This window comes from Melospiza melodia, chromosome 3, assembly GCF_035770615.1.
Source record: "Melospiza melodia melodia isolate bMelMel2 chromosome 3, bMelMel2.pri, whole genome shotgun sequence".
Lineage (NCBI taxonomy): Eukaryota > Metazoa > Chordata > Aves > Passeriformes > Passerellidae > Melospiza > Melospiza melodia.
The window spans coordinates 3,865,194-4,121,487 of record NC_086196.1 but is presented as its reverse complement, the minus strand read 5'-3'; the positions used below and the strand labels follow the sequence as shown (position 1 = coordinate 4,121,487).

At 40.3% G+C, this 256,294-nt stretch overlaps 4 protein-coding genes across 9 annotated transcripts; all 4 read left to right on the top strand.

The window, feature by feature from the left end:
* The first annotated feature begins 3,103 nt into the window (after positions 1–3,103).
* LOC134416886 (elongin-A-like) lies at positions 3,104–20,384 on the top strand. Its single transcript, XM_063153560.1, has 11 exons — positions 3,104–3,508; positions 10,153–10,209; positions 11,872–11,984; positions 13,039–13,738; positions 15,117–15,216; positions 16,019–16,192; positions 16,740–16,837; positions 17,579–17,759; positions 18,077–18,200; positions 19,921–20,039; positions 20,151–20,384. Exons 1-11 carry the CDS (start codon positions 3,104–3,106, stop codon positions 20,207–20,209), a joined length of 2,130 nt encoding a protein of 709 aa, XP_063009630.1. The 3' UTR covers positions 20,210–20,384.
* Positions 20,385–47,332: 26,948 nt separating this feature from the next.
* On the top strand, positions 47,333–115,803 carry LRRC1 (leucine rich repeat containing 1). Its single transcript, XM_063150683.1, has 14 exons — positions 47,333–47,519; positions 62,278–62,395; positions 76,207–76,285; positions 79,399–79,488; positions 93,324–93,380; positions 94,980–95,043; positions 95,793–95,867; positions 97,584–97,728; positions 100,428–100,546; positions 101,537–101,620; positions 109,844–109,959; positions 110,896–111,068; positions 112,594–112,730; positions 114,582–115,803. Exons 1-14 carry the CDS (start codon positions 47,361–47,363, stop codon positions 114,738–114,740), a joined length of 1,575 nt encoding a protein of 524 aa, XP_063006753.1. The 5' UTR covers positions 47,333–47,360; the 3' UTR covers positions 114,741–115,803.
* Positions 115,804–123,628: 7,825 nt separating this feature from the next.
* Positions 123,629–144,639, top strand: LOC134416885 (protein scribble homolog). The gene is made up of 6 exons (XM_063153559.1): positions 123,629–124,204; positions 126,348–126,584; positions 127,885–127,974; positions 128,668–128,745; positions 130,467–130,562; positions 144,071–144,639. The coding sequence occupies exons 1-6, from the start codon at positions 123,983–123,985 to the stop codon at positions 144,221–144,223; spliced, it is 876 nt and encodes a 291-aa protein (XP_063009629.1). The 5' UTR covers positions 123,629–123,982; the 3' UTR covers positions 144,224–144,639.
* Positions 144,640–151,075: 6,436 nt separating this feature from the next.
* Positions 151,076–255,619, top strand: MLIP (muscular LMNA interacting protein). 6 transcript variants are annotated; one of them, XM_063150680.1, is made up of 15 exons: positions 151,097–151,245; positions 184,668–184,731; positions 194,449–194,607; positions 196,580–196,948; positions 202,879–204,507; positions 209,873–209,944; positions 218,469–218,534; positions 218,617–218,700; positions 218,796–218,855; positions 220,530–220,574; positions 223,033–223,077; positions 228,857–228,982; positions 245,342–245,395; positions 253,164–253,198; positions 255,300–255,619. In XM_063150680.1, exons 4-14 carry the CDS (start codon positions 196,706–196,708, stop codon positions 253,188–253,190), a joined length of 2,451 nt encoding a protein of 816 aa, XP_063006750.1. In that variant the 5' UTR covers positions 151,097–151,245; positions 184,668–184,731; positions 194,449–194,607; positions 196,580–196,705; the 3' UTR covers positions 253,191–253,198; positions 255,300–255,619. The 6 variants fall into 6 exon arrangements, with proteins under 6 accessions (XP_063006749.1, XP_063006746.1, XP_063006745.1 ...); XM_063150676.1 differs by lacking the exon at positions 184,668–184,731 and having other exon boundaries at positions 151,078–151,245; positions 209,876–209,944; XM_063150675.1 differs by lacking the exon at positions 184,668–184,731 and having other exon boundaries at positions 151,078–151,245.
* Positions 255,620–256,294: the final 675 nt, after the last annotated feature.

Here is a 256,294-nt window from a genome sequence, read left to right as displayed (position 1 = left end):
CAGCCTGGAAGCAAGGGCTCTCCCTCTCCATTTGGGCCTCCCACTGGATCACAGCCTCCTCCAGGCCTCCACCTGATCCAGCATGGGCACCTCTCCCACATGGGCTGAGGGTGGATCTCTGCATTCCCTGTGGATCCCCAGGGGCTGAGGGTGGATCTCTGCATTCCCTGAGGATCCCCAGGGGCTGAGGGTGGATCTCTGCATTCCCTGTGGATCCCGATAGGCTGAGGGTGGATCTCTGCATTCCCTGTGGATCTCCATCGGCTGAGGGTAGATCTCTGCATTCCCTGTGGATCCCCATGGGCTGAGGGTAGATCTCTGCATTCCCTGTGGATCCCCATGGGCTGTGAATGGATCTCTGCATTCCCTGTGGATCCCCATGGGCTGAGGGTGGATCTCTGCATTCCCTGTGGATCCCCACGGGCTGTGGGTGGATCTCTGCATTCCCTGTGGATCCCCACGGGCTGTGGGTGGATCTCTGCATTCCCTGTAGATCCCCATGGGCTGAGGGTAGATCTCTGCATTCCCTGTGGATCCCCATGGGCTGTGAATGGATCTCTGCATTCCCTGTGGATCCCCATGGGCTGAGGGTGGATCTCTGCATTCCCTGTGGATCCCCATGGGCTGAGGGTGGATCTCTGCATTCCCTGTGCATCCCCACGGGCTGAGGGTGGATCTCTGCATTCCCTGTGCATCCCCACGGGCTGAGGGTGGATCTCTGCATTCCCTGTGGATCCCCACAGGCTGTGGGTGGATCTCTGCATTCCCTGTGCATCCCCACGGGCTGAGGGTGGATCTCTGCATTCCCTGTGGATCCTCATGGGCTGAGGGTGGATCTCATCTCTGCATTCCCTGTGGATCCCCATGGGCTGAGGGTGGATCTCTGCATTCCCTGTGCATCCCCATCGGCTGAGGGTGGATCTCTGCATTCCCTGTGCATCCTCATGGGCTGAGGGTGGATCTCTGCATTCCCTGTGCATCCCCATGGGCTGAGGGTGGATCTCTGCATTCCCTATGGATCCCCATGGGCTGCAGGTGGATTTTCAAATGCACTAATCTGAATGTATTGGGTAATCACACCAGTAGTACCTTTTAGGAAGGATGAAATTCCTTACGCAGACAGGATGTAACTGTGAAAGCACACTGAATTTCAGTGGGAACTGCAGTCTTTTTTAAAAAAAAAAAAAAAGAGATGGAAAAGAAATGTGGGGTTTTTAAGCTGCTGAATTAATGTAAAAACAACATTGTTAGGAACAAATGCACAGGGTTTGATTTCACAGAGGTGGCTCTGAGGTACTGTGTTCAGCAAGGCACCCAGCCCCAGTGGGCCACTCAGACCTCCCCCTGTACTTGATCGTTTCCTCTCACCTCCTTGCCTAGTTTGGCCAGTCAAGCCTCATTGATCCATCCCCTGAAATTCTACCAGGCTCTTCCCCTGAGCTCAAACAAAGCCTATTTCTCTTTCTGGTTCCAATCTTTCCTTGGAAACTCACTAAGCACTGGAAGTAGGGCATAGGGAGGTCCTTAAAGGTCAGAAGAGAGTTTGCAAGCCTTCAGCAGAGCTGATGGTACAACACATCCCTTGAGCATGGAGTGTCAGAGCAATTTTTGGAGCAATATGTGTATGTCAAGCCCACTTCTTCCTAAGAGGAGTCATGCATCAATGCCAAACAAACAAATCCTTGTAATAACCAGCATTGGCTGCAGTTTTGAAGGACTGAGTAAACTTGGAATTCTTTCCTCTTGACAGTTATGACAAGCAATACCAAAAACACTTCAGTTAGGTCTGGGCTAAAAATATTTTTTGTGTTCTATTGAGATTTTAAATATTGTCTTCACTGTCCTGAAATCATTATTTTGCAGAATAACTGGGTAGCAAGAACATCCTCCTCATCCCAGGAAATCCAGTAGTTTGATAATTAGGCTTTCAAACAACACAGGGGAATTCCAGCTTCAATCACACAATTCATATGACAATCTGACCCTCAACTTCCCTACTCAACAAGGACTTTAATCATAATGCTGGTGTGGGCTGAATTTTTCTGAAGATTTCTTTGGCATAAATGCCACTCTGAACAAATAATGTTATATTATTTGGGCCAGAAAACTGAAGAGTGACTAGTTGTGAATGGCCTATTTTAAGGTAGGGTTGATGAAGTCTCTACATTCTGTGAAAATGAGTTAATTATTTCTGTAAAATAAAAACATGAGTATGGTAACTGGAGAGACAGTCCGCATCAGGGACCTGGATTTATTTTTTCCATTTCCAACCAGAGTGCTCTACCTACTGTATTGCCCTATCAGCTATTTTGGTTTCTCTAGTGATGAATTTGCTATAAAGTGTGCCAAGCTGTAATAAGATCTATTTTGCAAGAGCAGCAATCCTAACGTGCAAATATCAACTTTTGCCTACTTAAAATTCTGTTGTAGTTAAGACTGGATGCAATTTTTTTTAACACTTCCCTCAAACACCACTTTAAAGGTGAAAGGGGGTCTGTGCACCTGGTCTGATTACATCTACAGTAACTTCACAGGGAATTCTGCAAACACACATTTTTAGGAAGGACTCATTCATCTTGGGAGTCTCACAAGCACATGCTCAGCCTCAGCAAGCTCCACGGCAGAGATCTCACTTCAGATGCGCAGTTCACACAGCGCAAAGACTGATTCCTTGTCACAAGCTTTTTAGGTAGTCCATGGGAGTGCCCTGCTGGAAGTTGCGGAGCCCAGGAGGGCTCAGGCCCTAAAAAAAAAAAAAAAGGCAAAGAAAATAAAAAAAGCAGGACCTAAAGAAAAGGGTGTCCCCTTCAGTCCGAGTCAGGAGTGCAGCGGGCTGCCTGCGGGCTTCACGGCTCGGCCTCGCCACCCCAACACACAGCACCGTTCCACAGGGCAGCCTCGCTGCCACAGTCACCAGGGATGCCTCGGGGTTGCTGCAGGTAACAGGGCAGGTACCAGCAAGTGACACTGTCCGCGTCCCACCTGCCGCACGCAGCACAGGCGTTCCCTGGGCAGGCCGCTCCCTGACCCCTCTGCAGGGGCTCGCCCCAGCTGCGCTGTGCCTGCTCAGTACCGCTTGCTCAGTACCGCACTGCGCGAGCAAATGGAGCCCAGCGGGGCAGAGGAAAGCACACAGTCCGCGCTGTTGCTGCTGGTAGCTGGGCAGCCAACAAGCAGCCCGGCCGGGACGAACGGCCAATGGCGGAGTGGGCGCGGCTACAAGAACGCCGGGCGGCAACAGAGGAGGCCCCGCGGCGCTGCCAAGGCGGGGAAGGGGCGGAGCGGCAGCGGTGCCATGGCGGAGAAAGGGCGGAGCGGCAGCGGTGCCGTGGCGGAGAAGGGGCGGAGCGGCGGTGCCGTGGCGGAGAAAGGGCGGAGCGGCAGCGGTGCCGGCAGCGGTGCCGGCGGCGACGCCGGCGGCGACGCCGTGGCGGAGAAAGGGCGGAGCGCTGTGCGGAGGCTGCTGGGGCTGCAGGAGCGGCTGCACCGTGCGCAGCAGCCCGCAGAGGTACCCGGTGTGGCGGCCGAGCGTGGCTGCCGCTGGGCTGTTGTGAGAAATAGGTGCTTCTGCTTGGTTTTAGCGGCGCACAAAGAGGAGCGGGGCCTGTCACGCCCTGCCTTGTTGTTCTTCCTGGTCCAAGGAGGACTAAGCTGTTCTGAAACAAGCCCTGTAGGGTGTCGGGGTGCTCAGTAGCTGTGAGGAGTAGCTAAGGGACACCCGAGGCAGGCAGAGATGAGTGGGGAGCGCGATCAGAGGCGGGGCAGAGGCTGCAGCGGGATTTGGAGGGGCAGAGGGGGACACCCCCCGGCTGTGGGGCACAGGGGACACTCCCGTGCCGTGGGGAAGGGAGGACACCCCCGGGCTGTGGGGCACAGGGGACACTCCCGTGCCGTGGGGAAGGGAGGACACCCCGGGCTGTGGGGCACAGGGGACACTCCCGTGCCGTGGGGAAGGGAGGACACCCCGGGCTGTGGGGCACAGGGGACACTCCCGTGCCGTGGGGAAGGGAGGACACCCCCGGGCTGTGGGGCACAGGGGACACCAAGGCACGCCCCGCTTTCTCTGAGCAGCAGCCGGCACTCCCAAGGAAATGGGAGCAAATTGGCCTCAACGTTTTGTGAAATAATAAATTATATTTGACTGAGGATGGTGTATTCGAAACAGTGATGTGGTTTCTGCTTTTTTTTTTTTTTTTTTTTTTTTTTTTTTGTTTTTGTTTTTTTAAATTCAATTTTCGGAGGGTCACATTCGCTTTGAAAATACAGGATGCTTTTATCTTTATGGGCTTCAAAGGCATTAAAACTTGATAGAAGTTTGTGGTTGGAGGCAGAGGGCAGCGGTAAAAATGGCATTGTATTTGGTAGTTGATGAGAATCTTAGCTATTAATCATGCCTACAGCGTGTTTTCAAAGTATGTGTGTATACAGATAGAAGAAATACCGGTTTTCATAGCCAATAATGGCTTATCTTCTTGAATTGTGATGTAGACAATATCTGTCTAAAATGCAAATATTTGTGTAGGTGCTTCTTAGAAGTTTTAATATGCAGTTCAATGAGCCTAAGATTTCTTCCTATGCTACAGAAACGATCAGCTATTACAGTGTCTGAATTTGTACTCGGGATTAGTGTTGATATGCTATTTGAACAAGAGGTAGCAAAGGAAAAGAAAACAATTCTAGAAGTAATAAGTTTTTAAGTAACCTCAAGCCAGTAAGTTTCAAAGCATTCTACTAATGTGAAAAATCAGAGCAATTCTGGCTAATTTGGATTCATTGAGGGAGAAGATACAATGTTTTTATATGGCATAGCTTCACAGGCGCTGCATAAAATGGAGCTAATGGTGGTGCTGCTGCACTTCTGTCCCTGGCAAAACTGTCTAGTGAAATAGAAGTATTTATGGGTAACAGCCTGAGGAGTGGCAGGGAAAGTGAGAAACTGATAGCTGTAAATTGCCAGTCATGAAAGGTGCTCCTAACAGAAGCTGAATCTGACAAGAGAAATCATGTGGTTAGTATCTTTAAAGGCAAAACGGTGAGTTCTAGAAATTTGTGAAAAGAATTGCAAATCAATATCACAGATGTGTATGTAGGCTAGTGTTGTTGTTGTCAAATACTTCTGTTCCATACTGAGAATATTTAGCTTCGGATTTTTTAATATTGCTTAAAAGTTTTTGATAACCACAAAGAACATCAATTGCCTATTTCAAAAGCTTCCTGATGTGTGAGGTTTGATAGGTACCCACTGAGTTTTGAGAGAATTGACAAAGGAAAAACCAGTTATTGAATGATGCTTATGGTTCTAGGGAAAGTATGGAGAAAAAAGTACTGTGCTAGCATTAAAGGTCAGTGAGATGGTCTTCATTGGCATTGATCATACAGGAAGGATGCATGAGCTTAAGATTGTACCTGATGTAGAATTGAAGGGTGGTGCCGTGATCCTTACCACTCCATGAGATGTTATGTAGATACATTCTGCCAAATCTATCTCAAATTGTATTTGACTGACACTAATTGTTGTGAATTAGTGTAGGCAAGCTTCAAGGCATCTGACTTGCTTCTGTATGGTGCTGATTAGAGCAGCAGTGGCATGGGCCTGATAAAATACGTGAAAGCGATTTCAGCTGTGCTCGCCAAAAATAAGTGCCAGACCTCATAAGGAAACAGTGCTGGGTTGTGGGTTTGTGGTGGTTTTTGGGGAGTAGGAGACTGATTATGCATCTCTTTGTGACGTGATGCTGCTGAAATTTACTTAATTTAGAAGACAACAAACATTGTAGGGAAATGCTACCCATACTGAAGTCGTTTGTATAAAATGAAGTGAGTCCCTTCTAGAAACCAAATGTGATCATGTGGTAGGCTACATTCATTTGAGCAACACATGTTTTACCATGGCTCAGTGGAAAGTCACAGCTAGGAGCTATGAATATAGGTCATTCAGCATAGGAGACTGTATTTTGGAAAGCATTGACTCAGAAAATGATTTGGAGCTCTGATGTATTACCAGTTGAGCATGAAATTGCAGCAGAGTGCAGTGGCTTATGGGGTAAATGCTATCTTTGGGTAGCTTAGCAGGGTTATGTTATTATTGCTATATAGCATTAGAGGGACAATTACAGGAATATTATGTCCTGTTCTGAGGACTGTTTTTAAAAACATCACTGGCCTAGCTGGAAAGATTATAAGATAGCCACAGAATGGCTGTAGCTCTGGCTAGCATAACTTAATGAAACTAAAGAGCCAAGGTAAAGTGTGTGATTAGTATTTACATTTATTTCTGTATTGTGTAAGATGATTGGAAGAAAGCTTCTTTAGTTAATTAACAGATCGTTAGATTTAGTAGCTAAACACAAAACTAAGAAATTGTTTTAGGTGAACAGCTGTGCTTGCCTTGAGAGAGTATTTGTTCAGGATTTTTTTTTTTTTGTTAGCTGAGGGCATAGGGATTATCTGCTTGGGACAGAGTTGGGTTTTTCTAAGGTGTTTTCCTCAAAGTCCTGGTAGTCTTTCAGATGAGTTGTCTAGCTCAGCCAGAAGTTAGTGACATGATGGAATTTCACAGGCTTTGTTATAGAAGAGAATAAGCTAAAGAATCATATGGATCTCTGTGAAAGGGAAATGCAGCTATTGAGTGAAGAGAGAGAAAACAAGAGTTACAATAGAGAAATATAATCAGTCAGGACAAATGGTCTGGGAACCTGTTAGTGGGTCCCATCCTTCCTGAGGTTCCAGTCTCAGAGAGGAAAATAAGAGAAGACTACAGCACTTGGATGAAGGATGATGGAGCAACACTGGTGGAGTGGGAAAGACCAAACCCAGTGCACCTGGCTGCTGTTGTTACCACTCTGCTTTCAGTTTTGGCTCTGGAAAATTTTGTTTGCTTACATGCTTCTTTCCCATTGCTTATTACCATTGATCTCTGCTTTCCAAATTCCAGCCTGCTTTCCCTTCTTCCCTGCATCTTTGCTTGCTTTTGTTCCTCCTGTCATCTTTGCTTTTGTCTCACACCACGATGTGGATGCCAGCTCTCAGTTTGTCCATGAGGCTTTGCCTGTTTATATTGCATGAAGACCTAGGTCTTGGTTTTTCTTGGAATGTATTTTATGGGAAAAAACCCTGTCTTATAGGGTTTTGATTGTTCTTTATAAATCAGTATTTAGGAATTATGTAGACTAGTTTAGGAATTGTATATGAAGATAAATTTTCTTCAAAATTTTTCTATGAAGTTTACAATCTCTTTTAAAGTAGATAGTTTTTCCACGAGGATATAGCTGATAGTGATATGTGAGGTAAAATAGTCTGAAAACCAGTGGAGGGTTACATATGTATTGTGTGTATATGGAAGGTCTTCCCTGAAGAAATTGCTGGAGCCAGTCCAGTGAGATGAGGGCCAAATAGGCCACAAATGTTGTGGTGAAAGAAATGGTTAGAGACAGATCCCTTGATAGTCAGTCTTTATTTTGTTTTTGATGGCCTGCTCAGAACAGACTTCATCATTTTGCCTTATTTTATGCAATAATTATAATGGCATACTATATATAGGTATTAGGACAACAAAGTTGGTGTTTCTAGCAAGCTCTGGTTTTGGTGACAGACTTTTCTGTATCTTGTGGATCACAGTATACCTGTGTCCAAAGCCCAATATATAATACTGGAGCTTTGTATTTGTGCTTTGTCTTTGGTAGAGAAATCACAGATCTCTAGCAAATAGGATAAACACAAAGTTTCTCTGCTGCTACAGATGCTTGCCACAAATTACATTTGTTTATTTTCTGATCGTTTCTGTAAGTAAGTTTGGTTCTACATCTGAAGAACTTGGAGATGTGTGATTTCTACTGGCAGGCTGGATGCAGCCATTTACTCTGTCCAGGTACAGAACAGAGTCTTGTACTAGTCCTGCACGTGCAGAGCTGCTGATTGCCCTGCAGCCTGAGTGGTTGGTATCACTTCTAAAAACCTTATCAGTGTGTCTGGTCCATTTTTTCTATTTTTCAAAATGAAACTGTTTTTTGTCTTAGTTTTCCAAATGTGATACACATTTCAAATAACCAAAATGAGCAATGTGGTCTGTAGTTTAGAAGACTTTGAAAGTTTTGTTTTTCATTAAAATGTGTTGACTGCTTTTGAACATGCTTGTCATCTAGGTACTTTTGTAATTTAGCCTGTTGGTTTGAACTTGTATGAATAGTAATTGCCTGCTTCCTGAATTTTTTCTTCTGAAATAAACTTGGCTTTATGAGTTAACTTAATCCAAAATCCATCAAGAGAAACTATTCAAAACCCTTATTCTCTGTATTTTGATGAAAACGTCCCTTAGTATTCTTCCACAAATAGGTTTGTCTCTCGCAAAGTAAATGGGATTTATTCCCAGTGGTTTGCATTGCTTGATTTTCTAGACATGTTAAATATCCCAATATAACATGGCAGCAGTGGGCTACTTCCTTTTTCATTGCAAAATAAATTTAATCAATGAGGATATAATTTTTTTTAATTAAATAAAAGTGAACTAACTTGACACTGATCATGTCAAGCATTAAAAACTATGTCAACATTGTGAGCAATTACAATTTTTCTTGGGGATTGCCTTATTTTAAGATAAGCAGAACTTCGTATGGCTTTTGTGCTGGTTCTGAAATCTTGGTGAGGAAGCTTTTTTTAAAATTAATTATTTTATTTAATTTCTTTTTAGGTGTCCTGCCATTTTGTAGCTAGCTGAACTTTTTGGGAGAGATTTTATTTGTTGCCTCTGGTCCTGGCTGTATGTTTTACCTTGTCTCGCAATTTCCCAGGCTGTGAAGCATTTCTGCTGTGCTTGTTTAGACCCAGAAGCACTGTTTCAGGGTGGAAGATTTACAGAAGAGCTGCATGCCAGGCATGTAGTTAGATCCCACTGAACACAGTGAAGATCAGTGTCAAGTGTGGGATTCCACTACTCAAATGCATTGTAGGAGCAATGAGACTTACAGCAACAGTAGAGCAATATATCTCTGGAGTGCAACTTGTAAATTGTTTCTTTGAGCTTGCTATTCATTTTTAGTACCTCTTCCACCTCCTGCAATGCCTTTTCAGAAACAGTATCTAATATAATAAATGACAGTTCATCGGTTGTTTAAATTAATATAGCTGCTTTTGTTGCCAGAAGATTTCTGGGTAGTGTGTTTTGTGTTCCTGCTGTTACACTGAGAAGTGTCAATGATCTGAAACACTTGACTAGTATTGCAGGCTTTGTGAAAGCCCTCTGAAATGCTGCTATTTCAGTTGTGCATTAATTCTGTCATCTCTGTATCATAGCTTCATGTGTGTGGTTGGCAGTGTTTTAGTGGCTACACTAAATTGGGGAATGCCATTCTTAAACAATGACAGAAAGATAAGACAAATTTGCTGTGTATGGTTAGCTGCAAGACTCTGGGGTGCTGTATGCTACCCATTGCCAAATAAATTGGGTTATACTGCTGTCAAAATTTATACTCGGCTCATAAATGTGACTTCTTTGTTATTAAAACACTTCTCATAGAAAGATGAGCATTTTGTATGTGAAAAAAACTTTCCTGCTTTTATGGAAGTGTTGAGTTTGCTAACAGGTGTAAGCTTTGACAGTGGAAAAGAAAACAGTTGTTCTAGCTCGAGCTTGTTTTGTTAAAATTCAAATTGCGGTTATGTTTTCAAAACCTTATTTTGTGCAGTCTGGGCTTGCACCAGCTCTGTGGTCCTTTCTTGGCCTGGATTGATGGAGTAGTGCTGCTGACTGAGAGGCTTGCTGGTTTTTGCTTGGTGGCTTTGCACAATGCAGCTTTTGTACTGGCTCTGTGGCTGACGAGGGCCACTGCCACAGCATGAGTAGGCATATATATGTAGCCTCTCCTACTGTGCTACTGACATTTACTGTAATCTCTGTAGCAGTAATTTCAAACTACTTACTGGATTTTCTGTTGTTACTGAAATTGAGGGGTTGGCAGGACTGTACTGGTTCACAGCACTGACTGCAAACACTGCTTGATGTGCAGTAAAGGAGTGCTCATGTTTTCCAGGAGTTACTGGATGTTCCTTTTAACACTGTTGTGTATTTTTGGATTAAATATGTGAATGAGGATGAGAAGAACAGAATAAGATTTCCAAGTATTTGTTGAAAACAATAAATCTGATGTTTCCTTCCAGATTATAAAAACACTTAAGGTATTACAAGGTTTGGATTTATCGCTGGATATTTTACTGGTAAGTGATCAGTAATAATACATTACACTCTTCTATAGTGAATTACTATGTAAATGCCAAGAGTGTGCATTTGTAGAAGTGGTGAACATGTTTCATTTTACAATTTTAAATTTATATCCTGTTTGGTTAGATTAATTTCCCAGAAGCTGGTCATCCAGTTTGATGAATGCAGTATTATGTCAACAGTGATAGAACTGAGCACATAGAGGACACTTTGCTAATCAGGATGGCTTCTTTTCAGTGTAAAACTGCCTTTAATCAATGCTTAAAGCAAATACAAGTGAACCATTCTTTAAGTCAGTTGTCTAACTCTCCCATCTTTCATTAGCAGCCAAAGGTAGTTTCTTGCATTTAAAGAGGAGGAATCCCCAGTAATGATTCTATCCTCATCCAAGCTGCATCCTGTCAAATTCTATATTAAATATCCTCACACTGGTCGGTGAAGCTTCTAGCTATTATAAGCAATGTGTCTGTGTTTTGAAAAGAAGAAAAATGTTGGTTTTGTGAGAGTTGAATTCTTTGAAGAGCAAGAGGAAAAATATAGTTGCCAAGATATTTGAATGGTCTATTCAGGTAAAGGCATTTGTCTGCCTAGGCACAGGCAGACTTCTACTGAAATGAAGCAATATTTATTTTGTTTTCCAATAAAAATACATAATGTCACATTGCAATTAGTGCTTTAAAATGACAAAGGGCTTCTGCAGATGATTCATGTTCCCAGAATTTTTGCATGCTTTATAATGGGACAGACTTTGATGGAAGTCAAATAGAGGAAAGTGATGTCTTACAGCAGAGGGCTCCACATATTTTAATGCATTTGAAGAACATAAATAGCTTTATGAAGTAGTCCTACCAGATTTCTTCCATCTGTTTGCAATGACTGACTTACCAAATCAGGTTGCTCAAATTATATACAAGCTAAATATACTTGAAGTGAATTTAAGGAAGCCCCTTCTGGAGGCGGAGCTGATTATGTGGGAGTAACGTGTATAGCTCAGACTTGGCAGGAGTAGAGCTGTTAGCAAGAGCATTCACAGGTTGCAGTGAACCTACTCAATTCCATATTTTGCCTCATCTTAAAAGTGAGGGCTTGTGAATCAGATGTTTACTGATAATACATTATTAAAATCACCTGTGATTCTGCAAATGCTCGAAGTCTGCAAGATATTTTTGCTTAAACAAAACACACTAGAATGAGACTTGAAGACACAATGGTACTGTGAAAAGAACTCTGCTGCTCTGACCCCTCAACCCTGTACTGCTTGTTGAGATGTATTTTATATTACACCATGCCCAACATATATGCTTTCTAATATGCTCAAATGTACTTCATAAGCCTAAAGGAAATTTGAATTGATGCATGTTCTGGGCTTAAGCATTTGAGAGAAGTGAAATTCCTGAAATATGTACATTTAATGGAGGAAAATTACTTATCTCAGTTTTATGAATTAAACCTTCATTTTTTCCCCCATATTTGGTTATAAATAACTACTTCCTTAATTTCTGTTTGCTGTATAAAGAGGGCATTTATTCTTTGGCTGCCATAGGACTGCTCTGAATATGAGGCTAATACTGTTTGTAGCAGTTGTAGAGGAGGTTTTATTTGGGAGGAGAGAAATTTGTGATTTATTCTGCCCATCTTTCTTGCACTATCTTCAACAGGAAACTGGCATGGACAAAACAGTTAAAAGTTTTAGGGAACATGCCACTGCTGGGAATGTAGCTAAAAGTCTGTTAAAACAGTGGGAAAAGCTTATTTCTCCAGAAAGTAAAAGGTAGGTGTAAACTTTTTTCTTTGAATTTAATTATATTGTAGTGTAATTTGAAAATACAGATTGGAAACTTAGGAAGGTGTTTGGAATGACACAGCTATGTTGAATGTGGTGGTGGTTGAATTGGAATGTGACTTGAGAGAATGCAGCTGTAAAATATGAGGAAAACAATCAAACCATTATTGGTCAACTAGCCAGTTGGTACTCTGACTTCAGCTGGTTTTTGTGACTGGCACAAGTTCTTAGGTCCCAGCTGGTGCTAGCAGGACTAAACCTGATGGGCACTGCTCTGCACTTGAGGAAGTTGGGAAACTTGCTCTTTCTTCCCACAGGTGGTGGTTAAATAAGGCAGCTCCCCAGTGATGTGGTTGCATAGAGGTTTTTCTTGTAATGTTCTTGTGGACTGAGAGGGCCTTCCAACACTGGAGGAGGCACAGTGAAGATATGCAGTTTCTTCTGAGACTGAAACAGCCACCACTGCCATGGCCAGGCCTGCTCTGCTTTAGGTGTTTCATGGAGTCCCAGCAGTTCCAAACAGTTGAGCTGAGAAAGCCAAGGGAATAGTTTGACTAAAAAGTGCGTTTTAAATCTGAAAATGTTCAAATGACAGCGAAGTAAAATACTAGAACCTGTGATAAGCAAATCATGAAGGCTGACCTGTTAATCTGTTTCACCTACAGAACATGTTGTAATTTTTTCTGACTCCTAGTTATTTCAAGCACCATGTCTTTGTTATAAAGCACGCAGGGAAGCTTTGTGAAAAGTGGTATCCAGCATGTTATAAGCAGATAGTACTGCCAGGTTTATGTCCCCACTCCCCACTTGTTTTGCTATCAATTATTGTTTCAATATTTAGCAGTGCTGGACCCAGGAGCTCTGTGATTCTGTACTGATAAAGGAAGAGTAAGAACACAGTGCAGAACTAAGTTCTGGGTTTTGGGAAACTATGACACATGGTGTGATTTTATGCTTTTAGTTTTACTAATATCGGAAAACCAGATTGTTTAAGAATTTAGCATCAACTACAGAATGGGATGTAATTTTTTTATTGTTGCAGTGATCACAGGGGAAGAAAAAATAATGGAAAAGAAAAACATGAGATGAAATCTTCTGTTTCCCAGGAGATTAAGCCTTCAGAGAAGCCTGGAACATCTGTCCCAGCCTTTACAAGTTCCAGCAGTGCTCCCATTAGTACAAAGCTGAATAAGGAGCATATTTGTAATGAAAAGACCCATCAAAGTACAAATTCTGAGTCTCCAAAAGAATGTGATAATAAAGTATGTAGCAGCAGTGGTTCTAAGCATGCTTCCCAGGGTACCAATTCTCAGGCTAAAGAAAGTGAGTTCAAAGGGAGCACCTCCACAGAGAGAAAGAAAATTTCAAAAAAGCAGCATTCCTCTGCAGCCAATGAAGGCTTATTGTGCCTGAAAGAAAATCCTAGTAAGGATGCTTCCAAACAGAGAAATCCTAAATGTGTGAAGAAACCAAAACAAAATCTTGTCATGAAAGACCAAGCCAAATCATCTGGTGATGAGGAATTTGAACCCCCTACTATGTCTTTTGAGTCTTATCTTACTTACGATGAGGTTACCAACAAAAGAAAGAGAAAAGCTTGTTCTACAGGTGCACAGCCAAAAAAGTGCAGTAAAGAGAACAGCTCATTACTACAAAAGACTTCAAAACTTTCTCAGGCAAAAGAGGGAGTTGAAGATGTAAAAAAATGTGAGAGTGATCAATCAGAAACTCCAAGTAAAAAGGTAAATCACTACAGGATTGAGATAAGAGCAGATAAATGGCAGACAAACAAGTGCTTTAGACTTTCATTTCACTGAAATTTATCTGTGTTTTTTTTTGAGGAACAGATTGCATGACCCTGATGTATCAGCTGCACTGCAATTGCCAGTAATGGCAATAATGGGTAGAAAAGAGACACAGTTTTAAATTTAATTACTTGTATTTTTAGCATTGTTTCCAATATTACTATGGTATTTGATCCTTACCAACTAATCTGCATTTGACTTGCAAAGTGCAAAGGGAGTTACCTTTGGAAAGATGTCCACCTTTATCTTTCTTGACCATCCTGGTTAGTGGCTGCTGCAGCTCTTTTTGTATAGAACAGTCCTTTTGTCAGATGCTATGGTTCTTTAATAGTGAATGTTAATGTTTGCAGTGGAACTGAACATTCTTTAAATGCATTATTGCATATAAAACGATATCATACATACAATACTCTGAGCTGTCCTAGTGTCTTGAAATGCAAAAAGCTTAAGTAACTCCTCTGCGGAAATATGTATGCAAAAAAATGTTTTAATTAGACCTTTTAAATGGAGACCTTTTGTGCACTGAAAATTAGGGTTATCTTCAGACTTATATCTTCACTGTGATGTGAAAGCTTTAGGCTTTTTTTATTATGGAAGATCTGCAATCTGAATGTGGGATCTTCTGTCCCAGATGGGAAAATATTAATGTAGAGGCTTATATATACTCAGATATTCAAGCAGTTGTGAAAAGTTACTATAGATACTTAAATGAAGCGCAGGGAATGCAAATTTTGGGCTGTAAGTGCCTGACTTGCAATTGGAGGACACCCAAGATGCAATTTAGTTGTTGATGCATTTGTAGGGATGCTGATCCATTTGTAGGGACCCATACTTAACATGCTGCTGCATCTTTAAGTCCCTTTTTAGGGAGTTAGCTGTGAATGTTTTAGGCTGAATGGCTTACTGAATGTGGTCTAGGAGACTTGATAGGACTAGGTGTAAAGCTGTTTCTTGTCTTTTAGAATTATGCCTTTTTCATCTTGCAGTTTTGCCTCATTTGCTGCATGCCTCAGTAGAGATTTATCTGAAAGCTCGTTAGCTCTGCATACCTACTCTGTTCTTTAATCTTTCTGTGTGCTGATTGCAGATGTCGCAGTAAGTTCCTTTTGTGGTATAGTCTTGGTTAGTGGAGTATGAAAGGATATACTGCAAAGTAATCCTGTGAACAAATGTTAGTGTAGAAAAGCAAGAATTCTAGTTATCCTAGTTAATCTTGGGATTTGCATACATGTTTGGGGGTTTATTGTAGCTTGTTTTAAGCCTGGTTAACCCCAAATTTGTAATATTGAAGCAATCATTCCTTAACTGTGCACAGGCCAAAGTGGCATCCCTCCAAGAGCTTCTTAATACTCCACTACCTAAAACTCTGCCAGGCATCTCAGAATCATCTCCCCCATATGCTGCAGACTTTACAGGTAAGTAATACACAAGACTGATAAATGGGAAACAGTGCAGATGTTTATAGCTCTGCATAGAAATGTTTTATCCCCTTTTCCAATAAACTGTATTAGCTCATCAGTCCGTGGCAGAGAAGGGCCTCACTTCCTCATGTGTAGGAACTCTGTTGAAGCTGAAGGGAGTTACAAGGCCTTCCTTCTAATGGCTTACTGAGGAAAGTTGCAGCAGACTTAGAGAAGGCATAAACCAAGTGGCTCTTCTACAGGCTCCATTTATCTTTACTCATGTCTATACTTAGAGCAGGCAAAGCCGTGGCAGAAATGATCTTAGGTAAAACAAATATATGAGGCACTAGGTGCAGCTTTGGCATAGGAACCATTAGTATCATTATAGGTAGGTGACATAAAGTGCCAGTGGTTCCCCTAGCAGCTCGTCTCATGTGGCTTCCTACCACTAGGATCTTGAAACATTGCTGCTGCTACTGAAGCTTTTGGCTTCTCTAAGATAAATCAGGAGGATTAGTCAAGTTCTGTGGATGGGTAACAGAGCAGTTGAGATGTGAATACAGCCCATGTAGACTGGAGATAAATAATGCAGAGCTGGTTTGAGTTGGTGCAGCTCACTTGCACTGTACATCTTGAAGTTAAGATGATGGTGAATGGACTTCTGCAATTTACAATACATGCAAGGGTCCCACGCTGTCATGCAATAACTTTGTATTAAGAAAATAGTTTGTATATGTAAGTAAAAGTCATTTATGTTTATCTCAGAGCTGAATGTTTAAAGCCTGGTGAAACCTGCCTGATGTTTTGCTTGCAGCATTCACAGTACCTGCTGTAGAAGCACCCCAGCAAGTCAATGAGATAGTTCAATTCACAGGGCAGAGACTGAACTCCAAAATGCAGGTTTACTCTGGCTCCAAGGCAGTCTGCCTTTCCAAGATGCTTACACTGTATGAGCAGTGTGTCCGCATGCTTCACAACAATATTGAGTGTGAGTACCTCAGGGGATTTGTAGCACTTGTGACTCTAAGGGTATGAGATTTTTATTTCTCCATGCTAACTACTGGCCTACTGAAATATATTGTCCCTCCCTACAAATGGTGACTTGGAGCAGGATGAAAGGCACTTGCAGAAATGGATTGATGACTGTGCTAAAATGTAGCTTTGTTTTGCAAGCTTACAATTTATAAAGATCGAAGTTTACTTATATATTTATAATGTCTTATAAATGATAAACTAAAAATTCTGCCCCTCCACCCCCATGTTTGTTGTGATCAAGACATTCTTCATTGCATAGGCAGAGGAGGAAATTATGTATATCAGTAAAGATGGGGCAATTACTATTCAAAGATGCTTTATCCATCCTCAAGTATAACTGCTAGTCAGTATGTAACTGCTGATTTATAAATATTTTCATAGCCTGGCATAGGATGTTGTGTTAGTGCTTGCTAAAATTAACTTGTATTTTTTTTTAGCTGAATGGTGTTACCCACTGAGTAAAATAAGTGAGATACTGAAAGTACTGTCCTCTTTTGTAGTGCTACAAGAAGCAGGAGGTGTGCCCTTTGAAATTCTTGAGCCTGTGCTAACACGTTGCACACCAGAGCAGTTGTTTCGAGTAGAGAAATGTAATCTGGTAAATTCTGCCTTGTTAAATTTGGGAAACCACAGAGTTCCCTAACCCCATGGGCTGCACTGGTTTTCTATCTTGCGCGCTAATTTATTTGAATTCAGCTGTCATTATTAAGTTCCCCTTTCTCAAGTTTAAAACATTCAGGAGAATTACTACTGATGACTAAGTGAAAGACAGTGTGTATACAAGAGTGTTTCTGACAGTAAGAAAGAAAAAAGATGGCTACAGTATTTACCAACGAAATAGCTGGGAAAGTTAGAACCAACAGTGTTCAAGTTACGAAATATTAAGCCTGCAACACATATCAGTCAGGAAGTAGCTGCTGTGAGATTGCATGTATGTGGTAGATTTGTCTGTACTGTCAGGACCTGAGCTCCATGATGCACTTGGACATGGATGTTCTGAGCGTGCAGTCCTTTGTAGGGCACGTTAGCCTTTCCCCTGTGTGCCTCACGTTGAGAGCTGGAGTGGCCTGAGCCTGTGCTACAGACACAAGTCTGGCCTGTAACTGTGCTCACTGACTCCAGCTCTGCTGCTTCAAGCTGTGTCATTTCCAGGCTGCAGTCAGTGTCCCTGCATGGTATTGCCACGGTTGTGGGTACCTGGGTCAGCACGTGTGGTGGGATTTGCTCTGCACCTTCTTCCACCAAAGGTTTGGGTTGTGTCTGTACGCTCAGAGAATAGGTACTCTTTGAAAATGTTATTTTTAAATCCCTGATTTAAGATGTCTGTGCTTTAAATTAGATGTTTATAAAAGAGACTGACCACTTGTGGAAGAAACACTGCCAAAGAGACTTTAAAAATGAGAGCCTTCTGGAATATGAGTCTTGGCGTGAAATGTACTGGAGACTGTTTAATCAGAGAGAAGAAAAACTGAAGATCCTTACAAAAACTATTCTTTCAGCTCAGTCTGAGAAACCAAAAGGTAAAATCTCTGATTAGCTTTTCCACTTACAAAACCCCTTGACAATATATTTGGTTTAGTGATTTCTTTGCAGTGAGTACTAATGCTGTACTTCCAGGAGAAATCATCAAGAACAAACACTGTTACACTTAAAATGAAATTTGCTTAAAAATAAACAGATGCATTAATACAATACATTGGTGTATCCTGAAAATATTATGCATTAGAAAAATCTTACCTTACTGGTTGGACTAAGGATTCTAAGCTGCAATGCAAAGAGTTTTGGACATTAAGGAAGTGAAAAGTCATGTATCCTCTGCTCCTTGCTTCTGTATTAGGCAGGCAAGTAAAAATGGCTTATGTGATTGGGGCAGCAAAACCACCCAGGAACATTTGCCGACAGCACGAAATCCATGGGGCAGCAGGACCTGTCATCCAGCTTCATCCCACAGGGAAGTGCAAGTAAGTGCTATGCACTATGCTTTTGTGTCTTTCAGTTCAAAATTATACTTGTAAAATAATTTTGAAGTTCTACGTTAACTCTATTTACTTTCCTTTTTAAAGTGTCTAGTAGCTAGAAACAAACTTGCCTTTTAAGTCTTGTGTACTCCTTGGCCATGTGTGCATTGTCATTGCACATTTCTCACAAGTGCCAGTGAATTCACTCTCCCAGCTGGAGTGTAAGTGGACGCTGTTTTTTCTCCAGATTGCACTAAAGCTGCTTGGCATCCTAGGGCAATTCCATTGTTGATGTTTTGGGTCTATTAACCTTCCTAGTAGCCTCACGTGTTCTCCTGCTTTGATAAAATCCCAGTCAGCTGCCTGGTGTGATACAGCTGACCAGAAGGAACCTCGGGAACTTTAGTACTTTTTTTCCCCTGTTAATTTCAGAAGCTGAGTCAAACAAACTTGCTGCTCAAGGTGGTTATAAGTATGGGTTAGGAAGGGCAGCCTGGATGCAAGAATTTTCTTAAACTCAGCTTTTATACCAGATAAATTTTCATAACTGTGCCTTCAGCTGGTGAGATTTGGAAGGTTCTTTCCATATTGTTGCTATTTCCATTGCAAAGATAGTCCTTCACCAAGGCAGTAGCTTATGGCACTTTGAGTTTGACTTTTGCTTTCAGCTGCTCTGTGGGAGGTTGATTCTGTATTGTGACAGACCTGCCTTTCCAGTTTGTGCTTCAAGTACAGTAGCATACAAGTACATATGTTCTTTGTGCTCCAGTAATCTCTGGACCAGTAGCTGAATGATGTAGACCAAGCCTTGCATGATTTTTTTCTCAGACATGAAAGAAGTTCTAAGAAAGTCATTGGTTTGCCTTCTGGAGGACCAAAGGGTTTGTTTAGGCACAATAATTTAAATAATGAGTTCAACTTCACTGCTTTGACCTGTTGGATTTTTAAGCTGCAGAATTTGTATAGCTGAAATTCTCACTTGAGAAGCTGGTCTTGCAGGAGCCAAACAATCCTGCTAAGGATTTGTGTGCAGACATGCAGCTCCTTAGCAGGCTGCTGTTCTCACTCAGGGTGCAGTGGTGCTGAGTGCTGGCAGAATGCTCAGTGTCTGGCTCTGAGGAGTACAGGGCTGGCCATGCTGGGTGACATTGTGCTGACACTTAAATGCTGTGTTGGGTTCAGGTCTTTAGCAGGAGGCACCAGCTCTGTGTGTGGATCTGCCTCAGTCCTTGTCTTGCTGATTGAGGATTCCAACATGATGTTTAGTTAGTTACTGTACCTTTTGCTAGTCAGGTACAGAAGTTTTGTTTTTAAACATTTGCCCTCATTTTCTGTCAATGAGTCAGTTAGCAGTTCAGCTGTGTTCAAAGAAGAAAATAAACACAAGGTCTATTTTGTGCAAACTAGAGCACAGGGCATTATGAATCACAGTGGTATTGCTGGCCATTTTGATTTGTCACAGACTCTGATTATTTGACTTTAAAGACTAATAGAGACATGAAATCTTATAAATGTAATATTTGTTCAACAATTAAAATGGAAAAGATGGTCATCTGTCATCCCTTCTAACCTGAATTATCCTATGACTTTGAAATGTATAAAGTCTCTTAAATGTACCCAATCAGGCTGTTGGTTTTGATTTTTTTTTTTTCAAAATGAGCCAGAGCAAATAGTAGCTTGATATTAAATGCTAACTTTTTTCTTAATTTGCTTGTTTTAAAAGAACAGGGATTCCAGAAATGAGAGACAGAAATAACACATTATCAAATCTGATATATGCTGGCACTAGTAGAAGTTCTAGCTCAGGTGTCATGATTCAAGATGGAAAGAAGCCTACCAAAAGTAAGTGGCATTTCCTAACATGATCAATTTAATTGTTTTAACCTTCTGCCTAATTTTAAGTTGCTCATAGCTGTAATCCTAACTGGTCTCTTTGTTTTGTTGTTATTGAAGAAATAGCACCAATCATGAAGAAAACATTGAAAGCACTGAGGAGTAGAGTTGGACAATGATAAAATGAGGCTGTGTATTTGAAGCTTATTTGATGTGACTGTATGTATATTATGCTACAGTGAATGAAAGTAATGTCCATGTAAGCACTGTTCAATTTGCTTTAGTTAAAATAGTTCTGAAAAATTGCGTGGGTGAATAATAAGCAATAAATACTGAAACCTCAGAGTCCTTTCATACTGCTGCATTCTTACTTGATTTGGAATAGGGTCAGTACACACTAATGACAAATCAGTTTATATGCACCCTTATAGGTGATGTGTTTATGAGCTTAAGCTGGTGAAGAGTCTGGGGCACAAGTTTTTGTAAGAATGGCTGAGGGAAGGGGGGTGGTTTAGTGTGGAGAAAAGCAGGCTGAGGGGAAGACCTTATTGTTCTCTATGGGTACCTGAAAGGAGGCAGCTCACGGGTTGATCTCTCCTCCCAAGTTACAGGACAAGATAAAATGGCCTCACATTGCACAAGTGAACGTTTAGATTGAATATTAGGAAAAATTTCACTGAAAGGGTTGTCATCATTGGAGCAGGCTGCCCAGGGAAGTGGCTGTGTTGTCATTCCTAGAGGTATTTAAAAGATGTGTCGATGTGGCATTTGAGGATCAGAGTGCTGGATTAACAGTTGGACATTGAGGTCTTTTCCAACCCAAACAACTCTGTGATTCTATGATTGTATGTAAGTGTGGAGATGAAAGAAAACATGGACTATACTCTGATCTGCTACTCTCAGTCTGTCATGAAGAGGCCTAGCTCAAAACCTCACAGCCAGTTGTCTTCAAGTAAGGAAGCTATTTGGTCATGCATGGCTGTCCTTTCAAGAGTTAGGGACTGCTGCAATTTGGGGTTGGTCTATGAATGGGTTTTTTTTTTTAGAAATGAGATTTCTTTGTAGTTTCTTTTTCTAAACCAATTCATTTGCCTGAATTGTAAGCCTGACTTTGCCTTGAAGGCATGCCTTAGAAATCGAGGAGCTCTATCAATTGCACTTAGTTGTTGCAAATAGGTCTTAATACTTCCTTTGTACTTCCATGGGATTTGGCATTTTAGAACTCCTCATGAAGCACAGGGTAAGGTTGTTATGAAACCTTTGTGTTGATGTCTCTTACTCAAAACACCTTGTGTGAATTTCCTCATCCTATATGTTAGGTATTACAGGTAGATTACAAAAATACTGCTACTAAAAATGGCTTTTACAGCCATTAACTTAGTCACCCATACATAACAGCTTCTGTAAATGCCCTGTTTATACAGGGGTTTGTTTACACAGGTGTGCTGTTGTGTTGTGGGTTTTTTTCTATGTGTTACAGTGGCACTAAAAAGAATGGAAGTTGAAAACATGCATGTTGAACTGGAAATGCTGGGGAAAGCTTTTGCTGTTTCTGGAATCAAAACAAGCATTAACTAGTAGGAGAGGTAATGCAGCATCTGTCATACATACCTGAACAGTTCACCCCAGAAGACTTTACAAGACTTAAATCTGGCTGAATGACCAATATACCACTCCTTGTTGCTGATCAGTTGGTGGCAGAAGCTAAACTCAGCTGAAGGTTTCTATCAAGCGTGGTATCCTTTTGTGTAAGAAAAGACAAAGTCATTGTTTTGGCTCTGGCATTTGAGAGCACAGATCTACCCATCCAGAACAGATATAGATGATGGGAATATCCACTTTGGAGTCTGAAGGATAAATAGTTGTTTTAACTAATAGAAATACATTGTTGATGGGCAATAACTTTTCCTATCCTTGACAATGGTAGCAGAGTTATGTAGAGGACAAATTTTACTTCAAGATTAGGTGGCTTTAATTTTTTCTTCTCATTTTCTCTCACTTCAAAGGCTGTAGATATAGCTCTGGTAAGAGGTGTGCAGAAGCGTGCTTGTGGGATCAGATTGTCATCCTGACAATTTCTAATTTAGAAAATACAGTAGACAAGCAAATCTCTTTACTATAAATTATTTGGCACTACACATACTTTAGGGTAGGGTTTTTCTTTTGCTTGTGCTGTGGTCTGTTCCTATGGACTAATGCCTACCCGAGGCTGCAGTATGCTAGGATGCTCTGGGAATGCATTTTTGTGAGGAATCTTGTTTTTGTGGTTCATGGTACAAAAAACCACAACACTGGTTTATTGTATGGTGCAACACTGCTTGATGGTACAGTGTAAATCAATTGTGGAGGCAAATTCAAAGCAGCCAACTTCAAAGATACACCCTTTTAATCTGAACCAGAATGCTAATGTAGATGCTTCTGCAGTCTCCTGCCTATATACAGTTAGTTTAGTATACAGGAATTATTGCTGGGTATGTGTTCCTGGCATCTGGCATACCTAACAGAACAGATGGTATTGGAGTATATTTGTCTGAGGTAGATGACTTTCCTTCTGGTGGATGGGTGAAAGATGTTTGGTTGGTTTTGTTGCATATTCTCCAGGCTGCCTGCCACATCTCATCAGAGGAGACCTTTGATCCTTCTTGGAAAAGGGATTATTTTCACAGAAAGATTGAATGTTACAAGTGCACGATGGAGTTCTCTTCCCTAAAAACACATTGCAGCTCCTAGTCCTCCTGCAGTATCTCTGGAGCCTTTTATCCCAGCAGCATAATGCTTTTCCACGTGATAAGCAACTTCCATATTAATTTCTGGAAAAGTAAATAAGTAATGGGAGAAAAATATGGGCACAAAAGGAATGCCCTGCTGTTGTGGAAAGGACCACAAATGTGTAATGTTTCTTTTCCTCTTGAGCTTTTTTCTTTCAAGCATAGAAACCACTTTCCACTTCCTGACAGTGTTTGTTTCATAGCCTTCAGGAACATTTTCCATCCTCTTAGTGGTTGGGCCCAAGAAGAAAGCTTGGCCTGACTGCTATACCACTTAAAAAAGGAGGATGTCTGATGCTGCCATCTAAACAGTCCCTGTGGCAGAAGGAAAACAGTTTTGAGGTGAAATGTTTGATCTTATGAGGCTCTGCTCAGAAGGCATGTGAATTCCAGGAGCTAAACTCTTCTTGGGGCCTTGTAGGTGTTTAAATGTTAGCTTTAGTGCTGGGCCAAGGCCAAAATGGTGTGTAGGGTTGGCATGATCCTTCTGGAAGAGTTTGTAGACATCAATGTAGTGCCCCATGCATGCTGTTGTCAATTGTTGCTGTTCAGGGATCAGTATCTGAGCTGCTGCTAAAGCAAGGCACAGCTGGGATCCCTGTGAGCAGGGAGGTTGTTACAGCTCTGAGCCTGATGCCATTAGCTGTGTGGTACCTGGGGATGTCTGAGGATTTCTGGTAGTCACAGGAGATGACCTCAGCAGGGGGAAAAGAAATCCCCTTGCACAATGCAGATCTCAGACTTGCCATCTGAAAGCTTGGCAAAAGGTCTGTGCCAAGGTTTAGTGTGGTGGAAAATGCTGATGCACTGATGGATAAGAAGACCATCCTCCATATACTGCTGTTGGGGAAAAAAACCAATCAAACAAACCACCATTTGACAAAACCCCAAATCACCCAGTGAGAGTTGCCTCGTTCTTTATTTATTTCCTTTCCCTGTCCTTCCTGTAAAGATAGAAAAGGTTTTTGAGTGGGTGATTGAAGGTCTTGGTTAGACAGCCTACTGTCTCCCTTTTCAGCCACTCCTACCATTGAACACAGGTAAAATTTATCAAAATTGTTTTTCTGCAGTTGTAACTAGTTACTGCCAGTGAAGGAACAAGTCTCTCCTGGGTCACCTCAGTGGCAGAAATGATCTTGGGTTTGTTTATTTACAGGACAAATGTATTGTGGTTTTTTCTTTTTTTTCTTTCTCACTAATTTCCATATCAGCAGTTCTTGCCTCCAGCTCCCAAAATATTTCCTTTTTGATCTGCTGAATCAGTTGGAGGAGAAAAAGAATGGTGTTGGGTTCTTCTGATCAATCATATTTGATCCAGGGTAGGGGCTGGGTTCAGCATTTCTTGGTGTGATCATTTGCCTTGGGTTTTCAGCAGTCTCTGTTTTGGGTACCATTGTTCAGCAGTGACACCTTTCAGGAAAGTGCTGGAGTCACTCTGCAGTTGTGCTGCTTGACACAAGAATGGGAACAGGTTGTTCTTCCTGCTTAATGGAAGTGATGTGCACTGTATCTGCCTCCTCTCTTACAAATTCTGGTAAACACTTTTTAATGTGCTTTATTTGGTTTTCTGTTTTTCACACATGAGTTGCATCCTTACACAGCTGTCCCATCTTCTCCCGCTCTAAACTTTTTTCACAGAGCTGAATTATGTTTCATTCCGTGGTACAGAATTCTTTGTACAAAATTCCTTTGATTACATGTCTTGGGTTGTTTTTAAAACTTCAACCCTAATTGTTAGCAAAAAAGGGGCTCTGTGACTACACACATTATGGGGACAGAATTGCAGGCTTTTCAAAAGATAAATATAATATGTTGACAGTTTGGATCTAAACCAACAAAAAAGCAGATGAAGAACAAGTATTCCCAGATGTGAAAAGGAATGTACTAATCCCAGAAGACTTGAGGAGATTGTTTCCACAGATGGACATACCAAATCCAACTTTGTGATGGCCTGGAGATCAAACATCCTGGAATATGAGGTCTAACAGTCCTGTACCTACCATACCCAATGTCCTCACCAGTGTGCCCTAGACAAAAATGATACTAGAAATGGAGCTTGGAAGTACTAGGTTTTCTAGAAGAAAATACATGATGAGACTGTCATAATTTTTCAGAAATGAAGCATCAAAACCTCAGAAAATTGCCAATTTTTTAAAGGCATAAAAATCTAATTTTAGAATCCAAGTGTTTCTCCTAATTTCTGATGATAAAACTAATTCAGGTCAGAATAGTGCAGGAGGTTGCAGTTTTATTTTTTCCCCCTTCAAATTGCAAAACTTTAAAATTCCTGCTTTAAATGTGAAACTACAAAGTCATGAATGTAATCTTTGTAGCTTAAGCCCTAAATGGTGTGCTTGCTGTGGGAAGTGCTGGTGGAAGCTTTCAGCAGCATATGTTATGTGAATTCTGTTTACAGAGAAGTTCCCTCTTTTTATCCCTGGTGACAGACCTAAAAATGGCACTTGCTGAGGGACAGGGCTGAACAACTCTGGAAAATCTTCTCTAGCTGTCCTCCTACAGAACTGTAAATAGGTATCCCAGCAGTAGACAAAGCTTTTTATGGCATTTCCAGACCCTATCCCTTTGTGTTTATGGAATTGCTGAGGCTGCAGGAAGAGATGCTGCTTCAGAAGCAGGAAACTTAGCTGCTCATGCAGAGATAAAGAGGAGCAAAGTACTGCTAGCCTCTGGAAGAACTGAGTCTAACCTGCAAGACTGGGAAAAAACTGCTGAGACCAGATTGGGAAGCAATGTGCCCTCTTTTCAAGTTGCTGACCTCTCTGAGGGGCAAACATTGAAGCCCTCTTCCTTATACTATCTAGCTCAGTGAATTACATGAGTTTCTTTCACCAGACAAGGCACATTTGCTGCTTACAGCTCTTCACAATGCTCGGGGTTCTCAGCTTTTCTCTCCCACGGATGTGCTGTAGCCAGCTCTCTGCAAAATACATTTTCCCACAGGTAACTTTGTTGATGTGCTTTTTAATACTTTTAGACCTTTCAGTCTAAAATTTAGATAATTAGTCTGTCTCAAATTTTAGATAACCACTAAAGTAATGTATTAAGCATTAGTATCGTTTTTGAGGTGTGCTGACAGCTGGACTGTGGGCTTAGGTATTTAGAAAAGCATGGAGAGAATGAAATGTTTTAAAGAAGTCCCAAAGGCTTATGCACAAAGCAGCTTCTCCAGGTTTCCAGAAAGCCTGAGACCTGAGTTTGCTTCTGCAGCTGAGGCATGGAAGATCACAGGCCCTGACCAGAGGTAGCAATCCCTCTATAGATAAGGAGAAAAGTCTTCTATGTGGCTCTGAAAAGGCAAAATTGATATACTGGGCACCTCATTATAACAAGGAGGTCTCTGTGCCACAAGGTTTTGTTGTGACCTGGATGTTGATCACCAGCTGATTAATTAGCTGGCATCATTTCAAATTCCTTTCTGGGGTAAGGTGCAAGATCCATCACTTGTCCTTGTTAAACTTGATGTGGATGGTGATTGCCCAGCTGTCTGATTTCTCTGTGTTTCTCTGTTCTCAAGGGAGTCAATAGCTCCCCTCAATTTAGTGTCATCTGCAAACTTGCTCAGTATCCCTTCCTGTCCTGCATCCAAGTCACTTATGAAGATGTGGAAGAGCACAGGGCCCAAGATGGAGCCCTGGAACTCCACCAGTGACAGGCCACCACTCTCGTGCCACCCCAGTCACTGTCACCCTTTGTGCCTGACCCATGAGCCAGTTGCTCACCCATCACATGATGTGTTTATTCAGCTGTGTGCTATTTTGTCCAGAAGGATCCTGTGAGAGACAGTATCAAAAGCTTTGCTGAAATCCAAGATTACATCAACTGCCTTCCCTTGATCAACTATGTGGGCTACTTTGTTGTAAAAGTAAATTAGGTTTGACCAGTAGGACTTCGCCTTTATGAAGCCATGCTGGCTGTGAGTGATGACTGTGTCATCCTTCAGGTGTTTTTCAGTAACTTTCAGAATAAATAAACTCTGCATAATTTTGCCAGTTATAGAAGATACCCTGACAGGCCTGCTTTTCCTGTAGTTTCCAAGTTCATCCTTCTTGCATTTTTTGAAAATTGGGACAACATTTGCCAGCTTCCAGCCAGCTGGGGCCTCTCCAGATTCACAAGACCATTCAAAAGTTATTGAGAAAGATCTTGTGATGACATCAGCCAGCTCTTTAAATATCCTTGGATGAGTTGTTTCAGGTCCCATAGACTTAGAAGGGATCCAGGTGGAACAGCAGATCCCATGGGAGGTTCAGGGTTGACTGGGGATCATAAAAGGTTTTAGTGGTCTTAAGAAGCAGTTAAAATTTAACATTCTCAGCAAGGTATGGGTCCCTAGAAGGGAAATGTCTGTGGTCTGTATTAAATGCCTTTTCCAGAAGTTTCCTCATCTGGAGAGCTGTAGTAAGCTGTACCTGTGTTTGCTCTGATGTTGGTACAGCAACATGTTCTTCATTACTGGGAGCTTGAGTCTCCTTGGTTTGCCTAGTGAGAGGTGTGTAGGAAAGAGTTTCCTCAAGAAAACCTTAGGGTTTGATTTACTATGAAGTTATTTAATCATTCAGTGTTATCAAAACTTTCAACACTCAGTGTATCTTGCTTCTCTATAATTTGTATCAAGATCTTTGTGGAAGAACTCGTGTATAATTTATAAAGTGTTTTTCTAGATTGTTTAAATAAGACTGAGCTATATTTTGCATATAAGTCAGTGTTAAGCATTGAAAACATGGTATAATTTTCTCAAAATTATGGCACAGCACAGAAAGAATTTTTCTGACGATTTAAGGGAAAAACCAAGGATGTAACAGACCATGTTTTTAGTGCTACTGTGACTAGCAGCAGCTGTTTACATTCTTAATTCTGGTAGTTAAAACCCACTGATATCTTTGAGCTGCTCAGTGAGAAGGCAGCCATTCTTCTTCACCAGTATTTTTCTCATTGCTCTGCAATAGGAAGCTTCATCTCTTATCCCTTGTTTATAATAATCTGCTGAATTATTTTGAGAATGCTTTTCTTCTAGGAGTGAATTCTCAAAAAAATTTCCGATGGCATTACTGTTTCCCTTGGAGAGAAGATGCTTTTGCTTGGGTGCTGTCTGTCTTCCTGGATGCCCATCTAGTATTCCCTGCTTTCTCTGTCAGCATGCTGATACTGGGGAAGTTATGGCTCTTACCTGTGGGGAGAGAGCAAAGAGCTGCCTTTTGCTTATTATGCTTATTAAACCTAAATTTAAAGGTTATCATTCAGTCTTTTAAAGGTAGTTATTAGGGAACAGAATGTGGTAAGAATTTTGACAGCAAAAGGCTAACAGTGTCACCACAAGAGTGCAGTCCTGAGGGTGGTAGGGATTTGGGAGGGTGCTGTGCATCCCATCTCCTGTGCCCTTCTTGGAGCATGGCTCCTGTCATTACTTGTCTATCCTTTGTGGTGGCTGCTCCATGGCCCAGGAAGGATTGTTACAGAGGGTTTCAAGTGCTGCAGAGAAGCTCTGAGAACCAGGTCCCTGATTCCTCCTGAAGCTGGGCACAGTTGGACTCTGTAACTCCTCTGGGCAATTATGGAAATTATTGTTTGGGTCATTTCCGCCTTAACAGCCCCAGAATGCTGGTGTGCAGCTTAGAGGGTTTATTTCCTCAAGACAGATGCCAAGCCACAAGCATGGAAAATCTGAAACATCTGAGAAACCTCTGAGAGGTCAAGAATAATATAAAGTTTTTTCAGTCTGTCATCCAAAACCCTAGTGTAGCACTGTGCCTTGACAGCTCTCCCAGTAACATTGAGTAAAGCGAGTTTTGGTTCTACCTCTTTGTTTACCCAGAGCCTGCTGTGTCCTTACCTGCCCTCCCACCCCAACCTTCTGTGTTCACCCAGATCCTGCAGTCTGTCTTTGTGCCTCCTATTTTTATCATAACCCTTCCTCCTCCAGCTCCTGATGCCACATAGCAATGCTGCACAAAGAAATGTCTCTGTGAGAAGCCCTAGGGTGTACGCTGCTTTCTCTTGTGTTGCACATGCATGCTTTTCTTATTTTTAGGGGTGTCACCATAGTTTAGCTCCAACATCAAAACCATTCCCTGTTCCTCATTATAGATAATTCCATAAATGTATTTCCAGTGGCATTTTTTATTTTTCATGACACTCGAACAGGAAATTAAAGCTTCCTAGTTTCAGAGATGCAGCTGTTCCTTGGTAATCTATTCAAAATAATCCCAAAAATGAGGATGTGTTTGCGGTCTTCAAGTGTTTGTTCATACTTTTCAATCTGCTAAATTTGTTTTCTTTGCACTTTGACTTGCTGATTTGTTGTTAAGTGTTCCTGAAAGCAGGTGCTTCAAATTCAGGTTTAGAAAGTAATTTCCTGTGCTTGAAAATGGGACTTTACAAAAAAGGGAGCTTTCTCTTTGCCCAAACCTGCCTTGCTCTGAGGTATTGCTTGTCTGCAGCTCTGCTTACAGCCTCAGATGATGAGTGGGCTGTCCCTCTTTGGAAGTGAGTAGATAAACCTGCTGTCCTCTGCTCACCTAACCCTGGCTCCCATGCCTTTTGGCAGGTTTAAAAAAAGGCTGTTTTTTCCCTTGTTTTCACAGAGGAAGAACATTGTGCTATTTTATCTGAGACAGGATACTTCAAAGCAGTAGTAACTATGTTGGTCTCCATACAACACCACACATGGCTCTGGTGGCCTCAGCGTGGCAGTCTGCAAAGACCAGAGAGCAATGTCTGTGCTTGCATTTTTTTGTAATTTAATCAGGTGTCACTTGTCCCTGTTAAATAAGAGGAAGACTTGCTGGAGGGAAGACTTCCTCAAATGCCTTGTAAGAGCACCATAATTTTCCATCTGGGCTATGTAAAATAAATCCTCTTGTCACACCAGTCCCTGTGGTCCAGCCTGGTGACAGGCAGCATGGCTGTGGCAGGCAGCAAGCCTCCAGCTTTCATTCAGGAGGAGCCAGCAATTCACCTGAGTGTGCTGCTAATGGCCTGCCACTTTCCACTGCAGAAAATGAAGCACAAAAGGTTTGATGGAGAGTGACATTAGTTTCAAGATATGCCATACCGTGTCTGTGTACAGACTGTGAGGCTCCCTGCTTCTCTTCATGGGGAGCTTCATTGGCCCTTTATACTCATCCTCTTCTTACCTGCTCTAAACAGAGCAGGTTGTTAGGTCATCTACAAATCTCTTGTTTGCATGAGATAAAGCTTACATCAAAATGGGTGTTTCAGAAAGTTAGAGAAACCCAGTGCTGCCAGGACAGAGAGGTGGTAATGCTTACCTTAGGGGAATGTTAATAGGAATCATCCACTGAAGTCCTCCAGACTCTGATTGCAGAGTAAATCTGAGTGGAGATGTTGATTCCAAACACGGCAGTGGATGGGCAGGGGAGGGCATGCAGACTGAACTTGGAAAAGCTAATTTTCCATTGCTTGGATAATCCTTCCAGAATCTGTTTTTTGAGCATCAGGGCAAGATCCTATCACTTTATTAATGCCTCTATGGTGCCTGTGTTGGAGTGGAATGGGTGTCAGTGGATGAGTAGCTGTGCAAAGGCTGTTTCCATAACCGGTCAGCCGGAGATAGCTGTGAAGCTGAACTATTTAAATCTGTGCTATTATGCAGCACGTGGGATTTATTCTAGAAAATTATGCTGGAACTTGAGAAACACAGGAATGGCAATATGCACTCAAACAGTCAGATGAATTGCAATATTCACAGTCCATTAAGTCCAATAAAAAAATCCACTATCATTAAAGTGGAAAACCAAAGGTCTGTGATATACATCTGTTATTTTTCAATATGTTAAGCGTAACTTGTATCCATTCAAACTTCAAAATTGTAAGCTAATCTGGTGAAAGGATGAATCTTTTCAAAACACAGCATATGTTGCCTCACTATTTTCAAACCTCACCAGGAAATAGCCAGGAATTCTCTCTTATATATTTTGGGGATCTTTTACAGACAACTGGGTTAGATCCAGATCACTGGCTCAGGCTGATACGGACAAAATGATGATGTTTTAACATCCAGTTTGTATTAAAGGAGAGTAGGGATTTATTTATTTATATTTTCACTCTCTAGAGGATGAGCCATAGGTGCTACATAGCTTTCTGAATGTTTTTAGCTGAAAAGAACAGCTTTCATACATTACGAAGTGGAAGGGGGAGGGAGTATTTAGTCACTTCCACAGGCATCCAAGGTTGATTCTTATATCAATAATGGCTCTATAAACTTTATGCTATTGGAAAAATCAAAATACATTTTTGCTGTTGTTTTTTTACTTACTGTACTTACACTTTTTCTCCCTGATGTAGAAAGGATGACAAAATTTTTGCCTTTATGCCTCTCAGATGAAAACAGGCACTATGAAAGCAAATTAGACACATGAGCGGGAAGTAATGTGGTTGTTTTGTCATTTTTCAGCCTGCATACAGTGAGGTTTCTGTCTGATGGGCTGGTGAAAGGAATGCAAGGATGAGTTGCTTGCCACCATGCAATCTGTCAATATATAATTTGTCAACATATAATCTAAAGCAGCCTCTGGAGAAATAAGTGCATGCTTTGTGGTTGCATTCATAATGAATTCAATGAAATGCAGATACCTTGTGTAAAGCCCGGATAATCTAGCCATAAAACTATGCTAATCGAAAAGATCCTTCTCATTTCAGGATGAAGTTCTTGTCAGCTGGCAGGGGCTCTATGTAAAAAACATGTGTCAGTGCTGTTGAAGGAAGAAAAGGACCTTCCAGTATTGGTATTCAGTTGTTTTGCCAGTTTCAGCACAGGTTGCAACACCTCTCAGAGTTCCAAGCCACTTTTTCCCCACCTGTCCCTGCCTGCTGTCTGTAATTTAGGTGTACCTCATGAGCTCCTCTGTGAAGTTTATGTAATTAAAATAACCTTTGTGGAGGAACAAAGAGCAATTCAGTTGGACTGGGAACCTTGACTTTGCTTAGTGCACTGGTTTTTTCAACACAATGTAAAATCAAGTAGCTGAGTATGACACTAATGGTCCAGAAAATACATAAGATACTAGAGACACAGAACACTAAGAGTAATGGGGAGAAAAATAACCTGAATTTCTCACTTATGCTCTTTGCTTCCACATTCCAATGCAGAAGCCTATATGCTGTCAGCCAGCAGGCATGGCCTCCCCACATACCACCTATCATACAGGAACTTTTCAATACAGGGTCCAGAAATCCATGGTGGGATTCTCATTCTACTCTTCACAAGCCCCAAGCTAGAGAAGAGAAATGTGTTACAAGTCTGAAGAGTCAGTCTGTGAACACTACAGCTCTCCTTCAAAGAAAGTAAATTCCTGGTACTTCCCAGCACACTTTTTGCTCACCATTTTATTTTTATGAGCTCTAAATATATGAAAATGAAATGAAAAAGCTGTAAAATTTTCAAGTCTAAGATAGAACAATGTGAACTGATCAAAACTGGCATTGATACAGTCTCTCTTTCCTCTTGCTGTATGTTCCTGGCACCTTCTTTACACCAAGCTGAGTGTTTTTCTGACTAAGCTGCGAGCCAAATTGGTAAAAATAGACTCCCAAACTGCTGACCAAACATTTCCCCTCCTTTCTTCAATCAGATCTAATGCTCATGTACTATATGCTGTGTTGATTCAGCATTCAAAACCAATGAAATAAAGAGCCGGTCTGTTTCTTTGTATTTCTCATACCGGTTTGGTTTCCCACAAGGATCAGCAAGCTTGCTCTTACCCCACAGCTGTGACCAATTCACAGGAGAGCTTGAGGAAGGGGAGGCAAAGGAGAAGAGCTTTTTTTGTTGTTGTTAGTAGAAGCCTAACTAGAGAGGTTTAGGTTTAAGAGTGGTTCAGGATACTCAAAATTGAGCTGAAGCCCTCTGAGAAATGGTCCAGCCTGTGCTTGGCTGCAAGAGCACTGGCAAAGTGTGAGAGAGTTGTCTTGCTGGGGAGTTTCAGGGCTAAACCATCTCTTTTGCTGATCACAGTTCTGGGTTCAGTTTCTGACATAGTGTATAAGCCTAAAGCAACTCACTGTGTAAGTGGTTTAAGCTTAGACTGAAAGTGTGGCCCCAGAGTCTAAAAATGTGCAACTGATAAAAGGTATATTGAATTGGTACTTGTCCCATGGATTTGGGAACTGAAGTAGTTCAGAGAGCAGATTCAGCTACTAATGATGGCTGGACTGGATTCCAGTTTGCATCAGCTTGCATGAACTGTCTATAATGTGCCTGCATGAGCATCAGTGCTGGCTGGCACAGCAGAGAGAGCAGGGGAGAAGAGGACAAGGCTATAGCATCATAGGCTTAAATTGCAATGACATTTTGTGCTGGAGTGAGCTGAGCAGCAGGTTACATCTGTCCAGGTGGGGAGACTTAATCAGTGCAACTACAATCAGCCTAGACCAGAAAAAAGAAGTGGGAGCGGCAGGTGGAGACTGCACCATGCACTCCATGTTGAAATGGATTGATGGAGGGTGGGAGGAGCTCTGGGGTGCTCTTTTCCTCTCTGTTTTTAAGCACTTGGCTTTGCTGGTTCAGAGGTATGAATTGTATGAAGCACTACCTGAAAAATCTTCTGGGGCACGTAGATACAGTCCAGAGTGACATTGTTCAAATCAGCTTTTGAGGAAGGTAAGGGTTTTTCTTCTTGCTGGCCTTACCCAGCTCATCTGGAAACTCAGCACAGTTTTGCAATTCTGAGCTGTGACATTCAGTTCCAAATGAAATTCAGTTCCTAATGTTGAGTGAGATGTTTCTTATAGCAGACAGTGATATTATACATGTTATAGAGGCCGTTCTCCAGGGGAATTCATGGCCTGCAAATGTGCAAAAGCTCTAGTGGTCCATTTTCTTTAGATGTTACTTTACTTTTTTCATATTTTCATTCTGCTGCTTCTATGTTCTGTACAAGGCACAACATTCTCATCCTAGAATGTGATATTGTTGACTCACGTGTTACTGCACTTTCATGGCAGGAAAGCATGAATTTGATCTATTATTATTTTAGTTCTTCTCCTACTCTGTGTATTTAGAATTTAGATTAATTACTGCAACTATTATTGTAATATAGGAACTAGGTGTAAATATTCAAATTGGTACTTCTAAGGCTAAATTACTAAAAGCAAGGTGTACAACACTTGCTGTACAGATTGGTTCCAAAGGGACTGGCTAGGTGCTGAGGGTTTCTAAAACTCCCAGCTATATTTACTCTCTGCTGGTAAATAAGAGACCTAGAGACCAAACTAGAAACCTGGTGGGACTTGGAAACTTGCATTTTATTAAATTGTTTTTAATTTTTTGTTTGTTTTTTTCAATGTAAATATCAGCACAAGCCTACGATGACAGAGAAGCAGAGAAAGAAATGTGAAACAATCTGTTCTCGGTATTGCTGAGTTATTGGAGCTTGCCTCAGTTTGTTACAACCATGAGCCCTGTAATTAAATAGAATTCATTCCAGCACAGAGGATTTCTGTAAAAGCCTTTGCTCCACACACACTTCAGGTCTCTGTGAAGGGCAGAAATTTGGCATAACTGGTGAGGTTCTACCCCAGACATAAATCCTTGATGAAAATCCCAGTTATAATATTCAGCCACTGGATGTCCTCATTTTCAAAGGTCTGCAAAGGTTGATCAGCTGGAAAGCCACGTGTTGTTGACAGTTTGCAGAGCATTGCATAAAAATATTCTTGCATAAAAATATTCTGTGTGTATTGGGTGTTGCTAAACTCCAAGCTTACCACCCATGTAGCAATGGAATCAGTTTCACTTATCAAGATAATTGAACTACTACTGGATAGAGAACATGTATTTTCTAATCTCTCTTGTATTTTCTGTTATTCTCTTGGGTTTTTGGGGGGCTTTTTTAATGACTGAACAGTAATTTATGTAACACTTTGCTTTGCAGGACTTGCATTCCTAAACACTGAGAAGTACACTACATTTCTTCCTTTTTCCAGTGCTACCTTTGCTGGAATTTACTGCAGTTTTTACTGTGACTTTGGACAGCTGCTTTGGTTTTTAAAGTTCCTGTGAATTCTCTAGAGCACATCCCTCTTGTGCTTGCAAGAGTCCTGATTGTCTGATCCTCAAAGACTTTGCCAGGGTTGGGTAATCACATTTTCTGTCTAGCTACACCTGCCCAGAGAGCTTAACTTTGCTTGCTCTCAGAATCATAGAATGGTTTGGATTGGAAGCAACCTCAAAGATCATCTAGTTCCAGTGCCCCTGCCATGGACAGGGACCTTTCACTCCACCAGGTTGCTCAGAGCCCCATCCAACCTGGCCTGCTTTCTCCTGCAGCTCATGAGCCATCATCACCCATCTTTCCTGGGCTGCAGGCATTTCTCAGCCCAAACTTCCCCTGCAGCTAAAGCTCTCATCCAGCCTCCTCATTCTTGCAGCTCTAACAGCATCATCCTCATTGCCAAACATTCCTGTCTTCTGATTATGATTTTACATTGCGTGTCAGACATCCTCCAACAACTTATAAAAATCTGAGCTGGCAGAAAGATTGACAATGGCCTGTCTGTAGTGTGTGTGGGCTTCTTGTTTGTCCATGAAAAGTGGAAAACACATTCATGAAAATCTGTATTGCTGATGTTTTCAGTTTGAAATTGCAAGGAAAAAAGGTCTACTTCTCTTATATTTCTGCCTTTTATTTCTTTAATTTAAGGTGTTCTTAAACCACATTCTACCAAGGCAACAGCTTGTACTTGTTTTATAAACAAATTATAATTTGTTTGAAATTGTGAAAGCAAGTTTTACTGTGAGTGGAAGACAAACTCAGAAAAAAAAATTATTGCTAGGCTTCTTTCCTTCATTAGGGAAACTGACCTTCTGGTATTAATGGATACACTTACATTAGATACCTACCATTCATGTACCAGTTTTGTTCTTACCAGGCTGGTGCCTAAGGCATCTCTCCAGCAGGAGTCAGCCTCTGTAGCTGCTGAAGTCTCTCTAAGATGACTGATGCCAGGTATGCATTTATTTATCTCCTCACTCAGTAGTTCAGCACCGAGTGAGTGCTTCAGAAAAAGAGATGTACATGTTATGATTCCACACACTGCTCTGCAGGACTGGTAGATGCTCATGGAAAGTTGCTCACCCCCTTTGCATTCTTTCATGCAGACTGTGGAAAAGGAGTCATGCCCAGGGCTGCTTAGGTGAGCAGAAACCTGGGGTGCTCCTGATAGGAGTCTCAGTCCTGGAATTTGCTCCAGCTAAGTAACTGTGGTGATTTCTGGACTCTGGAACAAGATTTCATAATTTTCTTTCAAAATTCTTGTGAAAGACTCAGAAGATGGAAGACAGAGAAGAAAACACCATGGGCAGATCTGGATGACACAATTCTTGTCACAGTTCTGTTACCTTAATCCCAAGTATGTGCTTCTGTTTCCATAATGGGGAGAAGAGCCAAGGGTGGTAGGAGCAGATGGCTCTGCAGACACAGTGAGGAGCAAAGAGCAGCTTCTGGAGGAGATGAGTGTTGCAGGGCTTCTCCTATCCCAGAGCTGCCAGCAGCTGAGGAGCTGGGAAATGGTTGACTGGAAATGAGCTCTCTCCACTCTTGGAGGCTAACTTGGCTGTGGGAGTGAATCAGAAGTCACTTCCCTGCCCTAGAAATTGTGATACTCTGAAATTTGCTCACGTTAGGCTAAATGATTGTCTCTCAGAAAACACAGCTTCTGAACTGTGGAACTGTAGGAACTGGTGACAGCCTGCAGACTGCTCAGCCTTCTCCCTCTAGGTGAAGACTTATTGATCCCTTTTTGTCATTCTGAAGGGCATTGTGGGCCATGCAAGCAGTGGTGGCAAAAACAGGTGAAGAAGAAATGGAGTCCAACACCTATGTACTGAGGTTGTACACTTCCACTTTTCCCTCTGTTGCTCATGGTCATCCCTGGAGAGCTGAAGTTTGCTGTGATTTTGCAGGGATCTACCTGCTCTTTCCTCTTGTGGCTTTTGAAGAGCTCTTTGGAAAATGTCAGGTGCTGCTTTTAGGGATTGTAAAACTGGAGATTTAACTTGGAGAGATGGAAAGATATTAAAGGTTTTGCAAGCACCAAACCCTCGATTTACAGCAAACACAGAGGATTTTGCTTCCTCAGGACAAAAGCCCTGATGCAGCTCAAAATCAATAATTGATCTGTTTCCATTTACAGATACATCTGCATTCATTCAGGCTAGGAAACCTTAGTCCTGGGTGAAAATTTTCCTTTTAAGCAGCTTGTACTCAGGCTGCCTACATATGTATCTGTTCATCAAGTGGGCAACACTTAGTCCCTTCTAGAAATGAGCCAGGGACATTTTTTTCTACAGGAAGCCAAGAGTAGGACTGACAAGACAGATGGAAGCTGCTGAACTGTTACACAGCTTGTTAGGGAAGTGCAGAGCCCTTTAAAGCTGAGGCTGCAGCCAGGATTTACCTCTTGAGAAATGGCAGCAATCCCCAAAGTAAGTAGTTTGCACGGGCTACAAATCTCCTCAAAATAAGCAGCATGGATGCAGCCAGTAAGGCTGAACTCCAAATAAACCCTTTTTATTTCAGCTATAATATGGGGATGACACAAACATAGTGTGACTCTCCCCTGTTTGGTGCTCTGTGTCCCAGATCCCTGACTCTGCAACCACCCCAAGCTGTGGGTCACACATCTATAGACCTTCTCTAGAAAAAAATTCCTGCTATGTTCACAAGAGATCTGTGAGGAATTTTGGTTTTGCTTCAGCTGGTTAATGAAGCAGTGTTTTGCTCCAGCTGGATGCTTAATGCAGCACCTGGACAGCCCAGGCAGCACGACGCAGTCCATGGGGGATTTGTGGGATTTTTAGCTGCTAAATACTAGACTTGTTACATGCACATGCTGCTGGCCTTTGTGAACTGTTTTGTTTTTGTTTTTTTTTTTTCCAAAGGAATCTTGGACAAGTTTCATGATTGTGGCACCAAAAGGCCCATTGGTAGCAGGAGGCTGAGCTTGCTGCTTTCGGGTAAAAAGGCTCTTTTTTGTCCAAAGCAAATGGTCACAGCAGCAAAACCACTGTGCATCTTTTCAAGATACAGATAGTGTATTGTCTGCTAAGTGTATTCTTAGAACCAGATGATCATTTCAGCTGAAACTTTGTTAAAATACCTGAATCTGAGCCAGACATGTAAGGCTGGAGACATTGTCCTGACAGCTGGAGTTTGGGGAGGTTGCAAGCAAGTAGAAACTAGATCTTACAGAAGGAAGTGCTGGGCTAGCTAATGATGGAGATTATAATCTCCTTGCATTGCTCCTGATGACAGAAGGACAAAAGGTGCCCTTCTGTTTCCTAGGGAGGTTTCCAGATTAAAGAAAGGGCCTTTGTTTTTGGTGAGGGGGATTTTGGCTGAGGAAAGTTAGCAGGTAAGCCAAGATAGGAAACCTGCAGCAGCTTGGCATTGTGTGTGAGGTAGAAGCTGCCTATTTGGTGCTGAGTGTACCTCCAGGAGCTAGAAAGGGCAACATGCTTTTGGTTTTTGGCTTTATTTATAGCTGTTGTGTACTCTCAACTTCCCTCTTTTCAAATTCCACCCCTGAGATCAATTAAAAATACAGCATAAACCTTCCCACCTTCCAGAAAATAAATGATGTGATCTCATGGTGGTCCTGTAGGAGATGCACAGGGTTAAGTGGGAGATTGAAAAGAATCAAGGAAAAACTGCATCATACAGCTATATCTGTATTAGGGCCAACATCTTTTATCCTGGGATCAGATTCCTGCTGAGATTTTGCTTGAGGGCAGCTTGTCCTTCCTGCTGGGAAGAGAACACAGGGTGAGCCACAAGATGACCATGGCTGTGCTGGGAAAGTTGGAGGAAAAGCGACATACAGGAAAGGGGGCCCTGGCTGTGCTCTGTTTCTTGGGGGTGGCCCATGACCTAGCAGCACTTCTATCTGGAGACAACCCCATCTGTACAGCTCTTAAACCTGAGAGCACTGATGTATCTGGGCAGCCTAAACCAAGGAAGGCCATGGTAGGGAGCGGGAGATGAGAAGTCAAGTCCCTGCCACAAGCAAGGAGCCTGGCGCCGTGCACAGCAAAGTGGTATGGACAGCTAGGCTGCAAAATTACAGCCAAAATTACAAGGTGCTGCTTGCCAACTGTGTGGCTGAAGGGGCATGCCAGAGCAGAGTGGGTTTCCCTCTCACCCCTGTCTGGCCTCCTGTCAGCCTACGCCTCTGTGCAGTGCCTGGACAAAGCACTAAAAACTGGAAATAGAAATACAGAATTAAAAACTGGAGTAAAATGTCCAGGCCCGGGGTCTGTGTTTCTGTGATGGTTGGAAAACTGGTGGGTATAGTAGAGGTGGATTTTGAGTCCTAGTAAAATACCAGTATTGTACTTCAATATCTGTATATAGGCCTTGCCCCTGTAGGTCCCAGTTGTTCTTGATGGGCTGAAGCTGTGATGTGCTTCATTGGGCTGCAGCTGTGGCTAGTGAAGATAACTGGGATAAAAGGGGGTGGGTTGGCCAGTCAGGGAGAGCCTTGAAGGAGCCCTGATTAAGAAGGAACCACATGTAGAAGAAGGAGTCTGTGCTGTGAAGATCTGCAGCCATAAGAAAACACCGAGAGAAGGTATGGGACTCTAGAAATCTAATAACAACAGTATGGGACTCTAGAAATATGAATACAACAGGTAGCATTTCACAATTAAAGCTGAGCAGTATCCACAGTGGGTGGGGTGCTTCCATGCCAGGATTCCCACAATGGGCAAGACAAGATGTATATTGCACCTCTGGTGTCAGCTGCAAGAAGTCTATTTCTTGAAGCACCATGCCCTTTTCTGGTCCACATATTTTCAAGTAATCTCATTTCACATTTGCAGTCATCTCAAATCTTCTCACAATCAAATTAATTTCAATATTTTCTTCCAACATAACAGTCCTAACTGAGCACATGGTACCTTGGAAAACCTCTTCTCTCATGAAATGACCAAGGAGAGGCAGAGCAGTTCTCTGTGGCGGGATGTGCAGTGACCAGCTAGCTGAGCTTCTGGGCTGGTGGCAGTTCCTTGCAGTGAGGAGTTTGCTGAAGGGTCACACTCCAGCCCACTTTGCTTTCCATTCACTCCTTCTGTTTGCCTGCAGAGCTTTGGAGGTGCATGCAGGGACTTCCTAGTTCACCACTGTATCTCTGTTTGCCAAGTGTTTACTTGACCTAAATTCTTTTGAAAACCATCCTTTGTGACAACTTAGCACAGGCTCTACAGAACTGGGTAGCTGATTAATAAGCCCTGTGAACTGGACTCATAAGCTCTGACATTTTATCAACAGTACAAGCAGGGTTTTTTTAAAATTTTATTTTATTAATTTTTTAATGCTACTGATTTCTTAAACTGTATTTTTTTCTAACTGTAAGATTGACCTGTTGTATATTTATCCTAAATTGTTAGTTTACCTTTCAGTCCTCAGCATAACATCTCTCCAGAAAGGGATTTAATTCTGAAAACAGTTGTGATTCTTACTGAGTAGCTACATCATACCAAGTAACTCCCTGGATTCGGAGGTTTGCTTTTAATGCCAGTTGTTACTGGGATATGATTAAAGGCAGAAATATATTTTACCTGGTGCAGTGGCTTACTATACTTTTTCCATTTGGTATTCCAAATAATTACTGTTATATTTTATTTGTCCTTGATCTAATTCCTTAAATAAGCAACTTTCACAGTTCAGTTCCTCTTTCTCTGAGGAGAAGTGTCAGAAATTTCTTCATCTTTTTCCTGAAGATAAGTAACACTTTTATAACACGATATTTTATAACCTAAATTTAAAAAATAATCTGTGGTAAAATTCATTGAAGTACAGCTTTCCAGTTAACATGCATTCATATGTGTAATATAGGAAATTAGTGAAGGGTAGATTTAACATTAAACTTGCATTTCTGAATGCTAAATATGGAATCGTGTGTATGCAATTGTTGATAATATCCCATTTGAAGTGGGCATTGAATTCCCTTCCAGCTGAGAGGAAGAAAATAAGAAACCACATATAAAGAAGCCAAGGTTAAAAAAAAAAATTACAAGCCAGTCAAAATACTCTTCATTGCTGTAAAATTTACATTAGCCCTGGTACTAGCTGCTTCTTCCTCCTCTCCATAAAACATGCTCCGGGTCCACCAATGAGTCCACAAAATGATGGGCTGTAAGAATGCTCCTGCTATGGGTTCTTGGCATGCCAAGTGCTGTTCCTTGTCACCACCCTGGCACTGGTGGGAACCAGCAGCTCAGCCTCCCCCAGGCAGATGTGATCTCCCGACCCTCGCGATGCTGGAAGCCCACGGGAAGCTGGGGGTCTCTCGTCATTCGGCCGGTGGAGGTCATGAAATGATGATGAGATTTAATGCCTACCAAATCCTCAGGCTGGGCTGATAGGCAGCAGGGTGACTGATCTACCTTGTGCTTGTATCTGCCTTTTTACTTCATGCTCAGTCCAGCAGTGTGGTTGTTTCTGCTGGCCATGGGAAATTGAGCACCAAACTACATCCGGTCAAGGATTATTTAGTTACTTCATGGTGTTGATATGAAAAAATAAACATAGACCTGAATGCATGTCTCTGCTTGCTCTCTTCATGGTGGTTGAAGAAGCAAAATTTTCTGTGCAAAGTTGTCTAGAACCATCAGAAAACAGCAAAAACTTGAAAAAATGGTTGGGACCCAGAATCTACCCATCAGCTGCCATAGCCAGCCCACCAACTGGGAGGGGGGAAGAAAGAAGGAAAAAGCCCATCCCAGCTGCCAGACTGTCTTTTCCTTATTTGCATGGACGCATTATTAATTCTTCTGGCCAAAGAAGATGAGGGGTGTCAGCCCTAGAAAGTTGGTGTGAAATATGAAACTGCTGGATCCAATGCAACCACATATGACTGGCCACTCCTTACAAACCAAACTGAAGCAAGAAGGATTAAATCAAAGTAATACCTCATGTGATTAGAGCTCATTGTGTTCAAATAAAAGCTGACGTTAACATGAATGATTTGTTTGGTGGTGGGGGTGGAGAGGATAGGAGATGCTACAACTTCTGCTCACAGTGATTGCTATTTATAACTCTGTAAAACCACAGTGAACGTGTTAAATGCGCTGCCACGAGCGTGTGCTGCTTCAGCTTGGTATTATGGCTAGAATAATTCATTGTGGCTCTTAGCCCTGCCTTCGTACTAGCAATACATTATGTGATCCTGTGTCAGTTTTCTAGGCATACAAAAACCTTGTAGATGTGGTGCTACCTGTGATGATTAAGCCATAATTTGTGACTGTAGCTGTGTAATCGGTGTGGGAACGCTTTACAGTCACATCTACCTGCTGATTTTACAGCCCTCCTCTAAACAATTTACATAGAAACTAAGAACAAATGGGACCAGAGTCCTCAGCCAGCAAAACTGAGCAAAGAGAAGTATGTCAGTGCTAATTACCTCCAGCACCCTGCTGGGGCTGCCTTCAGCAGCTCTACAGGCTGTGATACAGTGGGTTCAGTAGTATTCCTGTTAAATTTGCTCAGAGATGCTGGGGAAGTAATCTTCCAGCAGAAATCCGGTGCTAGCTAAATTATTTTCCCCCAAAACTAGTCCTGTTAGCTATAGTACTTGGGTCTTTCTGTCTTTGTACTCTTCTTGTTTTGACCTGGATTCTCTGTGCCATGTAACCATATCTCTTTATAGCAAGGCTTAGAAATCTGGGGAAAGGAAGAAGTCCTGAATGCAGAAGGAGACTTCAGGAACTTGGCCTGCTTTATTTTTATTTTATCTGAATGGAGGTTTTTTTTGGGTTAGGCTTTTTTTTTTTTTTTTTTTTTTTTTTTTTTTTTTAGTTATGCATTGTACTTTTCCTAGTGCTAAGTGGATTTTGAACTGAGCTTTATGAATTACATAAACTATGCTGATGCAAAATCTATTTCTATCCATTCTTTATGTTTTCTTTATATCCCACAATGTACATTACTATTAAATTCTGATTGAGTATTACTGCTTTCCTTGTAGCAGCACTAACCTCCTGTGCACTCATTCAAGCCCATGGATATCCTTGCTCTAGGCCTTTTTGTAAGAATCTCAACTTGAAACTTGGTGTTCTTTGCTTGAATTGCCTTTTGACGAGCCAGAAAGCAATTCTGTCTGAGCTGTGCTGAGGAGGGAGAGCTACAGCATGACCTTGCTCTTGCTTCTTTCAAATCATAACTTCCAGGAACACTCCTGAGATCAGTCCAGCCTTATCTGTATTTCACATTTCATTGTCTGAGTTCTTTGTAAGTCACAGAAACCTAATTTTTTGTTCAGGATCACTCAGGATGATGGTATCTAGTAAGAGAAATTGAGATTTTCAGCACTGAAGCTCTTGGCTATATGCCCAGACCAAGATGGAGTGACTGAAGGATGGCTCTTTGTTTGATGGACTTAAGACATTAATTTTTATGGTCATGACCAGTCTCCCAGGTTTCAGCTATGAAGTGACTGTGTGTATAACTGGTACCCCTGGTGTCATTCCCAACAGAGAGCCCAGGAAGCACTGAACTGTTCAGCAGGGTGATCTCTTGCACTCAACACGGCTCTGCTGGCAGTGCCATGCAGGAGAGTTTGCTCACCTCCTGCTGCGTATGGCCTGCAAATAACCGGCCGCAGCCTTTGTTAATGAGCACCTTAACACCATTTAATGGGGGCAACTGGGACTGTCACAAACCCTGATGTGGGCTCCCTGATCACAGTATGAATAGCAGGAAGAAGTGTGAACTGTGATCTCACATGAGAGCAGACTTCATCTGTTCCCCTCTGAATCAGAGCTGGTAGAAATCTGACCTTGTCTGCACAAGACTGAAGAAAGCGGTGGGCTGGGAGAGAAGCACAGAGCTGCTCCCCACACTCATTTACTCCTCCTGCAGTAGAGGTACTGGCTCTACCTCTCTTACCAAATGGCAGCTGGAACCAGGGAATCCTCCTGCAGGACTGTGAGACCAGCACAACTTAATTCCTTCTGCATGTGAGCCAAACCTTGGCTTGCTGTGGAAATGTGTAATGCAGCAGGACTGCTTCTATCAGAGAGGGCAACACTGCTCTGAGCCCCCAGGGGCACAGTGCCCCAAGTAATAAGGTTGTCAGGTATGTGTTAGTATGAATCCTGGCAACGTGCTGTCCTCCTTTCTCACAACTTGCATGCCTGGCTATACCTTAGAGTTACTGTATTGCATCACAATTCTCTTTTCTCACCCTTTTTTCAAGACCTTTCCCACCAAAACTTGTCCCAATATGAGATGTCTTCTTCATTTAGGGAAGGTTTTTTATTGCTGCTATTTCGTAGTGCAGAAGAACCACAGATACCAGTAGCTTATTACACTGACCAAAGCTGAACAAGTTTGCTTGCTTGGGAGGTTGCTTTCTACAGTGAGAATACTATTTTCCCAAGAATGGCACTGATTTGCCTTTTGACTTCCTCAGTGCTTATTTCCACACCATAACTTCAGGCTGTACTTTCATCTCTGCAGTGGGCCAGGGGCACTAACACTGATTTAATGTCCTAAGCTTCCAAGGATTTTATCAAAATTCTGCGACACTAGCTGTCCAACGTAGAGAAAGGAAAGATCTTTATCCTTGTATTGAGAGTCGGCTGGTGACGGCAGATCTCATAAATAAGTATTAAGCTTTCTTGCAATCACTCTGTCCCCCCTGGACTCCCTGAGACTCATGAGAAGCGTGCAAATTTTGACTCATTCTTCATTAAAGTACACAGACTCACCCGATTGTCAGTCACCCTCCTGTTACTGCCCAGACTTGTCACAGTGAGGCCTAGTCATGAGACCCATGACAGCATCTGCAGAAGTGACATCTCATGTCAGATTTTGTGTCCATGTCATGGAAGAAAGGTTTAAGCTGTTTACAAGCATCTGAGACAATCAGTGTAGTGCTGGGATCTGAAGTGCTCTTTGTCTGGAGGGCATGCTGGGCATTTCTCCCAAATGGCACAGAGGATGGTGGGACAGAGAGCAGTGTAAGATGGTGAGAGAACCTTTCCACTGAGGCCACTGCTAGAGATCTTGCCTGTTGTCAGATTCAGCTGGTTCTGGACAATGTGGATGCTTCCAGACAAGCAGAAGATGGACACAAGGTCCTGAGGTGCCACTGACCAGTCTGTTTTTTAGAGCCATCCTTCTATTCAGCAATTAAGCAAGTCACATTGTTCTCCAGTTTCAAATGCTTTGATTTATCCCATTCCCATGGTGTAGTCCTCTGTAGTCCTGCATGTCCTAGGTAAACTGGGGGTAGTCAGCAGTAGCCCTCCCTTGTTCATGTGCCCTGCTGCATGGCTCCTCTGTAGTCTCACTTCTTCAGGGAGTTCCCTAGAAACAGAGGCACTGAGGTCGCTGAATTTAGGCAAAGCAATCTTGGCAGCAAATCTGCTGTTGGTCACAGAGGCTTGTGAACAATTTGAGCCTTATATCTGCCTCGATATTTGTTCAGTTGATCTCTGCTGAGCCTCCACATTCCCTGCATCTGGTTCAATACCTTCTGTGTCAAATCTTGGGTTGGATCTGCCATGAGAAGATTGATTTTCCTAACCTAGCTCCTCTGCCTGGAATCAGGGAGGACCAGTCTCACCAGCAGCTGCAAGAAGTGCATCTGAAGTGCCTGGCTGGGGCCCCCTAATTGTGACAGAGATGGTCCTCATGTCCACCTCTGAAATCTGCTGGGCAGCTTCCTGCATCCCTGTCTTTGCCAATCTCTGCCAGAGCACAACAATGGTTTGATTGCTTGGTTTGATTTCTCCTGTTGAAGTTATCTAATCTCCTGCTGCGGGGCTGGGAAGGTTCAGGAGTGCTGGTGTGTGCCTGCCCTGTTTCTGAGCACATGTGAACACATTTATGAATGCTCTTTTGTAATTACTGAATATATTGATGGAAGGAAGAAACAATTGGTTCTGACAGCTATTTTTAAAGGATATTTATAAGAAAAAGTTAACATTTTTAAAGTTTCTTGTTTTGTAGGTCTGCAAAGAATAACAGTATGTAAGTACCTAAGATGTTGTTTTTAAAACCAAAAAATAGGCAGATCACTCCAATTCCCACAGAAATTTAACAAGTGCAGCTTGCAGGATTTATCAGCTGATTTAAGAAGAACCCAACAATAAATACATTGCAACTTTGTAAGATTAAGTATTGTTGGTACCATGCAGGGATTGAAGAACAGAGACAATTACAATAAACTCCCTCTCCCCTATTCCTATATCTGCACCCAATTATAATTATGCAAGAAATTAGCAATATTTCAAGAACAGCACTGATGTTAACTCCCTCTTTTCAAAAGTATTTTGTGTTGCTGTGTAGATTACAAAATTGCTATTATGCAACCAGAAAAACGAGATCCTTTAAGACTGTTTTGCCATCAGAGCACAGGAGCACATTGCCCCACTCGCAGGGCTGGGGAGTGGGACTGCCGGAGCCCAGAGCCGGCAGACGCGGGCAGAGAACTGCGGGAGTATTTGTTAACCCTTGTGACCTAACGATTGCCCTTTTGAAAGTGGATTTTAAACCCCCATATTTCAGAAAGCCTTGAGTATAGTATATATTTCTTTATTTTTAATTTTTTTTTTTTTTTTTTTTAATGTTAGACCAATGCAGTTTGAGAGGGAAAACATTACTCACGGCCAGGTACCTCGAGTGCGTTCCATGCATTTTATTGTGTTACATTCTAGACAGAGTTCTAACAATTGAAAAGAAACTGTGAGCGTGGTCTGCGCACGCTCCCGCTCGGTGTTCCCGGGCGCTCCAGGTAGGGATCGGCATGTCCCAGAGCGGGTAAAATGAGCGTCCCGAGCCGCTCCCCGGCACTCCCGGGGATTGCGGCCGCCGCCCGCCTCGCGGGGCGCTGGCCGAGCCCGCCCGGGGCGGCTGCGGGCCCGGCCGCTGCGGGGGAGCCGCGCCCCGCCAGTCCCCGGGGCGGAGGGGCGCCGTGCGAGCCCCGCAGCCGGGCGGCACGCTACGCTTCCAGCCGGGGGAAGCTCCGTGCCGGCGCCGCTTTTCTTTCCCTTGGCAGAAAGTTGTGCGGCCGCCCGCCCCCGGCTGCCCGGGGCGAGGCGGCGCCGGGGCGGGAGCGGGGGGGTGTGCGAGCGGCGGGCCGGGTCCGGGCCCGGGGCGGGGCAGGGCGGCAGGGCCCGGCCCCGCTGATGTCAGCCGGGACGGGGGAGGAGAGGAGGGGGAGCGGCCGCCCGTGTTCCGGGTCAGGCGCGGGAATGCGCGGCGGCGGCCGGCAGCGCTGCGTTCGGCGCCCCGCGATGCCCCTGCGGAGCGGGCAGCGGCCCGCCGAGAGGCTCTAGGGGGACGCCCCCGGTTCCGCCCCGCTCCGGCTCCCGCCCATTGTTCTCCCGGGGCCGCAGCGCTCGCCCGGGGCTGCTTCCCGCCGGTGGCGGCGGCGCGCTGGATGCGGCTTGCGGCCGCTGGCTCGCCGGGACCCGCGCTGCGCGGCGGCGGAGCGGGCAGCAGCTCCCGCGGCCGGCGGCGAGGAGGGGGCGGCGGTGAGCGGCGGCGCCCGCCCCGCGGCCCCCGGCGGCGGGGCGATGTTCCACTGCATCCCCCTGTGGCGGTGCAACCGCCATGTGGAGTCCATCGACAAGCGGCACTGCTCGCTGGCCGCCGTGCCCGAGGAGATCTACCGCTACAGCCGCAGCCTGGAGGAGCTCCTGCTGGACGCCAACCAGCTCCGCGAGCTGCCCAAGGTGAGCGGCGGTGGGAGCGGGGACCGGGTGAGCTGCCCCGGCAGGTGCCCGCCGAGCTCCCGGTCCAGCGCCCGCCCCGAGGCGGCGTGAGGGGCTCCTGGGGCCGTGGGTCTGTGCTGGCAGCCCTCGGAGTTAAAGGAAGAGCCGGAGTTTCAGGTTAGCGTTTCCCCAGAGTTTGATGGGAAATGAGCTTTCAGGAGCAAAACCTGGAGATCCGCGTCTTGCGGCAGGACAGGTCCTGTTGGAGGGCAGGGGGGTTGGTGCCGGAGTCGCAGGACATGAGTGTATATTGTGATTAACATTCACGTCATCGGAATTACGAGACCTTGGAGGGTATTCTGCCCTCCCCTTTTTTCCCCTTTCGGTAGATACTATCTGCTCCGTACATGGGAAAGCCAAAACCCTGCAGCAGATAACCGCGTTCCCGTTTCTGCTTTCTACTCCTGGAAACTTCGTTGTGCAAAACACAAGAGACGAATAAGCCTTTTCTGTGTCTCGGTCTAAGTCCCGCGCAGTTGTCAGTGTTTTGCTTCTCACTTGAAGCTTGTACTCAGAGTTTTATGCGTACTGTATTTTTGGTATTATTGTCAGAGAGGAATTCGCTTTAAACTCAACACGATTTTGAGACCTTGAAGTGGGTACCTACCAGCGTGCCTCTCCCGGTGGCACTTGAAGGTTTTGCCGGAGGGATTCCATGAGAGTGGTTCCAGCGAGGCACTGCGGCTCCACAGATGCGGAGGGGGTGGGAGGCATGCTCCACTTCTCACTTGAGGACCCCCGGGCTTTTCCCCGCCGTGTTTGTTCCTTAAACTTTGGGCAACTCAGAAACCTTTGTGAGTTGTGGCTGGTAGAGTTTGACACGGGAAGTGTTACCTGGAAGCTACATCTTAAAGCTGTGTGGACTCTTACTTACCAACTTGGAATCCAAGAAACTGAACTCACTAGCCAGAAAATTTTTCAAAAGCACCTTTGTTTGTACTTGAACCAAAGTTGCTCTGTTCATACCCAGACTTAAACAGTCTTGCTTTTTCCTTTTTGAAATTTAGTGCACTCGCATACACTCTCTTTTTTCAACTCTACATAGTAACAGTAGTCGCGGTGGCCAGGTTTTCCTTCAGACAGTAGTTAAAATAGTCAGTTGGACTGATGTGTTAAATTTGGCTTTTTCTTTTGAAAAACCTAGGCACAAGTTTGCATCTTGTTGTGACTGAACTCTTTATCCTTCTGAAGTAGAGCAAACTGGTTTGCATAGCCTGTGTGTGGGTGCTATTTTTACTTACAGCAGTTTTTACTGGCTTTGTGCACGGACCAAACTCAGGAGTCCCTTTGTACAAGATCTTTCTTATTAGTGTTGGCTTTCAGGCTGGTACACATCATGTTACAGGGTTATTTAATGTGTGTGTGACTGAAATCCCATTGACACCCATGGCTCTTCGATTTTAAAGAAAAGTAATAAATTCGCCACTGACTGGTTGCTGTGTACAAATGTAAAGGACGATGTCTGTTCATGGTGTTATATGGTATTAATTTCTGTAAATAGAGTGCAGCTATTTGAACCATAATATATGAAATTGCCTTTATTTGCCCTGTGATGCTTAAAAAGACCATTTTTTCCCCATTAGTTGCATGTGACTATGCATTACATCCCATACCTATAAGAAATAGCTGAGGGGGTTAAAAAACTCCAAAAATCAGCCTAGGCTCCTTGGCATTGTGGTGGAATCAAGCAGAAGTTGAAGTTAGAAAGAAGGTTCTTTTTTTCTTTTTTTTTTTTTTTTTTAATGTGCATGGATCATGTTACAGGAGTGCCTAAAAATACTGTAGGAATATGCTTGTGGGTTTTTAGCTGGACTAGGAGGAATCTGAAGAAATACAACCACAGAAACGTACTTGTATCTGTCCTAAGTACTTTGTGCCTTGTCAGCAATGCAGGGAGGCATTTTTATTGGGGCTTCCTGCACAAACCTATGAACTTTCCTTGTCAGTTCCTTATTAATGATTTCTGATAAATAGAATAATAGCACCATCACCTCATGTAAGTGTTGACTCTGCAGAATTCTGAGGTACAAAAACAGAGCTGCAGTCCTGAATGTGAAACTAATGTATTGAGGGTAAAACTGATGGGAAGAGCCCTGTTCAACTTTTCTACCAGTTCTGAAAGTTCTCCTCTAGGAATCTGGTTGAGGAGAATCATGGAAGATCTCTCAGTGGAAGGTAGCTACAGCATACATTGCTAATTGCTGTTATATTTAAATGGTAGTGTCAATGCAAAGTACAGATTGAGAATTGGTAATCAGCGCAAAAAGCTGGAGTAGACCATACCTCTGGTAGAGAAAATGTGAGGGAAATCATCAGAGTGTGTAATTAACAAACTGTTGGGTCAGCATAGATAAACGTGGTTGTTACATCATTAATTTAGTGTAATTCATTATATTAGTTTGACCTTACCTCCATTAAGTTTCTTCTCTACGTACATAAAGGCAGTAATATAAAATCAAGCTAGATTTTGGCTGAGTTGAGGCCTGAACAAGTCAGGAGAATTATGTAACTCTCAGTGGCTGGTTAGTTAGGTGTTTTTCAGTGCTTGATGAAGTCCTGAAGTTCACAGTGATCTGTGCCAATTCCTGGTGAATCACCTGTGGGCTGTGCTGATGCCATAATATAATCCTTCAACACTGATAAGGTGTTTGTGCTGCTGAGATGGTTGTGGTGCCCCTTAGGAAATTGCTGCTGTAAAGCCTCACCGTGGCAGAGTGAAGAAGAATCTCCCTGTAAACTCTGTCAGAAGTTGCCATGGATGGAGGAGGAGACCCCAGCTCTGCTGCTCAGCTCTTCATTGTGCACACAGGTAGCTCAGACTCACTTCCCAGCGTGGGCAGCTGTGGTCTCAAAGATCTTCTAACAGCAGGCAGGAGGTCTTGTAAAGCTTCTGGGAAATCGAGTAGATACTGGTGGGTTCTTTTACCGACTTTGCCATGGCTACAAGACTGACAGTGATGATGGCTTTATTTCTAGACATTCACTCCACATCCACTTGTAGTTTTTTTTTCATCCCTTCAAATGTGAAGCTTTCTGAGGGAGATAAATATCAGCAAGTGGCATGATGAAATATGTGGATCCGCTGCGTTTCTCTCAAGCTGATGAGGCAATTTGTGTTGGATGCACACGCTTCCCCCCTCCCCCCAATTCTCTCTGCCCCCATTTCTATCAAGTAGCTGTAAAAGGTGTCCTTTGGTTGGTTTGATCCAATACACCAGTAAAAGAATATAGTCTAATACATCCTGAAATCTCCATTTTCAGACACAGAAGTAGTCTTAGGCTTTGTTTAGTTTGTAGGCTTTCTTAGCAAACTTAAAACCTCTCTTATTCTAGAATAAGCTAGTAGAACGTGGCATATGTTAGGGTGTTAATGAAAAAACCCAACAGAAGAAACACACATCAGAATCCTATCAAAATATGGAAGACAACTTAGAGAATTGCTGTAGCATCTTGAAGGAAAATGACTAGCAGGACTCAGCACTATTGCTGAATTGTGTGTTATGAGAGTCATGTGAAATATCCTCAAGAGAAACAAGGAATACACTTGAATCATGTTGAGAGAGTTACTTTGCTAGTTTTATTTCTGTTCCGTAAGCTGACCAAAATGCATGGTAGAATGCTTCACCTTTTCCTAAGGGGAGAGGGTAGGAAGGGTTCATCTGGAAAATACCTGAAAAAAAATGTCTGAGGATCAGAGAGAGGTGCCTCTGTTATTTCTACTCTTTCCCATGTTTGCTTCCTTGTGCATTCATATGTGGCCCAGAAAAAGAACTGTTTCTCTGACCCCCTTTTCCCTACAAACACTTTTTTTAAATCAAGTTGTATCTGTCAGCATTTTAAGAATACAGGGTAATAATTTTTGTTTGTAGAGTAACATAAAGTTTTTTTATATAACTTTATTGCTGAACATTCGGTTTCCATATCAGTTTGTCAAGGTTTCCTTAGCTGCTCTGCTGGATCCTGGGGTCCCTTCTTTGCTCCATTCCCCAGCTGCATGATGCAGAACTTGCTCTTACATTGTCAGTGACCTTTTTCTGTCTTTGCCACTGGTGTCTCAGACTCCTCTCCCTGAATGTTCATACTTTCCCATCCTCCCCCATCCTTCATGTTCCAGGATCTTTCTTATTTCTTCCAACCCAGAGAGCTCTGTCTACTGTCTGTCGCTGATGCTTTGCTTCCTCTTCCATCCCTTCTGTGCCGGGTTCTCGACTGGCCTTGCAAACATCTCCTTCCTTTGTACTCTGCTCTTTCCCCTTCCTTCCTGCTGCCTCCCAGGTTCCCTCCTCTGCTCTTACCCTTCTTGCAGGATAAGCCAGCCTGGTGGGATGTGCTGGAGGAGCAAGCTGTATGCTATTAAGCTGCTGGTGGTTTTCCACAACAATGAAGTCTCTCTGAAGCCTTTCTCAGCAGATGTGGCTGTTTTCCCACAGAACAGCAATTTCTAGCTGTCAGCATGCTTCTCGCCACTTCTGTTTTACAAGACAAATTAAAGAGCTGCACCCTTTGGTCTGAAAAGGATGGGCTGTGTGTAGAGTCGGTGGTAAAGTGTAGCTCTTAACTTGCTTAAATAATTCCTTCTCCTGTCTTGGATCCCATGTGCCTTCTGTTGATTATTTTGTGTATCTGATTTTATTGGAAAAAAAAAAAAAGGTGGTTGCCAGTGTGCGTAGAGCGATTTAAAAATGTAGTTTGTGTGGTTTTCTTTTCTAAACCCATAGCATTTTGTTTTCCTTGGGAGTGAAAACTTGATGAATTTTTCAACTCAGGCTGTAATGTGCAGTATATCATTTTGCTGCACGTCAAAAACTATTCTTCACTGAAGAGTAGGCTTTCTGGCAAATTGCTTTGATAGAAGAAAATAACACATTCTGCATGATGTGTTTCAATAGCTTTTCTAATGAAAAGCATCAGATAAAAGTAAAATGCTTTCAATTCTATAGATCAGTCTGTAGTTGATGAAATGATGTTTTCTATTCCAGTACATTAGAATTTAAGGGCAAATACATCCTGTCAGCTTAATTTCTCTGTAATTCAGATTTGCAGTACAAAACTGAATTGCTGCATATTTCTTTCTCCAGTAATAGGAAAAAAAAATAATCTTAGGAACCCTTGAATGCAGTATTATATTTTGGCCTTTGTATTAAATCACAGTATTCTTTACATTGGTGTGGTGGAAATAGCTTATAACACTTGTTTTGCTGCTGTTTTGTCTTGCTGCTGCTCAGTTCTTTAACTCAAAGAATAAAGACCACTTTCCCATGATACTTCTAGCAGATGTTGTTTATGGAAAAACTCCAGTGGCAGAAAAAATTTCAAAATTTTTTCTATGCACTTAATTTAGCCTAAGAGTCTGAGGAAGTTTTTTTTTTCCTTTGGGGAATGATTTTTATGTAGTGTTTGTAAACCTAATGTAGTGCAGCACTGAATCATTTTGCATCTCTGAGCTTACAAATTATATCTGTCATCTGTAATTTTTCTTCTTGGTGTTATATGTTAAAGCTTCTCTGTAGAGTTACTAGATAGATGTGAGACCCTTTTCCCAAGAGACCTGTTTAACCCCTGGCCTTGTCCTGTGCCCCAGTTTCTTTGTTAGAGATGCTGCTGGTCTGCTCTGCTCGACGTTCAGCACTGCTGCTATCTCTGTTACGTGTGCTGTTGAAATCCAGGGTGCTGTTATCTTACTAAAATCTTGTGAAAGCTCCTTAAGAAACAGTCCCACTGTTCTTCACATACCGTACCTTGTCTCAGGAAAAAACCTGTTCTGAGCTGAGTTTCACTGTTGTACCATTGTTTCTATCATTATGCAACCATAAGCCTGAAAGACACTTGTTTGGTCAGTGGCCAGTAATCTGTGGAAAGACATGATTATCGTACTGTTCCTCTCTTTAAATTTGTGTTTATAGCTGCTTAAGTTGTACATATGTAGGGACTTTGTCTCCTTTTATTGAATGCACAGGTCTCCTTGAGTTTGGAGAGATGTGGTGGGATGTCTCACGTGGCTGGAGTGCTGCAGTGGATAAACACAGGCTCTTGCAGGACGGGCCAGGAAAGCAAGGATGGGGAGAGTTGCTCTTTGGATGAGAGAGTAGCAGGGATTTGTGGAGTTTTTCTTTGGGGTGGGTGATGGTCCAGCTGAGAGCAGGTTGGGATTAGTGGATGACGTTGTTTTGGGTGTCTGCTGATCAGGATGAAGTAGTAGAGGATGCCTTCTTCACATAACTGGAAGAAGTCTCATTTTACAGGCTCAGGCCCTCACATGGGTCTTGAACGACATAACAGCTGGAAGGACAACATATCAGGACATAAACAATCCAGGAGTTTCTGAAATGCTTTGATGACTTCCTAACACAGCTGCTCAAGGATTTAATGGACAGAGGTGATCTGTTAGACCTCATACTTAAAAAGAAGAAAAGGCAGGTTGAGATGTGAAGGTCAGGGTTGTAGTAGCTGTACTGACCTTGGTCACCTTGGCTCTAGTGACCATGAGATGGTGGAGTTCTGGGTTCTGAGAGGAAGGAACAGAACAATAAGCAGCATCTTGAGAAGACAACCTTTGGTATGTTTAGGATTCTCTTTGGAAGAGGTTGGTAAAAATTATGTTTATGCTACCATTCAGCAGGACAGGGTGAGGCTGGAGAAATGGGCAGAGAGGAATCTCATGAAGTTCAGTAAAGAGAAATACACCTGCACCTGGAGAGAAATAACCCAGTTCTCCAGTACAGGCTGAGGGCTGACCATCTGGAAAACAGCTGGTCATGGGTAAGGCCATGGGTAACCTGGTGGACAAGTTGTCTGTCAGCCAGCAATGCTCCTTCATGACAGAGAGGACCAACAATATCCTGGGCTGTGCAACACAAAGCATTGCCAGCAGGTGATCCTTGTCCTCTGGCTAACATTGGGGAAACAGACCTGGAGTGCTCTGTCTAGTGCTGGGTGTCCCAAAAGAAGAAACATGGACATATTGGACATACACTGTAGGGACCACAAAGACTGTTAAGGGCTTGGAGCATCTCTCAGGAGAGAAGGCTAAAGGAGCCAGAATAGTTAAGCCTTGAGAAGAGAAAGGCTCATGGTTTTATATAAACACATGCCAATCAGCATGAAACCTTGCTTGGGGGGCCCCGTGACCTTACAAGAGGCAGTGGGCAAGGGCTGAAACACAGGGACTGTCTGAAATATGAAAATACTTTTTTACTATGAGGGTGGTCAAACACTGGCATGGATTGTCCAGAGAGGTTGTGCAGTCTCTGTTCATGAGGATGCTGTAAGCCTGACTGAACATGGTCCTAGGTGACCTTCTCTAGGTGGTCCATGCTTTGAGTAGGGGTGTACTAGGTGATTTCTAGAGCCCCTTCCAACTTCACTTGTTTTATGATTCTGTAGAGGGCATATCAAAGATTTTGCCCATCTTTAACCTGGGTGGTTTTAATGATACAGATGGAATTGTTGTGGTTTTCCAGGTTTATTCACCCTCAAATAGTTAATTGTTTTACTTTCTACATTGATAATTTCATGGTGTTTTTGCACATCTCGCTGTAAATCCTTAAAGAAATACCACTGTATGATTTGACCAACTATGTTTTTACAGTTAGTGTCAGAGAGAGAACTGTGCCACTGGGTGAAGCTGAAGCAGACTGTACACACAGGAAAAGTAGTTTTATTGAAAGTCTGAGATTTTTTTTCAGTATGACAAATGTTAAAATACTTGCTAAGAGCACTGGTATCTTGAGACTATGTTACCTTTTGTAACCTGTTGTGATTATTGTCAGTACTATCTATCATGCAGTACATGCTTGAATTATTAAAATCCATAATAGTTTGTAGAGAAGCAACATTGGATCCTTATATTAACATACCTCTAAACATAGAGCTCTGTGTTGAAGGCTACAAAGAAGTTTATTACCAGTTAAGTATGTCTAGGCTTTCTCCTCCCACTTTCCAGATTTTTCTGTTGTATTGCTTCACACTTGATGAATACTTTACCTTTTGACATCAAATGAAAGACCACAGTCTGATGGAAGAACTTAGTCTGTTTTCTAAACAAAGGAAAGTCATTGTCTTCCCTGGTAGTGTCCCTGCGATTGTTCAGAAGATTTTTGAAGTGTGCTTGGTTTGAAATATTTTCTAATGACAGTTTTTTGTAGTAACAGCTCAGCTCTACTGATTTTTGTCCTGAGTTGAAAATAATTAAGTAGTTGTGTTTCAATACCTTTAACTTTTTTTTTTTTGTAAGGTGTGTACTGTTGTAGTAAACTGGTAGCATTCCCTTCTCTTTGTGATGTACGTAGGTGAGACAGCATTTGTGGGCAGAGATTATACATCTGTACCTCTAAAATAAATTTTATGATTATACGTAGGGTTATTTTTGTAATTATATCAGTTGGTCAAAAATAAAGACATTACCTCCTGCCAACAGTCTTGTATACTGGAAAAATGCATGCTAGAAATTCATTAGAGAGATTAATGTGGGCTTTGGTTGTTTTTTATTTTTCCCTCCAAATGGCAAAGGCATTTAACTGCAATGAATCTGTGTTTCATTGTTGTAGGTGTTTTCTGGCCTCTCTTAAAGGCAGAGGTAGTCCCTCTCACCACTGTGCTTTAACAAACACCTCCAGCATGGAGTGCCCTTTAACCTTCGTTGCTTCTGCTTAATTGATATAAAAGAGAAGGTAAATCCTTGTCTGCCAGGAACAGTGGGAGACAGCCTGGTCAGTGCATTGCTTGGTAGGGCAGCATTTTGATTCAGCGCTGCAGTGTGTTGGTTTTTGAGAGTGGATAGTTCCTCATTTGTCTTCTTTTAAAAGGAACGCTAACAACTGAGAGTAGGACCTGCAAGTGGCCCATCCTTGTCAGTGGTTCAGAAAATGGCATATGCTTTGTAAGTAGGGTGTCAGAAGTGTAGCAGGTCGATGCTGAATACCAGCTTCAGTGAGGCATTGGTGCAGTTTTTGCTCTGTCTTCTGTAGGCCTTCCGCCACAGCCTGGCTGATCTTTCTCTTGGGCTTTCTTTTCAAGTACCCATTGGAGGGAGAGGCAGCAGTTGCAGCATCTGGTTCTGTTTAGGATATGTGCCCATGAACTGTGCTCTTTTAGTAATATTTTTCTCTTATTGTGAAATCTAGTAGTTTTATTAATGTTTTGTATGGACTCCTGCTTCAATGTCCACCTCCGTGATGTTTTTCACTAATATTCATGATCACAAAGTTGGTAGTAGAATGTTGCAAGACCAAAGGATAGCTTGAATATATTCTGCATACATGGTTGGATGTGTGAAACAATCTTTCATCATGCCAAGTATATATAACAGTTCTGTCTTTGCTTATGGCACATGTGAAGACAGAATTAGAGAACTCAGCTGCATGGAGTGGTTGTCCATCTGCCAGGCAGGCAGAGGTCTGTGTGCTGCTGTCTGTCCCCAGCTGCTGCTGCATCTCCTCACGGCTCCAGAGCAAGTCCATCAGCTGCTGCTTTGCTGCAGTCATCAATTGCATGATGACCCTGCTGTGCTGCCCTGTGAGTTCATCCCTGCCCTCAGAAGTTGTTTCTGTATCTAAGGGAGTATTGTATTTGAAAATTAAAGTGGTTGTGCCCAAAGGATCACATGGGATCCATATTTGTGAAACCCTGTTGCCTTTGCCAGCTGTCCTTGTTCACAGGTGAAAGGAGACAGAGTGACTTGAGGAGTCCTGATGTTGCTAGCAGGCTTTGTGGGAGATGCCAAACTGAGAATGACCATGCTAGGCTTTACTGGAGTCTCTTTTCGCACTTCATGAATCCAGAGTAGGATTCAGCTTCCTCAGCATTTTATTGTGCAGCTAATTTGGATGTGCTTCTACAGGAAAGGTGTCTGTTTTCTGTGCTCTTGCTGGTTTTCCTCTGCGCTCCCCCCCGTGCTACTGGCAGAAGTCTCTGGGTTGGATTTTAAGACAATGATGTACAGAATTGCATCCTAGAAAGAGCTTTTTGCTCACAGGTTAGCTGTGGATTTCGACTGAGGGTGATGTCCTGAGGCTGGAGTGGAGTGCAGGGTGCATTACAGCTTGCTGGGAGCTCCAGACTGGGATGGCCACTGGAGTAGAAGTGATACTTGAAATCCCACCCGAGCGTAGGGCACTGAGCGTCGTCTCTCCTTGGAATACTCAGCACTGAGTGACCCCTATTGATATGATAGTCTGTCAGAGGCCTTGGACAGAAGTGGAGTGGAGAGGAATGAGGAAAAGCTCACCCTTGCCTCTTTGCCCTTCAGGGAGATGGGGAATGTGTGTGTATGCTTGTGCCAGAGCCTGGTTACTAAACCCATTCTGAGGAACTTGAATGCTTGGATTCACTGGTGCTGCTTCACTACGGGATTTAATCCTTGTTTTCCTCATGGTGTCCTGAGCACCAAGCAGTGTGTTCACCTGAAGTGGGTTGGGCTTCTGTTGTATTGCACTAAATAGCATGATATCCTTACAGGCTTCCTCTGCTGCCTCTGAAGCCAAGCAGCAGTGCAGACAAAATGGTAACTCCCAAAAGCAAGGGGTAGGGGCCCTGTTGGGCAGCAGCTGTGTTGCAAGGTTATTTCATGGATTTGATGCCTTGTCTCTTATTCACTGCTTTGCTTACCAAAATTGCCTCTTCTACTTGTGTTTGCTTGAAGAAAGACTTCAGGAAAAGATCTTTCTGAAGCACTATAAAAAGTGTGGGGAAGGATTTGCTGTAATTTCCCTTATCCGAGGACTGAAGGAGGACACATAGCTGGTGATTGGAAGTAAACAAATGAAATGGTGTCCCCATTGATTTTTGTTTACCACGTAGGAGAAGAAAATGGAGCCTGAAGTAAGATTTAAAACAAGAATGCATTTAGGAGTTAAACTGTGTTTAAATTGCTATGTACAACTTCTTAATTCTAAAGCATAGATAGCCTTTAGTTGGTCATTTGTAAGTTTGGAAAACGGGTCAAATAAATACAGACATACTTATGAAACAGAACCTAATAACATACTCTGTCTTAGAGCTTACTTAATTCATTTTAATATAATAATATAATTGCCTGAAGAAGCCTTAAAAGCTGAGGCAGCATGTGTATGTGGAAAATCCATATTGGCATCTGAAGGAAATCTGACATAAGAGCAAATGCTTACAAATTCTTAATCTTGTCAGCAACAGCTCAAGTGCTTGCAAAAAAAAAATCCTGAAGCAAAAAACCACCAAACCCTCATCTTATCTGGTGTGTGTGTAACCATGAAGCAAGTTAATTTGCAATTTTCTTTCTCCTTTACATCTCATTCTAATGTCTACTGCTTATTCTAGCCCATTGTGAGAATTAGGCAGTGGATTCTACCTAAAGAGAATTTTTAATTATCTTTGCTGCTAGTTGTTACTGCTACTACTACAATAGCTAGTAGTAGTCGTCTTTCTGTGGTAATGTTTTGCTTAACACAGTGCACCCACCTTTAGTTATGCTACCTGTGCCAGGTGGGTTTGGAGTGTGACCTGTCTCTAGCCCTGCAAAGGCTCTAGCAGCTCAGATGATGCTGGAATGTTGCTCCTCCCCTTAGAAAGCATTAACTGCAAAAACATCTTTGTTCCCTCCTATGTGTTTTACTTCAACTGTTTATTGTTTTCATGTATTTCCATTTATGTTTTTTTTTTATTCCCATCAGCCAAGGTGCTGAATTTTCAGGGAAAATTCTCAGGCATGAGTATTTTTTGTTTTGGGAGAGAACCATTGAAAGAAACCCAGAGATATGTTGTGTTGGCCACTTGCACGGAAGAAAATATCCTACTAGTTTGGCTTAATTCTCTTAACTTTTTTTTATAGAATTGAGTACCAGTTGTAGTGGTATTCTTAAAAAAAAGGTATAAAAATGAGGGCTGTGGGATCACACTGTCTGTTTATACTTTTCAGTGAGTCATGCACTTATCTGTTACTTTTTTTCTTCTGTTGGCTGACATCGACCCAATTTTGTCAGAATGAAGTTTTTTTTTTTAAAAATATGTGTCTGGGTGAGAGAGTCTTGGTTAGTTTTCCAGTGAGAGAAGGGATCTGTTCAAGTTGTATATTCTTAAAAAATCCATATAATAGAAACCTCTATAAATTCTTTGATAGCAGGAAAAGCTTCAGTTGAGGGTCAGGAACTGGTACTAAATAGCAAGTTGTAGGCTACTTCAGTGCTTATGCTCATGGCATTATTTTTCTCATTGAGGCACTATTAATTAGGCTGGCTAAACTAAGCAGCATTAGAAGTGTTGCCAAGATACTCATAGAGGCATTGGGTCTGCAATCAAAACCAGCTATTAGAGCATGCTGGGTGGATATGCTGCTCTGGCCAACAGCCCCATTGCACTTTGGATTGTGTTAGAGCTTATCAAATAGAGGCAGAACTGTGTTAGAGACATCAAATTAGGAACATGTTTCTTGTTGGCATGTATTTTTAAAATCTCAGATATTTAAACACATACATATGTATACATATATATGTTTGTGTTTGTTGAACTCTATTGAGTAAGTTTTTAATTCTCTTTGTTCTCTGTTTTCCAATTGTTCCTTTGTGGCCTTTTTGAAAGATAAAACATATATGGCTAAAAGGAATTGCTTGCCTCTCCAGCAGTGCTTCAGAGCACTAATGATGTGTCTTAGAGAAAGGAAGAACACTTAATGAAATGGGACTAGGATGCACTAAACATGCAAGAGTGATTGAGTCCTGTAGTTTAAAGGAAAAAAACCAAACAAACCAGAAGTTCAAAGAAATGCCATTCGTGTAACTGCAGTTTGATTTTATCTAGGAAATGGTGTCATTCATTAAAAATTGTTATGCAGATGGAAAATAAACCTTCCAGTTAATTATTCTTTTATGTAATAATCAGCTGAAGAAAGAGGAATGTCTTTAAATATTGTGTAATATTGCTTGTTGCACACGTGCTGTGCACATTTAATAAATACAAACTGCACTGACACGTGGTACTGTGGGTACCTCAAACCTTCCTGAGGATATCCAGCTCTTTGGAGGACTGCTCTGTCTTTTAACCATGTTCCTGCTGTCTTTGCTCACTTGCCATTGTGAATATCTGTCAGGGACAGCTGTTGCTCAGATAAGATTTGTAGGAGAACATCAATATTTATAACTTTCATACACTTTAGCAGCTACACACTGCTCTGAGGAACACATTTTGGCAAGTATTTACTTTGGAGTGTTAGGACAGATTGGGATCTCTTCTGCAGAGTGTACTCCTGCTGTGTTTTCACAAAAGTGTCTTTTAAGTGCTTTTCTAAGCTTCTGATGGATTTTTAGTTTAGGCATATTAATAAATATTTAGAGAAAGGGCTACATTTGTTTTAAGGTAAGAATGGTAATGATATGAAAATGCAGTTATGGATCTTTTGAGGACAATGAAGGATTAAAAAGCATTTGTGGCTATTTTAATTGGAATATAAGTTTTTAGGGAGCTAGAAATATGGAATTACTGAGAATTTTACCTTCCTCTTAAATTTTCAAAGTGTTATAAAACACTTTCAATATGGGGAACAGTGGAGGAATGCCATTCTGACTCAAAAATGCTTTTGAAATTCCACATTCAAATCTGGTGCATCTTTTACTGTCGAGTGTTTATAAACTTTTTAAAGCTCTATCCTTCTTATCCCCTAAAAGGAACCCATGTTTTGGAGGGAAAGCACATTTGTTTCAGATGTGGTTTATTTTTCTGTGACACAATGTGTACTGAAAGATTGATGCAGAAGTGCGAAAGTTTGCACTTAACCTGATTTATGATCTTGACCACTCAAAATAAGATTGAAACCCTGTATTTTAATACAGATTGATGAAACTGCTTTTGCCTTGTGTCCTAGTGAGATGCCTTACTATCCCTTTTTGTGTCAATTTAAGTAATATCTGAGTGACATTTAGAGCACATACTCCATCACCTAAATAAAAGAAAAACCTCAAGAAAAGGTGCTAATTTTGTAGAAGGGATTGCAGGTGATGAAATGTAAGTGGGTATCCCAAATTTACAATATCATCTTCCATTTTCCCCAAGGGGGCAAAACCACAGGGGTACAGGCATGCACACATGCTGTGAGTGGGTGAGGTGCAGGTGTTTGACTGCTGGGTCAAGCTCCCTGTGCACTCCAGAGGCACAAAACTCACTCAAAACTGGAGGAGTCTGTTCAGTTTTGATCAAGATGACTTGTGTGTGAAGGCCAGAGGGTGTTTGAGGCTGGAAGGAAAGCCTGCCTGGGGGAGGCTGGTTCTGTAACCTAGCTGGTTTTGGTGTTCACTGCTCAAGAAGTCCTTGTCAGCCCCTCTTCATCACTTTTCTGGATCTTGTTCTTTAGAAGCCTTCCTCTGTATTAACTTCCTAATGAGCCCTGGTGTGTAATTAGGATGCTTATAATTACTCTGCTTGGTAGCCTTGCCCCATTAATGACTTTAAACTGGCACTCTGGATTTTGCTAGTGTCTGTCTGCAATGATCTTTAACAGCAAGCTTTACGGATTATTTTTTTTTTACATGCATTTTCATTTTAGGTAAAATACAGGTTATAGTTTGTCTGCATGTGAAAATGAAAACAAATTGTTTGTTCTGGTACAGATGTGAAGGAGATCTGCATAACTAATGCCATGCAATAGCTTTAATTAGCTCACATTTTAAAAGTGATTCTAGTTATTCCTCATCATTTATCATGCCTATATGTGAGTTATGTGAATATTTTCTGAAATGCAATTTTTTCTTTCTTTCAGCCTTTCTTCCAGCTTGTGAAGTTACGGAAACTTGGACTTAGTGATAATGAAATCCAACGGCTCCCCCCAGAAATAGCAAATTTCATGCAGCTGGTGGAACTTGATTTGTCTCGAAATGGTAAGCTCCAAGGTTAATTTGTTTGATTCTATACTGTCCTATGACATGGTCTAGAAAACTGTGTTAGTAGGGTTTTTGTGTCTCAGAAATTGTTCTGTAGGACATAGATAACACTTCCTTGTCTAATTCATGGATTTACCTCTGGTTCTAGAGGGAAGGAGGGAAAGAGGAGAAGGGAGCTTGTGGTATAAATACAGTAATAAAATAGTGCTTGGCTGTAGTTCTGTTTCTGAGAGCCTGTTTTATTTTTCAATTTAAAAAATGCTTCATGTGGTAGTTTCATATGTGTATCTGTCACAATGTTGACTTCATTCCCCAAGCTCTCTGAAATGCCTGGCATTTAGAGATGGAAAAAAACAGAAAAAAGAAAAAAAAAAGAAGTTGAAAAAAAATAAAGCTGCTTTCTGTCCTAAAAAAAGGACTGCCTGTGGGTTAGAAGTCCAGTTCTTTATCTCTGCTTTGGTCTTTACCTGGGATTAGCAAGAGGCAGAGTGCTGGTATTTCTAGTTGTACTTGTGGAAGAAGAATCAGTCTGTTTGTCAACTGCAAAGATGAATTCAGAAAAGAATGCTGGGAGAAACTACCTTCTAAAATGTGTTGTCGGAAACAACATGGGTTTATTGTTTGCTTGCAATGCTTGCTGTGTATATTGTCCTGCATTGTGATGGAGTGAAAACAACTATTTTTTTTCTGTGGCCTGGTGAACTTAAGAGTTCTACAAGAAGTTCAGGGGCTGCTGGGTCACCTTTAAGCAGTCTTTTGACCCAGTGATCTAAAACCAGTGAATCTGTGTTACCAAATTAGAGCAACTGTCAGCTATTTTTGCTTCCTTACATGCAGTGGATGTGCTCAAAATGCTCTCTCAGCTGTGATGGAAGGGGTGGGAGCGATCAAGGTTGTGTAACCTCGTAAATAAATGAGGGTTGTAATTGAAAATTCAAGAAAATAAACAGTGTAACTGGGAGCCTTTTTTTTCTTGATGGTTTAACTTCACATCGACTCTTTGTGACTGAGAATATTGTTGGTACTTCACCTTTCTATAGCATATTTCCTTTATTTGTTTTGGTGCTTTAAATTCTATCTCTATCTGATAATATAATTGATGAAGCGTGATGAGTCTCCAGGCAATTGCTGAAAAATTTCTGTGAACCATATAATTTTATGCACATTTGGAAAACCTTTTAAGAGAAGAAAACTGGAAAAAACTCCAGAGACTGAAGAGACAGATTAGTTAAAACATTTTAGAAATACACAAACATTAGTTGATGTGGTATTTGGCTACTGAGTTTGACTGAGTTGGGTGCTGTCAGTGAGAGACCTCATACAAAAAGAAACCCTCTGTTGGCTTAGTAATTCTCTTTGCAAATGAATAACTAGTTGGAAAAGGAGCTGGTGGATCAGAGCCATGTGAACTCTTGTCAGCCTGGCTTGGAAGCTGGCTTGAGAACCGAGCTGTAACAGGAGCAGATGGTGTGAATGTTTATGGCTGGGTAGATGCGTGTGTCAGTAGAAGTTACTGCACAGGGAAGTATTTTTTCCAGTAATGGGTTGAACTAATGCAGGTGGCAGGGAGCAGTTCCTTTCCTATATCCAAGGTTCAGTGTTAATTACCCATTTTATGGCGTTGCTTTCTTTTCTCTGTGGTTCATTGCAGAAGGTGACTGATACCATTTCCCTCTGCTTAATTATGTCACAGTTACTGCATGACTTGACTCTTCAAATTAAAAATGCACCGTGCAATGGGGTGCAGGGGGGCCGCGGTGGAAAATAACTAGTCTTACTTTCCACTGTTTGGCCATTTTTATGATTGTCTCATGGTTCTCCAAATCAAAAGGCATAACACACCATCTGGGGTGCTGCAGGGGGAATTCTCACAAAAGGTTTTTGAGCTTTACAGTACTTTAATTTATTAGCTTTGTATTTTGAATCCACCTCCTGGTATGCCTCATTCTAAACCTGCCACAGGTTTGTCCTGTTCAGTTGTTTGCACTCCAAAAGATTTTTCTTTTTCTGACTGCCCAAAATTACTTAGGGAAAAAAATAGGAACTCTTCATATTCCTTTCAGGCAGAGAAAAACAGCTCTGCTTTACAAAATGCAGTATGCTGCATGAATAGGAGAGTGTGATGGTGACATCTGAGCTTGGGAAATAAGAGATCATTGTTCTGTGTTTTTTGTTCTAGTTGTCTGGTTTGGTGCACTAATTGCCTTCAGTTCTGGCCATTCTGTTTCCTCAAGAGCTTAAAAATGCAGATATAAATTCATTTAATGTTCTCTGCATGGGAATAGCTTTTTCTATTTTAACCTCTCATCACAGAAGGAGGAAAGGGTTTTGAATAAACTGAGTACTTCCATTTCTGCCATAATAAAATGATAACATGTCTTCCTTTCTCCTAGTTTATAACCCTTTGGCCAACATATGAACTTGAACATATGAACTTGAACATATGAACATATGGCTTGACATTAGAAGCCACGTGAGATGATGAGTGTGTCATAGGGATGGACTTGGGTGCCCTTCCAAGCTGTGGTGGCCAGTTGTGCTTGGAGCAGCTGTGGGGTGCTGAATCTAGAGGAGGGATCAGTCTCTGCTGATCTCTGCAGGTAGCTCTGTGTACGTGTGCCATGCAGGTAGCATTGTTTTGTACACACTTGGGAAGGGTCCATAGGGAAACTCTGACATGTCTCTCTTAAATTCTCAGGTGTTCTAAAATGCCCAAGACATGTTAGTATATATGTTAAAAATGTGCTGCAATAATAAATTCTTTAAGCAGTTTCTTGGTTAATGAGTGACTCTAGAGCTACAAACATCCTTCAAAGAGATAAAACTAAAAAGTCTTGAGCAGATGGAAATTTGACGCTCCCTGTGTATGTGAGAGAAGTCTGGGGAAGGTAAGGATAGCCTCAGTGGTGCATAAGGAAAAGGATTTGGGAAGGCTAGCAGCCATATATTCTTAAACTTTTCCTGGAGTATTTGCATGTTGATGCTATTTCTCATACCCTGGAAGGCCTGTGTGTTCATGCAGATTTTCCTAGGAAGCATCCCTACTGTGCTTTTCTAGTCTGGCTGGGGCTGTTATTTGTGCTAAGGTTGAAAGGATGAATCCAGGACTGGAATATAAGAGGGCACAGAAGCTGTGCTAAGAAAACAGCATAGTGATGGTGAACACTTTGAAGGTTATTTGGCAATGCAGTTTGTCTCTGCTTCTTGGTATCAAGTTGTTCAAAAAGCTCATGTGCTCATTCTAAGGCTAAAGAAAACAGACACAGTAGGATTTCAACAGTGCGTGCCTGCACTTTTGACTTGATGGCAAAGCATGTCTGAAACTCAGGAGTGTTCCTGAAGAATCTTCTGGGATAGAAACTCACCTGCTGTGTGTTTGAAGCTACTGCTGGTTCCCTCAGACTCGCCAGGGTTGATCAAATCTTTTCCTGGATTCTCATACCACAGGTGAATTCTGTGAAGACACTGGGTCACTGAAGCATTCTTGCTTGATCACCCTAAAGTTTGGGTAGGGCTCAGGTGCTTTGCATGGAGCTCCAGTGCAAGTCTTTGCTCTGCATGAGGGAGGGGAGGATTCTGCTCTAAGCACAGTCACAAGTGCCTGTGTGCTATTTTGTTCCCCACAGCACTCAGACATTTCTCTCAGGTAAGTCCTGAAAGACCCTGTGATTTATAAAGTGCAGTCTCCAAAGACAGAAAGATGTGCTTGAATGTCTGCAGTTCTTTCCTGGTGCCTCGGCTGGATCTTCATTTATCTTCCCTTTCTTCCAAAGGCATGCCCTGTGTTTCAGATCCCTGTGAGCTGTAGCAGGTTGCTACCCCGTGCTTCTCATCCCCCAGAGATTTCCTTCAGTGACTCCATCCCCCCTTTTCTTCTTGCACAGCCCCTGGAGGCCAAATTCTTAGAGCTTAGGGCCCTGCTATCCCGGGTTCATTAAAATGTTAATGGCTTTTCTTGTTCTGTAGCTTCTTCTGGACGGGAGGGGCAATGCATAAAGTTTCTGCAGTTAATTTAAGGCATGCTGATATTCAGGATTCTGTGTACTATGCATGTATGCTGTGTTCTTGCAGAGGTGGTGCAATCCTTTTTAGTATCCCTCTTCTCCAAGAAGAGGGGTATTGTTTGCTTTTGACAAATAATAAACCCTCCAAGCTCCACTCATGTGTTTTTGTCATGATATTGCATGTTCCTTAAAATGCCCTGAAGCTGTTAGTTTAACTGTTGTATTCTTACTTGAAAGAAATTTCTATCCTGCACACGCTTTCTCTTAACAGGTGTGCTGTGGAACCCAGGCCTTTTGTTCTTAATGTCATACACCTTTCACAGCCATTGACAGATTGTCAGCAGCTTGTTTCATTCAGCTCTTTTAGCATAAAAAGAAAATCACTGTGAGCTAAGATAGTAGGAATTAGGCACTGGAGTGGCTTTCCTATCCTTCCCAGCTTCAGGAGTGCCATTTGAACCGTCCTGCTGTCCACCCCTTTCTCTGATGCTGGCTGACCCTGCTGCTTTTGTAGGAGAGGAGCTTCTTGCACTGCTGTGTCTGCCTGTGAGTTGCTGTCTGTTTGTGATCAAAGCCTGGCAGGCTTTTCTGCTGCTCCTCTTGCTTCCATTGAATGTTTATACCAAGGACTTGGTGATGCTAGCCCATAGCATTGGTAATTGCTCTGTGCTGGCAGTTTTGCACTGGCTGCCTGTAGTGACTTTACAGCTGGCAGCTGGTAAGGGGGCTCAGATGGTGGGATCCTCTGTGGAAGTGGTCTGTAACATTGCAGTTTGGTGTTATGTCCAAGCCCCAAGACTCAAAACCATGGAAAAGATGCAAGTGTGAGTGCAGTGGGAGAATGAAATAGTTTTTTATCTTATTAGTAGAGAGGTTATTGCTGTTCTGTTTGCTGATTCAGCTCTTGGTGGAGCTGAGATCCCTTACTTTGTGAACTGAGAAGTGATGGGTTTTGCTGTGGCACCTACTGAGGAAATCTCTGTGTGGGCACATCTTGTTAAGCTATATTTGGCTCTGCATGATGCTTGATACCAAACTCTCAACGTGGTTCTTTACTATGATAACCAGTAAGAATAATACTGTTTGTTTAATGTGTACAGTTAATATTTTATACCTACCATAGCGATGAACTCTGGCTACATGATATATTAGTTGCTACCCATTTTTGTAGTTTCTGATTAAACTGAACTTACAACTGTATTGATAGTGTGCTCGTTCTGGATACAAGTCTTGAGACATGAGAATATTCTCATTTCAAAATCCTCTCTCCTCACAGTTGCCATATGCTGTCATTTATATGAAAATAATTACAGATTTAACCAAAGATGCATATGCTACTTTAGGATTACCATAACAGTAGAGATGGTTCCTCACAAGCATGTCAATAATCACTGCCCTGTGTGAGGAAAGACTACATTGCTGCTACGCAAGGTCTGAGCAGAGTCCAAGACTTTGGAAGTCAGTCTCTAGAAGATCAGTATCCCAAGTGCTCCATGAGTCTTATTCTTAAGTTTTCCTTGCTTCCAAAATGGATCACAGTTGCAAATTTAGAAACTTATATTTTGTTTTGTCTTCAGCTCTCAAGGTGCTTGGAGAACTCTGCAAAAATGGTATTTAACTGTCCTACTTTCAGCTGCAGACAATTTGATATTTCTGCTTTTTAGTTGAAGTCTTTGTTCTTTTTAGTCACTTTAAAACCTGATTGAAAGATTCTTTGGAGATCTTGGTCATCATCAGGACACCACATGCATTGTGTGGTAGATAAATTTTATTCAACAAGTGATTAGAAGGCTGCTGTTGCTTTGTGCTCTTGCCTGGAGTCTGGCTGTCCACTTCTGCTGCATTTCCACAGCATCTGAGCAGAGACTTCCTCCATTAAATCCTCTTCCTCTCTGCCTGCCACCAACTGCCTTAACATGAATGTGCTGATATAGGTCTGGTGGTGAATAGCAAAACCTAGGATGCTGAGAAATAGATGGGAATTGATGCTTTCTTTCTCACTGGACAAGGAAAAATCCTGAAGCCAGCAATCTGTGCTGGAAGGCAGTATAGTTGACAAATACATCTTTTTTGTTAACATATGCAACTCCTGGATGTTGCTTGTTTGCCTTCTGAACTGATTGGTGTGCAAGTGAGTGCTTACAGACAAACAAGATTTGCTCTCCTACTCCTGTATGGACATGTCTTATCTGATACAAGAAAGCATCCTGTGAATGCAGTTGCTGCAACCCTGGTGTGAACCCCTGAAAGTGATGGAACACCCCACCAGAGACTGTTGTGTTCTCTATGGTGGTAGAGTAACTTAAGTCTGCATATAGTCTGAATAGTAACTGGTTTTTGGTTTTGTGGGGATTTGGGGGATTTTTTTGTGCTAATGAAAGCAGAGCAGACTTGGAGATAAGATAATTTTTTGCTCTTTTAGATGGCTGCTTGCTAACAATTGTGTTGCATGCTTAAGTTTTGACTTTTTTGAGTTAGGCTTTTTTTGATGCATCTGATTTCTTGTGACATACCTTTTCTTTGTATTATCTCCCATTTCTCTCTTGAGATTAGTTTAAAATTTGTGCTTAAAAACATCATCACTTTAATGTCTTACACATGAGGTTTAGGGATTGATACACAAAGGAGCAGATTAGGGAAGAAAGAAACACCTGCAAATGACTTCTGGACTCTGGAGCTCTGCACAGTGCCTCAGACATGTAGAAATTCTTACTTACTTTGAAGAAGTGATGTAAAAGCGAATCTGATTTGTGAATCTGTGTCACTAAAATCAATTTGATGTCAGTAGGTTGGAGGAAGAGGAGAGCTTTCTATGCAGCAGGGGAAGTAAGGTGAGGAGAGAAATTACTGGACCATGTCCTTGTGCAGGGCTTCTCATCAAGGAGAGGGAAGAAGCAGCAAGTGGTGACTGTGATTGAGAAAGAGAATACAAATGAAATCTCATGATAGAATAATTTAATTAGAGAAGTCTAGAAGATGTTATTTTTAAATGGATTGCAGAAAAGTGGATTTTTCCATCATGGCATGTTCTGTCAGATTTAACTGTCCTTTCTGATGAGACTTTGCTAATGTATTTATGTGTGCATCTAGCAATAGTGCCTTCATACAAGGCCAAAGGAAAGCTGTGGAGAGGAGCAGGAAAAGTTGTAGGCAGAAACCTTAGGCCTGCCTCAAGTGTCAGCTGGAGTGTTAAACATCAGACAGTACATATATGAGTGACATAAAATAAAAACTTAATTTTCTGAATAATCTAGCTTAGAGATGATTAAAATGGTAATCTGCAGACAAGTTGTTACTGCTTGTATTCACAGATTTGCTTGGGTTTCAGTTTCCATTTTACTGAGAATGTAAGATGACATGACAATGAAGTTAATGAAGAATTAGTCTGGAATAAAGTTCTCTCATCCACAGCTTCATAGGTAGAATACTAGTTTTCACAATTTTTACCCTTACTTCTCAGACTAAAAGTATTTAATTCCTATTATCCTTGAGGTCCAAGGTGGAAATTCTTATAAAAATATCTCCATTAACTCTTCTGTTCAATTCTTGACTGGCATGTATAAGTGAAAAGGCAGAATACATAAATTTGTTCAAACTTGGGCTCTTGCACCTAATTCACCTGGAACTATTGTTTGCCTTGTGATCTGGTCTTCCAGTTCTTCCTTCTCTCTCCCCCCCTTGTTTTTTCCTCCTGTTTCAAATGTACAGCTCCTGATCTCTGTTCCTGCTGCTTGCTGCAGCTGAGAAGGATAGTCTGTTGAATTACAACATGCTATCTGTTCAAAAATCCAGCTTGTTCTTATGTCTCTGCACAGTTTTCTTTCAAGTAACATGTCCAATATAAATGTATGTGTGAAATGCTGTTTTGTGAGGACTTTGTCCCTGGTGCCTCTGGTGTTTTGGAAAGGGATGTTTCCAGAAGCAGTGAGGAGGAGAAATGAGACATGTCTCTTCAGTTTCTTGTTAATTATTCAGTAAGGGATTTACTTGAGAAAATGCAACCTGAGCCTGTTGGTGAATTTTCCTTAAAGCTTTAAAGACAAGTCTTGAAAGAACTTTATCTCTTGTGTGTTGTATATCCTCAGCTTCAGAGCCTGAAGAGGAAAATGTTACGGCCTGTTAAAAGAACCACTTAATCTCAATAGACTTTGCAAGAACCACACGACTCCTGTCACATTGTGCCCCAAAACTTGTAGCACTTCATCACAAGAGGTTGCTTACTTCTGACTTCAGGGCTAGTAGCAGAGCCTTCTGGTTTTAAAAAAAAAGGGAAACCTGTGTGATCAATGAGAATGTCATGATCTCAGTATGGAAATGGAGGGAGAGGATGAGTAACCTTCCTCCATCCCTTCCCCCTGCAGGATCAGACCCTCGGGAGCTGCATTTGGGAGGGTGCAGAGATGTGGTGGGGACATTTGTGTCACAGCAGCCTGCTCAGCTGGGCTTTCCAGCTGGAGAGCTCTTCAGAAAGACAAACAAATGCTTGCAGCACAAATTCCCACTTGAAAGGTATTTTGACAAAGTGAGCAGTTTCCTTCCATGTTTAGTAGAGGGAGGAGAGGTGGAGAAAACTGAGCTTTTCCAGGAGCAGGCTTCTCAGGGATCCTTCTGAGAAGGTGGGTGGCACAGAGGAGCCCCCCTGGAAGTGACAAGAGAACCTTTAGGCTCCTAAATCACTTGAGCATTGTGGTGCTTAATGCATCCATGGACCTTCGGTGTGTGTGGGTGTATGTGTGAATACCATAGTTGATAATGTATATTATATATGAGAAATAATCTGTGTATTGAATTGGATGGATGAGACCTGGTTTGCTGCTGATTATCTCTCCTGAGGGGTAATGCTGCATGGATTCACAGTCTTTGAGTCTAGAATGGGCTTCCTTGGGTATAAATTTGGTGTAAACTAATCAGCTGTTAAATTACATTTATGAGTTACTACTAGTTGCTAAGCAGTTAAAGGTGTTTTATGTAAAAGTGCTGCATATACCTCTTGGTGGACTTTTCACTATGACCAGGTAAATCTGGTCTGTTCTGCTGATTCTGGCTGGGGTGTGTGCAGTGTGCCAGCTCCTGTGCTCCTAACACACAGTGCTCTGTGCTGCCTTCATAGCTGGAAAATATGACTGCATCCAGTAGTTGCTCCCTGAAGGACTCTTGAGCGTGTTAAACTCTCCCTGAGGAATGTGGGGCATCTCTCATATCTGAGAATTCAGCAAAGTTCTTGCAAAAATACTTTTTTGACCTCTACCCTTATACTTGAGAGTCGCTCTTTGAGTAGCTCTGGTCTGGCAGCCCTGTCACAGCCCAGGACTTTCCTGGCCATTGGTGTTGTGATATTGATTAGGTGTTGGAAATTATCTTCAATGTTGCAGGATGTATAAAGGATGCTAGCTGTACTGTAGCCTTTGTGTGGATGGAATATTATCAATTCTTGAAATTTAGCATAGAATGCTGGAAAAAATGTGCCATACAAAAATTTTATCAGTTTAAAAATAACTCTCCCAGCCATTAGAGGAAGAAAAGTGGGGGAATGTGGATTGACTGATGTAACTGTTGTAAAAATCTTCCAAAAAAAAAAAAAAGGTGGGGGGGAGAGGAGGAAAGGATTATCATCAATCAGAAGGATTTTTCGAAGTAATTTCCTTATCTAGGCAGTACAGAATTCCCTAGTGTCAAATTTACTTCTAAAGTTACTTGTACGGGGCTTGCTAAATTGTTAGCAAATTCTTGTGCAAACTGTAACAATAAACATATAAACATCAGAAGAGGTGCTTTGAATGGAGTGGGGGACACATGCCCTCTTGTATGCATGACTGCTGAGTCTGATTTTGATCCACTGCTGCTGCCACAAGTTCATTTCTGCTGTCAGTGTATCTGTACTGTCACACGTCACAGGGCTTATGTTTGGTTTATGGCTGTATTATTAGCAGTGCTGCACAGTCTGCATACCAGGACATCTGGGGCAGCGTGTAAATGCAAAGCATTCATCAGAGTGTAGCATTAGAAGAATCCTAGATATTTAAGTAGGATTTGAGCTGGTTATCCAGCAGTGTCAAGAAAAGTATTCAACCTTACTGTTGCTGATATTGGCAGGCATGTATATGTTAATGTCTGTAACAAAATTGAGTACTCAACACTAATGGTGAAAGGTTCTTAATCCATCAAGAGACACAAGGACTTCTTTGTATATTTTAATAACCTCTGCTGCATTCCATTGGTTATGTCAGTGGTTTTATTATGGACCGTTATCTTCTCTGCTACAATGATCACTCACTCCTGTCATATAGTAAAATGTGCCTCTTCTTTTCTCTTCCAAATTCATTTATTCAATGCAATGTTACACTAATCTTCACACGTAGTGATGAAGTATCTTAACTTGTGTTTTGCTTGAGAAATCTTTCTAAGATGCTTGACAATGAAAATTAATTCAGTAAATGTATAATGATCCTTGCTTCAGAGAGCTGCACTGAATTTCTGTCCATCCTTTTGTCCAGATAGGCAGAAGAGAGAAATGAATAGTGAAAAATAATCAAGTGAGGGGAATGCACTTTACAAAATCAGAGAATGGGTAATATTGGAAAGGAACACAGTGGGTCATTGATCCAACCTCCCTGCTCAAGCAGGATTGTCCTGTACCACAGGATTGCATAGGATTGTGTCCAGCTGATACTTGAATATTTCCAGGGAAAAGATTCTACAGCCTCTCTGGGCAACCTATTTCAGTGCTTGGCCACTTGCACAGTGAAGATGTTTTTCTTTATAGTCAGGTGGAACTTCCTGTGCATCAGTTTCCATCTGTTGCCTTTTGTCCTATTGCTTGGCACCACCAAAAAGAGCCTGGAAACATCCTCTTGACACCCTCCCTTCAGATACTGATAGATGTTGAGGAGATTCCCTCTCAGTTGTCTCTTCTTGAGGTGAACAGGCCCAAGTCCCTCAGCCTTTCTTGTAAGAGAGGTGCTCCTGTCCCTTAACCACCTTTTGGAGCTGTTTCAGGAGCTCCCTGTCTCGCACTGAGGAGCCCAGAATGTGGCACAGCTCTCCAGGTGTGGACTCACAGCTCAGTGAGTTCTCTGTCCTCTGTCCATTTGTTCAGTCTGCACCTACTGGGTTTGCCTACAAGGTTATTGTGGAAGACAGTGTCAAAAGCCTTGCTAAAGTCCAAAGAGACAATATCCATTGCTCTCCCCTCATCCATCCAGATAGTTGTTTCATTGTGGAAGGCAATACATTTCATCAGGTGTGAATCCATGCTGACTATTCCTGACCACCTTCTTATCATCTTTTGGAAGGGATTGAGGTGAAGCTGGCAGGCCAGCAGTTCCCTTCTTGCTTTTTTTGTAGACTGGGCTGACATTTGCTTTTGTCCAGTCCTCAGACACTTCTCTTCATCCCCGTGACCTTTCAGAGATGATCATGAGTGGTCTGGCCATGGTGTCCACCAGCTCCCTCAGCACTCCCTCAGCACCAACAGGGCCCTTGGACTTACGGAAGTCAGGTCTGCCTAGGTGTTCTCTAACCCAATGCCTCTTGTCCGTGGAAAACTCTTCCTTCCAACACTGCTTTACCCATGTCTCCTGGGTCAGAGATTATGTGAGAAAAACCCACAAAAATGAAATTTGTTTTTGCTGTGTCTGTTTGCTGTGTCTCTTCTTTTTATTGAAGAATTTTGGTCATGTGGTGACTTCATGGTCTGGGAAAGCACATTTTATTTCCAGAACAGATTCAGTAATTTGCAAATACATCCAGACTATAAGCAGTACCTATACTGTGTTTTTGCAAGTGGTATCTTATATATATTGGAGTAATTTTTTCCTTAGCTTGGGTGATTGTTGGCTTTTACAGGTAGTATCCAAGACTGTTACAACAGGAAAAGCATGTCAAAATAGTTTTGTTGAGAAGGCATATTTTCTGGGTTTTGTAGTACCTCATACAGAAGTACAAGAGAAACTATTTGCAGAATGGCAGTGAAACTGTATTTTGGGAGAGGAAATTGGTAGCATGATTAGTTTTAGAAATTTCTGCATTGAGGATTTATCTTCTGCTTCATATGTTGTGTTTTTATGTGTATATATCTTTTTCCCCACACAAATTAGGATAGTTATTTTTACTTTAGCTTTACTTTTTGTTGTTTGCTTGCTGGTTTGTTTTTAATCAGTGAGAATGATTGTCGTGCTGAAGTGTGTATCTCTGTGCGAAAGGGTTGTGTGTGTACATAAATGCATTCTAAAGTTTGTGGATGCTGGCTTGGTTGCACAGAAATAAGTAATTCTTCATCCTCAGAAGGTTTGAAATAGAGATGTCCCTTCCAGAACATTTCCAGCTACTTCCCAGGGAAGAATAGCATGAAGACTGGATAGTGGATGACATTTTTTACTTGCTGTTGGTTAGCCAAGTTCAGTGTCCGTATTTGTTGTTGCTGTAATGCAAGATAATAGTTCCATTGTCTATTTGACTAGATTTAGATGAGATTTTAGGAAGAAATTAACTGCTGTGGGGATGATGAGGGACTGGAACAGGTTACCCAGAGAAGCTGTGGACGCCCCATTGCTGGAAGTCTTCAAGGCCAGGTTGGATGGGGCTTTGAGCAGCAGGGTCTAGTGGAAAGGTGTTCCTGCCTGTGGCAGGGGGTAGGACTAGGTGATGCTTTTGGTGCTTTCCAACTCAAACCATTCTGTGGTTTTGTTCTGAGTTGGGAAGCATTCAAATTAGGTGCTCTTGGTGAGATTACCTGGCAAGAGATGAACCTGGTGAGCAGGTGCTTTCCTCTTTTCTGTGCTTCTTTCTCCATCACACCTCTTTTGGGGAGAAAATCTGAACAAATTTAATGGGTATTCAACTCTGAGTTAGTCAAGTAGGTAGGAAAATAACTAATTCTCTTTTTTCCAATGTATTTAGATCATACGTGGCTGTTGAGGTCAGTGGAAATGGCCAAAAACTTTGGAACAGAAGTCCAACCTTTACTTAAATTTTACTTTTTTAAAATTACTTTCAAAATCAATCACAAAGATTAATTTTGGCATTCAAGGAAACATAAATATTTGTTTAATTTTCAGTGACAGTAAACAGGTACTTAATCAGAAGACTTGCAGCCTATTTGTGGATATTCAGTTTGCTGTAAGAGTGCCAGAAGACAATTTTATTTCTTAAGATGTACTTGACTTGAGCATATATATGTGCTGTATTGAAGTTCCTTGAAAAAAAATCCACCTGTTTTCATGTACAAATATCTCTGTTTACTTCCTGGCAATCTGAAATGGTGTAGTTATGGTACTACTTATTTGCAACCTGTCACTGTAAATATAATTTTTGAATTACTTGGCTGTGGTGTAAGGGAGGGTGTTTCTGCTCCATGAGTGTAAATTGCATGTGGAGAGGCTTGCACATTCTCTTCCTTCCACTGTTTTCCTTTCCTGTGTTCTTTCTTCCACTACAGAATGTGGTCATGTATTGATCAGTTCACCAGAGGTTCAGATTATAATTGGCTCTTTAGGGCAGCCCTAGCATATTGGTTGTCTGATTCTTTTGATGGGCAGAGTCTGATAAAGATCAGTCCAAGGACAGGTGAGTAGTAGGAGGATTAACATGGAGTAGGAGGGGGAAACGGGATGTGGAAAGCACAAAATGGGTCTGCTTCTATAGTTCTGTACTTGGACAGGGAGCAGTCTTGCACGTTAAAATGTCTTGAAAGATACCAAGATAACACCTTGCAGTAGTGAGTTCCTTACTGACATTAAGGAATAATTTCAATGCCAATGCCATACAGTTACTGACAATTTTTTCCTTTTTATTTTTCTTCTGCAGATATTCCTGAAATACCAGAAAGCATCTCATTCTGCAGAGCACTACAGGTAGCAGATTTCAGTGGCAATCCACTGACTAGGTAACTTCACCTTCTTCTTGGTATATGATGTACCAGAATTGCAGTCCTGCTGTAACAATTATGATTTTACGTAAGCCCTTAAAAATTGTGACCCAGAGCGTTTGCCTCTGGCAGGGACTGCAGCAAAAGTTCAGATTTAAAAAGTAATGTGCATCCTTTTCTGGGTGGGGATGAAATTTGTTAGCCAGCCAGAAAAATCTGATTTGGTAAATCTGATTGTCTATAAAATGATTTTCATTCCTTTTCTTAAATGCATAGCAAAACCATGTTCGTACATGGGAAAGATACAGCAGTGGTTAGAGGGAATCAATTGGCACAAACCCAGGTGCCTGACGATTTAGAATAGGCTTTAGATCAGCTGCTGCAGATAATGGCTTTTACTAATGATTAAAGCTTGGACTAGCATTTCATCACCCTGCCATCAATTGGGACACAGTGACATGCAGTAACATGAGGCAGAAATGTGCTGTGTTTGTCAGTGGCTGCTGAGTCTGCTGCCAGCCTCTGTTCTCAGCAGCTGAGGTTTATGCACACTTCTAGTATGGAAGAGGAGTTTTGTTTACATTTCTCTGTTCAATTTGCTAAAGAATTTGGAATTTATCTAGTAAAGTGAGGGTGGAACTGGCAAAGAGGAGGTGATTTGCTAGTTAAAGCCTTTGAATACTATTTGGAGAGCTATTTCTTGAACCAGCCGTTGCCACAGAGCTGCTTTGTGATGCTGAGCAAGTCACATAAGGCAGAGTGTTCACAGTGGGTGCTCAGTGACCTGCTTTGCTTTGTACTGGGATACTTGCAGGGCTGGCTGGCTGGGCTGCTGCAGTGCCAACAAACAGGAGTCTGTAAGAGCTTAAGCCGCTCCAGTGGTTTTGCAAGACTGCTTCTCCCACGTGTACAGCTCAGATTCTTCAGAAGTGTGCTTTGAATATTGCCCATAGTGCCTCCTAAGTTCTCTGAAAGTCACATCGCTGAGCATTAAAGGGACACTTGTGATCTTAATCCCCCTGGCTCTGTAGCCTATTTATATAGTGAGGATAATAATACCACAAAAATCCGGCAAAGCAAACTGAGGCTGAACTGATGTTTGGCTACACAAGTGGTGAGGGTCACTGAACAGCTTTTTTCCAGGCATCAGTTGCAGTGTATAAAGCTCAGATCTGTGTCCCCTGGTATTGAAATCAAAAGTGTCAGTAATAGTGTTCTGGTTACCCTCCTTCATTCATTCTGTGTGCTCAGTAAGGCCTGAGGCCTGAGTAATGTGTTTCCTTAAACAATAGCTGTAATGCACAGATACTGCTTTGTGGAATTCACAAAAGAGTTTTTCAGTGATGTTGAAATAGATCTCCTAACTCTGTGTTGATAATTTAAGGGAATTCTAAAAATTCTTGATAAAGTGGCTCCTAAGCATGTGCATGTCCTGGAAAACATCACTTCAAGCAGTCCAAGTTAGAAAGCACAGATTCCAGGAACTGTTTACATATGGTTGCCAGGTATTTCTGTGATGAGATCCAGAATTTCAGTTTTACCTATATAATAGCATGTAAGTTTTTACACTGATTTGCCCAGGCAAAGTGGGAAAGTCAAATAGTTACTTTTGTGTAGTATTCTAGAACATTTTTTTAGCCATTGATTCTTGTCTTTAATTCCTCTAAGCTTAAAAGCCAGTTGGAGATCTTTGCAATCAATGTCCTACCACTAATACAGTATGCTGCCTCATTGTCAAACTTAAATCTCTGATGAAACTGAGCATTAAAGATGGCTGGCAGACCATTTTTCCAGCTGTTTTCAGATTATTTCTGGTTTATATATTATTTATATCAGTAAAAAGCAGATGCATTTATTTATATTTATGCACATGTATAGATTAATTTTAGATATGGAAGTCCACTGCCTGCTGTAGAGAGACTAGAATAGTTCTAGTTGGAAGGGATCTGCAGTAATTATTGACTCCAGCTACCTGTTAACATCAGGGTGAGCAAAAGACAATCAAACGATTTAAGGCCCCTCTCAAACCTGTTCAGAGTCTAAATGGTAATGAGTGGTCCCAGTGGAGCTTTTGAAGCTCCATTTTGAAGATACTGAGCATCTTCTGTTAATAAGGTCCAGAATATGAAGTAGTGCAGTACAGAATTGATCACATGAAAACTCCCTTTCACCCCACAGTGTAATTTGCCTTTTTCCCTCTCCCCACCCCCCCTGTGCAGAGTTGTATTTTCCTGTTAACGTGTCTCCATTTCAGGTTGCCTGCAGGTCATACCATGTGCCTTGAGCTGGGTGGTGGGGAGAGCAGGAGCCCAACCAAATGCTACAGCTTGGTCTTGTGTTGCACGCTCTGGGGGCTGAGCAGAGGTTGAGTGGCTGGGCCAGGGGCTTCTGCCTCTTCACCTGCTTGGCCCCCTTAGCTCATCCTGCCTCTTGTGCAGCTCCAGACTGAGCTTCTTGGTGTGGCCAGTGGGCAGCAAGGGCACGGGAGCCCCTCAGGGTGAGGGGGTGGAGAGCAGGGCACCAGCTGGGCGATGGACCCAAAGGCCTTGGGAGCTCTGCAAGTGTTCTGCATGTGACTGCATTTGGTAGTGTAGGAGGGAGGGGTTAACATGCTGTTGTGCTGTGCACCAGTAAATGTGCAATGCTGTAACAGCAGAACATTGTCTTCACAGTGAACAGCATGTTTCTTCAAAAAAGCAGCAATTGAAGAGCAGCCCAGCAGCTAATAGAAAATGGCCATGCTATTAGCCTGTATGGAACTGGAGCCTGAATAAGATTAAAATTTAATCATTTTGCCATTTGGTTATACAGGAAAACAATAGTAAAAAAGTTTGTTATTTTTTTAATGTATTCGATTTTATTTTTCAGTTTTCTGAAAATGCTTAAAATGTTCTCAAGCCCTATAGCATTTTGAAGTTGCAAATTGGGTGCAGGGAAGGAGTGGTATATCACCTGTTCTTTGACACAGAAAAAACTTTCAAGTCCCTAAATTTTGGGTGGTTTTTTATGATCTTTAGAATTTTCATGCTAGAATCTGGGCTTTCCTCCCTCTGTGTATATTTGTTAAGAGTCTTACTCACATGGAAGTGAGTACTTCTGGAAGTCCTTGATTTGAATTAATATCTCCATAGGTTGCCTGAAAGCTTTCCTGAATTGCAGAATCTGACGTGTCTTTCAGTAAATGACATCTCTCTGCAAGCACTACCTGAAAACATTGGGAAGTAAGTTCTTTGCACTTTATTACTTTTTAATTTTTTTTCTTTATTGTTGCACTTCTTTTATAAATGATTCACATAATTGTATTTAATACGTCTATAAAATTATTTACAGGTCTATCCTTATTTTTTTCTGTTCTTTCAAGTTGGAGGGATCTCTTAAAAAAATCCTAAAAAATGGCATTTTCACTTGCCATGAGCAGGTTAATGCAGAACTTGTAGTGTGTATGTGTACAGTTAAACTCTGTTCTTTAGAATTTAAAATAACTTGGAATTTTAGGTGCAAAATTAATTCGGTGTTTTGTCATGCTGATCTGACCTTTTGCTTTCCTAAGTAGACCATTGATCCATTATTGTGAACATGTCAGATGGCTTGCAGCTTAGCTCAAAACCAGGCAATTGCTGGCACAAGAACAGATGGGTAAAAGCTGGCTGTGATCAGGATGGAAATTTAGAAGCTTCCTAACTAGCTGTGGGAGCAGTCTGGTTTTGAAAAAAACTTCCATGGGAGCTGTGGAGATGAAAATTCATGGAACAGCTTTTAGGATGAAGTTTTATGTGTTTTTAAGATGTTTGTTCACTCTGGATCAGCATTGCAAGGAGAGACTTTCAAAGTGGATTCATGTGGAAAGTGAAGTGAGCAATGTTTGAGTGCTTCCTTTTGACTGAAATCAACATCCACAGTGGCAGATGGGAAATCTCTCTCCCCTTAGTGGAGAGAAGGGTGTCTTTTCCAATTTGAGGGAGAAGTAGTAGTTCCATGGCTCCTCACTTAAACATTTGAGAATGGCTGTGCTGATTCAGCCCAAAGGCCCATCTGGCCCAGCTTCCTTCTGCCCTGTCCCTAAGTGCATGCCTGGTGAGGGTTTGGAAGAACAACGTGTGTGTGTGTATGTGGGATGACTCTTTTTACCATCCCCTGAACGTTTCTGGTTCAGAGGATTTCCTGAGCTTTGGATTTTGGTTTGTCTAATTGATAGCCCGTAATGAATCTGTTTTGTGTACTTGTCCAGTTTCTCCTTGAGCATATGCAGGCATCTTTAGTATTCTCTCCTGGCAAATAGCTGCACACAACTATTACCCATTTTACTGGTTTGTTGTTAGTTCAGTAAAATCCAGATGTTTCTAAAGAGAGGAGTCCTGCAGAAAGGATCTTAATCATAAGAGCTCCTGCAATGTAGTCAAGTTCAGACTGGCATTACTTCAGCCACTTCCCATGGGTATGAGAGCTCCCAGCTGGCATCACACCAGCTTGCAACAGAAGTGGAAAATCTCTTTTGAAACCTCCCACAAGCACTAACAGGTACAGATAGTGTGAGCCCAGTGATTAGGGCAGAGTCTTCCCTAAAAATTGCATGGGCCATGTTGTGATATTCATACTGTGAGATATTGGGGTATTCTTCCTTCACTGTAAGAGTTCACATAACTTTTCATGCAGCTTTTTCAGCACTGGCAGCTAAGAAAAGGCCTGTTCAAGCTTTGCATTTACCAAAAATCAAGGCAAAAAATTTGGGATCCCACCTGATTCTGAAAATAAATAGAACAAACAGGACAAGCACAATTCCCAAAAGCATGCTGTGGACTGCTGCTTTGCAGACAGTAGCTGCAGGAAGGTTGTTGGCTTCCCTGACACCTCACTGGCTGTGGTGGCTCTGCCTTCTTGGTTGTTCTGCCTCTCATTTGGTGGTGTCACTGGTAATAGTCTCTGTTTTGGAGCAGATGACTGGAAACAGGTACAGTTAAAATGGGGATACCAGAACTTGTAGTGATGGTGATATGCGGAGCTGAGCAAGAAAGAAAGGTAAAAATTTACCTCTTACTGATCCTAAGCAGTTTCAGCATGAGCTCTCACAGAAGAGAGCAATGCAACCCATCCTTTTTTAAAATCAGTATCTGATCCTTGATATTGAAACTAAAAATCTGGTGTCCTCACTTGTGCTGGGAAGAGCCACAGGCTTGTCCTGGTGGTCTTGGTGAGTTCTCGTGGAGGGATAGGCTTTATTCAAGTCTGACAGATGCTTTGATCTGGGAAGTATTCCCACATTAGCTGTTTAGAACGTGAATATTGTATTTTTACAAAAACATTTTAATCTCATTAGTAGAAACTTTTATTATCAGGTTTATATTTAAAGAAGCAGAAACAGCTGTGTGGGGCTGTTGTTTTTGCCTTATCAGGTATTCAAAATAGGTAGGAATGTGTTGGGAAGTCAACAGGAAGCTTGGACTGAAAATGCATAGTTTTGAACTCAGGAGAATGATAATGTTGCATGAGGGAAACTCATGGGGTGTCCACCCAAAATGTACTTGTTCCTGAAGTCTATTGAGGAATGTCCAACAGAGAGTTCCTATCTGATTCCAACTCAAAATTTTTGGGAGGTCTTGTAGTGAACTGGAACCTAAAATCCTTATGGGTCACTTGAGAGTGAATTTTACTGACTTTTTAGCATTAGATCTGTAAGTAAGAATTTTTTTTTTCAGTCTGGCTACCAACACGTGCAACTGTCCTATTTTAGTTGCCAAAATTTTCATCATTTACTGGAAGTGAATTTGATGGTGCTGCCAATCACCTTGTATTTGGTAAAAGCAGTGGAATGCTCTGTGGCTTTTCCAAAGGTAAAACCCACACATTTGTACTTGTTCCTTCCTTTGTTATCTTTTATCTGCTGGGACTCCATTCCCCCAATGCTGGGAGTTGAAAGGTAGTGCTAGTTTTGGTTTTCTGGCTGAGCAGACTAAGTAAGTCTGTAAAAGGTGTTTGGATATGTTTGTAAATGCATTATTGGAGTTTCAGTATGCTTTGGATAATAATGCATGTTGTTATTTGATGGAATAAGCTGGACCAATGAGAGCTGCCAAACAGTGAGTAAAAATATACCGGTAGTTATTCTACTATAGTTGGACTTGTCTGGGGAAAGATTTGAAGTCCCAGTGCTTTCTGCAGGTCTTCTGGCCACTGGAGTATGTGGAAACTTGGAGAAATGCATCCTGATTGCTTACAGTCTTATGGTGCTGTCTAGGAAATGCCTAGAACAGCCAGTGAAATCTCCAGCTCATCTTCATGTAGCACAGAGATCAGTATGTACTTAGTGTCTCTCTCTCTGTTTTTGAGCTACCTACTTATAATCTTGTGGTGATGGCAATTTGCCCTTAAATGGGGAAAGCAGCAAAAGCAATGGCAAATCTTTTACAAACAGCAGTACTTTAATGTTAGTGAGTACTTACTAATGGCAGATAATAGAGCTCAATTGCCTTGCTGGGAGTCCTTACTGGAAGTGTGTCTTCCTTGTGAATTGGACAGACATCTCCAGTCTGTTTTTCCCATGGTCTGATGTATGAGTGCCAGAGTTCAGCTTCACCATCCCAGGCCAGTGTCTGAGCTTGTTCAAACTGCTGATATGCAGAGTTCCATCAGTACTTTTACTGTGCTGTTAGGCATTCTTCTGCACAGATCTTCTATATTTTTCTTTTCCTTTGTATTGCCAGAAGGAATATTTTTAAATACTTACAGCTGGAAGTTCGAAGAACATAGGCAAGGCTTTCCTTGACCATTTTGTCTTTCCTCTTGCTTATGCATAGCCATGCTCCGAGTATGTCAGCTTTTCTTGCTCTGTGTGACCACTTCACTCTGCTTTCCTGGTGCTGTTACATGTGCTGTATTTTTCTTGCTGGATTAAATCTACTCCTTTTAAGCTCATATACTGTTTCAGGGCTTTCTAGAAAGATGTGTGATGAGCACAGGACTGGATAACAGACTAGGTATCCTCATATTGCCAGTGCTGCTTTTTGTGTTTCTCTGATTTGCGTTCTCTTGACTCATGGTTTGGTTCCTGTTTGGAGTAAAGCAGTGAATGCTATTGCATGGGAGATACTTAAGCTGATAATTAGGTGGGTGCAGTTTGGAGCAGGGATTGTCCTGTTGGCTAGTTGAACCATTTGGAGAGACAAGTTACACCATTTAAGCTGTGAGTAGGAGTGTCTTTTACAGCCTTTCTCAGACTAATGAGAGCAAGTCTAATTTCCTTGCCTATTCTGCAGGGCCGTCTGTGTCTAGAGCTGCCCAACAAGCAGGCATAACCTGTTCCTCCCAGCGTGGGTAACATTTAGGAATTTCCCCTTGCTTCCAGGATTATTTTTCTTCAATACTTCCTTATTCACATAGCAGCCAAAACACAGGGCATGACTTTTCCCTGAAACTGAAAATCAGAGTATTTGTACATAAGGATATTTGAATAAATTGGGATGTCTGTGAGGCTTCCTAGGGCATGTCTTATAATAATAGTATGAATATTCCAGCACCTTTCTTGTCCATATGTGTTCATTCTGCAGTGTTGGCTTCAGGCCACTGTTATATTGGCTTTTTCCCAGTAAAGACTGATGATTTTAGAGATCTGCATAGTGGTCCTCCAGCTTAATGTCTGGAAAGAGAAGAGAGATTGTGTCAGCTTTGTGTGTTTGTTATTTATTTGTGGTTCTTAGGCTTGAATAAGATCCAGGTACCTTCTTTGGAAAGCCTTTTATGTGTCTGCAATGTTTAATCTAGCATTGGGCTCTCAGAACAGTACTTCATGAGGAATTGGCCTTAGCTGAAAAAACAGTAATTTCAGCATGAAATGCATATCTGAAAAAGACAGTTATCTGTCACGTTCTCTAAGGGTGCCAAAATCAACCAAATTCTTAAACAGCTGAAGCAAAGGGCAGAGCTTTAAAATAGTGTATTTTAAATTATGATTGAAGACCTGCTGCCCATTGGCACACCAGGCACCTAACTCATATCCAGTTTTTAGCTTTCAGCATTTTTTTAGCATGGGAAAGATAAAGATTACCAGATGACTTTTTTTTTTGCTTTAAAGTAAAAGATTATTCATGACTGGCAGGTAGGGTATTTTGAAAGTTCTGTACATGGCAGATGAAAAAATCTTTCCTCTGCTGTACACAATTTTTATTCTTCCCCTAAAAATACACAGATGGTCTCCTACTTGGACATGATTTCAAAATCCTGAGGGTTCAACAAAAGATCACCGAAACAGAATCATTTGTAGTATCCCCATCATTCAGTTTCCCCCTCCCCCTCCACTCTTTTTTTTTAAAGACAATTGCACAATCTGTGATGCAAGAAAGTAGCATAGCTTTATTTTAGCTTCAGAAACTTTTGATGTGGGGAGGGGTGAATTTTTTTAGTGTGAAGGATATTCTGATGCTGATGTCTGATGAGTCTGGTTTACCCCCAAGCTGCAAGCAGGCTGAATGGATCTGTGGAACGTTACTACTGAAAGGGAATTACCAGGTAAGCAGAGATATTTTCCTCTTAACATTTCCAGCTAGCAGGTAGAATGCTGAAATGGGCCTTTCATTATGAAAGTGAACATAATGAAAAGAATAGAACAAGTGTTGGTGTGCTTTAGGAGCATTGTTTTGGAGAAAGATTTGTTACAGGCATGTTTTTCAACAGTCATGGAACCACAAGTACCCAGAGATTTCATGTTAGTCACTGGGGGGATGGTTTTGCGTATGTATGTTTAATTCTAGAGGTTTCAAAGTTTTCAGCAGCTTTTGAAACAGAATCTGTAATGTTGATCATGGAAGAAGTAGCTGGAGAATAAAAGATCTTCAATGGCAGGGGTGATCTGCTCAGTGCAGATGGTGCAGAAGCAGATCAGAATGGCATACTAATCCTTAGAATGGATTCTTGGCCCAGTCCGTGCCTGTGTTTTTCTTAGTGTATGCCTGGATGTTTCAAGTGTAGATTATGCATCTGGTAGCATCACACAGAATGGAGAATGTTCTTAAAATTGCGTGGAACAAGACAATTTAATTCTCTTTTCAGGTTTAGCATAATAATGTGCCATTAACATAGAGTCTTACATGATCGGACAGAAGCTGGGGAAGCTTATCTCACAAATACGTAGAAGGACTATATGTAGGTGGTCTGGCTAGGCTGATATAAATAGTATTAAAAACTCCTACTGTGGCTTAACTGAATTTAGCATGGAAAGAAATATTTACAGAGTTTGAGTAGGTAGAGCATTCAGTGTTAATCACAGCTGGTTGGTAAATGACAAAACTGAATGCTAAGAACTCGGAAGTTTATTTCAGGAACACTAGCAATGTAATGGTGAATGCAGTGCCATCTGGCCTTCAGATAAGAGATGTTGCATCCTTTATGTTGCACAAGAAAAAGATATTTAACATATCTTTAGCAGTATTTTTGAAAAGTAAAATAATTCCTTTTTTGTTCAAGTCATTGAAAATTGATGTTGCATGAGTGGATGATATTTTAAAAACAAAAATTTTGTTGTAATAGTGGGCTTAGCCTTCTCAATCCATTTCAGTAGTCTTGAGAAGCAAGTTAGACCAATTTAGATTATCTCTGTAAAACATTTAGAAAATTCCTTGGCCATAAAATGGAGAACTTTATTTTTAAAATATAAATGTGACTTGTACTACTGGCCATCTATTGAGGCTTTCCCTCAGTTAGTGGCTAATAACAATTTTTATCCAGTTTTTACTTGTGGAAGATGTGTAGCTTTTTATGGGCCAATTAATGGTATTGACAATTCAATTCAAGTAACTGACTATGCAAATGCACTTTTCTCTGACTTTCAGTCAGAGTCCTTGCGTTAAAACCCAGGATGACGAAATTGTCAACTTCATTTCTTTGGTCCCTATTTAAAAACAGTCTTTGGAAGGAGTATTTCCCCACCCTAATTTGTGTCCAATTCTCCCAGCTCTGTAGAAATTACAAATGTTAAGAACATAATCCTTAATTTCAGATATTGTTACAAGAATTACTGCTGGGCTGCTGTTCTGCTTATCAAACTCTAGAAGTAGACTGCTATGGCAAGCCTCTTGCCTTTCCCCTCATATAATGCTTTTATACATTTAAACTTGAGAGTAAAGAATAATGTTTAATTTAGATACAAGTTATGTGAAGTTGCTTTGCCTCCAAAAAGGAGGAGGAGGAGGAAAGCTTTCAAAGATATTTCTGGAAGAATGGTCTTTAATAATACTGGGGAGACAAAATTAACAATTTCATCAAACCCAAATTTAGTTACTTTGGTTTCTAGTTGTTTTTCCAGCTTCTCTTGTATTCTGGCATAGAACCACAGGACTTCATGTGTGTGAAGATCAGTTTGTTTTGAAATAAGGAAATGCCCTCAATTAGGAAATTAATACTTCCTGTAATTTCTAACTCATCTAAGGATTTCTGGCATTCAGTACCTAAGAATTTGCATAGATTGCTCTCCCCTATTGCATGGTGTGGACAGAAGGTCTCTTTTTCAGTTCTGTCAGATTAGCTCTGCAAAAGTTCATCAATGCTCTTTTTTATCATTCACATTGTAAAACAAGTTTGATGAGCAAAAAGTAACCAAGGCAGGAATACTCTGCAAAAAGCTCTGCAAAAGTTCATCAATGCTCTTTTTTATCATTCACATTGTAAAACAAGTTTGATGAGCAAAAAGTAACCAAGGCAGGACTACTCTGCTATTTGTAGGTTGCCATATAGTGGATATGAATTCTTATGTGGCCGATACTGCTTCTGTTGCATTGGAGATGTCATTACACCAAAAACCCACATGGAGCTGGTTGTTCAGGCACAGGGACAATAGGTTGCTGGCAGGTATAGTAACTGGGTGAAGTAATGCAGTCTCAGGGAAGAACTGAAGTGGTAATTAACTCTGAAAATGGGTACATGCTACAGGAGCTCTTGAGACAATCCAACTTTAAGCACCTAATTTGATAGAGTGGTTTGGGTTGGTTGGAAGGGACCTTCAGAGATCATCTAATCCACCCCTTCTGTTGTGGGCAGGAATGCCTTTCATTAGGTATGGTTGCTCAGAGCCCTGTTCTATGTGACTTTGGCTTCTAGGGAGGAGGCATCTGCACCTTCTCAGCGTGTCCTGTTAGAGTGTCTCATTACCCTCATAGTAAAAAATTCCTTCTCCTGACTGAAAAGTGCAAACTCTCCGAGCCTGTTCTCACAGGATAGGTGTTCCAGGCCTCTTATCATTTTTGTGGCCCTCCTCTGGATCTGCTGCAGCAAGCCTGTGCCTTTCCTGTGCTGGGGCCCCTGGAGCTGGTTGCAGTGCTCCGGGTGGGGTCTCAGCAGGGCAGAATAGAATCACTTCCCTTGACCTGCTGGCCACACTCTTCTTTATGCAGACCAGGATGATGTGGTTGATGTAGCCTTGGGAGTTTGGACATTTGGCCTTTCCAGGGTTTGTGCAGTTGAGGAAACAATCACGAGAGGAGAAGAGAAAGAGGTTGTTTTTGGGAGTGATTTGGAACAGGAGCCTATCCCAAAGGTATATGTTGTACCTTCAAATACGTAAAGTCTGAGTAAGAGGTATTTTGAGAGCTAGCTAGTTATTGATTAACTCTGTCATTTTCCTGGAGAATAAAAGCTGCTAAACGCCAGGCTCTCAGTGCATTGTTGATCTGCAGCTGGGAGCCTTGTGGGATGGGAGTAGCTTACTAGGATCCTGTCACATGAGTCTGTAGTCATCTAAATAGCCCCAGCTGTGTCCTGGGGCAGGGTCATACATGTCACTGGTAGTTTTATTTGGCCAGTGGCAATGGGCTGGAATATATTTAAATATGGCTAGTTTAATGCATTTTTATGCCATTGTCAGAGTACCATAGTTAGCTTATATCTTGGAAGACCCTTGAATAGACAGAGACACCATATTCTTTTTCTGCACAAAAAAAATAAAGGACAGTAAATTGCCTACTTTTGGGTCCTTTCCTTCCCAGTGTACTGTCATGATGGATGTTTCAGTGTATGTGCTGTATACCCAGGCAGGGTATCTAAGTACCAGTAATCTTCAGATGCTGGCCCAGTGAACTGAAATCATTTGGAACTGGTGCACTGGTCAAAATGTGGACTAAATCTCCCATTTCTGTGTGCTGTATCCTTGGGGTGTGTTCTGTGGTCATTGCTGCTGCGTAAAGAGTGTAATACCAGATCATATTCAGAGTCTATACTGTGTTCTCACCTTACCTATCCTTATTGTGCAGGACCTTATTTTATTCTGTATAAATATGGGGGCTCTGCCCATTCTCCTGTCTTCCCTCTCTTTTACCAATTTTACAAATGTGAGGAGAAATTGCATTTGGGATTTTATATTCCCCCAACCAGCTGAAGATTGCTGGAGGGGGTGTGTATTGGGCCATGGATTTCTGCAGGTGCTTTAGATCTTCATCTCTTCCAGCTTTGCTTCCTTATTTCCCAAAGCCTGTACTCTTGTTGTGCTGGCTCAGCTGAGTGCTGCTTTTGTCATAAGGTGGAAAAGTGTAGCTTTTATTAATCAAGAGAAGGGCTTTGTTCAGTTTTTATTGACAGAGCATCTTCAGCTTTTATATCAATTCTTTTTTGTCATCTATCCTGTTTTCTCCTAGCTCTTCCGACATTTCTCTTTCCATTTCCATAGTTATAATATATATATATATATTTTTTTTTTTTTCTTCCCACAAGGAAATAGCATATGTCTTATCATGCTTCCCAGTGCCTCTCTCAGAAACCTTTGCTGGTCTCTGCCAAGGGCTTGGAGCTCCCAGTCTTTTTGCAGGGGCTGTGACAGAAATGGGGTGTGTGTATTGTGCTGTCTGTTGTTACTCCTGAGGCTGACTTTCTGTCCCCATGGATTGAGGAATATGCTGCAACTGTCTCTCAAGGCTCAAGTTCTAGGATAAACTCATAGCAGTTTTGTATTTTATAACTTTAAAAAATAAAGTACATTTAATGTCTGCTGTACGCTGAAAATGTAATTTCATCCAGAGTAACTACAGAACAGCTGTCTTATTTTTCTCCTGGTTTTTTTTTTTTTTTTTTTAACTTCAGTGATGTTTTTAAACTTATTGCAGTAAATCTCTGTTGTTTAGAGAGTCATCTGTCAGTGAAAAGGTTGTTTTGTGGAACACAGTGGTGCTGATAATCCCCTTGTAATCAGTCCAAAATGACTTGCTTTGGAAGAAAAAGAGCAACAGGCTTTGTTTCTGGTTTTAGTGGATGATTCTAGTCTGTTTTTTGTTTTAGAGTAGACTGCTGCAGTTGATGAAGGAATGTTTGTGGTATTCCGTGTCTGTAGATTGTGTTGAATTGCACGTTTGTCTTTCAAAACCTGACTGGAATGATCAGGAAAAAACACTTCAGCATTTTTGTCTACTTTGTTGCTATTAGTTTTGTTCTCAGTTATTGATTTCGCTCACACAATGAATACCAATATTTACAGTAGGTAGGTAGATTGCTGAACGAGTATATCTGGTTTATACTGAAACTGACACTTTTAGCCATGTTGTACCTTTAAATTCAACTTGGCTTCAGCCTTACACTGGAAGTTGTAAAGAATGCTGAGATGGAAAACTTGTCATTTAAGTTACCTTCATCCTCTGCTTGGTTTGTCTGTTTCCTTGTGCTCAGTAATTTCAAACACGTGCTCAGTGTTTGAGGTCTGTGTGGTAGCTTTTATAGTGAGAATTATTACAATATTAATTTACAGTATTAGTACTTTTTTCAACTGTGGTGAAATAATTCCTTCTTGGGTTTTTTTTCCCTCTTTTTGCCTTTTTTTTTTTTTTTTTTTTTTTTTTTTTTTTTTCTCCTTTAGAAGATAAATTACATTTGCTTGTGCATTTTCTGTGGGATTTTTTGTTTTGGGGAGTAAGGACTGTTCATTGGAAAGCAGCCTGCAATGCTCTGTGGTGCGTTTGCATTTCTAAATGCAGTGGTTGAACAGCTGCTGATGAGTCTCTCTTTAGTCTGAGTAAATTAGATTGCTATTGCCTTTGTGTTTTATGGTAACTTCCCATGACTGATATTTCCCTACAAGACAGAGATTAGAATTAGGGGAAGATTCTGAAATCAATAAGGTATGGCTTGCTTTAGTTCTTTTCAGGGACTTTAGAAATACTGGACTGGCAGTGCACCTGTAAAATTAAGGACATAGGGAAAAAATAAATTATTTCATTTAGTATATTGTGAAAAATAGTTATTTGTAGCTGAGAAAAAAAAAGGATTGCACTTTCTGGAGAGAGTGTTACTAAATCAGAAAAGATATTTGAAAAATAACAAGTCATGTCAACTTTTTCTTGCAAAAGACTGAAAATTGTGTTTCTCAACAGAACGTAAAATCAGAAAAATGTTAGTACAGACACAATTTGTTAATACCCTGTTGGTAAGTGTAAGGACCAGCTGTACTTCTGCTTTTTAATGTATTGGAGATTAATGCTTCAGTACGTCAGCCTGTCTTTTATATGGTGCTGTTTGATCCAGTAGCTGTCACATTTTAGATTGCAGCGCATAGGTTTGCTGGCAGCCATATCTGTAACTAGTCACGATATAAGAATAAGAAGAAGGAAATTTCCTTTCATTTTCTGACCTCTTTATGAAATGGACCCATCTTAAACATGGTATTTCACTCTAATGATGCAGCTTTGCTGGTTTAAACTTCGTAGACTTAGGTCTCTATGTTGCTAGGAAGCTTAATTTTGCTTATTGGGGTCTGCTTATATTGGATTTGGACTCAAGACCTTGGAAGAAGTAGAAAGGTTATATATATATATATATATATATATATAATTTCTTTTGTTAACATGCTCTGTGTGAGAGTAGCTGTAGAATAAATAAAGCATTTCTCCCTCAGAAAGAGGGAGAAATCGCTGTGTCCTTAGCGATGAAAGCATAATCTGGCTGAATGCCACAGGAAGAGAGCCTAGGCTGGGGCCGTGGTGGGCCGCAGTCGCTCTGCAGAGATGCTCACAGGGTCCTCCCAGGGGCACAGGTGCCAGGGAGTGCTCACAGTGCTGCAGCACAGCTGCCTCCTTGCGCCTTCTTGGCAGCCGTGCTGGCCCAGGTGTTTAAGGGGATTTATTCTGTTTTGGATTGAGGATCTGTGCTGCTCTCCTTGCGGGGTTATTTTTAAGCAGGATCAGTTTCTTGATCTGATTCACAGGCCTGCCCCAGTGTAATGATACGATGCATCTGGTTAACATGGTGGTTCCCGAGTTCTTGCAGTTGAATATGCTTTTCTGACAAAGGTTTCTGTTCAGCCACAGCCAAAGTGGTGTCTGAGGTAAGAAAAGAAATTAAGAGATTGCACCATTTTACTCATCAATGCTTCAGCGTGATGGGGAGGGAGATAAGTAGATGTGGGGTGATGTGTAAACACAAGATTTCAAGGCAGCTTGGAGGTGTGCACATGTCTTTTGTATTCTCTTGATAAAAATGAATCATGGACCTCACCTGATACAAGCTTGAAGAGAAAGTGGAACATTCAAAGGAAGGTGGAAAGAGGTTTCTAGAAAACCTGTGAGCACGAGTGTAACGGCAGTCTGTGGGTGGCAATGCCAGCAACACCAGACCCACATTGCTTTTGGAGAGAAGGGTTCTCATCACCCCTTTCCTCTCCCACTTGTTTGGACTCATTGAGGATGCTGGATACCCTGTCCCAACTTGACTTGTGTTTTATAGTGTTAAAATTTTTATGTGTGAATATTCTCTTGTGTTGTTGGAATGATGGCTTGGTTATTTCTGTCAATGATTTTGAGTGGCAGTAGTAGAATTATTCTCACTTATCTTTTAATTGAATTTGTAATAGACTTGTACTAAAGTATCTTTGTCTGTATGGTATATTTAAACTGTACTTCTGGAGGGATACAGAAGCCAATGAGTAAAATGTGCTTGTTTTAAAAGCTGGAAAGGGCTGCTGAGACTGTAATCAAAGCTGCTGTGAGATTTCATTCACTGTTTTTTTGAATGCACTATGAAACAGGTGCATGAGATAAGGATTTGTTTTTCAGACACCATCAAAAGTCAATCCATGAAAAATCTTCTTTCCCTTTTAACTAATCATTAAATCAATTATGTTGCCTTTCTCTGCTTAGATAACTGTACTGAAGTTGCAATGTGAAGATTTCTTTTTTTTTTTTTTTTTTTTGAGGTTTAAGTTTTATTATCAGCTGTTTTTTTTTACTGGAGCTAATTATTCTGTAGTTTGGTAAGCTGGTATTGTTTGAGATGAGAAAATATTTCAGTTTTATGTAGTCTTAATGCATGGATCTGTTTGGCCTTTTCCCCCCAAAGTGTACAATTTAAAATTAACATCTATTTTAAATTTTGTATTATTGTTTTTTGAATAAATTTTGAATTCTTGTTTTTTATCTAGATTTATTCAAGGCCTAGCACATTTTCCCCCTTCCCTGCACACCAGGACAGAACATATTTCTGTTACGGAAAACTTACTTGCAGTCACCGTATCTGATTTTCATTTTTCCCTGGGATGGCGGAGGATTAGAGCAGATTATAGTGTTGGGATAATGTCTGACTCCTTGTGTTCCATTTAGTCATAAATAAACCCCTGAGAAGTCTGAATGTTGCTATGGTGATGCTAGTAAAAGCCTGGGATCTGGAGTAAGCGAGCCGCTTAGCAGCATAATGTCACTTAGAGTAATGAGCACGCTGTCATTAGGACAGAGATGGGCTTACCTGGGGCTCTCTGGCTTTGGTAGCCCATGCCACATTCTGAAAGCCAGTGAGTAAAAGCAGTGCAGATATAGTATAGCATACTCTGTTTAGTAGCTTGCAGCTACAAACCTTTTAACAAATGGAAATCTCTGTTTTGTCTGTTTACCTTCGAGCTTTAATGTGTTGAAGTATCACAGAGAAACAAGCAAAAACTTATTCTTTCTATTCTGCCTTTCACAAGATGATCTGGTGTAATCAAAGCAACAAAAAATCAGTTTATAGCAACTTGTTTTAAACTGTGTTAATGCACATTTTTCTTCATAAAGTATGGAATATAAAAAGTAAACTGGTATTACTGGTATTAATTTTTTTTTTTTTTTAGTCTTTATAACCTGGCTTCACTGGAACTGAGAGAAAATTTGCTGACGTATTTACCTGAGTAAGTCACATTGCACATGTTTCAATATATTAACATAAAATGTTCTTATTCTTAAAATCTGCTAACATTGTGAAACGAAATGACAACTAGAAAAAAATACTCAAAGCCAATTGACAGCATGAGATACAGCCTTCTTTTAGCAACATTTACTTACATCATTTACTTCTAGTTGTACTTGATTAGTAGCAGGAACCTGTAGTCTGCATGGAGTGTATTTGTTCTATAAAAAAGTATTCTGTATGACACAGAGCATCACCAAACATGTCCTGCATGCATTGGACAAGCCCATCTGCAGTGGGAGTGGTGGTTTGGGTTGTTCTCATGGTGAAATTTTGTAACTGTGAAAGTAGAGCAGTAAGAGCTCCGAGATTTTCACTCCAGACCTTTATGGCATTTAAATAAGTGTTTGTATTCAGGGCTGAGTAGCCAAAAGCTTCTAAAACCTGGAGGTAAAACCCTTGGTAGCAAACTAGGCCTACTGATATCTGAAGTCTGACTTCACCCACTGTGATTTTTGGAGAAAAAAGTTATCTAGATGTCTCTGTCTGTATTGTGGCAGAGGAACTGGTGGTCTTTTGTTAGACTAATATGGTATCTTATACTTTGGGGATCCTTTTTGTCTGCTTGGGAGCAGCTTCTTCTTTCTCTAGTGAAGGAGTTTTCTTCCTTCCTTCACTATCTGGTTGCTTCTTGCAAGAGTTTTGGTGACTCCTGTTCTGCTTGTTTATCTAATAGATACTGTGCAGGATTTAACTTTTTAAAATCAGAATCTCTTCCCCTATTGCTTTGGGGTAATTTTTTCCTGTCAATCTATGCAAGTGCCTTGGTTGTGGCTGTTCATAGCAGTGAGCCACAAGACACTTAATTGTCAGTGGTCAGAAGATAGGAATTGCTAGCTGAGTTTGGCCATGCAGTGTCAGTATGAAGCTATCAAAAACGTTGCCAATTTTATTGCTCCATGAAAATCCTGACTGTCAGTAATGTTGCTGACAATTCTCTCTGGTTTTCGTGCTACTGCAGCTTTGGGGAAAATAAGCAAGAGCTCTATGAGCCTGATTTGAAGGGTGGCCCTCTCTTGTCTGTTGCTTTGAACTTCTTTTCCATCCTTTTGTGTTTCCCTCTGTTTGCAGTCTCAAAAGCAGAAGTATTTCAGAAATTGATGGATCATGTTGAGATGATCAATGATGGATATTGAGTCTCGAGTCACATAGTTATGTGATCACTATGGGGAATTTTTATCCAGTTGCAAACTGTAAAAGAAAAAAACAAACCTCCCCTAAAAGTGAATCTAACTAACTATACTAAAGTATGTGGCATTTGCTACCCTGGGGACTTACTGTTAAAATAAAAAAAAAAAAAAAGACTTCATTGTCTCTACTAAGTTTTAAGTTTCAAGGTCATACAGTTACACTGACAAACCAAATTATTTTTTTCAGTAAGATAGTACTGCAAACAGTCTGTGCCTGGTAAAATAACTGTCTGCCTACAGTACATTGTAATTTGAAATGCAAGTTTCAGTAAAATGAGCTTATTCAAATACATGGGGTTTCTGTTGCTTTAGTCTAATGTGGTTTTGTTTTGATTTATCTCATCTCACAGATCACTTGCCCAGCTGCAGCGACTAGAAGAACTTGATTTAGGAAACAATGAACTTTATCATTTGGTAAGAGAACATACCACTGAAACTGCACATGGGTCTTGTTTTATGCATAATTTAGATTAAATAGGTTGTAGGATGTCCAAAACTGAGGAAAGAAAAATGCATGGAGGGAGAGTCTTTTTATAGGTACAGATGAATTTTGACAGTGAGCTGGTGCTTTCATATCTGTTTAGTCTTGTTCAGTACAGTATCACTTTACTCAAAAAACCTCAGCTGATCTCTAGAAAATGAGAGTGCAGCACAGCTTTTTTTATGGAAATAAGAAGGAGTGGAGGGACACAAAATCTTGTCTGTGCTTGCAGTTACAGTGACCACATGGACTTGTGTCAGGAGCTGGATGGGCTAAGCACAGATGGAACTTAAATGTCCAGGGTGAGAGTGGGAGTCTTTGGGAAGGGACTGAGGCAAAACTGTTGAGGGTCTAGAGGTCCTACATTATTGCAGATTGATGTACCAAAAATATATCTGTCATCTCCTAAAAGTGATTCAGGTAAATGTTGGATGGATTTTCAGTAGGTCAGGGGTGTGCAGGCAATTTGTTAGTGCATGCCAGGAAAGAATGGTAGATTATTAAGCTGTAGCGATTAATTTTATGATGGAGTTCCCAAATACAGTTCCCTTGCTACTTCTAACCAAGGTACCTCTAAATAGTGCAGTAAGAATTGGTTTACTTAGACTGTAATTGTGGGATGGCAATTTTTTTTTACTTGAAGCTCCTATGCTACTTAACTTTACTGCTTTTTATGTTATAGCCAGAAACAATTGGTGCACTTTTCAATCTTAAAGACCTTTGGTTGGATGGAAACCAATTAGCTGAAATACCTCAGGTAAAAATGAGCTCTACTGCTACTGTTTTGAAGATGTTCTTGAAAGAAAACATTTTCATTCATTCCTACAGGGAAGTGCTTTAAAATGGAATATTTTCTCAGTCTACTTTGCCTGGGTTTGGTTTTGGGTGTGTAAGCAGTTTCTCTTGAAAAATTCCTTTGCAAGGGATTGGCCATGATACTGTGTGTTGTCAGAAAATTTCTTTTAAGCATTTTGACAAAGGAATTGTTTCCTAATAGGCACCTTGTTGAGTTTGTAGGATGACACATCCTCTGTTTATAGTTCTTGCCCTAAGATCAGGAAGCCATTAGTTGTCTGAGCTAACCCTCACCTTGTGTATCTGTCTGAATTGCAGTTTTAAAAGTTTTTGAGTATGATTTTTTTTATTTTTTGTAGTCATCTTCATCCATTTAAGCGTGGTGTTTAGAAGAAGTACAATAATGGAACTGCTGCCATAAATAGAAATTTTGATTTATGCAGGCAAATCCCTCATCTGATATCAGTCACAGGATAAGGGAACTTAGCACTTAAAGCTTATAGCGCTCTAAATTCTTATAATATGTAAGATGGTTCCTCTTCCCTCTTTTTCCCTTATAGCCAAGTCAAAACCTGTTTTCTTCTGTTCCTCTTCCAGTTTGCTGTTACTTGCTGCATGGATCTTGTTGTCAACTGTGTCTTGTAAATCAGTTACAGTTTAGTGGGCTTAGTTGACTTTGTTTTTGTTGGCTTGGCCTAGTAAGTAGAGATGATCACTCATAAAAGGTGAAGTGTGACTTTAGCAGCCATTTTTATTGAAACTGGCCATTATTGTGTATTTTGTCCAAAGTTGAAAGGATGAACTTGTAGGATAGGATAAAGGGTATGTGTTTAATAAAAGATCCTCTTGAGGGGCAGACAGTTCAAAAGTAAAAGGATTGATCTTGTAAATTAGGATCAAGGCCATTGCTGTGTGAAAACTTAATATATATAAAAGTAGAAGGCATTTCTTCCTCAGCCTTTTCTCTGAAAGGTGATTTGGATGACTAAAATGATATCTGTCCTCAGGTGTGTATAGGGATGTCTGTGTGTGTGGGGAATGGGGGGGTGCTCTGATAGCTAACAAAGGTATTTCTCTGTCTAATGGTTGGATTGCCATGATAAAAACTTAATTAGTCATTAATAATAGTAGGTGATAGCAGTATAACTTGGCAGTTCAAACATAATTGCTAGAGCAACACCCCCAATTCTTATTTCTGCATTTGTTGTAGTTGGGAGATGTGCAGATATGAAATCCCTAGATGTCATGGCATGTTGCTGTAGCAGCCAAGAGAGACTAATCTTAATTTGCCTAGGGTTGATTGGGAGGGGTAGGCTTTAATTAGGTGGTGGTTGATAATCTGCCATTCTGAACAAAACAACTCTGCAGTCTTTACTTGAGGAAAACTCCAGGTTTGGCTGGTGCTTGCCTGGGTGTGCTCAGCATAGCTTGCCTGACTACTAAAGCAAGTTTAATATTTAAAATCAGAAAGTGTGACTGAATCACTTGGTTAGTTTATCATATGTAAAGTGTAAATATTTACTTTTTTTCTGCATTTAGAGGTCACACAAAGAATGGCCAATTAAGAGGTCATGCAGATAATTGTTTTTCTTTGTGGAATTTCATTTTGATGGTACATTTTTCAAAGTGCTTTCTTACGTGTTTGGGCATGACTTAAATTTTTTTCCTTGTATTGCAGGAAGTAGGAAACCTGAAAAACCTGCTTTGTCTGGATGTTTCTGAAAATAAATTGGAATGCCTTCCTGAAGAAATTAGTGGTCTGACTTCTTTAACAGACTTGCTTGTTTCTCAGAATTTACTTCAGGTCTTACCCGATGGCATTGGTGAGTCCAAAGTGAATGCTATCACACAGAACCATTTAACCCACTGTAACTGGAAGTAATTTGGCTTTTTAAAGTCTTTTTGTGCAAGAGATGAGCTTGTCTCATATTGGTTATTATTCCTTTTGCTGAGTAACAAATGCATAGCTCTATTAATGCTGCATTTTAATTGTCTGCATAATGATTCCTTCATAATCCTCTTTCAGTCTTAACTTGATACCTCCCAACAACATAAATGTTAATATGTCCCTTCAATTCCCATTGTATCCATTTCACCATCAGAACTCTTTAACACTGTAAAATTTTAGCTTGTAATGTGCTGTGGGTCAAGTGATAAGACTGACTGAAAGTATCACTACCAAAAATTCAGAATTTTGAATGGTGATGTGTATTTATCTTCAGCTAGATAATGTGATTAATCCTCTACTGAACCTAGTGGAAGACTCTTTGCCTTGCAGTGCATTAATTCTTGCCTTGAGGATTCAAACTATAACTTTTCTGTGTCTGACCCCTTAGACTGGGTTCAGTAATTAAAGAATGTTTCCTGAAGCATTACCAGTGCCTTTTTTAAGGTGTATGTTTTTTACCCATGCAGTACTTGTCACAAGTAGATGAACAAGCTTTTTTTTTCCTTTACTCATCAGCTGTTTTTCTGGAAAGTTCCACGTTGTAGGAGTATGCCTTCTCCTTGGGAGGACTTTTGTTTTTTTAAAGACCTCCCAAAGTAAAGATGTAGGGGAAAGAGGACTCGTGAATATGGTTTAACACTATTTAACATTCAGAAGAGAGTGGTCAGACCTTCCCCCTTGCTATATATTCTGTATAAGACTAAGAAAAGTTTCTCTCGAAGTTGACTTGTGGGAGTGGTCTGGAAGTTGTGGGTCCTACAGCTGCCTAATATGTGTTTGTCAGGGAGCTGTAGCAGCCCTCTCTGCTGCCCTGTGCTGGCCAGTACAGTTGTTGTACATCAGAAATGGAGGTCAGTGCCGTTTGTTGTACATCAGAAATGGAGGTCAGTGCCATTTGTTGTACATCAGAAATGGAGGTCAGTGCCGTTTGTTGTACATCAGAAATGGAGCTGTAGCTTCTGAAAGGCAGCAGCCCATGCACCTGGCTGGACAGAGCTTGTTGGCAGAAGAGAGCTTTGCTGGTCTCTGTGGCAGCTCCTGGGCATTGCCCTGCTCATCACTGGATCCGTGGTGGGACTGGTGGATCTGCAGAGCTCTCGAAGCAGGGCTCTCACCATCACCAGTGGCTCAGTCAGCTGTGCCCGTGTCCCCTCAGTCCCCAGAGCTCCGATGGAGCTCCAGCACCCCCAGGCAGCCTGTGCCAGTGCTGCACCTCCTCCCACTGAGGAGGCTGCTCCTGGGGTCCAGATGGGATCACCCACGCTGTGGTTTGCAGCCACTGCTGCCTCACCTGCCCCTGCAGAGGAGAGTTTGGCTCTCTCGTGTCCATAAGTGCCCTGCAAGGGGCTCTGGGCAGCTCCCAGACGCCTCCTTGGCTGTCTCTTGGTGGGAGTCAGCAAAGCCAGCTCCTTCAGCCTCAGCTCACTTGTGCTCTGGCTGTTCTGATAGCTTCCTACTGGATCCCCATCACTTGAACAGGGGAGTTGAGGGGGAAAACAGGACATCACATGAAGCTGAGAATGATTTTACAGGTGTGGTTTAATTGCAGGTTGATAGGATACAACAACTTCCATTGATCTGTTGGCTGTAATTCTAATGTAGTCTAGTTGGTGTTCGTTTCTGATGAGAGCTCACTGCCGTTTTCTATTCAGCCTGGTGCTCACCATAAATATCCATGTCCTTTCCAGCAGGGCTCTTGTATAGCTGTTTATTTCACTTCCCAGCCTCTGCTGTGCACAGGTTTATTCTTTCTGGGTGCAGAGCTCTGCACTTCTCTGTGCTAAACCTCAGGTTTCTCTTTAGGTTGCTATCTTTCTGTGATTTAGCATCTTCAGTGAATTTGGTACTCCGGACTATTACAGCTGCTTTGGACCACACAGGGATGGCAGTGAGGTATCAGCCCCTAGTGTTGTCTTCTGAATTCTCTATTATGGGCTCTGCCTGAGTCAGCTTTTGCACCAAAGACCATTCTGATACAAAGGAGTAGAACAAATTGAGTTTTCTGCCCTGAAATAGTATTTTGTTCTTCATGAGAAAATGACCTTCGAGAGAAATTTGATTTCTCATCTAAAGAATAAACTTCGGTTTCCTGTCTGACTAATTAGGTTCCCTGTTAGGACAAAGATACCTTGATCCTGTTTGGGTTTGGGCTGTCACTTCAGTGCAAGATAGTCTCACTGTGGCTGATTAGGTGTAGGTGATCTTCTGAACATTCCTTTATTAATAAACATGTATAATTGAGGAACAAACAGATAATTTTCACTTGTTTATAGGCATTTGGGTTGACACATCCTTGGTATTTACATGAGATATTCTTCAGATTGTAACTTTATTACAGTTTATTATGCTTAAATGTTGACTATGAATATTTATATTGAGTATGAATTCAGTGGTATTAAAACGTACAGAAATAGTGCAAGCACTAAATGAAGTGTGCTTGGGTTATTTTATTTTACAAAAAAAAAAAAAAAATTCATTGTTTTAGAAGATTTCTGGAAATTTCACAGCAGCAGTAAAAATGTACATATTTAAAGGTGCACTAGACTAAAAATCCATGTTGTTGTTTCTGTCCAGGAAAATTGCGGAGGCTGTCCATTTTGAAGGTTGATCAGAACAAACTGATCCAGCTAACTGATTCCATTGGAGACTGTGAAAGCCTTACTGAACTAGTTCTCACAGAAAACCAACTGCAGGTATGCATGGTCATGGCTGCTCAAATGGCAGGTGGTAATAAGAGCTGCTGTTAAGTGCTGAATCACTTGGCTCATTAGGTTACTCACCCTTGCTACTGCTAAGCAGTGCATTTTCTTTAAATGCATCTTATTTCTTACCTGTTAAATGAATGTGGAGATCACATTGTGTGTAGTAACAATCCACCCTTCAAATGCTTAAGCAATCACATATTCACTCCTGAGTCTTTCATGACCAGTGAGAGAATTGGAGCATGTGGAGTGCAGGTATCACTTACTGAGTTGTGGTTTTGATGGGGGATTTGTGTTGTATTGCATTATTGCCAGTTTTTGCTGTGCATTATCTGGATCAGTCTTGCAGGAACTGAATAGAAGCCCTGAGCATTGCAGAACTTGTACTGCTCCTTGCTCTGCTGATCTGCTCTAGACAGGTGTTAAATGTGATGTGTGGTCAAATAAAATAAAATCTCAGAATAATTCCCTCTGTTAGGTGTTTCCTTCCATTACTTTGAAACTTCATGTGATGCTGTCACTTGGAGAGTATCTGTCTTTAAATAAACTAGGTTTGAGTATTTCTTAAGCTCAGTTGGTACTTGGTTGACTTAGAAGCTTAAGACTGTTAAGAAGATGCCTCTCCAACAGTCAATTCATAGCACCTGAGTTAGGGGATAGCTAACTGAGAAGCAAATTTGGGAATGTAAAGTTGGATAATACACCTATATACATGCATTTTGTACACAGCTGTTGTGTGTCTGTAGTGCAGAGATAATTAATGAGTGAATTTGTGTTAGAAACTGACATTCCTAGACACTTGCTCTGCAATATAAACCTTTGGATCTTTTTTGGAAAGTCTGGCAGTAATAAGGATTAACTACACTGCAATTTTGAAAGTGGATCGACTGTTAATTAATTTTAAAAGTGAGTTAAGTGGTTTTTCCTGACTCTTGTTTATTTATGAATTGTTTGTATATAATTTTGTTTTTGTTGCCACAGTCATTGCCGAAGAGCATTGGAAAGCTAAAGAAGCTGAACAATTTGAATGCTGATAGAAACAAATTAACATCCTTGCCCAAAGAGGTAAGTTTTGTGCAGATGACATTGTAGAAACAGAGAACTCTTGATTTCAAATGCCTATGAGAAGTAGCAGGCAACTTTGGTCCAGTGGGTATTCTTTGCAAACTGATCACAACCAGAAACTTGTCCACTAGATCTGAACTGTAGTGATTTGGTGGCTTCTTTGCAGTTGAACAGAAAGGCTTGGATCTAATTAGCTTGTAACTAACTTGGGTCTAATTAGCTTTTAACTGGTAATTCCCAGTGTGGATGTCAGGTCCTGCACTATTTGAAGACTTGGAGTTCTGGTAGGGTGAATGCAACACCAAAATGTCTCTTCTGCATGTAGTATGAAACTACTGCCACACTCTCCTTACCTCACTTCTGTGACCAATATCAAAGGGAAGGTTTCATACTCTGAAAAGTGGCTCAGTGACTGTCTTGACAGTCTTTTTGGTGTTGGAGATCTCTGTACTACTTCTGCCCTTAAACATAAGGACGTGATGTGACCCAAGATACTTCATATTTTACAACTATGAGCACTAGGACTTCTTGTCTGTTGTAACAGTATGTGGAATGAAATGAGGCTAGAGTTTGTGTTGTGAAACTAAATATAATGAAGGGTTTACTAGTTTAGTTCAGCAGTAAATTGTGGAAAGAATCTGGGAAAGCAGCATCCTGTGATAGGAGCGTGGAGCTGTGTGTTGGTTCTGTTTGTACTATTTTTTCTCTGTGATTTTTTTCCAAGTAATTCTCCCTCTTAATTTTCCTATCTAACATATGGCTCTGAGCTTTTGTTCTCCACTTTCAGTCACTTAAGGAGAAGGAAGGTTATGTACTCAGGTGACAGCCAATGGATGGAAATTGAGAGGAGCATCAGCTGTAGCTCACTTCCTTACGGAGCTCGGACAGCTAAAGAAGGAGGTGTGAGGAGGAAGTGAAGTGGCAAGGAGATGGGTGAGAGCTGATTGTCTGAAGAAAAGGAATCAAGCAGGAGTAGAGGATGCTGCTGTGGCACTGGCAGCAACAATTCCAGTGCCCTGGGTCTGAGCCACCACAGGCCAGTCACCGAATTGAGGGAAGGTGAGGGGTGAGACATGTGAGTACCGCAGCTTTTCTAGCAGAACAGTGTCTTCCCTGCTGTGGTGCTTCTGGTTTTGAACAAAGAATTGTGACAGGGCTTACCCAGACAGGTTGTATGATGGCTACCAAGAGACAGGACCCTGGGAAGACTACTAGGATTGGTATGTGATAGCAGTTTTCATCTTAAAATAGGCTGAGTTGGAAGGAACCCATCAGGAGTCCACCTCCTGGCCCTGCACATGGCACCCCAAGAGTCATCCCATGTGCCTGAGAGCATTGTCCAAACACTTCCTGAACTCTGTCAGGCTGTGCTGTGGCCACTGCCCTGGGGAGCTGTTCCAGTGCCCACCCACCCTGGGTGAAGAACCTTCCTGTAATACCCAGCCTACACCTCCCTTGGCACAACTTCAGGACATTACCTCCATTGCTGTCGCTTTGCACCACAGAGAAGAGATCAGTGCCTGCCCCTCCTCTTCCTCCATGTGGAAGCTGTAACTGCAGTGAGGTCTCCCCTCATTCTTCTCCTCTCCAGGCTGAACAGACCCAGTGACCTCAGTCGCTCCTCACACAGATTCTCCTAAAGCCCTTCACCATCTTTGTTGCCCTCTTTTGGATGCTCTCTAATAGCTTAATATCTTTCTGATCTTTTGTTCATTCAGCAAAAGACTTTCTTTGCTAAAATACCCATACTTGAGACTTGTGCAATTTTATGTCCACTCCACCTTTGAGCAGAATTGTTCTGAGTTTTGCATGGAAAGTTTTACTGGTACAGTTTATTTCCAGATTGGCCATTAATAGCTTGTGTTGTGTATAAGTACTTTTCTCAGTTAATGGAATATATAGTATTGGAGGTGGTGCATAAGGGCAAGTCAGTGTGGCTTGGAAGGAGCAGGGACAGGAGCAGGCAAGAGGAGAGGGCTCAGCTGCAGAAGCAGGTGAAGCAGGATGAACATGGAGTGTGTCTGTTTGGGGGTGTAGTGGGGTCAGGAGCTCAGTGCAGAACAGTAGAGGCATTAATACTGAGCAAGATACTGAAGGCTTGGAACCAGCAATGTTTTTCAGAGGGAGAGTGTGTTGCTCAGTTGGTGAAGGAGCTGGGAGATATCCAGGCGTGAAGGGAAAGATGAGAAAGTGTCTAGTGCACATGAGAGAGGGAGGGGGACACCTACACAGAAGTGGGATGAAGATAGGGATGAGCCTGTGTTTGGAGAAGGTGAGTAATGAGGAAATGGAAGGTAGTGTCTGGAATCAGGTGAGCTTTGGGGCGTTGTGGAAGTCCAGGAAATAAAAATGAGATAGGGTGGTTCCCAAGGGAGCTTGGCAGGGAAACAGAGCTCTTTGGCTCCCTATCAATGATTTTGAAATAGAATTTTTGTATTTCCTTTAAAGGTGTCCACACAAATATGTTTGTCTCATTAGAACAAATGCCTTGAAATTACATGTAAAGATTTTATGCTTTGCTCTGCCAATATTTAATTTTTTATTATTTCATTTTAAAGGAAGTCAGCCCTTCTCTAACTGCAGGGTCACCTCACTCTTGATCAGTGCATTTGAATTCCAAGCTGGTAATGTTAAACATAGAAAGAATAAACAACTCAAGCTCAAGGCTCTGACAGAAGTAATTTTAAACACCCTGCCTGCTCAGTGTTGCTTAAGATGTTTCCTGAGACAGTAAGGCCAAGACTGGGGTCTCAGACCTCTGCACATTAAAATTAGTACTTGTACAAAATCAATACTTGTGAGTCCCAACTCGCAGAAGCAGAGTTGGATGCAGAAGTAGAGTATACACTGGAGATATTTTTCCTCAGTATCTTTTCCTTTATGTGTTTTTCTTACCTCTTCTGTTCTTTCTCTGCCTTACAAAGTGCTAGAGCAGCTGTGCATGTGTGGTCTTCATCCCAATAAAAACTGGATGTGGGAGAGGCTGTTACTGGTTTCTGTTGGAGAGGGGTAGAGACAGAGTTTGTAATGTGTGTAGAAAAAAGTGGAATTCAGCTGTAGAGAAGAGTACATCTACCCAATATTGTATCTGCTTGGTGTTGCCAGAATTAGTCCTGTAGCAAAGACCACTCTTATAGGTAGGATGGTGAAAATTATGTGCCTGGTGATACAATCTGAGTTTTAGTTTTTCTGTGGTGGGGTGTGTTTTTTTGGGGGAAAGGGGATAGAAGGATGTTGATTTGATTTTGTTTTGTTAACATTTTAAGAGAATTTGATTTTGAGTCAGTGTATTAAACCACTACATTGCAAGATGGCTTCAAGGCACACTTGTAAAACCATTCTTTTTCTTGTGGTGTAAAATGTCTTGACTTGGGATTATTGAGAAGTTTGTATGCAAATATACCTTCAAAGTTTCCTGGTTCAAAGGTTGTTCTGTATTGTATGGTGATAAAGGTAAAACCTGGAAGAACTGAATGTGTGACCAAGGCTTGAGTCACTGATAGATTTCATCTGCAGCATCTCGTTCTGCAGCTCAGTGCCTCTCCGACTGAAGTGGTAAAACAGACTTCAGCAAGAACTGAGAATGTCTAAACCTGTTCATAGTTAGAAATGTTTTTCCCCTTAAACTTGAAAGACCTGCTTGGTGACTCTTTGGTGTTGAAATCCCACCCTGGCACAGGAATGCTGATGAAACTGGTGTGTTGATTTTGGCGCTTGCATAAATAACCTCCTTGGAATGTTTTCCAGTTTATAGCTTTTGTTAATGAGTCTTTACACCCAGCAGAGATCTGGTAATGTGTCCTTCCTGGCTCTGAGGTATATTGTGAGAATTATTACTCCATTAGGTAGAACTACAGGGGATTTTTTGGCAATAACTGTGCTTTTAAATTTTTTTTTAAATTAATAGAGACCACTTTGTTTTTTCTGATTTTAACTTTTGATGTCCTGTCTCTTTCTTCATTTGTGTAGAAGTATGTGTGTCTCAGAGGTAAAAAGAAAAAGGGTACTAAGCAAAAGTGCAGGAAAACTTAAACTTGTGTTGAGTCAGAGGGCTGAGAAGCTGTCTTGGTGAGCTCCTCTCCTACCATTCACCAGTGGTGCAGGAGGTGTTGAAGTGAGTTTGCTGAAGATTTTCGTAGCAATTCTAAAGTTAATAATAAAAAGAGAATAATAGTTAATAATTATGAATCGGGCAGTTCTTTCCACCCCTAAATGTATTCTGTGCTTGCAGTTAAAGAATTAGCATACTTTATGTGGAGCCAAGGAAAATTCTGACTTCATTTACTTTGAACCCAAACAAAATGTTGGATATGACATGCTGTAAAAGATTTTGCAACACAAGAGGAGCTGTGTTTAAATTACCACTATATTTATCAGGCTTGTATAAGTCTGTGAGAGGTTTTGGTGCTGACAGCTGTTTTGAGAGTTGAATAAAAGAGATGTGTCACTGGACTTTTAGCTATTCACATGACAACTGAAGACTGATCATTACAGTATTTGTCATAATGTATTTTTTTTTGCATTGCTTATAGCTGTGTGGAAGATGCTAACTGGTAAAGGACAGCAGAATTGATTCAGAGCTTTTGAGTAGTAAACGGATGTACTTTAGAGTCATTAGAAACACCAGCATTCTTGTAAGGCTTGCAGTTTGTGGAAGACTGTCTAAGATGTCTAGTACTGGATGTATGAATGGAAAAAAGCAGGAGGGTGAAATGCTAAATGCTGGTCATGATGAGAACATGGGAGGAGTTTTAGCAGCTGAGCTGACAGTCCTGTGTTTGTCCAAGCCTTACTGTTCCTCCAGAATGAGGAAGCTGTTAGAAAGATGAGCCTCAGACTGAGACAGAAGAAAAGAGCAATAAGATCATCCATTAAAGGGTTTAAAGGGTTGAAGTTTTGTGTGGAATCCAGAGGTCTCCTAGTGACAATCATCCTCTCCATCAAGCCCACCTGAATGCAAATATGCAGTTTTGTTCCATCTTTATAGTACCAATGATCTTAAAACTAGCACTTCATAGTAATGACCATTTACTGCCTGACTGACCTGTGGGCTTTGTTTTTGTGGTTTTCCTTTATCTAGGCTCACTGTTCTTTGGAGTTGGCGTGATGTGACAAGCCAATAACCCTTAAACTAAAGTTGCTAAAATGAACTAAGTCTCAGGAGCACGACTTAGGCATGCACAACTCATGTGAGATGTTTTCTTGATGTCCTGCTCACTACAGAAGAGTGTGAGGACTTCTTTAAGCCTCCAGTCCTTGGAGCAGTTACTCACGTGCCTAGAACTAAGCACATGCTTGTCCCCATTAAGTGAAGTCCGTGCTGGAAATGCAGCGTGTGCTCAACTGGTGAATGGGCTTGTGGCCTCGGCTGTGTCCTTGGTGCAGATGTGGTGGTCTGGCACAGTTTGTTGTGAGCATGTGACCCTTGGAAAGCATGGCTCTGCCTCAGTTAGCCACTCTGAGCCGAACCAGGGGTGTTCTGGTACCGTGTGGCTTCATGGTGGCCCCCGTGGCGTTTTCCTTTCCGCATGCCGTGTAGTGTGTGCACTTTGCCTCCGTGGTGTGGCTTCGTGTTTAGGTTTGCAGACATTGGACCTGGTGTCTTTCTGTACCGCTGGATGGGTGCCATCTTTGTTTGAAATGACAGAGATTTTAGTTGATTTTTAACTGTCAGCTTGTCTTTTTTTCCTTTGTGGTATCTCATTCAATGCTGCCTGTTAAATGCTGTCTGCATTTTCTAAAAACAGTTCAATTAAAAAAAATTCAGTGTCTCTTTTTTATCTACCCTACTACCCTATTAAAATAAAAGGTCTTCACTACCTTTGAATGAAACAAAACCTTTGAACAGCAGCCTGTTGACTGATAGAAAGCAAAGTTAAATTAACTGAAGTTTAAATGATTCAGGAGTTACAACCCTCTTTGGCAGTAGAAGAATGTATGCTCTGTCTCCATTTGTTGGCATGCTCTTGTCCAGTATGGATAAAGAAAAATAAATTGAACATCTCTTGTATTTTCTTAATTGTTAGCCGCTTGGAAAATTATGGGTCAGGTAAATTGATAACCCTGTAAGTATTCTTCAGTCCATGGTTCTCCTATTCCTTTCATTAAGCTGCTTTTTAAATGCATGACGACTCAGGCTGTCCCAATTCCACTGCTGCATTTTTCCATTGTCAAAATTACAGAAATTTTGGTCTCATCAGGACTGCATGGCTTTACTTTGTTTGTTTGGCTAACCTGTTTGGATCTCCATGCTCCAAGACTGAGTAACACAAACTTCATTCATGGAAAGGGACACTTTGTGTACACTGAGGGCATCACTTGCCAGCTCATTAACATTCCCTAATTGTATTTCTTGCTTTTCACGGCTCCTCATGTTAGCAACACCAATTAGACACTTAGTGTGTATATATTGTTTTAAATATCACACTGTGTTCTGTGAACGTGTGAAGGCACATTATTTAAGAATTTTTACATGCTTTAAAGTGAATAGTGGAATTCTTGAACCAAGAAATGTTTGCTTACTATTTGAGTGCTGGTTTCCAAGGGCTTTGATTCACAAGCTAAAATGGCTTGCAAGGTTCATGCTTCTGTTGTGCACACAGGGCTGGGAAAACTGATAATCTTGTGAAATAGTTGCATCTTAAAAGTGCAGTGATTTAAGGGAAATAGCACAGATTTTGTTTTGTTAAGAATGTAGCACTTGAACTTTCTGCTGTAAATAGCTTGTGAATCAGAAGCCTTGAGCAGCTGATTGCTGTTTTCTTCTGTTAAAAAGCATTTATGATACAAAGGAAGGTGAGTGGAATGTAAATGCTCCATTTGTTTTATTTTGTGAGTCACAGTTGCATCCTTTAAAAGTGGCTTTTTCCTTAGTAAATAGTGTATGTTAAATCAACACTATTTTTCCTTTGACTAGTTAAAATATTTTGTGCTGTTTGTCTTTAATCTCAGTCTTGGGTTTGGACTGAATTGTGGGTTTTGCAAAGACACAACTGACAGTTAACAAGAACACAATAATTTCATCTTAGTTTTGGGGACTCCTGGCCAAGGCATAGTTGCATATTGGCTGTAGTGTGAGAGGAGAACCTTCTTAGATGTATGTCACTATAGATGTCCTCTCATTTTTGAACTGAGATTTTCCACTTTGGGGTTTAGTTTGGACTCTAACTCTATAATTAGATTCTAAGTCAGCTTAACTTGAAAGCTTGAAATGGCATTGGGATATTTTGCTATTACTTGGAGTAAGAAAGGAAAAATCTTTTTTCCCCTTCTTCTGGTGAGTTTTGGAACTGGCAAACAAACAACAATGCTCTTTGAAACTGTATGATAAGCAAACAAAGGTAAGTTTCCTTTGTTAATATGAACAGAGAGTTACTTGAAGCAGCTTTTGAGTTGCTACAGCTAATAATCTTCCTGTTTATAGAAGTTCCCTCTCGAACATAAAGTTGGAATGAGTTTTTTTAAATCAATTGTGGGGAGTTAGTCTTTCTGAAAGCAGCTCCCTTTGGTGCAAGATGTAGATTTTTAAAGGTAAAACTGAAAAATGCCGTCTTTGCACTCAAAGAATGCAAATGGTTATATTTGGATAAATTGATAGAGACAGAAGATATTAGATTAAAGAAGGCCAGTTCATGTGGAATTGTGTTGAAATGAGGTGCTTCTAATGAATCAGGGCATCAAAGATTTTACTCAGTGTTCTGCTTCTAGTGAGCTCTTCATTAATCTTTGTGGACTCAACAAATTTTGGGAGTTGGTTGGTATATTTAGCATTTTGCCTTGCTTCAAGGCCCATTGCACTTGCTTGGATAAAAAGTTGCCATGAGGAAAGAATGAATTAATATGTAAAACCTAGAGCTAGAAAGCGTTAAGTGTATGGTTGTTTGTGACTGTTGGGCACAGAATAGCTTCTGTGTGGTTACTGGTTTCTTCTGGGTGTGGAAGGCTCTGAAAGGTAGCTAGAATGTGACCTATATGTAAAGTTATCCATTATTTGCAGATACAGATGTTCAAGACAGTGCTCCTGCAGACTTGCTTTAGGTCAGGCTTCTCAGAAGCTGACACTTGTTTGCAGTCTGTACCTCTGGGGCAGTGTCTGGCAGGCATTGTAACTCGAATGTGCTGTGACACACTCGGTGACCCGCACTGCATGCCTTTGTTACACTGTGGTACTGCAACAAAACCAGACTTGCTTTTTTTTTTTCCCCCCCCTCTTCTCAAATGTAGGTTGGGGGCTGCTGCAGTCTTAACGTCTTTTCTGTACGTGACAACAGATTATCTCGAATTCCCTCTGAAATTTCACAGGCCACTGAACTTCATGTCCTGGATGTTGCTGGAAACAGGCAAGAGATTTTTGTATTTTCATGTTCTTTTGCTGTATTTACTTAATTCTTTCTGATAGCAAAAGATATTATGCCTAAGAAGAGAGTAATAAAAAACCAGTTATGACATTCATGTCAGTGTTACTGTTGAAATTGTCAAAGTAGTCTTCCCCCTGGGCCAAAAGTAGCATAAATTGTGTGTTGTCATGAGTGTGATTTTTGGATTACTTTGACCCTGAGGAAGAAATTGGATTTTTAAAAAAATCCTCTGGATTCATATATTTCTGTATTAAAATGGGGAATCTAGGCATGGATAGAGCTGCAGGTGGAGCTACCAAGCTGTAATGTCAAGTGTCACCAATATTGAGTGTTGTATCTTCATGGTACAGTGTGAGTAACAAGGAAGGCCACTTTGACCTTGCAGCTTCTCACAAATCTTCAAACATCAACACACAAAAATGAGTGGATTAAAGCATAAACCAGCAAATTAGTTCAGCTTCTTAGTAGGAAGTTAAATAAAAAAGCAACTCCAAAACAGAAGAAAAGCTAATGGTATCTCATCTGTGCAGTCTAATTGTCTCACAGGCCCTTACGTATTTCTGTTCTAGCCACTGTTCACATGTAAAGCTCCTGATGGGAAGCAGCTGTCTGCCTTCCAGGGCACTTTACTGCAGTAGAGAAAGCTCAGAATAGCTTTACCTGGTTTTCAGCTTCAGAGCATTATAAAGTTATAATAAAGTTAAGGTGCGCGTTTGTTGTTTGTTTTTGTTTTTTGTTTTTTTTTTTTAAAGAATGGAGTAGTTGGAATTGATGACTACTGCAATGCCTTCTGTTACAGGCATTAATTTCAATCCTGTTTGTTCCAACTCAATGATGTATACTGGAGTTGACTTTGTGACCATCTATTAAGACTCTCAGGCACTGCCCTGACTTTTTTACTTTCCTGTTTTGAACTAGGCTGACCTATCTTCCCATTTCACTGACTGCGTTAAGGCTGAAGGCTTTGTGGCTGTCTGATAACCAGTCCCAACCTCTGCTGACATTTCAGACTGACACAGACCCTGAAACAGGAGAAAAGATTTTAACATGTGTATTACTTCCTCAGATGCCTTCTGAGTCTGGTTGCCAAGGTGAGTGCCTAGAGCCAGCTTTTCATTATGTTCAGAATTATTACTTCTTTGTTTACTGAGTTGTCCCATAAAGGTTTGTAAAATATGCATAAGCTCTAGTGAGCAGAGTAGCAAAGTTCTGGTTGAATGTTCAATATTAAACCTTTTTTTTCTATTATCCTGTTAGTCTTCAGGAGACTTCAAAAATTGGCACTGAGTGTTATTGAAAATACAATGACAGCTACAATAAATAAAATACAGATCTGGAAGAAAAAGCATTACTCATATCACTGTTTTGAGGCTTGCCAAGTGGGCCCAGTAGTGGTGTCCATATTTGTGTACATTGATTATACATCTTATATACATGTGTATATGGAAAAATGGTGGCTTTCCATCTTCAATTTCTTTACCAGCAAAATAAATTGCATAGCAAATAGTAAACAGTGGACTTTTTACTTTTTAGCAAGCTAATTTTCTTTCAAGCACAGGTGCCATACAGTAGCTTTATTATATTCATTAACAAGTGTAGAATTGCAGTATAAGTTGCTTTTACCTCCTGTGATGAAACTTACCTCTGGGCCAGGTGGAACCATAAACTCTTTTGTTGGCTGTGTTGCTGCTCCAGTAACTTCTGAATGTTTTTCTCCTCAAGCTTTTAGAGCTGCATGTGAACACTCAAGGGGATTCATCTGAGCTAGTATTTAAATTTCTTTTGTAATGACTGGAGAGTGATTTATCCCATCCAAGAATGGACTTTTAAAAGAAAATCATGTGGATTCTTCTCCACTGAGTACAAAGGGGCCTGAGGAGAAAAATTCTGCTGTGGGTATCTGTTTTGTAGGTAGCCAGGCTTAATTCCAATGTTTCAATCATATATGGCTGGAGCAAATAGAAACCATTAAAACAGGGGTAGTGTAGAAAAGTCTCTGTTTTCAGCTCCTGGATTTGAAGGGTAGTTAAGAATTAAAATAGATGTATGAATTAACCCCATTGGAATTAGAGAGGATTAAGCTAGTTCAGGAAGAGTAACAGAGGTTGACTTGACTTTCTTTAAAGACATCACTACTAGAAATTAGATTTCCTCTTCTCCTGATGAATCTCGTGGCTTCAAGGGTAGAAAGCATGGAATTTAGATTGTTGGATGTATTTGCCTAGCAATACTGAAAGGATGAGGTTAGTAAAAGCAATGATCCTATGTTATGGAATGCTGTTTAGGGAACTGGCTAATGTCAGCTGGCAGCCATGTTCCACAAGAAAAGCATTATAGTGGCAAGTATATTAAATTATATGGCCAATACTCCAAAACTCTGAAACAGTCCAAGTACAGAAATTCCTAATTTATACAGAAACCATTAAGTGTATGTACTTGATAAAAGAAAACTGATGCATGTTCTGTTTTCTTCCAAAACCAGTAGAAATAGCCACTTGTAAGTATTGGATGAGTGATTGTGCAGATGTTGCAATTATGAACAATAAAGCATGTTGATTGTGTGACTTCACATGCATGTTGCTGTGAATCTTGAGTTACATTTTCCTGTTCTAACAGATAACCTACCACGATGTGGTGCATTGGAGAGTTTGGTGAATGAGATGTCAGATGAAACGTGGAATGAGCGGGCGGTGAACAGAGTCAGTGCAATTCGCTTCTTAGAAGATGAAAAAGATGAAGAGGAAAATGAAATGGTATGTTTTCCAAGCCTTTGGATACCTCCAGATACTGTGAAATTAATGCAGAAGTATAAAACGTCTGTGAGCACTCTTGCTGTCAATATTTCAGCTTGGACTGCATGCTTTGTGTGTACATTTGGAAAAGAAACTGTTCATGTTGGCTGCTGAAACTTTTTATGTTGACTTTGAATGCCTTTGTTTTTTCTGCTTTGAATATAACTTTCATATTCTGATGCAGGATAGTCTTCTGCTTTGCTTTGTTTTCTTCTGTCTGCTCATGATGTTTTGTTTCCAGAAAGAAGATAGGATCTTTCTCTGCATCTGTGAAGCTTTACTGCCTGAAAGTATATAGGGTCTAATTTAGGATTCCAGCACTCTGGCATGTGTCTCCATTAAGTTTGCTATTGTTTGTCTCTCTAATTTCTATAATTTCTATTTCCAGTCTCTTTTGTGCTCTCTCTCATTCTTTTTTTCTTTTTTTTTTTTTTTTTTTAACTCCACCATTTGCATTGAACCAACCATAGTATCCATGAACAGCAGGAATGTTGCTCATTAGTTTCCCACTTAAACAAAGGATGTGGGAACATCTGTCACTGTACTTATAAGACCTCTCCATTAAGTTGGGCTCTGCATATCCTGAGGATCAAAACACAACACGATCTGTAGTTTTACTAGCTTTTATTAACAATTAAAACTCCTTGTAAAGATTAACACTGCTTCAGTCACATTTTCAGTGTGCTCTGATGCTCTGAAACGTTGCTGGTGGTCCTCATTAGATCTCAGCTTGAGATCCTTCAGGGCACTGTCTGGATTGTTTTAGTTTTAAAAGTGACTACAAAACCTCTTAGTTTAGTTTGGAAATGAGCAAGTAGTAAGGTAGTAAGGTAGTTGCTTACTCCAAAGCAGCAGAAACAAAGTGTCTCTTAGCAGGCTTGGTTCACTGACTGATAGGGAGTTCAGAATGATGCTGCTTACCAGCTCTGCCAACCTGAGAATGTCCATAGAGTAGTGAGGGCTCAGCTGTTGAGGATAAGTGCTTGATTTGCCTGATTTGAAGCAAGAACCTTCCTATTAGAGAAGTTAATGATCTTACTGAGGAGAACAAAGGGCAGATTTCCAAAGCAGTCTTGACCAAAGCACCCATGTGGGTCATCAGTTCTGCTGTTCTCTGTACAGTTTACATGCATGCCACTAAAAAGTAATTGCATGTATACATGTATTATACCTATATTGTATTTGTGGTGTTCTGTTGTCTCCAGTCTGGGTGCTAACTGGAGTTTTTGTGAATCTTGTTTTCCTTGTAAAGGTTTCAGCACAATGATATACATTCTTCTGTCTAAGGTGGGAGAGAAATGCTCCCTCTCAAGGTGCTTGTTCTCAATTAACTAGAGAACTAGACTGTGTGGTGGGGCTGAAAGGCAAATGGAGCTCCACACAAGCACTGTTTAAAACTGTAAAGAGATCTTGTGGGATTCTTTCAAAATCAGATGAATGCTGTAAGTGTGATCTTAAATCACTTGTATGGTTTTGGGGGAGAAAAAAAGTCCCCAAGTATAGTTATGAAAGAAATCTCCACTTCATAACTTTTAATTGTACTTCACATAAATGGCTTTCAGATTAGTATTCCAAAAGAGGACAAAATTTGCTCTTAGAGACTTCTTAAAACCTCTTTCCCTGTCTTCATACACAAGTAGCTTTTAAAGTAATGCTCAGCACAGAGCACTGTAGTTTGAAAAGGAAAAGGGGGGAAAAAAGGAAAAAAATTGATACTTACTATTTGATATGTGAATGCTGAAGCCTTTTAAGTGTGTGTTGTTTTTGCAGAGAGACAAAGGCAAAACCACTTATTGCACTGTTTATTTTTAGAGAACACTTCTAAGGCGAGCCACTCCACACCCTGGAGAATTAAAGAACATGAAAAAGACAGTGGAGAATTTACGGAATGATATGAATGCTGCTAAAGGACTGGATTCAAACAAAAACGAGGTCAATAATGCCATTGACAGAGTGACCACTTCTGTGTAGAGTTCCATCTCCAGGTTTTACCTCCTGTGTCTTCCCCTGCTGTTGAAATGTTCCTGTCGTCTCCTGGGACCTCACTGAGCCCCTTTTTGTTTTTAACCAGAACCTGATTCATCGTCTCCATACACACGAAAAGTGCAGCCTGCTGGAAGAAAGTGCCTTATTTCATCCAGGCAGTAAACCAATAATTTCCAAATCAATATTGTAATTTTAATAGTCCTAGGCTTTTTTAAGTTTAATACACTACTGTATGCAGAATACAATATTTTTGTCTTAAACACAGGGGAAATAATGCTTTTCTTTTCCAGAGTGCTGGGATATCTTCTTCCCAGTGGCTGGATGTGCTGGCAAGAAATATAGTTTTGTGGGAAATCGATACACTTTTTTTATTTTTTTGGCAGCTCAGATGGTGTAAATTTTAAATTTTTGTATAGGACTTTCATAACAAGATGATGTATTTCATTTTTAAGAGAAAATTTATCTTGAGCGGTACATATTTTAGTATTTGTGGAAGAGAACAAGTTTCATGGACAACTGTATTCATTTGTTTGTACCACCCATTGTGCCTTATTGTGTTTGGTATGTCATATTAGTCTTAAATATAGCAATTCTTGAGGAAAGTGAGTAGATTTGGTCTCCTGCTTTAGATATGATTTTCTTTTTGGACAATAATTTGTCGGGAATTTTACAGCACAGAACTTATGTTTATATTATGGGATCTTAGGATGTGAAGCACAAATGTTAGTTTTGTTGTAAACAGAATTAAGATGAAATGACCAAACTGCTATTGTTTATTACATAATGCACTCACACTTTAACTTAGTTGTAATGAAACATCTTGGTTTGGATGCCTTGTTGCATTGCAGTCACTAGAAGTTTCTGCTTCCATTGTTTTTTTTTAAATGTGCCATCTGTAAAATAACTTGAAAAACAGCATGGTAGACTTTCAGAAGCACAGTATGAAATTAGTTTTATGTATTACACAAGAAAGCATGATTCTTTAAAGTGCTTTGGTGGTTTTATAAAAATTTATAAAACCATAATAAAAACATCTTTAAAAGCTTCAGTAGATGTGATGTATCATTAAAACAGCAATTAAAGTATCTCTGCATTAATGCTGTCATTGTAACTGTGTTGCACTTCTATTGCCCAATGCTGATTTCAAGGTCTTACTAAATCTGTGAGTTTTGATTTGTTTATAAAGGTAAGTATTAACTGAGTTTAATTCAGTAAATAACAATTTTGTAAAAGCCTGATAACGACTGATGTTGATGTCTCTGGGTTCTGTTCATTTCTCTTCCCCAAGATTCCTCATTTAAGCTTCAAGACATGGTTTTGCAGGAGGATGCTGGAGGTTTGTAGGTGTTAGGTCAGTTCAGTGGTAGTGAAGTTTTATTCTTCTCAAGGGAGAGTTCTCCTGGTTATTCTTGGTAAGCTGCTGTTAAAATAAAACCAAAAATTAAATCAGGTTTTGGTACAGCTGACTCCAGCCTTGGGTAGAATTTTCTTTTTAAAGTACTTACTGGAATCGACACAACAGAAGTTTAAAAGTGTAGTAAAGCCTATACCCAAGAAAGCAGCAACAAACCCATTTGAGATGAAAGGAAGTTCCTAAAACAGAGAGTTCCTAAAAAAGCTAAAGGCAGCAAGACTCTGTGATGCCAGTTTCTCATTGGGAGGCTGTGGCTTGTTTTGTTTTTAGCATCTGCTCCATCAGCAAGATGAATGTGTAAAGCCTTGCCTGACCTGCCACCAGATGAAAATAATGAATTGCCTTTGTGCACCTACTGCAGTCAGAACAAGATGTAAATCCTGTTGCAGCTCTGTGACATGTGCTGTGTTGTTTGCTTTTTGTTCATTCCAGCAGGCTCGTGGAGGCTGCTGCAGCCCACAGACTCACCACAGGGCAAGCACTACTTGCTGCATCCACTTGGGCACAAACTTGGGTCAGCAGTCAGTATTTTTTACTTTGGTGATTTTTGTTTTTTAAATAGAGGAAGGAATATTTGTTGTGGTTTCTCTGGCTTCAGTTAAATGAGTGAGTGATCCAGGCTGGTTGCCTTCATTTGGAAGTTTCACACTCCTGCACCCAAGGGTGGCTGGTATTGTTTCCTTGTGGTCATCTCAAGCCAGAGATGGGTGCTATGATGGGTGTATTGCATATTGAAGGTGTTTGGTTAATGAGAGATTAGAGGAGCTGAAATCCATCATCAGACCAGCCAGCTACTTATGAGTGTTAGCATTCCTTGCTTTTCACTGCCATCTTTTTTCACTTTGTTAACCTGTGTAGTGGAAGTCTGGATTTTTGTTATGTTTTTTCAGTCAGTATCTGGGGAGAGATAAAGGAGGAGGTGTATTTTTCAGGCTTCTGCAGTAATACTGTGTAGCACTGTATCTCATTAATGTCCTTTGTTTATGCTTTTTGGTGAGGCAGTTTGAGATTCAGCTCTGCTGCAGGTAGTTCAGCAGTGTGTACAGGGTGTGTGGTGTTTGAGTGTGGCAGTAAGTGTAATTCCAGGGTGCCCCTTGAGGTATGGCAGCAGCCAGTGGTGGTATGGAATAGGAGCAGATGAAGTGTTGTTTTTCAGGGCTGACAAGGTACTTGGATTCTTGCTGTGCAAACAGAGACAAGTGGCTACGCTCTCTCTCTTCCTAATGCTGGTTCAGTGACTTGCCTGTCATTCTATTTGATCAAACCCCCATCAGTCTAGACTTCAGGAGTCCCTCTCATCTCTTGAGTGATCCGTGTGTATGCCATTTTAACCCTAACCCTTCTCCACCCAACAGCGCTGATAACATTCCAGGCAGTTTGAACTTTGTTTTATAGCCAGAAAATGTTGATGATACATGTTCTGATGAAGCAATGTCTGTCCTTGAAAGCTTGAGCCCTCTCTTCCTAGTCTCTGTTTTTCTTTCTCTTGCTGATGCTGTGAGGAGCCTGAGTAGTGAATATGATTATCACTTCTTTCTCTATAAACTTTTCCTTCTTTACTTTGTCTTTTGAGAGGTGGGTTTAATGGAAAGAGGCTACAAAATTTGCATGCTGTTTTATTAGCTATAAACAGGTAACCAGGGTAAATCAACTGACCACAGTGGTGGAGTGGATTTAATATTAACCTGCCAGTTACTGCATACAAGTTCTCTTTATTCAAAGTCACAATTCCTAGTCTTAAAAGAAGAAGAAGAAAAAAGGCACTCTGGTGCTACCATAGTTAGTGTAGCAATGGCTTTTTCCATCCCCTGTGTGTTGCTCCAGGCTTTTCCCACAACTTCCCACAAATTTATGTGTTGAGATTATTTTTCTGGCTTAAGTTCCATATTTTTGATAATCAGTGTATTGTAGGAAAGTATGTACTGGAAACTTGTATAACACTGTTGTTTCCAGCAAGTGACTTGTTTGTGTCCTGCTTGGCCTGCTTCTGGTCTAGCACTGATGCTTTACCAGGCCTGGCTGAGCAGCTTTTTGCTGATCAGCTGCTTAACAGGTTTCACTACTTGGAGCTCATAATTTCAGTTTTTAAGAGAGAGTAGTGACGCCAGGAATTTAATGTTATTAAAAGTGCATTTTTTAGTATATTGGTTGATACTATCCAGGTTTGCTGTAAATGTCTGCCTGCCACTGAGACAGAAGCACACTGTTTATCAGAAATGTCTAGACCTTTTGTTAATGGAAAATTCACCCCTGTTCTTTGCCTTGACTCCAGAAAATAAAATTACTTTAGTTTTTCAATTGACTTGATAAGAGTGTTTCCCATCTTCAGTTTCTGACAAACACACAAATGGGTTTTTGTGCTTGGATTGCTATCAGGGAATGTGACAAAAGCTGGTCTTGAGTATCAGTAATTGTTTTGGGTGTTCCCTTTTTCCTGAAGCAATTGTGAAATTTTGTGAAATTTTCAGTGGGACGGTGCCTCTGTCTTTTATTGTAAAGTCAGGGCTATAATCATTGTTCCACCAGCTGAATGAGGAATGTGATTTTTTTATTTTTTCCACAGTGGGTAGCACATGCTTGATTTGAGCTGCCTCTGTGAGCTGCTTTGCAGGAGCCATCCTGTCTCCTCTTCTGGTGGGTGTTGGAGACGCTGTTTGTTTCATTGCCTGGTGTGCAGCTGTTGTGGCAGTGGGCTGGTCAGTCATGGGTTCTGCCAGAGCACAGGGCTCGGAGGAAGGAGCTCAGTGAGTGCAGCTGGACTGTGAGCTAACTTCAGCTTCGAGGGTTCATGGCAGTCTGGTTTTGAATTTGTAACCTGTTCAGGTGTTTGCCTCTAAACACTATTGTTACTAGCCCATCAACTCTGAGATCTTAACAAGTAGTTTATCTTTTCCCAGGAGAAGACCTCTCCTGAAAGTACAGTATCACTGCTGTCTGTGGAGGGAACTGTGTGCCTCCTCAGTGATGTTTCAGACAAGGGTTTTAGCAAACCTTCCTCGGCATTAAAAGCAGGAAGTGGACACCTGATGTGCAGTAACCTTTGACACTGTTCCTCTGATGTGCTCATCTGTTGCTGCGAACGTTGTCTTGGCTGAAATCTCTGGTGTGCAGCTGGTGCTAACAGCCAAACACAAAATGTCAGCAACGCGCACTGTGGAAGACCAGTGCTGACTGCAGGAACTTTCCTCTAGATCCACAGATGCACACAGAGCTTGGAAGTACCACTAAAGCATCAGCAACTTGCATTTCAGTTTGTAAGCATCCCCGGTATAAGGCAGAGAAAGTTTTAGTTGGACACAAAACTAATTAAAACGAATTAAATGCTTCTAAGTCCTGTCTTCTTTTTCTCCTGAAGCAAACTTGGGCAAGTTGTGGCGTTGTGCTTGTGATGGAAACAGTCTGGTGCTGTGATCACTCTCAGTAACTTGCCAGTTTCATTCAGTTCCTACATAAATGGGCTGCTTTAAATCATTCTGAAGTTGCTCATAGGAGATAGAATTGTCCCATACTTCTGGGACATTAAACATTATAATCATGACTACATCCTTATAAACATGAGTGAATTTCTTTATAGTTTATTAATGGCATCCTCCTGGACTTCCACTAAGCAACTTAAAACCGAATCCAAATGAACTAACAAAAAGGTTTGTTTCAGTATTACTGATGACTTTTCTTCATTCATAAAGAGAGAAAACTTCAAGTCTGAAGAGCATTTGCATAGTGGATGTTTTTAGGATAACCTACAGCAATTTTTAAAATTGTATTTTCAGAAAATTAAAAAAATCTTATCTCTATAGTTAATACTTAAGTATCTGAGTTTGAAATTAAATTGTGTATTTACTGCTAGCAAAGTGTATAAGGCTTGCTTCCATAATCAGTTTAGGCAGCTTTTACACTGCCTCTCTTCCAGTGGAAGCATATTCAAGGATGCCTTTGTTTCAGCAGTGTTTTGTTTAGCTTTGTTTTGTGTGAGTTACACAAAGCTTTCTTAGAAACAACCTTTTGTACTTTAAAAAGGGAATGAGTCTGAAATAGTTTTTCATTAGTAGAATATGTTAGGTATAGTTGTACTTTGAAGCAGGAAAGTGTTAATGTTCTAGGAAATGCATCCTTAAAACCATTTTCTCTCCCATAATTGTGCTGTTAAAGCAAATCATCTTTCAAATAGAAATATAGGACAGAATGTGTGTTTGGGGTTTTGAGTTGAATTGTAGTAGCAGGTGTATGGCCATTGAAATGTTCCAGGTAGCTGGATTCTACTTGCCAGTGGAAGCCAGGCTGTGGCTGTAAGCAGAGTGTTTCACTGTCAGTGTGATTTCAGAGACAAGGGAGGCTTTCATATCTTGGCTTTTATTGTTAGGCTGATTTGGATTCTCTTTCATTTACCAGAATGTTTTAGGGTGATACATAGCATTTGCACACCTTTGTTTTCTGGAGGAAATTTATACTCTAGGGCATCTCTTAGTGAGATCTTATCAGAATAGACACCTTGTGCTTTATGAGAACAATTTGTCCTCTTAACTACAGAGGTATGATACGCAGCAGTAGTTATGTTATGGAGAGATTGCCTTTGAAAAAATGGAAAACATGTTGAAAGGAGGTAAAAATGTCACTTGACTTGCTGGTGAAATACTGAAGCAAAATGGTCTGTTACCAGTGAGGCTCATTAACAGTGAAAGGAGAAGAAAAATGTGTTTCCATGGAACATAATAACTGCTAGGCTGATAAATATTTTCTCCCTCCAAACACTTCTGGTTTTACAAAACAAGCAGTGTTACACCACCCACATACCCATGAAGCTTAAAGCCCTAAATACAGAATTTGCCTTCTTTTTTTCTTTCCAGTTACTGTTAACATAATGTAAATCTGTGTGCATCTCACTTTGTGTTTGTTGCTAATGACTGAAGCCAATAATATTTTTAACTTTTGTTGATCTTAGCTTCCCCACATATGAAACACAAGAAAAAACTTCCAAACTCTACCTGTGTAGTAAGAAAACCAATTATAATCTGTAAAATTCTGTAAGGGGAACTGATTTTTCTTTCTTCATGTTAGGATATTTGCCTGTAGCCTGTTATCTCAAAGCATGGTCCTGAAGTATTTAATAAAGTGAGAATGAGCTAATAAATTACTGGAAGTTTTTAAAGAGAGCTTCATTTTTGGAGTACAAATCTGCTATCTGTTACCTGGACAACATTGAGGGGTAATGGAAACTTGTTGCCATCTATATCAGTTTTCATTAATACATCAAAATAAGGAATCAGTTTCATTTTTGGCAAGGAAAACAAAATCTAGTAAAAAAATCAGACTGAGAGGTCAAATTCACTATCTTATTTCCAGCCCTCTCCCTTTCTTTCATCAAAAAGCATCAAGTTAAAAAAAAAACAATTGGGAATTAAGATTTGCTTGCAAAATAATATTAGCCTGCAGTCACAGCAGTAGCATTCATTGCAAGGTTTCTTGTGTTTTGCATAGAGCAGGTACATGCAGATATAGACTAAAGGGCATTTCTAATTGTTCCATTCCATCTTTTGCTATTAATACAACCAAATCATGAAACTGCTTTCATAAATATAATGTTATCCACAGTACTGTGCAGACCTGGTGAAAATTCTTTGCCAGAATTGTTCCATTGTTTCTATTTTACTTTGTAGCACTGTAGATCAATTATATTAAAGAGTAAACTTTCTTGGGTTACAGGCATCAAACAGGTACTGAATTTTCCTTACAGCTGTATGTCAGCATGAGGAAAAGCCTCCTGCCACAGGAGAAGGCAGACAGGGAGCAGGAGTGCCCTTAGCTCTGTGTTCTCAGCTGAACTGCAGAGGGCATAGGGATGTAGAATCTACTGATGTTCATCACCTTTGCAAACAGGAGGCTGCCACTGCAGCTGAATCTATGCCTAAAATGATGAAGGGATTGTCAGCATAAGCGTAATTTGAAATCTGTCTGTTACTTTGGGAGAATAGTCTTTTACTGGTTTTACAGAATTTGGCAGGCTGAGTTCGAGAAGATGTTGTTTAGGATTAGGGATCAGGGTCGAACAAGGATGAGATGTTTTCTTGGAAGAAGTGAAATGCTTCACTGTACCTATGTTTATTTGTAGAGTGAAATTGCTTTATGACTGCCTAATGAGTTTAAAAGTTGACAAGGATTTAAGCTGTGTCTTGAAATACCCTGAACATTGAGAGATGGCACATTAGCTAGTCTGAAATACAACTGTCCAAGACACTAGCAAACAATTTCACCTAGTGTACTGTTTATCTGATTAGAATTGCTATGCCCCTAGTTAATATTCACAGAAAGCAAAGTTTCTGTTTAGGGGCACCCTATGTTTTCTTATTCAAGACAAGTGTGAAGAAGTATCAGAAGATATCCTGCCTTGCATTTTGAATTGTCAGGAGGAAAGGGAGACACTGCTGTGTTGTGATTGTTTGTGCTGCTTTCCCATTGATCAACTAAATTGACAATCAGCTCCACTGTCCTGAGCAATGTGGTTTAGAATAAGCAGGAATATGGGCTATTTACCAGCAAATAGCAATATCACTGAGTGTCAGTGCCGTTCAAAATGTGGTTTAACAGCAAATCTCCTGGAGGAAAAGGCCAATCATGCCTTCCTTGTACAATACAAATAATCCTGTGATGGGATTATCATCTCTTCAAGACTCACAGAAAGGTCTAGGCTGTTTTCCAATGAGATGCTGGGATACTGTCCATTTCCTAGTGTTTTCAGCCATCCTAAAACTGAAAGCAAATGAAGAATCCCAAGGGGACGACCTTCTTTGGCAGCTGAAGATGAATCAGTGTGTCCAGCATGAACAGTCTTGTCCTATTCCCTTGTCGTTTTCCACCTTAGATCGAATAGAGATGGTGACATCTGGGTTGCTGGTAGCAGCAGCATATCTGTGTGTGTGTGTGTGTGAATGTAACCATTCTGCATTTAAAAAGGAAAACAGAAACTTAACTGTTAAATCTGAATCAAATACCTGTTAAAACACATGAAAGTCACAATGTGCTTCTGATTGCCCCACCACAAGCTTGCTGAAAATTGTTTGTGTTTGTTTTCTCCATTGATGTACCTTATTTGGCATCAGGCTGCTTTTTGCCACTGGATTTGTATTACTGTAAGAAAATGCAGAAATGAGATTTAAAGAAAGCTTCAAAGAAAGATAAAGGTTACTTCGAAAAATTGCTTCTAAAATTCAGCACGTCAGCAACCTTGACACAACTTGTCATGTATAAACTTCTCAGTGAGAAAGGTGGAGTATTTTGGATACAAATAAGTAATGGACATTTTGGGATAACTGAACTATAATCACTTTGTAAATCAGCAATCCTTAAAAGATCAGTTAAGTGTTGTGGTTTCTACTGGTACCATTCAACAAATGAAACATTTTATTTAATGAATAATGAAGAGGGGAGTGACTTGATAGTTTTTTTTACTCAGGTCATGAGATGAGACGGTCACTAAAGGTCTGAGTACTCTTGTTTGTTTTCTCAGTACTACACTTTATTGAAGACTGTTGTCCCTCATTAATTCTTCTTTATGATGCTGAAGGTAGGCTTGGTCCCATGCTCTTACAAGTCCTTAAAGGCTTCCACTATTTTCAGCAGCCTCTGCTTGCTCTTTGTATCACCAGTAACACCCATTAACTGGCAAAGTGTCTCTGTGGGACTGAAGGAACTTCTAAAGGTAAAAAAGGGAAATGCAGGATTTGCAAGATATTAAATACCTTGCAGAACTTGCCATTAGTTTCTGCACTTACATACCTCAACTGCTTGCTTAAAATCTATTCATTGCCTTTTTTTTTTAATGTCCTCTTTCCCTCAGGACTCAATTAAGTGGCTTCCCAAGTCTCCCAAACTGCACAGTGGCCATAACTGGAGTTCCCAGGGCTCTCGCTGGGCCTCACTGAAAGGGAGGGAAGGTTTTCCTGGTGGTAGCCTGTACAAATTCAGCTCTGCCAATGGGAAATGGAGAGAAGGGAGAATCAGTCCCGAGCAAGAAGCAGAGGAACTCGAGGATCCTGATGATGTAAGTAGTCTTGAAATTGGGAGAGACAATGTGCATCTCTGAAGAGGCTGCAGCTGCTCACACTGCTGTGCAGCAGAGCACGTTGGGTCTGTGGGACTTGCACTGTTCATACTCTCATGTCCTTGCTTGTGCAGAGGGTACAGAGCTATGTTCAATATTTCCTTCACTTTGCTTGCAATTAATCCATCCAACCCTCAAGAGTACAGTTTGACCTGCAGGTTAAGATGGGTAACCTGAGCAGTGATGAGACATGTTTTGTACTTTACCCTGCTTACATCCCCAGTCACCAAGCTCCTTCCATCCCTTTCAGGTAAGTGGGTTGCTGGCAGCACTTGGGGCTCCGCGTCTCCCTAGGCCTGGATGCTAGAAAAGTGAGGTTGCAGTGCTCCTCCACTGCATGTTGATTTTGGGTGCTGCTCCTCCGGGATGCTGATGCCTCTGAGCCCCTGCTTGCTGTAATTTCTCCTGCCTGTGCCTGCCAGGTGCCTGTCACCTGTGCTGCAGCCTGGCTTTCCTCTTGGTCCTGGCCTGGGAAAAGGAGATGGGGATTGCACTCTTGCAGCCTTTCCCTTTCAGAGCATTACTCGCCATTCTTCCTGATGTTAGCTGGGAGATGAGGCAGGAATTGGGCTCCTGCTCCTCTTCCAGGACCTCTGCTTCCTTCCTATCCCCTGTGGGTGCTGCTGGTGTGCCCCCTCCTCCAGCCTGCACTCCTGGCTCTTGCTCATGGCCTTCTTCCCTGGCACCCACAGCCCTGCAGAGTGTCCAGCTTAGTCAGTCTGGCACTCTAAAGAGAAATCTCTCTCAAGAGAGGAAAGGTAATAAATGTTTTATGTGAGTCAAAGCTAAGCAAATTCCCTTTTAAGTGAAAATGGGAAGCAATCATGCCTTTTACACTTTCCCTGGGGTTGGCAATGCTTTTTTCCATCCTAACCAAAAAGAGATTGTGGGAAAGTGCCAATATAGATTGAAAAATAAACTGTCCAGTGGGGTTCTGCACAGCTGTTCAAGGTAATACCACTGCTTTTTATTTTGGTATTAAACTTCCAGGCTTAGAAAAACACTTATGGGGTTTATTTTCAGAGGTGTTGATGTGTGTTTGCTGCATCGTTTTACTGCCAACAGGAGAGAGAAGGATTTGGGCAATACAAAGGTCTGATTTGACAGGAACTCATCAAATTAAGGAGCAAAAATCAGCTAAATATAAGTAAAGCTTTCCTAAAGTGTGAGCAGAATTTGAGCAGTGTGTCTGAATTTAATTTAACCCCTTGCCAGGAATAACTGATAGCTGGAAAACATCACTACATTTTGCAGTCAAACTTGTCTGAAGCATTAATTGTTTGGTGGATGTATTTTAATTGTGTATTTCTCTCTTCAAGCCCTTGTGGTTTAGCGAAGCATTGGGTGACATTGTGAGCTCCTCACTGCATCTCAGAGTAGGTTCACCCTAGGGCCAGGCTTTAGTATGCTTCACCTTTGAGGTTCCATTTCCAGAGGACTCCTAAATCATTTAAGTTTGCAGCTCTCCACCCACTGCCATTTGCAACTGAAGTCAATCCAATGACTGAAACAAAGTCTTGGATACATAGATGCAAGGTAGGGCCTTGCCTTCCCTCTCACACCTATGCTCCCAAGAATGGAATGTGAGTTTTGAGGAACTATGAGAAACATATTTTATTTTCTGTATGGAAATATCTTTCCTTTGCCTTGTGTGTGTGGTTCCTTCCCCCAGAAGAGTGGATTCAGTGCTACAGAGCTGCCAGAGGCTGCCCAAAATAATCTTGTTATCACTGCACTGCCATTTTCACAGGGCATTGCAGGATTTGTGCACATATGGATATGTGTATGTTACCTATGCTTGTGTGTGCCAGGGAGTCTAGTGAAAGGATGTACAAAATCCCTGTCCTCTCCCTGTTCCCACAATTTCAACCCCAGCGTTGAAGGCAAAACATGCCCAGAGAAATAATGGTAAAATAAATCTTTGTATGTTTGCTGTAAAGTTCCAGTTTTGTTTTCAATGAAATAAATTCTATCATACAGCCATGTGAGGGTGAGGAACAAGTCCATGTTAGCACGGGTAAGGTGTGTGTTTCAGATTCTCCTTGCTGTTGCTGTGTTCACCTTTTTTATCTTTAACCCTCAGGAACCTATCTCCAAGTTTTCCGGCAGCCTTTTTGATAGCAACGAAAGCGTGCGAGGTCAAAGAAACAGCAGAGCAGCGCTCCAAGAAAAGCACAAGTTGGCCATGAAGGGGAAGGCTCTTGCAGGGTCTAACAGCAGGGTGCAGCCACCCGTGTCAGCAGCAGGCAGCTTCCCCAGCCAGGGTGGCCGCGCCGCCGAGGAGCTGCGCGCGCTGGATGTGCCGCAAACCCCCCTCAAGGTCTGCAACTGCTGCTGCTGCTGTGGGGCACTCCAGTGTCTGTGGGGCACTCCAGTGTCTCGCTGTGGGGCACTCCAGTGTCTCGCTGTGGGGCACTCCAGTGTCTCGCTGTGGGGCACTCCAGTGTGTGTCTGTGGGGCACTCCAGTGTCTCGCTGTGGGGCACTCCAGTGTCTCCCTGTGGGGCACTCCAGTGTCTCCCTGTGGGGCACTCCAGTGTCTGTGGGGCACTCCAGTGTCTCCCTGTGGGGCACTCCAGTGTCTGTGGGGCACTCCAGTGTCTCCCTGTGAGGCACTCCAGTGTCTGTGGGGCTCTCCAGTGTCTCCCTGTGGGGCACTCCAGTGTCTGTGGGGCACTCCAGTGTCTCCCTGTGAGGCACTCCAGTGTCTCCCTGTGAGGCACTCCAGTGTCTGTGGGGCACTCCAGTGTCTGTGGGGCTCTCCAGTGTCTCCCTGTGGGGCACTCCAGTGTCTGTGGGGCACTCCAGTGTCTCCCTGTGGGGCACTCCAGTGTCTCCCTGTGGGGCACTCCAGTGTTTCCCTGTGGGGCACTCCAGTGTCTCCCTGTGGGGCACTCCAGTGTCTGTGGGGCACTCCCTTGTCTGTGGGGCACTCCAGTGTCTGTGGGGCACTCCAGTGTCTCCCTGTGGGGCACTCCAGTGTCTCCCTGTGGGGCACTCCAGTGTCTCCCTGTGAGGCACTCCAGTGTCTCTCTGTGAGGCACTCCAGTGTCTGTGGGGCACTCCAGTGTCTGTGGGGCACTCCCTTGTCTGTGGGGCACTCCCTGTGTCTCCCTGTGGGACACTCCCTGTGTCTGTGGGGCACTCCCTTGTCTGTGGGGCACTCCTCTTGGGTGAGGCAGTTTTTGAAAGATGCAAAGAAGGGAGGACATTGCATGGCAGATGTCATGAGGCTTATGTTAAAGTGAGTAAGTTGAGGGTTGTCATTGTTCCCCATGGCTTACATGGAAGAAGAATTTCCTCTTTAAAACCCAACAAAGCCCACTTTCCTTGCAGCCATGCATCTCACTTCATGTATCCAGCACTAGTACTTTGAGGCCTGGTCAGAGGTACATGCAGATGGGCCCTGAGCTGAGTGCAGTTCATTCAGTCCATGGTTTCACAGCAGTGATGTCTTGCATGTGCCAGTGTTGAAGTGTAGCACCATTTTTCACAGGGCTGGGCTCTTCAGGAGCATGTCTGCTGGTGTTCAGAGTGGGAGGCAGATTTTCAATGCTCACATAATTAAGAGGCAATATTTTTGATTATTCAGGTCACTTATCCATTATAATTCTTTTCCAGGTAACCATTACTGTGTGCAGTCAAATGGGGAGCCTTGGTATTAGCATTGCTGGTGGAAAGGGCTCATCTTCATGTAAAGAAAGTGATGAGGTGCATTTCATTATTAAAAATTTGTCTAGAGATTGTTAGGAATAGACTGATGAGTAGTTCCTTGAGTTGTTGTGTTTTGTTGTTTGCTTTCTGAGATTGTCCTTCCTGTAACATTTCCATCTTTCTAAAGCTAACAAGGGTAAACAGAGGTAGCTTATTTCCCAGAGTAGGATCTGGCATTACATTTTGATGGAAAGCTCCAGAAGGGATGATTTGGGAGAGATACCCAAATGTACACCAATGATTTTGCAAAGGCAACCTGATGGCTGAAACACTGTTGCCTTCTTCTCATTTTCTGCCTCAATTTGGGGTCACTCCCTTGGCAATCTACATGCCTCTCCCATCTCATTTGCTCATTCCCAGGAGCTAACTTGATTTGAGAGAAGTATTTCACACATCTTCTCACTGATTTTTCTTTTAAATAAATCTTTGTTTTCCAGTCTGTTCCCCATGGCACAGTGTAAACAATTACTGACTTTTGTTCATTGTTGTATGTGTCTGTATGTGTCTGCCATGGAGGCTTTTTTTTTTTTTTTTTGTCTAGCCAATGTGCTAAGGCATCTAGTTTTTGATTTTATGGAGGCAACAAAACAATAAGTCTTGAAAATTAATTACTTCCCATTTGCTTTCTATATCAATGGGAGAACAATGGGAGAAACTGTCACTTCTGAAACCTGTGTTTTGTGTTACCAGGGGATCCTGATTGCACGGCTGCCAAAAGATGCTCCACCAGACTTGGCTGGTGTACAAGCAGGAGACAGAGCGGCTGAGGTAGATGGGTTGTTTGTCACTGTGGAGTGTGTTCTCTTGTTGTTGTCTTTAAATCAAACCACTTAGAGTTGGGGAACCTGACATCCACATCTAGGCTGGCCTTAGCTTTTTAGGTGCTTGCCATTATGAAGAAATTATAGTAACATTAAATTGCTGTATTCCTTCTTATTGTGTTCTAGTTGTCCGATCTTTATGTTCATAGTGCTTAACAAAATATTATTCACTTAAATGAATTATTTACAAAGGAAAATAATGGTCTTAAGTGGTTATGTAAGTATAAATGAAGTATTTGATCCAAGAAGCTTTCTTGTGACATGGTATTAGATTTACTAGATGAGTTCATTACAGTTGCAACAAAGAAATATAAACTAGATGAGCTTGTTTCCCCAAGGTAATTTTTGGTGGGAAGAGAACAGCTCAAAATAACTCCCCTGATGGAGACTTGCAGTGCCAGGGGATAAAAGTGCCCCTCGGGCTGCTCCACATCAAGCCTCATCTTTCCTAGCACGAGCCACATTCTTGAGCTTCAGAATTTCCCCAGAACAATGGGGAAAAAATGGCCACATACAATTTTGTGTTACATACTTTTGTTCTGTTTGGTTTCTACCTGCTGAAATGGTGGAGTAGGAAGAGAACCTCTACAGAATTACTTTGAAGTGTAACCGGCCCATATTTCTTTCAGCTCTTGTTCTCTTAAACTGTCATTTATACTTGGTTATATTAATAGTTTTTGTTCTAGCAGGTCCATGTTGAATTAAGGTGGGATAGAGCAAGCAATATTGTCTGTCTGTTAAATTGTCAGGAATAATGATACAATCTATATCAGCCAAAGACTTTAATGATAAATTAATCTAATAATTTTGTAAAACTATGTTATGGAGTTATTAATAGAGGCTGGTGTTCCATAATATGTAAATATTGTGATAGTTTGACAATTCTTAAAAGGCCAGTTGTAGATAAAAATCTGTATAATTTTGCATTTTTTCTTTAATGAAAAGTATTGTAACAAATGGGAGACAATGTAAATAATTCTCTACATATTTCACATTATCAGATGATTAGGGAAAAAACCACAGGAATTTTAGTTACTGTACCTTTACTTTCTGAGCAGAGCTTCTGATCAATTTAGTATCTTAAAAATCAACCCCATTGCTCAGGTTCCTCCATAAGGCTATAATTAAATCTTTATTTTGGGGACTATTTGGAATATACTAGGTGTTAGTGTCTGTTCACTTAATCAATAGTGAAATAAGTGAAAAAGAAGAAATTTCTGTTCCATCCTGTTCTGCCCTGCTGTTATTGCACAAATAGTTAGAATTTCTCCATCTCCCACAAGATGGCAGAATCATTCATCTGTTTAAAGAATATAGAAAACAACTCTGCTTTTTCTGTGTGTGTGTGTGACAAGAAGGAATTAATGGGGTGTGCTATAGAAATACTGCTGTTTTTACCACAGGACTAATCTGTGTACAAATAACAAGCATGTTGCTCTTGACACTGGGTGTTACAACTTCTTATTCTTGAACTGGTAATTTCAACAGTTCAAATATAAAATTCACCAAAAATGGGAAACAGCAGGAATTGCAATTTTATTTGCTTTTGCTGTACAAACGCATGTAGCAGTAGGGCCAGGTGTTTGTATACTAACTTGAGAGGGAGGGAACTCCTCTTCTTAAACAGCATTCAGAATAAAAACATGTTCCTGGTGTTTTCTTTTAAAGGCAACCTTTGTTTCAGAGCCTGCTGCCCTTCATGCTGGTCCTGCTGAAGCTTCCCCCAAGGGCAGCCCTTCCCCGACAGTCAACCACGTCATAACAGTGAGTAGGATGCCCCCAGGAAATAACAAATCTCTCTTACCCAAGAAATTTGTGTTGTCTTTATATTAATAGTAGTAAAGACTGGCACAGAACTCAACACATGTCAAAGATCAGAGACCTACCAAGGATTTAGGGGCTGTCCCTGCAGCTGGGACTGCTGGTGGCTTCTGGAGGAGATCAGCTCCTGGGTGAGCATCCAGCTTCTGGAGCACTCTGCTTTGGGGACTCCAGGGTGGTGTCCATTCCCCCCAGTTTGAGTCATTGTTCTGTTGTCTGGACTCTGTCTCTAGCTAATGCAAGGAGCAGCATTTCCAGGGTCCCTCTTTTAGGAGGGAGAGGGTGAACTGCTGCCTGGAGGTGCTGACCATTTTCCTCTTCTGACTAGAGGGGGAACTTGTGTCACAGGCTAAGACATGCCCGTACTTTAGGTGACTGGTGAGAGAAAGCTTACTGCCCATGTCACAGAAGGCAACAGCTGGGTCTGCAGGGTGGCTTTTAGAAATGCACTTTTTTGAACTTCTCTAGCAAGTTCAACTCTCTGAAGACCTACCCTCATCTTGGTCATCTATGAGTACCACTGATGAAACTATGGCTTCACTAGGAAGATACAATAAGATCAAGGTATCTGAATAATTAAGGTCAAAAAGCATCTTACTTGTGTGGAGCTTGAAGTACCAGGAAGCAACAACTGTTCCTCCTTCAGCAAATGCCAGAGGAATGCTTTGTTTGATTTGTCTTCTTTCAGTCTTTGTTTAAATCTTTCTCCATGAATACCATTCACAACCCAGCTAATCACAAAAAATGAAAGTATGTATATTATATAAAAGACTGTAATCAAAGACCACATCAGTGTTTGTAAACCATTTAGATAACAGAAGTGATTTGTTAGTTGACTGAAAAAGTGAGCACATAGATAATTCAACTGTTTTTCTCTGGTTTCCCGTGTAAGTCATTGTCACTCAAACTCTGTTTGACCTGTTGAGCTACAGCTTTTGTCCATGAGATAGACTAAGCAAGGTTTTCCCTTCTATCAGTTGCTTAAGGAAACTTATTTTGAGGCCTCTGGCTTCCAACATTATCTTGTAGATCATAATATAGACCAGTTTTATTTTTCAGCTTAAAACACTTTGATAATTTTGGGTTTTTTTGGTGCGGTTTTACCTGGTAGCTGTTTCTTAGTCTTTATTGCATGAAGCATGAGGCTTCCTGTTAAAGGAACCACTGTTGGAAGGGTTTATTCACACATTGGCAGTGGCCTGCATCTGTTGCAGTAGTGTCTGACTTTTAGTATTTTCACCCAAACAGGAGAAATTACTGTATTTTTATGTTGTGTGTCTCCCTTTAAAGTTCTTCAGGTGCAGTGGGGGGGGGAGGCAGATTAGACTGAGATACTCAGAGCAGAGTACCCAGAGGGAGTAAACTGGCTGAATAAATTCTGAGTGTCAAAAGTGCAAGTTCTTTTGTGAAGAAACATTAGTATTTCTGGTTTTGTTTCTTTTTTTTTGAAATCAAAATCTTTGTGCTGTAGCAAATGATACATGTTATTGCCTGTAACCTGGAGCAGCATTCATCAATTTTAGGGATTATGGGTTTGTGGGGAGTATCCTGCTGACTTGGGACTGTTCAATTTCTCATCTGTTCTCACTTTGAAGTCCCTCTTATTTCTCAGTAACTGAAGGAAATCCTATTATCTGAAAAATGTTTAGAGCCTGGCTTCTCATGGAGGACTTGCTTTGCATGTTCAGATAAGCAGGTGGCAGTAGGACCTTAGTGCAGAATCTTCTTCTGTGCTAGGAATATAGGAAGGTTCATTTCCTTTGTGTTTCTGATCAGGTTTCAATAGAAGATGGTTGTGTCTGCATCAGGGGAGGGAAGGATTGAAGCATAATGGCAGAGAAACCAGAGACTCCTATTAGTATTCTGCAAAAACTGAGTATGTGCCAGATGGTGTCATCCTTCTTCTCCCTCTCTTCCATGTCATCATCCTGCCTTCCAGCAGATACTGTCTTCATCTGTTTATTTCTATTGAATTTTAATAAACATCCTCTTTGCATATGCTCTCTGTGATAATATTTGTCTCATTCTTGTAGGCACAGCCCAGCCCATCTCTGAGCCAGCTGCTCTGGCATTACAGCAGGCAATGCTGCTGCCAGGTTCAGGTTTCCTCTCTGTTTTCCCAGACCAGGCTTGGTTGCTCTAACTGCTTCTAAAAGGCTCATGTAATTGTCAACTCATCCAGCCAAACTCAATTTCAAACCCTTTGTGTCAGCTTTGGGATTTCATGACAGTGTGAATGACTAGTAATTAATTGGACAAACTAAATGTTCTTTCACAGTGAGTCATTGTTTTGCAAAGGAAAAATGAGAATCTTCCTTGGTTTTAATTATAATTGAGTATTTTGCTGACATGTAGCTAGAGGGCTCAGAACTTTAATTACAAGTAGATAGCTTTTACATATAGTATTTTATAGACTTGCCTCAGTTATACTAATCACACCTCAAAATTATGAAAATGTATTTATATATATATTAAATAAAGTATAAACATTTGAATTGAGCCTGAACAAAAAAAAATCAGGGATATAAACAAATGCCCATACTGACTTTAACAGAAGGAACTTTAACTTGAATTCTGAAGTCTTCACTTCCAGTTTTGTTGTTTCATATCCATCCTCTCAAACATAGAGACAACTCTTCACAATCTTTCTCCATCATAAATATTTTCATTCAAACTCTGACTGAAATTCCCAGAGGATTTTGTCTGACTGAATGGAGAGTGTTGACAGGTTTCAGCATTTTCTATAATTGCATAATTATTTTCTATAATTTAATTCTATAATGTCATCATAATGCCATCTTCTTTGACTCATTTTTGGGGCTATTAACATAATAAGGATATTAGGTAGATTGTAATTAATATCAAGTCTTCAAGATATTTCAATCTAGTATTTAACTTAAATTGTTAGTACATTATTTGATTTAATTTTATGCCATTGCCCTGGGAATTTCCTCAATTGTATTTTTTCATTTAGTTCACCAGGGGTACAAGTGTCACTGATAGTGGCATTTTCAAGGACAGTTAAAGTAAGAATTACCAATTAAAAGTGATTGTGTGGATAAATAAATAAATAAAAGGTGAAGCTTACAGTACTGAAAAAAATCTGAAGAGCTTCTTTAGAAGGCTGAAAGCGCCAATTTTTTGGCTGTTGTGTTAAAAATCCAGAGATACCGAATGTTCCTAAATCTGCTGAGAAAACAGACAAGTGTACCAGAACCTGTAATGTGTACCAAAATGAAATCCTCTTGTGCCTGCAGAAGGTGCATAAGCAGGTACACCATCTCCCACAGTATGCAGGTCTTCTGCCTTTGTCTCATAAGGTTCACATCCAAGTTGTGAGAAATCTTACCTGGATGAGAATCCCAGCAGATCTACCTGCTTCATTTCTAACTGATAAAAGACTTTCCAAGAAAAAACCTTGATCCACTTACATTAGTTAAAAATCTTCAAAAATCTAATTATCAAGCTCTTTCTTTATTCATCTGAGCATGTTCTAAGCATATCAGAAAACTGAAATCATACAACATAAAATAAAACTTTTGTTTCTCTAATCATTGTCTTGCTTTGTTGAAATTTAAAAGCAAAGCCAGTGGAGTACTCAGGTCAGAGGAGCAGTATAAAAGGAGACAACTAAAGTGAGATTCAGAATGTCCTTATCATGAACAAAGCCATGTTTCTTCTTAAGCTTGTTTCAAACGGGAAAGACCTTGCTCACATCACATACAGTGTTTGACTGACCTATACCACCATAAGATCTACTATTTCAAGTTTCTTATGAGGAACTGTTTTATCCCATCTCCAAAACATTTCCATGACTCTTTTAATCTTACCAGGGAAGGGTGTTTGTGTTTTTATGTTCTTCTTTTTTCTATTCTGACAAGCTAAGTTTGTTTAAGGAGTCAGGAATCCAACTCTCCCCTGCCTTGCATCTGGTGCAGGTTTACCTGTGTTTCTAAAGAAGCCTGTGAACCTTGTTGGGTGAGGTAACCTTGGTCCTGCTGTGAGCTCCAGTGCAGTGTGAGCACCCATGTGCCATGGGATTGCCTCCTCCATTTCATCTCCTGGTTTGCTTCTGCTTTTATCTAAGCAACTGAGCAGTTCTGAGTCACGATGAAAGATGGAACATAAAAGGTGTGTGTTGTAGACACTGTGTTTGTATCCATAGTGTAGTGGTTAGGGAACTTATTTTGTGAATTTGAAATTAAGTTCCTGCTCCCAACAAATGCTTCTGTTTGCACAGTGTATCTTTTTCCTCTCTTCCTTTTAAGTAGTTTTCTCACACACTCAGTCAAAACTGACTCATTTCAAACTTTATGTTCTTGGATTTTGCAAAGCTTGTAATTAACAATGCTAAATAGGGAAAACCTTTTAAAAAGACAGGACATTAATTGATCTTTCCAAGTTACCATATTACAACACGTCCAAGTGAGAGAAAATCTACAAAGTGAGCCCATCATATGGGAGACAATATAAGCACTGCAGACAATATAAGCAAAAACATACAAAAGACAGACTCAAGCAAGGCACCTTGAACTGTGCTGTAGGATAGCATATTATTTGAGAATAAAAGAGGATAAGTATTTAAAGAACTACACAAATAATAAACAATGTCCTCTCTGGTGAAAAGCATCCTCATGGACTCTGAGAGTGCTGCAGGGGAAGAGACTGCACTGAGTTCCTGCAGGCTTCCAGACAGCCACTGCCTTCCACAGGGGTGATGAGTTTTCTTCAAAAAACATCAAAGGATTGGCAACTTGGACCATGGGTAGCACTGCTTATGGGGGCAATGCCTTTTAAGTCTCCTGATGTGGTCAGAGCAATGCATTTTCTTTGATGTTTTCATAGCATCAGGCCATAAATGATTACACACTTATATGAAAGCACTTATATAAAAATCTGTAAGTCAGGTTCCAGTGTCAGGGAAGTCACTATCCAGTGGTACATTAGAAGATGAAAGAAATGGACCAAGGACAATTTTTCATACACAATTTGAATCATATAAAAGCCTTTTGTGCTTGCCAGCAATGCAGATATGACATGATGAGAATTGATCTTCCATTTTTGTGTTGAGTTTGACACAGCTCCATCTTTCTTGCCTTGTGCATTGCCCTTGGGAGGCACTTGGCAGAGAGCAAGAACAGAAAGGAGCTTTGCTCTAAATGTGACATGACCAAATGTTATATATGCTGCATGCTGGAAGACAGATAAAATGTGCAAGATGTTCTCATGCTATTCCAAGAAGTAGAGAAAATACTCAGTTTTAAAACTGGACTATAAAATATATCAATACCTAGAAAATTCACTCAAATTTCCAAAGAATCATGGAGTGGTTTGGGTCAGAATGTACCTTTAAAGGCCATCTTGTACCCCACTTGTAGTGACCAGGGATATCTTCCACTAGAGCAGGTTGCTCAGAGCTCTGTCCAACCTGTCCTTGAATATTTCCAGGAATGGGGAATCCACATGTGTCTGAGCAACCTGTTCCAGTGTTTTAGTGCTTGTCTGGTTCACTGACTTTGAGGAAATCATACTAAGCTGAATTAGATTTTGAAATTAATCACTGTGCACAGCGTGGGAACAGCAACAGGGAAGGGGGATGGGCTGGTGGGGCAGCCCCTGCTCAGGCCCTCACCAGGGCTGCCCACAAAACTGAGGCAGCACTTCCAGAAGCATGGTGCCAAATGCTCTGTCAGAGCTTGAGAGTGCTGGGGCTGCTCCAAGGGCAAGGATGAACTGGATTATGTGCTGCCCTCTCCCAGCCCCAAGCAACAAAGGTGTTGTCAAGAGCTGGTTGCTCCCTGAGTGCAGCAGCACAGGTCACACACATTCCCTTGTGCAGAGCTCTTCTGTAGCCAGGTGTAATGAGGGGCTTCATCCATGCCTCACCAAAGATTCATCTTCCCCAGAGTGTAGGAGAGGTTTATATCTCTCTCTCCATCCGACTTTACAATTTCTGGGGTTTGGCCAAAGGTCAAACACAGCAGTAAAATAGCAGTAAAATAACATTGTAAAGTGCTGGGGAAAGGGATGCAGCCAGGGATTTGTACAACCAGGAGAGCTGAGGGTGCACCATAAAACACAAGCTTATTGAAACGTCCCTGATATGCTGTGAAAGGGGAGCTGTGTTGAACGCCTGGACGGGGTTTCCAGGTTCCTGTGTTTCCATCCCCGCAGCTGGGCATCAGCTGCTGTGTGTCCCCTTGGCCCTGCCCCAGCTGTGCCCTGGCTGCTGTGCCCGCTCCCGCCTGGAGGTGGGGTTGCTTGTGAGTAATTAACTCACTGGGAGATAATTGGATCTCTTTCTCTCTTTTTGACTTGTATTTCCTTGGTTTTTTTGGGGGAGAAGGTTGTTTTTTTTTTTTTCCATTGCTGCTGACATTGCTTCAGTTAAGAACACCATCAGATGCTGCTTTGCTGTGAACTAGCTCAGATCTGTCCTTTCTCTGCTGTTCTGTTGGATGTGGTTTTGCATCCTCTTTTAAAAATTTTTATTTAAAAGTCCAGCTGTGTAATGTTTTTTAGGCATGAGTAAATGCCCTACTTTGCTAAACTCGATTTAGACAGTTGCTTCTGGGAATACAGTCATTATCAAATGTGATCTTTTGCATCTAGCAAAGGACTGTATTCATTGTTTGGTGAGAAGTCTAAATTTCCTGTTCAGGTCTAAAAAACTACTTCCATCCCCAGTGATGATAAAACAGGTAAGACTAAGTATGAAATCATAACATAATTCATGAGGTTTACATAAACCCCTGCACATGCTCTCAACTGTGTTAATAGTCTTGTTTTCCCCAGTTAAGGGTACCATCCTTAGCTCTGGAGTCAGTGCAAATCAGCTGTAAAGTCAAAATTTCAAAATATGTATTATTTAAATACAAATTTCAATATGAGCAGAGCTAGGCAGGCATTCCTATTATAGCTGGGGAATATTTTCTTTTAAAATTTACCTGTTTGAACTAGAGTTAAAAGTATGTCTGGTTTTCTTGCTAAAAAAGGTCAATCCAAATTCTTTGTTCTTGCCCTTATTCCATCAAACTTTGGCCTTTCATGTGTCATTTCACCTCTGTCCCCAGCTGCTGGCCTTGCTGCCAGCTGTGATTTGCCCTGTCACTGCTGGCTATGCCTTTGATGAGAAGCTTGGGCTGTAGCTGAGACTGTTGCCTTGAGAACTTCCCTCTCTGGCTAATGTTGGAGTATGGATCTATGGAAGGGAAAGGCTTGTAAAAGAAAAACAAGATGCTGGGCTTTGTTCTGTTCAGTTTTAGTTTAGAAGAAATTATAAAAAGACATAATGAGCCATCTTTTATGGACTCTTCTGCAATGTTTTGGACAGACATTTTGGCTAGAAGTAGGCAAGGAAAGCCTATGTGTGCATCTGGAAGTTAAAAATTATTGGATATTAACCTGTTGGCAAGACATCTCATTTATCATGTTTTATTTTAAAAACTGCTTTCAAGCATCATAGCTAGTTGTGGGATTGTTCCTATCCTGAACTTTTGCAGCCAACACTGCAGCTGAATTGCCCCAAGTTGTTTGGATGGCTTAATTTTGCTTCTTCCTGCTGAGGACCAGGTGTGCACGGGCAGCCCCCTGTCTGTGCTCCAGCTGAAGGACTCTGGGTTTCAATGTAGGATGTTAATCCTATTAAATGAGAGCATCTGAAATAATTTGATTTTTTGTTATGTGTGATTCAATCAAAACTGAATTTTTTTTAGGGTAGAAATTCTTAGTGGTTATGTTAGAAAAGTGACAGAAACAAGGTAATGGAAGAAGTTTTCACAGAGAGCCCACTGGTTTTGCTACAGGACATGTCCATTTTGAAGTTTACTTTTTAGGCACTGAAAATGTCATTTCGGGGGAAAATGGAAAAATAGTAACTTGTTTCAAGTAATTAATTATGCATTTTTCTGAAAAAGTATTTTATGTATTTTGACAATTTGAGATTGAATAGTAGTTCCAATATTATTTAAATAACGATATTTAAAGCATGATGACGGAAAGTGAGTAGGAGGACTTCGCAATTTCAACAGAAGAATTTTAAACAAGTTCAAACACTGCTGAGTAACCACCAGTAGAGAAAACAATGGATTAACAGGAAATCTAGATAATTTGTCCTCCTACACTGGCATCAATTTTTTCTGCAGAATTGTCTACAGAAGATGGAAGTTTCACACCTTCCCACATGCCTTAGACAAGCAGCTCAGGTGCCTGTACTGGAAGGGTTTTCCATTGCCATCCTAAATGTCTCTGTGTTGCTCTGTCTGTAATGGGCAGTGGAAATGCTTCCTCTTTGCTGTGCCGTTTTTTCACATAGGAAATCTGTTCTATCTTTTCTCAATGATGCTGCCCCAAGAAATGTACATTCAAATACAAATAGTAAAAAAAAGCTCCAAGACCAAAGCTTGCCTATTTAATAGGGTAATGCTGAGGTCAGTGAAAATAAGCAGGGAAATAAAGCGAAGGTAAAATCCCTCTGGGATTCTGGGAAGAGAAGCACTGGGTTTGAGAAAAGGATATAACAAAATATCGTGCAAGTTTAGAGTTGTTGAGCTTTGTTACTTTCATTTTTTTGTTGTTTGTTTTGTTGTTTATTGGAAAAAGGCTCCACAGCACACCACAACAGTTGTTGTTGTTATTTTGTTTTATTTTAACAAAACTGAAAGAGTAAAGGAAGCTGATAAAGCTGATTTTGTGATATTCCTGGAGCTTGGGTGAATGTGAAGGCAGTGATAGAGAGTGCTGGGCTCTTAGGGGATGGTTAGGTGAAAGTGCTTAGGCCACTGTGGTTAGAAATGTGATGTGTGTTTCTTACATCCATTTTGAGTTGGTTTTGCTTTATAGAGGACTTGATTGATAACTTTTGCTGCAAGGAGAGAGGCACTAGAGGCCTGAGCCTCCTTTCATTTAATTAGACCTTGTACAAATGCATGCTCTATTACTTAGTTGCATTTGGAATTGCATAATTGGCACCATCCTCAGCTGAGAGTTGTTTTTTCATTGGTCCCTATGATTCAGGTTTGAGGAAATGGGCTCCTCAGCATCCCATCAGGGAGAGAGGCACAGAGGAGGATGCCTGGCTGCAGGACAAGGAGCAGCCATGGCTTAGGGACAGCAGTGGCACAGGTTCACACAGGGGGTTTCAGAGGGAGAGTGGGCAGGGGGGTGAGCAGAAAGCAGAGGGGCAGAGATGCAGCTGCACTGGGACCAGGACATTTGATTTGTTAGAAAGACTCACCAGAATGTCTCCAAATCCGTGAGTCAGTGTCTGTGTGAACTTTCACCTGCCTGAAGAGGGCACAGAGGGGCTGCTGTGGATCACACCTGAGCCCCTCTTCTCTTGGGAGTGCAGGTTTCCAGCCTCTGCAGCACTTCTGGGCTCAGACACTGTTCAGCCTCTGCTGTAGAAAGCTGGTTGTTCCTTTAGTGCTGCTTCCTCTTTGCCTGCAGCAACATGAAACACTAGATGTAAGACTTGCCCAACACCATGTGTTTTGTGGAGCAGTTAACACAATCACCTCAGATATGTTGAAGGAGCACTTTTTAATCAATTAAATTGATTTTATAATTTTCAGACCTAGTTCCATCATAATATTTGAAAGACAGTATGCAAGCAGTCATGAAATGTTTGAAGAAAATCTCTTTTAGAGAATTAGTTTCAGTTCTTTGGAAACTGGGCAGTAGGAACCATGCTGGAAAAGAGTACTTAAAAAACTGACATTCAAAATGGCTAAGGTCTTTTCTTCAAAATGACAAATAGGTACAGGTGACTCTGCATTGCTAATGAGATACATGTCAGTCATGGGGAGGTGTGCACATCTCTATTTTTGAGCAGCACAGTACACAAAGAAAGGTCTTCCCTGAGCTTTGAACTGACAGCTCAATGAAATGCAAAGCCTGGTCCTGGATATGAGTGTAGGTAACTGGGAGCACAGACCTCTGCAGTAGTTCTTGAGCTGTCAGAATTTCATTATGTGACCCAGCAAAGCACCTGTATGTATAGATGTGCATTTGCTGCACTGCAAAGCAGCTGGCTACTGACTGTTGTTAAGCAAGAAGCATATTTCAGCAAAGATCAGAACTATCCAGTACAAGGAAAGCTCTAAATTATGTCATGTGTGCATGACAAAAACACATCTTCCCAGGATTGTAGCTTTGCCAGTGCTTAGGATCTATATAGGTTATTTAAAGCTTCCAGAAATGTGTCCTTCTTAGTTTAAACAGAAGAAGGGAGAGGAAAAAGGTACATAATTGGATGCTCAGTACACCAGGGTATACAGTATACACTAGATTTATACATGGTTTTAAAATTAGCTTGCATCTATCAGGGATGAGGTTCAGCTCTGGACTGACACCTGCACTTTGGTGTCTGTGTGTAGCGTGCTGTGAGCCAAGGGGAGTTGGACCTAATGCTAGGGGAGCCTGGGGAATGATTCCTTTTACTTTAATGCAGAATCCTCCTGGCTGAATGTGCAACACCATAAAGCATCTATATGCTTGTGTCATTTCCTAAATCAAATAATGCTCTGCGAGGAAATAATAGCTAAACAATTGAATTGAATTGTGTGATGTCAACATTAAATGTTCTCATGAAGTAGAAGTAGCTGATAAATAAGAAGTTCAACTTTCCTGAAAATTTTCATACGGCTAGTAAGATGGCCACTTTATTTATTACAGATTATCCTCTTATCTGTTTGTTAGATATATTGGATCACCCTTATATGTTTTCATTACATGTTAAACTTTTTTGGAAAGCAGTAAAAAGGAGGATGATTTTGTGCATCAGAGTGAAATTTGTAATAATCCATTCATTGAGAAAAACAATTACTGATACATTATATGACTATACATCAAAAGCCTGACACTGGGGTTTTTTCCTCAGTTACAGAATTTAAATTAATTTTAAAACATTGCAATGATTCTCAAAGAACACAAAGTTCTTGTCCAAACAAAATACAAATCAAAATCATGTATGCATATTTTGCTGTCAAATTTAAACATTTATATTTTCTCTTAATGTTTCCCTTAAATATGTTTTGTCTGTAAAGAAGCTGAAATATGCAATTTTTCAAAGATCAATAATTGATATGATTTATGGTTCTTAATTAATCCTTTATTGCTTTCAGGGGGATGAATTGAGTGAATGATGAAGTTAAATTAATTTTTCATATTTACTTGTCTTTATTTTTCAAAAGTATCTTAATCTTCTTTTCACTTAGAGAAGGTTTTTAAAAAAATTAGCTAATGAGAGAAAAAGGCAATTTATCCTAATTTTGCTTTATCAGTGGCTTTTTGGCATAAAACAAAAAATGAAAGGAGGACCAAGGGGAATCATCCTTTATTGGAAATAGTAAGAAGCAGAGAGAAAGGATAAGGAAAAGTCTGAGGTACTTAATGCCTTCTTTGCCTCAGTCTTTAACAGCAAGACCAGTTGTTCTCTGGGTGCCAGTCCCCTATCCTGTAACACAAGGATAGGGAGTGGAATGAAAGCCCCATAGTCCAAGGGGAATATCCAACACCTGCTGCACAAGTTAGACACACACAGGTCCATGGGGAGTCCAGCCAGGGGTACTGAGAGAGCTGGGGAAGTGCTCACTGAGCCCCTTTCACCATCTCTTGGAATCCTGGCTAACTGGGCAGGTCCCAGCTTGTTGCCCGACTGATAGATGACACAAAACCCGGATAAGTTTTGTGGGTGCTTTATTAAGGGCCCGGGGAGCTTGGGGGACTCACGTCCCAAAGTCCGAGCCCCCAAAATTCACGTATGGGTGCTTCCCTCTTATACATGTGATTCACAACAAAGTCTTCAAGAAACAGTTTCCCCGTTCCCCTTGCCTGGTCACAGACCCCTTGTGATACATTCCTTGGTTCACAAACAAGATCATTAATCCTCTGCTTATCTTATTCTAAGAGCATTGTATGCTGCCTCCAGACAGGTTAGCATTCTTACTTTCCTGCACTAGTTTAATTATTTATTAAATCCCTAAGACTACCTGCTAGGTTACACACAAAACCCAACACACTTTTCAACGGCTACAAAACTACTTTTTAACAAACCAGTTCACACACAACTCACTATAATTAAATATTTTGCTAAATTTCATTTCTTTTCCAACAAGCTGACTGGAGGTTGGCAAATGCGATTCCCATCTAGAAGAGGGGCTGGAGGGAGCATCCAGGAAACTTCAACTCGACTGACCTAATCTTCTATGACAAAGTGACCCACTTAGATGTTGTCTATCTAGAATTTAGTAAAGCCTTTGACTTAATTTCCCAGAGCATTCTCCTGGAGAACCTGGCTGCTGATGGTTTGGACAGGGACACTGTTGCTGGGTTAAAACTGGCTGGATGGCCAGGCCCAGAGGATGGTGATGAATAGTGCTACATTCAGCTGGTGGCTGGTCACTGGTGGTGTTTCCCAGGACTCAGTACTGGGGCCAATCCCCTTTAATATCTTTATCAGTGATCTGGATGAGGGCACTGAGTGCACCCTCAGTCAGTTTGCTGGTGACACCAGGCTGGGTGGCAGTGTTGAGGGCAGGAAGGCTCTGCAGAGGGATTTGGACAGGCTGGACTGATGGTCCAAGGCCAGTTGTGTGAGGTTCAGTGAGGCCTTGTGTCAAGTTCTGTCCTTCAGTCACAACAGCCCCATGCAGGGCTACAGGCTGCATGCAGAGTGGAAAAGGACCTGGGGCTGCTGGTTGACACCCAGGTGGCCAGGAAGGGCAGTGGCATCCTGGCCTGTGTCAGCAATAGTGTGGCCAGCAGGAGCAGGGCAGGGATTGTCCCCCTGCACTCAGCACTGCTGGGGCCTCACCTCCAGTGCTGGGTCCAGCCCTGGGCCCCTCACTGTGAGAGAGACACTGAGGGGCTGCAGTGAGTCCAGGCAAGGGCAGGGGAGCTGGGGCAGGCTCTGGAGCACGAGGGCTGTGAGGAGCAGCTGAGGGAGCTGGGGGTGTTTAGCCTGGAGGGGAGGGTCAGGGGAGACCTCATTGCTGTCTACACCTGCCTGAGATTGTAAAAAGGTGGAGTTTAGTCTCTTCTGCCATGTAACAAATGACAGAGCAAGAGGAAATGCTCTGAAGTTGTGCCAGAGTAGGTTTATACAGGATATTAGAAAAAAAGTCTTTATAGAAAGGATGTTCAAGCATCAGAACACATTGCCCAGGGAAGTGGCTGAGTCACCATCCCTGGAGGTATTTAAAAGACATGTAGCTGTGGCACTTAGGGACATGGTTTAGTGCTGGACTTGGCAGTGCTGGGTTAGTAGTTGGACTTTATGATGTTAAATATCTTTTCCAACCTAAACAATTCTATGATTCTCTATGGTTTTACACCTCTCTCATATTTTTTCTCATCACCTGTTTCCCCTGTCCCTTTAAAATATTCCTAATAAACACTTCCCTGCTCTTGATCTGATTCTTTTCTCTGAAATCTTTCCCATCTTGCTGAAGATACCTCGGATAATCCTCACACGCCCGTCCACTTCTGATGAAGATGCCGACCAGCTGCCCCCAGACCCGGAGGACTTTGAGCCCGAGGAGCCTGACAGCACAGAAGGCCATGCCTATTCAGACTGTCTGAGCAGTGCTTTCTATCCTCCCTGATAAAGTACTTTTCTGGCAGGAGCTCATGGGTGGTTTCCTTTCCCATTGCTTGATGACATTTAATGTAGTACTTGAACCGCTATGCCTTATTTATAGTGAAAACCGTGACATGGAGGATGGATTTGTGAGGAGACCCTGCTTGTATTTCTTTGCCTTGAACTTCCTTCAGCAAGAACTTGTGAACCTGGAATGGAGTGCACTGGGTCAAGTTCTGTGAATGTCACCACGTGTTTCAGTAGCCACTTGTAAAGGTACCCTGCAGCACCTAAATGTAATGAGAAAATGCAGGTGATTTTTATTCAGAAGGTACTTTACTCATTTGGAAACACACTGAAAGCAATTGTATAGTTGGGTGGGATTTTTAAAATCTTGTGTCCATGATTTGTGTAAACGGCTCATCCTTCTATCTCCTCCCAGGTTCCTTTGATTTGTCCCTTTTAATGTCATTTTCTATGAGAATTTAAAAAAAAAATCTGTCTTTAAATAGTCCTTTTTTTTACCCACTGAGAAATGTTATCTGTGTTGGAATTCTGTATCTCATTCTATTGTAATAAAGAACAGTTTCTCCAGTTATATCAGTAATGTGAATGTATATCAAATTTGAACAGGACCTGTTAAGTTGTATTTTATTAGATCCAAATGCAGGAGGCACCTTATGCAACCATGTACCTGAGAGTGAAGTGAGAAGCAATTTCTTATGCATGAGGAACTGTCTGAAACTTCTTTTTTTCCCCCCACTTGCATATAAGCAGAACACTTAATTTGCCTTACTGCAGTATGCCTGTGTTTCATGTATATATGTGTGTGTGAGAGGTAAGCACTTAAGAGCAAATTGTCCTGTACAACACATTTCAACCCTTTAATTCTCTTCACTGCTATTCAGTGCATTGGTTTCTAATGCATTTTAAGCTGTTAAAGAAGAACTGTTTGGGATTGTGCTTTTTTTGGGGGTTCCATGGTGCTGCCTTAATTCAGAGGTAGGGTCTGGCCCTGCTAGACTTGATTGCCATGACTTTCTTTTCATGTACATTAAGTGTGCATTTATGGTTTTTATGATGTTTTTACAGTTTGTTTTCATGCAAATGTAATATAACACAACCTTACCTGGTAAATGCTCCTATTTTATTCACATTCTTGAGAAAGATTTCTCAGGTGACCATTCATAACTTCAATGAATGCTGGTAGCTGGCTTTTACAGAATTAGAAAGTTCCCAGGAGGGTATGGCTGTCAAAAAGAGAACAATATCTCCTACTAACAAAAGGGATATTTTATTTTGAAGAGATGGATTTGTGCTAGCAGTATGATATCTAGTCAATGGCATCCAGTTAGGTTTTTTATTATCTTGTACACCTGCATTTTAATTGATGATAGCAATAGGAATATAAAGCTAACTTCATTCATTTGCAAAATGAACGTTATCTTAGAATCTCCTATGACTGTAATATTAAAGACTGTATGATGTGCATAAGCATAGGCTTAAATGATATTCATAAATGAAATTTTATTTAAAATATTTGTTTCCCATCTCTTTTCTTCCTCCAAAATATACAGGGTTCTTCCACTATGACTTAATGTTTGATCAATGCACGTTGTAAAAATATCAAACTCAGAACCCACAAATGCTTTGGCCCTCTAGCTAGTAATGCACCATTTACTACTACTTTATTGTGTCTCCCATAACTGCAAAAAAACCCACAAACCCTCAGCTGTTATAAATCAGCCTTAGATTGCAGAACAAGTGGTAGTTGAAATCTAGTAAAAATAAGAGTTCTGTTGAGAACTTGGTATTTTCTTCCTTTTTACTTCCCATGCACATGTGTTTGTTTTAGATTTTTCATTAGATCTTGGAAATCAAAGCAGTTGCTAGCAAAAAGACAAGTTTTTAACCAAATGCTGTCGCCATTCAGGTAAGTTTTAAACACTGAGATTTTTATCTGTCCTTCTTCACTGATTTTCAAGGCAAATTTCATACTGCAGTGTTGAAAATTTTGCTGTGAGTATAAACTTACAGTGTTAACACTCTCTATGGACATGCAGCTCAACAAAATACATCAATCAAAGCCTATGCTTATTCAAGCTTTCATTAAAAAAAAAACAAAAACAAAAAACATAGTGGCAATTAATTATGTTTTGCTTTTGATCTGCCAAAGAGGGGCAGAGGTAAAGGTCAGAAGCTGGTGTCCTTATCAGCACTAAGTAAAGTCTCTTGAGGTTTGGCTGTTTGATAAGAATGGGCAGAGACAGAAGGTGGAGAGGCTCAGTGGGAGTTGGTCTTTAATGACAGCTCATATCCTGTGTCCTCATTTCCTGCTGGCCTGGGAGGTGACCAGGAAAAGTTACTGCCTGGCTATGGACTGCTCGGTTTCTGTGGGGAACGGGCTTCTCCTCATTCTCAGCTGCCACATCATTCAAAAGATAGCTATGAAGGAATATAATGATTTAGTAGTGTATTTCATTAGCCCAATCTCGTTATTGTTGCATCCATTGTTGTGGAGGAAGGCATGGCAAACAGTACCAATCAATATGGGAGGGAAGATTTTTCTTTGTGCAGCTAATCTATTGATGTGTATTTTACAGCCCAGGATAATTTGGTTTGCTGGGATTTAGCAGTAATATTCAGGGATAGCATGTATATAGCTGAAATGGATATCTGACAGGAGAGAAGTCTGTTGTTCCATTCCTGTCTGTACTCCTGGAGGACAGTAGATGTAGGAGCTGCCAGCACAAGGATAGTCCACTTTAAAACAATTGACTTAAAAGACCTGCAAAGAGAAGAATGCTTGTACAGCTTCCCTGGATTGCCATGTCAGGAAAGGACCTGAGCTCTTGGAATCAATTTACTGTAATGTTGAAATAATCTTCCTTGTTTTCATCCTCAAACATAAGCAAACGTCTCTCTTTGGAGAATATTTGTCAAGGAGCCCTCTGCTCCCTGTCCATGACATGTAGGACTGTGCTTCCTCACACACAAGGCAGGGACCTGTGGTGCCTGTGCTGTTTTCCTTTTCCACACCTGCTGTCTCCTGCTCTGTGAGTGTTTGCAGAGCCAGCAGGGTGGACCAGGGAGTGACAGCAGCAGCTGTCGGGTGCTGTGGCAGGAATGTCGACCCATCTCTCCTAAGGATCAGCTTCCCACCCTTGGCTCCTGGCTGCCTGGAAGGTAAGCCTGCTTCATGTGCTCTGTAGCTCTGTCATGCTCTTGGTTTCTGCAGGGATCCTGCCATGGAATACCAGCTCAAAATGCTGTTGGGGTTCTGTGATTGCAGGCATGTGCATGTGACCTGGGGTAGCACAGGGAATGCTTGCTGGCAGGGCAGGATGGGGCTGAGAGAAGGGAGAGCACCAGAAATAACCTGGGAAGCTCAGCTTCTGCTGGACTGGCACTTACAGAGGCACTCTGCTGAGTTTGGTGCTTGTTGTTCCTTTCAACTTTTTGATTGAAGTGTAGGACAGAAATGCTCTCCACATTAGAGCTTTAAAAATCACTGTGAGAGTAATTTCTGTATTAGTCTCAGGGTTTTTAACTGGTAAATGTGATTTGGTTTTCAACTGAGTATGGTCTCATTGACCACATCAGTATTAGTATAATCAGAATTAATACTTCTGTTGAATTTTTATGATGTGTCTGATGCTGAGTAAATAAAAGCTACAGGCTTAGGACAGCATAAGTGCAGATGTGTGACGTGTGGTGCAGCCACTGGCTGGCAGCCCTGGGCTGCTGCTGAGCCAGGCTGAAAATGAAAATGTGCAAATTTAAAGAATTGCAGGAGCCATAAGAGTGAAAACACAGCTGAGTGTGACACACAAACTTCATGATTGCATCACAAGCATTCACTTGCTTCCTTCTCCAGGAACAGCAGATCAAATAAGCACAGAAAGCACATCTGTTTAAGTGCCTTATTTACACAATACTGTTATTTGGGATATTCAGCACTTGCATCTTACAAGAAAGCCTACAGCCCTCTCCTCCATCAGCTTCTTCTCTTGGCCTCTTCTTTCTCTTCTCCTGCTCTGAGAAGAGAAACAGGTGTCAAGAGATGAATAACTGTAATAAAAAGAAGCAATTGGAAATAGCACAGTAATTTAGGCAATGTCTAGAACGTGCTTTTTACTTTGCACCTGTTTGCCCTGTTTCCCCTTGTGAAATAAAACAGGAAATACACAGTTACTAACAGTGTTTCAGGAAGTTCTTGGATAGAATAACCATTATTTCTCTGCAGGAATAAGAAATGTACTATCATGATTGTATAAAACCATAGTCTTTCCTCAGGTTTGGTGAGGAAGTGCCATGCTGAGCAAGGTGTGGTAGATAATAAGGTGATGTCAGCTTTTCTATGCTATCTCCAGGGTCCTTATATAATAGCATTCGGGCTACAGAAGAGCTCTGCATCCACTGTTTCCTGGACTCCTTGATTTTAGTGTGAGGGCATGAAGTTTGGTGTCATATTCCCTTGCATTCATAGCCTTTTTTTCATGTTTCCATCTCCAATGCAGTTTGCTCCAAGTGCCTTGCAGTTGCACGGGCAGCAGCATGATGCATCCAGAATATGAATTTCCATTCATGAGAAGTGGAGATTCTCAAGTGAATGCTTTGGATGCTGTTACAAGAATGCTAATGGGAAACCTACGTGTGAAATGACATACTCTCACCACTATCTTATGTTAAAATTATTGAGTACAGTTCACACCATAATCAATTCCTTGTGTCTTTCTGTAGCGATTGTTTTCGATATCAAAGGGTGAGCTGACGCATGAAAACAGTATTGGACCATGCAAGTAAAGCCTATAAACATATTTGAATATTAAGTTCTTGGGTAGTTAGGATGAGTGCTAAGTTACATGCTACATAAACAGCAGATAAAAGTCTGCCATTGCTTGCCTGTATGCCTCTCGAGTCCTGCATTGCTGGTTTCTTCACCACTGAGAGCCTGCTCTCTTACCAGCATGGATATCTGCTCCCCAGCCCAAGGAGGAAGTGACTCCCCTGGGAGCTGCTGTTTGGAAGCCTGCTGACATCCAGGGTGTCCCAGCTACCAGAGGGACAGGGCTGGGAGGGCACGCAGCTGAATGTGCCCACCTGAGCTGCTCCTGCCCTTCTCTGTCAATTAAAACCATTGCAAATGGACTTCATCGCAAATGAAGATTCAGGGGGCTGGAGGGGCTTCAGGTTCTTCACCTGCACTGCAGGAATGGTCAGTAATGTAAGCAGCAGCACAGTGCAAGCTGCTGTTTGGAGCCCACTAAAGACCTCCTTTGAGGTCTTTAAGTGGTGCAAAGCCATTATGAAGTTCCTTGTCACAGGGATAAGTCTCAGCCTCACAAAAAGATTATGGAGATATGAACTTCTTATTACTGTTTGCCTTGCCACTGGAGAGTGGAGAACTGCAGCTCTCCTCTGGGTATTATGTCACTTACTCTTGCTCCTTTTGTTCCAGCATTTCCAGGAGACACAGTGGGGTGTATTTTTACTTCATGACATCAAGCTCATATTTTTTCCCTCTGCTGCAGCAGCCCTTGCAGATTTGACTGGTTCTTTGCATTTGCCTTGCCATATTTACTCTTCTGATGGCTGTCTTATACTTCTGAAAACACAGGTAAAATAAAGGCTAAAGAAAACAATTGTCACTGAAGGAACTTTTTGTTCTGAAGAATGTTTCAGAACAGGAGCAGTCTAAGGTTTTAACAGCTTTTCATATATAAGGTATAAAGACTGCTGGGAGATGACTGGCTACCTTTTCTTCCTATTCAAGGCTCTAAAGATCACGTGAGTATTGCGTCTCTAAAGAAACATGCAGAAAGGAGTGTGCCTAGTTAGGGCTCTTGAAAAATTATAGATGAAAAATGGTTCAAAATTTATTTATTAATTTATCCTATCTGCTTATTTATCTATTTTATGAGTCTTCTTTTACCAATGTGTTGACAGGAAGAGGTGGAAAGGATGTGTGTTTACTGGGGATTTAGTGAGATGTTTACACAGCCAGCTTTAGAGCATGTTTATCGAACCACGGATTACCAGAGAGCGCATTCTTCTTTAAGAGCAGGAAACATTTTCTGTGTTACTCTGTGTCTCCATGCCTCCCCTTCCCCTGCAGGTACATGCAGAGCCAGGCTTGTGTGTGAATCACACCTTAGACAACGTGAGCCCAGCTGATGTGGCAACAGAGGGGTGTGTTGTAAACCTTGGCATCCTCAGCAGAGCTGCTGAGAGGTTCCTCCAGCCCTGCAGTTTCTAATATTGGCCTCCTGACTTTGTCACTGTGAACCAGAGCCAGGTTATTCTTCAACAGTCAAGTCACAAACTGCACAGCCACCCTCCTGTGGCTGTCGGCTCCACGCTACTTGCTCACTGGCCATTTCTTCACAGTGCCTGATGGAAGTTTAGCATTTCAAAAGTGCAAGATGTCACTCTGATATTAGGACAGGAGAGTACTCTGTGCTCGAGGGAATGTGGGGATAGCTCAGTCCCAAACACTCAACAGGGAAAGATCAATAGTTATGGTGAAACGCTGTTTTACAGTGCTTTTCAGGATGCTTTTGTCTTGGCATAGCACATGTGAATTATATTCATTATTTTGCTTGCTTAATAATCTCTGTGAACTCAAGTTAGTGCTACTGAGACATATAGCTATTAATTTTCATGGACTTTTTTGGTATGAGCTTTTGGGATAGAGAGGAAAAAGGAGAGAGTGAATGGGGCTGGTAACTAAAATCCATCCTGAACAATCTGCTGTGATACCAGCCCAATGTTTATTGTTATCAGAGGCAGCTGTCTGCCCTCTCTCCACACTTCTATTTGTGGATTTTTGATGGCTATAAATGGAAACACACGCTGACCAGAAATCACCACGGTGCTCCTGATACTTTTCTGTCCTGACTCCGAAAGCGCAGGGATATCTAACATGTAGTCAGGTTGAATCACTTCTGCTCAGGCTATTAGGTGGTTTTATTCCTCTGGGAAATGGAGTTAGGAAAACATGAAACCAAAGCCTCAGGAAGAGAAGCTTTAGAGGAAAAGCAAATGGTAAGATATGTTGAGAAATGTTGATATTTTAAATTTTTAAAAATCTATTTATTAGCAGGAAAAGAAATAATCCCTAGTACTATATAGGAGTATTTCCTGGCTTCCTTTAACCACTGACCTTGAAGATTAAAACTTCATTCATGTATATTAAATTAATTATGACCATGCATTTCTGTGGATATTATGGAAATTTGTGAATTCATTTTGTGTGCATGCCAAAACTGAAATCTGGTTAAACTTTGTTATCATAACCCAAACTGATAGCTAATGTCAGTGGTTTTCTTGTATTTTTCTTAAGGGATTATATCTCTGCACATTATGTTCCATAACTTTAGATCAGTAAATGGCAGAAGAAATTACTTGTCTCTGGACTGAATCTGAAACTTACTGAAAAAAGGTGTGACCAAAACAAATTATTAAGAGAAAGTGAAAACAGTCAAAACACAGCTTATTCCTAATTAGCTGAGGCTTGCAATGCAATTTGTAATTTGCCTTGCATTAATGAGTTTTTTCCTTGATATCACAAAAAGGGCAGTTTATTCTTGGCTTTGCAAAGCTTTGAAGAAAAGTGGTCATCGCTCTTGCTAAGAAACAAATTAGCACTGAATTTTTTAGCACTTAAATGGTGGCATTGCATTGATTTGGTTTCTTAATGGGCCAACTTTTACTCCTGTTTAATCACAATGTTGGCCTCTACCAGCCTCAGTTAAATTAGTTTTGGCAAGCTTGTGTGTTAGTTAACAGTTTTCAAACCACTTCACCAAGGGAAGTGCATTAGGAAATAAGGAAATAAGGCAGGAAATAAGGAAAGCACTAAAACTGAAAGTAATGACCTGGTCTTATAGTACCTTTTCTTTAAAAAAAACACTATTTATCTAAAGAGTAACATCTGAAAGAGCATTGCTAAAGCTTCATTGCTTAAGTTCTAATGGGAATATTATTTATTGTTTTAATTGTTCATTTTGTCATTAATCAATGAATTAATTCTTTAAACAGTGGCCGAATTTTCAATTTGTGGCTGATATATTAAATATAAGGAAAACATCAAAATTAAAAACAAGTATAAAATCCGCTTGATCTTTAAGGAAGGTTTTGAAGGAAACCTTTGACATTTTGTTCTAGCTCATGCAAAGAGAAAATACATAGCAATTTAATCAGCCTGTATGGTTATCTAATTGCAGACCATATCCTCATGCACAAAGAATTCAGCAGCCAACCTTAAGTAAGGCTTTTCCAGAATGCAGAGTGCTTCATTTGGAACACTAATGATCTGCTGTTGACCTTCTTTGTGTGCATCATTTACTAATTTTAAGAAGAGCAAAGTGGAGCAAGCAGGGCCCCCGCTGATGGGAGCCGTGCTCACGCCCACGTCAGGTCACACTCTGTTCAGTAATTTCCAGACCCAATCCTCCCAACACGTTGAGCTGAGAGCGTCCCTGAGCAGTGGCAGGTCACGCTCCTGTGGGTGCTCGGTGAGGGGATAGAGCTGCCCTGGCTCAGGGGGTTTCACAGCACGCTGTTGACACTGGAGGAATGCTTCTGCTCTGTCCTCCCAGCCCCTTCTTCCCTGTCCCCTTCCAGCTGAGCCACAGCCTCCTCTACTTCCCACCTCAAACTGCCTCTTCCTGTTCAGTCTCAATGCCTTTCTTTCTGTTTGCTAGATTGATTTCCCTTTGCCCCCACATTTTTTCCCTAGTTTTGCGTCTCCTGGATTTTTATTGATTCTGCTCTTTACTCTTAGTTACATGCTGGTCAGGTCAACTGACTGCATGGGAGCAGTGTCAATCTGTGGTACAGATACTATTTGTACATGCTCTGGTGGATGTCTGTTCACATATTTAACTTCAGTAGAGCAAATACATACACTGTTCCATGCTCTGCTTCCAACTCCTGTGCTGCCTTTTTGTACTTCACCTCAGTTGCAAACTCTCTCTTTTGCCACACTGGTGTCCTGGTAAGTCTGCTTGTATTCCTGAATCATGAACAGCCTTGCATGTGTGAGAGATTGTTTTCAAGGACATGATAGCTTTCCCAAATTCCCTGTGTTTCCAAGCTGCCTTCTACAGTATCCTGCTTACCATCTGTCTCCTGGATAGGCTGAAGTCAGTTTTCCTAAAGCCCAGGGTGTGTGTTTTGGTACTTGTCCTCCTCAGTTCCCCACAAGGTCTTGGCCTCACTATTTCACAGTCACTACAGCCCAGCCTGCCACTGAGTGTACACATCCACAGCCATTTCTTCCTGGTTTGTGAATAACAGATCCAGCTGGGTGTGACACTGCTTGGCCCATCCTGTGCCCACATCAAGTAGCAGTCCTTGATGCCCTGTAGAAATTGTCTGCATTGCTTGTGAGGTGCCATAGTGCCATTTTGTTCTCTGCAGGTGTCACAAAAGCTTAAGTCTCATATGAAAAAACCCAAACAAACCGGGTGTGCAGTCCAGATACCTTCTTGTTTAAAGATACTTTGTTGTTTAAAGAAATTGTTGTGAGGAGCGCTCTCCACTTCCTCACCCCTTCCATGCTGTCTGGAGCCCAGTCCCACTGTGATGCCACCCTCAGTGACCTCTCCTCTGATCCTGACCCACAAGCACTCACCCAGCCCTGTTGTTCAAGCTGTACAAACGTTCTCCACATTTTAGCTGCTGCTTCACACAGAGATTGTCTTCTTTCCCCTGTCTTTCTGAAGAGCCTGTGTCCCTTGCAGCGCTATAGCCATGTGAGCTATCCCACCACATCTGTTATTTCTGTAATGTGGTAGTTCTATGACCTGTATATATTTGTGTGTGTAAGACCAATCTTGGGTTTGTATGCCTTGTTACAAATATTTTCTAGCTATTTTCAAAAGAACAAAGTCTATGTCATCTTGAAAATACTCTGATTGTAGCATGTCAATCAGAGACCAGTTGATGCTCAGAGTCTAACACAGAAGACAGCCTCACAGACAGTTTTATGAAGTGGTATTGTACCTTTACATTCACTGCTCACTGTGCATGAGATAAATACTGTAAAATTCACTACCACTTCAGGCTATTTCACATAATATTTGTGAAATTTATTGTTAAAGAATTCTTATTCTTTCTTTCTGGAGGAAGACTCAGCAGCCAGGATGAGAGAGTCTGAGAGTCTTTGTGTGGAGCTGACTGTGAGAATGGAAGATAATGGAGGGCCCATTTTGTGAAGGGAAAATAGAATGACTCACTATAAAATAGATTGGACTAAGTAGATGGACATATGTGCCCTTTTCAGAGCTTTGATAGCTCAGAAGGACCCAATAATTCCAAAGTTTCCCTACTGAAACAATGGCTCACCTCAAAATACTCTGTTTTCATTCTGAAGTCCTCATCCTTTAATGCATATTGCCGTATTTGAATATATTTTAATTATATTTAACACTTGTCTCTTTCCTATTTGATCTCTTCTCTCCCCATGAAAAACAGCACTATTGCATTTAAAATGTTTACATTGGTATATTTAACGGGGAACATTTAGTCTTTGTACTTTAGTTTGCATTTTAAGGGTTTTTCTTTACTTTCTTCTTACATGGAGTAGCAACAAAGAACAGTTCTATAGAGAAAATAGATCAACCAAATGGATATGTGAATCAGAAAGGATGCCATGCACTCCTTAAAAGGTTGGGTTTTGAATGATAGAGTTGCAGGACTTCATTCAGAGAATTAGCTTTGCTTTTCACAAACAGTATGTGGATACAGCTTTACAGAGCAGGGCCCTTTGGATCAAACCAGTGCAAGTGAAGCAATGGTTCATCTTCGTACTCTGGTAGCAACATCAGAAGTCCTGTCAATATCAGGCCTTCTCCATGGCAGGTGTGGGAAGTAGAGGTTCCTTGAAGAAGGCAGCCTGTTTCCTGAAGGGTGCTGCCTCAGGGAGCCCAGGCAGAATGAGGATAGTGACTAATGAGGTGATGGCAGGTCCTGCTTGCAGGTTTTGTTGTTGGTTTAACGACTGTAAACCAGGCGAGAAGCGAGTATGAGATGGGAAGGGTTGTTTGAAAAGCAGCAGATAAGGGAGCTGGGTGGAGGCTGGTGGCATTGGCAGGGCAGGAAGCGCTGGGTACAGCCGTGCCTCGGTGGAAAGAAACCCTTCCGCCAGGTCACCCTCAGTGCCATGAGGGCTGGGGTCAGGGATGGCAGCACTGCTGGGGTCAGGGATGGCAGCACTCCTGGGGTCAGGGATGGCAGCACTGCTGATGTCAGGGATGGCAGCACTGCTGGGGTCAGGGATGGCAGCACTGCTGGGGTCAGGGATGGCAGCACTGCTGGGGTCAGGGATGGCAGCACTGCTGGGGTCAGGGATGGCAGCACTCCTGATGTCAGGGATGGCAGCACTGCTGGGGTCAGGGATGGCAGCACTCCTGATGTCAGGGATGGCAGCACTGCTGGGGTCAGGGATGGCAGCACTGCTGATGTCAGGGATGGCAGCACTGCTGGGGTCAGGGATGGCAGCACTGCTCCCGGGGTCAGGGATGGCAGCACTGCTGGGGTCAGGGATGGCAGCACTGCTGGGGTCAGGGATAGGAGCACTCCTGGGGTCAGGGATGGCAGCACTCCTAGGGTCAGGGATGGCAGCACTGCTGATGTCAGGGATGGCAGCACTGCTGGGGTCAGGGATAGGAGCACTCCTGGGGTCAGGGATGGCAGCACTCCTAGGGTCAGGGATGGCAGCACTGCTGATGTCAGGGATGGCAGCACTGCTGGGGTCAGGGATAGGAGCACTCCTGGGGTCAGGGATGGCAGCACTCCTCCCAGGGTCAGGGATGGCAGCACTCCTGGGGTCAGGGATGGCAGCACTGCTCCCAGGGTCAGGGATGGCAGCACTCCTGGGGTCAGGGATGGCAGCACTGCTCCCAGGGTCAGGGATGGCAGCACTCCTGGGGTCAGGGATGGCAGCACTGCTCCTGGGCTGCTGGAGTCACTTATTTTCCAGGAGCAGGCCCCACGGGCAGTCTCTGCCGCGCTCCCTGGGTGTGCTGTGGCCAGAGGCGTGCTAAGGCTCCGTGGGACGCCACAAGGAGGGAGGAGGAGCTGAGGGAAGAGTGAGTGTTTGTCCCACCTGGACAATGGGATCTTCTTTGGCACAGCAGAAATCTCCATGGCTGAGGAGCGAAGGGTAGTTTGATAATTCGGTGCTGAAGTTGGAGTATCATGCTCATTTCATGGCATTAAAATTAAATAAACACAAAAGTATAGGGTCAGAGAAGGCTTTATATGAAAACATATTTAAATGATTCCTGTTTCTCTAAGAGGAAGGTTTTAGTTCTTGCTGTGGAGGGTGTGTGTGACCTCCTCTGGGAGATTTTGTCGTGCAGCTGAATTCAGGTGGGTGAGTTGACACACTTAAGATGTTTTGTGCTACTTTGTCCTGAATTACAGCAGCTCTGGCAAAAAGGGTTGCTTCAGAACAGCAACTTTCAAATAACCCAGAGCTTTGTACATCAGGACTGAGGCTTTGCAGTTGCTACAGCAGTAAGATCCTGACATGGTGGCAATTGCATCTTGCTGTACAGGTGTAGGAAAGTGAGCAAGGCAGAGCTCCAGCCAGAGCAGCATTTCCTCCTGCATACCTAGAGCTCCATTCCTGCCTGCGTTACTTCAGCAAGCAATCACCCAGAAGGAGGAGGACGAGGGAATTAATTGGAGCTTGCACGTAGCAGCATATTTTTAGCACTGTTGATGTGACATTAAACAGGACAAAAGAAAGTGGGAAGCGCCGAATCTTGGTCTGCCCTTCTTTCAAATCCTGTCACGGAACAGAAATGCCATGAGGCAAGAGCTGCCTTTTCTTTAGGCTGATGCCAGTCTTACAGAGGCACTGCTGGAGCATTTGAGGCAGGCTTTGGTTGTATCAGTGGGAAAAGAGATATCTGGGAAGGGTGTCATCAGTGCATTTTTGGTTGGAGGTTATGTGAAACAATACCATACAGTATCACACAGGGGTTCAGAAGAGTAGTGCAACAGATTCCTGTAGGGTCTTGAATGTTGTGTTAAAAGAGGCTTTTCATGAACAAGTAGCAATTGCCTATTTTAGTGTTTTGGGGTGAGGAAAGATAAGAACCCCTGTAACAGTTGCATCAATTGCTGCCACAAAGTCACGCAGGACAATTCAAGTGATTGAATTTTGGATGAGGCAGCAAGAAAATGCCTCATAGCAAATACCTCAGAGTGTTAATATGGAGAGACAGCCTGTGTTGAGTAATTAAAGCAGTTCTGGGAAACAGTTCTAGACATGAAACTCTCTAGAAATCAGTTAAATAGAAATCTTTTTCTGTGGTATTTTTTGAGACTTCCTTGAGTGATACTCAGGTATAACCTGAGTGTTATAATAAGTGAGAGACCATTTCCAGAAATAAGTTTGGCTATGGAGACTGTTATTTAGAAAAAACCAATTTTTTACAAAGATTGTCCTCAGGAACATCTGAGTTGTGGGTGATACTTGTGAAGATGTTCACTGCTGCTGCTCTCACTGAAATTCAGAATGAATTCTAGGAAAAGCTCCTTCATTTGAGGTATAGTGCAGCACTGGAACAACCAGGGAATTTTTGGACTATCCACTCTGGAAAGTTTTCAGGACTTAACCATATGAAATCATGGCCTTGCTTTGGCAGTAGTCTGAAGTTGAATCCATATGCTGGAGTGGATAATTTTTGGAGGTCTCTTCCAAACATTAATTTAATTTTGAACTATACTAGAGCATTTGTCATGAAACATGCTTATAGCTTTTCCCATCTGCAAATCTTCTCACACGTTTAGTATGGATACACAATGAGACTGGGCTTGTCATTAAGGCATCCTCATTCCCACATTTTAAGCCTAATGTTTTCAATTCACTCTTTGAATTCTGAAAGCAGTCAATAATAGAGTGGCAGCATTAAATCTTTTGCTTTTGTATGACTTCCTGAAAATAGAGATTTTTGTGGTTTAACTCGTTTAACCCCAGACAGCAATTAAGTACCACACAGTTGCACCCTCCTGCCCCTTTCCCACCCCACATTGTAGAGGAGAATAAAAAAACTGTAGAACTTGTGGGCTGAGATAAAACCAGTTTTTATCTATTTAATAAGTTTTATCTGTTTAACAAGTTTAGTAATTGAAACAAAATGAAACAATAATTGTAATTATAATGACAATAATGGAACAGAGAAATAGAGAGGAATAAAAGCTAACAAAGCTTTTATACACAATACAATTGCTCATCAGCTGCTGACCAATGCCCAGCCTGTATCTGACCAGCAATCAGCTTCACCTGACCAGCTCCTCCCAGTTCATATACTGGGCATGGTGTTCCATGACATGGCTCATAGCTTTGCCTGGTTCAGGTCAGCTCTTGTGTACCTGCTCCCTGGCAAGCAAGGGAAAGTGAGAAGTCCTTGATTTAGAGTAAACCCTAGTTGGGAAACACTGAAGCATCCGTGTGTTACTAAGACCTGTATCCCAGCTGAAACCAGCACAAACCACTTGATAATGTACAGAATAAAAAGAGAGGAGTGGTTAATGAAAGGGATAAAGAAGGCAGATGTTAATGAAGCTGGGCTTGGAGGACAACATGCATGTGGTGTCCCACATTCCTCCCTAAGGGGAGGGGACACCCAGGATTCATAGGTGCCTGTGGTCAAAAAAGAACGGCAAAAGTCAGAGGGTCTACAAAAATTTGCAAAGTTTTATTAGTAAATTATACACATGGCAGGGCAAACTGGAGCGTTAGTCCCTTTTGATATAAACACACTGAAGTGGATTTTGAGTAAGGAGTAGGGTGAAAGAGGAAGGAGAGAATAAAGAGAGGGAGAAAGAAGAAAGAAATATTGCCAGTCCTGGCTCCAGCATCAATCCTGCTAATGGGTGCCCAGGGTCCTGGGTCACATGTGTGCCTAGGTTTTGTGGGGCTATGTTTTCATTGATACTTTTTGCCTGTTCTGGAGCTAAGTGTCTCCCTTTCTGTGCAAATTAGTTGCCATATGCAGTTCATTCTTCTAGATCCTTCTGGAAACAGGTTGGAGGGCATTGGGAGTCCTTGGTGGTCTTGGTCCCCTTCTCCTGGGTTGGCCTTTTGTTGGCAGCCCATTCCTGCTCCAGACCTCATTCCAGTACTTGTGCCGTGCTGTGTTTGCTTATCTCCCGAAACCAGACCAAGGACATTTATCCCACAAAAGTGCTGCCCTACCTCAGTCTGGGCTGCTTCTCCAGTCCCATTAAGTGAGGCATCAAGCCTCCCTTTAAGTGATGGTTGCTTATTTTCATATCTCCTTGAGAAGAAGATTCCACTGGACGAGGAGAAGCCGGAGGGTAGCCTCTATTTCACTTTTTAAGCATGTGATCTGCTGCACTGAGGTTAGCAAAGGCAGGCTGAAGAAACACAAACTGTGTGGAATGAGTTTGCTCCAGACGGATGATGAGGCACTGGTGAGTACCTGCCACTTCCTGACAGGATGGAAAATGCAGCCATGCCTGCTGCTCCTTAGCTTCCAGGGCCACCAAAACCTTTCCTTTCTGTTGCTGCTCCTTCAGAGGGAAGCCCTACCCTTACCCCTAAGTTCTCTGTGCCAAGGGAGCAGAGCTTCAGCTCTTGACTGAACATGAAGGTCCTGCAGGAAACCTCTGTGCATTTAATACTTCGTTTTTGAGAGTTAGCTGTTACCTTTTTTGAAAGAACTGATGGTGACCTGTAGTACATATTGCAAAATAATTTCTGATGGAAATTTTGCTGTATTAGTACCTTCCTGGTAACAAAGATCCATTCTTGAGGAAAAAGGATAAAAGCGAATTTGCTGAATGTCAGTGAAAAATTAATTTAGCTCAACCACTTTTAATTTGTTCAGGGTTCTCAAAAGTAGAAAGTAACTGGTTGAAGCTTTTCCTGTCTTGAATTGTACACAAATGAATGTATTCATACCCCAGAACTGACAGAAAACCCTAAAGCAATTTCACATTTTTCTCTATGAGACAAAAAGTGAATCATTGCCATTCTCTCTTTGCTGTTTCATGTTTCTTGTTCTTGAAGAACAATTTGGAAACCAAACATGGGAAAATTATAGTGTTTTATAAATGTTATGTTTTCAAATGATGTGAAATGAACCAATGGATTTGCTTTAAACATTTAAAACTGAAGATTCAGGGAAGAGCCATCAAAAGTTGTTCCCCTGTTGAATAGATTTTAAATTGTTTTTATAGAAACTCCATGCATCTCATAAAATGTTACTGACAGTACATTTATCACCATTTTACTCCTTGGAAATACACCTGTTGGTGATGATAAAAAGAATGTTTGAAAAACATCATTAGATTTTTCAGCCTTAGGCAAGAATTAAATGGTTTAATATACTTTTTTAGTAAATACACTTTGAAACAAATCCAGATCAAACCTGAAACATCAACTTTGTTAAGTGATAATCAAACAAAGAGTAATTCTTAGCAAAGCTCCTCTCAGTTCTTTAAGTCTGAGACAACAAAAGCAAAATGCAAAGTATCTGTATTTGAAATTCCAGCAGAGGAAAGGGCATGATTTGTCTTTCTCTCTACTTTTCTTTTATAGACCATGTTTTCACTAATGTGACAGAACAGATCTCAGTTAAAAATACATCAGCTTTCCTTACAGCAATCTCATTAACAATCTTTTAGGTGAATCGACACTGATATTTACATATTTAAAAAATCCAACGAAAATGTCAGGGTTTTTTTTTTTTGGGAGAGAAGTAGCTAAATCTAACAAGAAAGATTTCCTTTTTTCATTTCATTTTATTCTTAATAACAATATATTCTAGTTTACAGTGTCTTTTTCTGAGAAATAAAGTGTATGTGCTGAAGGATTATAATGATAAATGATTCATGTAATGGTTTTCAGCTCCTTCCCAGTTTCTAAGTCTTAAAAGAAGAAGTCAGGGCTGTGCACCTCCAACCTTGCCAATGACTCGTGGTGACACAGTGCTGCATCGTGTGATGGATTGCCTGGGGTTTTCAGAGGCTCCAGAGCACTTTAAAGTTTGGGAAAATTGATTATCAGAGCAAATTTAATTTTCACTTTGTTTTATTTGCTTTGTTTTATTCATAAGTGTTATGATAAAACTATCTATAACAGGATTACAGGCTATTTCTTTGTTCTCCAGTGGTGATTTTGCTTAGGAATCACCATGACCAGCTACATCAGGATACAATGGGATCTGAAAGAGAGTAGTTACCCACAGCGGTATTGTAAGTAAAATGCTGTAAAATAAAACCTAGTATTTGATCCTTCTCTTTCCAATTGAATATTTTTTGCATTTTTTCAGAATGTGCTTCTTGAGATATGTAGAAAATCTAAGTCAAATTGTTGAGGTGTCTAAAGAAAGGGAAAGTTGTAATTTTCAGCCTTCCACATAATGACAATCAAAGGGATGTGTTCAGAAAATGGTTCTGCATACTGAAAAGTGCTCCCAGAAATTATCCCCTGGCAGAAGTGTGTGGGTAACACTCTCCAAATTATTAGGGACAATTTAAACCAGTTTCTTAAAATCAGCTAAATTTGTAGATATTAGTCATTTGTCATTTTTAAGAAGTGCTAATGATCAGACTGCATGACTTCTAGGAGTACTGCCTCTATGAAGTGCTCAAGTACTGCAGATAGGAGTGTCATGTAAAAGTATGGAAATAATTTTCATGGTGCTCTGGGCAGTGTATGTCTTGGGAGGGGTGTGAGATTGAGATTAGGCTTTGCAGAAATAGGATATGCTTTGACACATGCTGATTTTCAGAATATCCTCTGGTGTAGCAATTTCTATGTTATTACATATTCCTCCAAATTCAAATTATTTGAAATAATAATTGACCCCAGTATTCTAAAGGAATCTCTTTGCTGTTCCTATGCTGGAGTTTCTTGATAGGAAACTCTATTAAGAACAGAAGTACTTATATACTGTTATATTTACTGTGTATTGTAGATTTCCTGTAAAATATTATTTGTCTGTGAAATGGTATATTAATTAGAATTTTCTAATTAATGTTCTTTTGTTCTGTTTTTATTACTATTTCTCATGCAAGATCTTACAGGTTTAGATGTTCCTTCATTAATGCAGGAGAGAGTTGCCTTTTTTTCAGATTTCTTGAACAATTTGTTCCAAGAATAGAATTCTATTTGAAAGAATGGCTTTTGTGTAAAACATAAATAGTTACAGTAGTTATCTCACTGAGCTGTCTCAGGGTGGCAGTGATTTGGTTTGATAGTTGTTTGTCTTCCTTTGTGATTGTCTTATATTGTAGCTACCCTCTTTTTGATGTCTGTGAGTGGTACAATTCTAAACAATATCCAGCAGCTTACATGTGGAGTCCAAGAATTTATCAAATTTTAATCACATGTAAATGATTTAGAGGGCTAGTCATGGACATAAAAACTATTATATATAAAATAAATTTGTTTATATAAAAGCAGATAGCCCACTTTCAATCAACGTGTGAGTGAGCAGATGACGATTTTCAAGTTAATCTGTTGTCACTTACTTGTGTATGTCTTGCAAATAGACTACATGTTATGTAAAGTGATGATCTGTAGCATGCATGAAACACTGCCCTGCAGTAGAACAGATGCCAGACAATGAAGAGCAGTGCTTTTGTATTTGCAGGTGTGGGACAGAATTTGCAGCATAAAGTGTGAAGGGAATTGATAAGCTTTCACTTTTGAAGCAGAATGCAAAGGTATTTTTAGCATTATTGGATGTTTCTGAGTTCAGTGCACCGGCTTTTCCTCTCAAAAGAAGAGACCAGAACTTGTTCAGAGTGTGACTGTGCCTGCTCTGAGAGAATCAGGCCATTCTGGGGAGTACCCTGCCAAATATTCTTTTTTTTCATCTGGGAAGTGGAGGAAATCGTGAGAGGGATTTGAGTACTGCAGCTTAGTGAACATAAAAGGAATCAGATAATATTTGAATTCCAAATGATTGCTTTGGAAACCAGTGGAGAATCAAAATCATTGCATAAATATTAATAATATTTGCATCATCATTAGCATTACTAACGTTGTGATTTTCTGTGATGCATGTTGCAATTTCACCCATGAATCATCTACATCAGGGCCTTTTAGCTCAAGGTTAGGAGTTGCCAATGACTACTCATCTGCAGAACACTTATATACTAAATTCTTCATATGAGTTCTTTGCAAATGTCTTTCTAGTTAAGATGTTTGCTTTAAGCTGCTATTGAATATGTAGAAAAGGCATAAATTCAAGTGATCTTGAAGCAATCTTCAGAAGACTATGACCAACTTATTTCTTCCCATCTGATGCATGAATAAACATCCCAAACTGTTATATTCTTGAATTCAACAAATGGTTCTCTAATTAAATATGTGTAATTAAAAATATGTAGATTTCATGAACAGAAAGTTATTTCTATAATTTAAAATGTTTTTGTGCTAGAAAATGGGGCATGTTATAAAGCAGTTTTAATGAAGTTTTAAAACCATAATGATATAATTAGTTTAAAATGTTTTCTGTGCTGTTACTTTCATTTCAGAGGAATGAACATATCTGACAGAAAAATAATCAGAAAGTACATTTATGCCTATTATCTGTGTGCTGAAATCAGTTATTTAGAATTCCACTGAAGTGACTGGCTAGGTATTATGTGGAATGGCAAGTACTCGAGCTGTTTGGGACCATTAACCAACAAAGAAATTGAAAGGCATTTTTAAACTTTTAAAATAGATGCAGATCAATGAATTATATCTCAGTGAAGTTTATTTGCACCAGCCAGTTACTTTTCAAATGTGTTTTATTATGTTATCACCTCCTAATTTCCCATTTTTGGCCGTTATTGTGGTGTGTCATCCCTGCCTGCCCTCCCCCAGCTGAGCAGCAGCATTCCCCTGTCAGAAATGCCTCTGGTGCTGGGTTTTGTAATGTGGATTTTCCTGAGCATTGCTGCTGCCTGTCAGGAGATGTGGTCTGGGGCACCTGAGTAACCAACCCCAGTCTGGGTTTGGTGTGAGATGAGCACCCAGGTGGATGCTGAGCTGAGCCAAGGCAGCGACAGCTCTGGATAAGCAGCACTGGTAGCCTGGGTGCCTGAGGATGCTTTATCCCCATATTTAGGCACATGTGAGTTTACAGGTGTGGAAGAGGCATGAGCACTGAATGGAGGAGGAGTAGGGGCTGAAAAGTTGAACCTGAGAGAAGCATAAATGCTATTTTGCGTTGCTAGATTTGTTTTGGTGGGGAGCTTCAGCACTTCATTGTTTCCTGAAGCAATGGGACTTAACAAAAGCGCTTCACTCTTTGCTGCATATGCCAGTAAAATCAGTGCTGCAGGGAAAAGTACTGGTGAAGGAAGAAGTGGGGTGAATCTGGGGGGCTCTCTGCACTCACTGGTGCTGTGGCAAAATGTGGCATGCACCACAAACCTTTTTAGTACTGCACCCCATAGACATGGTTGTAATACACACCAATTCAACAAAACTTGAGAAGAAAGCTGATAATAAGACAGGAGAGGCAGGGAGTCCTAAAAATTATTAAAAGAAGGTGGAAAAAAAGTAATAAAAGTAATTCTCCCTGAAATGGGAGAATCGAAAGAAAAGGGAAAAAAGGTAATTACTTTTAAAAAATGAAGTTAAAAAAGCCTACAAGATGGTGGGAGTGAAAATTAAATAGATATGTGTGAATGAAAGAAGTTCATGAAATGTGGGAATAGAGATGGAGAAAAAAAATAGGGGATGTGTTGGGCTGAATTTTCAGCAAGCTTATCTTTTAATAATTGATGTGTGACTAGCTTTATTTTATTTGTCAATGTAATAATTCCATCATTTGTACCTACTATTAAGTTTCCTCACACTTTTGGTGAATAATTGTGTAGAATGCACAGATTTCTTGGGAGAACACCTGTAAATATCTTCTAAGTTATGGCTCAACAGCAGAAACTCCCTCTGCTGATGTGTTTATAGCAACCCTTTGAATTTGTAAAGGGATTCTCCCAACATCTGTTAATTCCCCACTACACACTTAGAAGCCTCTTCCATGAAAAAGTTTAGTTGTGTTTTTTCACATGTTACAGGATAAAGGATTTCAGTAAGGAGACTAAAACCTTGTTGCATTTTTCTTGCTGGCTTCATCAGCACAGTTTTCCACGTGGGTTGATGCTGATACTAGGGAAAAAACCCTCTTTTCCTTCTGTACAAACATGTTTTGCCATTGATTTCCATACCTCGGCCCTGCTGAGCTGTAATCAAGATTTTCCTCCTTTCCCTCCAGCACTTCATATAAAGCACTCGACTGCACTTGTAACTCAGTCTTAACCAATTGTTTTTGTGCTGATCTATAGAAATAGATGTAGATAGGTATACAGAAGATTTTATATCCTGCAACTGCTGTATAACTAGAAGACATATGTCTACTCAGGAAGCTGGGAGTGATAGTTTGCATCATATCTTAAAGTGAGAATGCTTCAGCTCTTTTCTTGATTTATTTTGCTATTATTATTTCTATGGTTAATATCTCTCCAGCATTGCAGACAATCCTCCTTTGCTGCTACTCTTTCAGTGCCTTCTCACTCGACAGCACTAGGCAATGTGTCACATCTTTGGTTGACCTCTTGCTCTCCTGTTTTCTGAAGTGTTTACAGGATTTGTGGCGCTCCTGCTCGCTGCACTCCAGGCATGTGAGGCAGCTCACAGGCTCTGCTCCAGCCTGGCAGCAGCTTTGGGCATGATAACAAGAATTGTCCTTTTACAGCTTTGCAGTGCTCTGCAGTCCCATGGTTGGTTCTTTATTTGAGTCTACAGATAACCTTGTATTTTTTCAGCATTAGGGAGCCTGAAGTAATATCAGATAACATAAATTAGATGGTGCGGTTGCCCTTGTTGTTTGTGGGCTCTTACAAGATTCTATTTGGGTTCCTTTATTTTCATTTTGGTTGTCTTCTGTCACTTGCAGGAGCAACAGACTGAGTGCTATTAATTTCTGACAAATTATTTATTTTTTTGGCATCTGGTTGGCACCTGTTTCTCTCTGATAAATACTTAGGGCTACGACTTTGTGTGGATCTGTGCACACACTTCATTAGCAGCACTCCTCCACTGATTTTGTTTGGATTGCTTCTGTGATTTACTATCCATAGGGAGTGGAGTTTGCAGTTGAAAAATTTGATAACTCCATGAAAATTATTGTTGTAAGCACTGTGTGTCTGGCTGCTAATGCTGAGATGAATGTAAGCACTGACTGTGTGTCCCTTTAGGAAAAACACTTGCACTGTTAATTGCCAGTGCTCAGCTTCATGTGGCTCCTTTTCTACAAATACAGCCAGCTTTGATTATATACCATTTTGATTTGATTGAAAAAAACAGCAACAAGACCCCAAACACTACAAATTTTTTTTTTAAAGCTTACCACCACAGAATGCAGGTTTATTCAGACAGCTGGCTTGCATCCTGATAGAGTCCCTGTTCTGCCTGTTATTATGGGCTCTCTGTACAGGCTTGGCTGCAATAAACATAGGTAAAATTTGAGGGGAACCCTTCAAACACACACAAACCTTTTTTTTTTTAAAGGGTTTTCTTGAAAACACTTGTATCTATTTCCTGGTCTTAGCAGCATTTAATAGTCCTAGGGGGTGTGTGTGTGTGTGTGTATCTATTTCTACACAGTTCTAAAATAACTAATGTACATTGAATGTACTGGAAAATAATAGTAATTATTTTTTCTTTGAACCAGAATGGGATGAAGGGAATGGTAGTTATTTAGTTCAAAAAAAAAAAAAAATTATTCCTGTGTTTATTTGGATTTTTCTTTTTTTTTTTTTTTCTGTAGAGTGGATTTAAAAGTGCTCAGAAGAAATTGAATTAGCATAATATGACAAGTTTTCTTCCCTAACATAATTCTTTCAGTCACGAAGGAGATTTATTTAATATAAGGGATATGTGTCTCCTTCAGCTTGGCATAAGAGTTCATATTTGGTAATGCATAGCAGCAGTTATTGCTGAAATACAGTAGTTAGACTGATGGCTAATTTAAAAGTAGAAGGAAAATGAGATGTTTGGGTAGAAGGAAAAAGAATGTCATATGTAAAATACTTTTTATCATAAACATGTCAGAGCTTATTTTGTGTTGCAATGATAGATCACTACTGAGTTCCTAAATAATACTTGGAAATCCCCATGTGTCTGATTCTTCAGAAAACAGGGTTTAAGAAGAGAGTTTTGAGCCCCGGTTTGGTGTTTCACTGTCATAGAAAATAAGGGACAAGAGACAATGTAGTAAAAAGAAACATTGCAAAAAGCAACCTTGTCTCTTACTGTTTGTGTTCTCCCCAAAAAAGATGGAGGTAAAAATTCAATTAGCAGCATTAGTCACAAGCTAAGATTTGAGTTCCCCAGAAAAACACTCTGCAGTCAAGTTCTGCTGCTATTTTTAGCAATTTTTCAGCTTTGCTCGAAAGGATGGAAGATGAGACCACTGCTGGTGAGTCAGGTTGATGACAGAATGGATAATATCAAGTAGGTGTTTGGCTCCAACACCAACTCTCCTCACCAGTAAATATCTCTACTGAAATAATGTGTCAGGAATGGGGCATTGGACCAAGCACAAATGTTTTGAAGTAATATTGTGAAAGCAGATAAGGTGATGGCTTGCATTTTTTGTTTGTGCTTTGGGTGCTTCCTGGTGTAAAACTGAGGCTCAACCTGCATTTGGTCATCCTAGAAAAGAATGGTCTGAGTGAGGTAGGACTATCATGTTCCGTGCTTGGCTCACTGCTGTCAGAACAGTGTTGGCAGTGTGGGGTCAGGAAACAGGAATGGATGACTGAATTGGAGATCCAGTACATCTAGCTCAGAGTCCTGTCCTCAGCTGTTACTTGAGGTTCATGTTTATCATAAAAAAGGCCTAGTGAAAAGGATAGATATTCCTGTGTCTTCCTGTTCCCCTGAGCTTAGTGTCAGTGAGTGGATCTGTACACTGTGGATGTATTTTCTTGGGTTTTGATCTGTTTTTCTTTTTGGCATCTGGAACTTCCTGATGCAGCAAGTTTCTTAAAAATTATGTGTTATGTGAGCTGACACTCTTGTTTGTATGATAAATTCATGTGGTGCCTCATGGCAATTTTGTTCTTATCCCAAGAATCCATGACACTGTAGTAGAAACTTAGCTTTATACAGACTTGTTTTTCTATACAATATTATAGTAGTCATAGTCTTGTTCTAAGTACCCACTAGCTCATATTTACAGGGAACCTTGTGCATGAATGGTCCAATTAATGTTGCTTAGACAGGAATCATATCCCCTCTTTGAGATGTCTATAATGTACATCTGAGTGAGAAAATAATCTGATTTTTTTTGGTATCACTTAAAAAAAAAAAAAGAGACTGTGATTAATCTGACCCATATTAAACATTTACCTTTGAAGTGCCATCTCAGAAGTGCCAATTCCTCTCTTTTGTATATAGAGACAACATGGCTTAGATGTAGATTTCTGTTCTGGACACCTCTGCATTTGGTCAGATGAATATTGCTTTTGGGGATGTCATTCACTGTGGAAGAAGAAATATACATTATCCCGGGGAAAAAACTGCTTTATGAATCATTCACCATATAGTAAGCTGGTAAAATGCATTTTACTTGCTGTCCTACCTCAGACACTCTTTGAGCAAGTGGTAGCCAGACCCTTTGGCACTAGCTAAGATGCTTTTGGAGTACAGAAGGAAATAGCAAAGGAGATTTTATACAATGAATACTCTTTAGCAGGGTTTTTTTCCTTAATGCCTGACATCATGGTGTGCCCACAATTTTTTTTTTTTGGTGAAATTGTTTGTAATCTCAAGAGAGCCCATTCCTTGGATGATGTGCTTCATTTAGATTGTGAAGAGGGCTCCCAGCACAGCGTCTCTTCAAAGGTCACCCAGAACATTTTGATTAATGCTATCTTGTGTCTGTTTGGCAGCTAGCAAAAGGGAGAAAAAGAAAACAGACAAAAAAAGCAAGGCAAGGTGAAATAACCACTTTGCTCCTTTAACTAAAGCAAGGTGGCAGATAAATGTTATCTTCACGAGCACATGGTGTGCAGTGTGCTGAGGAATAAGAGATGATCCCAGGGCCAAGGGAAGAGGAGAGCTGGTCTCTGCACCTGGGAGATAGTGAGCCTCAGCTTGCAGGTGCCTTGCTGGTGTGCCTTTAGTTGAGAGCTTGCCATCTTAAATCAGTTCCAAACATTTGATCTCCCTGGTGGCTGAGGGATCTGTTGCTGCCACACCGAACACTGGCACAAACACGCTGCCTGCCGGTTGATGTTGCCCTTCTGATGTCAACTCTTTCCTGCTCCTGATGCCAAATCCATAGAGTTTGATTCCACTAGGTCACTGGAAACTGTATGTTGATTTTAAGCATTTTCTAATAGGAAAATACCAGAGAAAAAATTTATTCAAAGACATAAACAGCCCTAGACCGAGCCACCTAAGCAAGCTTCAAGAACCTCTAGCATTTGTCTTACCCTGGTTAAGCAGTTTCTATAACTAACAGCAAATGATATTTAGTTCCTAGTTGTGCTTTCTGGCATTCTAGCACTAAGCTTTCCTCAAAAAAAAAAAAAACAAAACCAAAAAAGAACTTCGGACCTATTTCTTAATATTTCTGACATTCCAGCATTCATTCCCAGTACAATTTCAGGTGCCAGCATGATATTTCAATGCAGATATTGCAAAGAAAGTATCAGAGTACTGTTTAAATTTTATTCAAGACCTATGCTATGAACTTTGGATGTGGCAGGCAGGCTCTAAGTGTTTGAGACCTACAAAAAATTTCAATATTTTAGTTGTCTTCAGAAATAATTGAAGAGGAGAGAGTAGGTAGACCCTAGGTTAAGTCCCTTTTCTCCTACTAATTTAGTGTCTGACCTTGCCTCAATTATGTGATTTTGATTCCCTTAAATCAGTAATTTAGAAATTCTTATTTTGGCTAACAAGGCTAATCAGTAGGCTGAGATTCATCTCTCCTGAATTTAGACAACTGCATTTACATCTGAAGAGCTTGTCCAGGTCGGGACTTCTGGGGCATTATTCTCTGATGTAGTTTAGATGCCTGTCTTCACTCTAAGTGTCTAATCTCTCTCCTTTGGTCATAATGGAGCCTTGAACAAGCTCACATGTAGATTTGGTAAATACCTATGTTTCCTTAATTGTCTGTATAGGAAACGCCCCTTGTAAGTTTGCAGAAACTTTGGCTTTTCATATTATTGCAATGCTATTTTTTTCTGTTAAATTGAATTAATTTAATTCAATTTAATTGCTCAGAGTTATATTTGATGTGGAACAGAGGTATCAGCAGGCACAGCAAAACTTTAGATGTGAATTTCAAGATATACACAAGTGAAAATACAGGGAAAAGGCAGACTGAAATCTGGGCACAGTCCCAAGAAACAGCCACTGGCATTCCTACTCCTGTGGAAAGTGTTAGGCTATATTAAGGACCACTGCTTTTGATTGATAGCAGAGGGGATTCCAGTCTGGAAAAATATTTTCAGCATGTTAAGTATGTCAGGCATTTATTATCGTACACACTCTTGTCTTTTCTTTATGTTTTCTGAAGCTATTTCTTCCCTCAACCTCTTTTGATATCCTACTACATCCTGTATGTCCTTTCTGGTACATTGGGCAGGGCTCTGCTCGTGTTTCTCTCTAGAACAATAAAGGATCAAATGGTCAGAAGAGCATTCAATTCAATACTGTTAATTATGTGAAATTAAGTACAGCAGTTTCCCAGTTGTAACAACCACAACTCCTTCCTCTTAGGGAATGTTGCCATGTAGACATCACCACTGCAGGGGGATTGATCCACAAGGCTTGTAGATTCCTTTATTGAATTGTCAAACAGAAGAGTCCTGGAAGGTTACTCTCCTTGCTGTGTTTGTGAATTCAGGGCAGTCTCTGATTTAGTAGTTACTAGTCAGGAAAGGAAAAATTGTGAAGGGACATCACATGTCCTGAGAGGGGGCAATCACACCCACAGAAAAAAAATGGCTGTAGGATAAATGTAATGATCTGTATTTTCCTTGGCAACACTATTGTGTTTTGGGAAAATAGAATTAAGAAATGTGGATAAAAAAAAAAAATCTGCTAACGGGATGATTTACATATACTTAATAAATGCTTTTCGCCCAGTATTCATTTGTTAGAAGGAGATGGAAATTGTTTAACTACTGTGTATTCACTGATCATTATAGATACAGTCAGTGTATCTGCCCTCAAATAATAAATGAAAACTTCACTTAGACTGCAGAGAACTTTTCTATGCCTTTGTCATGAAAGTACAAGGCAGAAACATGTGGAAATATCCCACTTCCATTGCTTGAATTTCGGTTAATTTCAGAGTGTAAATACTCTGTTGAGTATGAATTAAAGCAGTAAAATTATGCAGGAACTCTGCAAAAATTCTTGCAAGAATTAACTGAAATTATAGCAACAGATGAACCAGTTGATTGTTCTCATCTAGCTTTCTATTTCTGTTAGAAAATCATAGTGCAGAAAAATTTGGTTCTAGGGAAAAATGCCTTGCCATATAAAATCTTTACAGACAAAACATGTTTTCTCATTTAAACAAGAGTGACTTTACAAAGGACACTGTCTACAAAGAAAGAAGGACATTTGTAGGAAGAGAGAGGATTGTTATTGGAGTGATACATTTGTACCTATAGACATGTAGTGACACAGACAGAAATTAAATCCAGGATACTTATCAAAGGTACTGACCATGGTACCCAGAGCAGGTAAATGCCCTTAGTACCTGTTTGACTAAACCAGATACTCTGACTCATTGCCCCTGGTGTCAGATTAACCCAATTTCCTTTGTGCTTGCACTTATTGGACTGAAATCAGAAATCTTTGGCAGTAGTTTTTTGAAATTATTTTTTCTTAGGCTCTTTTGTCCAAGAAAACTTAATTCTCAAGGGAAAAATTCTACATTGCCTAAGGTAAAGCAAAAATCTGAACTGTTGAACTAAGGAGACAAAGAACATTACTTGCAGACAAGGAGTTGGGCTGGAGGAGAGCTGGAAAAGAGCTGCTGCTCTTTCTCTCAGTCTCATTGCTCACTGGATTGCTCCTCTTCGAATCAAGCAGGCTTAACTGAGCAGTTTCCTGAAGCTGAGTAGTATGAAGTGGAAATAAGTATATATAAAACTGTTAGCCTCAGTCTGCTATAATCAGAATTGGCTACGCCCCCCCAAAAAAAGAAAAAAAAATAAAAAGTGGTTAAGAAAAAAAGAAAAAAAAAAAGGTCAGTAGGTCAGTTAGCCAGTTTTACTGACACTTGATGTGGTTATTGCAGGCTCTCTAGAAGATGCTGTACCTCCACTTGACCCCAGACATGCATGAGACCATGGAGCTGGCTGCCTTCTCTTTGTTGTGGGCCCCTCCCCTGCATTTGTAAAATGATGCCCACATGTGCTTCACTTAAGCCCCAGAGGGGTGTCTTGGAGGGACATCTTAAGTTTTGTCTCCCTTCCCACCACCAAGCCCGCTGTTCTAAAGGTACTGTAAGTCTTAAGAGAGAAGGAAACATCAGCCCTGAGACAGAGCACTCCAAATTTCTGTAGATTATGTAGATTAGTCCAAGAGACAGTGCAATATAATGGCATGTAGATTATTTTCAGCTCATTTGGTCTAAAACAAATCTGGTCTCTTCCTATTTATTTTCCAGATTTATACCACAATTCTTGAGCTAGAGATGACGGAAGACAAAAGAATTAAATGGCTCTTACTGACCATATTTGCCAGCTAGCTTACAGTGCAGAGCTAGGAAGAAGTCTCCTTTTCCAGGACCAGAGATGAAAAGCTTTTCCCACCCAGAATAAGATTTAGACATAATTCAAACATCTCAGTCGAAATTCTGGAAAAGCAATATTTAGTTCAATTCAAGTAATGGGCTTTCAAAGTTTTCATATATGAAAATTTCCCCAGCACATCCATTTCAGCTTCAATGGCTCCATTTTACAGTATATTCTGAGTATTTTGGTGCTGGTCTGTAACCATATCTCTATCCCAAATGCAGGAAGCAGAAGTTATTTTGATAAGTCCTTTGTTACTGTGAATTTGATCTGAGCCCCCCTCACAGAATAGAGATCCACAGGGTGGTCATTTCTGTTAAATACAAAGGGAAAGGGAAAAGAATAATAATTGTCCCCTTTCAGAAGGCATCCTACTGGAGTGGCACAGGGGAATGTGGGTGCCTCCAGCATCCTGGAGACCCAGTCTTTAAATAATTTCTTTAAACCAACCTAAAGATGCACCCAGCCCCCAAATCTCATACTCTATTAATAATGTCCCTTTATTATTGGTGGCCAATAAGCAATCATAAAGAATGAATATTTTCTGAATATAAAGCAGCGTAATAGAAGAGGGAATTAGCATTACCTGTTGCAAGAATGGCCTCTTGCCTGGTGATTGGGGAATACATGGCTTTAAGTTTCTTCAGGCAGACTTTGTTCAGAAAGCTGGTTTGCAAAGGAAGAACACCCACACTTGTTTGGTAGTGTTTCCATCTCTGTATTTCCAGCCTTTCACTAGTGTAATAGAAAGAATATTTGAAATTGAAACAACTTATAAAATCAAACAACTTATGGAGAATAGCTTATGGAGGATATGAATTAGATGCTAAGCAATATTTAGGAAGGTATTTAGAAATGGGTTATGTGCTAATGGAAAACATTGTAATAAACAAATTATATAGATTCATGATAATATTAGATAACATTTTATATAGGAAATACTTTTTGAGACTTGCCTGTTTTCCTGTGCTACTAAAAGCCTGATTGCTGAAGTTTGGCCCAGAATTTGCATTAATGTCCTGAGGGGTTGTTTCAGAGTGCTGGATGGCACTGGAAAATGCTTCCTGATCCCCAGCTGAATATATCTTCCTGCTCTGGTTTTTTCCCCACTGGCTCTGAGATGTGGACCACTGAAGCCACAGGGACATACAAGGAGTGCTGGCAGTTCCCATCAGCTGGAGAAGAACCCCACAGTCCCTTAATGCACCTTCAGATGAGTTTTGCCTCTTTAATAAATTCCTCCTCAGATACTTCAGATTTTTTATGCTTTCCTGAAGCTGCAGGATTCATTCTTTACTACTGCACAATTTTAGCTCTATATAAACTTTGCTCCATCATTATTGTAATGCTTTCTCATAGGCACAGCAGTGTCAGATTTTTTTCTGTTTTGCTTACTATTAACAACATATCTAGACAGCTTTAAAGAAAAAGAAGAGACCTGCAATGGTTTCTATGATGTTGAAGTGCTGCTCTGCAGCAGAGTGTTCTACAGGAATGGTGCAATATGGTATGTAATGCTTTGTGTGGAATTATGCATCAAGAGATAGTATAGATGAGAAGAAGTCTGAAGCTGATCACTAGGTGATCTCTGGTTTAACCAAGACCCGTGTTAATGAACCAAGCTTTGTTTTTCTTAAGAGATTCTGCACCCCAAAGGAACAAATATCATGGTGATTTTGTGGTTAGAAAGCTATTTGCTACTTTGTCACATTCAAGGTATAGCTTAGCATTTGCCTACCAGTCGTGGGGACTGTATTAAAGAATATGGGCTCATTTGCTTTCCCTTTCCTCAGTGTCATGTCCTTGTCAATTTTAAGGCTATTTGGTTTAATTTAAAATTGTCTTTAATTGCAGTACTTACTGCATGGATCAAGTATGTTTTTGGGAATGCCTTTAGAGAATTTGGGTTTGACAAGGTGCAGTGATATTTATACACATTTATGTACATTGAAGCATGCAATGGATTCTTTTTGGAGATAACAGACAGATCCTGAGACTATTGCATTTATATTGGTTTTCTCTATGACTAGAAATGAACTTGGCTGGCTGTCATAAAAAAGCTTCACTTCCATAACAGGCAAAGAAATAGAATTGCTTTTGTAGATTTGCACACCATAAGCTCAAGGGCTCTAGTGTATTTTATCACAGTTGCAGTTGACTGATGGAGATTAACCTCATGCTAATCACTGTAAATGTAAAACCTTCTGTCTCAGATGGTGCTTACTGCAAAGATCACAGATGTAATTTGTTCATATAAACAACAAGGGCTTTTTTAGTTGTTTAGAAACCTTTGTAAAATCTGACAAACTAATACATGACTTCTGACCATCTATAATATTCATGGTGCGCTTTCAGTCATACAAGATATACTGCTCCTAAATTTGGACAGAAAAGAGGAAATATCTTCCAAGCTGACAGCATTTAAACCCTTTAAGGCATAAAATTTGTGAAGTAATGATGTTGTTAGCATTTTTGTAAGTGATTCTTCAAATATTTTACTCCCTGTCATGTGTCTTGCTTAATGAGATGGATATTTAAGCCACAAAGAATAATAACAAAAACAGATTGTTATTCTGGAGACTCATATAAGGAGTAAGATATAATGTATATTTTACATTTAGTTCTGAATTGAACACAGTAATAACATCTAGCCTTGTCAATGCTATGATCTTGTGTCTCATGTTTTGGGAGGATCTAGTGTCGGATTAGATGAGGTTTCCATGACAGAATATAACCCAAGTTCACCCTGTGCTTTCTTTTCTCTTTAGAGAAAGTAAGAGCAGCACATCTGACCTCGCATATGCATTTTCATTAAAGTACTCTGGAAAAAATGTGATGACATTTCTTCACTGAAATCAATGAAAATCTCAGAGTGAAAATCTCAGAGGCCCCTGTGGTCCCAGAATTTCCATCCCACCTCTCCCCTCCTCAGCACTCATAACTGGTTTGGGCAGATACAGCACTACCTCGTCCCCCTGTGGTCTCAGAGAGCCATGGACACACTGGTCAGGGTCAGGGGCTGTGACCTGGGCACCTGCTGCCACCACTGTTCACCACAGTGTTCACCAGAGCCCATGCAAGTGGGAATGAGCTACAAAGGACTGGTCCCAAATTGCTAGAGATTTAGGGATTAGTCTTTCCTGAAGGTGATATTTGGGCCCAGAAAAGCTGCTGTCATGCATATGAGTGTTTCTAAGGGGTGTTTTTATCTTATGAAGGCTGGAAAACAGTAGTTAGGCTAAAATTATGATTAGAAAGTTTTTTTTCTCCTTTATTGACAGTGGAAAATGCACTGTATCTCTTGCATAAGTGTTTGCAGTGGTCTTTAATAAAATCTTCACTGGGAGAAAACCAGTAAAATTATTTCAAGGTCTTCTATGAGTAATCAGACATTTCTGTTATACTGCCATTATTGTATTACTAGATGGTATATGTGGTACTAAATAAATGAGGCATTTTCATAATATAAAAGCTATTAGAATATTCAGCTGCAATCACTGCCAGCCTTTTATAGTGTCTACATTGGCAGAACCTTAGTTTGCTTGTAATGCTTGAAAGTTCATTACTTATTCATCAGCATCTTAAATTAGACAGCCTCAGTATCTCAGCTCTCTGTAGCAGGGCATGTTGATTAGTGTTTCTAGAAAGATTTGGCATAAGTTAGGTTGATGCTGGCAGAGAGAGGTGGGTAGCATATGTAGTGCATTATCACTATACGTTTTCAGTTTTGACAGGAACAGAAGGAAGCTGACATAACACATCTTGATAAGTAATACTGCTGTTACCAGTGTCAGTTTTATCACCAGCCATGCAAAAACATTGACCTAGGACTCTCTTTGATGTTAAAATAACATTGGTGTGTATTGACATATATATCATAGTGTTTTTGTCATGACGTTCCTTAGCAGGAATATTATTGTATATTGCTTCAGTTTACTTGTTAGTGTTGCCCTTAATATCTCCTTCAGAAGGCAGTAGTTATTTTTGTGCTTTTTCCCCCCCCCCAGTGACAAAGATAGTACTTACTGGTTTGGATATGAAATGTTTATAGGTAACATTTTCAAATGAGGGGTTGTCATACAATTAATTTCATTGCCAGCAATTCAAGTAGTGAAAGATTCAATGTCATTCAAAGATTTTTTTTTTTCAGAATACAAATTCATTTTTGATAATTCCATCAAAATTTGATGTCTGGAACAGCATACTTTTTCTGTTAAAAATGGAATTTTACTATTACTTACATAATGTTTGATACATCTTTAAGATGTGCCAATCATTTGATTGCAATTTAAAAATGATTAGAGGTTGCTGACTTCTGAATGTGAATGACTGGTATCAAAATACTAGGCTGATCTAGCAGAGGTACTCTGGAAAACACTATGTTGCAAATTGCAAAGCCCTCCAAAGTACAGGGATTTTTGGGGTGATATAACTGATATGGACTATGAATGGGTGGTGGGAACCTGAGCTGTGAGGCATTTGCTTGCACAGGTTCATGATGACAGCGCTCTAGGTCTCACTGGAGTTGATTCGGCCATAGACTTTCATTTTCACCATGTAGGTGCCATGGGAGTGTACAGAAAGCCTGGGGTTTTGTCTAGGGCACAAACAGCTCAGCAGCACACATTTGGACAAAAAAGACCTTTTGTCAGAACTGAGAGTTGCTTGCTGGAACCTCTGAGATGTGAGAGGTGGGACCACAGTGGCTCTTAGCCCGTGTTGCCTCTGCAGGACTCATCTGCAGGTGCCGTGCAGTGTTTTGCCTGTGCAAGTAATAGCAGCCTCCTCGAGCCAGGTCTCATAAGCTCTTGGAGGTCTATTTCTCACCCAGGATAGCTCAGCTACCTTTGGAGGCATAAGATCAGCAGGATGGCTTCCGTTGCAGCGTTGGAAACAAAAAGGTTTAATAAAAGGCAAAATAACAAACTTCTTACAGGGAAAAACCGAGCCAGGTGCAGGAGGTTCTTGCTCCTGGTAAAACACCTCACAGAAGCAATCAGTCTCTGTTCTCTTCTTCTTCTAGTAAATTGCCCAGATGGGACTTTTTGCTCCAGTCCAATTAGATCTCCTTAAGTTTGAGGTGAAGTCCCCTAGGCCTATGAGGTGGCTTTTTCACCTAATCTAAAAGAGAGAAACCTCTGGGCTTCTTTGTTTTTGAGGGGACAAAGGATAGTTTTGTCACTCCGTCAACAAGGGGCACATTTCTGTACATGCACACAGGCACATCCCCTCTAAAGCTTGGAGGGCCATGTTTGAAGGAGAGGAGACACCACCATGCTCCATCTGGATGGGAGCCACTTTGGTGTGGAGGATGAGTCATTTGGCTAGCACAGAGCTGTGCTCTGCTTATTAAATTAGGTGACGTGTTACACAATTAGCCTCTATTTGCGTGGCTGGCGACCCAGACTGGCTCAGGTCTCCCGAGCTCTGGAGCTTAGGAAGGGATAATTTGGATCCATCTGTAGTAATCACCCAGGAAAGTTGTGACCCTGGAGTGGTGGAGCTGCCTCGGGGAGCCACCAGGAAAAGCTGCCTGTGGAAAAGCATCCGAGCCCTGGCCCTTGGACGCGGTAAGGCCCTGACACGAGCCCCGGGGAGCAGCTCCCCTGTTCGGCATTCTCAGCTGTGGCTCCTTCCAAATTTAGGCCTCTTACGTAGGGATCAGTTTCTTTCGAGAGTGAGGCTGTGAAAAGTGCCCCTGTGGATCAGCCAGAGTGGTGCAGAGTCCTGTCTCAGGCTGAGTCTGAGAGCTGGCACAGAGGGGCCAGCGTTAGAGCTGAGCTCACACCTCCCCATTTGCTGGGCAATTGCAGTACTTCATCATTAGGCACAGAGTATGTCAGTGAGTTTCTCCTAATGAAAGTCTTTAGTGTTGTTTAACTAATTGAATATTCACTGGGCCAGAGCAATTTAGGGGACCTAAATTGTCCTTTCCATTCCCATGTCCTGATCAACACCTATTCCTTTGCTGCTTCCACATTGCCCTAAATGTTAATTATTTATATGGATTTTTTGGTGGAATTTCTATGTATTTGTTAAATGAATCCCTCTTTGTTACCTTTTACTAAATATTTTTTTAAAAATACCTTTTACTGAATATTTTAACTTTTTTCCCCTTAAATATTCTGATTTTTGGCTTCCCCCCACCCAATGATTCAATTTTCCTGAGAAAATTTCAAGAAGCTTTAAATGTTTCTCTGCATTCTGAACAGAATTTGTGTGTTTGAAAATCTCTTACATTTGATGTCAAAATCTAACAGCAAACCAATTCTTGGTGAATTTTTGTGCACCTTCCTTTGCTGCTATATGAATAAATGACATTCTTTGCATATTCTTCAAAGATGTCATGCCTCTTTTTTATTTTAGTTTAGATTTCATTTTTCAATAATTTTATTGTCATTTTATAATATTAATAAGAATGAAAAAGTTTTTACATTGAACTAGCTCTCATTAGGCTCTCAGAAGTTGTGTTTGATAATTTAGTGAGTGAATTTTTACAATTCCTGAAGAAGTGTGCAGTCAGTGTGAACAGGGAAGAAATGTAAAGCTTTACCAGAGGGTTTATCTAACTGATCAGTTGCAGTGATGGATGCAGTGTATAAGAATTCTTTCCCAGAATATACTTTCTAAGTGTGTATTTGTGTAACAGATTTTTTAAAGCGGTGACAGCAAAGGAAAAAAAAACAAAACAAAAAAAGCAAGATAAATATCTTAGAAGCAAAGTAGAATTCAATGTTGCTGGCTAAGAAATACTGCAAAAGAGTTTTTCGGGATGTTTCAGCCTTGTTTTACCAGTTATGAAAGGCCATATGACTGCAAATGCTTGACTAACATTAAAATAAGTCATTCCCTGTGAGCAGAGACACATTCTCATGCTACCCAGGGAAGAAGTAATGGTAGGCTATTTAAATAAATCCATTTGCACCACAGTATTTTTTTTATTTTGCAGTTGTGGATGTCCAGCAGTCCCTAGATGATTGATTCACTATCTGTACCTCCACTGACAGATAATAACCTTTAAAAATAGTCTTGCAATCAGATGCACACGTTCCAAGAGAGACAAACTAAATTTGGATGAGAAAACAACTTCTGAAGTGTGCCCCATTGGTAATTAGGGTTGAAACAAGCTGATAGTTTAGAATTTGGTCTTCTGAAGTGATACAGCATAATTCTTATGGAACTGCTCCTTTCATTAGTCTTCGTGGAATGAAGTGTATTTTTAAGTAGCAGGTGCAAATGCATGAAAGCCTATTTTATTTTTATTATGATGCAATCTCAAAAACACTATAAAATCTTGCTCAAGTCTAATTCTAATTTTTTTCATTAAAAAAATCCATTAAACTGTAGAGTTTCATGGAGTGAGCAAGGCATAGTCTATTGTTATAGGACAAGTGTTTAGTCTGCTGTTTACAAAAGCAAATCCCAAATTCTTGACACTTCACCTCCACCCACATAACATTCTCCTGTCTCTCATTTGAGCACACACACACACACACACACAAAGACACACACTCACTACAGAAACCATGCCAAAGCCTCTTAATTCTGAATGCTCTATTCAATGTTTGAGGTTCTAGTAAATTGGAGTGAAAATGCAACAACTAAGAAATATTTTATGTCCTATGTAGCAGACAAGGAGTTCTTAAACCGACCTGATTTTGTTTTTGTAGCACAAATCACTGTCTGTAAACCTTTTTGGCTGTTGAATTTTGCCAAGAACAGCTGTGGGTCAGTACAACCTTACATCTTGTGTTTATTTAGCATTAGTGAGGAGCCAAACAAAAATGTCTGCCAATTGCTTTAAAGCTGTGACTGTGTGCATTTCTCATATGCATTGTTTTGGAAGAAGAATAAAGGCTGATGGCAGGTCAGATGTGCAGATCCTTCACCTGCAGCTTTCTGGCTTGTTTGTGACCATCAGGTGCTGCAGTGGCTCTTGGCTGCTGGCAGGGAAAAGGCAGGTTCCAGTGAGTGCTGCAAAACAAAACCTAAAGCTCCTTTCCTGCTCCACAAATCCTTCTTCCAAGGCCTTAGTGTCAGGATTTTTGAGTCAAATGCTTCTCCAGCTCTGGAAGGTTGCAACCCCATTTTAACATTCAATAACTGTGTCTGACAACTCAGACTAGGAAAAGACTTTAGCAGGAGGAAGGTTTCAACCTTTTTGGCAATCTGTTTTGCGATGCTAATGGTGGAAGATGTCTCTCAGATCTTATTCTGAAAAACACATCTGAGAAAGAGACATCTGGAAATAGTCTGGTAGCTGGGTCATTCATCAGCACTGTAGGAAACGTGGGGTGAGTTTATTCTTGTCATTCAGAGAGACATTTTCAAAAGTAATTCTGTCTCTCCATTCTCGTGCTTCCACCAATTATTCCCTCCTGGATTCAAGGCACCATCCAGATAAAATGAATGAAGCCAAAAGTTCTGTTAAAAGGTTTTGTTCAAGCAAACTGACTTTTTTAGTGTGGGAGAAAATACTTAAATGAAAAATTTCTGGTCCACTGCAGAACTGCAAAGGAGATGGGATCTCCTATGTACAGTGGCAACACACAGTCTGTTGAGGCAACATGACACAAAACACAGCATCTGACTTCTGCCAAAATTAAAGGCAACCTTTTCAATTAGTGGAATTTCATAATCTACTAGTATATTTTGCAATTTTCTAAAACAATCTTTCTTGAAAAGCAGTGTAAAAGTAATTTTTTTGGTACAAGAGGTTTTTTAAGTTACTTCAAAAAACAACATCGATCTCCTTAACTTTTAAATTCTCTTCTTCATGCTGATTTCTGGCTAGTTAACAAACAAGACCTTATAGGCAAGGCAGATGCAAAGTCAGAGACTGGAGCTGGGAGACAAACACTGCATGAGGGAACAAGTTTTTGGGAGAACACCTCAGTGGTTACCCTTTATTTAAGAGTCATAGAAGGGGTGTTTGAGGGAAGAGGGCTGAGCTTGTGGGTGTATCTGCCTTTTGTTCTTCTTGGGTGCCTGAGCTCTCCCCTTGACCTGTGCTCTCTGCTCTTATCAAAACCTCACCTGGATAGCTGTGGCAGGACTGAGCTCCTCATCACTTTTTTCCTGAAGAAAGAGCTGTAGCCAATAGGAACATAAAGTCCAACACTATGAAAAAGAATTTGGCATAAATGGTACAGCAGTGCCTTTTTTTTTTCCGTAAAACTGAATGTAGAATATTGTAAAATAATCCAAAGATTTAGTGAAAGGTGTGCATAATTAAAATTTTATTGGATTACCAATACATTGCTGTTAGGATGGTCTTGATAGATGACCTAAAGTTTCAGGGGTTTTAATTTTTTTTTTTTTAATTTGAGACTCGCTATGCTTCTGTGTAATGTAAACTAATTAAACTGTTCAGAAGACATTGATTATGAACCTTTCATAGATTGTGCCTTGTGCAGGAAGGTAGGAGAGCTTTATTAAAAATGCTTGTCATTTCTTAATATTGTTCACAGGACAAATAATCTCTGGGATAAAGAATACTTGCAAGAGTCATTTGCTGATGCAGAACAAGGACTTTTATTAAGTTCAAATCTGTTTATTATCTGTAAATCTTATAACTTGTCAAAACATTGGATGAAAAAGTAATGCATTGAGTTATAGGGTCTTTTCTGTTGAATTTAAATGAAGGATATATTTTTGATGTCTGGTTTAAGGATCCCCGCTCTTGAAAATTAAAACTATGACTGATATCTCAAACCAACAAACTGATAACTGAAATGCTTTCACTTTTTTAAACCTTATATTAACCTCCTATTTAACTTAATTTGAATTTCAGTTTCAATCTTCATCCAAGATATATTTCTTCCCTTTTCAAATCAAAAACCAAGTTCAGAAACTCAGAATCATACTTGTTTTTACTCAATTCTTGGGTGAAATTTGACTTACTTCAAGTGACTTTAAGAAAAAATGGTCCAAAGTTATTAAAAAAATAGTAAATCACCATTTCTTCTGAAATCTTGTGAGATTCTCCTCAATCCAGACATTTTAGAGCACTGCAGTAAGCAAGAAATATTTTCCCTGAATCTGTCATCTCTGCTTTTGGGAGATTGCAGATTCATCTCTCATTAAGGCAAAAGGAGCAAAGCTCTCTTTGAATGGCTGCAAAATTTTTGGCTCTAAAGCCTAGGGTTTGAAGAAGAGGGCGATGTGTCTTTAGCTTATAGAAAACACAGCGCAAGAGAACCTTGACTTATGGATGCTCCCAACGTCATCAAAATGCTAAATGTCCTTTACAGGAGGAGGGACAGAATCCATCCTATGGAATGTATGTCAGGAATGTCACTTAATGCACAGCTTGAGGGTAATCAGTTCTCCCTGGTGGTGAGGGTGGTTTAAGAATCTTATGAAACACACTGGAATTACTGCCAGGACCAACCTTGATTGTACTGAGTTTATTTTGGGGTATCTTAGGAAATATAGGCTTTGACCTGTTCTAAGATGACAAAAATATTTATAAAATCTCTGATATTGTAGTTCTGTCAGTAAATAAATTCAATTGCTTCTTTAAACAATCTAAAGCTATGATTATTACATTCATGCCTTCCTCCATTTTTCTAGGATGAAGATATAACATGACAGTACAAATATACAGGAATTAAGTAGTGAACCTACATTGTTTGTTACTACCTGCCAAAGTGTTTTCCATTGCATTGTCACTTGTATTCTAATATTGGGAACGTCTGAAGAAAGTATCTGTAGACAGCATGTAGATTTTTGTTAATTTCAATTAGGTCCCTTCTCTTTTTTATAATCCTTTGAGCCTCTGATCCTTTTAATTAGTTTGTAGCATCTGTGCATGAGTGTTATTAACACATTTTCAACCGAAACACCGAGGTAATTTTTGTAACACTGGCAGGGTTTTGCTTAAATTTGAGAGACTCTTCTTTAGAACCCAGGCATTAGTAGCATACTTGGTCTTCAAGTGTTTTCTCACTTCCCAGATTTGTTGTCCAAAGATATTATGCTTGTTCTTGGTGCAAAATGTACAGTCTGCTGTTCTCCTACAGTTCTTCTATTCTTTCTCCTACACTCTGAAATATCTGAGGAATGGTACATGACTGTATTTAGTGAATTACTATGCCAAAGTGGAAAAGTAACAATTTTTTTTAATGAGACAAAGTCAAGCTTTTATATATATAGTGTAAAATTATTTAATGACTAGAAATAAAGTTATTTAATTGGACCAAGCGTAACTATTCTTCCCAATGGATAAAGTCGTATGAAAATGACCCTAGCACTGTCAAACATGCAGTATTCTTGATATCTGGGAAAGCTCAAGTTAAATGTTTAAAGACAGCTGCTTTTAAATGATTAACACAGAGAAGAAAACAAGATTCTAAGTTTATTATCATGCCCTCCTGTGAATGTGCAGAAGAAGCCAACAGCCATTCAGCTTTACCTTATTGTTTGCTAGTAGCTGAGTGCCAGAATAATTACTCTTTGTAGCCAGCATTCTTCTGGGCCCACACAGACCTACTCAGAAAATAGCTCATTAAAAGGACCTCTGAAAGTCCTTGCTGAGAAGGGGAAAATATGACCTCTTCTTCAGTTTTATCATAGACATTTCGTTGCTGCTTTTTTAATGTTCATTTTCTATTTATCTTCCAACTGTGCTCTGCATACTACAGGCAGCAGTCTGCAGAAGGAGGCATCTGAATTATCCACCCTCTGAGTTTTATTATTAGGGGACAGGTAAGAATGCTTGTAGATGAGCTTGTATTGATTATTCCTTAAATGCCTGGCACAGGTGACTGTGCAGCTTCTGATGGGAAGCCTATTGCTGATAATACAAGATGAAATAATCCATTTCTTAGGGATTAAAATATTAACTGCCTTCCCCTATGTGTGCTTTGTTTAAAAACTGAAAATGTAGCAGCAGATATTTCCAAAGTGCTCTGTGTATCTCTAATGTGCCATCAATGAGAACTCTGTTCTCTTCTTTGTGGAAAGGAGCTGAGGAATAGGGGCTAGCTGGTATTACAAGACTTTCACTGCTGTCTGCTCAATGACAGTAGAAAAAAAATTATGCCAGATTAACTGGAAGCCCTCAGTCTGGTCATATGTGAAGTAGATAAAGACTAAGGTTTTAATTTGCCTGTGTTGAAATCTATGACAGCATTGCTTTTTTTTTTTTTTCAAAATACCCTTTTCTGATTGATAAAAAAGCTTGTTAAATCCAGAGGCCAGATGGCTTTTTGAATCTTGGAAAACATATTTGAGAGTATTTCACAATAGTTTAGTGAGATAATGTCAAAACATGGAAGATGTGCTATTATCTGTCATTGGTATGTGGGTGGCAGTTGTATTTGCCTTTTGAAAATTTAACACAACTCGTTATTAATATTCTTTGGATCCCAGCTCCAAAAATATAGTTCCTCAGCAGTACCAGTGCCCAGATACAAGCTGTAGCAGTGTGGAAAAGGAGATACCTATTGAAGATGTGATTCTTATTTTAAAATAATACTAATAGCAGAGTCCAAACACATGAAAGAATCTGTGCTGCCAGAAGCAAATCACATCAGCCTTTACTTTCCTCCAGCCAGATCAACTATTTTTAAATTAATATTTACTTCCCACTTAAATAAAACTTGTCCAAAACATTTTAACTCTCAAGATCCCTTACTTTCTACAGTTTTAAAAAATGAAAATATTTTAATAAACTAAACTGAAAAAGCCATCAAAAACTTAAACAAGTATTTTTAACAAGTTTCATTTAGCTGAGAACAGACAGCAGTAATGAAAGAGGAATATTAGAGGAAAAGGAAACTTTTAGGAAATCAGAAAGTCAAAATGAGGAGACAGCTGTCAGTGGAGACATGTCATGTATGAGCATGTCACTGCATTTTGGTGTTTGGATGAGAGCAGCTGGAGCTGGTTGCTTGTATCAGGGCAGGAGGTAATGACAGGGTCTGTTAACCTGGGCATGGGAATGGGAACATTAAATCTTACAGAGGTAGCTGCAATCTGTGAGGGGGGAGTATTGGAAACTGCCTTCTGTTTCTCCTGGAAAGAATTTTCTTTGCTAAAAATGCTGGCAGTGAGAATGAATTGGAACCTGAAGCTGTAGTCCTTTGGGTTAGAGGACGATTTTTCTTAGAGTCAAAGCTACAATTAACAGGTGACCGTGGTACAAAGGGCCATGGTTGTTCATTTCTTCCTGTCAGACTTGGGTGACTGGGGTGTTCACACTGTGCTGGAGTGTTTTGGATAGGGTTATACCTGGGGAAACACAGAGAAAATGCTGTTGTGAAACGAATGATGTTGTGCTTGCCAAAATGTGGCTGAAGTGCTCTTGCTGACAGCAGGTTTGCCCCAAAGCACTGGGAGCCCTACATCCAGCATGTCCTCATGAGGGTCCATGAGGGATTTCACACACAGCTGTTAACCTGGAGGAGTTTGAAGTGTAACTCATCTGCTGAAGTGGGGCTGTACCAGTCCTTCAGTTGCATCTAAGCAAACCAGCAAAGCAGTGCTTCAAAACTGAGCAGAAACTTTGCACAATGCTCAATTTCATCTGCTGTATCCAAATCACTACCAAACCTCAAGGGAGGTAAGATCAAATACCTTGTGCAACTCATGAAAGCTAGAGAAGCATCTATAGAGATGCAAAAATTTCTAGTTACCCTAATTGGAAAATTAGCAGTCTAATCACAGAGTTATAATGTTATTAATTCCCTTTTCCCTGACAGGAACAAGTTGAAGGAAGCACTTCTCAAAAACAACATTTATATGAGCCCTTTTTCTAGTCAAGCTATTAAGAGAATGAGGCTGTTGTTATTAAAGCAGATAACTTTTCACAGGGTGTGTTTGGTTACTGGAGCAGCTTTCTCAACCCCTCCTGCACTAACTCATGCCCAGCTGGAGGCACAGCCCTTTGTGCAGAAGTAGAAGGATTTACTCCTGTGCCTTTGCCTTCTTAGAGAGTGAGCTGTATGTGTAATCCTGCAGTCTTTGTCTGGGTACAGCAGATACAGGGGGGGTTCAACTTGTTCATTGCTGATTCCAGTGTGTCCTGGGGGTCTTGGGCTAATACTTGGTATTCTGAATTTATCATTTATTTTGTGTTCAACTGGAGACCACTAATCCCCTGAGTTTATCCATTTGGGAAAGACTTTTGTGCACTACCTCTCACACTTACCCTCTCTTCAATCTGTTTTCTCTTAGCCCCTCCTCATTGTACTGTTCACCCAAGTGCACTCAAACACATGTGCATGGGGTTTATATAAAGGTGCAGTCTAGGTACAGACATACACTTAAAGTCCAAATGGTCCTACTATTGCAGCTCAATGGTCTCACAGTTGAAAGCAACCTAGACAACTTTCTCTTTTCTACCTCTTTTATTTTCTATGTATTGTTATGGGAGCTGCCAGCATCTGCAGCTGTTTGCAGGAAGGTGGATGATGGTGGTGGTGGGGCTTACCCTGTGCTTTGGGCCCACCTGAAGCTATTTTACTGTCTTTGTTCACGGTTTATTTGTTCCTCCTTCATCAGCCAGCACATCCTATATCTAAATGTAATGGTGTTTGATATGTTTTATATATGCCAGATAAAACATGTTCTTTTCTTGCTCTGTTATCCTTAATACCAGCACACAAGGTTACATTCCTGTAGTGAGTAACAACTTATTACTAATGATTTGTGCTTGTAACCCTAAGGCTCCTATTCCACACTTGCACTTTCAAGGCTTCTGCTATTATCTTGTCCTTGTACTTTTGGAAGCATCTTTTAAAATCCCTTGTTTTTCTTCAACAGCCTTCAAGCTACGATAGCATGACATGTAGTATTTGCACGTATATATCCTTTTCCTGGAGTCACTCTGCAGTTAATCCAGTGTACAAAATTAATGGCATAATGGTCTGCTAGGAGATTAGCTCAATTGGTTAAAGCAAATGCTAAGAATGCCAAGGCTGTGGGTTCAATCCCTGGCCACTCACAACACAAAAAATGACATGGACTCATTGAGGGTGCAGTTTTCAACACATGCAGGGGTATGTGCAGGCACAGCTGTGATGCTGGGCACCACCTGCTTCCAAGATGCATTGCTTGCAACAATGCCACTGGTGTGTTCCCTGACTTGCTCTGCAGGGTGTTTTTGGAAGGAGAACAGCAGAGATGCTCACCTGTGGTGGCAGCACCACCGGGCTTGGTTCTCCTCAGGTGTGGCAGGCAGGACTGGCAGGGCTCAGGGTGTGGTGGCACAATGTCATGTGAATTGGTGGCATGTGAGCCCCAGCTCTGCAGGGAGGGAGCTGCTCTGGCTGAAACCCTCTGCCCGCAACCACTCGGACATTTTGTGACACCAAAAGGCAAATGGCTGATGCGGGATGCTATAAAATTGAAGTTCCTTCCTAGCATGATCCCACAAGACTGATGTCTCAGCTCTGACAGATGTAAGGAGGGATTTATTTATCCTCCCAGCGCTTGATTTCAAGCAACACCCTCTTATTGACAGGCACAGCTTTTGGGAAACCACAATGAGGGGAATGATGTCAAATAGATTAATGAGAACGTGCTTTAAGGTTGCTGTGAGGGTGATAGCAGCATTTATGGGACTCTTTTACAGGGCTGAAATTGCAAGAAACTTACAGGAAAAAAGAATAAATTATAATTTTCAATTTCTTACTGAGTAATCAAGTCAGAATTGTTGAAAAATGGACTGGAAAATGGGAAATCTTTTTGCCTCTGTGCTATACTAATGTGACTGACCAGTGTGCAGCCTTTTTTGTTGGGCAGAGGTATCATGACATTGCATAAGCATATATTGTGTATATCAGTTTTTAAATGTATCTGTTAATGTGCTAGTATGAATGCTTTACATATGAAGGCATAAGTCCTGTGACCTTCAAGGACTCCAGTTTTAAGGCAGATATTTTTCTTTATCTGCAGGCACTGGATTTGATCTGAAGTCTCACATTTCCCGGGAAGCCTTCTGACAATGATCAAGACAAAAATATTTGATAAACAAACCATGCACATGTTAGACAGCACCAGTTTTTTGTTTTGTTCGGATTTTAAAAAGTTTTCTTTTGCCTTAGAACTTTTTCTTTGTCAGTCCTTGACTGCTTTCTGTGGAAGGCCAGATGGCAAGCCTGGCCACACTAGGGCAAAATCAGCAACAAAATTTCAGCTTAATTTCTGCTTGTTCCACACAGCAAAACGAACACAGGACAGCCAGAAGGAAGAGGTGATTCCCTGCTGAGGGAGAAGCCAGGGCAGTCTGGGTGTAGGACAACCCAGCTGTGGTTTTGCACATGGGTGATGGACTAGGGCAGCTTGGGATGTTACAACACAGTGTTTTAACTTGGGAAATGTTGCTTCGTAGGAAGTTTCAGAGACTGAAAGCAAATAAGCAGTTTAAGGGTGCCAGTGACACTAGAAATATAATTAAAAAACCCAGATCATCTTAGGGTCTAATATTTTATGACCATTTAGTCACACTGCATTTAATTAAGTCAAGTAAGCATAACAGACTAGGTATTTTACTTCCCCTCAGCAAAAGGAGGAAATTAAATGTTATTTTTACTTACTTTTCATCAAACTTAACTGCATATATGTAGAGCAGTATCAAAGAGCAATTACAGTTGTATAAAGTCTGCTGGGCTGAAGAGCTAATTAAAATGATGTTTGAAAAAAACCACTTAATCTGAATGAGCTCTTGCATTTTGAATAATAGATTAAATTTTTTTACTATTATTCATTTGCTCTTTCTAGTGCTTTTCACACATCACACATTAATTTTCAAAAGATACTTGTCTGCATTTGTGTGTGTGTTGATGTAATGAAAGAAGCACAAATGATTTGCTGAAGGTGACAAAATGGGCACATCATAAAGCTTGGGGAAGCTTCTGGGCCACAGTTATCCTTGGGAGCTTTGGCTCAAACTTCTTCTTGACTGTAATTTCATTCTGGACCTTTGGAATGGGTTTAGCTTTTTCCTCTGAAGTTTCACAGAGAGAAAGTTGGTGTTCAGATGATCATCTGCTGCTGTTTGTAAAAGGTTTTAGAAAAGCCAGAGCTCATTACACAATAAACAGCTAATCCATATTAGTTTACTGTGATAGCTGTAACGAGTCAGGATATGAGGACAGGCTGAAGATTCTTACATCTCATTCACTGCTAGTTCCATCTGACTAGATTTTTCTCTATATTTTTCTCTGTCGTGAGGAGGAGGCAATGTCTCTTTGTGGTTTGACTTTAGTCTGGACATAGAAAAGGAGTTTAAGGAGAGATTAGAGAACTCAGGCTGTGTTTTTGGATGGCCCCTCTCCCTAGCTGGCTGAATGGTGTTAGCTGTGCTCTCTCTGAGTGTCAGAGCTATATTTATCACTCAGGAATTGTGGGCATGTGAATTTGTGCTCTGACCAAAACAGTGCTTCAGTCAACATGTTTCTATTTCATGATGTACACACTTGTTATTTTGCTATTATTTACTCATAATTTCCTTTTCTGTCCTTTAAACAAATAAATATCATCAAAGGAAGAACTAGATGTTTCAAGAATGAGGTTTTCTCAGGGTGTTGTTTTATTAATAGAATGACTTACATTAACAAATCAGTGGAAGAAGTGGTAACGTGACCCAGCATATTGAATTTCACTTTAGCAATCTGTATTCCAGAAGGAAGTCCTGAGAAGCAATCATTGACAATAGAACCTCTATTTAAATTACAAAATAGGCAGCATGCTGAATGCATATGGAGCATATGAGAGATTAAATAGAAGTGTTCATTTATGTTCATAAGGTAACCAAGACAATAAAAATGGGCTCTACAACTGAGGACTACAGAAGCTGTGCTAATGAAAACAAAAATTAATATAATTTAAGTTACTATCCCCAGGGCAGCTGTAAATTGATGGTATTAATTATGCAACAAACCTGTTTGTAAATTGATGACATAGGAGCTCATGGAAGTCATCTAGAATAAATTTTTTGGTTTGAAGCTTTTTGGCAATATATTATGAAGCTGCCCATAGACACCAATGGATATATATAAAGGTTATTTACATTAAACTCTACAATTTCTATTCTTCAAAAAACTAGTTAATGTGAAGGCTGCAATTATAAACAATCTGGTATTTCACGTGCATAAGATTGATTATATAATATAAACCAGAATTCCTTAGTTATTGAATTCAACAGATGTCACATTTGGTATTTTTCTGCCACTGTAACTGTATTGATTCAAGTGAATTCCAGCAGCAGGGAATGTATGATATTGAATTACCTCTGCTGCTACTACTGATTATGAAGGAAAGATGATAAGAAGTTTAATATATTTTTAAAATATACATTTGAATTTGAAGCTTTTTTCTTTATTGTTTACCTCTATATATCAGTGGTTTTTAACAGATGTAACGAAGTGCTGGAGGTCCAGCCTGTTCATGTCTTTTCAGTTCTTCAAGGTTAGAAACATCAGCCAGAGAGAGAGATGGTAAATGAGTATATAAAAAAGGTATAAAAATCTTTTTTCTAAATGAAAAATTAAATTTTAAAATGTCAATGTATTTTTTACTTATTTTTTAAAAAATATATATAAAATGAAAATAAGCACTTAAAAATAATATAAAGCCACAAGTACTTATCTTTTGTTTTCCCTCAGTGGCAATGGTTGTGTTTTCTGGCTAGTCATGTGATATTTGCTTGTCTGGGTTTCTGTGAAGCAGCTTAGATTGCATGACCAGTTTTACCAGCTGGAAGTACCTGTTTCTCAATTGCTGTGAGTGAAATTAAGAGGAGCACAGTCCTGTCACTGCTCAGTGCAGTACCTAGCAACTTGAAACTGTCTGAAATGCAGTAATTGTAATTGCTTGTGTATGCTTTCTAAACTTCAAGAAAATAATATACACTAGGGGAATAGAAATAATGCCATGATTTAATGGCATCTCCCACCTGAAAAAAAAAAAATCTTGTTTCTCTATTTTAATGTATTTTCCAATCATAGTTTTACCTTGCAGGCAATTTTGGTGATTATTTCCACAATGTCTTTAGGCCAAAGATGGTAAGGTGTTCTGTAATTTTTCCACCAAAGCAATAAAATGGGAAGTGCAGGGTAAGACACATACAAAATAAGGTGATATCAAGATATCTCCATTACTGTGCAACAGCCTGGAGCCTCTAGTCTAATTTCTTGTTTGTATTTCCTTGTTACAAATGTGCAAATAAAATAATGGGAGTTTAGCAATGCTGACACATTGTATTGGAATTTGCCATAAATCTGTTTGTGTTTGGGCTTGCTATTGCACACTTATTCCCTTTCTTCCTTTTTCTTTTATAAGGAATATTTTGCCCTCTGACTTAATAATGTCCAGTGATACAGAACAGCTGCTGTCAAGTGTCAGAATAAGAGCATGACTAAAGGGTGAGGTAGAGGGGGAAAATGTTTTTGAAGACAACCAAGGTAGTCAAAGTCCTCAGCTGCACTTCCTAATTAGAGAGAGAAGATGAAAGCAAAGCTGCAGGTCTTCAGGAAGGCAAGGGCCATCTCTAGCTGATTTTAGTGTAGACCCAGGCAGGGTGCAGTGAATGGTGTCAGCTGGACAGAAATCACTAAAGCTGATGTGATGCTCCAGCCTGTGTGCAGGTAACCCTGCCCCTCAAAGGCCCCTGGGGCTGGAGGCTGCATCCCTGGCTGTGTCCTGGGCAGTGGCAGCTGCTCCCTAGGGACTGCATCCTTGCGTGCTGATGGCACTTGGCTGGCTTTTATCAGGTGCAAGGAGTAAGTGTTTATTGTGCTGGCTAATAATAGGCAAAAATTGTGTTGGTCTGTTATGAAAAGCAATGGTCAGACTCAAGCACCTTAGCTCCTGAGAGAAGGACAGAGCTGTTGTTTCTCCTTCACATAAAATAACATCCTGAGCTCCTGGCATGGTGCAGCATTTAGCTGTTATTCTTTCACTGTTGATTCAGGCCGTGCATTTTTTGTTCCAGTGCTTGGTCACTTGTGTGAAATGGAGGGGGAGGTAAAAGTAGGAGAGCACCTTGTACCTGCACACTTGGATGTGTCTGAGGGAGCACAGTGGTTCCAAACTGTAGAGGAAAGAGGACTTGACTGCATTTCTACATATAACCTGCCTCTGTTTTGCCCAAGCACTCCAGGAGACAGCTGTTAGTAGAAGTAACTAATATTTGCCTAGAGTTTTTTAGAACTAGAAATCTGTGTCCATCATTTTAATGTTCCAGCCACAAGATGATCAAGTAATGTAAACCATAATTCTGCTCTGTTCCATAATTGCTATTTGCTTATGGATGCAAATTACAATGAAGCATAATGAGAGTCATAGCTCTTCAATTAGTTTCACTTTAAACAAGCAAACAAGCAAAAAAAAAAAAAAGGCAGCAGAGGCAATAATCATGTTTTTCCTGTATGATTCAATACAGTTCAACCCCCTGCAAGTTAGACTTCATTGAAAAGACAATTAACAGTCATAAGATTTACATAAGATATAACAAAGGAATATCAAGCTACTTCATAGTTTTGAATCAGAAAAAAGAATTTTTTACACCAACAAGTCATGGGAAAGTCAGCATGTCAGGTTCAGTGGTTTGGGGTGTGGCTCCCTCTGTTTACCTGGTGCATGTGCAGTTCCAGTTCCTGAAATCTGGCTAAGCAATTGAGAGCTTTACCATGATGTGGACTTATTCTTTTCCCTGGTCCATCTCCTGTGCAGGGGATTCAAGTGAACAGAGAGCACTGTGATAAAATCAAACATTTAGGTGAAAACGCCTTCATTTACCCTCTCTTGTCTTTGTGCATTCAGGCCCTATATACACAGTCCTGCTGAGAGGGCAGCAGGGGGAAGGAGACAAAAGCAGACAGACAAACAACTAGTTGGTATAGGTGGCTGGGAAGCCCAAAGAAAATGGAGAAGATGCTTAAATTGCAATTTATTTCTGATATTGCTCAGAATTAGCTGCATTTACATTAGAAAATGTGAACATATTTTGCTTTTTTTTTCAGAGCAAAAGTTTTTCCGATTTGTTTTTTATTAAGCAAATACTCTAGGGGCTGTAATTTGCCCAGATACACTGGTATAATTGAATTTTTGTTCTACTAAAGTGGAGTTAAACAAAGATAAAAACAGCCTTGAAATGGATTAAATATGGTTTCCTGATTTTGTTATGGAAAATTGAAAGAATAGCAAGCTATCAAACAAAAGTTCTCCTGTCTGCTGAGCCACCTCTAGAATATAGGGAATGTTGATGATTATAACCAAGGCAGTGTTTTGTCTGTTAAATAAGGCTTTAAAACACAATTAGCCAGTTAAAAACCCACACCAAAACAACTACATGTAAAGTCAAAAACAAACATGTAAGTTATGTAGATTCATTATTTCATGTTATTCATATTATCTCAACTCTGTTAAAATTGTCTTTATTTGGATAAAGAAGTTGAATGAATTTTTGTTTTGTAGGTCTCTTCTCAAGAATCTGGGACCAAACCATTGACCTTCACATTCATACCATCCATTGGACAGCTTCCAACTCATTTTGAGGTTGTGGATATCTCAAAGTTCCTTGTGACAATTCCAGAGGAACCAAAGGATCTGAGCAACCAAAAAATTGTAAATAAGGTAGATTTTTGTTTGCATTACTTTTTCCACTTCTTCAAAAGATAAAGAATATTTTATTCTGAGCATTGCTGAACTGAAGCCCTTTCCCTTGAGTGGTTCCTTGGCTTGTGCTTGGTTTAATTACCCAGATGTGGAATCATTGTGCAAGAGAAGGCGAGTGTCTGCTCAATAGCTTGCTTTGCCTTTGCCAGACTTTATATTGGAAGGAAACCCTTGATCATCTCAATTCTGTGCTCTGTCAGTCATGCAGTGGCAGAGGGCGATTCCTTCTTAATCTTCATGACAGCAAGGGTGGTGTGCAAGGAGTGTTATTACATGGAAATGGACCAGGAGTTGTTCATTGGATCCTGGTTTCAGCAAATGCCAGTGCTGTGGCTTCCAGAAAGGTGCCAATTCCTTTCATAGCTGCATAGTAATGCATCAAAGTGGAAGCAAGCTTTTGATTTTTGGAAACTTTTTCCTGTGATTTCCTGCAACAGTGAAGCCAGCAGTGCAGCATTCCTGGCTCTCCTTCTTTTAGTCAAGCCTTTGTTTGTTTCTTTCCTGCCTCACAACACTTAATGTGTTATTTTATTCCATGCTGCTTGGAAGGCTGCCACAATCCTCAGGTTAATATTAGTGCTTATGGCAATTCTGCTTTTGTGTAACAGCTCTTTCCCTGGGACATTGCTGGGGCTGCAGTTCTGGGTGCTTTTCCATGTAATAAACTTTTCAGAGGAGTTCACAGCCCTCTGACCTGAACATATTCCAGCATTTCAGTGACCTGTCTCTTGAAAAGGGGTTAGGTCTGGGCAAAGGGTGGATGTATTTGTAGAGACATTCACTGGAATATTATCCCCAGGTGGTTTAATGAATTAGTTACATTTACAGCTGCTCAGTATTGGTTTTGTTATAAGTAGTAATGCCCAGAGTAAAGCAGAATCAGGTCATCCTGTGTTTCTCTTCCCCATGTGTTTCTCTGCAGACAGACGAAACCTTTCTGGCCGTTGATGCAATAGTGAGGCCTTCATAGCACAGATTAGTCCCTCTTCTAAAATGTGTAGAACCTGAACAATGTTTTGACAACCAACATCAGATAATTAAAATAACACTGTCAAACTCATAGTGCTGCTATCCCCCTTTGTGGTCCAATATTTTTTCTAAGAACTGAACTCCAGGACTCATGGAGCTGCCAGTGAAGTGGAAATTTGTAATTACCGTGTTCCTCAAGCAGCACTCAAATATGAGCCCCATCTGGAGGCTTCCTCTTGCAGTACACAATATGTCCATTCATTTACCTGATTCCTCCTCTGACAGAAACATGTTTACAAAGCAGTTTCGATACTGAATGCCTTAGTGGTATGTGTGTCATGTGTGTAGTCTGCATTATTCCTGCTTTCATCCGAAGCATGCTTGAGAAGTGACATACTGGATGTGGAAATTGCAGCAAATACGAGGAACAATTGTGGTCTGTGCTGCGAGGCTTGAACATACAGCAAAGCTCTCTGACCTCTGAGTCTTCGAAGAATGCCTTGTCTTAAGGGCCTTTGTTTCTTCATTAATATGTATAGGTTTTGCCCCAGATTTGTCTGTCAGGCTGCTCTGAGGAGCATTGTCTTCTCCGTGGATGCGGCGGTCGGGGTGCCTTCCCACCGTGTCTGGTGTAGTGCGGTGTGACAGCTCACTGGGCTCGGCTGCACCCTCCTTCCCAGCCCCTGAGCTGGCCCTGTCTGGGGCCACCGCTGTCTCAGAGCCCCCTGTTGCTCTGTGAGCTGCTGGGAAGGCAGCCCCCACAGCTCTGGCTGCGGGCTGGAAGCTGGGACTCCCCAGGGAAGTGGCTTCTGCTGTGCACTCATGCCTAAATTCTTCATTTGCCTACTGCACTTTTGGTAGTGCAGAGACAGCCACTGCCTAAAGCCAAAATTGCTTTACATTTTGGGGAACACAAATAAAATGCAGTTAATTGGGATTTTTTTCCTTGTGTCTTTTGCAGTCTGACACAGACTCTGATGAGCTGGTCTTAAAGAGTGGGGCCAAACAAGGCTGTGTGTCCACTGTCTGTGCAGACAGCACCCGAACGGCTTTCCCGTCCCTGGGGTGTCATTCAAGCAGAGGAGAAATGCAGGAGAATGACCTTTTTAAGGCTGAGTTTATCCTGATTACGGACTCCGGTGATGAAGATGAAGTAGCTGCTGCCTCAAGCAATGTTCATCAGCCTTCCAATGGCTACAGTGCCATCGGTGCTCAGCTGCTGACCGCATCCCACCTTTCCCCTGGCCCCGAGGCAGGGACACCTCCCGGCGATGGGCACCTTGCAGGCGTGGCACTTTCCCACAGCACTACTGACCCACAAAAACATCAGGTAATGAGATCTTTAGAGATAACCTTTGCTTTCTAAAACTTTCAGGAGATGGAGCCAGTTTGTGCAGCTGATGGGTGAATTTGTTCTTAATTAACATTTTCATTGGCCATTTCTGTAAGGTTGGGACCTTAAGGAGGTGGCCCATCCCTTTTGACTTGCTGCCTCTCCAGCCTACCCATATGATTCTGGTGTGTGTGTGGAGCAGATGAGGCACATTTATTCTTTCCTTTAAGAGCAGCTCATCATGACAGCAAGTTAATCAGGAGATGTTAGGTTCCTAGCTAGTCTAAATTGGGTAAGGTCATTGAAATCAATGGAGCCTCGAGATCATTTGAATTTTTAGCATCAGACTTCTCAGACCTAGATTCTTTTTTCTCCTCAGCACCTCTTGTAGTCCTTTATGCAAGAGAAAGAAGCTGTAAAGTCCTATTATTCTGATTGCTGGTTGGTACACCTGACTTTGCACAGGTGTAAAGAACGAATGAAGATGAAATTTCTATTTTATGTGGACCTTTATAGGTGCATTTATCGACTTATTAAATTTTCAATTCTCCCTGGGGCATTTCCAAAAAAACCTCTTTGAAACGTTTCATTTACAAAATACATCAATCCAAACTACTGCATGAAAAGTTAATGTCTCCCCTCTTGGGAAGAACACTGATGTATATTGAAGGGTGTATATGCAGTGGAAAATTCCACCTTTAGCAAAATAGCAATGTCTGTGTCACATGAAATAAATTCAGGCATTTCCTTTGACCTTGACTGGGTTACCATCACTTGAAAATGCAATTCTTCATTGATGATTTAAAAATAAATGTTAAGCATGGCTACTTTGTTTCTGAAAATGATTTCCAGATTTCCTATCTTGTGTTGAAATACTTTTGCCACTCAATTTTTCATAAAAATTCAGAGTCAATTTATGATAGAAGACATTGTGGATAAGAAATCCACTCTGGTTTGGGATTCACAGCATATGAAATGTTTATTTCTTCTGAGAAACTCCCAGTAAAGCCAGTGAGATTTTTCCATGAGGAAGGTTAAAGTCATAGGTAAGCATACATAGAGGAAGCAGCCTGTAACAGAATACTTGTTCTGAGGAAATACAAATTTACTTTAGCAATGTTTGGGCTTACTTGGGTATTTTTTAAAAAAGCTTCTACAGAAACTGGGTAAATTTTAGAATACTATACAGAGGAGTTCCTATGTTGGATCTTTCTTAAGTTTGTGGTGACTTGAGAAGTAAAGAGGGGTTTAGCTGGTGAGGTTTAGCTGGAGAAGATAAAGATTGCACAGAACAAGAAATTAAGTCCAACTTTGCTAACTGTCCACCTGAACAGGAAGAGAGGCAGTATGTAATATGGGTAATTGCATATCATGTCATTATTCTTTAGTCCCAAATTTTCAAGACTGTACTTCCTCAGTCTTCATTATCTCAGCATTTTTAGCCATCTCTATGGGTTCATAAAAAAGGTGTTTTTACTAAGCTGCCTTTCACTATTATTCTGGTTCTAAGATGTTTCTTTAGGCATCACTCTTTCAGACTTGTTATCTAATGAAGGATCATCAGTTCTGAAATGAGGTAAAAACTACAAAAAGATTAAAGATATGCATTGTTTATCTGTTGGTACATTTCCTTTTTACAAAGAACTCCATGTATGGGCTACTTTTTCAGTTCTTGGATTATAAGGGCAGCATCATGTCCTTTTTAAGAGTTATTGCATGTAACATTATGTTAACTGAAAAACATAATTAGACAATGAGTTTCCTGTCAGATGTGAAAAAAGCAAGGACCAGTATTGGGGACCATTGCATTGCAGAAGGGATCACTCTAACTGACCCAGAGGGCTCATTTTGCTTAATACATTTCTGACTTTGTTTAAACAAAATGAAAAAAGGAAAGCACTAAAAAATTGGAAATTTCTGTTCTGTAAGACATAGAGGTCCTGACTGATGTTGGAAAATGCCACGCTATATTCAAAGCCTGAAAAAAAATAACCTGTTATTCTGGTCACATTTGGAACTTCTTGGTAATAGTTTAATGTTTATATGTTGTGTTGGGGGTTCTTTTGCCCCCCCCCCCCTTTTTTTTTTTTTTTTTTTTTTTTTTTTTAATGTTAAAGAGAGTCTAGCCATGCAAGAGAGTCAGACTGACTCCTGCCTTTGGGAATTTACCCTTTGGCTTGAGTGGGATGTCTGCTTCCCAAATGTCAGGCATGGGCTCAACTTGGAGAAATTTCTTGACTTGCTGTGGGGGGGTCAGTAACTGGAGGGATTTTTAGTTATTTGAAGTCACTTATGTTTCTCAGTCCATTGAGTGCCATCTGGTTTGGCTTTTCCAGACAAATGAGTCGGGGTCCCTACAAACTCATGCCATTGCTTGGACAATGCACCTTCCTTGTTGGGAGAAACTGGACTAAATAGCATTTATATCAATTGGGTCCCAGCTCACAGTCTGATTTACTGTGTTGTCTCTAGGGATTTTTTCAGGTTTTCCACAGTTTCTGGTGTTTCCTTCTGACTTTCTGGTTCTCAGGTTGCAGTCTTTGTAGGTGATTTGTTTTTCATTTTTCCTGTCTATAAGGAGATTCTACTGAGGTCAAAGGATGGTTAACTGGGCCCAGGATCAGGTCTAAATTGAAGACATGATTCACTCAGACATGACTTCTGCCTTTTGGGGTCTCAGTTTGCACATTCTTTGCTTTTTCCTGTTTGACCAGCACATCTTTCAGGGTCTTGCTGGTATAACTAACCACATCTTTTGTGCCCTGCCAGAACAGTGTGACCTTACCAGAATGACCATTTGCCTTGTCTCCAGCTCAGTTCTGCCATTTAAAATGTGCTAAAGGTCTTCTAGGCAAGGCTCAATACTAGTATTATGTCGACTTTGAAAATTCTGGAATGATTAACTACAAGGCATCAAGACCTTTTTCAAGTGCCTTTATCCCTTTGTGCTAGTGTAACCTTGCCACCTATTTCAGCTTTTCTCATACATTTTTGGGACACGTATTGGGAGGTATTCAGGAGAAGAGAAAAGGACTTGCGGTTGAATCACAGACCAAAGAAGCAAAAATCTACTTTGGTCACTCACTTCTTCTGCACTAATCCAATTCACCTACAGGAGGGTTTAATCCAGTAGAGAACCTGCACAGAAAAAATTCCACTGATTTAGGGAAATTCTATCTCACCTGCACTGCTGAGGCTGCAGCTGTAAAGCCATGCTCAGTTTGGTGGCCAGCAACCTTCAAATTCAAGAGAGATGTGCGGAAGGGAGTGGGGTCCAACACAAAGGTGTAAGCATGTCTGGGGCACAAGTGAGCTGAGGCTGAAGGAGCTGGCTTTGCTGACTCCCACCAAGAGACAGCCAAGGAGGCGTCTGGGAGCTGCCCAGAGCCCCTTGCAGGGCACTCATGGACACGAGAGAGCCAAACTCTCCTCTGCAGGGGCAGGTGAGGCAGCAGTGGCTGCAAACCACAGCGTGGGTGATCCCATCTGGACCCCAGGAGCAGCCTCCTCAGTGGGAGGAGGTGCAGCACTGGCACAGGCTGCCTGGGGGTGCTGGAGCTCCATCGGAGCTCTGGGGACTGAGGGGACACGGGCACAGCTGACTGAGCCACTGGTGATGGCGAGAGCCCTGCTCTGGGTAGGAGGCTGCACTGGATGACCTCTGGAAGTCGCTTCCAAGCCGCTTTGATTATGATTCCCTGATCCTGTAAATGAGGTTCATCGTCTATGGATGTGGTTATTAATACTGTGTTGCAATAGCAAAATCATTTCTGAATACTTGATTAATGGCTCAATTAGCTCAGCATGTGAATGTTCAGTGGTATTTAAACTGGAAAAATTCTGCAAAATGTCTTTATCTTACTTCCAGGAGCGTATTTGTCATCTGCTACCATGAACATTTTTGTAGCTGCTTATAAATCTTATTAAGTTTTTACTAATTGGAAGTCAGTGCACATCATATGATTTTATTATGAAGTTTCATATTTGTTCCTCACTTTCTTTTAATCTGTTGTCTTTGTAAGGGAAATTTATCCATTCTAGTTTGAAATACAGAGATTAAATACCCTAGCTCTGTTTTTGTAGTTGATTAACTTCCAGAATTCATTATTAAATTCAGGAAGCTGCTCCAAATTATCAGATTTATTACCACACTGCTTTTCAACTTGTTAAATAATTTTATCTTTCATGACATCTTTAATAATAGTTTTTCATAATGATTAAATGCTGGTAAATGATTTTCAATTTCCAGTATTTTTGCTTCTTCTTAATTAGCAGCATTTTCAACAAGAGGCCTAATTTCTCAATTGAATAGAATATATATACAAGGATACAAACAACATTAATTTTTATATCCAATATTTTCCCTGTGTACATCCATTGACTTTTCACTTTGAAATGTGACACCTTAACACATGTATAAAACAGGACAAGTTAGTGTTGTAAAGGCATTTGGAGGTTTTGTGTTTATTCCTATAAATCAAAGCATTGACCTGGCTTTTCTGAAGTTACCTTATGCAGAAAGCATCTTTGGTTTAAAAGGCTTGCTATTTGTATGGTATCATTTAGCAAGAAGAGCTCACTGATTTTAAGTTATAAGGGCTCATAGGGTTTTGAAGTGTCTGTTTAGCCCATATTTAGGCATATTTTTGCCTTTGAAAGCTTTTAAATCTTCCTCTTCTGTTGCAGCTTCTTCCAGCATATGCTCTCACTTGAACATTAGTTTTGTTCTTATTTTTGTTTTGTAATATATCAATACTATATTATATAATCATAATCATCATAATTCATCTCTATTATGGGTAAGACATATGTATTAAAAATATAATTAATAAGCTGAGCCACAGCCATGAGAAAGTAGTGTGTTGAAACTGAATCATATAATAATAGTCTTTCATGGAGCTGCATAATATTTTCAGGGTATCTAACAGCAGTTAAATAGGTGTTCTGATATTTACATCAAGTTTGATGAAATTGGAGTCAATTTCCCTGCTTTGAAATTGCTCAGTCAAATGTTAGGTGACAATTTGTATCCTTTTGGTTTTACAGTTGACTTTAATCATGATTTCATACTGCTATGCTTTATTCATATTGTGCATACCTCAGTTTTTAATTTCAGCATTATAATAACTTGGAAGATTTTGAGAGAATTTCTTTCTTTAGAAGCATGAAACTGTATAACAGGTTGATAATATACTTGTATGCTCTAATTAGTTTTGACAAATCCTAATTAGAATAGACCCAAGAAAAAAGACACCCATGAAAGAGCTCATTACTGTTTTATTAGTGTATCGAAAGACTGTGGAGAAGGGGATAAGGACTCTCACATGCCTGCAAACTGTCAAATGCTCTGCTCTGTGAATGACAGGAGAAGTGAAAAGCAGACTGGATGTCTGATTTAAGTAGTTCCAAGCAAATTTCTCATTCTGATATCACAGTGCTGCAGAAGGGCAGTTTGGTTGTTTACTGAATGAGGAAAAGAACACTTGACTTGAATCCTGTTTTCAAAAAGGCTGCTTTTCAGTGAACTGGCAGAGTGAGATTGGGCACTATTGCAATTTTCTTACTTTCCATTGTGTTTGCATACTGTGGATGGCATCACATGATTCCGGACACTCATGGCACCACTGTCTTGGCTTCCACCTAAAAGGAAAAATACTGTAGCCTTGAACCTTGTTTACATCAACAAAACTGAAGTGTCATAAACCCAAAGTACCACATAGCTTGTCTGCCTCAGTGACCTCCCCATAAGGACCTTATCCATCAGGCTCTATGGCCAAGCTTAAAACAGCCCTATGCTTTTAACCCACACAGCAGTACTAATGGAACCCTATACGCATGACCACAGCACTGAAATGTGAGGTGTTTAACAGTTCCACAAGTTCCATCTATTTTAACAATTCTTTTTTTTTTTTTTTTTTCCTCTCCAGTTAATTTCTACTCTTTCCACCTCTGATCATCTTTCCTCTAAACCACCTGCTGTCCACTTAATTTCTCCAATTAATCAGAAAGTAGCGTGTGGTGCCGTGGTTAACATGAATCAAGCCTCTTCGCTGGAAGATTCCTGTAACAACTGGCAGTCAGCAACCAGGTTTTCTAAGCAAGAATCATCTCTCTACTTTCAGTCTGCTTCCCATAGCTCACCTCCCGCAATGTCTAAAATATCCTCTTCTGCATCAAAGAGTTGGTACTCCACTCCTCGATTGTCTGATAACCTACAAACACCAAGTCTCTATAACCCTGACTGTGTTTGCAAAATGGGAGGCTTCACCACATCCTCTGTTCAGACAAAGAGTCCAAATATTTCCTCCAATCCTCCGTGTTCAGCTGAAGTGCAAGGATCTTTAGCTCAGTCTATATCCCCGAGTTCTTCCAAAAAATTGAGAGCTCTGTCTCCTCTTCCTGTACATATAATAACACATTCATTATCTCCTAGCCCTAAACCTTTGTCTCCACCCTCTCTTTATGGGTCCTCTTCGACCATATGTAGTATAAATGAGCCTTGCACACAAACGTTATCCAGAGGAAATTCAGCCAAGTCAGGAGTCAAATCCCCTCTGCCAACCAGACTGACTCTCTTAACTGCTATTCTGAGATCAGGCTCCTCTCAGCGGAGGCCGCTTTCTCCTGCTTCTTGTCCCACATTTTCCCCTAGCTCCCTTAGTTCCTCAACACTTGCAATAGATCAAAAGTTCAAAACAACTCCCCCAACCCCCAAGAAATCTCTTTCAAGCCCTCCTATAAGGCCAGATTCCCCCAGCAAAGAGGATTATTGGCTTTCAGGATGGGCTCAGCATCTGCCTTTACCTTCCAAGCCTCATCCCACCCCTCAAGCGAGGTCCCTTTCTCCTAAAAAGCCCCCTCCCGTTCAATCGCTTTCTCCAGACTGCCGAAATTCTTTGTCATCCCCTCTCTCCTCCTATAGAAGATCAATTGCCTCTCCAGATTTGCAGTCTTCACTGCGTCCTCCTAGTGCCCCAGCTCCCTCTTCCATTGCATACCCCACCTCTCCTTCTCCAGAAGGGCTGGGCTGTTCTGCCTCCCGGTCCCGGGCACCTCAGAAGTCTCAGAGAGTGCACACTTACTCACCCATCTTCACTTGCCAGTCATATCATTTGCTTGCTTCTACCTGTCCTAGTGGTGCATTGTCTCCTCCCTCAGAAAGACACTCATCTCCTTCCCCAAGTTTTTTGCACTCACCTTCTAGATCTAGATCAGATTCATCCCAAACATGTGTTCATGAGATCAGTGCCTCCTCTCCTACCCCTTCTGGCATCTCAAAGCAGTGGCCTCTCCCACGGCCTCACTCTACCCCACTGGTTCCACAAACTGGTAGCATTAATTCCCATCCACTGCAATTGAATTCTTCATTGGTGCAAGCAAATTTTAGGTCTAACTCCTCCTCTCCGAGACCTGAGCATTCTGCCACCTCATCGGTGTTAAAGTGCAGATCTCCCATCTCAGACAAGGCACCAGGCACACTGCCATCAAGACCCAGAGAGCTGACTTCACCACAGTCTTTTTCCCTGCCTCCTGGCCATGAAAACTTCAAACCCAAGGTACTCTTGGTGCATGCTTATTTTATAATATTTCTTTGTCCCTATAGGAAAAAAATCACACCCATGTTGCAGAATACTAGTAAAATAAATGGGATGTGGAAAAAATGTGGAAAAGGAACAGGTTTTGTATTAATAGTGAAGATAGTGAAAGTTAAATCCTACCCTTCAAATTGCTAGCACTGTGTTCTGTATTATGGAAAAGATGTTTAGCATAAAAAAGAAGATACTTTATTCTTGAGTATGATGATTTACTACTAAAGATGGATTTGTGTGCAGTAGCTCTGATGTACATTTGGTACACATATTTGTGAAGCTTGCCTAAAATCCTGGTGTATCAAAAATCAACCATGAAGCATGTTCTATTCACCCCATTCTAAAATAAATCCTTATGCGCTCCCAGGGAAAGAAATAGAAGTGTGGTGATCTGAGGTGCAGGGCTGAGCAAGAAGCAGTTTAATCTAGTTGATGTGAACTAGCTCTTCCACTGATAAGTGATTCCCAAGCACCCAATTCTGCCTGTCCTCCTCACTTCCCTGGAGGCTTTCCTCACCCCAGCCACCCTGGGACTAGCCTGGGGCAATAGTGAGCTTAGCCTGAGCAAAGGCTTTGTGGCCAAGGGCCAGCCATGGAAGATGAGGACAGTCTCCTGCCTCTTCCCTTCCTTTTGTACTCCTCTGATTTTGTTGCGCTAGACAGAGGATGAGGGGGAAAGAAAAGCCAAGCTTCCTACAGCCCAAACTACTGCAAATACCAAAGTCTCACACCTGGCAGATCAGCCAAGCTCCTGCTGTTTGTCACCCACCCAAAGGCGGGAGAGCCATTGCAGGGTGAGAATGAGCAACGGACGCAATTTCTGCAGGAGGGCTTGGGAACCAGTCACACTGTGGATTTAAAGGTGTATCTCAGGAAAGAGAAGGGAAGGATATCCAAAAAGATGCAGCAGGTAGGTGAAAACAAGAAGAGCTGCTATGCAAAAAGGAGGAGTTCATTGCAGAAAGCACCAGAGCTGCAGGAAGCTTCTCAACATTTTTTATCTTATCTTTGCACTCTGTGCTTTCCTTGTGCTGTGTTCCCTTCCTTCACTCACATCTGAGCTCTGTCCATCGCACAAAATCTATCATAGTTTATTGATTTATTTCCTCACAGCACAAAATTACAGCCTGGTCTGCTAGATCAAGTTGTGTCAGATGTACTCCTAACAGTTTGGCTGTGGCAGGGGTGACTTAAAAATGTTAATTGGAAATGAGAGGTTAAAATCAGCACAAAGTAGCAATTGTCATGAATGGTTCTTTTAAAATCCAAATGAGCCAAGAGGAGCCATTGTGCCAAGCAAAGCTGTACAGTGTTGTTACACCCTGTCAGTATTAGTTAATGAAACAAAAAGAGATATGAAATTGTAGAAATTCCAAGAAAAAAGACCCTGAGACCAAACTGTAACCCATGACCAAGCCTGCAGATTGCAAAACAGTTGCTGTTCTGCTGGCTGGTGCATCAAGCACTGTGAGGTTTCTGGCAGTAAAGAAATTCTCTGCTTGTGACACAGAGCTATTGCCTGGGTTTATATTTGCAGAGATTGTTATACTTCTGTCTTTCCTACTGTCCCTTTTCCTACTAACTCTGCTTTATGATGCAATATGGTGGCAATTTTGAAACTGGCCCACCATCCCATGGAGACTGGGAGAGTGTCCACCAGTATAACAGACTTGGACCATTAGTCCAGTCTAATTTTTAATCTTGTAAACAAAGCTGACTCAGCTGGAGATGTGGAAGAGCTAAAATATCCAAATCTAATGCAGCTGGGTGTTTAGTGCCAGAAAGGTCTCTCATGGCTTTAAAATGTGAGTCAAAGACTTCATCTACTGCTAATACTGCCCATTCAACCCCCATTCTGCTCACCTATTTCCACCCCTAGATTATGGTTTAGCTCAATGATCTTTGTGGATGTATTAATGGTAGCAGGCTGTCCAGTGATACTCCAGCCTCAAATCTCAATATATTTCCAGAGGAAAAAAGAAAAGTTTTGAGGAAAGACAACTTTAGTATCTTAAGCAGCATTTAGGTCTCTGCAGTAGTAATCAGCTCAGCTTTATAACTAGACAAAAAGCAGATTGCTTTATCTGACAATGGTTGATGCATGACAAAATCTTTTCATGTACAAAAGTGCTAAGTGAACATCAAGGGAAAAAATACAGCATCTAGAAGTGCTTGCCTTTGGTGTGTATAATTTGACATGTGTAATTTTTCAGCCTTAATGTTGCTTCAACAGTCATTACAGCAACATTAAGGCACACCTTAAACCAACATCTACTAAACCAGAATTCGGACATGCACCAAATAACACAAATCAAAAGATAACCTATTCATTTGTTTAACTGTTTGTATATGTATATATAAGCATGTGCTTTCCCTTGGTTTGTATTTGTTAATGATTTAAAAATGGGAATGTTTTGCAAAGTGAATATAAACATGAATCCACAGATCAGTGTGAAGTGTCAGCTTTGGGTGACCACAGGAAATAAAAGCCACCTCCCTAGACTTTGTAGATACTTTGATAAAGTCCTCATGGACCTAATATAGCAAAATGGACAGTGAAACACAGTAGGGACAGATAAATTGTGAAGGAACAGTTGTTAGAATCCCAACTTCTAGCTTTCTGTTTTGAAAAAACTTTGTTGTGGTTTCATGGGGTATCATTCTTCTAAAGCCTTTGATTTTTCCTATTTGAATGTAGCTCAGGAATGCATATAGGTCTACACAAAACAGTTGGGGAACAAACTGATTTTAGCAACATGGAGTTCAGCACAGCTGCAAAACCTACCATAAAGCAGGAAAGATTGTTCATGAGGAGCTCTAAGCTACCAAGGTTGGTGGCACTGATTTTAAGCCTTTATAGCACATCTAGCAGATTTTGCAGGGCCCCATGGATGCCCTAGGTGTTCATTCGAACAACAAAACCAAAAGTTTCCCCCAAACTCCCCATCTGACACTTGCCCAAGCTCTTATGTTGGAATTGGTTTGCTTTTGGCTGTACTGTGGTGCAGGCCAGCAGACCTAACTATCCACAGATGTTTAAAATTACTGCTAGATTCCTATGAAGCAAATTATTTAATGTATTTAGATATTGAAAAAGTAATTTTAAAAACCATGAAATAATGTGTAAAGAAACATATTCATATAGGTGAGAAACTGAATTAAAGACTTTCCACTCATCAAGACCTGTAAAAATAGCACATTGCTCACAGGTTCTGCAATATATAGAAGTCATGAAGCACATGAAAGCAGTACAGAAACTTTTACATTTTAAGAGTCTGTTATGTCTTTGTTTAGCTAATATAATAGTACAACTAACCTCAAAGTGATCATAGTTCTCTTTTCAAATATGATGCACATTTTGTTATAGCCTAGGAGCTAGTGAAGATATTGTATTTCTCATGTTCAATGACACAATTTTAGTTGGATTTCAATTATAATCAAACAAGAATACATTTTGTGAATATGCCTATTTTAATATTTGGAATTCAAGTCTTCCATCTCAGTGATCAGTATTTTATTTTAGTTAAAAATAGCTAAACATAAGTTTAGTTATTTTTGCATATAGTTTTTGTATATGCATAAATTCATCTATGGAGCTCTGCAGTGTTGCTGTCTAAATGTTCAAAGGGCAGGATTCACCTCACATGACTTTTGACATTTGAAAGTTACATATCCAAGCACAATTTAGGTGATTCTATTACATCTAGTGGAGAGAATATGGTGTATTTAGAAGATGATTTTATTTTACCTTTCCATTTGCCTACTTTGGGATTAGATTAATTCTGTAGAAATGGCTATGATTATAAAAAGCATCAGTGTTGACTGAAGAAACTGAATGATAGACATCTAAGTTAGAATCGATGAATCTCAGATGAATTACCATCCCATGCTCTAAAGCCCCTCCCACCAAAAAACAGAAAAAAGTTCAGTTTCAGAATTTGCATTCATCTGCTTTGTCAAGCTCTTCATTCAATATGATTGCTGTGATTACTGACTTCTTGAATGACTCATTCTCCAGTTTCCAACTGAGTGAAGCCAAAGGCAAACAATATTATATAGAAAGAATTAAAAGGTTGTTCCCTACACTATTTCAAGGCAGTGGTGTGGATAAATTTCTTATCTGAGTTAAAATTTTGCCCACTCTGCTGTCATTGAGACCTTTAGTAGATATAAAGAAAATAAAAAGTAAACAAAAGAATGACCCAAAGTACAACATGCTGTTTCAGACTGTTATCTCATAATCACCAGTATTTACTGTTGCAGATAATGGTACATTAAAAAAACCTGACCTGATTAACAAATAACCTTATTTCTGGCTGACTGTCACAGAAATAATCACTAACTTAGAAGTCTATTTTGGTGTGAATTTATGACTTTTTTGTCAGATTGTTGCCAAAAAGGGAACAATGTAGCAAATATCTAATTAATAATAATAATAATAATAATAGTGAAAGTTCTAGCAGTCATGTGATTAAGAATCCTACCTCTTGAACTCCTCTAAATATAGAAGAGACTCACCAGTCTTCTAAAAATTAGTGAATTCAGCCTCTATATTGATAAAGGAAATGTAAAAAATAGTATTTGTAAAGATTTAAAACTAACTGGGCAAACAGATAGAGTCTACAATATAAATTATTTGAAAAGAATAAATTTTAAGGTTTATGTTCGAATTTTCACCCCCAAACTCGTACATTTTGTATGTTTAGATTGCCAGTTCTGTTAGTTTTATTAGAGTGTGAAAGTTCCTATGCTTATTTTGTTTGGGAGGTAGAGTCATTTATTCAGGAGATGAAAAGCTGCATGAAGATTTAAATGGTCTATCTACTCAAACAAGCAGTTCAGCATTTAAGGATCATAATCAGTCTCATGAGAGCCAATCACAGAAATCTCTCTGATTTCATGGTTCAGGACCACACCACTCAGCAGCAGTTGTTGAGGTGAATGTACTGACAGAAGTAGCTGTACATTTTCATATCAATTTGCAAGAAAACTTGGGAAAAAAACTTACAGCCTCCCCTGATACTCATTTCAGGGGGGCAGTCAGCAGAAAGTGGTTAAACTTTGGAAGCTATAAGATCGAGGGAACTTGTTTTGTCCTACTTCATTACTAAGAACAAAACGTGTACATTACCAGACTTTAAAGCCTTGACAGAAACACTAGATTTTTAAAAAGAAATAGTTTTTCTAGGAAATACATAAGCATTGTTTTGTTGCAACATGTCTGCAAGATGATTGTAATTGTCTTTCATTCTGTCGTACCTTTCCCCTCTCTCCCCTCTCTCTCTTCTACCCTGTTTTACTTCTCTTCCTGCTCTCTGGTTTACCCTTTTAGCAGTACAAGATCAAGACAAGCTACAAGGCATTTGCAGCAATCCCTACAAACACATTGCTTATGGAACAGAAGGTTAGTGTTTGCTCAAAGACTTGGGCACTGCATTGTACATTTGAGACCATTCAACTTGATGTACAAATTCGGACATGTCTGTTGGGGAATGCAGCAGAATGTGAATTCTGGGAACTAACTACTCAGGATTGTAATTCCAGCCATTTTATAGGGTCATCCACTTTCACTGAAGATCAAAGTTCCAGCAATCTGAATTTCTGAAAATCTATTTACTATAAAAAAGGAAAAAAAAATTCCACTGTCCTAAAGGAATTGCAACTTTTATCGCAACATCTCAAAATCTGTTTAGTTTTTGGAAAGTGTCTGAAGCACGGCTGTTCTGGGACTTGAAAATCAGTAGATCTTGGTCAGGTAATGATTATTGGACAGCTGTGCTTATACCCATAAATTTAACAACCAAAAATATGATATTTTGACCTGCTGTTTTGTTAAATGGAGAACCATCCTGGCCATTGTTCTGGCCTCTGTTAACTTCCATTCTTCCTGAACACTGTGAGAGCTAGTGGGCCATTCTCAGTTTGTAGTTTATGCTAGCAATCATTTTCTGTAGGACAGGCAGATAGATTCAAACCCCAGACTTCAGTGCATTGGTTTACCTCCAAAGTCACAGTCAACAAGGGCAGGGCTGTATAGTCTTATTCAGACAGTTCAACTTGAAAAGTCAATTGAAAATTTAAGCTTTGCATTAAGGGTTCAAAATACCCACAGACATTTATTTTTAAAATATTTTTTCCCAAATTAATTTACTCAAAAGAATAGCTAAGTTTAAGAAAAGCTTTCTCTGATGATCAATGAGCTAAGTGTCTTGCATGTTTAAAGACATGCTTAATCATGGTGACATTCAGTTTGTAACTTTTCAGAAAAAGCTTTCTGTTCAGGACCTAGTTGAGGAATTTCCCCTCTGATTAATTTGTTTAAACATTCCTGAGTACACATTTAAATATTTATACACATATACAGCTCAGTTGATTTCACTAGTAGTTTACAAAGCCTGAAGTTATTGGTGAACTTAACTGTACAATATTTGAAGATGATAATTTTTTCCTTGAAATGTTACTGATTATGATCTAGTAATGATCAGTTAAGTGCTATAACTCAGATTATTTTTCAGAAAAAAAAAGATATATTCTTTTCCTATATTCTTTTAATCTTGAAGGATTTTCTTAATCTTTTGCATAAAACCTGATCCTTCCCTTACTTAAATCTTGAATGCACTAATGAAGGTTATGTTTGCTTTAGCTTGCAATGTGGTGTAATAGAAACGGCTCTGTAAAGGAAAATAGCTGATGCAGGAGATTCTACACCCCTACAGAATGTATTTTGGGAGGGTTTTGTTTGAGCAGAAAGCCTGTTAGTGGGTGGAAGAATTTGGTGACTCCTGAAGTACCACTTCATGGTTGACTTCACCTGAAAGGCACCGTTAGTGCACTCTGAGACTGCACCACCCTGCAACCCAAGCCAGGTAGGTGACCCTGAGCAGGACACCCACTCTAAGATCACACTCCTGATGTGAACTGGTGGGTTTATGTCAGCTATCTGATTGCACTTTTTCATAAGAAAATGGATTTCCTTTTGACAGTCTTGCTGGCACTGTCTTGGGCATTGACCCACAAACTGCATGTTACTTATCCCCAATACATGAAACGGATTTGTGCAATCTAATGCCAGCTCCTGTGGAAAAAGCAACAATTCAAAAGATATCTGTGTTTAGATAGACTTCTAGTTATCCATGGATTTACTGAAAATCGTAGCCTTGGTGTATCCTTCAGTAGTGAGAGCAGTCATGTAGTACTAATAAGAAATCAATTCTCTGTTATAGGATTTCCCTTCAGGAGAGACACCTGACTAAGTAACTTTGTAAGTGTATATTTATGTTTCAGCATTGCCTGCGAACATGCTTTCTCCCATCTGGGGAGTTATGGGAAACAGTCTCCTATTGATCTGCAGCAGCAGCTAATTGTAGTGCTCCTAAGCTGGTCCTGTTGTGTCAGCTGATGAGAGTTTAGAGTATGACTCCCATGAGAAAGCATGAAGAAATCACGTGGCACACTCAGGCCCCATTGTACCAAGTCTTCATATCCAAATATTCTTCTCAAAATGTTGCGTAGGGAACTCATGATACGTTCTAGCTCAACGAGAGTAGTTATGTTGTTCCCATTTTATGCAAAGCATTTTACACGCAGCATTTAAAAGAGTGAGATTTAGGACAGTAAGATTTTAACTACATAAGTGATATTTTATTAACATCTAATTGTTATTATATGATTGGAAAACCAACATAATTTTAGATATATTTTTTAGCCTAAGGTGCTAAAGTAGTGTTTTGCTATGTGATTAAATTAGAAATGCATGTTATCAGAAGTAGGCTTTTTCCCACTGTGTGAGTAATTATGTTATTTAATTTAAGTGGTCATGAGAAATAAAATTAATAAGAATTGTGTTGTGGGTGATCTTAGTAACAATTCATCTACAGTATTAATTGGGTCCTATGACAGAAAACTGCTCCTCATGGGCCACGTAAGGTGCAATGATTTGACTGCCTCTGAATTTTCTGTTGATATCTTTCTTTCTCAAGGTTCTTTTCTGTTTGTGTAGATGTTTTAATTTAAACTGGCATTTTTCAACTTTAATTTAAACTAGCATTTTTCAACCTCTGCTAATGAAACCATTAGGCTGTCATCACCTTAATGTTTTTTTTAGAACATGCTCTTATCCTCCAATACTCTTACTCAAAGAGAGTCGTTCGAGTACGTGCCCATTAGTTGAGAAGAAAAGGCTGATTGGCTCTATATGTGTATACTTTGAGAAACCCAGAAGTGGCTTAACCTCATCAAGTCTCCTTATTGGCAAGTTTCCCAGGTGTTTGAGTTTGTATGAACCTGATGTTTCTCACATAATTTCTGTTGTCTGCTCAGAAAAAGCACTACCCAGGATATCTCTTGGAAGACCGGGCTGTAACTTCCTTCACAGCCAGAAAAACGAGACTTGTTTTTAGGGGACTCACCCTCAGCATGGTCAGGCTCTGTCAGGGAACAGCAAGAGGGGAGCTCAGAGCAAAACTGAGCTGGCAGCCAGGACGTCAGGACAATGTCCTCACCAGGACGGGCACAGCTCCACAGTGCCTGAGCAGGGATGGCAGAAACTCTGATAATGAGCTGGTGATGCCCAGGGTCACTCAGCAGTGCCATCACAGCCACACAAATCCAGAGCTTTGAGTCAGACCACAGACTGTGATACTGAGCCCTTCAGCCCAGCAGATCATAGGATCCACTGGCCAGAAGAGGAAGCCGAACAAGTTTAAAATAGGCACAAGGCAAAAATTTGACAGAAAGAATTAATCAGCCATTAGAAAAAACCTGGAGACTGAAATAGCCATTTTATCACAAAAACTGAAAAATCAAGACAGGACAATTTTGTGGTTTCTCATGTTCCAGATAGTCCTGTGGTTTAAAGACGTCATACTAGGTGAGCATTGACATTCCTTGTGGCCTTATTAACACTGAAACAGTGAGTCACACTTCTGCAGACACTCACCCTTGTGTAAGTTCTACAATTATATGGATGTGGGCACAGTCTAATTCAAAATTCCCTTCTGAATTGGGTATTATTTAAAAAGTAATGTGTCTGTTAATTTGAGGTTGTATTTATCAAGTATCAACTACAATGTCTTTCAGCCAAAATGGATAGATGAAGAATTTATTTCCGGGTGCTACAGCAAAATTCATGACTTTAAATACCTTGTGTTAAGAAAGAAAGGCAATAATTTGTGCAGTTGTAGAGTGATAAAGGTCTGTAATAATAACCAAATGTGCTAATATAGGAACAGCCTCTGAACTCCTTCTTTCTTTCTTTCAAGGGCCTTGAAAATAGTGTCTTAAAACAACTGCAACTTCATCTTTAGGATTATGTAGAATTTTATATGTAACCCAAAAACTGTTGTAGGCTTTGGATTTACAAACCAAAAAATTATTCTCTTAACAGTTCAGTCTTCTTTGGTCTACAGCAAGCTCTATGCAGGTGAATATGGGTTTTTTGTATTTTGTCCAGCTACACATCCCCTCTACATACTGATTGGTGTGAATTTCTCTTGTCTGAGCATCTTTTTGGTGGAAAGGAAACATCAGGGGCTTATCCCACACTACTTCTATCCCACACATCTTCTGAAAAACACTAGGTAGGACTGGCTGTGGATGGAAGGGGTGCAAGTGTTGTCTCATTTGGATTCTGTTTATCAACTGATGACAAGCAGACAGCAATAATTTCAGTTCTAAGTAAATGTAGAAAAAGTAAAACAGTCTTTCCATATTTTGTTACACTTCTTGGAAAACTTCAAAGATCTGGTAATTGCATCACCTGTAGAAACAGACTAAAGGCAGTGCAGCATATTCTCTTTGTGGAAGAAAAAAATAGAAAAAGGTATTTTCCTCTGCATGCAGAAAGAAAAAAAAAAAAGAGGGTATGTTGGTTGGTTTTTTTTATTTTTGGATTTTTTTTTAAAGTGAAAAGGAAGAAATGCAACTGAGGAAGCATGGCAGCATTCAGCTGCATTGAAGAACCAGCTTTAAGTTCTTGCCTTTAGGAAGCTCTTAGTTATTGTATTATCAGAAATCCATTGCTATAGGAACTGATCATAGCGAATGCTGTGGTTTCTCCTTGAAATCATACAGGTTTCTCCTTGAAATCATACAGCAGGAGCCTGGAGGACAATTTTTCTCACTCAGGTGATTGACCTAACTGCTGGACAATTGGCTATTATGAGGCATGTCAGAACTTTCTGGACCTTGAAAGCGTTTCTGACAAGACTTTGCTGAGAATATTCTAATAAAAATAGGCTTTCCCCAAATATTTCTGGTGTGCACTTACTAGGTGAATTTCTTGCATCCAGATTATGTGTTCACATCAAAGTGTTTCTCAAGGCTAGAGACAAATACCTCGTGGTAAGAAAGAAAGGCAATAATTTGTGCAGTTGTAGGACTAAATAAAAGACCTAGTTTATCTGTAATAATAATCAAATATGCCAATGTAGGAGCAGCCTTTGAGCTCACTCATTTTTCATGGGCCTTGCAGTTTTCAATATTAATTATTTTATGGGACAGAAAATAGTAGGTATAATTTCAGTAAAATTTTCAGTGTAATCTTCCAGCATCTTCAAGAGAGAAGTTAAAGGAAATAATGGTATGTGAAGTTCCATTGTGTGGTGGGATTTTTTCACACACGCTGAGGGCTTGGGAAAAGATAGAGATGGGGAAAATATGCTCAGTCCAGGGTTTTCAGAATACAGTAAGAGGAAAGCTATGTCAGATCTAGGTCACAAAATTAATTTCTTTTATTGATGTGGTCCATTGGTGGATGACATTATTTTCTATATATCCTATATGTTGCCTGGACTTTTCAGTCTTCTAATGAAATACTAGGTATTGTGTTTGGGTCATTTACCAGTATCCTTTCAGCTCTGATACAGTTTTAGCAATCAAAAAGGAAGAAAGTGGAAGGAAGGGTTGTAGTCATCATTGATGTCAATGGCACAAATGCATCATGCCCCCAAAATTGCCCTTTTCAAGGAAAAAAAACAGTGGTTCAGCTACTGGTTATTTCATTTAAATTGCTTTACATTTTCATTATCTAAATTATGATGTTCTTTTAAATTTTGGTACCCCTGTTGTTTCATATATAATCAAAAATTTGAATGTCTAAACAAGAATGTTCCACTTTTAATATTGTTAGGCCATCAGCATAGGAAGTGAATCTTGAGTACTGTTGATAGTGCTAATCAGCAGCATGTAGATAGAAATTAATCATAACATTTTTGCATGATGACACCAGTAATTTTGAAAATGTAGTTGTACATTTTTATCTCTTTATTTTTCCTATGTGGAAATGTGAAAGAAGGCATGCTGGGAAAAAATGAGATGTGTTTTGAAAAGCTAACAACAGATCAAACAGAACCATTTCTCTTAGTAGAGGTGGTAGGGATAGTTATAGAGAGTATAATTTCCTGTTTCTACTCTTTCTTTGGAAAAATCAGCTGTTCAAATAAGAAAAAATGAAAAATAGGAAAAAGAAAGAAAGAGAGAAAGAGAGAAAGAGAGTGAGAGAGAGAGAGAGAGAAAGAAAGAAAGAAAGAAAGAAAGAAAGAAAGAAAGAAAGAAAGAAAGAAAGAAAGAAAGAAAGAAAGAAAGAAAGAAGGAAAGAAAGAAAGAAGGAAAGAAAGAAAGAGAAAGAAAGAAAGAAAAGAAGAATTAAAGAGTTGAAATAGTGAATGAAATTAGATTAATTGGTTTGAAGATTAAAATTTTCTTTTCCCAAAGTACAGTAAGGGAGAACACTGCAGCTTTTTTCTAGTGTGGCTCCTGCATGATGGCTGTGTCTCAGGGGGACTGTGGAGAGCACAGACCTTGGTGCTGTGCTCACCTGCCTTCCTTAGTCACTGAAGGCTCCAAAATGGAAAGATATTTGGGAACTCAGCTTCTGAAATGAATAGTTTCTTAAATTAGCCATCTTGGCTCTGAGCAGAGACTTCTGGATGTGGCTGTAATTTCTCTGGAAAGATTCTCCCAAATCTGCAGGGTAGTTGTTTCTTACCCTTGATTTTGTTCACCCACTATTCTGGTGAAGTGAATATGAAACAGCAACTGTATTTTTTTTCTTAACAATCCCTTTATTATGTTTATTATCTTACTGGTTTGTTGGGGGTTTTGAGAAGCTTTGATAATTCCCCATTCCAAATCCATGATTGATTAGAAGTTTTTCTTTTTCCTAACTCACATTCAAACTCATCATTCCTCTATATCAGGCTGTTTTGTCAAACCTGACCCTAATAGGTACTGAAATGACTCTTCTTCTTAATTTTGTTGCTTATTGAACCAGGGGCACTGTATTTGAGTGCAGTGCTGAGCTCTCTTTGGCTGAGTCCTCCTCTTCAACAGGACTGTCTTTCTTTTTGAAACTCTAACTGGATGAAAATGATGAAACTTCAGAGATGAGAAAGGCTATTTATCTTTTCTTGGTCTGTCTTGGGATAAGATTACATTAATTTCTGTATATCAAAGTGAATCACTTTTACATTTCACCTTTTGAACTGAAACTACTCTAAGGCCAACACATTTGTCATTTGTCAAGAGGTAGAGAGAAAGGAAGAAATGTTTGGAAAGCAATCACTTTTAATTTTAGTAGAAGACATGGTGTTCCATGAATGTGCTTTTGTGCGAGATCATTTGTGGGTGGTATTATAATAATATGAAAAGTAAATTGTCACTAACTTTTCGCTTAGGTGTACACACATGTATGCTGCCAGTAGCTGGACAAGGAAAGAAATAAAATGTAGTCAGCAAAGTAAAACTCAGAAATAAGTGTGCTTCTTTTCTTTTTTTATTTTTTAAATATTTTGACATTTCCATCACAGGTCCACATACATCTCCTGTATTTGGCAGCCCTCACACCCACCTCAGTGGCACCAGCCCATGCACGCAGAATCCCACATGCATGAAAAAGGGCTTAACTGGAATGCTCTTTTTACTCTTATACTTAAAAAAAAAAATTAACAAAATGAAACCTTACAAAAACATAATGTGTTAAACAAAAAAACTCCGCAAACCCTGCGGTTCCCTTCCCTGTAGTCCAGCTTCAGCAGACACATCAGCAGGCTTCCTGAGTAATTTTTGGTCTCAGCACGGTGTCTATTTGAAAATCACTTCAAAGCAAAAATGGGTGATGGCAGGAAGAATGTGCTTCACAGATGCTGGATGAAGATGAAAAGGGAACTGAGCAGTGGATTTTGGCTTTTGAGGGTGTTTTGTGATCCTTATAAAGTGAAGGGATTGGCAAACTGATTTCCACTGTTCTCAGACCTGCTCCAAGTACCGGTATAGGGAAGTGAGCGGTATAGCCAAACACAGAAGCTTGTGTTTTGTTTGGAGAGATTGCATTTGTGCTTATTGTGAGATCACAAATACAGTATGGAACATATTTTACTGCATACATTTCTGATTTCAGGCTAAAATCCAAGAATGGCAAACACTATTTCTGTTCCAAGGTGACACCACCATCCTCTTTAAACAGGAGACACTTTTCACAGAAAATATCTACTGAAAGAAAGAAAAGGGCCTCCTGTGTGTTTGGGTCCCTGACTTGTCCATCTGCTCACAGGTGGTGGCTCTGTGTTGACACACAGCAGGCATCCCCCAACGCTCTGTGGCATACAGTGCACACTCACTGTGACACATTTACTGTGAAGAAGGTGGCATTATTGAAGGAGAAGACAATTGGAACTGGTAGTTTCTGATTTTCCAAAAGTGGAGATGATTCATTCTGCTTGAATACTTTCTTCTCTGTAAACCCATAACCATACCACTCTGAATCAGGTTTTGGGAACTTAAAGAACATCACCAGGCCTGTAATTTCTTTCTTTTCCATCTTTCAATGGTGAAAGTGCCACCTTTGGAAACAGAGTATTGGAAAAAGTGTATGTTTGTTTGGTTTTCAAAATTTTCAACTCAGTATCACACCAAAATCTCTTGAATTGCAGGCATTAGAAGAGCCAACCAAGCCTGCTAGTGCGACTGAAGGCACTGCTTTGGACACTCATTCAGAGGTAGTGTGTTATTTATCTTTCAGATCTACATTTGAAATCAAAAAGCAAAGTTTAACTAAGTGATCCATCCCTCCCTTTTCAGATGTGCTCCCCTGCCCAGCTCAGACAACAAACCGAAGAATTGTGTGCTGTCATTGATCAAGTCCTGCAGGACCCCTTGACTATGGTAACCCATCAGTATGTGGAATGGACTTATTATCTCCTTTCCCTTTTGTCTTCTGTCATTAACATGTCTATTCTCTGTTGAAAATAATCTTCCAGCGCCGGTGTGAGTCTTCTCCAAGTTTTCTGCAGATGAGCACAGAGTCAGATGTTGGCAAGGTAGGTGGATAAGTCCATGTCCACAGCAAGGGGACTTTTCAAGTAATTATAAAGGCAGGCAAATTCAGTAGGCAGTAGGGATGGCTGTGACAGTAAAACCAATGGCAACTCAGAGCTGCAGCTGAGAAATGCAAAATCAAAAGTGTTTGGTGGCTAAAACAACATGGAAAGACAGAACTGTAGCCCTGGAGCCTGTGCAGTCTTTGCTGCAGGATGCTTTCCTGGAGTCAGAAAGAGATATATTATGAAAGAGAAAGAGTGTTATAAGGCTTCAGAGGCTAAAATCTCTCATACTTTCCTGCCATAGGGCAGGATCTCTGACCCTCTGCCAGACTTCATCCCATCCATGTGTTGTTACTACAAAGCAACCGTATTTCTAGCTTTGGTGGCTGGCAGCATCTTTCAGAACATGGGATTTTTTCAAGTTCATTATTTATCTTCAAATAATGGGAGTATTGAATTAATAGTTGGACTAGTTCTGAAGTTCTGATTTCATTTTAAGTCTCACCACTCCTAGAAGGAGGATGTCTGCAATATCTCTTTCTCCTGGATGACTAAGAAATAGGTAGTGAGAGGGAGGGTTAATTTTCTGCTTCTAAACTTTTGGTTTCATTAAGTTATGCTGATGTGCCTTCTGGGTTCAGAGGGATGGCTAACCAAGGGAAGAAGGTCTTGTATTCAGTTTGCTGCAGGTAAATTAAAGTTACTGTTGCAGCAATAGGAAAGTGAAAATGGCAGAAATGCAACTAAAAATGGCAGGAAAGGAATTTCTGGCAGATGAACACATAAAAAAGTTAATCCATTCAAAATATCCTGCTGAATGTTCAGTCCACCATGCAAGAATAGGGCACAGGTCCAGCATTTCTCAGTGGCTATATTGAATATACAATTCAAATTTAATTTCTGTTTTTGAAAGTACTTCTGTCAATCAGCGTGCAGGGGCGAATTGGACTCCAAGAGGCTGAAAGACAGAAATGTGATAGCAGGAGAAGGATGGGCAGACAGTGTAATTGAGTGTGTTTTCCACTGCCTGAAGAATCTGGAGTGGTTAAAATGCTGCTACCAAGCTGAGTTAGAGTATCCAAAAACCACTTCCTTGGGCAATTGAGAATGGCAGGCATCTTTTAGCAGTCATGAAATCAAATAAATGCAGCATAGGGACCAAGCTAAAAGTGTTGAGGATCTCAGAATGAGGTCAAAAAGTGCTTAACGGAGGGTAAAAGAAGGTCATAGACATGGAAGAAAAAAAAGAGCTGATTTGCCTTAGAATTGTTATGGATTAGTCAAATTAAAGCAAATTCTTGCAAATGAAAGCATGCAGATGTAATATTTTGTATGCTGTGAGCAAATGTAACTTCAATTTCATAAGGCAATGATACTTATGGCTATCTAATAATAAGCATTTTGTTATGAGAGTTCTCATATTAAATGCCAACCTCAATAGAGCAGGATCAATGTTTTTGAGCAGTAAAATTAAGTAGTATTTTCTATAATAAACATACAAGCAAAGCTTAAATATGCCTTAGTCTCATATATGGTGTGAATATTTCTGGAAAACGTAAGTTTTCCTGAATTTGAGCAATTAATAAAGTCTCAGAATGTTGAAAATCTCTTGGAGTTACCGTTCAGAGTAACTCAATATATTGATTATATATCTGTTTGTTTTTTTACAAGATGTCAACAACACTGCAGAGAGCAGCTGGGCGTGAAACCAGATATGTAAGTACTTTTACCATTGCTCTCTCCTTTGCATGCAAAAATGCTTACTTTATCTGCTCCTAAACAATCCTGGGTGAGTCTGAACAAGCACCTGCTTCTGATATCAGATGTTGACTAGAATAGACAAGCAAATATATTACAGTGCTGGCATTTGAGACTTGAAGTGTCTTCTCACTGTAGGAAATCCATCCCAGCTGGAGTCTCTCTTCACTGCTGTGTCTGTTGATAATTTTACCTGTGTAAATATGAGGTTAAAATTAACCTCCTCACACACTTTGTTGTTGTTTCCTTCAAGCCTGGGGCAAGAGTTCAGCTGTTTGGTAAACAGACTGTTTGTTATGGGTGCTGAAGGGTGCATTTCTCTGGACTCAGCCTGCACTGTAGGGGACTTGCTTTGGTAGAAGTCCTGTAGTTCTTGCTTATCCTTCAGAATCTGGGACTGATCCAAACTTTTCTTTCCAAGATACAGAGCTAGCTGAAAACCCATGGTTTAGATGGGTTGAAGCTGTTTTGTCACATACCGACATATGTTGAAAATATCTATATTGAGTCATTTGTTCAATTATTGAAACATTAAACCCAATTAACATATTAATTCTCTCTAGTGTACACACTTACTGCAGGTTCCACATTTTACTTGCAACTCATTTAGTCATGTGGTGAGAAATCTCAGCTTCCTATTCATCATTCAGCATTTCCATTGAATCTCAAATCAAAGCAGTACTGGCAAAGCAACAGAGCTCTCCCAGTTTTATGCCAGCACAATGCTTGACTGATCAATTCAATTTTGCTTCCTGAATGTGGCAGTATCCATATTTTATTGCATACTGTGATTTTTGCTTGACAGATTGTGCTGGCTCATACTAATTAGGACAAATATCAGAGGAGAGCTTTTTAATGAAATAAAAGAGTGTACTTCAGAGGTAGTCTTTGAGAACAGAGTGTATTTAATAACACTCCAGTGCAAATCTCCAGCTCCCAAAACTGAAATATGGACATATACCATAATTTCAGGCATCCAGCTTAGGGAAGCCTAGGGATGGCATGGAAAATCACCTTGACAAACACCTTTTTTCTGTTTCCACCAGAACTTTCTAGATGAATGAAACAAATCAATAGTTATAAATGTGTTTGGGAATAACACAGAGGTTTATGGGAAGGCCAATCTTTCCTATAAATTGTACAGGTGTGTTGAATTTTTTGTGTGTCAGGAGACAGACTGGGGTCCCCAGGCTGGGCTGTGGTGCCTGAACTTGAGGTGCCTGATATATCCTGAGGGATATATCCTGAGGGATATATCAGGTGTCTTTAATAGCATAGGTGCATCACAGCTCTTTCCTCCTCTCTCACTCTGCTTCCTTAGTAGGGTGTAAAAAGGCTATTTCTGCCCCAGTTAACAATCCAGGAGGTGGTTTGTCCTCTGGCCATTAGAGAAAGGACACACAGAAATGGTTTTCCACAGAGTTATCTTTTTGTATTTATGATATCTAATACTGAGATGCTTGTCCAAATTTTGCTTTGAAGCCATTTTTGGTTAAAAGAGGAGCTTAAATTTGTTTATGAGTAATGATTAATTGTTATTTATAACCACCACATGTAAAGGTAGATGTATGCATACATGGTAATATTGCTAATTACTTCAATAGGTTATAAAAAGTATTAAAGTATGTTGAAATAGCCTACAATTTAACAATTAAAATGTCTTAGGTTTGCCTTGGCCTCAGCTACCTTTTATATTCTCATGAACTTACATGAGAATATAATTTACACCCTTACCTTTTAAGGGTGTAAATTGTACAAACAGCGAGTGTATAAAAAGCATGGAAACTAAATTCAGTTTATACCAGCTAGCAACTAAGTACCACAGTTGTAATTTAATGACATTTAAAACTGTATGGTGTTTGATATGATTCTATTCACCATTTAATAATAATGCATCTCTGTAGGCTTTAGGGATGATACTGCTGATTTTTTGATTTTTAATGATAATACAATTATTCTCTAGATAGGAATTTATCATGATTAACTGGAAAAATCAATGTCCATACTACTGACATGTATGCTTAAGTAGGATTGTTCTGGTTCTACTACTATAAAGTGAGAAAAGGTTGAGAAGTTACTCAACCCAGTACTAATGTTTAAAACATTGATGCTGCAAATTAACAGACAATGGCAGGCTCAGAAAAATAAGATTTAAATTTCAAGATTAGATCAAGATGAAAACCAGAAATTTTGTTGCACTTGGAAAAAAGAATTCCTAAAATCTTAACAGGCATTTGACTATATCTAGAAATAAACTGGAAATGAGATTGTTTGATATTCTTTCATACCACTGTGTCATTGGGAAAACCTTCTCTAGCTAAGTTAAGCCTAGTGCTGTTCCTGAATTTTTTTCTGTCATCATTGTAATCACAAAGACATTGCATGTAATACCGTATATTTTCATCTTTTTTTGCAGGCCAACCTTTACAAATCAGTGCCTACAGTAACTGAGAGTCAGCTGGTATGTAGAGCACAGCTGTGATACACTGTTTTCAAAACTTGCACAAGACAAAATTTTATTAATTATTTGCTTTCTTAGTCCTTTGAAAAAAACTCCAGTCAATATCTTTTTACAAAGCTGCATGGCTTCTACAGAACTGTATTGTTGTTTTTTTTATTTCTGTGCTGAATTACACACCCATTTCAAGTAGCTGTAAATCCTGACACTACTTGTAAACCCGTGGGCCAAATGCCAAACTACAGGGTCATGCTGGATCTTGAGGTGCATGACAGCAATAGAATCAGCTGCTGCTTCTTGGACTCTTTTAATATTCCACTTGTGCAGTTTTGTTTAAATGTGAAATGATTCTAGGATCTATTTTCTTCTTACACTCTATTTTACATCAAAGCTGCTTTAATGAGTGAAAAGCAAGGGTAAGATCAAGTAATAAAGGGAGATTATGTATCAGATGTTCATTTAAGCTCTGATCACAAGTTCATCTTGTTGGAGACAAAATTTCTGAAGAAGAGTCAGAAGAGAAATCACGGAGCCTGCCCAAGTGACAGTGATCATTAATGGATGCTTAGGGAAAAAAGGAGATGTGGATGAGAAATTTTTCCCTTGTATTTTAAATAATGGAATCTTAGGGACTTCCTGAATCAATTTCTTCTCCTAGCAATCTTTGACTAAATCTGCTTTCATTATTTTTCTAGTTACTTTTTTGAATTTTGTTATATTTTGATCTTTATAACATTCTCTAGCAGTAGACTTTACTTTTAAATTATCAATGGTGCAAAATAGTACTTTAGTCCTTTGTTTTAAGCCTATGACTTGACCTCAGTTCTTGTACTGAAATAGCAAATAATTTTTCTTACTTTGCTTTCTAAATAATATAAGTTTTTCTAGATATTGCAATAATATCTAGACGTAGCACTGCCAGTCATGTCTGTTTCGTGTAGAAAATTAAAAATTGCTTTTTCACTCTTTGAAAAGTATGGATACTATCCCAAATCACTGATAATCCTTCTTGCCCTTCTCTATATCTTTTTCAGATATTTGTTTTTGAGGTTGGGAGACTAAAACCATAAATTTCTCTTGTATAGCTCTGAATACAGAACTTTCTATTTACATGAGGATGTGATAAGGTCCTTTATTGCTATTTCTATTCCTTTCTTAATGATTTATAGTTCTTTATTTAGTTCTTCCTACTTGTATTGAGCAGCAAGCCAATGTTTGCACAGAACTATACACAATAAAGTCAAGATATATTTCCTGAGTAGTGAGAGCTGGTTTCTCAGCTAATTAGCTTATTGGTGCATGAGCATGAGGAAATTTGGGATGTAGTTTAGCTTTTTGATGTAAAATGTGTCAATGCTGAATTCAGTTATGTTTCACCTGCCTTTTATTATTCATTTACTCAGTATTTTAGGATCTCTCTGTAAGTTTTTGCACCAATATTTTTAGTCCTCTAATTAGTATTACCACCAAACTTTGTCACCTTACCAGACAATCTTTCTGTCTGATCTGCATCCATAATTCAAAACCCAGATTCCCAAGCAGATTTCTCAGGAACTCCGTGACTTGTTCCAACGCTGGTGCTGGGGACAGGGACACCTTTGACTACACCACATTGCTCAGAGCTCCATCCAACCTGACGAGGGCTGGGGCGTCCACAACTTCTCTGGGCAACCTGTTCCAGTGCCTCACCACTCTCACAGTAAATAATTTCTTCCTAATACGTAATCTAAACCTGCCCTCTCTCTGTTTCAAGCAAATCTCCCTTGTTCTGTCGCTGATGGAATGGGGTTGCAACTGGGACCTGACCCACCAGTTTCAGCAAGATCTCAGGGGCAGCCAGGGTCATAATAACAGGGGAGAAAATTAGAGGTGAACGTGCCCATACCTCTGCCAACATTCAGTCTTCTCATTTTTTGGACAGATACTATGCAAGGCTCATTTTCATGCAAAATACCTTCAGTACCTGAGGGAGGGTGGCCCTGTCCATGCTGCCCATAGAGAGGCACCACAGCCTATAGATTATTTCTATTTGTGCATTTGCTGACCTGGGCCAAACCCATGCCAGAGAATGCCCTGGCACTGGGTCAATATCAATGATTATAGGTCAGTTCTGGAACTTGTGCTTTGGCCCTGTGTAATTTGCTGAAAGTTCTGTGCACATACAATGGCAGCCCAGTGCTATCATGACAGCCTTTACCATTTTTTCATATTGTTGTAGGAAGACCAACAATTTCCTTGGCAAACTTAGTTTTAAATTGTTTCTCAGTATGTCAGCTGTGACATTTGTCATCAAAGAAAGAGTTCAAGTTCTTAGTTTTGGATCAAAGATTTTATGTAGTTTGTCAGAGTGCTAATAAAGTGTTTAGAATTCTGGCTGCTGGCTGATATCTGTCAGTGTTAGCAGAGTCAGACATAAACATATGACTCAGTCAGCATTTGAGTACATGATGTTGTTTAGAAAATGCTTCCTTAAAAGCATTTCTACAGCATGCATTTGGAAGAGGTTTCTTACAAAAGGAGAGTAGCTTATCCTTGATGATTTCAGGTACCACAATGGGCTTTTGATTGCATGGTTACATGGTGTGGAGGAGTGCCAGAAGACCACATGTCCTTTGTCTGCATAATAATGACTTGATAGCAACTGCACCTTTCCTATTAAATTTACTTTATTTTGAAATCCAGACATTTTACAGATGCTTTTCAGAAATATTGATAGAAAAATAAGCATCTTTTGGTGAATCCTACAAAGATATAGTCATGAAATATGGACTAGAAATTCATTAAATAAGAACCGCATCTTTGAAAAAGTTGATCTTTGTAATGAAAATGTTTTTGATCCAGCTTGACAGTTACTACTCTTTAAAAAAAATTAATATCACTGCATGGCTGATTTTTTTGCTTTCAGTTGAATATTTTTCTTGCTTGATGAGACAAATGAAAGGGCCCCAATCTGTGGAGAGGAGGGAGAGTAGAAAACACAAATCTAAGAGAAGATATTTTGCTCCCTGGGCCTTGCTCTGCCCAGGAGTGTTGTGCTCATGCCTGCATCTGCTGCCTTCACCTCAGACCCTGGGCTGAGCTCTGTCCTTTCCCAGGGCAGAAGCTGAGCACAAAACACCCTCTGCACCCTCCCCTCAATGGACATTGCTGGATGCCTGCAGATCCTGTCTCAAGGGGATCCATGACTCAGTTTACACACTACATCCAGCAATCTCAGCTGAATCATTTTAAGCTTACTTTCATAGTAAACTTCTCTTTTTCCGGACTGACTGATGAAGTGTATTGCTATTATAAATAGACAGCAGGGTGTTATTGAGTATACATATTTATTTTATAAATAAATCTAATAGTGAATCAAGTTTCTTCTCTGCATTTTTATACCCAGTTGGATACTGAGGATGGGGAGCTGTGACAACACTTATTTCTCAGTCCCAGCTGGGCAAGCTGCCTGTCTGTGCTGCCACCACAGAAGGAGCTCAGCAGCAGTCCTGTTGTTACTACCTTCATCAGTTGTGACAGAGACCACTTATTTTCTATGGGTTAGTCATAACAGAAGAGAATACAACTGACTCATTTAAAAGTTTAAATTCAGTCATGGATCTTGGAAGACTTGACTGCTTTTAAAATTCCAGTGAGAAAGTGTACTTTTTCTTCCTTTTTTGGCTCACTGAACCTGTCTATTTTAAAATTATCCCTTAGCCTCTGTTTAGAGTTTATGCCACAATCCATCTTGTCAGATTTTACAGTAAGAATTTTTTAAAAATATCACAGATATACTAAATTGAGAAGGTAATAGTCAAATTTTTTGGTTCACTGGTTGACAACCAAGGAATTTTTTCTTGGTGAAATAATCCAGTTTGTCTGAAATTATAGGTATCACACATCCATGCTGATCAGATCCTCTAAAAGTGTACTTTTCTGACTGAACTCTTAAAGATACTGTCACTGCCACCGAGGTGAGTGGCTCCAGTGCTGGCATGATTGGCAGTGGAGCGCTGCAGTGGGGTGCAAGAGGGGCTTGCTGAGCCTGGGGAACCTCAGAGGGAGCTGGAGAGAAGAACTGCTGGATGGCCAGGCTCAGAGAGTGGTGGGGAAGGGGGTTAAATCTGGCCAGCCACAAGGGGTGTTCCCCAAGGCTCAGTATTGCAGCCTGTTCTGCTTAGTATCTTTATTGATGATCCGTGTGAGAGGATTTAATGCACCCTCTGCCAGTTTGCAAGTTGGGTGTTGATCTTCTGGGTAGGAGGGTTCTGTGCAGAGGGATCTGGACAGGCTGGGTAGATGGGCTGAGGCCGATTGTATGAGGTTCAACAAGGCCGAGTGCTGGGTCCTGCCCTTGGGGCACAACAGCCCCGTGCAGAGCTACAGGCTGGGCCAGAGGGGCTGGAATGGGGCCCAGTGGGAAAGGGCCTGGGGGTGCTGATCCACAGTGGCTGAGCATGAGCCAGTGTGTGCCCAGGTGGCCAGGAAGGGCAGGGACATCCTGGCCTGTGTCAGCAATAGTGTGGCCAGCAGGAGCAGGGCAGGGATTGTCCCCCTGCACTCAGCACTGCTGGGGCCTCACCTCCAGTGCTGGGTCCAGCCCTGGGCCCCTCACTGTGAGAGAGACACTGAGGGGCTGCAGTGAGTCCAGGGAAGGGCAGGGGAGCTGGGGCAGGCTCTGGAGCACGAGGGCTGTGAGGAGCAGCTGAGGGAGCTGGGGGTGTTTAGCCTGGAGAGGAGGAGGCTCAGGGGAGACTTTATCACTGTCTACAAGTGCCTGAAAGGAGACTGTAGCAAGGTAGTGATAAGACAAGAGGAAATGGCCTCAAGTCATGGCAGGGAAGGTTTATACTGAACATTAGGGAAAGTTTCTTCAAGGCTGCCCAGGGAATTGGTTGAATCATCATCCCTGGAAGAATTTAAAAGATGTGTAGATGTGGCTCTTAGTGATATAGTTTACTGGTGGACTTGGCAGTGGTAGGTCATTGGTGGAAGTCTATTATCTTAGAGGCCTTTTCCAAAAAAAAAAATATATATTCTATGTGTGTATCATTTACAGTACCTGAAATCAATATTGTGTCTCCACTTTTGGTACTCTGTCTTAAAATTTCCACTCCTTGGATATAATATTCTGCAGGTATTTAAAAGATGTGTAGATGGAGTGCTCAGGTACATGGTTTAGTTGTGAACTTGGCAGTAGTAGGTTTATGAGTGGACTCAACAATTGTAAGGGTCTTTTCCATCCTGTGATTCAGTGACTCTATGACTCTATAAAATCCAGCACAAAATCACTGGTATTATTGCCCAATAAGACTTTTCCTAACATGCTTCTGCCTGGGTGTAAGTTAACAGCATCACAAGTTGTCCTTGCTTCCTTCATAATTACTGTTTTGAGGAGCCCAGTGTAAAAGCAGATGTGTGGCTGTGCATAAAGTGTGACTTGAACTAATCAAGCTGCAGCTGAATAGCCAGAAAAAAAAAACAGCCAGCAAAACCCACAAACCATGGTCTGACAGCTCTGTAGCTATTTTTTGTCAGTCATAAACACATGCCAGTGATGAAGTTCTGTGCCTAAAAGCAGCTCTTGGCACTTTTTCCCACTATCTGTATTAGAAGTAGTCCAGGCAGCATGACACCTGAATAATTTTGGTGGTGAAACACATAATTAAAATTTTTTTAAAAAATATAGTCAGTACAGCCCCACCAGAATTGACTTGTCTTACAAATATTCTGTAAATGGTAAGGTGTTTTATGTGATTCTTCTTCCATCTCTTTTCTCCTGGGTGTGCTATGGGTCAAGACAAAACCTGGTGTTATTCGTCCCGTGCTGGTGAAAGCAAAGAGTGCACAGCAAAAGGAGGAGCCCTATCAACCCAATCCTTTTAAAAAGTACCTTGAAGAAATCAGTGATCAAAATATTGAGCAGGTGAGTAGCTCTCACTCTGAAGGATTTTGTAGCCTTAGCTAATTTCCCTAAAAATGAAGGAATAAACATAGATCCTTGTTTTGCTCCTGTCTCTTCTTCTTTTTTTTTTTTTTTTTTTTGCAAAGTGAGATGATTCCCCAAGGGGCACCTGGCTCCTAAAGGAAAGTCTTCAAGCTGAGATGGGCAGCTGGGCTTTCTACAGGGCATTTTTTTGGTGATGTAAGCACCTGTATGTTGAGGAGAGGAGCTTTTCATCATGTCTGTAAGAAACATTGTAAAAAAGAGGGTTGAAATCCTTCATTTCCCTGTCAAACAGACATCTAGGTCATATCTACTAGAAAGTGCTTCCTTCATCTGGGGCCCAGATCTGAATCCTCTCTGAAGAAAATGATAGTGAGGACTGGGCAAGGTTCACAACTTCCTCTCCAAGGCAGACTGCAGAGGAGCCCCAGTGTGTTTCTGTTTCACTTCCAGTCCATATCTCCTCCAGTCCATATCTCCTCCAGTCCATATCTCCCCCAGTCCATATATAGCCCAGTCCATATCTCCTCCAGTCCATTTCTCCCCCAGGTCCATGTCCATGTCCCTCCACAGACTGAGGGTACAGTTGTACCACATGTGATGCTGGGGCAGCAAAGATGCTGTCTTCTCCCACAGCCTCTGCTTGAAGCCATAGGATCACTTTGCAAAAACACATCTTGGCCTGTGCTGACCTGTATGAGGCATTATCTCAGAGAATCTCCAGATAAATGGCTGTGACAGCCTTTCCTCATGCATTTGTGTTTGTGCCCATTATTGGGAAAAAAACCTTAAATATGATCCACAATCTGAATGTCCCTCAAAGATTTTGTTATTAACCTATCCAGTATGTTCCAAATCTTCCATCTGGAGGGAAGTAAAATGAAGCCAATAGTCCTCTTGTCAGACACAGTGTGAATAAAATACCTTACTAATTGAATTTCTCTTACTCCTATGTCTCCTTACGCCTCTCTACTCATATTAGACATTTTTGCAATGGCAGTTCTCTCTTCTTCCTTTTAAAACAGAATTTAATTAAGAATTTAATTTTAGCTCTTTCCATTCCTCCATAGCTCTGATTTGATGTAGAAAAATCCAAGAACTCCTCAAGAGTACTGCAGCAGTACAGAGGAAAATAATTGTGGTATGAGTGAGTTCCAGCAACACATATGGGTGGCATCAGAAGGTTTCCATAGAATGTAGAGTTTATATAAAATATAGGAAAAAAATGAATAAAAAAATAGTGATTTTCATTTTGACTTTGAACTTTTGAGGTTGATAGTGAATATTTGAGTTCAGTGACTACTGTTATATTTGTAATATTTGAGTTCAGTGACTACTCAGGTGAGTTGATAGTGAGTTATTCATGCTTTAACTTACTGAAAGCCTTCAGATTCAAGGGTGCTGTGCTGCCATTTTCCTGGGATGAAAGAGCAGGAGAGTTATCTGGATATTTTACTATAGAGCTTTTGCCCTAGGCCACCTCAGCAGACTTCCTGTAAAGGCAGGGGCAGTTCAGACCTCTCTTTCATCAGTGCTGGACACTGATTATGCTGGCTATAGCTTTACTGATGAAAGTATACCAAACTTCCTCTTATCAGACAAGTATAAACCTGGGGTTATTACCAGGGCTTGAAGCATTATGACATTTGAAGCTGTGGAAACCAATCAACTTATACTTTATAAACTACTTGTGGCACATATTACTGAAATACTGACAGCATAATAAGTCTAATGTTGTTGTTACAATAGAAGGCAAAGTTATTTATGTGAAAGCTGCACATTAAAATGAACAAAAAAAATACTGCATTGTCTTTAATAGATGGAAAAGTTGATTTCACAATTAATAGGTTCAGTTTTGCTTCCTTTATGTAAATAAATTATGTTGTATGCTTTATAGTACTAACAAATTGATATCTTTGTCCTAAGCTAAGTAATATTACAAGTTGCTGTAAAATACATGCTATTTTAGAAGATCTTTATAAAGACATCTTTGTTCTGAATGACTTGTATTCAGATGGATTCACTTAACAGAAACTGGTTTTGTTTGTGTGAGAAATGGCTATATGATTCTCGTTGTGGTCTCACAGAACAATTAATAGTATAATGTTATGCTGATCTAGGGAAACACTGAAGTGCCAAACAAGACAGCATATGCTCTTAATTTCAGCTCCTGCCTCCCAGAGCAGGTTCGTGGTACTGATATCCCTTGTGGGGTGGAGGGGACTTGGATGCCCAAGTGAGGGTGTTCACAATCTTTCAGCACCTGTGAAACTTGCCTGAGGGATTTCAGTGCCTGTAGGAAGGCTGCGGCACTGACTGTGGAACTGGGCTTGGTGCCAAGACAACAGATTGAAAATTGCTCTGGTTGTCTCTAACTGTGGGGTTTTTAGCCTGTAAAGACTAATGACTCATTCTCCCCCTTCACCTGCTCTCAGTAAAAGCATTTTTGGCTGCATGCTGGCTGACTTCTAAAGAGGGGGAGTTCTTTCTACCAATATTTCCCCCAAATTGGGGGAAATTAAATTAACTGCTTGCATGGGATATAAGAGCTGGGAAATAAAACTGGGAGACTGGAAGTTAGGCATTCTGTTCTCTGTGGAGGAGCTGGTGCTAATCTGTCCTCAGATAAGAATTTAGGAGGCATTAATTGTGGCTGTGGGCCAAAGTGCTCATGCTGTTACAGATTTTCTCTGTTTTTCTTTGCAGATTTTCCCAGTCATGCATGGGAGGTTCAGCTCTTACATTTCTATTCTCTCTGAGTTTTCTTTTCCTTTCTTTCTAATACTGTTGCCAACAACAACCTCTCTAGGTAACATTGCTGCCTCTCCTTCACGTAGCCCATCTTGAAAGGACAGACCCTTTCAGGCTGCATCTTTGAGGAGGGTAGAGAGTAGTTGTGATTCCAGATGGCATCAGATTTATTAATTTACCTCTTTTGATTTTTCTTAGACCTCTGCAGTACCTCCCTGCCCTGCTGAACCTCTCAGTGTGACACTGAGCACTGGTGACTGTGTGGGTGACATTCAGTTTGAGACATAATGATGCAGCCAGCTGTAACTGCTGACCTTCAGCTTCACATCCCTCTGTTGAACACACTGGGTGTTCTGCACACCAGAGAGTAGCTTGTTTGTTTTTTATTTCATTGAGAAATGTCGTTACGTGGAAAAGTCAATTTCCTTTAGAATGGAATAGTTTTTTGTTTAACAGGTAGATGATCTCACACAGATAATCCAAAGTAATTAACAGAGAAAAAAAATATCTAAATTAGCAAAGATCATCTGGAAAGGATGTAGTTCAGCTCACAGATATCTTTCATCATCTGTGTTCTGAGCACAGTGTGTATAGATTTAGACTCATGTGCCAATAAAATTTATAAACCAAGGAAAAGCCCCAATTTATTTTGGCTTTTTGTTTTTCATGTTAGCATATACTGCCACCTTTTCTTTTTGGTTTTTTCCCCACCCTGAGGGCCTGTAGAACTGGTATTACTGTTACCTAGTGGATATCCACCCCTCAAACACTTTTTACAGAGAGAGTGTAATTTTTTTGAGGTTCCAATCCAACACTATTAAGCTTCGCACATTTTTAGATGCCTTTACTGGAGATTGTATTTTTTCCCATCATGAGAAAGAATTTTTTTCGTCTTAGTACGTGTCAGTAGCGTTCCAGGATTTTTCTAAGTATGTCCCACTTTGTTCAAAAAAGAACCATGAAATATACTGGAACTGGAACTAAATCTGTAACAGTGTTGATATGACAGCTTTATGAAGATTTTGATTTGAAATTGGGGAAACAATTTTTTTTTGCAGGAAAGTTAAGCATTTTGCGACATAATTATATGAAATGATTCATAAGGAATGTTAGACAATTCATGTGCTTGTAAATATTTATGAGCAAGAATGTTTACAGACCCCTTTGTCATTTAAAAAATAAATTACTTTGGGCAATGGAAGAAGAGTGATAAGGATGATTATTAGCTCCATTTGGTGTGAACCTGTGTGACCAGTTTGCAGAGGTTTAGCATTAATAGGGGCAGGCCTGGTGCCTTTGAAGAGGCACGGCAGGAGGCAAGGCTGGTGTGAAGTGGCTGGGCTGCTGCCCAGCTCTGATCTTCTGCTTGCTCATGCTCACTCTTTTGGTGGGCAATGCATTAGCTTCTGCTGGAACTAATCACAGCTCTTGTCACAAATTTTCTGGTTCTTTGGCTCAAAGGCACAGCACAGTGAGTTGCTGGTCAAGACCGCCAGCCAACTAAGTGAGAATCCAGGATGTATTATGTCAACCTTGACAAAATCTAAGTGCAAGATGTGTGCCAAAACCTGGGTATGCCTCCTTGACTCTATCCCAATTCTTTTGAAAATCTCTATTTAAAAAGGATTTTGTCCTTAGGTGCAAAAAGAGCATACATATTGGGTTTTCTTAGCCAGAAACACTATTAACTACTGACAACTTAGAGCAGCAAAAATTATTGTGTATGCACCTTCACTGGTTTAACACCTAAATGTCTCAAAAGTCTTGTTGGAGTCTTGCTAAAACCCCTGGAGTGCTCCTGCTCATATACAGATACAGCTGTCTTTTGTACCTTTCAGATGTTTTACATTGGTTGTGTTCCTGTTTTATTAAATTCCCCAAACATGATGATTTTCTCCTAGCACAGGATCCTTTAGGGATTTTCTTTTCTGTTGCTTGAGCACCAGTTGAGCTGCAGAAGGGAGTTGCACTGGACCCCAGTCAATCGAAGTATAAGTGGTTTAATGGGATATCTGCTGCAGGTTTTTGTGTGTGCACTTTCATGCCAATCAAAATGTTTAGTGTAGATCAATTGTATTGGCATGAAAGTTCAGTACCTTTCCTGGATCCATCAAGATCTAGGAGACATAAAATGGTGCAAGAAAAGCACTTTGCTTTCTGCCCAGACTTCTTTTTTTTTTTTCCCTGCCCCCATTAATTTGTTTCTGTTTGCTTTTCTTTTTCATAGACAATTGTCTCCTACACCCTCTGTATCCAACTAAACTGATCCCTCCAGCTAAGTCCCCTTTGTGTCCTCCCTCCATCTCCCTCACTGACTGTCCAAACTCTGGACTTTCAGCCACTTCTGTTGTGTGTGATGTTCATGAGAATCCTTATAGCCCTCACAGACACAACTTTTTGTACAATAAGGTGAGCATCAAGTATAGTGTGATTCAGGATCTGTGTAGGCTGTTATCCTTTTAATTCTAGACAGAATTCAGTTGTGTCATTCGGATTCAGTGCTGGCAAGAGCTATGGGAGATGTATCTCACATGAGCCTGTGTGTCCAGCTCCCCTGGAGATATTACAGCTTTTCCTTTCCTTGACATGGCTTGTGTTGGGTCTGGCTTTCTCCAGACCAGCTAGCACAGGCTCCCACCACTTTTCATTCAAACGATTTCTTCTCTTAAGCAGTAGTAATCTATTTCATCCCTCATGCTAAGATTAGTTTTAACATTTCCCCTCACTAAAGTAATGGGGTATTTATTTTTTCCTTGGTGATTGAGCAAAGGGAGACAAATCTGAGAGAAATATAGACTTTTCCAGTGGCTCTCTCTGTCATCCTGACAAGCAGTTTTCTCTTGCCAGTGCAAAGTGAATGATGTTCTTGCTGACATTTTTATCTTCTTTGCAACAGCATTGGAGAAGTTGGACAAAAATCTCTGTAGTCCAAGGCGTGTGAGTAACAGGGCTGGCTAATGAGCTTTGTAAGGTGAAATCTGAAGTATTTGTGCCTAAATTTGTGCCTAAATTGAAGTATTTTGATTAGCAGCTGACACAAGATATTTACAGTACCTCAAGAGAGTCCCTGCCCTAGAAAAGCATCAGTTGTGGAAGTTCATAAAATATGCTGTTTGAAACCTCTCAGATGCATCTCTTCTACTTCCTCTTTTTCTAACGCAGAATCTGCGTCTGGAAATGATCAAACCTTGTTTCCAGGAGAGACTGTCCCACTCTGAGCTGTACAGTGTACTTTGTCTGGGATGCAAGAGGTTAAAATGTTGGCATTGGGTGCTGTTTATTTAACGCTGTGTCCTGGTTTCCTCTTCAGGGGAAGTACCAGGGTGAAATATGTGTCACTAGTTTCAGGCATGTTTGACAGGGAGTCAAGACTGCTTTGGAAAAATGTGTAATCTCTGCAGAGGATACATGTTGATCAGCTGTCAGGCTCTAAAGAAAAACCTGGAAATGCCTTTCTCCATTCTAGAAGCATGGTTTAGGTTAATAGGTAATGTCAGTAGTGTTTGATATTGGCCCCTCCATCCCGTGGGATTTACAGAATTTACCATTTTACCCACTTATGAGGATGAACTAGGAATAAAACTAGAACTAAAATCAACCTTCCACTCTGTCTTTGAGACAACCTGAACAAAAGCACCTTTTCCCATATGAGACACTGGTTTAAACAGAACAAAACTTCTGTTTAAATTTTTACTGAACTGGGCAGACATATTTGCTTAGGCAGAAAAGATTTTACAATGAAATATTTTGGAGAAGTTTCCTGGTTCATTGTAGGCATTCACATGAACAAACAAATAGTTCATATGACCAATAAAACCATTGCTTTATAAGGAAAATGGGTATTTACTGTTGCTAATGAAAACAATGCTAAAAACTCAGAAATTTGAATAGAAAAGTGAATAAGTCAGGAAAAAGGTGTCTGAAGGTAACTAAGAGAGTGTAATTTTTTTGGTATATCATGTCAGCTGTTCTTTGGCAAACAGAATAATCAGATGTCAATACTGGGCTATTTTAATACAAACAGAGTTTTTTCCACCTCAAAAGCAAATATTCATCAGTTAGATTTTTTTTTATGCTTCTGTTTTGGTCTATAATATTAACATTCATTGATAGACAAAGGAATATTAACTTTGATTTTGTTTTCATAATCAATATTTAACATTTGAGTCAGTATACGCTGATAAAATTCTTAATGATATTTGCCTATTATTTCCTGTACCACCCAACTAAAGTCTTAAGGTAATATTTTTAAAAACAGACTATTAAATTTATTGTCATAAATACTTGCAGCAGCAGAAAACATAGCACAGCAGACACAGGTTCAAGTGCTGACATTTCAAACAGTTAGACCCATTCTGTAAACAACATCCTGACAGCATGGGAATTTCTTTCTGTTCTCTACTAAACCTGGACTACTTTCTCTGTTAGTTTCCTGGATTTTCCCCTTTCCACTTGCCCTCCTTTAGGATAAGGAATAACATGCAGTGACCACAGGGTCAATCTATGAGCGATAAGTTTCTAATTACGTGTTGTGTTTTGCTTCACCTTCCACTAGAGGGCAAAACCAGCTGGTATAAATTCTTATAACCATTCTAAATATGTTAAAAATGCAGTATTGAAAAGGGGCAAGAGGTCACATTGAATTAAGTTATTCTCCGCCTCCACTATTGTTAAAAAATTACCTTAAACCTTAAAAAATTACCTTTCCCTCAGAAATGGGAAATGGAAACAACCAAAATGATTACCTATGTCTTATATTAGGGAGACTGGATATGGTGAGGACCTAATGCCAGGATCATGTCATTTGCTGGCTCAGGGGATAAGATAATATCAGCTCTATTGATCTGAAATGCTTATTGTGGTGTTGTTCAGGCAGGCTTGACTTAGTGCCAGATTGGTTTTTTTGAAGTACCTGAATCTCCATAGGTGATGAAATTACAGAGATCAAGCTGAAAGATAGACCAGGCAGTTTTTGTTGATTATAACTGTTTGAAGTGATGAAATACATAACCTGTGTCCCAAATCATTTCACAATGTGGTTTTAAGATTTGATAGAAGGAGGCAGTGGGAACCAAGGTATTGTGTCTCTCTCCTCATATCTGTGCACAGGCCACTTCTGAAATAAAAATGTTGTCCACTTCATTGAGCTGATTCTGTTCTTACTTGCCTTGTTAACTCTCTTGTCCTCTCCTTCCCCACTCTGTTGCCCAGCCACCAGGTGTTTCTGCTCTTATTTAAACTCCCCAGACTTTAATAATTACATTATTTAAAAGTTTTATTATTTAAAAAGCTCCTTTTCCTTTTGATTGCAACAAAACAACTCAAGAAAAAGGAGTGACATACAAGTGTTGCAGTGATGGAGAGTCAGAGGAAATGTGGAACTCTGTGGTTTGCTCCAAAGCATAGTTCTGATGGGAATCCCTCCAGTCTTTAAGGGAGAAATGTGGAAGAGCACAACTCTGCAGCTGGGATATGTGTCCAATTCTGGTCTCTGCAATTCAGAAAAGATGCAGACAGGCCGGTAAGAGTCAAAAGAAGAGCCACAGATGTGATCAAAGGACTGAGAAGGAGAACCTGCCCTAAGAGGAAAGACTGAAGGAGTTAGGTCTTTTCTTCCTGGAGAAGGAAAGGCTCAGGGAGGACCTCTTCACAAGATTCTAGTGCTTAAAAAACAGTCAGGGAGAGGACAGAGGCTTTCTCTTCTTATGGAGCCTCATGGAGAAGACAAGGTACAATAGGTTCCACTAGCAGTAGGAGAGAATTAATCTTGTTATACAAAAGATTTTTTTTTTTTTTTTGTGAGAAGGACCAATCACTGGAACAACCTCTTTAGGGATGTTCATAATCCCCACCAGAGGTGGTTTTCAAGACGTGTTTGGACAGAGTGCTAGGTAACCTCACCTAGGCTCTGTTTCCCTCAAAAGGCAGGGCCCTTCCAATTGGTGCTCTTCTAAGATTCTGTGCTTTATAGGAGGCACAGGAATAGATGTAAATACCTCTCAGGGCAGAGACCACTAGCTTTTAGAAAATCAGCTATTTTTTGAAGGAGAAAGGAATGACCTGCTCAAGCAAAGAGACAAGAAATGGATGAATGTAGCTTCCTCAGTCTCTAAGTCTCCAGTGACTTTCAAACTTTTCTTTCTGGCAACAAGGGCTGAATACACAATTTATGAACACTCCTGTGAAAATCTCCCTCTTTGTTAAATATTTAGCAGCACAACCTTTGAAAATGGATTGGAGGGAACTGCCTTTTTGCAAGCAGTGTGAGAAATGTTAAAAAATTACCATTTCTGTCCGGTCAGACATTACTTATAACAGTAGCAGAGGACAAGTTCTCTCTAATGTCCAACTTTGTGCTCAAGCCAATTTAATTTTTTTCCTTAATGGTCTAAATGGAATTTTCTTGAAACCACTAAATGCAGTCATGCCAAAAGTGTCAACTTTTCATAATCACTTGCAGATTTCCAGGCTCATAGGAAAGCAGAATATTTAAAGGGAGTCTTTATTATTTTTTAAATGAAATCTGTGGTGTTTACTTCACCATCCAATCTCCTACTCATTGGAGTTTGATTAATAGTAGCATAGTGGGAAGTGACATTCTGTGAATACAGCAGCCTTTCAAGGTTGCCATGGAAAAGCACTTTTCTCCCAGACATCATCCCAACAGCTTTTATTTTCTAGAAGATAGTTTCTTTCTCTCTTTTGAACTTTGGTATTTAAATGTTGCACTTGTGTAAGTGTATTGTGGTTGATCAATCTACTATCTGTGACCCAGAAAAATTGCTTTGGTGTAAAAAAAGATATCAGAGGTAAACAAGTCAGTTCATTAGTGCTGAGCTACAAATTGCACCTCCTTGTTGGGAAAATAGTAATGATTAATATTGCTGTGTTTTCTTTGTATATTATTTTATAGCATTCTTGGGCTTAATGATTTATTTTAATGATATCATATTTAGATGATATTTCTATCACTTTTGACTTGGTTTGATAATGCCTTCAGAAAATGTATCCACGGTCCCTGCTCTGCTTATCTTTAAAGAAAGGTGTTTCTCTTGAAACACTTTTTAGAAAGATCGTAACTTTCTAAACGTAATCAATTGCTTTCTTTCAAAAGCCATTGAATTAGCAACAGAACTTGAAGTTATCTTAGGCTCAACAGAAGACCCAGGAACAGGCCCTTAAATGGAGGTGTCCTAAGTCTGGCACCACCTGGAATGACCTCAGCTACCCATTTCTCTGGAGACAGCTCTGCCAACGAAAGAGAAAGGAATTGATTACACTGTCACCACTTTTGGCCTGGGCAGTTTGACAAGTTTGAGAGCCTTTCTGTCCTATTTCCAGGAGGAGAAGCTGCTGAGGGTAGCACCCTGGCATTTCTTTGGTGTGCTGCTGTTCATTTAGAAAACTTGCACACAATGCAATGAGATCAAGCCCCAGCAGGCACTTCCTATGCTTAGAAACCAAAACATGCTTCCCAGTGAACACACCCAGGAGTGTTCAAGTTTCCTCTTGAAACATAATTAAAGCCACTTCTATTTCTTTCTGCCTTTTCCTCTATACTGGCTGTCTCTGCTAGGACAGATTAAACCAGTTTTAAGCACCAAATAGAGCTTTAAGATGTTTTGTCTTCATTCTTAGAAGTCTCTACATAATAAAAATTTGAGTGAGTTCATCCTTATATCTGGTTTCTAGGGTGATGGCATCTGGTCTTCTGCATAGTGGATTTCAGACAGACATTTTTTATACAATAAACATTCCCAAATATAATAGAAATTCTGGCCCTAGCTAACAACTCACTTCTGAGAATAGAAGCAATCCAGAGATAAAGGCTCTTATTAACAACAGTAGCAGAAATATGTAATTGAGTGAAGAATACCAAATCAGATTTGGTATGTATGAAACCTGTATGAGAAACAATTTTGTATTTGTGCACTTTCAATTGGAGACAGTGCACGACCTAAAGGAGCAAGCAAGACCTAAAGGAAAAAGAAAATCATAATTAATGGAAAAGCAGTCAAAGTTATATCCAAAGCCCCCAGAGCTATATAGACATTTTAATTGCCAGTATTTCTATAATGTATACTTTGAAATACACTCTTAATTCACTCCAATTTCAGTTATGTTAGATAAAAGCCTAAAATATAACTAGTTCTGGTAAAATTCCAAGGATGTACTCAGATCTTGAATTCAAGAAGTCAGTATTTACTGATTTACAGAGGTATTGTGAACTAGCTTTTTCTTTTTCTCAGTTAAAACTAGATATAATTAGTTATACTATAGGATGAATATGATCTCAATGCAAATTTTTATATAATAGGTGACAATTACAGATGTGCACTCTTGAAGATTCATTAAAAGTTTCTGGTTTGAACTTAAAGTAGCTAAGGTAAAAGATCTCTTGCATCAGAAACTTGCTCAGAAAACAGGAATTTTTCAGCAGCTAATCTGCTAATAAAATATGTGGGGGAAATTCAGCTCTGAAAATTAAATCCAATTCATTTCACAGTGTCACCTGGAAAGTGGTTAGAGTTGCTTGGATGTTTTCATTCAACTAGAAATGAGCCCCTTCCTTGGGCAGGAAGCATCTAAGCAATAACTATTTCGATGAGTCCATAAATAGTTCACATTCAATATGCTGAGGGAAATTTCAAACACTTGCGTTGTTGTTGGAAATTCTGACATTTTCTTTCAAAATTTAATACAGATTAAATTTTGAAAAGATTTGAATACTCCAGTAACCAATATGCATCCTTTGGGTTACATGAACTAACTCAAAGCAGATAACTCTAATCCATGTCATTAGAAGAGGTTTTCTCTGCTGCCTTACCCTATGAATGTGTTGGTCGTGGTTCTCATGCCTTCAGTCTTCATCATGGGTCTGGAATCCTTGCTGCCACCAGCTCTCACAATCACCAACAGTGAAATCAGCCCTGCAAGGAATTGCTGTGCTTCATTAACCCACAGCAGAAAATAGAGGCTCTTAACATGATTGCCACAAAGTGGATAGTGAAATGCATCTTAGTATATTATGGAAGTGATCCAAAATGAAACTTCCAAGATGGAAAACACAAGGTTGTAGTTGCAGATAGGTTTTCTTGCAATTGAATGCTTCATTTTAATTTTCTAAATTATTAGCAAGAATTTGCAAGAGAAATCAAAATATTTTGCAGAAAGCTTAATTTTTTTGTTGTTGCTAGTATTTTTCATTGAAAAATAATTTTGGCAGAAAATCCTCAGGCAAATCCATCATGGACTGGCCCTGCATGTGAAGTTAAACTCAATGTGGGAAAAAGCAGCCCAAGGAAAATTAGTGCACTGCAGGCTTGCATGCATCTCCCTCCCACTCCACTTATAGATAAGGAATCCTTACTGCAAAGCCCTGTAACTCTTCCAGCCTCTGGTATTCTCTGGTATTAGGCTGCCCAGAGAATCTGTGGATGCTCCGTCCCTGGAAGTGTTCAAGGCCAGGTTGGATGGGGATTTGAGCAAGCTACTCTAGAAGAAGGTGCTTCTGCCCAAGGCAAAGGCATTGGAACTAGGTGATTTTTAAGGTCCCTTCCAAACCAAACCTTTCTATGCTTTTATGATTCATTCTATTTAGATTCGAATCTCTCAGTCTCACTGCACTCTGGTGACCTCTGGGCCTGTGTCTGGTAAGAACCTGTCAGGAGACGGTGCCTGTGTGAGAGTTGTTTCTTTTTTGCAGGTACTTTCAGTTTTGAGATCTTCAAAATAAAAGCACATGGCTACAATAGTGTATAATAAGGATTTTCAAGTCTGTCAGGATGGTTTGCTGCATAAGTCTGAAGGCACATTGTAAATCTGTATTGTGATTGCTATTTCTATTTTCCTTTCATAGAGGTACAAGATGCAAAAGAATTTGGTGCTTAAGGACTGAATCTTTGAAATATATTTTATACTGTGTCCTTTCAAAGAGACTAAAGACATTAAAAACATAAAGTAACCCTTTACATTATATTATTTTCTTTCCCCTTAGTTGAAAGTATTCTTTTCTCTGCTTCTGTAGGTGGTTTCCCATTTATTGTACTGAGTATTTAATGTTCATTGTCACTCAGATAAAGCAGAGAGACATAAAACTGTTTTATGAAAATATTTGCTTGTTGTACATGTTTAATTTAGTGTTTTTAGTCTTCCTTCCTATTGTGAAGGAATGTGTCTATGTTTAATAAAGGTCTAGAGTGCCCAATTTATTTTCAAAGAGTAACTTGACAGAGTAGTATAAATGTAAATGTTCTCTGGTTACTATAGTTGAAATATTCTTACTTCCTATGTATCTTACTTCCCATGTATGTTATCTCTCAGTGGTTCCAGTTTTAAGCTAGTGCCTCAATTAGCAAAGGTTGCAGACCCTCCAGAGAGCGACTTGGATTTATGAAAACCATCTTACACTGAGAACAATTCAGAAAGCTTTATATTAGTTCAGAGGCAGCTGTGATTCATAGCACAATAAAGATCAACTGACCTTTTCTAGGCAAATATGTTTTGCTGATTACAGAACTAAATGAGCAAAGGTCTAATGAAGATATTATATAAGCACCTCTTTCTAAGCCTTGTCTTAGTCTGTAAGAGGTTATTTTGGGCAGGTATAAAATTTATCTTTGAAATTACATGCTGCAAGTACTTATACATTGTAAAGATACTCTGCTCTCCTCAGTACAATTTTGCAGCCACAAATGCAGATTTGTCTGGTTTGCTCTTTCACTGTTCTTAGAAATAATAAAGAAAAAATGCTGCATCAAGAGAAATCTGAGCAACATCTGGAAAAGTTAAAAATTGTTGATTAGCCTTGTAAGAGTAATGCAGAATTTTTTAACTGTCACAGGAAAAAAGAGTGGTAATTATAAAAGCAATATTCATCTCCCACCATCAGCAGACACAATATTTTCACATTTGCTTGGAAGATAGGGCTTCTTGTCAGCTGCTTTGACCTGAAGATAGAAGAATGCCAATGACAGAGTTTGATGAGGTCTCACTGATACTATACACCCATAAAAAGTACAAAGTCCTACTTGCATTCACATCTCAGATCTGGTGGACGCAAGCACATTCCTGCATGACTCTGAGGGGTGACAATGACACAATGTCTAGTAAGAAAGGGCTAATCCAGCCTCATTCTGCTTACTTCATATTCTGAAGTAGTACTTTGAAGTTGACTGTGTCATGTGCAGTCAAGAACACAATAAAAAATTAATATTTTTAAGAAAAATCAGTAAGAACAAGATTCTGTAGCCTTTTGGTTAAACTCAGGACAAGTATGGGACGTTTTCTAAACAAGGCAGACACATTTTGTTTTACACTGACACTTGATTGAAATAACACATGTAATCAGCCTCTGGGTCTTTGGGCTGATGTCAGCCAGGCCAAGGCATTTGTTTCCTTTGCAGCTGGCAGAGGCAGAACTGAATGATTTCAGGCAAGATCTGAACCTTCCTTTCAGGGACCTGCAAGACTAAGTGTTATTTCAGCAGAAAAAAAGGGTGCAGCCCTTGGCTTATGTGTTATATATTCACTAAAGTGCTACTTAAAGTTCTTTATAAATGAGTTATAAGTTGCATCCTCAAGACTAGACCCACCTGGCTAGTAGAATGCATAGACTCTTCTATGATAACTTCAAGGGGTTTTGGTCAGAGATGCCTTGTGGAAACAGAGAGGACTCAATATTGTTTACTCAAAATGGTTTACAAATTTTTCTTAATTCTTATTTGGTGAATTCCTTGCTTTCTTTTAATTAAATATCTCCAAACCTATTAATATTAGGAGTACCTCTCCATAAAATAGAAATAATTTTCCCCCCTATGGAGACTGTCACACAGTTTGGCTCTTGATTTTGAAATGAGGATGCTATCAAAATAAGGGAAGAAATCGATTTCTTGGACAAAAAAAGGTAATTACTCTTGTCAGGTCTAAGGATGGACTTGAGACCTCATATTCAAGAAAAAAGGTAAGGCAGAATCATGACTGAGAGGGGCATTTCAGGTTAAGAGAGCAGGCAGTGAGCACCAGCAAGAAAGGCTAGGATGAGACAACACAATAGAAGTGCATTTTTCATTGATTTCCTCTCTGTGCAATTTGAGGTGCTCATTTCTCAGGTCACTGCCTGACTAGGGAGCTTTTCTTTCTTGTGAACAGTGGAGAATTCTTCTCAGAGGGCTTAGTTGTACATCAGTAAGTGAGCAGAATATGAAAAATACTTTCCTTCTTCTCTTTGTGGTTGACCCTTCTTACTTAGTCTGGGATACAGATGTGCCGTATTCTGATGAGGCAATGAATATCTCAACTCTAGGGTTTCTTCCCAATGGGATACACTTGCCAAGATGCCACAGGTGTTGCTAGAACTTTGTACTTGTGTGTCATCAATGATTGCCTAGGCTTGGTAATCGTGGGATGCTGGGTTTGGAAGCAGAATATCTGTTCCACGCAGACCATCAAACACCTCCTGTGTGTGCAGCAGCAGGAGGTGGTGTAAGGTCTGGGGGAAGCCTTGGCCAGATTGACATTGGGAGCCACAGGAGTGTCAGAGGGAGGGATGTTGCCATTTAGAGGACCCAGGTACCTTACCCCTTCCTTGCCCTTCTTTTGCCTAAATTTACTCCTTTATAAAAATCTATTGAATAAATAAACTTGTTGCCTAAAGTTGTTCCCTTCCCTTTTCATTTTTGGGAATAGTAATCACAAAAAAAGGAAGTTAAATGGTTCAAAGGTTCTGTTGTCGATAAAGTAGATGCCTTTTTCTCTGGGAAGAAATCAGGGCAAATTTGCAAAGGAAGAGAGAAATATATAACACATTCATAAAGTAATTGCAGAAAATTAGAGTATATTCCACTTCGGTATATTTCTTTGTGTACAGAGTCAGTTTAGCAGATCAGTTTTGCTTCTCAAAAAGCACAGTGTAAAAATCAATTTTCTTAGAAGAGCAATATTTTTAAGCAACATATAATTCTCTGGTTTACTATTTGATCTAAATGCCAAAATAAATTAATGCCTTTGATACGCTGGAAATAGCAGGCTTCTTCCAATCTTTTAGAGAATACTCAAGCATTCACATATCAAAACTTTCAGCAACCTTTTCTTTAAACTTGATGTCTCTGTGTCACACTATAAGAAAATGTCAGAAGCTTATGATCTTAACTCTGCCTTTATAAACTCAAGCTGATTTACCTGCATTCTAATTCTCATTGATATTGGTATGGTTCTAGTTTGAAATAACTTTAAGTGAATTATCTCATACTAAATGTATCATAAAGTAGGTGCTTTTGCTGTGATTTTTACTTGAGATGCCTCTTTGAAATTCAAAAGGAATTTTCCCTTCCCCACCCTTTTCATTGTGGGAATATAATATAACAGAAAACAGGCCATACCTTGAAATAGATTTTAATACAGACAAGGAGTAGTGACAGTCTGCTGAGCACAGATCTCAATGCCTTGCTATCCTTAGTATGTCTGAGGGTATTGGCTTTAATTTTAAATTTTAGTGATATTTTATATAGAAATTGAACTGATAATGGATTTCTTTTTCCTGTGTTTAACCTCATGCTCTCTCCAACCTGTGACATCTTGGCTCGGCAGCCCAGTCTTTCCATGGTGCCTATTCCAGAAAACGAGATGCTCATCTCCAAGGAGGTAATCAGTTGACATTTAATGGGTTTAAGCATTTGAGCATTTGCATGCTAGCTTTATCTTCTATTTGCATAGCCCATATAAGGTTGATCAGTAAAAATGTGCTGAGCTTCCAAACCTGCTCATTTTTTTTCCAGTGCAGACTACATAAACATTAATTGTGCTTAATGATCAATGAAGGAAAAAACCCAGAGTTGTTTTGCCAACTGGTGCTCATGTGAATTTGAAATAACAGTAACATTTATACTTCAGGTTCCTGATATGTGCTGGTGGGATGTTAGCAAGTGGGAATGGTTAAGTTATGCAGCCATATTTAAATAACACATTCCACAATTTTCAGACACTAATATAGCTTCTGTTTTAAATACCAGGTACTACAGCTATCAGAAGCACTTAGGATAGTTATTAAGAATTTCATAAAAGACAGTCAAGAAAACATAAAATGTAATTCAAGTATCAAAATTCAGTGCCAGTTAGTTTTTTTTTTTTTACTTTGAAGAAGGATAAAAAAATTTTCTTGAAGTCTAAATTCAGTTGCCTATTTCCTACTACATTTATGTGTCTAAAATGTAGGACCATAGTGGTTACCACTGTAGGCAACTCATTCAGTGAGAGAAGATGCAATCTATTATTCATTATCAATTTTCTCTTGAGACAGAGCATATAGAAAATAAAAAAGGTCCAGCTGGCACTGGCAAGTCCTTTTTTCCAACAAGATCATGAGCATGAAGATGAATTATAGCCTCAATGTTGAAATAGACATACGTAATTCAATTAACTATCACACTCTTTACTCTGGCTTTGGAATGTAATAGGACTCCACTCATTATGGGACATTTTCAATACTATTTTGGAAATTCACCCATGAAAGCATAATTTAGTACCAATAATAGCAGTATGAGAATGTTTATGACACAAGAATGATTTTTTTACTGCCAAGACCTCTTTTACCAGGTGCATTCTCACAATCATCTCACTAGTTTTTTAATTAATGTAAAAATACAGGTAGGGATGGTACTTGCATATTTAGAAACACATTTTTTAAAATTTTATTATTTTAAAATTAGTTCTAGTTTGTCTGAAAGCAGCCACATGATAATTTACATATATGAAATGGATGTTTGCCAGTCATTTCTACCAAATGAAATGGTAGAAATGACTGAAAAATTTTTATTTTTATTTTTGAAAAATACTGTGGGAGTTTTATTTTTGAAAAATACTGTGGGAGTTTTGGGGTCAAGCTCTTCACATTTTGGAAGTGGAGGATTTGCCTGAATTCTGAGTTTGTTGACAACATATCAATATATCCTCACAGTTTATCTCAGTTTCCACTGGAAAAAAAGATAAAAATGAAAAGAGGTTGATATCTCAGTGCTTGGGTGGATCAACAGACTGCAGTTCTGCACCAGGAGTACCTAGGCATGACCGTAGCCTCTATTCTCTTGTGCGTCCCTGGCCTCTCTGCACAGGGTGTCAGGGACTTGGAGCTGTTTCATATCTCTTTTTGTTTGAATCTCCATCACAGCCCTCCAAATCTCCTCCTTTGTTCCTTGCCTTTGACATTTCTGCTTGTTTTTACACCATCAATCTCCTTTCCTCTGCCTCCCAGGAGCCACTTCTTGATTCTCTCAAAAGCAGGTGTTAGAGTGTCTTCTATTCAAAAAAAAACCCAAAATGCCCTCACAAGGTGAAGTTAGACCAAGAAAACCTTTCAGATCTTCTCAGTTAGGTTGGTTTTTTTTCCATCTCAGCTGTAAAGTTTTGGAAATATTATTGAAGCAATGTTGTATCATTAGAAGGCAGTAAGAAGGACTAAATAGTTCTGAGGATAAATTTGGTTTTGAGATTAAGCAGATTTGCAGTACACCAGGAACTCCAAAAAGGGTATATATACACATACATGTATTGTCGTAGGAAGGAGACCCGGACACCAGGTGGTTCATCACAGGTCCAGTTTATTGAAGAAAGCATCAAACACTTATACAGCAAATAATAAGCTCATGAATATTCTGAAAGCCAGGCAATCTATTGGTTAAACTATACCCTGAACTCTTCCTCATTCCTTAGGGGTTACATCTCTCTTTTCTCATGTCTCTTTCACTATTTGTTATTATACTACAGCTAGGCCCAAGGACATGCTATCTAGCAGGTGCAGAACTTGGAATTAGCCACGGTTTTGTATTTTTCCAGTCTCTAGCAGCTAAATTCCCAACAATGTATAAATGTATATGTGTGTGTGTATATTTGCAGCCTCTGATGATGTAGATGATTTTTCTGTATTTGAAAACAGAGGGAAGCAAAAGCTAGATCCTTGTGTCCCATCCTTCTACTTTACAATTTGCACACTGAGGAAGAATTTTGCAAATCTAATGGAAAGACTGATACTTTCAAAGAGAATTCTTTAAGAGACAAGACACATAATTTAACTATTAAGATTATTAAGATCATTATTAAGATGTATTCAAAAAGTGAAGGATCTGGTACTGACATAGTAAAGTCAGACACAAAAAAAGTGCAAAATTTCTTTGGTTAGAGGCCAGCTTGGTCTGTTCCAAGGTAGGTAAAATATATTAAAACTGTCTTCTAAAAGTTCCCTTATATTTTAAACAAGCACTTTGAACAGAATTTCTATTTACATTTTCAACAAAAGCTTAAATGTAGTAAAACAATGGGACAATTTGTACCATGATCTGTAGAACAACTATATCTGATGAAACTGTGGTTGCATTTATAAGGACCAAAGATGATTGATGGGAAAGAAGATTTATAAGTGCTGTTATCAGTACACTTAGTATGTCCTTTGATTAACATCTTATTGGATGACTTATAATAATGTTAGCTAGAGGCAAATAATTAGCTTTATAGTTGAAAAAAAAGTGTCAGATATCATTTTGTACAGCTGAGTAAGCTGACTGCTGGTTCCCTTGGGCCTGTCACTAATGAGTATTTTGCCACTGTGACTATGCAAGTGGACTCTAGTCCATGCAGAAATAGCAGGAAGAATTGTGTCAGGCTCACCACAAGCTGCTCGGGAAGTAACATCAAGAGATGACATTTTTACTGTTTTCTCTATTACAAATCAAAGAAGGCATTTTTCATAGAACTGTTCAACTCGTAAAAAGCAAATGATCCAGTATTTTCCCAAATTTTTAATCTCATTTTTAGAAGGAGGAGGTGACCAGGGCACATCAGGCTGGCCATGTGAAGGCTGAGCAATCTCTTTGTCTCTTTAATGGGTGTCAGAGAAGACATAAATGCATCTAGAGATGACCCCCATTTTTCATTCTCAGTCAAGAAGAACTGAGCAAAGGCATCTGTTTCCCTTGAGATCTATTGCTGGAAATGGAAGAATTCAGCATTGATACCCAGAAGGAGACCAACATTTATGCTGTCTTGGAGACAGACAGGACAGCAACACGGAATTAGTTGCAGCTCAAGTTATTTGGGACAGCCTTCTTAGCTGACCCGAGAGTAGTGGCTTCTTGGAGATAAGTTGTTGTCAAGCTATGTCTGGAAAATGAACATATTTTCACCACTTTCTGTTTTATGTGGTTGGGTTTTCAGAATTGTACGTTATAATACTTTCCCTTTCTAGTGCATTAAAAAATGCAAGGAAGGTCTTGGTTGATGATTTTTAAAATCCCAACATCTTTCAGGCACCTGTGTTGTTCCTTTTTATTTGGGAACCTATCTTGACTCTAAGAACAGTTTATACTGAATTCCTACCTTATGAGTTTCATAACCCACAAATCCTCATCCTAATTTAATATGTCTTCTTTTTTTTATCAGTGAATTCTGTTTGGATGATGAACTGATTAGAAAAAAAAATCTGCCAAGTCATAAATCCAATATTACTCTTACTGCTATCATAAGACCCTTAGATCATTATCCTATATTATCTAAATTATTATCTACTCTCTTTATCTAAAATTTATATAGGCTCATATGTAACTTTTCCTGCAATGTTCCTCCCTCAGAATGAGAAAATAAGTGTGATTTGTGCAGTTCCAAAAGAACGCAAATGGATGGACAGATGCTCTGTGAAATGTAAACACCTCTAGGAAGGAGTGAGAGAGGAAATGAGGGAAATGTGCTGCTAGTTTCTCCTTAGTAATTTGTATTGTTTTCCTCAAAGCAAAGTATTCACTGGAAATAATAATAAACAAACAAACAAAAAAAATGGAGGTACCTTTCTATTCAGAAGAATAGCATTTGTGTAATTCTAGCGTCATTCTGTTATGGCATGCACCAAGTAAGACCTGTGACTTCCCTGTGAAAGTAAGAAAATAAATAGGTGATATTCTCCTCCTTGTGAAATCCTTCTCTACTACCAGTGCATTTTAAATGGAGGAGGTGTGAAGGATACTCTTTGAAACATAACCAAGTAATATGCCAATAATTTCTGATACCTACTGTCTTCCTTTCAAGTAAAGCTAGTGCTTGCCCATGCGATGATCTGTGAATGGTGTTATAATCAGTCTCAGAATTTTACTGAGTCAGAACCTTTAGAGTGAATGTTGGGCATATGTACCTGTATAAAGTAAAAGTATGTCCTCATTACCCTTATTCATCTCTGATTTACAAAATCCCAAGTCTACAATTACAATTACTAATAAATGACTAATTATAGTTACCGATACAATTACTTCAAGTCCATGTAATCTTTTGCTGAAGTTGAATAATTACTCAGTTTTATCTGTTTGTTTTGTTCATGAAAGATCTGCAATAGTTACCTGAGAAATCAATATCATTTCTAAAGTCAACATTGTCCTAGGGACAAACATTTATAAAAAGACCCCACGAGAGAAAGTTGATTCTATTGACTTCGGTGGCGACAGGATTTTACCAACTGTACTGTGTGCAAAGTAACAAAAGTTCTTGAAATTTGAAATTCTATGAAAATGTCAATATGGTCCAAAGTTTTGTTTTACATTGCTCTTGGTCATTATTTACTGAAGGAGTGTTTCTGCTCCGAAGTAAACAATAGTATTAATCATTGATAGAGTCTACCTATAAGAGGAAAATGTAGCCATTTTATGAAAGTGTCCTTGTACTACAGAATTTATGTAAAGGATTCTACTGAAAACAAAAGCTCCAACCTAAATGACATTATCACGGCAAAATGATATTCTTTCAGTTAAACACCCTCCTCAGTGGACCCTGAATTATTCTGTAATGATTCAGCTCTTGCTCATTGCTCAATACCTTTTCAACTTGTAAAGAAGATTCCAGCTTGTCAAAGCAAGTACCTAACAGAAGCAGAGGGAGCTCCACTGGAAACACTCCCACTCACAGGTCAACTTTATGCAAGCACCTACTTTTTCCATTTGGCAGATGAGATAGATCTTTCCAGACATGTTGGAGAAAAAGAAGAGTTGCTGCTTGTGCCTTCCTAGGAGACAGAACCATGGGCTCTTCATGTGTCACATCACAGATGTACTTTTCACTTTTTGCTTTCCATCTTGCACACGTTTGCAGCCGTGTTCCTCAGGCAGTGGAGCTGGTGTAGACTGGTATGGCAGAACATTGCTGCCCCTTCCTCTCTGAAGTAGGGGTCTCACTGCCCTTGATTTATTTTGACCGAGCTAAGGAGTGCAACACTAAGCTCTCTCCATAGACTTACAGCAGTTCACTTAGCTAAAAATTTAATGACACTGAAAATGAATATTAAATGTATGAATAACTACTGTTTTTACTGAAGGAATGGGATTTTCAGGTGTTAGTGGTGACAAATCCTTTAACCTCTAAATTGGATGGGCCACTGAAACAGTAAGCTGTTGCCTTCTGATATTTAGAAATAGAAAAGCAGGTCCAAACAATGCACACTTCTAAAATATCAAATAAAAACCTTAAATATCAGCAGAAAACCTTTCTAGTTACTTTATACTTGAACAGTGCTCTAATTTTTTTTCTTGAAAATTTTGTATGTTCAACAGGAAATTTATATTGCAACAGGTGTTTGGGCAATACTTTAGTCAGTTTCAGCTATATCTTCTTGTTTTAAGTAAAAAATTTAAATTATAGCCTACTGAGTTCAAGGGGCATATTAGCTCACCATGCTGTAACAAGGAGAAAACATTTCATGCATTTATAGAATTTTATTTGTATGGGGATTGCATAAAAATATTTACTGTTAGTATATTAGCTTTATAAATTTACATTTAAAAGTCTGAAAGGGTAGTAATATAAGAATGATAGAGAAAGTTTGAAATATCAGTATGTGATTCAAACTGCAATTGGAATCTAATTCCACCTGGCATTAAGAAACAGCTGTTGTTGCTGGTCCCCTTCAAGGAATGGCAGGAGTTCTGAGAAACAGTTTTAGAGGAAAAGCACTTGCCTTGAATAGCTAGACAGAACATTATTGTAGGCTGAAGAAGTTTTTTTTTTTTTAATTATTCCATACTTAGGTAAGGCATAAGTAATTAGAATCATAGAATCAGATTTAAATTAGCTATAGTGTTTGACCACTCCTATGATATAAAATATGTTTCTTTATGGCTAAATAAAATTTCCCCCATTGCTGCCTTGTTTTCTTTCACCATGAAAATCTGGGCTGTCATCAAACCTTTCTTGAATGGCTGGAAAGGCAAAAAAATACCCCATGGTCTACTCTTTAGGTTAAATAAGTGCTAGCTGTAGCCGCCCCTCATCTGTCACATATCTTTCCCAGAAATCAACAAACACTTGTAACTATCCTGATAGTTGTCCATTGGTTTCCTCTGCTTGCATGACAAAGCAAAATAATTTTTTTTTTTGTGAGGGCTCAATAATGGAAATTACATTCCATGTAGCCTTGCATGTGCCCAGCAGAGGGGAATAGCTTCCCTCAACCTGCTGGCTGTGCTCTAATTAATGCAACTGTATATGAGGTTATCCTTCATCACAGCAAGGCTAGACTGATGCACATTCTGTGTGGTGTCAGACCTCATATCCCTCTTGGCAGAGCTGCTTCCCAGTCTGTCTGTCAGTCAGTCAGTCAGTCACTGTCCTGTGCCATTGCATGAGTCATTCACTTCCTCCATCCTTCCTTGTCTCCTGCCCCATGCAGGATTTTGTATTTGCCTTTGTTCACAGATCTTCTGCTAGCCCCCGTTGCTCCAGTTTGGCAGAGTCCCCCAAACTCCAGAATGGGAGTCATACCCTTGGAATATCAGTCTCTCACATCCTCCAAATTAGGAACATCCACAGACTTCCAGGACATGTAGGCTCTTCAGATCTCTGATGGAGATGTCACCCTAACATCCTCTGAAATACTCCCTGGAGCAGACATTTTGAACTGTTGAATGGTATCTTTGTGGACCAGTGTCCCAGATAGGGACAGGCTGCACTGGTTCACCCTGTAGTCCGTCCCACTCCTTGGTTTGGGTGCCAGGCTGTTACAGAAGACTGACAAAATCCATGCTGAGGGGGAGGCCAGCAGCACCTGTGTCATGTGAAGGCAAGGGTGGCCACGTGCTCCATCCTCCGAGCAGGAAGTTCAAAAAAGAAGTGGAAGGTGGAAAACCAATGTGAATCTGGTGTGTGATTAGTCAACATGATGCTTGTCTGTTGAAATTTCTGTGGGCAGAAGAATTCCTCAAGAATGTCAATGTATGAAAAATCATTTCTGGTTCAGTAAGCAGAGCTGTAAATTAAGAGTGCAGTAAAGCAGTGATTAAAAAAACCAAAAACAGAGAAGTGCTGTATAACATTTACAACTGTTCCTGCATTTGCAGTTTTTATTTTTGTCTTCATTTTGTTTTCACTTTTTATTTTCATTTTTCTATAGGTTTCAAATGAAAGAGGTTCTGTTTAGATATGATGGTGAGTATTACTATTTTTTAAAAATATTATTACAATAAAAATTAGAATATGTAGCTACTTTGGTGTCTCTTTATCAAATTTTTATACTTTTATTTGAAAAGATGATAGGATGCTTTAGGTACATGATTCAGTGTTTGGACAATAAGATGGCTATATTTGGTGAATGATTTTCTATGAATTATTACCAATGCAGAATAATTCCAATTCTTAGCATGACGGAATAAAGTCACAATAGAATTAATTTTAAGTGGGATTCAATCAAATGGTTGTAAGAAATCGAGGTATACCCTGGAACTAGATTGTGAAAGGACGTCAGGGAAATAGGATAAATTTTTTTTATATTTGAGCACATAACCACATACTGCCATTAAATGAATGGTTTGCTAGAGTTAAATACATTGCAAATAGTGTACTATGCTTGAGAGCTGACTTAGCAAGAGAGGCAAGAAAATAGGTGATTCTGAAAAGTTCAGTGCCTTTTATTCCCTCTTTCCTTGTTTCAGTCTTCACAAAAAAAAAAAAAAAAAAAAAAGAAAAAGGAAAAGAAAAAGAAATTAATTATGAATAAAATTTTATTTCTATTATTATTAAGAATTTGTGAGTAGGATCATGAAGAGAAATGGAAAATGACACCTGAAGGAATACTGAGGTAAATTGGAGTATTGATGATGGAACAGCCTAATGAAATTTACCCTTAAAATACTTAACCTACGTAATTTCTCAAACACTAGTGACTAGCAGGATGAGTAAGTTTCCAGAAAACTGGAGAAAGGTAAACACAATGTTCTATCTAAGCAAAAGAGGAAAGGAAAATCTGAGGAATCACAGAAAATTCAGTCCTAATGGCATTTCCAAGACACTGGAACACAGTATTAAACAACACATTTGTGGGCATCTAGAGAATGGTAAGAAGATAAGATTATTTGCACAGGAACACGTCAGAAACAAATCCTATCAAGTTGATCTCATTTCCTTCTGTGACAGCAAGGCAGATACAAGGATGTGTTTTATACAGTGTATCCTCAGTGTAGCCTCACATGTCATCCCTAAGCAAGCAAAGTAAATTAAATTCACATAAGGTAGATAGGTACTTGATTGGAAAGCAGGACTCTGAGAAGGGTTATTTGCTGCCTGAGAGGGAGAACATCTCAGAGACTTCCAGAATGCTGTCTTCTAGCTCTAGCACTATAAAGCTTTGCTATTAACTCAATGACATGGACAGTAGGCTTACCCAAATTACAGATAATGCCCAATTGGGAGGATTTGCAAGCAACATGGAAGCCAGGGTTTTAATTCAGAAAAAATCACTTATATTAAAGGAATGGCTTGAAATAAATATGTTACAATTGACTGAAGAAAAATACTAAGAAATGTGATGTGTACAGACAGAAAAAGAATGACAATAATACTGCAGGTTAGAACCTGAGGATTATAGGGGAGGAAAAACTGAGTCTGAGTAGAAGAGGTGATGCTTTCAGGGAGATGTTGAAAGGAATGCTTATAATATGATGAAGATAATTACTCTTTTTGTCACTATTAGTGCAAAATCAGTGGCATAAGATGTGGGAAACAAATGGGAGATTTAGAAAAGATGTAAAGGCTTCAGCATTTTCACACAGAAGATAAGGACATAAGAAATAAGGATAGAGTAGAGGCACAGCAGTTTCTCTCTTCATAATGGACTATTATAAAGGGATATTAGTCACTTTTTCATCTTTCCTATGAGTAGGAGAAAAAGAGATGGGTCTAAATTTCAGGGAGAGAGATTTACTTTGAATTTGAACAGTTACAGCTCTGTGAAAATTTAAGTCGCAAAAGCAGTTTGCCTCAGGCTGCTGCAAAGACAGGCAAGCTTCTCACAAGATAAATCTGATCTGCCAGCTCTCTCTTCTCCCACAACTTTAGGACAAAGGAGATGTCTGAATATATCTTTTAGGTTGTTTTTTTTTTTTTTTTTTCTGTGAAACTATGAATTCTATTTGTTAGCCAGATCATCAGGTTGTATAAATTAAGAAAACTAAGTGACCTCAGTGTGTGTTATGCATCTTACTAATCTGTATTTTTGACAAATTGTGTTCATACGAAAATCCTTCTTTTGCAGCCCCAAATTAGGATCAAGAGCAAAAACTGAATTTGAAGCCTCTTTCTATATTAAGAAGGAATCCACAGCACCGGTCTTATTTAAAGCACCATTAAAAAAATTGCTTATGGTATGCTAGTTGGAAGGCAGTAATAACAATGAAATATTCTTTCAAGAAATAATCTTATGTACTAGCATAATTAACCCCAGAGATACACACATGAATATGCCATTTCTTGAAGTGCTTGCTGATTTAAGAGATGCCCAATATAACACAGCATATTTTCTTTAGAAATAATATAAATGTTGAAATTCAATAAAGCTGTATTTTTGATGCAAAATGATCTTTGTGATTCTTGTTTTTACTCCTGTAAATCTGGCTCCATGGGTTTCAATAGCTGAGAAGAAATGCCGCCATTGCTGGGAAAGGAATGCTCCTGTGTGCTTTACCTTGGTCACGTTTTGCCACCACACAGACACTCGTGCTTTGTGAAGTAGTCCAAGTGGGATTATTCACGTTGGCATCAGCATCCACAGCAGTCGGCAGTGAACATGCACAGTGATTTTCCCCTGCCATGCAATAATTCATAGCTCCTGTGACCCTGCCAGGTGCAGAGTGCAGGCAGAATTACCCTCTGCACTCCTGGAACAGCAGGAAGAAATGCTGCTTTCCACTTTATGCTGTTGGCTTTTTGATCTTGTGCTGCTTCCACATGATGTTGTACAGGCCTGGATCTTAAAGAGTTTGCTTTCAAAATGAATTATGAAAGGGTAAGGAAGCTGGTTGCCTATGCTTGCATGAGCTACCTGAGTTCTCCCCAGTGTCTTGGTCCTTTGAACCCCAAGTCACCCCTCAGGCAACTCTGACAACACGCTCAGGACCTTTGCATCACAGCCCTGTCCCAGAGCGCAGGAGATTTTATCTCATGATGAATTGTGATAAAGTCTGATAATTTCATGAGAATCCGCCTGTTTTCATTAAAATTAATGTGATGAAATATTTTATGAAATACTGC

Coding starts and splice junctions, on each gene's coding strand:
- LOC134416886 (XM_063153560.1), top strand. CDS start 3,104: ATGGAGCCCAGCGGGGCAGAGGAAAGCACACAGTCCGCGCTGTTGCTG. Junction 11,985..13,038: donor ATTTCTCCAGAAAGTAAAAG/GTAGGTGTAAAC, acceptor TTATTGTTGCAG/TGATCACAGGGGAAGAAAAA. Junction 20,040..20,150: donor TGGAAAGAAGCCTACCAAAA/GTAAGTGGCATT, acceptor TTGTTATTGAAG/AAATAGCACCAATCATGAAG.
- LRRC1 (XM_063150683.1), top strand. CDS start 47,361: ATGTTCCACTGCATCCCCCTGTGGCGGTGCAACCGCCATGTGGAGTCC. Junction 76,286..79,398: donor AGTGGCAATCCACTGACTAG/GTAACTTCACCT, acceptor ATATCTCCATAG/GTTGCCTGAAAGCTTTCCTG. Junction 95,868..97,583: donor AATTAGCTGAAATACCTCAG/GTAAAAATGAGC, acceptor CTTGTATTGCAG/GAAGTAGGAAACCTGAAAAA.
- LOC134416885 (XM_063153559.1), top strand. CDS start 123,983: ATGTCCTCTTTCCCTCAGGACTCAATTAAGTGGCTTCCCAAGTCTCCC. Junction 124,205..126,347: donor AACTCGAGGATCCTGATGAT/GTAAGTAGTCTT, acceptor TTTAACCCTCAG/GAACCTATCTCCAAGTTTTC. Junction 126,585..127,884: donor TGCCGCAAACCCCCCTCAAG/GTCTGCAACTGC, acceptor ATTCTTTTCCAG/GTAACCATTACTGTGTGCAG.
- MLIP (XM_063150675.1), top strand. CDS start 151,183: ATGGAGTTAGGAAAACATGAAACCAAAGCCTCAGGAAGAGAAGCTTTA. Junction 218,701..218,795: donor TGCAGGACCCCTTGACTATG/GTAACCCATCAG, acceptor ATAATCTTCCAG/CGCCGGTGTGAGTCTTCTCC. Junction 228,983..245,341: donor GTGATCAAAATATTGAGCAG/GTGAGTAGCTCT, acceptor TTGGCTCGGCAG/CCCAGTCTTTCCATGGTGCC.